Source organism: Cimex lectularius, unplaced genomic scaffold (genome assembly GCF_000648675.2).
Source record: "Cimex lectularius strain Harlan isolate CLEC.00 unplaced genomic scaffold, Clec_2.1 scaffold127, whole genome shotgun sequence".
Taxonomy (NCBI): Eukaryota; Metazoa; Arthropoda; class Insecta; order Hemiptera; family Cimicidae; genus Cimex; species Cimex lectularius.
Window position 1 is genome coordinate 1,081,278 of NW_019392770.1, and position 288,358 is coordinate 1,369,635.

Here is a 288,358-nt window from a genome sequence, read left to right on the forward strand (position 1 = left end):
TGTGGTCCGGTCCATGGAGGGTCAGCCCAGCTGAGCAGTTTGGGTGTGTTTTCTACCTCCGGGCTTGCGGGGATGTGTGGATGATGGCAGTGCATGCACATCCCCAAAAGCAGTTTTACTAATGTATCTCCCTCAGGGAAAGTTTTTGCTGCGTGGAGCTGTCCCCATTTCATCTTTTGTTCGCCTGGTACTTTTGGTCGCAGGTGGGTTGGCATGTCGTCCTTCGGAGGTATGCTACTTTTTGTACAATGGCAAGATATTGAAGAAATGTCAAAAATAAATAAATAAATAATTTGGCTATAACCGATCATTTTGGTCTACCCCATCTTGGCTTCATCAGTCTGTCAGAAAAGTCTCAGCTTCTTGCCATCTTCAGTGGTCAGTCAGGGTTGTAAGCAATGTGAGGAAATATTACAAAAACCTACCGCTGTGGACATGTCAGATAATACAGACCGAACTGCACGAGGTTTTATAAATTGTTGGCACTTCAGCACTTCACTATCTTCAGTAGTTGGTCAGGGTATAAGCAGGGCAAGGAACGACAACAAACCCACTGTATATTTTTATGTCTAAACATGTATGACACATCAACCAAAATATAGCAAATTTTTTTGTATTTTGGTCTGCTTATTTTCACTTGGTTGATCTGTCAGATGCATTTCAGCATTTCGCCATCTTCAGTGGTTGGTCAGGGTTATGAGCAGAGTGAGGGAAGACTTCACAAACCAACCTCTGTGGACATGTCTGATAATACTAACCAAACTACATGATTTTATATTAATTATTACCGATCATCTTGGTCTGTCCCATCATTGGTCTGTCGGAAGTGTTTCAGCTTTTTGCCATTTTCAGTGGTTGGTCAGGGTTATAAGCAGGATTAGGAAAGACTCAAACCCACCATTGAATAATACTGGATGTGCCAAACCATGTCTGATAAAAATGGACAAACTACACGAGATTTTGGTCTGCCTACTATCACTTGGTCGGTTTGTCAAATGTATTACAGAACTTTGCCATCTTCAGTGATTGATCAGGGTTATAAGCAGTGCAAGGAAAGAAAAAAACAGCACTGATGCAGGATGTGTCAAAACATGTCTAACATAATGACCAAACTACGGCATATTTTAAAATTTGATCTATCATTTTGGACTTATATCTTGGCTCCTTTTGTCTATCAGACAGCTTTTCACCATATAATTCTCCCCTAACAAATTTATGTTATTTGTATTTTACATATATATTTAATTTAATATATTTTGAGGTGAAAAGGACAATGAACTTTGGATTTGTACTATTAAACAAAACAAGGCATAACCAGTGAATATTCATATAAGAAAGACATGCGTATAAGAAACATTTTTTTATTGTTTTTTAAAAAATAATTTTACATTGAAAATTAAATATAAAATGATAGAATTTAGTTCTATCTCCAAATTGATTTGTCTATTTTTTTTAAACATTAAATAAAACTTTGCATTATAACAAATTATATAATGAAAATGACAATAAATAATAGGTATTCGTTTTGTAGAAAAACTGTAAAGGATGCTTTATGAACATTTAAGCTGAGCTTATTTTACTAATAAGTATATTTTAGGAAGGCAGCTCTCTTAAAATTGCACATTTTGAGTAAAAGTTCAAAGAAACGTTTGAATGTATCAAAAACAAATTAGATACAAGATTTTAAGAATGTAGTAAGGAATTACAAAATGGTTAATTAATACAATGTAAAACATTAACCATCCTCATACTGAAAATAGCTTAAAAGAGGGAAAGAAAATTATATTAATTCTAAATCTTTAGACGGGTTGATTAAAACCACTGATTTCAGAGTGAACAAGGTTAAGATTATTAACAAAATTTTTACGTTTGAAATTGGTAAGCTGGCTAATCTCTAAAAACACAACCTGTCCTTATACAAACAATAAGAAACTGTTCAAATTTAATCTAAACAAACCTTTGTATGTGTAATATACTTCTATGAAAGATAAACATACATAATTCCATTTAATATAAATGAATTCCTATTCTCATTAATATGTATTCTGCATTCTCTCACACGAGCATGCAATAAATTCTGATAGTACATGATATGCTTGCAGAATGTCAAAATATTGTTGAAATCATCATAACATCGCTTAAAATTGGATTGTAGAATTCGTCGATAATTTTATCCATATATAACACCACATTCATGTACATATAACATTAAACAGTACAAGTATAAATTTTTAATATTGTTCACGTTATTACACATCAGACAATTGTCACAATTATCGAAATTACTTTTCTTGCATGAAAAAAAGTCCTCTCATTTTTATATCAACTCTAAATTAGGTGCTTCAATTTAAAACATCCGTGAAAGTTAATAACACAATAAGTTAATGACACTGCCAGCGCCATTTCTGCATGAGAATCAAAAGAAAAAATTATGGGGAATTTTTTTGTGATACAAGTTGTTACAAACTTGACTAAAATAGTCAGGGCGAGTTATCTTTTAAAAAAATTAAACAGTAACAACAGAAATATGTCCAAATTTAATCAAAAATATTATAGATTCCTTAACCAAACTATTTTAATTGCATATGGAAGCCCAAAACGGTTTCATATGGATGGTTCCAAAATTCTTTAAGTGTCTTCTTAAAGTGTCAGCTTTAATCAGATAATATGAATGTCAAGAAATACTTATACAATATTAAATGGAAGTATAATAATTAACGACATTATTAAAAAAATATTATTTATTTATGTTTATCAAACTTGCAATATCCAGGGCGCTTAATATATTTACATATTTAAAATTTATAAATGTAAAATGCAAGCCACAAAGAAAACCTGGAAATAAAACTCTTGAAAGCCTAGACGGGCAAAGGATTGGCAATTTGTGTTTTTCAAAATAACAGTTTTCTTTATGGTTTTAACAATCGTTCTTTTACAAATAACAAAGTAAATTGAACAACCTCTAAATATTCTACAACATAATGCCTAAAAGGATTATTATTTGATCTATTATCCTCTTAAATTCTTAAGATTCAGAGAATCTAAAGCTAAATCTAGAGGAAAAATATAATAATAATATAAACAGCGACTGTCACTTACAGACCAAACATTTTAGAAAATAATGTTTTTATTCTTTATTTACAAAGTACAGAGTTGCATTGCTGACAATGGGTCGACCTATGCTCGTAGGTTTTTATGTACTCGATATACATCTTCAGTGAGGAACTGTAACAGCAAAACTGGCGAGTGTAGACAGACCCTGTGCCAGTTCAACATGCGTTAACCGACTCACAGACTAACTTTAAATCCAAAATCAAACTGTTTAATAAGTCGGTATTGGAAATATATCAACAGAGTTGAAAATATTTGTAAAATGTGAGGTGTGCAAGCAACTACACGAAGAGCATCCACTTTTTTTGTGTTTTATTTTACCATTTTCTCGGAAGCTGGCACTTACAGGCTAATAGGAAGTTAATGGTTCAAGATAAAATAAAAATAGGCTAAACAATTAGAAGTTTAGAAAGATATAGGAACAATTTGTTATAACCTTTGTTGAACCATTTCAGTGATGTCCATTTTCCCTTGACATCGCAATAAATAATTAATTTTAATAACAAAAGTTTCATGTTTTCATCTGTTAACAAAAATTTTACATTCGCTAAATTAGTAAAGCGGTTACATTTGCACAAAAACTTAACATTACCCGGCTAGACTTGGATAGTTTTTCCTACAGGGCTCAATGTGAAACATCGCCACAAAGACGTTCTAGTTGTAATATGTGCTTGTAAAATCCTACTTAATTGGCCCGCATAAACACAACCGGGTGATGCATCTATTTGTTTAAAAAAAACCAAGCCAATGTTATAAAGATATGATTAAGTTTCTGTTCACAAATTTTGATTCCCCTTTTAAACGTTTTTCCAAATAAAATACAAATCTGTGAATAAATAAGAGACAATTGTCACCTTTTATCATTCTTATAAAAAGAAACAAGCAAAATAAGTCAACAAAAACTTCTATTAAAACAAAATATACAAGAAAACACTCGAGCTTTTTTGAAAAGTGTCAATTTTGTTAAGAAAACAAAAGCAAAGACCGAGCAGATTTCGACTAGTATACAATCAAGATGAATAATTGTAGATGTTACTATACATTATTAATCGACAATGCAATCATCACATTATTTCTACATGATTGAAACGCTTCCTCCCAATAATAGGCCAATTTCAAAAATCTTTATGTAATAACGTTAGAAAAATTATTAATTTAAAAATATACAATTACCATTTAATCGGACCAAGTCAACTGATAATACATTTTGAAATGAGCCTTCGTTATGCAAGTTAATTAGTATGCGTATAATTTGAAAATTCCTATAAAAAGAAAATCACAAATTTCATTGAATAATGCAAGTCGTTTTTACCATTTTCAGACAATTTTTTTATTTAATTTATCAATTCCAATTAAACCATACATTTTTTGGATCTTAAATAAAACATTTGAAATCAACTTTCTGCTACTCCTAATAATAGAGTTTATTCGTCCTGTTGAAAACAAACATGTTTAACATCTGGATCACTGTTGTGTAAATATTGAAATGACTGAAAAAAAAGCTGCCAAAAATGAGTAAAAATTATCACCTAACTTTTAAGATGGCTCAAAAATATCTAAAATTGGTTTTTAAAAATAATTCCAACATTGTAACCGAATTGTCTAATGTGCATCTACAATAAAATGGTTCAATCAAAATGAGGTAATAGTTGACAAATGGTCACAACCCCTGTTTTTTATCGTTTGAAAACATATTCACACAATTTAACCACTAATTGTATAACTTTTTCACCTACACTATAAATACAAAAATACACCTTTTCAATATTTACACATTCTTTTGCTAAAAGCAAAAATTTAAATATTTTTGAGCAATCTTAGATATTGTGGTGAGAAGTATTTCAAATACCAGAAAAACCACTGTCTTTTTTATCTTTTTTAAGTTATTGATTACTACAAAGAATGAAAGACAAAGAACATAATTATTTTCTTAAAAATTATAGACTTTACAAATCTATGACTTGGCAATATTTTTTAAATAATTTTTTATTGATATTACAAAGTTAAACACATTTAATATCGTGGACTTTTTTCCTTCTCGACCTGAAAAACAATTTTAAGTATAGTTTTAGAAATGTTAATAATACATTCAATATTTTAATTCATTACTTTATATTATACATCTTTTTTTTTAAAAAATTGCTAAAATAGTTAAATTGTACCATTCATTTAAGAAAATCGGATGGTATATAAGCATCACTGACCTAATTTCATCTGACTCCTAATCTCTTAATTTTGTTGAATATTTTTCTTTGGTTTAATATCTTTGAATTCTTTCATTATTAAATATAACAATATAAATCAAAAAATAAAGATAAATAAATCCTTAATTTTACACAAAGTTCTTTTAGAAGAAAAGTGGTAAACGAATTTTTATACAATTGTTTTTGTCAATTAATTGTGTGCAAATTCATTAATAGTGGACTAATAGAAGGCACATATATTTAATATTACTAAAGTTATGGAATCACATATAAAACATTCATTCTTACTGTAACAATTTTACCTATTTAAACCTTTGCATTGCATTTTACTTTCAAGGTGTTATTTACATTATTTAAATAATGTACTAGAGAACAGGTGATGAAAGAACAGTATCTTGAACGGGGAAGCACCTAAATAAACGTGTATATTCATACTTACATACACTTGTGTGCACACGCACTGACTTCTCTTTAAATGGGTCATAAAACGGCAAAATATTACCTTTCATTCAATTTATGCTGATAGTTAACATCTGTTCCTCTAGTAAATTATATCAATGTTAAGACAGCCAATCACTTTTTAAAAGTAAATTGTAATCGATTCATTTAAGGTTATTAATATTTTGAGATTTAATTTACAATAAAATATTTACTATGTACAAAATAAGTGAACTTTAGTTCGCTTATGACTACTGGAAGATTGACAACAGTTGGTATGAACATGTACCTTGTTACAGAGCCAACATATTCAAGTTGATCAATGAAGATTATAAACAACTCAAAATATCAATTATGAGAACAAATTTAAATTAATCCGATTTTTCTGATGTTGAGATTGACGGGGAAGCAATCATAATATATTCCTGGGGAAAATCCAAGAATACGGTTACATGATATCCCATGTTTGCCGCTGCAATAATATATTCGCACAATGCAAACCAGGAGAATGCTGAAATCAAGAAAATAAAAATATACAGTAACCAGCGATTAAGTTACAAAAAAGTTAATAATGTGGGATTGTAAAATAAATCCGTAGTGCTTTTCAATTATTCGATTTTAACCCTCTTCTGTTTTTAATCAATGTTTATTTAAATTATTATCGTTTATGCATACTAAAAAGGGTGTTTTTTCATCAGGTTTCGTTCGAGACATTGTATTTTTACAAGCGTTCTTTAAAACGAAGGGAAACTTTTTTTAAATTTTTTTTATTACCTCAGCTAAGACTGCTAGGAAAATTTGTGATGTGTATGGTGATGTTTCAGGAGAAAGCATGGCTCAGAAGAGAAAATTTTGATTTGGAAGACGCAAAGCGCTCTGGGCGTCTTTCAACCATTAACGTTGATCAAATCCAAGGTTTTGTTGCTTTCGCATTAAACATATCTGACACAAGCGTTTGAAACATCTGAGACAAGATTGATATGTTTTTCATAGTGATATATGGGTTCCTCGCGTTTTCTGAAGAATTTATTAACCACATCTCCATCTGCGATCCCTCTCTTAAAATGCAATGTACAAGGCCAATTTTAGTGCGACAAAAAGATTGAGACATTTTTACTGCAAGGAATTTGAGGAACAGCAAGCGGAGTTTACAAAGACAGCATTTTTGGTTAATATAATTGAAAATTCTTTTACTTATGAAACACTTATAGCCTCAGAAAATTAATTTATTTACACGTTGCTTTTTAAATTTGTAAAAAATTGAAATATTTATAATTAATTTGAAGAGAATTTGGGGTGGAGGGTAGGTCCTCTCGGGGTTGGGGCCATCACAGTGGGGTAGCACTGAGGAGCTATTGGGTTTCTTTGTTAACCTGGATTTTGTTGGGGATGTGGACAATGGTGGTGTGTGCATAACCTCAGTGTGGTATGTTAACCAAACTACCTATAAACTAGCTTAGAGTGCTATGAGGTGTCGCTCCAGGCGCCCTTTTTTTCTGTGTGTTGTTCTGGTCTTGCAGGGGCATGGGTTCAGCCTGAGTAAGCATTTAACTGTCGGTAAAATGGCAAGGTATTGTAACTAGAGGTGAAAAGTTTCTTTAGAACAATATTCAGAGAGGAAAATCCTGTGGAAAATGAAAAACACACCCACTGTCTACTCCAAAAGCTGGAATACACAACTTAAAAAGTGTGGTGAATTTTGGGAGACTGGAAGGTGGTGCTGCTTTACAAGTTTCTTTCTCCCAATAAACCATTAATTCTAGTGCGTACTGCACACAATTGGAGCGTTTAAAAACAACATTGGACCAAAAATTATTATTAGTTAATGGCAAGAGGATTGTTTTCTACCAACATAGCTCTCGCCCTATTTCTCTGTAGATGCGCCATAAATTGCTGGCGTTTGGCCACCCAGTGTATTCACCTTGCCCCTTCAGATTTTCACTTATTCTCTGAAAAACTCTATTGATGTGATAAACCTTACTTGAGGACTGCTGATAACATGGTGAATAGTTCCTCGCCCAAAAACCAGAGAAGTTCTGGGAGCACGGAATTACAAAATTACATGAAATATAGCAAAAGGTTGAAGAAAAAATGGTTCATTTATAGTTTGATTATTTTTTGTTTTATTTTTTTAAGTACCTGAAATTTTAATTGCATTTACAATCAAAAAATGCTACGGATTTATTTTACGAATATATAAAAAAATTCATATTGTGTGCCTCTGCAATCCTTATGAATAACAATAATTAAACATTTTTAAAATTAGAAAATGTTAAAGGTACTAACTAAGGAGAACCAATTGAAAATTGGGAAAATTTAAGAACTTATATTGATTATATTTATCATACATAGTAACTTTTTGGCTCGGACAGTCTATATTATTTTGTCTTTGCTAGGTTTATCGTTTCTTCATTATCTCCTGACAAGTTCATCGAATTTCACATGCTAAATTCAATGTCAGGTATTTCTGCCATATTTTGAAGGAAACAACGACATTCTCTTTATGACGTGCGGGTCAAATAACTTTCCAGCATGCACTCACGGTTTATGGTCTCAATTCAGATAGCGACAATCAAACCTGATCAATACAATACAATCCATAGCTGATTTTTTTTTTTTTTTTTTTAATCCAATGAACTAGAAATTCTCGCGATGCTATGATTTTCACATCCAATCGTCGAAAATAAATAAACAAAATAAAGAAATTTTTTGTCGATTAGTAGCATTATGTGAGGACTGCACAAAATCTTCAGTTGAAATGAAAATTATGGTTATTAATTTCTGTGGTAAAAGAGGGCTTAATTCCCAAATACCCTAAGCGGATGAGGGATCAAACCACTTTGCAATGTTTTTCATTTTTCAATTAAAACACCAAGGGCTGTGCCAGGATTTGAACTCCACTAACGTGGCAAATACGAGTCAGATGCTCTAACCACTAGCGACTGCAGACTCAACCCAACTGCACCCAACAGTTGAGAGAGGGATTATTTCATTAATTGAAAATTTAATCCTGACACATAGCCGGCAAAGAATAGAAAAAAGGCAAGCAAATATTTACTAATACAAATATTATATGACAAATTATACAGTACTAACTGTTTGGGACCGAGCCTTGTTCAGATTAGAAGAATAATTCAGTAATTCAGAATAGTTTAGGTCAGGTGATATACATTGAAAAATAGGCTAGGAGTTTGGAAAGAAAGAAAAAAAGGACAAAGATGGTAGTGTCGTTTTGGATCATTTTGGTGGTCTGCCTATCCTCTTAGTTACTCCTTCTCGCCAACTTCAGTGTTTATGATCATTTTATTTAAAGCCTGCTACTGATGATGGCGACAAGTCGAAACTTCTGACCAACCAAAACTTTTAGAAAGGACCATCACACAGACCTCACAATGTTTAGATGAAAGTTCAATAAAAAATTGACAGTAGAGTTTGTAGCGGGCAAAGTTAAAAGTAACTGACCATATTAAAAAATTATAATAATAATAATAATACAAATAAAATTTAAAAAAATGCCACTAACTAAAACATGTTCAGATTAGCTCCACTGTACTATACAGAAATTTTAAAGAGCCACATATGAGGAAATTACTGTCAAAGAAAACATAACATCAGTTCATTGCCAACTCATCATATGATTTCTAGGATGATTCAATACTTTGAATTGCATGAATCCTTCCTTTTAACTTTGATAAATGAAGGTCGGGTGAAAGTTAGCATATTAAAAACAATTGGAAAAAAAACCTGTGATTTTCAAACTAGTATCAACTTACAAAACAAACTACTAATATACTAATATATGCTTACCTAAATCATGACAAAAAAATCTGTGCTTCATAAAGAAGATGACAAGTCCGGCGGTACAAATTATAGATGTAACAAAAAGTCCCTTCTTTATATTATATGAAAACTGTTGAGACTTAGTCATACTTTGGTGAGTACGTTTAAATACCATTAATGATATTAACATATACACTAATGAACTAGTCATGAAGGTGATAAATATCTTCTCATGAATTGCTGAAAGCAAAAATCAGTATTATAAATTTTCCTCTATTTCTTCGTTACAGGCACAAACTGAAACAGACTTACGGTAATTATCTTGATTGGATATATACGTGACACCAATCAGTGCTGATATTTCTATGATATTCAGCCAGTAACTGACAGTCACCAATTTGAAACATTTAATCTGGTCATCATAATTGGTCAGAGATTTTATACGTTTAGTGTAATAATTATAGTAAACGGAGGCAATTAAAAATCTTGGCCCAAGATGAAGTGCTATAGAAGATCTCCAAAGGTATCGCTCAGGGCTGATACCAGTAATGGCACTAATAGAAGGAATTACATTGTAAACCTGCAATGGGTTAAACATTCAATAAACAATAACATCAGGAATAAATAATGTAAAAATTAAAAATACAAGATGTTTTAAGTTGATAATTACATTTTATTTCCCACAGGATATACGGAAAAGTAACTAAATTTGATTTCATTACGCCTAAGAATGTAAATTCTAAGTGAAATAAAGGGTACACACTACACCAACGACTAAAGTACTGAGAGCGATCACAATAAAATGCAAATGAAAGTTTTGCAAGGCTTGCATGCAAGAAAATTAAAAGGAAACTTTTAGAAAAAAAAACATAGGGTGTCTGTCCCACCAGATTTGAGACACCCCCTGAACATTTTTGCTTTCTGTCGTAGAAAATAATTTCAAATGGTAACCCTCTTCTTTATTTTCAACCTAGTATTTTTCTATGTTATGAGTTCTTCTGAACTGTCCAGGATAACACAAAATATCAAACTAAACTTTCCTATTTTAAATTGGAGTACCTATTTTTTCTTTGTGTATTTAAAAACTACAATTTTTTTGTTTTTTAGTGAATTTTGGTTTCAGATCTCTTTCTCAATTTTTCGGAGTTATATATATTTTTAATAATAAAACCAAAAACTGACTATTTTTTGATCTCAGATACAAAATTATTGTTTATCTCTGTAACATTTCACCGGCTAATGCACTATTTTAATCTTTGAAACAAGCTATGCTGACAAATTCATAGTTTAATGAGATAATGAAACTTATTCAATTGTGTGGTGATTAGTGACCGTTAATCGATAATTATTCAGAAATCATGAGATGCGGTCTGGTGTGATGTAGGTTTCAGAAAAACATTTTCTTTATCGTGCCAACGTTTCGATCTTTATTGAGATCATCTTCAGGGCTCAAAGTGTTTGTCTTCTGTGTAACACTTTCAACACGACACGCAAGAATGGCACAATTACACAGAAGACAAACACTTTGAGTCCTGAAGATGATCTCAATAAAGATCGAAACTTTGGCACGATAAAGAAAATGTTTTTCTGAAACCTGCATCACACCAGACCGCATCTCACGATTTCTGAATACTTATTCAATTGTGTGGTGATTAGTGACCGTTAATCGATAATTATTCAGAAATCGTGAGATGCGGTCTGGTGTGATGTAGGTTTAGAAAAACATTTTCTTTATCATGCCAACGTTTCGATTTTTATTGAGATCATCTTCAGGGCTCAAAGTGTTTGTTTTCTCTGTCACTTTCAACACGATACGCAAGAATGGCACAATTACACAGAAGACAAACACTTTGAGTCCTGAAGATGATCTCAATAAAGATCGAAACTTTGGCACGATAAAGAAAATGTTTTTCTGAAACCTGCATCACACCAGACCGCATCTCACGATTTCTGAATACTTATTCAATTGATTTAGTTATTCCTTTCAAGTCTCTTTAGTTTATCTGCCCAGTTTATCTTGAATTTCAGCAAAAACACTGTATGGAAGGACCTTCATTCTTGCAGAATGCTCCCTTGCCAAGTGCATATCGTTCAAGGCTTGCGCCCTGGAGATGAAGAGAGGCGCTTAAGATTGTTTGCCTCCATCAATATCGTTTTAAACAAATAACTCCATTTTTTATCCAAGTGTTTGTGGAGAGATGAACCCAAATTTACAAACAATGGAATATGACAGCTGGAATTTTCGAACTTGGTCGAGTGAAAACCCTCACATTACATGTTAGACCCAGCACCAAGTAGTTCAAGTGTGGGCTTTGCTTGGGAACCAAATCATAGTAGCGTCATATTGTCCTGAATTTCAAAAAGCTAATAACAGAAAAACACTAGGTTGAAAATAAAAATGGGTTTTACCATTTGGAATTGCAACGGCAAAAAGTTAAGAGGGTGTCTCTTATCTGGTGGAGTCACTGTATAGTGCTACAGATTATTAATTTGTTAATTTAATCAAAAATGGAAGCTTTATTCAGAATGTTACTTATGTTTATAAAAAAAAACTTTATATATACATATATATATATATTAGTCAATACTACATTGAACTTTTTTTGGGATTAAGCACAACACAAGTAACTAAAGAAAGAAATTAATTAACACACATTTTTTAACCCTCCAACACCATTAGCATTCATAGCTGATGCATTTAAAAATTATACCAAAAAATTAAGTAGAGTACCAGAACGTAACCAGAAGTTAAGTACCAGAACAAAACCAGACTTTCTACAATAATTTGAACCGACAAAAATTTTCTAGTCTGTTTATCTTGGATACACACTGAAGATGTGCGAAATGTCAAAAGCATCTGATGAATTTAGACCAAACTTTTTTTGGTAATTCTAACTCGAAAATATTGGACACATATCCACCACTTCTTATGAATAGGCCCTGGTTTTGCACAAAAAAAATTAAGTTGAAATTTTCCATTTTTTAATATTTTTATTTCACTTTTCTACTTGCTCAAACCAAGATGTGAATATAACATTTTACACCATTTTTCATGTAGATTGTAATAAAAATATAGTAAAAGCTATTAAAGATTATCCATAACCAAAAAATTTCTAAAATCCTAACAGTATTCAAGTAAACTAGGTCATTTATTTTTTTCTTCTTTTCTTTTTTATAAAAGTAATGGAAAATTTCGTTTTAGCAACTCTAGAGACCTCTAAAATTTTTCAATTTTTGAGAAGTCATCAGAATATCTGATTAAATCGCTATTATTCAAAAAGGGCTAAAAGGATTTCACTGTTAAACAGACCATTTTAAAGAAGAGGAATGTAACTTTTTAACGACGGACATTCCATTAAAATATATAAGACATTTCTATAAGAAAACAACAAATTTGGAAAATTATTTGTCAAAAATTAACTTTTTTTTTGTTTAATGGAAATAATAGTTTGATATTAATGATTATTCGGAGATCGTGAGATGTGGGCTGGTGTGACGTAGGTTTTAGAAATATTTTCTTTATTGCGCCGACGTTTTGATCTTTATTGAGATCATCTCAGGGCCTGGGATTTATAAACATTGTTTAAATTTTACAAATACATGTAGGATGTGAAAACATGAATTTCTAGCATTGTAAATTCATTTTTTCACATCCTGCATGTATTTGTAAAATTTAAACAATGTTTATAAATCCCAGGCCCTGAAGATGATCTCAATAAAGATCGAAACGTTGGCACAATAAAGAAAATGTTTTTCTAACAACACCAGACCGCGTATCACGATCTCGGAATAATCATTGACTAAACACCGCACACATCCGATATTAATATTTTATTCAGTTATAAAATGCAGTTGACAATTTCTTTAAAACAATTGTCAACCATGAGAATCAGTTTACTAGCTTTCGAGAAATGGACTAGGAATGTCAGAGGTGAAATTATCAGTGAAAAAATTAATTTACACCGACTTCCGTGAAAGTTGGTATCCAAGGGTTTTATAACGCTAGAATCACAAATCTGACAATGGGATCAAGTTTTGAGCAAAAATTAAATAAATTTAAATTCAAACAAAAATTTATATTCCATTTGAACACTTTATTCTGACTATTGGCGTAGTAGGTTTAATAAAAATAAATAATATAAAGCTTCCAAAATGATTTTTGACAGGGTGTTAGCATTGTACACACTAAACTTACAATGTGCTACATAACAGTAAACAAAACGTTATCTATACAGGCTGATGTTAATTATTTGACACATGCAATTAGCATGCACACAAAATCAAGAAAAGTTTTTTTTATATGTACTTTTGTATTTATATTTTTGATGTTTTATGTTATGTAAGTCTAAAATAAGTATGAAAAGAATGTGGCCAATGACTTGACATATGTCGCAGGGATATTATAAAAATGGAGATTTAAGCGATTACCTAAGAGAACAGATCAATCCACTGGAGATTTTACGATTATTTGACATAATTAAGATTAATTTCTATTGATAATTAATTCAGTCCTGCTAGATCCTCGGTATTTGAAGCGTTAATGTTAATTACTTCTGTTGTGGATAAGTCCTCTGAAGTTAAAGCGTTATCGTATTGCAGTTTAAGAAACTAATCCATATCTTATACAAACAAGCTTCTCAAGAAATTCTATGTGGAGCAGTGTCCTTTTTGGCTCTGTTCCAAATAAGGCTTTGCACAAAAAAAAGTGAATTTCTTATGAAACTGAACCAAGTAACAACGGACAGGCCAATTTTTTGTCATTGTCATGGAATGGAATTAAAATCTTGATTTGTTTGTGCACTAGAGCTGGCCAGTGTGTGGAAGTGCTAATAAATTTTTAGGGAAAAAAAACACTTGATTTGATATAGCGCTTTGTCTTTTTAACATATCTCGTAAAACGATCAATTCTGTTAGGGATATCAATTTAATCTTTTTTTTTGTTTTTTGCAACATATTAGTCGTCCAATTATGGGAAGGTAAAAAAATAATTGATTTATAAAAATAGTGAACAGGTGAATAATGAAATCATTAAGAATGTTAGAATGCTTTATCTGTACTGTATTTTCATAATTTTCCTCTTTAGTTTTAATTCAGATATCAGAACCGTTTTGATTAACTGAACCGACCAACATCAATGAACTGATTCAAATATGGTCTGTGTAATCACCAATGAACTTGACAGATTTGTAAACTGTAAGAATGAAACACTATGATGAATTAAATTTGTTTTTTAGTCTATGGATGTAATTGTAAGTATGTATAAATAAAAGAAAAATTATAATTAATACTGTAAAAAAGAAAGATCAATCACATCAAGATAATTTAAAATAAAGCAGTTCCATATGAAAGAACCAGAGAGTTTTCTTTTAAATAGGGCTTGTGATTTTTAATATAAAAAATACGGTTAGGGATAAATAATAAAAATAAAATATAAAAAAGAATAAATACATAAAAAATATAAAAATAAAATTATATAAAAATATATAAAATAAAAAATATAAATAAAGCATATAAAAAATATTAAGACATTGCCCACAATTTTCTCTAAGAATAGCAGCGTTAAAGACCATAAAAATAACCCATCAAATTGAGTTTAATATTCACAATAAGAGGAAAGACAGAATCAAGCACATTTTTTATTCATGTTTCGTTGATAAAGACTCAAGGGCATAATGTCATTAGGGAGTCACATTAAGTAAAAAGATAATGAAATCTCTTTCAAGAACATGCGATTTGGGCGAGTTAACATGCTAAATAAAATTTTCAATTAAAACAAAAAAATATATACAAGCATGTTAAATACCCATGTCTAGAAGACTGCCACAACTATTCGATTTAAAACCTAAAACAGGCTAAGCCCACATTTTTATTATTAAATTCGTTCGTGAAGTTGCAAGTATTTGTAGGAGAACAGATTTTCTTAAAACAAACAGCACATTTCTTGATTAAGTTTGGACAAGAGGAACTTCAGGGTTGTTAATGTATGAATCAAGTTAAAAGGACGTTATCAACAAATATTTTACACTATCTTAAAGAGGGAAAAAATCCTTTACTTACAGTGTCTGTTCATCTTATCTATCTGCAAATTAGGAATGTCTTTAATTAAAAACTTTCTTATCTTGAAAAATATTTCATAAATATAATCAAATATATAAACAAGATGATTGTGAGTTTTATCGGTTGGTGGATGGGCCTACGGCCAAGCTGAATCAAGAAAAACATGTTAACTTCAGAATTTATTTTATTTTTTCAAGTCAAATGCAATATGAAAAGGCAATCTCTTATCAAACAATAAATACTGAACAGCTTAAAAGAACATATAAAAAAAACATTCAATGCTCAATAACCAAAGAATCGAAAGACATGTTGAGTGTGGCATTTCCAGCCTTGAAAATGAGGAAATAAATCATCGAAACGTTGTACGAAATTTTCTCACTTCGGCTTAGCCATAGATCCATCCACTGACCAATAGAAAGTTAAACATTGACAATAAAGTTGACAGTCACTGAGTCAATGAACACAACTGGAATTGAACCATGAAAGCCGGTTGTTCATTAATGGTTTTATGTACTCTCTGTAAAGAGGAGAAAGATCCTTCTTTATCGGTCTGAGTTATTAAATAAAAGGAAAAAACAACTTTTTTAAAATTCTAATGTTATGCCTGTTAGTGACAGTCTCGGTTTATATTATTATATTTCTCTCCAAGATTTAGGCTTTGGTTTCTGGATCTATAAATTTAAGAGGATTAGTTTAAAAAAAACCTAAAGCAAAATCTAGATGAAAATATAATAAATATTAAACATATTAAAAAAAAAAAAAAAAAACCAAGCGTTTTAGAAAAGGATCTTTTGGTTTTTAATTTACAGAGAATATAGAGCATTGGGTCTACATTTGAGGGTTTTTGATGTTACTCAAACACGTAGTGTCATCTTCAGTGAGAGTGGGAAATTCAACCAAATATGGCATAAAATAAGTATTTGAGTTATATCAAATACCCACAGTGATTCAACAATGATACTGTTCTCTCTGAAAATACAAGAATAAAAAAATCCTTTTCTCAATTATAATGTTTGGCTTGTAAGTGACAGTGGCGATTTACGTTTTTGCGCTAGATTTAGCCTTAGGTTCTCTGGATCTATAAATTCCACAACATAAATGTCTAAAAGGTTTATTATTTTAACAATTATCCCCTTGAATTCTAGGATTCGGAGGAACTTAATAAAAATCTAGAAGGTAAAATATAATAAATAATACAAATATAAACAGCAAACTGTCATTTGTTAACGGGACATTTTAGAAAAGGAACTTTTTGATTCTTTATTTACAGAGAGTACAGAGCATTGTCGAAATGACACTGGGTCTACACTCACGGGTCTTTGTTGTTATTCGAACACTTTGCCATCTTCAGTGGGGACTTCCTGTCTGACGAAACATGGCGCAAAGCCGAAACGCATTTGAGAACCATCAAAATCCATCAAGTGGTTCAACAATACTACGCTACTGTTCTCTTTGTAAATAGGAGAATAAAAAGCTTGGACATAAACAATTGAAAGCCTAGGAATTGTAAAGCAAGGCAATGGAATGGAAATTTGAGTCTGTAAAAGTAAAAAAAAAAAATATAAAAAAATAAAGTGAATCATCCCTAAATATATTCTACAATACAAATGTCTAAAATGGTTATTATATTAACAGTTACCCTCCTAAAGTTATAGATTCAGAGGTCCTAAAGAAAAATCAAGAAGGAAAAATACAATAAATAATATAAATGAACACAGCGAACTGTCACTTACTGACCAGATATTTTAGACAAGGATATTTTTGATTCTTTGTTTACAGAGAGAACAAAGCATTGTCGAAATGACACTGGGTCTACATTCATGGGCTTTTGATGTCATTCGAACAATGCGTCATCTTCAGTGAGGAACCTCCTGTTTAACCGAAGAGGGCGCAATCAAAAACCCACGAGTGTTTGAAAATGAGTTGGTAATTATTGCCTAAGTTAATAGTAAATCTGTCAATGTGAACTAAGTAAAAAAATGAATAAAGTTTTGAAATTCTGAGTAAGTGAATGTTCACCGTGGGACTTTTCGATTGTGGCAGTCTCCTTCGGGGTGTGCAAAGTGCACTTACAGCTATTGTTAAAGTAAAAATTAAATAAAATAGATTTACCCTACAATGAGTTTCATGGATTTCACTTTGCTGGAATATAAAAGCTCCGGTAAAACAAACGACAAGAGCTATTAGAGGCAGTAAAACAGTAAAAAGTGATAGTTGCCGGAAGCTAATCTTAAAATAGACCACTTTTTCATTGACTTTAGAATTAGTCGGTGTTAGATCTAAATCCATAATTAACGAATGGAAGCCCAAATGTCCTGTAGGCAAAACAAAAAAGAAAAAGAAAGGACAGTCTATAAGACCGCAATAAAATTGGAGAACTAGATAAAAGTAAACTTAAACATGTATATATCTAATATAGACACTAAGTCTAGGTACGATCGAAGTAAGACGGTTAGCTGAATCAAGATACCTAGTGATTTGTTGTTGTTAATTTACGAGACCATCTTTTTCATAAACGTTATTCGGCCTTCGGCGTAACAAATTCGAGATGAGACCCTCGGCTCGTCAAATTCCCTTCCATTTTCGGAATTCGGATGTTTAAGGGGTTTTTTCCAAAAATCTGAACGAACGGGTGGCTGGGCCGGCCGCCGGAATCAGGCGGTGGGCGAGACGATGCGTAAATTTCAATTTACGTTGCGTAGATCACGGGAAAAAAGGGGGCTTATTTACCGACGGCGGTGTCGAGGAGGTGGACCGTTTGCCCGGCAGGTTTTTACGGAAGAAAACATCAGGGTTGGAATCAGTGTTCGGTGGGAAGCACGCTTGCCAATGGGACGACGATAAGGAGCAAATTTACCGAAAAACGCCGTCCACGAATTTTGGCGAAGGGCGAATCACGCCCAACGACCACAAAACACACTCCTCGCTACTACTCACAACCAATCCTTCAAAAGTCTTTTTTCAAAATGAGAATAATTTGTGTTCAAATTTAAATCTTTGATTGGGGCTACCGACTTTTATAATTTCTATCGCCAAAACCCTTCAAGGGAAAACACATTTTGCACTCGGAAGTACATCCAAGAGCTAAACTTAAAAACAACCCGCACTGAAAGATGATACCATAAAGAATCTAAGTACCTAGGTATAGCCTTAAGACATACAGGCAAACAATAAGGCCAAGACAATACTAAACATTAGCAAGAGATTATGCAGCAAAAACTGTCCAATAAATCCCAGGATTGGTTATACACCACCATGGTCACATACACTCCATCCAGTATGATTCCTAATCAATGGTCAAATGAAAAAAGACCACAAAATAAACCTCGCAAAGCAGCTGAATTCTGTAACTGGTGTCATATGAAGTTCAAATGTTAATTAATTAAATCAGTAACTGGTAAGTCATATGAAGTTGAATCGTTATTGTTAATTAATTCAGTAACTGGAGGTCAAATGAAGTTCAAATATTATTGGTAATTAATTCAGTCACTGGTAGATGATATGCAGTTGAATTGTTATTGTTAATTAATTAGGTAACTGATATGTCATATGAAGTTCAAATGTTATTGTTAATTAAATCAGTAACTGGTATGTCAGATGAAGTTGAATCGTTATTGTTAATTAATTCAGTAACTGGAGGTCAAATGAAGTTCAAATATTATTGGTAAGTAAATCAGTAATTGGTAGGTAATATGCAGTTGAATTGTTATTGTTAATTAATTAGGTAAATAATTAGGAAACACCAAAGTGACCTGCTGAGGAGTTCGTATTATCAAGAAATCAGAATTATCAAGTTTTGTATTAACAAGAGTCAACTGTATATCCTTTTTGTCTAACAAAATGTTTAAATACTACTAATAATGTGTAGAGATTAGTGACCGTTAATCGATAGTTATTCAGATATCGTGAGATGCGGTCGGGTGTGATGTAGGTTTAGAAAAACATTTTCTTTATCGTGCCAACGTTTCGATCTTTTATTGAGATCATCTTCAGGGCCTGGGATTTACAAACAATGTTTACATTTTGCATTGTATAAATTCACATTTCCACATCCTAAATGTATTTGTTAAATGTACAAATAAATACATTCATACACATAAATACATCCATACAATACACTCATTCCATTTGGTCGGTGGAGTACTTGATATTCCTCCACCGACCTATACTCAAACTAATCTAGATTGGGGTCGATGGAGTACTTGTATAAATATTCCGCCATCGACCTCGAACATACTACTCATACGCTCTCAACGTTCGAGGGGCGATGATGATGTTATATTTCACCCTCACACCTCGCCATTCACGCTAATAAATACACGCACTCAGACAAAACATAGACACACAACACATAAGATATATTACATACAATAAAAAAAATCCCAATTTCCCCTAAAAAGCGGAACAGGGGACCCAGAAACCCGCTGCAGTGCTCGAGTACCATTTTCAGATTGAATGGCATGCCGACACGCTCCATGTAGGGAGCCAAGGCATGACATGTTTCCAGTATGTGGGTCACATCGAGCAACCTTTCTCTGCATAAGGGGCACCTGCGTGGGCTTCAGCCCAAGAACAGGTGCCCGTGTGTCAACCGTGTATGGCCTATTCTTAATATCGTAAGGATGATTCCTTGTTTACGGCTCAGGTTCTCGGGGGGCCATCTACGAATCGTACTCTTGACACGCAAAAGCCTCTCAGACGACACGGCCCACTGACGCCATCTTTTATCATGTTCTTTACTGCTAACTTGGAGTCAGAGGGCCTGGTCGTGATGGTCCGGTCTGGAGGGTAGGACGTCCCGGCCTTTGTCGCCTCGTCCGCACTTTCATTACCCTCCAGCCCGACGTGTCCGGGGATCCAGACAACAACCACCGTTTTTCCCAAGCGCTTCAACTCGGCGAATTTTTCCATCAACAGCACGACGAGAGGGTCCACAGAGAAACTGTCTCGCATGGCCCAAACAGCGCTCAGAGAGTCGGTGCATACGAGGAAGGCAGATCCTTCCTCGGTCCGCACCACATCGAGAGCTTGCCAAATCGCATACACCTCTGATGTGTATTCGCTGCAATGAGGGGGGGGCACAGTTTATTAAAATTACTCTATATTGTCCAAGTCCTCCAATTGTCTTTATTATATCCAAGTTAAAAATGGATAATTTAAATTTAAAAAGGGACAATTTGAAATAAAAAGATGTTAATTTGAAGTTAAAAAGAATTAATTTTCAATTAAAAAAGGTTAATTTGTAGTTAAAAATGGATAATTTGAAATTAAAAAGGGGTAATTTGAAATAAAAAGAGGTTAATTTGAAGTTTAAAAAAATTAGTTTTCTATGAAAAAAGGTTAATTTGTAGTTAAAAATGGATAATTTGAACTTAAAAAGGGGTAATTTGAAATAAAAAGAGGTTAATTTGAAGTTAAAAAGAATTAGTTTTCAATGAAAAAAGGTTAATTTGTAGTTAAAAAGGGGTAATTTGAAATAAAAAGAGGTTAATTTGAAATTAAAAAAATTAATTTGAAGTTTTAAAAATGGTTAATTTGAAATGATAAACATAACTTTGAAGTCAAAAAGGGTTAATTTGAAATTAAAAAAAGGTTACTGTTTAGTTAAAAAGGGTTAATTTGGTGGAAAAAAGCTACAGGTGACATAATCAGTTCTCAAACTTTGAAGAACAAAATCAGGAACTATCCTTGGACCAACAGTTTTACCTTCTTTTTACAAATTGACTTATCAAGCCTTTCCAGGAAATCTTACTGGATTTTCTGATAATTCCTCAATCCAGTGCCAGTTATAACATTAGGAAAAAAGTATGAATAAATGGACTAAGGATGTTCAGTTTCAAAACGAAATATACAACAGCAAAATAACATAGGTAAACAACACAAGTCAATTATACTAAAGATTTTTATTTCAAATAACAAAAATATTTTAACTTATTTTTAAGGGAATCACAATCAAATGTTTATTATGAGTGTCACTCATACTGAAATGTAAAAAATTGCACAAAATTTTATTAATCGTCTACAAGAGTAGAGTCAACTCGCGTCTGGTCGACAGGATATAACCTACAAAATAAGAAGCACGTATAAAAATGTGTTTATTAGGAAAAATATTAATGAATAAGTCTTACCATCTCTGATAAAGATATATTAGGAACACAATGTCGTCTCTAAAGCATGCCAGACGATGGGCTATAGGCATGTCGATGACAAAAGCGAAAAGATCATCGATGAATGTATTAAAAGCCTGCAAAATCCAATATCATAGACAATAAGAATTGCAGGGAATTTCACGCATCACCTCTAAAATCTTAAAAATTCACCTTGTACATAAATGTCCTCCAAGGGAGATGAGCGACTGATTTGAGTTTATAATTAATGAATAGTTGAGGAAGCATAAACAAAAACCCAAATCCATAAACTCCATTGACGACACTGTGAATAATCCATGAATACCAACTGAAAAAAAAGAAGTTTTTTTGTGTAATTAATGGGAAATGTTTATAAATAAATATAATATTCAAATAGCCAAATTGAATACAAAAAACATACAGGGTGAGTTTAACTTCTGTCCCTCCTATATTTTTTAATGGGGTATTTTTAGGAAAAAACCCAAGATAGATAAACTTTTATTTTTTTTGTCTAGTTTCTCATGCTATTTCAAATGGCAAGTGCTCAATGTACATTTTTTAAACGGTTTTTTGACACTTGATTCAATAAAGCAATCAGCCACGATGATGAAGGAAAGTCATACTTTGATTTCCTCCCTCAGCCATCAACTACACTTCAATGCTTCGCAAACCTTTTAATTTTACAAAGATTAATCCTAAAAACTTATATAACTATGTTACCACCTTCTTGAACGATATAGCTTTAAATTTTAATACCCTTCTATAATAGTGCAATGTGTGTGTATGTATGTGTCAAAGTAACATAAGTTAAACTTGCTCCGTATGTACTAGAGTATTTGGGTGCACACGACAGAACCTCATCTGTACCAACTTCCTGAGCACGATATCTGCAAACCAGGACAGATTCTCGGTGGATCCTCTTGTGGTGCTCTTGTTGGAAAGATATGCTGAGTTGTGTCATTTTACATGTCAGGCTGGAGGGCAACAAACATGCCCATGCCAAAAATGAAAGCTGGAATGTCTTGCCCTCCAGACTGAACTACTGCGATCCGGCCCAGTGACTGTGCGAGCAGTAAAGAACGCTACAAGAGAATGCGTGGACCGGGTTGTCTGAGAAGCTCTTGTGAATCGACAACACAATGATGGCCCTCTAAGAGTCTGAACCAAAAAGAAAGTTTCGTACTGACTTTTTTGAGATAGGCCATACCCGACTGACATACAGACACCTGCTTTTGGGTCACAACATGCGCAGGTCTGTTTGTAGAGAAAGGTTGCTATGTCCCATATGATTGAAAAGTGCCATGTCTTAGCCCCTTACAGAGAGTGAATAGGCATGACCCCTGACATAAAGATGGTTCTCAAGCAAGCAGGTCAAATATTGGGTCCCCTGTTCCACTTTTTAAGGGAAACAAAGGTGCTTCCTCCCATATAGAATTGTATATACTCTGTGCGTGTATGTGCAGGCATGCATGCATGTGCATGTGTGATTAATGAGAGGGCTGATGGCAGAATATCAAGTACCCCATCAGCAATAACAATGCAAGGGGGGGCTGAAATGACTTCACTGTATGTAGCTTTTTAACAAATAAATAAATACAAATAAATAAATTAATTTAAAAAAATATAATATACCTCTTATGTTGCAAAAAGAATAACGAATAAACAGCTCCTGAGGCACAAAGAGGGTATAATAAGTACATCAGATATTTCATTCCCACTTTATCAAAATCCATTGTCATCTGCTCTTCTGCTGTTCTTTTTACTTTCTTGAATCTTAACCTCTTCCAATCGAAAGGCATTACTTTGTTAAGTTTCCAAAACTGAAAACAAAAATAACTGTATAAAATATAAAGAAAAAAAACACTGAGTTTTGCATTAATCCAATCCTAGCAGATAAAAGACTGGATAAAACCAGTGATAAATTGCTTAAAACATACAGAGGAGTCCTGTTAATCTGAATCTCCATATATCTGAACAAGTATCGGTTGACAGAGAAATTTTTCCGTTTGTTAAATATAGTTTTTGCATTTGCACATCGCTCTTCACATTTTCCATTTTTTCATGAAAAACTTCACAAATGGGAAAACTTTATTTCACTCGAGTACTGCGGAAAACACATGAAGAAGTTCATCGCTCAAAAACGTGATAAGGTTCTGGGAATTACAAACTAGTTCATACATTGTTCGTTAAATTTATTTACAAAAAAGATTTTTTTTAATGAGGATATTTCAACTACGAGGTTATGCCTTGGGGTGCTGGTGATTTAAAAAAAAAACATTTGTAAGTACGTTGGGTTTGAATCCAGCGGCCCTGCATTTAGTGTTTTTACCCCTTTACCTTACAGTGTTGAGCACCGTGTCAACACCTAAACTGTTACAGCCACTGACGTCCCTCAAAAAACAAAAATTACGGACTCATTTTATGGTCCAATAGATACATTCAAAATGAATTAATGATCAGTTATTGAGGTTTCGCACACGTCAAATTCTACTGCTGCAATTTGTCAGAATTTAACCCTGTTAGGTGGTGAACCTGTAGTTTGGTCTTTTTTTTGGTCAGACACATGTCGCCTTCTTCAATGATTTTTAACCAAAATTATTAATAAAATCTAAAGATGGCAGCATTCCAAACAGTGAAGCTCAGGATCAAAATAATGAAAAACAACTTAACTACGCTCTCAACTTTTCCGATTTTTTAAAACTTCCAGCTTTTTTAAAATTTCCAGCTTATTGTTTAAAGTATACATTTTTAATCTGGTATGTCCATACATATGTTAATGAACAAGACAAATTTTATTGTGTGTACTAACATTATTAACGCTTCTCTATTAACAAGCAATTAATTAAGGTTTTAAGTTGAGATAAAAAAGTCAGTGTCACAAATGGAATTCAAACCTACGACCTTCGGCTTGATACAACGCTACTCCACCACTTGAGCTATCGTGACCTCGATCCCCTCGGGCACTAACTTCCCATCTCAACCGCACCTTTTGAAGTGCCCGAGGGGATCGAGGTCACGGTAGCTCAAGTGGTAGAGTAGCGGCGTATCAAGCCGAAGGTCGTGGGTTCGAATCCTGCTCGTGACACTGACTTTTTTATCTCAACTCAAAACCTTAATTAATTGAATGTTATTAATTGGTCAAGCGGACCAAGAAAAAACTGAATCTATTAACAAGGCTTGATCCCAATTAGTTCGAATATTGAGATTCTACCGGAAAAAACAAAGTAAAATAATTCTTGCCATATAGGAGGGCTTAACGTCCAACTATCCATTGGATGTAGCAGACGAGGACTCAAACCACATTACATTTTTCCATACTATATCAATTAAAGGGACTTGGGCGGTGAACCGCGGGAAGGTAACACGTTCAATATAGCCACGTGCTAACCGGCGTTTTAATAATCACGTCTTTTACTCGATTCAACCGAAGTTTTCCACTCTGATGAGTGGAAAACAAGAGTCTAACCCTGTGAAGGAGTTAGAGAAGGAGAGGAGGCGGAATAAGGACGAGATGGAGCAGACAACGACGAAGAAGAAGAAGACTGCTGAAATAGTGGAGAGNACTACCTCGCAGAATGCGATAGGTATGCTAGGGAAAGATTTAATACTTTCGAAGGAGAGGACATAACCAAAACACTCCCCAGGATAAAATGGTCCACAATCCTGGGGTTTGTGAATAGGTCCAATAGGTTTATACAGGACTCGTGAGCCGACCAGGTCCCGGACCTTCTAGGGATGGGGTACGGGCCTACTCAGGCTTTTAACCCCTCGGGTCCTGGTCGCCCGCCCTGTGTAATATATATATCAATTAAAGTAACCATGGGCCATGCTGGGATTCAAATAAAGACCGTAAGCTGTAAAAGGTTTTCATGGTAAATACGACTCGGTAACCCTAATCACTCGTCCAACTCAGTCCCAAAAGTTAATCAATTTAAAAGTGATAAGCTATGCCAGGATTCAAACCCAGAACCGAACATGACAAATACGAGTCGGACGTCCTAAGCACTCCGCTACCGCGGTCCCCCAGGACTCTACTGTGTTAACCTTCTATTAAAGGACATTTAAATTTTTGAATTAAATAATTAGTTTTTAATAAAGCTCAACTAATGGATTAATTATAGATATCTCACCTCAATTAGAGTGCTAAATCCCATTGGTATTATAACAATCAAAGAAGTTTCTTCATCGATCAAATACAAAAAGATGGCTATTTGGCTGAAGGCTCTCCAACACACTGTTTTCACCGAGAGGCCTACGAAATTTTTTTTAGAGTTCCAAAAATTGACATCGCTTTTCATAGCCAAGAATTCAAGAAGGAACTAAACAATGTAATAAGATCGTCAATGGTATTGTTTAAAAAAATAAAAAATAAATAAAAAAATTACATGGATTGAAGAGATAAACACGGTGAAACCAAAAAAATATATACTTGTCCCAGAAAATACGCTTTTAACCTGGTCTATATCTTTATCAGAGAACCCGTAAACTTTCAGCGATTCAAAAGCAATCCTTGCTTGCAGTCTTAACCTGAAAATAATTGTTTGCGTTAAAAGTATATTTTAACATTTAATTTTATTAAACCATTTCACCTGAACTTTCCAATGTTGATTGGAGAATATTTTAATTTAATTGAAGCTTCACCTTTAGGGACTGGTGTTAATATTTCCAGCCGATCGCTAAAATAATCAAAATCCATTATTGGAAGTATCTCCTTTTTCGCACCCAGCCTAAAACAAGATAGAATTAACAAACTATAAAATTAAATTTCTTACAATTATGTATCGATAAGTACATCAACTTGAATAATAGATTCAAAGTCAAAATATTTAAGGTTATTAGTTAACAATCAGTACAATTTTTAGGCATAAAAATGGCCTTTTTAGAAAAAGAAAGAAAAAATAGTACAAATGAAAATAAAGTGCAGTTATATTTTGCTTACCTTATAAATGGTATTAATTCTGGGGAGTAGTTACCATGTGGCGGCAGCCCGTCAATACCAGTGACAATATTGAATGTTGCCTCTTGTTTTAGATGACTGATTGGGTCTACTTTTTCTTGTGGAATTTTCCCTACAATAAACAAGATATGAACCACAATTGTCTTTTTATACATTTATAAGAAAATTACTTAGAAGGAGAGGCTATAGGAAGTTTACCGATTAATGAAACATTTTTTTACTTATATGAAAAATATTAGCCAAGTGTCTACGTTGTCTTGCCGATGATCCCCCTGAGCTTTTTCCCAGGGGGGGGGGGCGAGAAAAAATTAAAGTAATTTACATTGTTTTCTTCTTTTTTTTTTTTTTTAATCTAAGCTAAGAAAATAAAATGCAGGGTTGTATTAAATGAGATTATATGCACAAAAAGTTACAATAACCAAAACTGCTTTCTCTAAAGTAAGCAAACATTTGTTTTACAAAAAGCTTTTTGAATTCATTTTAAGCAATTTTTAAAGCCTTTAAATACTAAATTTTAGTCCCAATAAAAAATAAATATTTTGGAGCTTGATTCTCTGGGGGCGATTTTTTTTTTTTTGCCTCGATGCCCCGTGTTGCACAAAAATTCATCTTCTGGAGTTTATCCAAATCCATCATTATTACAAATGTTGTAAAGCTTAAACCCTCTTCTTTCATTTATGTCAACAATGTTTAGATTTTTATGCCATTATAAGCAAGAAAAAAAGGATGAATTCACCAAAAACTGCTCAAATGGTAAATTTTATGTTATGCACATTTGCAAAAAAATTATTCGAACTTTACCTTTCAATAGATCTACATTCATGCTGGGGGCTTGGTACTGAACCAATGGAAAAATTGAATAGATTCTGTAGTAATTTTGTACAGCAGCTTGGAATGTTGGAATCTTTTTCTCAGCGTAAAATATAAAAGCATGCAAAAACAGAGTTCCATTGTTTCTTGTAGTTTCTGGTATTGTTATGTTAAATGATCTGTAAAGAAAAAAAAGTTATTTTCACCAAAAACACAATTTGTTAAAAATATTTTTTCTAAGCAGACAGCAAGACAAAAATTGTGCATGTGTGTGTCCTATCCATATTCCTCTAGGTTGCCTGGAGTTGGAACACAATAGGGTTATACCCTCAGGTTCTCTTGACAATACCATGCTTATTTACCTAGTTTTCTAAATCAGCTAGTCTACATCCGGAGGACACATATGAGAAACCAGCCAATGCTAGCATTCAGTGTGGGGGATTAAGGGACAAGGAAGTCTTGAAGCCATTGATGATTATGTTGACGTGGCGGGTTCTCAGGATGGGAATATGTAGAACGGGCTTGAGCAGTAGGGCTAGGATGGATTGAGAGGTTAATGTGAAACTTTTGGAATCGGGAACAGATCAGTTCATTGACAAAAGAAATGCTGAGGTCATTATGGATAGTGAAGCTACTGACATAGTAAGGAGTTTTGCCGATTTGTCTGAGCACTTTTGATTGAAAGGATTTGATGTGCTGGATTTTGGATGGCGTGGCAGAACCCCCGAGATCCATTTGTCCAAAGTCGTCTCAGTGAAGTCTTGTATAAAGTTAGTTTAGTGTTGATGGTCACGATGGATTTCAGTCATAGAATTATTGTCCAAGTCTTCTGTTAAGTTGTTAAGTCCTGTGTGGGAACCCACGCAAGTCTGCTATCTAGGTATATTTCTGAGTATTTGACACATGGAAATCCGTACTTCTTTTTTGTTGATGTCCTCCACTTCTTGCACCAGTGTTCAATAAGCTCAAGGTGTTCTTGGGTGTTGGAGGTAGCTTGGATAGAATTCGAGTTAGTAGAAAAAATTGTGTATCGTCCTTGTAGGTGTTGACAATGCTATTAGGATAGAAAGGTAAGCAGTATAAATGATGTAATTACTGTTATACAGGAGGGCTTACGTCCAACTATCCATTAGGTGTCGTGGACACGGGGGTCAACCCCCCCCCCATTTTACAATATTTCTTTTAAATAATTTTCATTTAAAAAGTCATGTACTGTACCGGGAAACCCAGAACTCTTAGTGTGGCAAATATGAATAAGGCGCTCTAATCACTGGGTCACTGCAGCCCCCTACCAATATAAATAATATAAAGAATGGGCCCAAGAATGCTCCCTTGTGTGATACCGGCTGTATGTCTGTCTGACTTCCAAGAACTCACATGCACCTCACTCTGACTCTCACAAAAATACGTGAATTCCTCGTGTACTTGACTGTTAGTAGTTCTTGGGAGTTTTAATAAATTGGTGGTAGGTTCCTGTACCATGAGGCATCCATGGGTAAGCCAACAATGACCTATTCTTAAGTGTGACAAGACATCTCCTTATTGAGTGTTCAAAAAATTTAAGGCCGTTTTTTTTAATGACACTTTTTATTGTGGTTAATTTCATGCCATTCATTAAGCCGTTTTTCCATATCTTATGTCTGTATCTGTATAAGAGGAACATGTGGAGGGGTAAATATGGGTTTACGAGTAGAAATTAAAAAATAAATAAAAGCGAGGTGCTGGTAGCTAGCCAGCCCGAAGAAGAAGAAAAAGAAAAAAGGAAGTCTTCACTAGAAACTTGGTTTGTGTTGGTTAATTTGGCTGCCCTATCACATGAATAGGACTAACACATTCTTAAGGGTTAATTTACAAACTTTACCATACACAAGATAATTCTCTCTAAAAATAAAATAGAATTTAACTTATAATTATTCAATTTATTTTTATTACCTTTCCCATGATTCATTTGGATCAAAATTATCAACTCGGACAGCCTCGTGAACATTTCTTTGCGCTGGCTGTACTCTGTCGGAAATGAAACCCACCATCTGAAATAAATACACACATTAATTTAATTAAAATTGTACTCAAATTCTAAAATAATTTATTATCAATATATAAATTACAATAGTTGTTAATCATAAGTATGTTTGGTTTGTTTTAAAAGCGAGAAGACGATAAATATTGAGCTCTTTAAATTAAACACAGAATTAAGCGCACTAAAAATAAAATATGATCCCAGATGCAGACTTTACAATCAATGCATCTTACAAGTGATTATTTTGAAATGACAAAAATTCAACATATTATTCAATAGTCAAGAAATTGCTTTCTATCTAATATATGACAAAATTACTATTTGAAGAATATCTTATATTATGGTACAAAAATATACTTATCGACCTCATCTGCATATCATCACAGTATGTTCTAGCATTTCATTATATTCAGTATAAAAAGGAGTAATTAAAGCTTTGGGAGGGATAGGCAGACAAGGTTGTGGGGAAGCAATGCCGACTAAATCTGGTATACAGATGGATTCAGAGTATGGGTCAGACGCTGGTATCTATGGAAATAAACCAACTATTGATCTCTGTGCTAGGGAGATCAAAAGGTTGGGTATTCTTCTAAGTGGTTGCCTAAACCCTTTCATCGGTAGTTAAGTTCAGAGCCATTTGGAATTGCATCAAGACCCTGTCAGATTGCATACAACAAAATTAGACATCAGGTACCAACTAATCAGTTAAAAGGTAAAACTTTTTATAGCCCTGAACACTTTTTTGGCATACCAAATTGCCAAAAACAAATTTATCAGTCTATGTGTTAAAAAATAAATTCTTGGTTCAGCACTTGTACAAGACAGGCATGAAAAAAAAATCTTTCAGGACCATTGCACAAACTGCACAACAACTAAACCTGACAAGTTAGGACTAGAGACAGTAGGACTGCGTACTCCGAAAGCATATAGACTCAGAGTAACAGAAACAAATATGTACCTATATTACAAGAAAAATGAAGCACCAGAACATATCCTCTGTTGGTGCAAAGGACGTAAAGAAGCTGACTTCTTTTCACCCTAACCTATCAACTTCCAAGGACCTTTAGGCTGATCAAAGGTCGAATTCAGCATTTACAGTCATTCTGATCTGCCTATCCTCCCTGCGAGCCAAGTAGACTAATCGACAATGGCGAATGGCCAAAATAATCGAAAATGACCAACAGAAATCTCACAGAATTTTAATTGTGTGTTGTTAGAATTGTATATTTCTTCAATTATTCTAATGAAAGGATTTGTACTACAATATTTTTTTGTGATAATACAACACTCATTACTTGTAAAGGCTATGTTTCATTTGGCTATTTATTACCATATAAAAAGCTTATCATCTTAATTTAATTAAACCAAAAAATGGTATAATAATCTGACCACTCAAGGTAGTCATTTTAATCAAAATTTTATGTTAAAAAAAAATATATATATACACACACGCACAGCAACATGATGGCCAAAAGGTTCAGTCGTCAGCCTCTCAGGCTGTCACAGACCACATAGTCGTAAGCTTTGATTTCCACAGAGCCCCTAGACTTTTCTTTCTAATTCCTCATCCCCGACACTTACAGGGAGTTGGATGTTTGGCTCACGTTGTCCAAATAAAAATTAAATTTGAAGTAGTAGAAATAATTAATAAAAAATAAAAGAAATTAACACAAAGGCTCCAGATTGGTTCTTGATTTTTACACCTTAAAATAATAATAATAGGGGTGTCGATAGCCGCAACTGTTTATGCTCATCATTGTAAGGTAAAGGCCCAGGGTTCAAATCCAGCGGCTCTGCATTCGAACCCGACATATTTACAAATGGGCTTTTTTTTTCAAAAACACCGGCATCCTGAGGGTTGATATGACCTTGTAAAGTGGTAACACGTAAAAAAAAAAAAAAAAAAAAGTTGAACAAAAACTGTCCAGAATTCAAGGGATTAAGAAAATTGACTTTGGCAAATTGATTGATGCGGCATTTTTATTGAAGACCACTTAATAGGTTAAATATTTATTATATTGTTCTTTAATATATTATTCTTTCTTTCTTTTTTATATAATGAATAAAAAGAACTTCTTTATCCTTTGTTTGCTACATATGTCTGGGCTACCGACATTGAGCATTGTAATCTTAAAAACATCAATGAAGTCTCAAATGTCCAAAAATTGCATCTCACCTGACCTCCCTTTGCCTCTCACTACAAGGTTTGTTTAAAAACCCGAGTGATTTGGTCACCCAGATGCAATTTGTCATTATGCAATCTTCAGTGGTGGATTTGTTTTCTCTCCTCACCCTGTTTATAACCCTAACTGAGGATGGCATATGCTGAAACGCTTCTGACAGACCAAAACAGCAAAGATAAGACAGACCAGAATAATGCTTTGATATTAATCTAATTTTTTTAATCTTATAATCTCAATATTCTTGGTTTGGTCCCTCAGAACAATTTGTATCACTATATCCCATATTATAATTGATTCTTTTGTACACCTATACTGCCCCATTTTGCCAGTGTTCGCTCACTGAGCTCATCAGTGAGCTTGGAGTTGTCGATCGATGATTATTGTAATTCCTTGATGAGGCTCTGTGCCCATTGGAATGTTTAAAATGATTAATCATGAAAGACCCACGAGCTTCCATTCTTTCCCTACCTGGGGCTTCCTCTACCATGTGGTTTCAGTTACTTGGCTCCAATGGAGCCCTTGTTGTTATTAATAACCAATAAGGCCAATCTTAAAAACAAAATCTTCTGAAGAAGCAGATTTCAGGTTTGAAACAGTCGAAATAGAAATTAGTGTGTTATGTCTCCTATCTCTGTTCCTACACCACAACTGATTGTCCTTTATATACCCATGACAGAACACCCTTACTGCCCAATGTTGGCGGTTTGGCAGAGATTGGTCTTGGGTTGGGTTGAGAGGTCCCTCTTCAGTTCAAAGTTTCTCCTGCTAGCTTGGAGGTGTCAATTGGTGATTAGACATCGACCACTTCTTGATAGCATTGTAATGTTTAAAAGGATAAGTCACAAAAGATCTGTGGTGTGGCAGGAGTCTTGGGCTGGATTAAGGAGTGTCTCCAGTGAGCTTGGAGGCTATTATATACATTTTTTGTTTAATTAAATTATGATGTTAAGCTTTTTATATAGTAAAAAGTAACCAAATGAAACATAGCCTTTACGAGTGATAAGTGTTGTATTAAAGGGCAAAAGAAAATATTGAAGTACAAAAGCCATCCTTTTATTAGAATAATCGAAGAAATATACAATTCTAACAACACACGATTAAAATTCTGTGAGATTTCTGTTGGTCATTTTAGATCATTTTGGCCATTCACCATTGTCGGTTAGTCTACTTGGCTCACAGGGAGGATAGGCTGATCAAAATGACTGTAAATGCTGAATTGCAACCTTTGATCAGCCTAAAGGTCCTTGGACATTAGTCGATAGGTTAAGGTGAAAAGAAGTCAGCTTCTTTACATCCTTTGCACTAACAGAGGATATGTTCTGGAGTTTCATTTTTCTTGTAATATAGGCTCAGGTTTGTTTCTGTTACTCCGAGTCTATATGCCTTGCAGTCCTACTGTCTCTAGTCCTAACTTGTCAGGTTTAGTTGTTCTGCAGTTTGTGCAATGGTCCTTTGATTAATTTTTTTCATTCTGTCCTGAGCGACTGTTGAACGAAGGGCTTATTTTTAATGCATTGTCTGGTGGATTTATGTTTTTAGCAGTTTGGTATGCCAAAAAAAAGGGTTCAGGGTTGAGAGGTGACAATTTATCAGCCGTGGTTAGGGCTCCAGTCAGGCTTTGAGGGAGTATGACAGTGACAAGGTCATAGCATTATTAGAAGTCAGCGTGAAATCATACATCACTCTACAATAGGAAAGATTCTTCAGCAGTTCAGAGAAACAGGGCTTTACACTAGAAGGCAGGACAGGGTCGTTTCATTCAGAGATTCATCCTCGTCAGGCTCTAAGAAACCACAGCATTACAGGAAATGAAATAAGAAATCTAATAAAGTCTAAAAGGTTTTGGTTTCCTCTAAGTTTGTGAGAAGAAGGTCAATCAAAATAACCTCAGGGCCGCACCCGACTCATAGACCTCTTCTTACCACAGCTCAGTAAAGGGCCAGGCTTCAATTCGCATGGGAATACAATGAGAATTGGAAATTGAAAGATTGGGGACAAGATCTCTTTACAGATAAGGTGAGAGTTGGCCTCAAATCTTCAGTTTGGTGTAATTTCATATAGAGATGGTCAGGAGAAAGGTACGCCTCATGCTGTATTGTTCCTCAAGATGGTGGAATGCCACCGCAGTTGGTCATTAATGTTCTGGAGTTTCCTTGGGCACCGGTATCATGTCGGTCGTTGTGTAAGAAAGATCTCTAACACAGGTACTTACAAGACAATCAAAGTGCATGTAGCGCCATTTGCCCCCACATCGGTGAAAGATTCTTGCCTATACAGGATAATGCCAGTGCTATGTATGTATTGTGGATGGCTGAATAAGGTTGGAATTGAGTGCTTGGTGTGGCCAACTCAAAGTCAACCTCGGACCAACGAGTTCAAAGGTGAAACCCAGGTCCTAACACCCATGAAAATTTGGAAATGGCTGGTCTTGATTGAGAAAGAATCCCTCAGGATTTTATCAGAAATCTTTTCGAAGGAATGCAAAGACATTTAACGGATGTAATTTGTGCCAGAGGTGGAAACACTTGGTATTAGAGGGAACAGTTTTTTTTTTTTACATTTTTTCTTTTTTTTTCTTTATTCAATAATTGTTTTTCTAGAATTAGGTAATAAAACATTTTATTTTTAAATGTCTTATTTTTACAACGAAACCTAGTTTTGGTATGATAAATATGAATAAGCCTAAATAGATTAAAATTTATGGGTAGTGTTTTTTTTTTGTCCATCCGTGTATTTCACTATTTCTATACTTCACTCTTAAGCGGCCCATAGGCGGTCAATATTATTGTACAATATAGATTGCACAATAATTTGACGGTTGCCCCTTAACGTTCAATAATATTGTACAAAATTTTGTTTGTGCAATGAACTTGAATAGTTTGAAGGCGATATTGAAGTTTGTGCAATATTTTCCACTTGTTGATACTTCACAAACTGGCTGATATTGTGCAATAATGCCAACAGACGGTGCAATATTTTCCAGGTTGTACAATATAGTTTCAACTTTTCGTCAATCATGCAGTGTATTGCACAAACTTTCAATATCGTCTACACATGATCAATTAAATTGCACAACCCAAAATATTGTGCAATAATATTGATCGTCTATGGGCCGCTTTACGGTCTGGCAGTTTGATCATACCAGTCTTGTCTTTTCATGCAGTTTCAATCAGCAACATGTGAACATTGAACGTAGCTGCTACAAAGCCTAACCGTAGCAGACTGAAGATCGAGAACAGGCAAACTGACAGTTCAGTCAGTTTGTGAACACACGATTTTGGTCATCGTGATCATAAATAAGAAGTGCAGCATTAAAAGCAGAGTGCACACTAACTACAATACAAATAATTCGATTAAAAGCCTTTAAATTGATGGATTACTTGTAGGTTTGGTTGAGTTTTCGTGAAATAATAGTAACATTTCTCGCCGGGTCGGCAGGCAGGAGGCGAGACGAAGAAGACCAACGATATGACGGAGTGGAGCACCCATCCGATGAAGGCGACCGACAAAACGGAAGTTAAAGAAAATTGCATCTGGAAAAATTACAACCGGTCAGTCATGGATGAAGGACACGTGTCAACAATGTACCTTGATTATGTGGGAATGTACGTTCTATTCCGCCGAGACAATTTTTTTTATTGTTTAACAATCCAAATCGACACGAGCCGCGAACAAAATCCAACTCTTAACAAATTTATGTAAATTGTTTCGTGGCAGTTATCGCGCTGGGCGTTCCGGCTGTCAACCGGCTACTAGCCTATTTCTGCCAACAGCATCCGAACGAAATTATTATGACTACGGGCTGTTATTAAATGAAATCGCTGGTCATATTTTGGGACTTTTCATGTTTTTGGTATAATATGGACTAAATCGAGCTCTGCCGATCGGCAATAAACGAACAGAACAAATGAATACGGGAAAGATGTGTCAAACGACATAGAGACACAGGTCGCATACGAATCGTAACGATTAACGAGCGACTCTGATGATAAACAATGACGTCACTGAATTACCCGCGACACCGGCTGGTGAATACACTCTACCTAATTTACTAATTCTGACAATTAACAACCTCTAGACATAAATTAAAATGCAACAATGCATTTTATTTAAGGTCGCGTGAGTCTTTTTTCACCGTGTTCAGAAGGTAGATCAGAGATTTATACAATTATATACACTGAGAGGCAAAAAAAAAGTGGCCACTATTAATACACAAGCACTGCAGCCTTTTGGCTTATTGTACTTTTCTTAGTTCATTAGTTTAGTCAACGTTTAAAAAGGAGGTGACTTTCATTGATGCAATTTTTTCATGAGTCTTCTTGGTACTCTCAGTTATGTCTCCATGGGTTGCATTACATTCAATGGACAGTTTCTTCCTGCTCATTGCATGACCTGCAATGGGGGTCATTATTGAATATATCCTTGCTGTGTTAGTGTTGTCTGAGATGAGTGACCGAGACAGAATATTATCACTACCCTGCCGATGATGATACTAGGAAGCGGGGGTTTGGTATTGCCAAAGTATTCCATCGTTTTTGCTTATTGTACTTTTACCAGTTCTTTAGTTCAATTTGTCTGATTCAATCCTTCCTTTTAAAAAGGGGGTAATTTTCATTACTGCAATTTTTTTCCTGAGTCTTTTTGGTACCCTAAGTTATGGCTCTATTGGTTGCTTTGCATTATCACTACTCTGGTGATGATTATACTAAGAAGCAGGGCTTTGGTATTACCAAGTACTGCATCATTTTTGCGTATTGTACTTTTATCAGTTCTTTAGTTCTGTTTTACGGACTGGATCCTTCTTTTAAATACAAAATCGTTGACTGACTTTGCTGAAATTCCCGAGTCTTATTGGTATTCTATGTTTTGTGGGCATTGGTTACTTTGCATTTGAAGATAATACGGACTGTATCTTCTTACTCATTCCATGACCTGCAATGGGATCATTATTGAATATACCCGTATGGTGTTGGTTTTCTCTGACAGTGACCGGTACAGAACCTTATCACTACCCTGGTGATGACGCATGAAGCGGGGCTTTGGTATTATCCTAGTATTGCATCATTTTTGCTTATTGTATTTTTACCAGTTCTTTAGTTCAGTTCAACTGATCCAATCTTTGCTTTTAAAAAGAAGTAATTGTCATAGCTGCAATTTTTCTTAGGTCTTCTTGGTACTTTAAGTTGTGTCCCCATTGGTAGCTTTTCATTAGAAGTTAATATGGACAGTTTCTTCCTACTCATTGCTGAGTTGGTGTTTTCTGAGATGACAGTGACCGGTAAGGAACCTTATCACTACCCTGGTGATGATGAAACAAGCGGGGCTTTGGTATTACCAAATACTGCATCATTTTTGCTTATTGCACTTTTACCAATTCTTTAGTTCTGTTTCACGGATTCGATCCTTCTTAAAAAAAAGATCATTGACTGACTTTGTTGAAATTCCCTGGTCTTCATTGCATTAGAAGATAATATGGGCAGTTTCTTCCTCCTCATTGCATAACCTTCCAATGGGATCATCATTGCATATGATCATGTATCTTTCTTTAGATGACCGGTACCTGTCACTTTTCTGAGTCTTACTTTGTCTAACTGTAATAATCTGCTTATCAGTTTTCCACTTCTCCTTATATTTCCATGTGAACCAATTCTGAGGTAGAGTGAATGTTTGATGTTGTGTTTTGTCGTAATTTCTCTTCGAAGCTTTACCAAAATATTCCTGCAGTATGGCTGAAATTGGGTTGATTATTATTTCAACTAGTTGGTCTTCAGTTATTCAGTTGTTGTTGTAAAGCAGATTTGTTCTTTCATCGTCTGTATTATTTTCGATATGGTATACACGATTAGACCAAAAATGCTCCCTTGTGGGATGTCGGCTTATAACGATCTGAAATCTGACGTTGCCGAATCGATGAGAAGGCATGATTCTTTTGTCGCGTGTCTTTCGTGAATTTTAGACACAACAGGAAGAAGGTCGATAGGTCTCTAGGAGGATAGTTAGGTGAATTTTGAGCTTTAGGATGAGAATGATTGAATCCGTAAGAGAGGAAAGTGAATGGAACGTAGGATCGCGGTTAACAATACTATGGCCTTCTGAGGAAGGTGTATAGCGGAGGTAATTAGGTCTTATCTACATACACATGTGTATAAGGTATGTGCATCGTCGTGGAAGATATCGTGTCGGAGCAGCATGCACTGGTTACTTAAGGTACATCTCAGCCTTCTTTTGGTTGACTAAGTATTACTATTTATGGAAATTAAAACACATTGTTAATTGTTTACAGTAGTATATTGTTCCAAATCAGACAAGCAGCTGGCGGCCAGCTTTGAACATTTGAGATATTACATTCATTGATAATGGGCATTTGTAATAGGTACAGTCCACACCTCCCATTCCCCTATTAATGGCCTCTTGAACAGCTTCATTTTCTATCATGGTTTCTAGCCACTCGGAGCTGAAAAATACAAACGGAACTGAAAGTACTGCCATGAATTGTTTTCTATCAGATTGCATACTTTACAAGAGGAGTCTTTCCAGCAACCCAACAGGCAGCACGTTGATAACATTCTGTTGAAGATATATCCATAGATTGCAACGCTTCCTCGACCCTCCTCATCAATGGCACTAGACTCTCAGTCGTAGTCGCTAAAAAAAAAAAAGAAATACCGTCATAAATAAAGTCATAACGTGTAATAAAATTACAATCGCCTTACTTTCAGCGTGCGGGATAAACAACTTGACAATTTTAGGCACGACTGTGACAAAAAGGAATAGCATCGCTCCGACTGTAACAAGCCCCCTTGTATTGACATTCAACGTCGGGTGTACAAGGTGTCCTGCATTTTTGTTACTGATTGGGATTTTCATAAAAGGAATGGCAAAATCAAGTTCAAGCTAAAATACAATAAATATTAATAAATATGAATTTAAAAATAAATAACCAACCTCATTTGCAATCACATATAAATACTGTACAAAAGTGCATATTGTTTCAATTATTTTCTTGGAAAAGTACACGAAGAAAATGTGTATGTAGATAAGACCTAATTACCTCCGCTATACACCTTCCTCAGAAGGCCATAGTATTGTTAACCGCGATCCTACGTTCCATTCACTTTCCTCTCTTACGGATTCAATCATTCTCATCCTAAAGCTCAAAATTCACCTAACTATCCTCCTAGAGACCTATCGACCTTCTTCCTGTTGTGTCTAAAATTCACGAAAGACACGCGACAAAAGAATCATGCCTTCTCATCGATTCGGCAACGTCAGATTTCAGATCGTTATAAGCCGACATCCCACAAGGGAGCATTTTTGGTCTAATCGTGTATACCATTTATAGTGCTGACTTTCTTATACATCCCAGGACATCATTACCACCTATGAGGATGACTACCAACATCTTGACTTGTCACAGTCTTGTATGCTACTACTTAACAGTAATGAGGTACCGACATCCACTTAAGCCAGATACGTAGGACAATACCTAGACGTTTGATGTCCCGACACAGTTCTTAAGAGACAACCTAACAGAAGACTAGGACAAATACGAAGACTTTTACGACCTAAATCTATTGATCAGAACACAACTAACTCTATACAAGTCATTACTCGAATATTTTAGACATAGAGAAGTGGGGTTCTTCCAACATACAGCTTATATCATCCTTCCATCAAAAATCCTCAGATTATTTGTCAAAGCTTACTATCCATACCGTTGGTCAAATGATCTGATCTCGCTTCTAACAGTTCCACGCCAAGCTCTCCGTTCAAGCCTAACCTTACTGTCCAAGCCTTCTTTTACCTTTCCCATCCCGCGAGTACCTGCACCTAGATGTCTTCGAGACCTCCTCGCACCTTAATCCCTAATTTACGTCCCACCGTGGGTTGGGATAGATTAGGGTTAGGGATGGTTTAGTTGTGGTATGATTAAGGTTAGGAACTGGTTAGGCTAGGTTAGGGTTAAAGTTAGCTATGGACGATATCGATAACATTCTTTCAATACTAGCCATGAGTACGGTAACAATACTTTTGTTTCGATATATTTAAAGTATTGATATAACTATTTCAATACTGGTGATGAATACGGAATCAGTACTTTTATTTCGGCATATTCAAAGTATCGATTGTATTGTATCGATACATTTTTTATACTAGTGATGAGTAGGGTATGGTTGCTTTTATTTCGCCATAAAAAGTATCGATTGTTGATAGATACAATTCTTTCAATGCTAGTCATGAGTTAGGTTCGTCACTTTCAGTTCGATATATTCAAGGTATCGATGGAATTTTTCTAATACCAATCATGAGTGGGTATCGATGATTTTGTTTCGACATATCAAACGTATCGATTGTACAATATCGATACTTTGAATAGCACTTTCAGTTCGATCTATTCAAAGTATTGATACCAATCTTTTCATACTAGTCACCAGGTGCTTTTATTTCGATATATTTGAAGTATAGATAATTTTATTTTTACAATCCCTAATTACAGGCGATGAAATCATAGCACTCGAGTCGCTTATAATAAGCTTAAAAATAGGCAGTATATTTGTATATTTGTATAATCATCGCTCCTTACTTTGATTTCTCCTTCTTCATTGTTGAAAGAAATAAATCTCCCTTTCTTCTGTAAGGCATTACCAACACCGTTGTCACTGGTAATACTGTCAATAAAAGAAATTAATAGTTTTATCCAGTCGATTTAAAAAAAAAAAAATAAATAAATAAATAAAAAAAAATACGGTACCTATTAGCTTCAGCTGCAAACACCAAATCAATAATACTTATGACTATGAATAATCCTCGAATCATGTTTTCCTAAAAAGAAAAAATTTTGTTCACTGGAAATAAAGAACTGATTAGGCAGGCGAAATGACCGAAAAAAATTCAAATTGACCCAACGAAAAAAGGCTCACAATTTGGTCTTTTTGGAAAGAGACCTAAAGAAATATTGTATACCACTTTAAAATGCTATTGTGAGAATAAGAGAAGGCAAAAATTTTTTTTCGTCTCGACATTCTCACTCTGCCATTTAATAAGATTTAGTAACTGATTTCTTGATGCTGCCAAAAACAGTCCACGCGTGAAAAAATAAATAAAGTAAATTGAACTAATTTATTTAGTTGATGATAAATTTGAAACTTATTTTTCTTCGTCAAAATTCCCACGACGGACTTCATTTACGACTTAATTTCGTACTTACAAATTGTTCCTCACTGTGCGTAGACAAAGATTCAGCTAAAGCACTCCGACTGAGACACAGCACAAGACTAAACTGTGAAAACCAAATGTCACATTATATATGCATGGGCTGGACAATTTTCAAAGCTCGAGCGACTTTCAAGCTCCTTACACAAAAATAATAGTGTAATCATCATTGTTGCGGCGAAAGAGAAATTTTCACAAAAAAGGATCGAATATTAATGCAGCGAAAATTTGTCGGTCCCTTGATATCCCCCCCCCCCTTGATACTTTTCCCCCTGATTTTTCGAGGTGCAGTGGATATAACAATAGATTTTTTAAAAAGTAGGATAAGAAATTATTTGCAGGATCGTGTTAAATGAGACTATATACATCAAAATATAAAAAAACCAAAACATTCTCTCAGTAAAGTAGTCAAAAAAATAATTTTTGAAAAAAACATTAGTTTAAAGAACCATTTAAAGCCCTTAATATTATATTTTTATTAACTGAATATTATTAGAGATCTTTTATGGAAAACAAAAATATACATTTTTGAACTGAATTCTCCTGGGGTAATTTTTTTGCCGATGTCCTATTGTGTTTCATTTAATTAACTCCTCTGGAATTTATCCAAATTGAACGTTATTACAATTCATTATATTTCCTGGTCCGATTGACCAAAAAACTTCTTTCAATTAATTAATCTTTTTATGTAAGGTATTGGTTGAAATGAAAAAGTCAGTGTTCCGAGCGGGATTCGAACCCACGACTTTCGGCTTTAACCAAAAAGAAGGGAAAATTCGAAAGGAAGGTTGAGATGGGGAGTTGGTGTCCGAGTCACGATAGCTCAAGTGGTTAGAGCAGCGGCGTATTTAGCCGAAGGTCGTGGGTTCGAATCCCGCTCGGAACACTGACTTTTTCATGTCAACCAATACCTTACGTAAAAAGATTAATTAAGTGAAAGAAGTTATTACAATTGTTGGAAAGTAGAATCTTTTTTCAGCCTATGCCAACAGTATTTAGCTTTTATGTAATTATAAATGAAAAGAAGTAGAATGAAATGAACGAAAACTCCTCAAATATTTTATTTTATTTATCCGGTTCTATTTTTTTTTTTTTTTTTTTTTTGCGAGGGTTTGCAACAGCAGAAGTCATATAAACCCTCAGGATGCTGGTGAAAAAAAGCCCATTTGTAAGTATGTCGGTAAAATTTATCAACATATTTGTCATTTTCGAATAAGAATCGTAGCAAAAATTTTGTTAGAATTTTTTATTTTATTTTACCAAACATTTGTATCCAGGGTATTTTGAGGATGCAAACAAACGAATATTGAATTTGTTTCTTCCTAAAAAAATTTAGCCCTGTTTGCTTTTTCAAAATAGCATAATTACCATATCTCTTGTAATGCGATATTTGTGACCGACCAGCGAAAGGCAGAAATGAACGAAATCCACCAAATTGCAGTCAATCCTGTGATATTGAAATTGGGCAACTTAAATTAAATTAATACTGGCAGTTTTCCTCTTGTGGTTTTCGCAGTGATGTTTTTGAACGTGTAATTTTGTGTTTCCGATCCTTTTTTGTCCCTTTCTCTCCGTTTATTAATTATATATTTGTTTAAACAGTGAAGTCCATGAGAAATAACGTTAATTGATCAATTCTCCAGGGTATAATGGAGGAAGAAAAGGTATTGATCTCGGCTTTGGAAACGTTTATGATAAACTCGGGTGTCTTTTATATTCAGTTTCCGACATTTAGTACAATTAGAAATTTAAGGGGTTAAAATTAGCGAAAGCTCATTTTCTGTGGTTAGGAGCATTAAACACTTGGACAGATTTCACTTTCTACAAGAAAAACCCATATCACAATATCACACTGCTCCAATTTAATCCATGCTCTACTTAATTCTATAGTGTTGTGCTTCGTACACATAAAGTGATTCGAGCTCAGTTTTGTTATTATTGGACAAATAAAACAATATCCTATTTGTACAGACAACATTCTGAGACGGGGAAATGATACGAGAAAAGATCCTTCCTGAAATTAAGATATAGCTTACAATTAGATAAATGGGTGATTAAGACTGCACGTACAAAATTAAATTAGATTTACTTCATTCACACGTTGTTTTGTTTGAATTTTATATAAGATGATAAGAAATTCCGATCCTCTGCTAACAAGAGAGGAAATCGCGGGGTCATTAGACGTCTTGGAGGATGAAAGGTGTTGCACTAGCGGGTTAAGATTAGGTTCCAGGTTTTTCTGGAGACGTACCGACTTATTGCTGTTTCGAGGACAAGCGGGATTTGAAGGCCTGTGGTGTGTGTGTGTGTGTGAGAGAGTAAGGTTGGATACGAAATAGTAAGCTTAGACAAAGGTTCGACGGATTTTGGGATGGAGCAACTAGATTTAGAAGTCAGAACGCTTGGATGAACCCCACAAAGATTGGGGTTTGAATTAGAATATCCTAGCAGAACAAAGTATAAAATCTAGGAGAGAGAAAGATAAATTGATACATAGATAGATAGATAGATAGAGAGAGAGAGTGAGGGAGAGAGAGGGAGAGAGATGTGGGGGAAAGAGAGTAAGAGAGATTGAGAAGCGGAGGAGAGAAGAAAAAAAAGAGAGCGCGAAAGAGGCGGGGGAGAAAGGGAGATAGAGTGAGAGAGAGGAGAGAGAGAGGGGGGAGAGAGAGATAGAGATAGAGAGAGAGAGAGAGAGATAGTGAGAGAGAGAGAGAGAGAGAGAGAGAGAGAGAGGGGAAGTGAGCGAGCGAAAAAGTGAGAGTGAGATGTGGGGGAAAGGGGGAGTGAGATTGAGAAGCTGGGGAGAAAGGGAGATGGAATGAGAGAGAAAGTAAGCGAAATAGTGAGAGTGAGATGTGGGGGAAAGGGGAGATAGAGTGAGAGAGAGGCGGGGAAGAGAAGAAAAACAGAGAGAGAGAGAGATGTGGTGGAAACGGGAAGAAAGATTGAGAAGCGGCGGAGAAAGGGAGAGAGAGAGAGAGAGAATGTGCAAGCGATTGTTTACTTTTACTTTATGAAAATAGTTTCTAAAACCTCTTGATATCATGGCCAACAACATGTTGAAGAGCATATCATGATGAGGAAGAGACTTGAGTAAAATCATTTTTTAAAGTACCTTGTTTTACAAACTTGGAGTTTACTTTATTTTACTATTCTGCCTTTCACTGACAATTTTTATGAGAAAATACAACATTTTATAGATCACTTTTAGTTGAAGCTTTTTGAAAATCCGTGAGTTTAGTGATGAAAGGGATCATGTCCACCACAGGAAAGTTGCTGCTTCTTAAAAATTCATCTTGCTTGCATGTTATTACCTTTAAACAAACAGAAAAAAACCAACTGGTGAGAAGTAGGACAGTCAGTTGCTCAGGTGTAAAATTAGGGAAGGTGGACATGTGCCCACTATGATCACTGCGTGTATGTGTGTGTGGTGGGTTTTTAACCTTGAAAATATTGAAAACGTCCTCACTGGTATCTGAAGTAAAGTACTAGTTGATTGTAGCTGACGTCTAGAACCCGTCTTACGTGAGAATACAACGAGAATGTGATGATGACTCACATTATCGTGTGCTGGAGTAAAAAAAAAAAAATCTATGTATTGCATAAAATGGCAAACTACTCCTATTTTCTTCTTGTATATTGTTATACGCGGGTGATTATTATTTTCTGTTATATAATAAATAAAAGTAAAAATAAAACCAAGACGTTTTCGTAACGCATTGTTTGCATTTGTAATGAGTCAATTATTCTTTTTCAGACAAGAAACAAAACGAAACCGGAAGAAGTTCTACGACACCTGGACAGATTTATGTACGCGTGTAGTCGAGTAAAGAGGAAAGAAAAGAAAAAGCGCTCTTCCGGCTTCTTTTACCGGTACACGACCAGAGATAATAACGTCTTAAACTGTCTCATCTCAGTTGTCATAGACAACGGCGAAAGTTTCGGCATCACCTCTGTCCTTTCTTAACAGGGGACACTGCACACACCCTAGTATATAAACTTGATCCCGTCATCCACTTAATGCAGTTGTGTTCGACACTTTTGGAAAGACACAAGTAACGTTTTGAAAAAGTGAAAAAAATGTTTCCTGTTTCTGGACAAATAGTTTTCGTCGTGTTCTTCGCCGTCGGTGCACTTTCAGCAGACATCCACTCAGACAAGTAAGTGGATTACTAAAACGTTTATGTTTTGAAGCTATTTTAAACTTTTAAATTTTATAAAAGTTAATAGTTTAATGAGGGGTAACTGTTAAAGCAATTAGTTTATAGCTTAGACCAAACAATCATAGCACAAATTACCATTGCTTTTCGAGTTCAATTAGATTTTTTTTCTAATTTCACAAATACTATTTGTAAGTCAGATTTTCTGAAATTCATGCGGTGAATATAGAAAAAGCATAACGCTATAGTACTTCATGCTATGCTTATTTTTAGATAAATCATTATTTTTATTTAATAATTATAAATAGTGAAAATTTCTGTAATAAAAAAGCTGGAAAACTCTTCCTACTGTATTGGAATAAAGTGAACAGTTGGAAATTTCCGTTCAATTTATGTCAGTTTTCGTTTTTTCCCAGTGTTGGCTTTGGCTAACCCCATTCCGGTCCAAATAACATTTTTTTAATGACTTGATATATTATTTACATTATACTTGAAGTTATTTGTATTTGTTTATGTTTTCAGTGGAATCGGCCAGCCAGAAGAGAACATCAGCGAGACTGCTGCAAGCCACCAGCCAAGATTCGGTCTGCCCATCAGCTACGGAAATGATTTACAAGTATTATCCACTTTCAAAATATAGAAAATATGTCGAAATATTGTAAACAAAATTACATTTTTACTTATTTGGGGGCCGAGTGATAAGGAAGTCAGACTCGTATTTGCCACGCCGTGGATCCTGGGTACAAATTCCCGCATAACCCATGAGCCGATGGTTTTTTCATTGAAAATATGTGAAAAAAAGATTGTAAATTGGTTTTGGCACCTCGTATATGACACCCAATGGGTAGTTGGACGTCAGGTCCTCCTGTATGACAGGAATTATTTTACTTTTGAGACGGGGCGGCTGAGTGGTTAGCGTGACCACCTCGTATTTGCCACGCCATTGTTTCTGGGTTTGAATCCCCCACAGCCCATGGCTTTTTAATTGAAAATATATTAAAAAAGGATTGTAAATTGGTTCTGACACCTCGTCCATGACACCCAACGGGTTGGACGTTCAGCTCTCCTGTACGACAGGAATTACTTGAATTTCCTTACATTACTGAATGGTAAATTAGACGGTATTGGAGGAGTTCGCCCGTTGTGATTCCTCCAGGATGGTTGCTTTTTCAACACATCATTGCACACAACGCTCGAAACCTACTTTATACCATCTTTAAAAACAGAAATTACTTTGTTTTTGAGACTGCGGTGACAAGTGGCTGGGGTGTCCGACTCATATTTACCACGCTGTGCGACCCTGGGTTCGAATATCCGCAAAGCCCATGGCATTTTATTTGACAATACGTGAAAAAAATGTAAAGTGCTTCTGGCACCTCTTCCACGACACCCAACGGGTTATTGGACGTCAACTCCTGCTATATGGCAGAAATTACTTTACTTTAGATATTTCTGTGGACGAATGTTTAGGGCGTCAAACTCGCATTTGCCATGCTGGCGGTCCTGGGTTCGAATTCCGGCATAGCCCAGGCTTTTAATTTAAAATATTGTAAAGTAGGAAGAAACTATAGACGAAATTTAACCGTCTCATATGGAAATTTGGTTAATTTTCAGGGCTTTAACTCAGGAATGACTCAAACACCGGTCAAAATTGAACTTGGAGGAATATTTTTGGGTACGCTCATTGGATTAGGTGCCGTTTTAATCGTACCCAAGTTGGCCCACTTATTTTCTTCTCACAACTCTGGCCATGTTGGTTATTCTGGTAGCAGCTATTCTAGAGGTAATTTGCTTATTTTAAAAAGTCCAATACCCTTCCTTGATTCACATAGAATTCCTTCTCACCGATTCTGCTTCCAACCCCAACATTCCACGGTCTAGCAAGGTTTCAGGGTCATTGATAATATTTCCTCCGCTTTAGAGAAGCTTGGGTGCGTTCCTGTGGGCCAGAATTCTAAAGAGACTGGCACCCAGGCACCCTTCATAAATTTAAAAGCTTCCTACCCCCATATTACATTCTCCTGGAATTCTATTTAACTGACCGCTGCTACAGAGTGATGTGCAACAACGAACACTCAGATGTCAGGCCAAATACGAGCCGGTATTCCTCAAGGGATAGTTCTTGGCACCATACTTTAAAACATTTATACTGCTGATTTTCCTATACATTCCAACATATGCGGATGACACAGCATTTCTAACCAGAAGCGACATCTAAAATCCAATCACACCTTGAGCTTATTAAAGACTGGAGGATAGGACTGACTGACTGAGGTACATTTACACTAAAAAAAACTTGCCTACTACTGTACATCAACAAGCGACTTCCAGTCGAGTCAGATACTTAGGCCTATGCTAGAAGACAACTACAAAGGTTTTCAGGAATAAAATCTATTTTGACCTCTGCCCCAGAGAGTAGAGAAGCAACCAGTACTCAGATTTCAAACGAATACAAGCTACAGTCTCACAAGGGTGCATTCTTGGTCCCATCCTGGATGTCTGCTTACGTTCTTATACATCTTAATACTGTTGACACCTCAATACTGTTTTCTTACCCAAACCTTAAATATCCAAGTACACCTTGAGTTTAACCAAAGAATAGGTAAGGTGCAAACAGTGGAGGCAAGACCATGAAGAAAAGACTACCCAGCTTACATTTACACTGAAAAAACTGGTCCCCCACAACAACAAGGAACTCCATTCCAGTCGATGCTTAGGGCTATAGATAGATTGACGTGGAATTCCCAAACAAGACTTAAACGTCAACAACTTAAAAGAAGACTTGGACAACTACGAAGACTATTAGGACCGAAATTTACAGAAATCATTATTGCGACTACTTTGGCCAAGCCAACTGTAATATCCAGTGAATTCACTCCTTCCAATTAAAAGGCCTCATGCAAATTGTCAAAGCTCCTATCAACCTCCAAATGCACTATCCACAACAATATTTTGGTCAACGAAATAATCCGATCCCTCTCTTCCACACCAAGGATTCGATCCATCCTAACCCTCCTGCACAATCTGTTCACACTTCCCCATCTCGAGTCCATCTGGATGACCTCGAGACCTCTTCTCCTTACACCCTTATATTGAGTGTTTTGATATATATTTGTTTTTTAGCTGATAATGACAACGTTATGGTCGGGATCAAACGTTTCATTTCTCGGATTGATGAAACACTTCAAGCCAATAAGATCGACTCGACAGCCTGTTTGGAACGAGCAGTCTGCACCTCCACCCAATTCTTAAGCCAGAAAACCGCCGATGACCTTATCGTATCAGCAGCCAAGTATTTATCCACGATTAATTTCTGATGTATAAAGGTTTTATTGTGATTCGTTACATTTCACAGCTCTTCCGTTGTCAACTTCATCATCGATGGCTCTAAACTGAAGACAGCTCTGGAAAAAGGGCTGAATCGGGAAAACTGTACAAACGCATATCCTCAGTGCGCGTTTAACAAGAATTCATTGATGATGGGCTTGAAGACCATGATGTCGAGCAATACAATTTAGTCCTGGGATGTGTTCCGAGACGAAATCATCAGTAGAGTAGTGGATTAATGATCTATTAATATCGTTAGTCACAGTAAACTTGATTGTAAATAAAATTGTTAAAGTTACTTGTTTGTCTATATTACTAATAAACAAATGCGTTATTGAATTGGATTCACTTGTCAATATGACATATAGTTCCAAACTTTTCTCGTCCCTTTGCAATTTCCAATTGTTTCCAACCCGATTGCTATGCTTACAAACGTTTTTAATCCGTAGGCGTCCCACTCTTTTTTAGTCATTCTACCGGTTCTGGGTTCGAATCCCGGCATAACCCATAGAATTTTAATTGAAATTAATGTGATAAAAGTCTGGTAAAGTGGTTTGACACCTAGTCCGAGAAACCCAACGGATGGTTGGAGGTTAAGATCTCTTATTTTTTTCGAGTTTCGATTTTTTTTGCACAGGGGACCTAAAAATCTTGAAAATTGAGAGAAAACTCTACACATCGTTTTTCGTCCGAATTGATGCTTTCTCCTCCTTCAAAGGGAAAAACTGAAAAAAAAATCACTTAATTTAAATGTTTGAATAGTTTAATTTCAAAAAGGCATATATTTTTATAAGTTTCCAAAATGTTTTTCCGTCATAGTTGCAATGTAAATGTTTTTAGTCGCTAACATTAACGAATATAAAAAATTTATCGCCAACTTAGAGATTATTGCATCAAGAGATCGAATAAAAAGATTAGAGGCAGAAATCAGAAAAACACCAGAAGGACGAAAAAATCTTGGTCTGCAATGCAATTTTTTAGCACAAAACCTAAATGAACAAAAAAAGTGAGAGGTAGATTTCTTTCTTTTGCGGAATCAATCCACCGGTGCTAAAAATGTGTTACTTTAAAAATTATAGAATAATTTAAAATCAATGGGTGTATATTATTATTTATTTTATACAAAACGTAACATCATAAACATATGGCAATAGGATAAAAAAATTAGTCAAATGTTTTTGTTTGTTATTAACAGCTGGCGTTAAATTAAATTAGATTCTCAACATTTTTTCCTAGACCATTGAAAATAATGAAAATAAAATAATAGTTTACTTTAACTATCTAATTTGAAATTTTATTTAAGCTATTTAATTAATTATTTTCCCGTGTAACTTCACTATTATTTTTTGGTAACAATGTGAGTTTAACGGAAAAAGACGTGCGATGACCACACCATATTTTTAATAATATACACAATTTTAAGGACTTTTGCTTTTTACCCTGAGTTCTCTATTAATTTCAAAGAAATCTTGGCATATTTAATAACAAAAAATTAAGAAACACCTACGGTTTCATTTTATTATAAAAAAGAAATTAATTTGATCTTTTAAACTAAAGAAATTAGGTCTAAATGTACCGTATTTGAGAAAAAATTCTGATTAAAAATGGGATTTTTTCGAATTATGATAAAATTTAAAATACTGCATGGATTTAAGCCAAACCGGGCTTAAAAGTTACAGGAAGAATCCAGCTTAAAATCGGTATCAAAAATGTGAAAATGCAATAGTGAGGGGCGGAGCTAAGAAGGGGTGAAGTTAAACAAACCGAGCTGGTTGTTGTGCGGGAAAAAACGCAAAAATCGCAAAAAATTTTATTCAATTTTTTATTTTAATCGTCTAAAACTCTGCTACTCCCAGTCGATTGAAAAACTATCTCAACCGTCCTTATAGGATTCTTTACCACCCGCCAAATTTCATTGCAATGCGATCAAAAATGCGACCTCTAGAGAGCGCTAGATTTTTGAAAGAAATAGACTGCCTATCTTTATAAGCAGGGTCAGGAGAGAAAGCAAACCAGTGGGGCCAGGATGATCAAAAATGATGCTGTGTTGGTAATTTCAAATATTTCAAATCATTCTTCTCGGCTGTCTATCTTTGCTGTTCTTTCAGAAGTATTTCAGTATATACCATCTTCAGTTAGGTTTATAAGCAGGGTGAGGAGAGAAATCAAACCAGTGGGACCAGGATGATCAGAAATGATGCTGTGTTGGTAATTTCAAATATTTCAAATCATTCTTCTCGACTGCCTATTTTTGCTGTTTCAATCTTTCAGAAGCATTTCGGTATATACCATCTTCAGTTAGGGTTATAAGCAGGGCGAGGAGAGAAACCAAACCAGTGGGACCAGTATGATCAGAAATGATGCTGTGTTTGGTAATTTCAAATCATTCTTCTCAACTGCCTATCTTTGCCATTTCAATCTGTCAGAAACGTTACGATACATATCATCCTCAGTTAGCGTTATAAGTTGGGTGAATAGAGAAAACAAACCCACAACTGAAGATTGCGTCTGAACGACCAAACAACGGAGGATAGTGGGACCAGGATGATCCGTAATGATTTTATTGCTTGTTAATTTCGGAACATTCTTATGGTCTTCTTATCTTTCATTGTCAATCTGTCAAAAGTTTTTGCTATATACCATCTTCAGTTAGGGTTATAAGTAGGGTGAGGAGAGAAAACAAACCAGTGGGACCAGGATGATCAGAAATGATGCTGTGTTGGTAATTTCGAATATTTCAAATCATTCTTCTCGACTGCCTATTTTTGCTGTTTCAATCTTTCAGAAGCATTTCGGTATATACCATCTTAAGTTAGGTTATAAGCAGGGTGAGGAGAGAAACCAAACCAGTGGGACCAGTATGATCAGAAATGATGCTGTGTTTAGTAATTCCTTATATTTCAAATCATTCTTCTCGACTACCTATCTTTGCTGTTTCAATCTTTCAGAAGGAGTTCGGTATATACTGAAGTTAGGGTTATAAGCAGGGTGAGGAGTGAAAACAAATTTAGAACCGTCTACGTATATTACTAGTATAGTATAGTACTAGTACTAGTATAGTATAGTACTAGTACTAGTATAGTATAGTACTAGTATAGTATAGTACTAGTACTAGTATAGTATAGTACTAGTATAATACTGTGAAGAAAAAATAAAGAAAAGGTTTTCTACTCAAGGTTAAAGAAAAGATCAAAGCTCATGGCACAAATGTCATTTTAATTAGTTTTATTTTGTTTTTCATTGTTACATCTTCAGTGGTCAGATCTGATGATGATTGAAGAATTTGGTGAACTGAACTCGTCCTGTGAGCGGTTTCATCAGCAAATTTATCAGCTGACGGGCCCGTATTAAACGGCGGTTCTTAGATGTGTTAAAATGCAGTAGAAGTTAACAGTGTTTTGTTTTTGTTTTTATTTGTTGTTACCGAAGCAAAATTTATACGCTTAAATATTCTAAAATAATTAGTTTTTTAATATGTTGACTAAGAGGGCGCGTTGATTAAACGAAACTGGTAAATCGATTGACGGTAAATTAGATTAGAGTCGTAACAAATATTGCAATTTTTTACGCTAACCCGTTCTATAGCATTTCGAAGCCTTAAATCTTAAAAGAACTTATTATATATTAACACACAGTGCTCAATGAAACATGTAAGTTGGGTTTGTTTACGATTAAAATGGACGCATCTGTTATGTGCATCTCAACCTTTTTTTTCTTATGCGCAGGCAAAGTGCTGATGCTCATGGTTCAAAGTGGCCAATTGTCTACTCAAAATGCTACAATGTGTCGTTTTTGGGCCTGGAAAAGCTGCACCCCTTCGACGCGAGGAAGTGGGGAAATATCTTCAAAGTAAGACCATCCCGATGATGACTTTTCTTTTCATCGCCACATATGCTCAGTTTCATTCCCTGAATCCTATCATCTTCTCATTCAATGAATTAGGTTTAAGTTAAAAGGAGTTGGAGTCATCTTTACAATCTAGTGACCAATATACACTCAAAGGAAAAAATACCCGGGCACTGCGTTTATTTTTTTCCATAATAACTAGGCATAAAGAATAATTAATAGTTTACTTAAAACGTAAACACAACATTAAAAACTCGTTTACCTTTATAGAGTGTTACTAATCTTTTTACATTCTTTCACCATCAGTCTATAGCGGTTTAGAGCCACGGGATGTCTCAGAGGTGATTGAGATTATGGCTAGAGACTTTATTGCTCTTACCATCATTTAATGGCTTTCTTGGTAGGTAGTGAATGTAAGGGTGAGCTCTAAAACAGTCATCAGAAGGCTTCTTGAGAATAGCGTAGTCTCTAGAGGTCGTCCTACATCATGTTTCCTCTACTACTTGGGAGACATCAAGTTGAAAGACTATTCGCAAATCAGGATCTCACTGGGACACTTGAATAATGGGAGGGGGCCTGTTTTCTTCACTGACGGTTTGGTTTGTGGCAATCACTGTGTGTGAAGACATGGAGAACGATTTACTTCATGACTGTGAGTCACAGCCTTTTCAAAGACAGTTATGGTATGGGGTGTAATTAACATACAGAATGGATCATGCAACTAGCCCTGAAAATGGATGGTGCTGTAGTGTTGAGAAGCAAAGCAGGTGGCTCTCACGAGCGGTGCTGTTAATACCTGACAAGGGTTGTGGTGATGTGCACAGAAGAGTCAGGGCATGAGCCTGCCTGGCACTGTCATCGGTGCAGAGCTTGGTGGTAGTAGCAAATCTAGTTGCAAACACTCTACTAAGATATATTGAGTAAGTTCTTCTGGAAGCAACCGGATTAAGGACAACATAGCATTAATGCATACATAATAGGTTAATGCATGCTGCTCGACCACATGTAGATCAAGTTGTCACCCGTTACTTGGAGGATGTAGAGATTACGACTTGCTTGTACTATCAGACACCCACAATATGCCTTGTTCTTCTTACTATGTTTCTAGTCATTAATTATAATGAAACCAAGGTCATGGTTTTTCAAAGGGGTGGGGTGTTATCTGCTCCCGAACGTTGGTATTTCAATGGTGTTTCAATGCAGAATTGAAGAAGTCGCAGTCAGTGACATTCTGGCCAATCTGGAGATCTTCCACCGCCTTGAGTAAACCATTCATGCTCAGCCCTCGTCCATCCCCGGAAAACTTCAACTTCCATTCGCTTACCAGTATTTGCTTCTTCCTGTTCACTGTTGTTTTCTACGGCCTCTGTTTCCCCATCTTGCTTCTCCATTAGGGTCAATCGTTGCAACTCTTCCGTGAAAGAGTGCTGTCTGCTACCTGCTTCCTTGCTTCTTTAAGCTGATCCCTTCCACACCATGATCCATTCACACATGGACAGGCATTCTCCCATCGATCGTTATTTCTGCGGAGAGAATAGAAATTGTTAACTATTATAAATATTTAGCAGTTCTGTTAACACCAAAACTTATGTTCTCTCACATCTAAAGTCAAAGGTGTCTACTGTGAAAATTTGCCTCCACTGAATCTGGAAGAATTTTGTCAGATATAATTCCATCACTTTCCCACCTAAATTGTCCCTCTTTAATATTGTTTGCCGATCACTTTTTTCCTGCACATGCGAAGTATGGGGAAGAGGCAGAAAAATTTAACCATTTTTTTGTGTGAAAAAGTGTGTTGGCCTTCTAGTCTCAATCCCAAACCACATGCTATATCTTGGGACATCAGCAGAATTAATATTTGGTTTTACTTCGAAACTCCATTTTTCATTCATACTTAAAGTACTTGGCCTTCCAGACTTTTGTCTGTCAAAATTACCGCATTAGAGATTATACACAAGCAATTGTTTTGGGTAGCTCAATTGAATAAATTAGTGAGCAAACTAAATTGTAAGTTTTCCTTAATGCGGGACAATGTTGACAGCTTGCCAGAATGGTTCACTATAATATTAGAAAGAAATAAGGTAAGAGAAGCCTGTTTACACAAGCAAGATTATTGGACTGCTTTTTGTTATACAAAGGTTTGAACCCTTACCCAACCTAGTCATTGCTCAAAGAAGTAACCACACCCTTAGATTTTTGACCTTTGCTGGTTGCTAAAACTAAGGTCAACTAGTATAAATATTTATACAAGTGTATTTAGATTGTGTTACATGGAGGGAGGTAGGAAGACAACAACGTTCTTTATACTACTAAAAAAAAGAGGTCATTTTTCATTTTGTTTCTGAGTGCACTGTGCTGGATGAGTTTCGTCTTTTGTATTTGGGGCAGCGAATGTTGACTAGAACTTGGCTCCTTTGCCTACTGAACTCGATAAATGGTCAAAGTTAGGCACTTACTCAGTAAGCACATGAAATATGGTTTTACAGATATGAATTAGTACATTTCAACTTTTAAAATTGATATCTTACAGTTAATTAAGGTTTTCAGTTGAGATAAAAAAGTCAATGGCACGAGCGGGATTTGAACCCACGATCTTCAGCTTGATACGCCGCTGCTCTACCACTTGAGCTAACGTGACCTTGATCCACTCGGACACCAACTTCCCATCTCAACCACACCTTTTGAATTTTCCCTCCTTTTTGCCATTTTTCAAATGTTGTGTAATCAATTTGTTCTCGGCGACAAATGAAATGGCCACGGAGAGCTTTAGTGAAGTATACTTCATTTTAAACTTATTAAATTCACTAGTTTTGTGGTCCGCGTGACCAATTAATATCTTACAATTAATTAAGGTTTTCAGTTGAGATAAAAAGGTGTGGTTGAGATGGGAAGTTGGTGTCCGAGTGGATCGAGGTCACGATAGCTCAAGTGGTAGAGCAGCAGCGTGTCAAGCCGAAGATCGTGGGTTCGAATCTCGCTCATGCCATTGACTTTTTTATCTCAACTGAAAACCTTAATTAATTGTAAGATATTAATTGGTCAAGCGGACCACGAAACTAGTGAATTTTAAAATTGAGTTTCTCGCTTAGAAGGAAGAGATGTATAAGTTTATTTTTTTAATATATATTTTTTTATTACTATATAATATCTTAGTTCATCATTGTATATATGGTATTTTCATTGTTTTCCTTACAACAACATGCCATAATTTTTTTTCCTTGGTTTTTGTTGTTTATATGACAACTTTTTGGTTGACTTCCGGCAGATGGTCTTTCCCATGCCTTTATAGCATGCTAATAAATCTATACTTAGTGTAAAATATTGTCAAAAGTTGAAATAATAAATAAAGCATTATTACTATTAGTAATTAACTATTTACTATTTAAGTGTAAATTTCGATATTAAATTGTTAATTGTAGTATTGTCACCTTTGTTGATACCGTATTATTTTTCATGCGAGTTCAGTTTCTCAAAGAACTTCTGAACATTAACGAAGGCAAAATTTTTGCTCCCCATGAAGCCACTCGTGAGGACTTGCTTTTCGTACACACGAAAAGATACTTAAATAGTCTCAAGGTATGCATATTTTAAATGGAACTTTCATTTCTTACATATCCTAGCGATTTTTATTCATAACTTTTAACCATGAAAAGTTTTATTGCAAAAAAAAAATGCTTTGGAAGTTTTTAACCTGTGTGAATCTTGGTGATTATTTGGAATGCAAATTTATTTTGATATAACACATATTTTATAAAAAAATCTCTGTGTGGTTTTGTTGAATATACAAGAATACTCAAATATGCTTGGCCCCTCCCCAACTAATAGCATGTGTATTTGTTTATTGCCAGGTGGGAGATTGTTAAAAGTATTTGTATTAGAATTTAATATTTATATAATATAATTATGTTTCACTTGTTTGTTACCAATGCTTACAGATAGATGATTATTTCTGATCTTATAGTTTTAACATGATTACTGATTACAGAATATATTCTAAAATAACTTCAACCATTAATTTAAATAAAATAAAATAAAAACGTATAATTCTTTTTTTTTCCCAAAAGGTATGACATGTTATCAAATAATATACACTCCCCGTCAAAAATATCACCTATCAGTCTTGATTGTTGATTTTTTTATCACTTTAACTCGCATTTTATTTCTATGTGTAGTAATATGATTTGTTGAGGATTAATTTTATCATTATTAATCACTTGAGGATTAATTTTATCATATTAATCACTGGTTATCAACAAACAAAGTTTTTCTTGGTTTCAATGTTCCTTTTAGTTGGTTCATTTTGTTAGCTTTGGGTAGCAATTTCTCATTATTTATTTATTTTTTTAAATGTATTTTGTTTATGATGTCATAATGAGCCATTTACGCTTCAATGAATCAGTCAAAATTATCCCCTCTCCTTGATGAAGGGAAATCATTGAGCTACATTGTTAATCGCTTTGGCATTCATTCGTCAATTTTTCTTCCTACCTTAGGCTTTTATATTAGTTGACTTATCAAGTGTAGATTAGATTAGATTAGAAAAGGAATCAATCTACGACAGGTGGGATACATTCTTATTGATAAACTTATTTTTAACCCATTGCCGTTTTTGGCAGTTTGGTATGCCACAAAAGGGTTCAAGGACAATAGGTGTCCTCATCGAACTATCCTTGGTCAATTTATCAGCCTTTCCATTGCCTCTCTGCCATGTATACCCTAGTACCCAGACAATGGTAATCTTGTTGTTTTTCTCAATCTCTGACAGTGACCTAATGCAATCCCAAACGACTCTGGACATTACCACTGATGCGGTAATTTCACTCAGTGTGTAACTAAACTATCTTTATTCAATTAAGATGCTCAGGGGGTGGGGACAAACCCGATGAATATGTTTGAATTTTCCATTTGTTTGCAGTAAAAGAGCCTATGTTTGATGCCGTCGATCCTACAGGTTGTATAAAATGTTTGCCCCTTTTTAACAGTGGAGGTATTTCTTGTTATATAATTTTGTGTCAGAAAATTTGAATAATCCAAATTTTGGTTTCTACCCATGAAGCGCTTCTTCCAGCTTTGTGCAGGAACTCACGTGTCAGCCTTCCTTTTCTGCTGTAACTCATCTTATCTGCTCCAAATCCAACTTTTAAGGAAGCCTTGGATTTGCTTCTTTTTTGTCATATGCTTCCAGGATTAGCACATTTGGCTCCTTTCCTTTCTTTAACTCGTGGACTGCTGTCTTGCTTTGGAGGACATGGTCGATGGGATCTACCAAGCTAGAATTTGCAAGGTGTGGGTAGAAGCTGTCCTATATGCGTCTTTAAAAGTGTGATTATCTTACTTTGCTTGAGTATGCTTCACCCCTTGCTTTGAGTTTTTGAGGTGATCCTACAAGATTGTGTAGTGCCTTTTATACCTTTCTTAGCCTATCAATCTTGGAGTCGACTGTTTTGATCGAGTCAAACCTTAGATTTTAGAAGGCCTGTAAAAAGCCTTCTCACAGAAATGAAGAGATTTCATCCTGTAGTCTGCTGGTTCATGTACCAGCAATTTGATCCATTGGTCTGCCTACTGGATTGGCCTGTCAGACTAATTCAATCATGATTAAGAATTTTGATTGAAGTTTAATCATTATTGAATTAATCATGAGTAAATTAATCATTATAAGATTTAGTCATGATTAATCCAGTCATGAGGTATGACTAAATTATACAATGATTAATTTACTCATGACTAATTCAATCATGATTAAACTTCAATCAAAATTCTTAATCATGATTGAAGTAGTTAGATTTTGCCCAACTCTGGCTACAATGACCAACTTACCAAAATCCAACAGACTCCGGATAAAAATTTTGAGATGAGAGTCGTGCTCAAGGCCAACCTTCAAATAATGCAGAAATCTCTCCTTTTAAGTGGAATAAATTTTAATTCAAAGAAATATTTTTTCCATTGATCGGTTATGTAAACATATTTACTTTTGAAAGCGTAGCTTGTTCTAGGATTTTTTTTATTTTATTTTATTATTATTATCATTATTTTTTGGCTTTTCTTAGTGACGTAGTTTTACTTATAATTGGAAGATTGATTTTTGTTAAATAAGGTGTTGAAGGATTTTCGTTTTGATGAAATAAACTTCTGTTAGAAATTTTTTTTAAAGTGATGAAGTTGTGTATTTTTCATTTTTTGAGCACCCATTTGAACATGATTTATCAAAATTTAGTGATGACTAACTATATTGTGACTAAATTAGTCATGCCTCGTATTTAATTACTAGTCATGACTAATTTAGCCATCAATCACATATGGCGACTAAATTAGTCATGCCTCGTATTTAATTACTAGTCATGACTAATTTAGCCATCAATCACATATGTTCACTAATGACTAAATTAGTCACTTACTACCAATCATGACTAACGGTCTGAGTGATCAATCATTAATCATTAGACGTGACTAATTTTTGCCCAACACTGCTGTCAGACATGTTTTGGCATTTCGCCATCTTCATCAACACACAATAATTAACAAGGCAATATCAATCATGCACTACACAGGAATGGACAATCCAGATGGCCTTGAAAGAGTTTGGAGAAGATCTGGAGAATGAATGGTCAATGCTGTGGAGACAGTTTTGGAAGAGGGTATATCACGTTCTGGGGCAGGATTTCTTGAGAGGCAACGAGTTTGTGCCTCGGGTGGGATGATCCGACAAAATCATGCACTTTCCTTTCTTATTGCTGCGTGATAATACTCGACTACATAAAGCAACAAGTAATCTCAGGGTGTTACGATTTTTTTGACGGGGAGTATATTTGTTTTTAAAGATATATTTAGGCATCGTGGAATGAAAGCTAATTATATTTTGAAATTCATTATTGTACTTGTTAGTTTTTATGATTAGCTATAGTTTTTTTTCAGAAAAAAATTAGATAGATTTTTAACTGTAATTACTAAAACTAGTATGAAGTATAATTGTAATATTTGAAAACAAAATTTACAGTGGGGTTGGAATGTTGCTGCAATAGCTGAAATACCCTGTTTAGCATTGCTTCCAAACATTTTAACACAAAAGTGCTATCTGCGTCCTATGAGGTATTTATAATTTTGTACTAACAATTGCTGTCCCTTAATTTCCAAGTCATAAAAACATAATGAATAGATCTAACGCCATTTTTTTAATTATTTTTATTTATTTTTAATTTGTTTAAAGAAATAATTGGTAAACTGTTAAAGTAATGGTTATCTTTTAGTTAATCCTATAGGACTTTTGTGGCGCAAAAAAAAAAAAATAAAATAAAATAAAATTGACGTTTGACACACTCGACATTCAAAGATCGCTTTATTTCTTCTCTTTTTGCATTATGATTTATTGTTGTATGCATTTAATTATTTTTCTAACTATAAATACAACTTGCTCATTTACTTCTGTTGATAACGGTCAAGGACAGCCACATATTTTTGAATGATTAAAATTTTTCGCATGAGCATGCTTTGTTTCTTATTAAAGGGAAAACTCTTTGGACTATTTCTTACTAAACTTTTTGAAAATTTTAGAATCAAAATGTGTTAAAATAAATCTGTTGTTTTTACTAACTTACTTCTTTCATTTGTCGTTTAGTTTACTTACCTAATCCAAAATCATTATATTTAAAAATATTTTCCCCCTCACTAATGCTGTACTTTGGTTGGTTTATGATATTCACAATGAAATCGAGTAAAATTAGAATTGTGGTCTCACCTATTATTTTTTTGTATTTTAGGTATCAAACAAATGGAAGCGTTTTAGCAGGGCAATTAGCTCTGTCACATGGCTGGGCTGTAAACATAGGAGGTGGTTTTCATCACTGTAGCAAAGATAGAGGTGGCGGCTTTTGCCCATATGCCGACATTACCTTGTTAATTGAAAACGTATTCAAAAATAACAGTAATCGTGCCAAAAAAGCTATGATCATTGATCTAGACGCTCATCAGGTATAATAATTTTGTTACCTTAAATTTAGTTGTTTCTCATCATTTTGGCCTGCCAGATGCATTTATATCAGTTGTGTGCTTATTGTCACAAGGTCTGCAGGCTCACCATTGAAGATGGCAAACTGAAAAACATTTGACAGACCGGAATAATTGGAAACAACCAAACTATAGATTGTAATAATTTTTTTTTTTTTTTAATCAGGCCTCAAATCTCACAATTTAACTAAATTCATTTTCACAATACTTACATGACAATACCGACTGACAGTATTGTTTGTAGATGTTCAGTATTTGCTAACATTGTGATTTGTTAAAAATAGTTTCAAAAGCCTGATGAAAATGTTCCTCTTGAGTGTTTTTTTTTTCTCAAATAGGTCTTATAACTTCTTACTGTCAAATCGACCATTTTTAACTTTAAATTAACATTTTTTAAATGTAACTTAATTATTTTAACTTAAAATTAACCTTTTTTAATTTCAAATTATCCCTTTCTTTAAAGCATTTAAAAAAAACTTAGGAAATGGTTGGAATATAAGCATATAAAGTAAAATTCTTGTGTATTGGAGAATTTTGAAAAGTATAAAATAATTGTGCTCGTAGAAGACCATATGAAAGTTAATTACAATTAAAATTAAAAATGTCATAAAATTAAATATAAAAACAAATCAATGGTTGTTTTATTAATTCGAGATTTTTTACAAATATAAGATAATATTGGTCTATAGGGGTGCTTGTTGGTTGCCATTCACCGGGGCATTTTTTTTTTTGGGGGGGGGTTCTTCTACGCACTTCTACACACTGTCCAGGTCTTTCAGCGGTGGGGCAGGACTACCACCGTGTTTAGTTTATATTTAAAACATATTCGGAGATATGTATACAGGCAGTTTTACCTTAAACGCTTATATTTCATATGTTCTATGCTTTTTATTACTTGAAAGAAAGGGTTAATTTGAAGGAAAGAAGGATTAATTTGTCTGAAAAAAGCTATATCGATCATATTTTAATACAAAATTTGTGTTGTCATTTTATTAAATTTGAATTTGATACTGTTTCAGGGAAATGGATACGCTAGAGATTTTACGGGAAATTCAAATGTTTTTATAATGGATGTTTATAATTCCGGTATTTACCCAAACGATGAAGAAGCAAAACGAGCAATAACGTGCAAAGTGGAGTTACATTTTTACACAGCCGATAGAGAATATTTAGATTTAGTTGAAAGGTTAGTAATATATTTGTTAAAATTTATTATAAATAAGTCAGTATTGATTGTTCGATGCTTTTTTTGTTTCAGTAACCTTGATAGCTCGTTAAAACGCTTTCATCCTGATATTATTGTTTACAATGCTGGAACGGATATTCTTAAAGGAGATCCATTAGGAAGACTGTCAATAACGCCAGCTGTAAGATAAACTCAGGGTGGTTACCAGTTGTAAAGTGTACAAAAATAATTAATCGCTATATATCTATCTGATAAATTCGATGTCTTTAAACATACTGGTAGCTTCTCTGGATTTTACAATTCTATTATTATTTTTAATGTGTTGTTTATTGTTTTCAATTTGATTTTAGGGCATAATTAAACGTGATGAACTAGTTTTTTCCAAAGCAATAAATAAAGGAGTGCCAATTGTTATGCTTACAAGTGGAGGATACTGTAGAGAGACTGCCAAAATTATAGCTGATTCTATAAAAAATTTACACCAACTTGGACTAATAAATGTGATTGATTGAAACAACACTTTTGACGTTTTTTATTTACTAGTACATTCTTTAGTAAACACTTTCCATTTTTCATCCCTTTACAATTTTTTCCCAAGGTCACTGGTGGGTGACTGGTCTCCCTTTCTTCCACCTGGAATTGACCCTTCTTTATTTTCATACCCTGGCAAGTTGATCCAAAGTTTTTGCTAATTTGTCAGCCTGTTACTTGCCTTCAGCCACATCAGACCTACCTGATTCCCCTGAAGTTGAGATTAGGCATTCCCAGACCAGCATTGAGTCAAAGTGGAGTCTTTAGACGTGCTGCTTGCCTGTCTGAGAATATATCTGTGCATATTTCAATCCATTTTTATATATTTTTTTGTCCAGAATTTGTCTTGCACGGATATTTGGAAAATTGATGGTGTGGGGCCTAGAGATTTCGCTAGGTCAAAATTTGGTCTTTTGTCTCCTGCCCAAGTCCCAAGTCCAATGCCCATTTTAGATCCATCTTCATTCCTCTTTTAGTTTCGGGTTTTTATTCTTCCAAAACAATTGTCATTTCACTAAATTTCATTTAGTCAGACATTTTTGTAGCCATCTTATTTAGTTTGATCGTTTTTAGGATTTTGCTTTTTCTTGCTTCAGGTTTTCTTCCATTTTGTCCTGGGGGTACTTTTGTGTACCCTCTGGATGTATGCAACAGTGGCAATCAGCATGCCAATTGCTAATCAAAATTCCAATCTGTGATTTTTTAAATTGATTTTGTGTCATCTTTTCAAATGTTTTAGGCTACCATACTGGGACTCCATATGTGACCTGAAGTCATAAGACAGTAGGCTTTATTCAGATTCAAACCCCATGGTTAACTGAAATCATCTTTGGTCCACAGTTATGTTTTTGGTACTGCTTTGCCCATATGCTTCTCCCAGTTGAGCTTTTGATCTAGTGCTGTTCCCAGATACTTTGTTTCCCCGGAGAAAATTATATTTTAATTTTTTAAAGGCAGTACTTTTGCGTTTATCTTTCTTCTCTTTGTGAATGGCAGTGTGGCTTTGCTCAAGTTCTCAGCCAATTTATCATACCAACTTTATTTTTTTTGCTACTTTGTGATCAGCATAACCTATGGTATAACCTTCTAAGCTCTACAATCAACCAAAAACAACAAGGATGATGGTACACACCCTTGAGAGCATCCTTGATGATAATTGATTGATAACAACCAAAAGAAATTTGTTTTGGTTTCAAAAAGAGCAGTACATCAGACGAAATACAGTATAATAAAACTAATAGACACACACACACATTGCTAAATAAATTTATTTTGCATTGTTATTATTATTTTTAATTAATGATATCATTATTATTTTAATGATTTGAACACACAACTGTTGGTATTCTGCAAGTAAATGAATTTTTGTGAAAGCTGAGTTTTAGATGAGTGACCCCAAAAAATATGCTGTTAACTACAATTTCAAACCAATTATCTTGAAGATTTGTTGAACTGTTCGAAAAATTCTGAAGTAGCTTCATTTGAAAAGACAATTTTATCCAAGTATTTTTTCTGTAGTTTCTGTTCTTCTTCGAGCCGTTTGTTTTGAAAAGTTAAGTTCCTGTGTAATGTTCTGAAAAATTAAGAATCCGTAAGTAGAACAAAACTCATAGAAAATTTATGTTTATATTTACTTCATTGCATTGTTAGTCTCTTGATCTATCCGTCCGACAATTTTATTCGTTTGATCGTTGTACCTTTGCCAGTACTGTTCTTCCAAAGCTTCTCGTTCTTTCCTGGCCTAAATAAATATAAAATCATTTAGTTGTATATAATGACATATTTTAAGTTATTTATTTTACCTTAGCTTCAGCGATTTGCTGCAATTGTATGTGTTTAATTTCTGCAATCTGCTTTTGTGACATTCCTTTAAACATCATCGTATTGTATCGGTTTGGGCCCAAAGCGCTTCGTGCCAATTCTGCGTTTTCAGTGAGTAAATCACTGCTTACCGCGTTGAAAATATCAATTTCGTTGTCTTGAAGTGTTTTTGTCATTTCGTCGTATCTTTCTGCCAATTTTCTTGTAGCCTTAATAAATAAAATCAAATTTTTAATCTTACATTTTAAAATATATGTTATAAAAGTTTCTTTTTAATTTTAAAGGTTACCAGTGCTTTATTGTATTCGGCAGTTGCTTGATCTAGTTTCCTTTTACAACATTGTTCCATTTCTTGTAGTGCTACGGCTACATTGTCTCGGTCCTTCATGTGCTGTTCAAATGCCAATTGTGCTTTTTTCAATTCACTTTTCTCCAACTCATGTTCAACCATTTGCTGTATTAGCCAGTTCCTCTGCTGAAGTTTCTGGTAAGCTCTTCTTTGATTTAGAAAATCGTCTTCACCTTCAAATCTAGCTTGAAATAAGTCAATAGAATTGTTAACGAATATAGAAATAGAATCTAGATCAAGCTTTTTTGCCAGATTTTCAAGTGTATCATGCTATGCTAAGAAGAAAAAATATTCGTCATATTCACAGTCGTACGAGAAAGTTAAAAAATTTTGCAATGCCCACACATTCAAAAACTTTCCAGACTAAACTATCGTGGTAATCTCCCACCCCACTCTGCTGAAGAGGAAAACATTCTAAAATTATCCAAAACAGATGAAGCATCTTGAATTTAAGATACTGGAGCGCCTAGGCCAGAAGAATGTTCTTTATCAGAAATATACCTAGGACAACATGGGCATATTCAATGATGACCTCATTTGAATGATATGCAATGAGGAGGAAGAAACTGCTTGTATTATCTTCGAATGGGAAACAACAGCACAATGAAAACCATCATCCAGGGTATCAAGAAGACTGTGGGAAAAGAATTGCAGCATTGTCAATCAATGACCTTGTTTTTAAGGAAGGATCGAGCAAGAAAACTGAACTGAGAAACTGGGAAAAACGCATTAAGCCAAAAGGCTGCAATGCTTGGATAATACCAAACTCCGCTTCCTATTATCCTCATTATTATAAGGTTAGTGAGAGGGCTCTATACCGGTGTCATCATAGAGTATACCAGTGTTGTGTGGCATCATCCTCATTTGTAGGTTATACAATGAAAAGGAAGAAACTGCCCATATTATCTTCGAATATGAAGCAACTACTAAATGAAGATATAACCCATGGTACAAAAAAGACCCAGATAAAACTGCAATGACAGTCCTTTTTAAAAGAAGGATGGAGTCAGTTGAACTGAACTGAAGATAAGGGAAATTATAATAAAGTCTGCAGGGCTCGAGTAATATAAAACTCCTCTTCCTATTATCTTCATCATTATAAGGCTAGTAATAGAGCTCTCTACCAGGCTTCTAAGAAACCAGTCACACAACATGGGTATACTCAATGATGACCTCATTTGCAGGTTATACATTGAGAAAAAAGAAACTGCTCATATCATCTTCGAATATGAAGTAACCATTAAATGTAATCGTAACCTATGGTACAAAAAAGACTCAGGTAAAAAAATTGCAGCAATGACAATGATCTTCTTTCTAAAAGAAGGATAAAGTCAATGGAACTGAACTAATGAAGTAGGAAAAGGATAATAAGGCAAAAGGCTGCAGTTCTACAGTAGTAATACTATACTTAGTATATTCATCAGCATATCCATTGCAACATTAAGATAGTTTAGAGTGTTCTTTCATAATTGTACCTAAAGAAAAAAGGTTTTAGAGTGACGATAGAAAATCCTTTGATCTTTGGATCATTTGCCTATCAATATCCCTATGAGACAAGACCCCCTAAGAGCCAGAACAGATTAGTCAAAACTCAAATGGAGTTTGTAGTATAAAGGACCTAATGGACTAGCAATCACCAACCCATTTTACTATCAGATCTTTTTAATTTTATTTATTATTATTATTTATTGATCTATAATAAGTGATGTGTTAATGACCCATCGATGACCAACATTAGCAGTTTCTTCGACTGTATGACATGAACACAAAGGATGGCTTTATGGTTCAACCTTCAAGGGAGTGTGTAGGATAGAGTGGAATGGCCACAGATGAGGGTATTGAAATAAAGAGATAATTTAGAGTGGAATTTGAGACATCAGGATTTAGCCAGGTCAGTAGCATGAGTGCATTCGGAGGTCTGAATGGAGAGTTTTTAGTCTGAATAGTTCCAGTATGTAAGTGCATATAAGAACTAAAAACGCTTTCTAGTAGTTTTTTACTGTCTTGTACTTGCAGTTCACTTCTGCCATGCTAAGTAGCTGGTTGTGGATTCCATGTCTTGTCTATGCTCAGTCCCGAGTATATGATGCGATTGGCTGTATGAAGTGGAATTTGACTAAAATAAACTGAAGTATTTTGCATTTGGTGGTAAAGGGTTAGAATTTTTATTCACCATTTACGGAACATTGATTCTAAGGTAAGAAGGTATTGCTAGAATAAGATCTGCAGGAGCAGAGGTTTGCTATATCGCCATCAAAGTTAAGGGTGAGTGTGTTAGCGTGTTGAGGCCTAACCAACGGAAAGTAACGGACCTAGGACGGAGGATGACGTTTAGTAGAACATGGTAGGATTTAGGAAGAGTCATATACTAGAAAGGAAGGATTTGAATTTCAGAAGTTGGTGCTTGGGAGACGTGTAGACACGAGGGCAGACCTGCTTGAAATTGAATTTTGGAATGGCAATTACAGAACCACATCAGGAATAATGTCAGTTGTGGGAAGAGCTTTACAGGAAATACAAATACTTTCCTGAGGATACAATTTCAAAGTCATGCGAATAAAAGAGTTTTACAAAACTTACATTTGAACTCCCCATCGTTTATCATCGTTTCTCAAGTGCATACGTCCATCTGAAGTCTTATTCGGATTATCCAAGTCATACTCGCGTCTCAGTTCTTTTTTTTGGTGTATGTTTCTAAATGAGTTGATCTCCATCAGTTGTTTCCTTTTATCCTTGTGAATAAACAATATTATTTGTTGATTATGTTTTAGTGGCCTAAGTGACCAAATTACTTCTAATAACAGTTCAATCTCCCTAATAAACGATATTAAAGCCCTTAGAATGAAGCCCTGGTGAACAAGATTTAAAACAATTAAAAAACTCAATGAGTCGGTTTTAATAGAAATAATATTTCAATTAATTATTCTTTTTAGGTAAGGCCTAGGTTGAGATGAACAAGCAGAAGGTTGTGGGTTCGAATCCCGCTCGTGACGCTAGCTTTTTCATCTCAACCAAGACCTTACATAAAAATAATAATTAATTGAAATATTATTTCTATTCAAACCGACACATTGAGTTTTTTAATTGTTTTAAATCTTGTTCACCAGGGGTGAAGTTATGGTAAAAGTGTACTTACCATTTTTTCAATATATTCTCGATAGTTGGCTTCATCGATGTCACTTTTCATACGAAGCTCGTACATCTTCTTTTCAATTTCCTCCTTCCTCTTTCTTTCGTTTTTTTCCTGTATCTGCCTCTCTAGCACGTCCACGTCAACCTAATAGAATTTATACGTATTGTTCAATTTAATAATGAAAAAAATTAAATTTTTAGATTAGTTTGGTCGTTTCGGGTCATTTTGGTCTGCCTGTACTCGCTGTTTTTCCCCCTGTCAGACGCGTTTCGGCGTCTCGTCATCTTAAGTGTTGCGGTTTCACTTCAGAAGGTGAAAACAATCGGAAACAACAAAACATGTTCATCACTCCGCAAATATAAATAAACTATAAAAGAAACGTTTTAGAAAGTATATACAACACTAGTTTCGAAGGCTACGTTCATACATGACCTTCAATTTTTGTGGCCGATCAAATCAATGGTATTATGTAAGTTTTTATTTTAAAGCAAAATATAATTTAATTAAGGTGTAATAAATAAAAATGACAATTATTATGGCACAAATGCTGAAACGTCGACTTTCATAATGTTGTGACAGTGTTGAATAAGAGGCAGGACTATTAGGAATAGTTATTTTCATTAAACAAATAAGAAACATGAGAGAGATCATTAAAAACATTACATATAAAAGGACAACTTTAGAGACCAGGGTGATGGCCTCCCTGAGAAAGGACGGTATGGTTTTGAAGCTATTGTGCGCCGTGGCGGGTGTTGAGCCGGATGGATATGGCAGCTGATTTTGGTAGTGAGCGTAGTATCTCGCCCCTGCTTGTATACAATGGTGCTGTGAGTTCATTGACTGCTTGGAAGTCGGAAGCATTTATGAAGAAGTGGTGACACCTAGAGAAACTAGTAACCGCAGGCAGTGACTATATAGCTCCTTGTGTGGAGCCTGTCTGAACAGCAGGCCAATGTCACGTCGGAGTAACAGCTTTAATGACTGGAGTGATTGTTGGGGTAGTCTTGTGTGAGATGTAGGGAAAGTCAATTAGGTTATCAAGCAGTCTGAAAAGAAATATTAGGTCAGGTCTTGGGGATGGTTAGGGTAATGCAAATGTAAATGATGCAAATGAGGTTTAATGGGTCCTGATGTTTCCAACAATTGCCCGGGTGGTACTAAACTCATACGTCATCCTAATTCCTGCCACTCGTCCACGAAGACCTTGGCCGTGTACAGCCTGAGCAGTGTCATTCGACGTCGATTCACGATGGATTCATGGGGAAGGGTAGACTATGAGACCCTAACATAAAACACTCCAAGCTAAGGTGTAAGGCAGGAGGTATTGTGCGGTCGTTATCCCCTGGGGTAATTGGCCACCATCCAAGGCTCAGTCGAGCGAATCCTTAGAGTTTTAGTTTCTTGCGGGTACGAAAGTGTAAACGCGAAGATGGAAAAACATAAAACCAACAAATCTTGTGCAGTCAGTAGTACCCCGTGTGAAGGCAAAAGTGCTTCATTCACTAGATTTATTAAGGCTGACTCTTTTCAGGACCTTACACCATAAGAGGTGCATATCGCCCTGTCGAGAAACTTGGAGAAAGTTGCAACCCAAACGAGGAGTATTGGGAAAACTTCTGATTCAATCCCAGTCTACCGAAAGTCAGCGCAGCACGCCAAGCATCAAAAACCCTAGCTCTACGCAGAAGGAGGATTCTTTTAGAGAAATGGTGGCTGTGGTTCCTACCATCGTGAGGCTAAAATGGACCTTGATGGTTTGAACTCTTGACAGGATCCCGGACGATGGACCCAAGGTGCGGTTCGCAATGAATCTGGCAAAATCCTCTCCATAACAAAACTTTGGGATCTGGTAAAAAGCTTAACGAAAAACTGTAATCAATGATGGTGATTGCACAATAGACCAATATTATCCGAGGTGCGTAAAGGTCATAAAGAGTCTTTCTTCTTCTTTTAACCTTAAATTTTAAACAATAGGTCAGGTCTTATTGTTTATGGCTCACTCTCAATATTTTGACTCGGCAATGGACAGTCAACAGACCTGCAATAATCCCAATATTATTCTTGTTTTCTAACATCTGGTAAGTTGTACTTCCAGGCTTGAAGTTTTTCATGTGCCTATATCCTGGGGCGATGTTCAAACAGGTATGGATTTTTAACTTGAACCTTTAGGCGGTTTTTGTATGCCAGTCATAAATCCAAATTGTTCTGGTATTATTAGGCCGAATACTCCCAGGTTAATTTCTTCTGACGTGTCCCTGGGATCCAGACTAGTACGTAGGACGACAGACACGTTTGTCTGTAACCGTGGCTTCAATACTCTTAAGTATATTAGAAGAGATTATTAAGATTACTAAAGCCAACGAACATATTAAAACAATTTATGAAGTTCAATAATTACAGTTTGTTGTAAAAGTAGATGGGTCTTTCAACTCACGCCAATCAGCCTCTGCTTTGCGTTGAAAATCCTCCGCCTCCTCTCCTCTTCGATCCTCCTGTGTCTTTCTATTTTGGCAACTTCCTTTTCTTCCAATGGTAGCAAAATTGGCGACATTTTAGCATTCATTTTTCTAGTTTTGACAGACGGAAAGAGAAGACCACTGACCGCTCGGTGCCGGTAACCGTGGCGACGTGTAAACGTTTACACGCTTCGAGGGACGATTGATCCTGCCAGGAGGTAGCCGAGGTGAACAAGAAAGGAGAAAAAATAATAATTAAAATTCACTCTGTACAACAATATGTAGGTTTATTTGTAAATATTCGATTTGCTCTTAGCTCAGTTGCTCCTATCGATAAAGAAAAACTGTTTCTAATGAAATTATAGGTGAAAATGAAATATTATTGGGTACAAAACTTGAAATTTATAAAATTAAAGTAGAAGCTTGACCAATACTCCGCAGTACTTTCGTACAAGCATTGCAGGGTCGACACCCTTAGTAACCACCTACACGACATAGGGAAGTGAAAACCAGCAGTAGAACTGAAAGAATCTTACGTAAACCTTGTAAAAAGCCCACGTGATATGAAATTCTACCAAAAGATTGTCACGTGTGATAAATAGTAGCAGGCGAAATCCTGGTACTCTAGGACAATGGAAAAAAAAATCAAGCGTCTTTGGTACTAGGAAGGGACGGATCCTGAATTTGTCCTTTAAAATCTGAACTCTATTGTACTGACGTTAAATTCATCCTGTATATTGCAGATTTAATTTATTAATTAATTTAATTTATTGGTTTAATTTGAAGTCAAAAGGGGTTAATTTGAAATTAAAATGGTTAATTAGAAATAACAAAGGTTAATTTGAAATTACAAAGGTTAATTGGAAATAACAAAGGTTAATTTGAAATTAAAATGGTTAATTCGATATTAAAAAGATTAATTTGAAAAAAAGGTTAATTTGATGTTAAAAAGGGGTTAATTTGAAATTAAATAGGTTAATTTGAATGCAAAAGGATTAATTTGAAGTTACAGAGGAGTTAATTTGAAATTAAAAAGCGTTAATTAGAAATAGCAAAGTTAACTTGACATTTTTAATGCTTAATTTGAAATTAAAAAGTTTAATTTGATATTAAAAAGATTAATTTGCTATTAAAAAGATTAGTTTGAGATTAAAATAGAGATACAATTCAATTATAAACTGTTAATTTGTTGTTAAAAATGAGTTAATTTGGAATTAAAAAGGGTTAATTTGAAGTTGCAGAGGATTTAATTTCTAATTATATAGGGTTAATTTGAAATTAAAAAAGTTAATTCGAAGTCAAATTAGTTCATTTTAAATTAAAAAGGTGAATTTAAACATAAGAAAAGACCAATTTGAAGTTCAAAAGGGGGTTAATTTGAAATTAAAAAGGGGCTAATTTGGAGTTCAAAAGGGGTTAATTTGAAATTTCAAAAAAGGTTTATTAGAAATACAACAGGTTAATTTGAAATTTAAAAGTGTTAATTTGTCGGAAAAAAGCGAAAAGATGTGTCAGAGCAAAATAATCCTCAGCTACACACTTCCCATCATACCAAAAAAGTTAGATGCATGAGATATACCCACCTTACACCCCAGACCTTTTTCCTTACGTATGGTTTCGTTCCATTGCCTACTTTGCTCAAGGGGAAAAAATAATTTTGGAAAAGTCGAAGAGTTTTTTTGATCAGCAGCCAAAGTGATACCAAATTGGGATCTAGGAACTGTCGGATAATGTTAGTGGGCTCATAATAGGCTGTATTTGAATATAAATTTTATTTTATATTAATATATATTTTTTATATACGTACAGAGATAGTGTATTAAAACCCAGACAAAAAAAAAATTTGGGGGGGAAATTTTGTCGAGGCGAAACCTTCAAAAGGCGAATATTGCGAATTTGAAGGAAAGAGATGGCGTGTTATGGTCAGTCAAAAGAACAAGGTCAGTAGAAACAAAATCCTGAATACATACGACGAAATGTCCATAGCGTTTTTTCAGAGTGGGGAATTGAGCATGAAGCCATTTTTTTAAAATAATGAACAAATAAATTTTACTCATAGTCCCATCTTCCGTGTCATTTACATTATTCAAAAACATGTCACCCACTGGCAGTCTTCCAAATCAAGGTACTTCCGGTCAAGACACTTACCTCCCATAAACCAAGCTTTAGCCCGGAATCATGCGAAAAGCTGACGTGACAAGGCCAGTTGGATGAGGCATCCACGACAACAGACACAACAGCTTCTGATCATCTTTGTTTTATTACTCTCACTGAAGTACTTAGGGATTTGCTTCACTACGATATAATAAATTACTTCAAACTTCATCAGATAGACTTTACTCTATTCCTGGAAAGATACAAGAGTCAAGCGGCGGATCCAAGGGGGGGTGTAAAAGGGGAATTACCCCCCACCAAGTGAAGATGTTATGTGTTATATGTAATATGTCTTAGTTTACCCTTAATTACCTCTGATAAACCTTCCCTAAATTAAATCAGTTTCCTTTTAACTAGTCACGCTTTGGATTTGTTGTCCCCCGGTTCGATACTTCGATCACTCGATTTGACATCATGAACCTGTATGTTGATGTTTAATTTTAGGTATGGTATCGTATGGTAAAAAGGTTACTAGGAAGCGGGGTTTGCGCTCCCCAGGCACTCCAGCCTTTTGGCTTCTTCCTAGTTCCTTCGTTCAGTGCAATAGACTCAATCCTTCTCCTTAGAAGTATCAGGTCATTGACTGTCGCTGCTGCAATTTGATTCCCTGAGTTTTTTCCATATGTTAGGTTAAATCTCCATTGAGCTGTTGCTTCGCATTCGAAGATGATATGGATGGTGTTTCATCCTCCTCATTACATAATCTGCAGATGGGATCATCGTTGTATTTGCGCATGTTGTGTAGATGTTTTCTCAGATGCCAGTGACCGGTTAGTAGTCCTACCACTCCTCTGAATTGGGCCCTCTCCAATTGCAGCAATGATTTTGCCAGTCTTGGTGAGGGTTGATTAATTTTAGGTAGATTTCTTTCAAAAATCTAGCGCTCTCTAGAGGTCGCAATTTTGATCGCATTGCAATGAAATTTGGCGGGTGGTAAAGAATCCTATAAAGGACGGTTGAGATTGTTTTTCAATCGACTGGGGGTAGCAGAGTTATAGACGATTAAAATAAAAATTGAATCAAAATTTTGCGATTTTTGCTTTTTCTCCCGCACAGCAACCAGCTCGGTTTGTTTAACTTCACTCCTTCTTAGCTCCGCCCCTCACTATTGCATTTTCACATTTTTGATACCGATTTTAAGCTGGATTCTTCCTGTAACTTTTAAGCCCGGTTTGGCTCAAATCCAAGCAGTATTTTAAATCTTATCATAATTTGAAAAAATCCCATTTTTAATCAGATTTTTTTCTCAAATACGGTACTTTCAAACCTAATTTCTTTAGTTTAAAAGATCAAATTAATTTTTTTTTTATAATAAAATGAAACCGTAGGTGTTTCTTAATTTTTTGTTATCAAATATGCCAAGATTTCTTTGAAATTAACAGAGAACTCAGGGTAAAAAGCAAAAGTCCTTAAAATTGTGTATATTATTAAAAATATGGTGTGGCCATCGCACGTCTTTTTCCGTAAATCTCACATTGTTACCAAAAAATAATAGCAAAGTTACACGGGAAAATAATTAATTAAATAGCTTAAAGAAAATTTCAAATTAAGTAGTTAACTGGTAAACCATTATTTTATTTTCATTATTTTCAGTGGCCTAGGAAAATGGCCAGAATCTAATTTAATTTAACACCAGCTGTTAATAAGAAACAGAAACAATTGACTAATTTTTTATCCTATTGCAACGTTTATGATGTTACGTTTTGTATAAAATGAATAATAATATATACCCATGGTTTTCAAATTATTCTATAATTTTTAAAGTAGCAAATTTTTGGCACCGCTGGATTGATTTCGCAAAAGAAAGAAGTCTACCTCTCACTTTTTACTGCCGTAGGGTTTTTTTTAGTTCGTTTATGTTTTGTGCTAAAAAATTACATTGCAGACCATGACTTTTTTCGTGTTTCTGGTGCTTTTCTCATTTCTGCCTCTAACTTTCTTATTCGATCTCTTGATGTGATAACCTCTAAGTTGGCGATTAATTTTTTATATTCGTTAATGTTGGTGACTAAAAACATTTACATTGCAGACTATGTCGGAAAAACATTTTAGAAACATATGAAAAATATGTTCCTTTTTGTATTTAAAGTATTGAAACTTTTAAATCAACTTATTTTTTTCACAGTTTTTCCCTTTGAAGGAGGAGAAAGTATTGCCTTAGGCCGAAAAAGGATGTGTAGAGTTTTCTCTCGATTGGCACTTTTTTAGGTCTTCTGTGCTTTAAAAAATCGAAATTTTTACCCCCAACCTGGATCCGCCCTTGCAACAGTCAAAGAGCATCTAGGTGCTTTGAAACCTTTGTAGGATCTGGATATTTCCTTACCCTTTATTGCCAAACGTCAACTGGGAAAAATCAAATTTAGCAAATTTGCTAAAGCTAAGTTAAACCCGGAAGTTAGGGCAGGTAGTGTTTTTCCGTCTACTGGAAACATTTTTTTTGCGCCATTCTAAAATTTATCACTAAAGTTAAGGATTTCCCGCTAACCTTTTAAACAAATTACTAATGCTCGTCTGTCATACAACATTGGGACATAAAGAGTTAATGCTATGTATTGAAGTGAGCATAATTAATCAATTACCGACCGTTTGAATATAGAATCACTCTTCAGACTGTGCCAACAAGGTTTAGATTTCATTTCATTATATGTGAGAAAAAGAACTTAGACTAAAACGTACATTAATCGCCCTTATTCCTGACTTTTCATTTGCGTCGGAATTTTCCGAATTTCCTTCCTCATCACGGGAGAAACTTCTTTCAATTTCAATTGCAAGAGAAGGGACATACATTAATTTCAATGATACTTTTTTTTGTGATAGCAGGATTATATTAAATGGGATTAGATGATAAAAAGTTACAAAAATAAAGACGCTATCAGTAAAGTAATCAAAACTATTCTTTACAAAAATATTTTGGATAAGTTTTACGCACCCTGTAAAACCCACAAGTACGAATTTTTATAGAAAACTAAAATAAACATTTCTCCGGAGGGATTGATTTTTGGCAATGCTGGCATGTCTAATGCCGTTTCGGCATTTCGCCACGTTCAGTGGTGGGTTTCGTTGATCTTGCCTCACCCTGCTTATATCCCTGATTTATCCAACTTATTAGTCTAAATCCTCACCAATTCTCGTTTAACGTAAATTACAAAATCTCAGGTAGTTTTGTCTCTATGTCAGATACGTTTTGGCACATCCGATATTATACAGTGGTGGGTTTGTTGTTTCCTCTCACCGAACAATGAAACAATCACTGATGATGGCGGAAACGTAGAAACGCATCTCACAGACCGACCCAGTGAGGATAGGCAGAAGAATTTACAAAAATCTCACGTAGTTGGTTCAGTATGTAAGATTACCCCATATTCCTCAGTGATGGAGTTTTTTTTCGCCCTGCTTATATCCTGACCAACCACTGAACAAGGCGAAATGTCAAAATGCGCTTGACAGATCAAATTACAAAATTTCACGCAGTTTCGTCGATATTTCGTTTTGGCATCTCCTATTTTTGGCAACAGCGAGAATAGACAGACCAAATTACCAAAATCTCACGTTGTTTGGTCGTTATGACACGTTATGGCGCAACCTTTATTATACGGTGGTTGGTTTGTTTTCCCTCACTCTGCTTATAACCCTGACCAACCACTGATAATGGTTGAAATGCTGCGACTGCCAGAAGAACCCAGCGAAGCTAGGCAAACGACATTACGAAATCTCATGCAGTTTGGGTGGTATGATAAACATGTTCTAGCACTTCCTACATTATAGAGTGATGTCTATTTCCTATACTTCTACTTGTATAACAACCAATCGCATCTGACAGAGGAACCCAGTCAGGATAGGCAGACTAAAATACTATATCTCGCGAAGATTGGACCGTATGTTAGACACCAAAATCTCACGTAGTTTGGTGGGTATGTCAGATATGTTTAGGCACAACTTATGTTTATACAATGGTGGATTTTGTTTTCCTCACCCTGCTTATAACCCTGACCAACCACTGATAATGGTTGAAATGCTGCGACTGCCAGAAGAACCCAGCGAAGCTAGGCAAACGACATTACGAAATCTCATGCAGTTTGGGTGGTATGATAAACATGTTCTAGCACTTCCTACATTATAGAGTGATGTCTATTTCCTATACTTCTACTTGTATAACAACCAATCGCATCTGACAGAGGAACCCAGTCAGGATAGGCAGACTAAAATACTAAATCTCGCGAAGATTGGACCGTATGTTAGACACCAAAATCTCACGTAGTTTGGTGGGTATGTCAGATATGTTTAGGCACAACTTATGTTTATACAATGGTGGATTTTGTTTTCCTCACCCTGCTCATAACCCTGACCAACCACCGATAATGGCTTAAATGCTGATGCTTTTCTGACAGAATAACTCAGCGAGGATAGGCAGACCAAATTACCAAATCTCACGTAGTTTGGTCGATATGTTAGACACATAGACACAGTTTTTGCACCTTCTATATTATAAAATGGTGATTTTTTTCTAGCCCTGCTTAACGCTAAACAACCACTAAAAACGCGTTTGACAGACCAACACAGCGAGGACAGGCAGCCCAAAATTATCGGTAACGATCAAATTACATATTGCGTGGTTGCATTTTACATTAATAATAAACGATTTAAGCTCACTTCAATATAAAAAATACAAGCATATCCTGCTTCCCTAATAATCAAATCTTCTAGTTAAGATTTTTTCCGTTTAAATCTAACTCTTATTATAACTTATAATAATTTTGTACATCTATCTGCACCGACAGGCAAAAAATCCTGTCCTTAATTTGTCTTATTATGCCACTTAGTGCTGAGGATGTTGCGCGTGGTGTGGTACTTATTGATGATGGACGTTCCATCAGGTATGCGGCCTTCGGAGTTCCCTACGAAACTCTGCGAGACGCCGTTAGACGATTTCGAGAAACTGGGTTCTATCATAGAAGGCTCGGTTCCGGACGCCCTAGGGTAACAGAACCACAGGATGGCCGTTTATTGACGTTGAGAAGTTTGCGAAACCGGCACCTTACTGTTGTTCAAGCGATTCGTCAGCTCCAGGAAGTTCAAGGTGTCCAAATTCTGAACGCACTACTCGAAGAAGATGAAATCAGTATGGACTGATGTCTTTTCGCCCCGTAAGAGGACCAGAATTGACCAAAACACACAGAGCTGTATGGCTCTCATTTGCTCGAGAACACAGCTATTGGTCATTGGACGATTGGTCTGCTGTACCTTTTACAGATGAGTGTAGATTTGCTCTACGATCTCCAGATGGGCGTGAAGGAGTGTGGAGAAGGCGAAATGAAAGGTACGAAGCCTGTAATTTTTCTCATAGCCAACCTTTTTAACGTAGCTCAGTGATGGTGTGGGCGGGAATGTCTATGGAGACTCGCGCAGGGTTGGTTGTTGTTCGTGGAGGTTCTTTGACGGCCACTCGCCATGTGGATGAAATTTTGCAAAATCATGCGTTTCCTATCCTCGATGAAATCAGCGACTATTCCAATGCACGATAATGCCCGTTCGCATGTCGCGCTCATAGTACAAACTTACCTTCACCAGCATAACTTCAAGGTCTTACCCTGGCCAGCCCGTTCTCCAGACTTGAACTGCATCGAATTTATAAGATAACCTCAAAAGACGAATAAGAGCACGTCCATCCTTCCCATGTTCACTTCCTGATACACTGCACGATCTTGAAAGGACTCTTCGTGAAGAATGGGCTAACCTCCAGCAAACAGACATTTCCAGACTGGTAGAAAGTATGCCGAGGCGTCTTCTAATTCTAAATACGTGATATTGAAATGTTAATAAAAAAATAAAACAAATTTTGTCTGACCGTCTTTTTTATTTTCCTTAGTAATTTACATTTTTTACAACTTTTTAAGCGAAGACTCAATTATTAAACGTTGAAAAACTTGAAACTGTTCAACATATAAAAATATATATAAATCAAGTTATATTACAAGGGGGTGAAATTTTTTGCCTGTCAGTGTATATGAATATATTTTATGCTGTTTTCATCATCAAGAGTGTGAAGATAAAATTGTGATGAGTGTCTCAGAGTCAGCAGATGTAAGGTTCCTTTAGGTGAATAGTCCAGGACGCGGGCATACCGTCTGACGGAAGTGTCTGCCGGGGGCGGTGCGGCAGGTTTCGCTGCGTTGTCGGGCAAAATGACGGTGTGCGCACTTCGTACCCCTTCCCCGTGTCGGCTCGTATAGTCGCGCATTCGGCACGTTACCGTTCCCCCGCCGACTCCAGTCTATCACCAGCTCCCGCAGACTCTGCACACTCCCTTTCAGCCGGTGCGTGAGTTCGCAGACATTCGCAGTTCGAAACATCCCCAAATTCGGTCTTTGTTCCTTACGCCTCCTGGCGCGGACTGCATTATTTTAGACGTTACGCGCAACAGAAAAAAATGTTTTTCTGAACGCCGACGCGCTTAAAAAAAAAAAAAAAAAAAAAAGGTCCGTCATGGCCAAAGAACCGAGGAAGACGATAGACTTCGCCCAAGACTTCGCTCTGGAGAACCGCGAGGACAAACATGCCTCCACGGAGGAGGAGACTGAAAAGCTCGTCAGATACATTGATGACAACATCATCGGCAAAGAACAGACCTTCGCCGGGCCTTTCGGAAGACGCAAAGGTGAGCCTCTAAAAATTATAAAATACTCGAATTTTTCATTCCAAAATTTCTAAAAGCTGTGGAAGCACTTGCAAAAAACAAAAAAACGAATTTTCAAGAAAACACGAGGAAGTTTGACCACGTGTTACTCTTTATTACCGGCCTTCTTTCAACGCTGCTTTGTGTTTGTAATTCACGTAAGCACAGACCAAAAGCACGATTTGTAAATTGTTAGCGGCTATTGTCTTTGTTGCCCGCTATTGTAATTTGACTTCGATAAAAAAAAAACAAAAAACATCCATAGCTTTTAAAACTACGCTCTTAATTTTTTTCCCTCCATCCACTTTTATCATCATCATCCATATTACCGCCTTCTCTGAACTTTCCTTGTCACCGTGAAAATGATAATTACAATTTAAGATCGCCCACTTGTAAAAACGCCGGCATATTAGATTATAATGGTATATTTACGACCAACCTAGTTTTCGACTGGGTGTTTTCTATCTACGAATATTGTTTTAATCGTGTGGAACGATAGTGGAGACGATTTATTGCGAGATTGGGACGGCACTTTTCGCCTTGGACCTACGTCAAATTGGTCGGATTAAACGAGACTCCTTCGGTTAGGGGTCAGTTATGCCAATTTTTTTTACCCCCCAAACAAGTTATTTTTGTATCAGTCTAAGGCTGCAAGGGTTAAGGAATGAGTGAAAATCGAAAAATTTGTGTCCCTTTTTTTTTAAAGGCGCTAAATTTGATAACATCTGTCAATTTGTCCATAATCGTCTTTCTCTTTCTTCAAAATTTAAGACTACCTGTTTGGCACGTAATCGTACAAATCCAGTTTTTTTTTTTTTTTTTTCAAATCGGGCATTGTTTTTGACACATAAAACTAGTACCATCCTACCGTCTTGTAATATTTTTTTCGAAAAGAAATAGAATTTTATTTGCCTAAATGTACACTTACGTTAAATTCTTTTCTATTGGCCCCAAATGGCTCAATATGATTCCTCCTGTATTAAAAAGTGAATTAAGAAAAATAAATTGCAATTAAAATCAAATTTTGGCCCTTTAACATCGTTGGTGTCTGTTTAAACCTAAATTCATTTAAATTTACTTAATCATTTAATTATTCATTTATCCTACTTCTATTTGAGTACTTATAAAGTAACGCATTTTTTGTAATTTCTCATTTTATACAACAATTTATTACATATTTTAAGACTAAATTTACAGTGAATTCCCCTCAACCATCTACTTCAAAAAATGTTTTCAAAAATTTTGATGACAGAGCTTAAACAGATATACTCTCGGGTACTCTCACATATACTCAGAATATACTCTCATTTTTATTTTTTATTGAGGCTTGATTTTAATTTTCTTTATATAATTAAGTTTTGTAAATATTTTATTGTTTGTATTGTTGTTATTAAATACAAATAAAAAATACAGAAAAAAATTGACGGAAAAATAATGAATGAAATCGGTCAATGAATCAGTTTAATTTTATGCTCGTTATGAGTGTCTGTTTCGCTTGTTGCATTTTTTCATCGAGATAGTTCTTAAACGAAATTTTCAAGTAACCCAATCTTATGATACGGTGCCCAGATTACAGGTTAATAGTATCAAGTCGAAAAAGCGAAGTTTTTCACGTCTGTTGGACTTACGATCTTGGACTTAAGTACGTGAACAACTTGTTAAGAAAAAAGCTTGAAGGTTTTTTTTGTTACCAAAACCTTCGTTTTCTGTTCTAAACCGTCACAGAATAGTATTTATTGTTGTGAGTTGCCAGTAGCAGTTACCAATCAAGCAGTGTTACTACGTTGTGCGCGTTATAAGTTTAATGCGGCCTCTTTGCTTTTCGAAGAATCGTGTCGACATTTAAATATAATGGAACGCATTCACACCTCAGCCTTTTGCCGTAGCGGAAGCTCAAATTTTCGCTTTTCATCGTGCTAAAAGAATAAATAAATTAATGAATAGAAAAATTGCCAATATATTTCCTTTTTTATAAGTTGTGTATGATATTTTACAATTTTGACATGACTTTCCTTCATGTCAAATTACTGGAGACCGAGGTTCCAAGGGTCCTTCTCAAGGTGGTCTATTCTGGAATCGTAGTAAATATACACGCTTCGCATTCTTCACCGCACCAACGCCCTTGGCCGATAATAAAGGATTACGGTTTTTAACTTGGGAATCCGAGTGAATTACTTAAACAGAGTCAAATTGAATGTTATTCGGAAACTTGTCAACATAAATTGCCATTACGCCAAACCGGCACGAACGGCCGAAGTCGTATTTGGAAGGTTTGTCATCCGTCTTTCCTTGTTTCCGTGCGGTTTTCTCTTGAGAATCCGGTAAACAAGGGGGCCAGACGAAGGACTCGAAAATGTGGAGTTGCATGTTTCCGCTTCCGTTCTTCTACCTCGTGTTTTTATTTTTTTTAAAAATGTCTAGCGCTTATTTTAAACCCACATCGCTTTCTAACTAGCAAGGCATCAGATATTTCAATTAAACCTTTTTTTTAATACCAGGTAGACAAATATTCGAGCTTTCTCGCCAATGGGACCTAGGATGACTAAAAACATATATAAAGTCTTTTTTTAAAAATATTTTTTGCAAATATTTCATAGGTATTATATATTATTCGATTTGATTTTTTATCCACAATAAGAAAATAACATTCAGGATCGTATTAATTGAAATTAGATATATAAAAAGTTCAAAAATCAAAACACGCTTTCAGGCATGTAGGCCAAAATTATTGTACTTGTATTTTGAAAAAAAAAATCGTTTTAACCACCCTCCCAAGCTCTCAAATACGGATTTGTATAGGAAACAAAAAATAAGAGTTTTGGTCTGGTTCTCAGGTGGCCATCATGCCATGCATAGCGCTGTTTAGGCATTTCGTCGGGTTCAGGGTGGGTTTCTCTGATGTTGCCTCACCCTGTTTATATACCTGATTTATCGAACATATTAGTCTAAATTCCCCACCGATGCCCATTTAACATAAATTGCAACATGTCAGGTAGTTTGATCACTATCGGATACGTTTTGGCACATCCAATGTACGGTGGTGGTTTTGCTCTTTCCTCGCCATGCTCATACCACTAGCCAGCCACTGAAGATGGCTGAGAACGGAAGATCGTACCAAATTACAGGTTCGAGAAACAAAATCGAAGGTTGTTTGGTGAATATATGTTTTGACATAACCTGTATTACTTAGGGCTTGTGTTGTTTTTCCTCGCCCTGCTTGTAACCCTGGCAAACCACTGAAGAAGGCCGAAATGCCAAAACGGAAAAAACACGAACCTCGACTTTACTCCTTTTTCTTTTCTTTTATCTCTCTCCCTCCCACCCCTCTCTTTCTTTCTTTTTTCTCTTTTTTTATTTTTTATTTTCTTTAACCTATTACCCATAATTAGAAAATAATATTCAGGGTCGTATTAAATGAGAATAGATATATAAAAGTTACAAATTTAAAGCCCTCGAATAGGAATTTTTATAGAAAACAAAAAAATAGCCATTTGTGGTATGATTTCATCATACAAGCCGGTGATTAAGACTACTGTTTAAAGTTCAAAGCATGATTTATAGATAATAGAATAAAGGCGAGCCTGTTCGAATCGGTCACTGTCATTTCTTTCAAATTTATCTTGACAAAAACAAAAACAAATTAAAATATAACCAAGGCCCAGTGTGATAACTTGACGGAACTTTCTTATCAATTAAATAGTTTTTATCTAAGGCCTTGGTTGAGATGAAAAAGCTAGTTTCTTGAGCGAGAAGAGGTGTTGGTGTCCAAGTGGATCACGATAATCAAATCACGATAGCTCAAGTGGTTAGAGCAGCTGCGTATTGAGCCGAAGGTCGTGGGTTCGAATCCCGCTCGAGACTCTAGCCTTTTCTTCTCAGTCAAACCCTTAGATCTTTCCCTCTCCATCACTCTCTCTCTCTCTCTCTCTCTCTCTTTCTCTCTCTTTCTCTCTCTTTCTCTCTCTTTCTCTCTCTCTCTCTTTCTCTCTCTCTGTCTCTGTCTTTTTAATTATTTAATTTTCTTAAACCCATTATGCATAATTAGAAAATAATATCCAGGGTTGTATTAAATGAGAATAGATATATAAAAACCTACAAATTTAAAGTCCTCAAATACGAATTTTAATAGAAAACAAATATGTCATTTTTGGTATGGTTTCTCAGGGGGCATTTTTTTCCCCTTACGATGTCCATTGTTCCACAAAATAATTCATAATTCTAATTTATCCAAATTCAACTTTATTACAATTCTTGGAAGGCGGAATCATTTTACTTTCCGCCTATGTCAACACTATTGAGATTTTATGCCATGATGTGTGAGAACAAGAAGGATGAAGTCAACAAAAACTCCTCAAACGTTTTACGTTAGTACTACGGTTATCATTCATTTAAGAGAAGTGGGTCCATGCCATTTCGTTTAGTTTCTAAGAATATAAGGCATTATAAAGTTTCATATTGATCAGTTGAGTCGTTTCAAAATTAACACTGTTTTGTGATTTTCAAAAAACCCGAAGGCGAAGGGTAAAAATTTTGAGGGAAATTTTTTTCATTTTGATAAAAATTTGTACTCAAGGGCTTCTCGGGGTGCAAAACACGAATATCAGCTTTATTTATTCCTTTTAAAGCCCTCAATTACGAATTTATATAGGAAAGAAGAAAATAGACATTTTTGGTCTGTACTCTCAGGGGCACTTTTCTTTTTTCGCCGATGTCTGGAATCAGTGGAATAGTTTAAAAGTTATCACTATTTTTGTGGTTACGGAGTACATTCGAAACAATAAAACGACTTAATGGTCGTTCGATCTGTCGACTATTTGATCTGATATGTTATATTTTTAAAAATTTAACATCCGTTTTTACTAATCCAAAAATTTTTTTTTTCACATCTCTCTCACTAGTGACACGATGGCGACCTGATCCATGCCTTCTTGAGTATCTCCAGTATCTTGGTAGCGAAGGAAGACCCTTCGGACAGTTCTGTGATTGTTAAGGCCACATAGCTTGATGTTTTCAATCTTCTAACAATGCTACTATGATTCTAGCCGGATAAACCATATCTCGAACAAATTTGGAACTTAAAAATAGTATAACTTGAAAAACTCATTACAGAGAAGATTTGCAGAAAAACCAACAAAGGCGTGATTGGCTATTCAAAAATGTATTTACAAAATCCAGTTGTAAACATAAGTGGGAGATTTTATTTACCTCTAATCCTTTAAAACGGGCCAAATATTGTTGTAAGATAATCAATGGAAGATTGTCTAAGAGTTAATGAAAAATATTAAGGATGGCCACTTTTTTACCTCTCAGTGTAGAAATTTCAATAGATATGAATTTAGTAGTCCTCAAAAAATTTAGACATTCGTTTTTCTTAATCCAAAATTCCCTGAATTTGAAGGAAAATCAAAAAATAATTTTTTCCCGACAATATTTTCCCATACTAATTTCCGATCCCCCTCAAAATTGACAAATGTGGTGATAACTACTGATTTACAAGGTAAACTTTATAGCGGTTTTGAAACCTACAAACTACACTTAAAGTGATAAACCCACTTTTCGTAAATAAATTAGAGACGGGTAAATAAAACGTTTGAGGAGTTTTTTCTTTTTACTTCATCCTTTATTTTTATCACTCATAATTGTATAAAATCTAAACTTTTTGACATAGGCCCGAAGAAAAATATTCTACTCGCCAACGATTGTAAAAAAGAATTGGGGGCGTCGGTGGCCTCAACGGTTTAGGCGTTGCCACGGCGCTCATCACTGTAAGGTAAAGGTCTCGGGTTCGAATCCAGCGGCCCTGCATTCGAACCCGACATAGCTGTTGCAAACCCTCCTTAAAAANAAAAACGAATCTGAATTGTTTTTCTTAAAAATATATTTTTTGCTCACGTTACTGAACGTTTGTTTTGGTTTTTGTAAATTTTTATGTATCTAATCGCATTCAGTACGATTTTGAATATTATTTTCTTATGGTACGTAAAACCAAAACAAAAAACAAATCGACTGATATATAACAACCTTGATATATATGCTTAAATTATTTTAAATGTTTTTTTTTCTCGTCTCCTCTGGTCCATTGGTAAGAAAGTCTAATATTTTTGATATGCCATGGTGAAAGGAAATGATTCCGAACATTATCCGAGGTGAGTGAAAAACCATAAATAAGGGCGATTAAAGTCCGTAGTAGTCATAGTCTGGTGTCCAGCCGACTAGCATACTGTTTTAATTAACTTGACCCAAATATTAACCGCGTTTTGTTTACTTACGAGGAGCAAGTCGAGAATCAGCTGAGTCGGCCGATTCCCACCACAAGATAACATTATCTGCCATATCAAGGACGAGGAGTTGTATGGAAAAAATAAATCATTTATAAAAGTTAAAAAAAAAATAAATAAACACTATAAATGCCACTTGTCTGTTATAAACCGGGATTAGTCGATAACACGTGAGATAACAGTCGCGGTTTAGTGTCAACATGCTTAAATTCCATTTTTAGCGTAATTAGAAGAATGTTTTCACAACATGTACACACACGATATACAACATATACACAAGACCCACTGTTTACAAGCGATGAGGAAGGGCCATTAGTTTACAATTTACTCTTGGCTATTTGTTGCAGGTGAGGGTTCCAGGTTCTTTTCAAAGATAATCCCTAGTAGAAATGTGTTGTGTTTAGTGACCGTTAGTCAATGATTGTTCGGGGATCGTGAGATGCGGTCTGGTGTGACGTAGGTTTCAGAAAAACATGTTCTTTATCGTGCCAACGTTTCGATCTTTATTGAGATCATCTTCAGGGCCTGTGATTTATAAGCATTGTTTAAATTTTACAAATGCATGTAGGATGTTAATTAATGAATTTATACAATGCTAGAAATTTAATAAAATAATAGAATTATAAAATAATATAATATAGACAAAATAATATTATAATATAGAAAAAACATTTCCAGCATTGTATAAATTCATTTTTTCACATCCTACATGCATTTGTAAAATTTAAACAGTGTTTATAAATCCCAGGCCCTGAAGATGATCTCAATAAAGATCGAAACGTTGGCACGATAAAGAAAATGTTTTTCTGAAACCTACATCACACCAGACCTCATCTCACGATTTCCGAATAATGATAATCCCTACGGATTTAACTTTATTTTTAAACTACGGAAACATGGACCTCCTATTTATATGTATTTTTTCGTGGTATATTTATGTGGTTTTTGATAGGCCTGCTATGAGTGGGGTTGGGTTCTTTAATCCGTTAATTGAATTCGCACATGACCATTGGCTGTTTTTCCATGATGTCTGTACATGGTGATTAAAGAGTTAAACTCTTCACTTTTGATTATTTAAATTTTTTCTTTCCGTGAGGAAGTGCTTGTATTATTGATTAGTGCTTGTTGTTTGCCCTGTAATTTGTGATTGAGCTTATCAAATTCCCTAATTGTCAGATATTTTCGGCAACGATAGCTTTCAGTTTATTCATTTTTTTATATGTACGTATTTTCATTTCCTGATTCTTACTTTTTTAGTTAATTACGGTGGTTTTTTTTTGACAAGTTAAGCGTTCAACAGGCTTCGTTTTAATTGGTATAAACCTTTAATACTGACTGGTGTTCGCGTTTTATCTGGCACAATTTCTCCTATCAAGGATGAATAATAAATTTCCTACAAATTGCTGCCGAGGATTTGCCAAACCCATGAATTATCAAACATGAGAAACAGACGGGAAACCTTGGGGACCGGCCTTTCATTAATGTTGCAAACTCTTGAATAATCCCTTCGATTGCTGATCAACCGTGGGTATTTTTTGTTCGGGGGGGGGGGTGGATTTGAACCATCTGGATACAAATTTGACTCGCGAACTTCACGTGCGGATCCGTCCATCCCGATGGGTGGTCAACGGTTACGAATTCTTTTCAAAAATAAGATTTGGCGAAATTTTAAATCATGTTTTCCAATGATCAAGACAATTTAGGAAATTTTAACAATTTCAATTGCACTCGACAAAATAAAAATAAAATTGTTAAATACATAATCAACAGCATTACCTCTCCAATGGGACGATTTTTTCCCCAAGGTTCATTTACTCATGGAACATTAATATCTTATATTGTGATTACATTTTTTTTTACATTGTAATCATTTTTATCGCCCTCCCACCAGAATCTCTTTAGTCTGTGTTTGTAACTGTTTAGAATTAGGCTTGGAAATTTGAAGTGTGACTATCAGCACTTATCGTATATTTGTAATGTTTAAAAAAATGCAGAACTGCCGAATTGATAATACATTTCGGTGACGGTAAATTTTGTGGCTTTCAGTATTCAAGGGACGTCATAGTCTTGGAAAATATTCATAAATGTGTAAGACCTGTAAAAAAAACCTTTTCCAACATTCACATGTTGAGACTTGGTTTTCTTTACAGATGTTTTTCACAGGAGGACTGGACGTTCAACTGCACGTTGGATGTCGTGGACGAGGTGCGGGAACTACTTTACAATACTTTTTCCAAATTTCAAGAGTGTGGCGGATTTGAACCCTGGACTGCCAGCATCGCAAATCGATTCGGACGCTCTAACCACTTTTTATTTTAGTTTTATTGTTATTATTTATTTTACAGAAATCTGTATAAAAATGTATAAAGTCATGTTTTTATAGGTAACCCTTCTCTTTTTCTATGTTTAATTTTATCCATGCTCGGCATAAAAGGTTTCGGTTGCCTATTTGTTTGGGCAATATTGATGTCCGTGGATTTTTTTAAAATTCTCATTCTATTCGAATGAAGAGACTTTTAAAAATGCTGACCGCGTTGAAGGCCGGCGAGATGCCGTTTAAACTGATCTCGATTGATTTACGTTAAAATTACATTGATCACGATTGACATTCGTGGTTTTCCCCCGCAATAACATAAACTATGAACTATAACGATAGACAAAATTGCGACGTTTGTGCTTATTTGGGCCAACATGGAACTAAACAAGCCAAAAATACGCTTGTAATTTGGAAACCATTCTAGTACAACACCATCTCTAATCAAACACGTTTCTCTCTCGACTGGATTGCGCAACGAACCGTTCAAGTATGAAAGAGCATAATGCCAACAGATCTGGATTGACAGACCCATTTCACACTGCAAAATTTGTTCTTTGACCTCACTGACATTCTCCTTCCATTTGAAACGGTTGTTTTCCTAGTCGGCCTTTGGTACAATCAGTATTGATCCAGTAGTTTGGTCGTTTCAGATCATTCTGATGCCGCCAAAGGCCAACGATGATAGGCGGACCAGAGACAGATCGTACAAAGTCCAACTTTGCCTTCCCACGCCCTTTCCATAATAAAGTAAAGAATATAGAAGGCCAAAGAACTGATACTAGAAAAGGAAGGTAGTCGGTAAGCACATGTCGAGCCCGTACTGAGCTTTGCATCATCTTCAGTGTCTTTGGATCCTTTTTTATTTTTTTCAGGGGTCCAACAAAGTTTTCCTTTTTTCCGCTGCGACCTAAAAGATCTATTGTGTTAATATGGTTTGATGTTTGTGTATGTATTTATTGGAAAGAATACATTTATTAGCGAGAATGAAGGGGCCGGACCTCTGGGACAGAATAATGTGTGGCAGGGCCTGCCGCTGGGGCAGTTTTAATTTAATTTATTAGCAGGATTGAAGGTGCTTCTTTCCCAATTCTGTGGAGGAATATTGAGCATTCTGGGGCACTCAACGCAATTTATTAGGGTGAATGAAGGGGCTCTTTTCCAAATCAAGCCGAGGAATATCGAATACTCTGGGGATTCTTTCCCTATTACGCCGAGAAATTTCGAGTACTCTGGGGCAATTTAAATGTAATTTATTAGCGTGAATGAAGGGGGCTCTTCCCACTTACGCCGAGAAATATGAAGTACATCACGAAACTACAATCGCTTTTTCTTGGTTTCAAGGTGGTCAACTTTTTATTACGGTTGTTGTATAATACCGAATTTTCATCTCGGGCGGACGAACGATGCGAAAAAATTTCTTTTGCGCAACAACAGCGACGAGTTCGAATCGGGGAACAACTAGGCCAAGGTTAATTCATGCGGCTCTCTTGTTTCCGGCTTCTTTGTTTTTCCAAACACCTTACAATGGGAACTTCTCGAGTAGTTCAGGAAGGGCAAGAATCCTACAAATTTTTCTTCGTTCTTCGTTGCCAAGGCCGATATCCTCGTTTTGCCACGAGATAATTCAAATACTCTATAAAATGACATGCAGTAGTAATAACGTTAATAAACAATAAGCTAATTTCTATGATGCATTCGTAAAAAGCTACAAATCGTATGAAATCCTCGGCGCTCTGTAAGACGCGTTTTTCGTTCTACAAGTGATCATAGTTGATCATGGTTTAAATGATCGAAAGCCTCCTCCCCCCATTCCCAATTTGAAAAATGTTTAATGTGAATCTTGGATTGTCAGAAGTCTCGAGACGGATTGGAATGAGAATTGGCAAGGCGATTTCGTATTTGGGGCACGTGGCAGGCAAACTGGCTTGTATTAATTTAGACCTGGTAGACAGTGGGCCGCCAGGTGTCTCGGCTTGGTAGGGGGTGAGAGTGAACGCGCCTTTGCTTTGAGGTCATCGATATCCCACTGTCCCTTTTTAAACGGTCAAATGTCTTATTGAAAGCCTCTCCCATACTAAACACCAGTTTTTCATTGTACCCAGATAATTGATCCTACTCATATAAAACGATAAGCGAAACAGTTTGCGAAAATGATTGAAACCTACTTAATGTTTTCTTGATATAAATTGAGTAATGTATAGTTAAAACTTATATTTTGAATTTCTCATCTTAGCCTTTCGTTTGTCTAGTTATAAACTGTAATAACTTTAAGGTTTTCTTACTGAGGCATGCTGGGTAATTTACCTGAACTTGGATGTTTCCGATCAATCGACTCGTTTCGGCCTTCAACAGTGTTTGGTCAAGGTCGTAAGCAGGGTTAGGAAAGAATTATCACACGACTGTATGTCATAGAATGTGACAAAATAATCACCAAACTACGTGTGATTATATAATTTAGTCTGCCTATCCTCACTAGGTTAGTATGCCAGATACGTTTCGGCATTTCATCCACCGTCATTGGCTAGTCAGGGTTATAAGCAGGTGAAGAAGGAACTATCCAACAAGTGTTGACTATAGGATGGCTAAAAGGTATCTGACTACCCACCAAACTTTGTGACATTTTGTAATTTGTTCTGCCTATCCTTGCTGGATTAATCTGTCCGATGGTTTTGGCATTTCGCCATCTTCAGTTGTCGATCAGGGTTATAAGCAGGGCGAGCAAAAACATATCCCCCACTGTATTATAAGAAGGTGCCCAATGTGTCTGAAATATTGACGAAACTGCGTAAAATTTTGTTATTTCTTCTGCTTACTCTCGCTGGGTTGGATTGTCAGACGCGTTTCGGCTTGTTGCCATGGTCAGTGGTTAGTCAGGGTTATAAACTGGGCGAGAGAAGGCAAACCCACCAATGTATAATATAGGCTGTAAACGCATCCTTGTATAATAGGATGTGCAATCGTGTCTGAGATGCCGACCAAACTAAGTGATTTTGTAATTTGGTCTGTCAGACGCGTTTCCGCATTTCGCCATGTTTAGTGGTTGGTCAGGGTTATAAGCAGGGTAAAGAAAAACAAACCTACTACTGTATAATACAGGCTGTGCCATAACGTAACTTAATACTGATCAAACTACGTGAGATGATGTGATTTACATTAAAGTAGGATTGGTGAGGACTTGTAACTTTAGACTGACAGGTCCGATGAATCAGGGTTATAAGCAGGGTGAGGTCTGAGTCACCTCTTATGATGGCGAAATTCCGAAACAACTCTAGACGTGCCAGGATGATTGGAAATGTAGACAGTATTTCGAATTACCTACTGTTCGTGGTCGGAAGAATTTGAAATTTACTCTGTTGTGACACACTGAAGATGGCGAAATATAACCAGCGAAATTAGCCAGACTAAAATGAACCCTAACGGCCAAATTTGAAATTCATTGTCCCTCAAAGAACATGGAAAAATCTCACAATCTGAAAGAATTTTCAATTTTTCCCCCCAAATATCTGTGAACACTTGAAGCCTGTTAGTTATAATGCAGTACTTCGATGTATTATTATTATATTTGGCGCAGACTGAATGATTGAAATGCTCTGATTTAAAACGGCTCCCGAAATGAATCTGAGAAGGAAAAATGGATGGAACTCGTTCCGAGCGAAACGATTTCCAGCGGGTCTGCGTAACCTCAGCAACCTAAATACATATCTCTTAGCATGACATTTACAGTTACGGAGTTACATTCTCTGATGTTTTCGCGGAGAAAAAGACAACCGACAACCTGAATCTGCGATATATATTTTTCTAGATGTATTTTCGTTCCATCTTTCTCGCCGAGTTGAAAGAAAAACGTTCTTCGAAACGTATGGTGATTAGTGATCGTCAGTCGATGATTATTCGGAAATCGTGAGATGCGGTCTGGTGTGATGTAGGTTTCAAAAAAACATTTTGTTTATCGTGCTAACGTTTCGATCTTTATTGAGATCATCTTCAGGGCCTGGGATTTACAAATATTGTTTCAATTTAACAAATACATGTAGAATGTGGAAAAAAGTGAATTTATACAATGCAAAAAAAAATTTATTTTTTATATTCAATCAAAGTATTTCTATACTCACACATACTTCTTCACATACACAACAACATCACAGATAACACATAACGTAAAAGATTCATTAACAAAATTAATAATATTCACATCCCCTCTTACTACTCTCTCATATCCCTAGATGTTCATCATTGTTCACCAACATTCCAATAGACACAACACTGAACATTATTAAAGATAAATGGCTCAACATAACACCACACACAAGTCTATCAAAGAACACGTTCATAACAATGGTTCGACACTGTTGTATTAACGGATGTTTTACATACAACAATCAATTTTACAAACAACTATTTGGCAGACATAATTATGACACATCTATTAAACACAGTTATACCACAACTTCCTTTCACATTACCCTTCCTCACTAAATTCTTCAAAAACAGCAGCAGTTCCCACAGATCAAATTCAAGCTACATTAGATACATCTAATAGCTTTCACCCACGCCTACAATTTACACATGAAATCGAAAACAACAAAACAATACCATTTTTACATACGCTCGTAATAAAACAACCAGATGGCAGATTAATCACAGATTGGTATCAAAAACCAAGAAACACAGATCGCTACCTCAACTTTACATCTCACCATCCTCTTCATACAATAATAAACACGGCCAAAGGGTTACTTCACAGAGTTAATACTCTAAGCCATGAACCATTTCACCACAAGAACATAAAGATATGCAAACAGAACTTCCATAACAATCACTACCCTAAACACATAATCAACAGAATAATCAACAACTACAACTCAACACTAACACCATCCACTAGTACTAATAATACTACATCAAATCTATCAAATACAAACAAACCAACATACATTTCCATGCCATTCATTCACGCCCTATCACATAAATAAACACATTTCTCTCGTCCGATAACTTCAAAATAGCTTTCAAAAATTATAAAACGACTCAAACGCTTTTTTCCAAAATTAAAGATTCCAACCCTATAACAAATAAATCTGACGTAATCTACAATTGAACAATTTAGCTTTCCTTTTCCTATTTATCCCCGTCTATATAATCCTGATCTTTTCACCTCAAAGAAGCCGACTCCTTATAGAAAAATGTCTTTCTGTACCGACTTCCTTCCCCACACCTTCAAAATCCAACGTATATAAACATAAAACAGCAAAATCTCACTGGCACTCTCAACACGAGACGCAAGAATGGCACAATTACGTAGAAAACAAACACTTTGAGTAAGTAGAAATATTTTGATTCAATATAAAAAATATTGTTTTGCATTGGATAAATTCACTTTTTTCCGCATCCTACATGCATTTGTTAAATTTAAACAATGCTTGTAAATCCCAAGCCCTGAAGATGATCTCAATAAAGATCGAAACGTTGGCACGATAAAGAATATGTTTTTCTTAAACCTACATCACACCAGACCGCTTCTCACGATTTCCGAATAATTGTTCTTCGAAACACTATATTATAGAAAATGCATTATTCTCTCAATTTTTAGGCCAATTGTGAAATTTTATCTCAATTTCTAGGGTAAAGCAAAGGCTTGAAACGATGTCAAAGATTGCCCGATTGTAATAGGAATATTTAGCAACTCCGTCTACAAAATTTTATAGGAAAATACCGGAAAAATGAGCTTATTAAGGATTTGTAATATTAAATGTTTAATTATTCAGAAATCGTGAGATGCGGTCTGGTGTGATGTAGGTTTCAGAAAAACATTTTCTTTATCGTGCCAACGTTTCAAGCTTTATTGAGATCATCTTCAGGGCTCAAAGTGTTTGTCTTCTGTGTAATTGTGCCATTCTTGCGTGTCGTGCACTCTCAACACGACACGCAAGAATGGCACAATTACACAATTACACTGAAGATGATCTCAATAAAGATCGAAACGTTGGCACGATAAAGAAAATGTTTTTCTGAAACCTACATCACACCAGACCGCATCTTACGATTTCTGAATAATTATCGATTAACGGTCACCACACATTAAATGTTTAGTAAGGCATCTCAATGATTTTCAGACACACTTTCTGAAGGATATGTTCAAAAGAATTTATAAATATTACAACGGCAAATTCTTGTACCTTTTTTTCGGTTTTTGTCGGCTGAAAGCGTCTAATATTTGTTGGAAATTTCTCCGCTTGATCGTCCCCGGTCGTCAAGGTCCGTTTGGTGTCGCTGTGCCCAATCGGCATTTCGCATTCAGGGAATGCCCGCATGTTTATTGTGTATTGTTTCCTTCAACGAAACAATCGTGGAAATAACAACTGCTCTGTGCCAATTTGAGCAATATTGTCTGATGTGATAGGCAAAAGCTATTTCAGGTCGGGAAATTTAAATTGGTCTTGGTAAAAAGGAAAGAATGACTTGGAAGGGTTGCCAACAAAAATATCTGGACATTTTAATACACTGAGAGGTAAAAAAAGTGACAACCCGTAATATTTTTAAATATCTCTTAGACAATTCTCCATTGATTAGCTTACAACAAGATTTCGTGTGTTTTAAAGGATTAGAGGTAAACAAAATACAGATAAAATCGCCCACTTGTGTTTACAATCGGATTTTGTAAATAAATCATCGATTAGTCAATCTCTTCTTTGTTGGTTTTTCTGTAAAACTTCTTTTTAACGTCACGGTCGTTTGATTTTTTAAAAGTTGTACCTTTTTTAAGTTTAAAATTTGTTTTAGTGATGGTTTTACGTGATACAGATTCGGCATGACTGAAAGGTGGAATACGTTAGAGCGTATGTGGCCACTCTTGTGCATAACATTCCGAGAACTACTGCCCGAAGGGTCTCCATCGCTACGAAGATACTGGAGGTTACTCCAAAAGGCGCGGATCAGTCGCCACCGTGTCACATCTCAGAGAGACGGTCGTTTTATTGTTTCGAATGTACTGCGTAATCGACATTCTACCGGTGTTGAAATCAACCAACGACTTCAACAAGTTAGAAATGTTTATGTTAGTTTACGCACTGCTAGGCGAATACTTTCAGAAGCTGGATTACGTGCGGGAAGGCCTGCCACTGATCCAAAACTTTTAACAAGGCACAAAAAAGCTCGGTTATGTTTTACAAGAAATCGCATCAATTGATCTGAGCAAGATTGGACTAAAACCTTGTTTTCGGATGAGTCGAGGTTTTTGTTTATGGTGTACGGACGGCCGAGAGAAGGTTTGTATTTTCGGACAGTTAGGAGACCTCAGGGTTTCCAACTACATCATGCCAAATGTTCACTACTAAGCATACTGCACAACGAGATACAAAACAAGTCTACAAAGGCGGGGGTCTCACTCGATTTTCCCTTCTTTCTTCTTTCTTTCTAAGTTCTTTAAATTAGCGTGAAAATATGATTGAAATATTCACTGGCATATTTAGGGCATCGGAAACTTTTCGACCGATTTCTCCAATCTATCGCTTTATTTCACCGATTGCTTAGAAAGAATTGATGAACCACCTATTTGTGGTCATGAGTGAGATGGTCATCCCTTCTTCAGCTAGTTGGTTATGTTTCCTTCTACACTAACATGTCCAGAACCAAAAAATCACCCTATGTTTTCCAAGGTCCATTCCCACATTATGAACTCACTTTAGACACTGGAAAAGTACACGTATTTAGCGGTTTTGTAGTTGCCTAATAGTCCGAAAATATATTGATCCGTGGACCATTCATGTCTTCTTTATCAACTCCGCAAGGAAAGAAATTTCTTATCTTCTACCCTCCGAAACCCTTAACGAGAATTACAAAATGGCACGATTTCAATTGTTGTTGGGCGATTCGGGTGAAAGTAGAAATGATTTGGCAGCCTCAATTAAAATGCAAATTATCTGAAAATATTTGAGGAAAAAAGGTTGCGTAGAATGTAGCAAAATGCAAATCATAATTAACTTGCCCCTGGCGACACTCGACATTTCTGTATTGATGTCAAACCCACGATCGATAAAAAAGTTCCACTTTTTGATATATGAGTTTATTTAATGTATTTTTTATTTCAGTCACTTCAGTGCTAGTGTCGTTATTTTTAAAGGATCCTTTATAATGGTCCTTCAAGATTCATTATTCCATATTCTACTTTCCTTTCGGCTACATTTTTGTGATGTTGTAGGCAGAATCGTCCATGCTAACAATCACAATGAAAAGTTTCGTTCCTGTTGCAATGTTCTATGTAGTTTTTTAGTTCTGTCCTCTCAGAACGTAAAGAGTTTTTGAATCCTCGATGGGTTTTCTGTATTCTGATGTGACGTGATTGCGCAGTGCTTGAATTTTCCTGCTGTATCTATACCACACTCTCCGATGTGCCTAGTTGTGGTCCCATGGTCGAGACGCCAACCCTTTGGCAAGTTGGTCAGCATGTTTCATTTTATTCCGTTAAGTATTGGAACCAACCTCAAGTTGACCTTGTGTCCGTCTAGGGCCGTAGTTTAGAGCCAAGACTTACGCATTTAGTGCTTCTTTTAATTGCCTGACTATCCGAAATACTTAGATCCTTGCACCATTCATGGATTGCATGGAACTCAGTTTGGCAAAAAGTTGGAAAAATCCAAGAAATTTTGCTGCCTTTATCCCTGCACCTATTCTCTGTTCCATTATTGATTTACCATACCCTTCCTGTAGCTATTCCTTCTCAAGCCAGTTTAAGTACAATGTTTAGCACTCTTTCTGTTGTGCGCATTTGTGGTTTCGGTCTCATGGGTCAGAAGTTTGCTGTGTTCTCCCAAGCAAGTTTGGAGCCCAAACCATGATGTCAGTTGGAACCAATCCCAGAGATTTTGTTAAAGTTTAATTATACCTCTACCATTTCACTCCCTGGTCCATCCTTGGATCCACCAGTGTTCCATGTTTGGGGTATTAGATACTACCTGTTTCTTTTTTGATAAATTGATTAATCTCTTAGCTTGGCTCAAACCTGTTGCTTTTATTAAGAGCTTGAGTTTGAGTTTTATGAGTTGCTTGAGTGCTTGAGAATGACCTTTTTCATGTCTTTTTCCAGCTCTAACTTTACCACACCCTCCAGTGCACCGAGTTATGGTCCCATGTGTGAGGGTCACCCCTTCTTTGGCTAATTGGTCTGCCTGTTTCTTTCTATACCATCATGTCCTGGAAGCCTCTTCGAAGTGAACTTGTGTTTTTATAGAGCCATCTGGCAATTTACTAGTTTCTAGTTCGGAGCTAAGCACAGAGTTGGTTTGCATGGCTAAGTATGGAAGATAGAACCAGTCTACGTGGCTTTGCTATGGTTTTATATTTTTGATCTATAAGTGTACCATATCGAGACCCCTTTCTGAAAGGGGTCTTTTTCTGTTGGTTGTCTTTCTTCCACAGATCTTCGTTATCTAAGTTTCAATGTTGAGTTTTTCCACATTTCGTCAGATGCCGAGACATATAATTTATTTTAATGTCTCCAGAATGGTTTTTATTTTTTTGTATTTCAAGAGCCTTTTGTACTACTGGGTTACCCGGTAGAAATAGGCGTTAGATAAGAGGACTCTTTTTCTCCCTTATTATTTAACTGTATATTTCACACTCTTTAGATAACGCAGATATGAAGAATTAGTACACTGCTCCTAGAAGATTTAACTCCATGTTTCATAGTATTGATTAATGGGATTTATTTGCCTGAGATAACACTTTGGTTGTTTGAAATTGAACTGGGTTTATTATATTTTTAATGTCAATGAGTCAATGATTATTCGTAGATCTTGAGATGAGGTCTGGTGTGCCGTAGGTTTTAGAAAAACATTTTCTTTATCGTGCCAACGTTTCGATCTTTATTGAGATCATCTTCAGGGCTCAAAGTGTTTGTTTTCCGTGTAGATGTGTCATTCTTGTGTGCCGTGTTGAGAGTGCTCCAGACCGCATCTCTCGATCTCCAAATAATTATATTTTTAATCTTAGTTGATCATGGGAAAGTTCTTTTTGGTCTTTGTCACAGGTGTTTTTGAAAATGTTTACAATCTCTACGACACGAGAGATGGCCTTGCCTGTTTCCTTGATTTACACTTCTTTTTCAACACAACTCAAGTTTAAGGTTTAAACTATGACATTTCTTAGGGTGAGAAACTACGACTTCGTTTGCATTGTTATCTGTTATAAAGCGAACAATTTTTCCTCTGTTTTTTCCCTATTCCGACACCTCAAGATACGAGTAAAAACTTGCTAGTATCGAATGGCGAAATCTCGATAACAATAAGGAATCGTAATTATGCATGTAGTCCCGACATAAACCCTATCGGACGCCTTTGAGACGTGTTGTCAAAATTGGAAAAAGTCGCCCAGTGATGACAGAGAATTTGCAAGAATTAAGAATGGCGCTGATGGAGGAGTATGAAAAATATTCTTCCACAGCACTAAATTCAAAACCTCATAAAGTCGATGCCACGTCGAACGCAAGATGAGGGAAATATCCTTACTGAATTGAAAATTGTCTTCATTGTTTCCATAGCACCATTTTTGGTAAAATTATTTTACTCAGTTTAATTTTTTATTTATTTAGCTATATCTTATAGTTTTCTTTAAAAATAAACAGTAAACATGGAAAAATAAAAATGATAACGATTGCTATTAGTTACTAAAAAGGGAGGGTGGCCACTTTTTTTTCCTTTCAGTGTAGTTTCAAAGGTTTTACCATTCTCGTCAACATGTGATTTGCACAGATTGTTGCATTCTTCTGCCACTTTATCTTTTGATCACTTGTCGCTTATAAATCACGCTGGTTTCGTCATCTTCTTACAAACTACGCAGATATGAATCTAGACCTTCCGTAATTAAGATCACTTTTTAAAATCTGTAGTGGAAAAAATACGGACTGCTTGTGGCCTGCTTGTTGATTTACACGCACTTCTTTTTTGCCCGGGTGCATTGCATCATGCAACGAGTCTCAGATGTAAATATACCCCGGAATCATAATTCTCCAGGCTCCATGTAACTTTCCAGTAGTTTCGCTTTCTTTTTCATATTTTATCACTTCTTCTTAATCATACATCCTATTTTAAAAATAATTTTGAACGAGTAAACAGCGACTGGGTGAACCAGGCAATGATGGCTGTATTTTCAGTATCGTTTCTTTGATGAGACGAAGCAGTCGGTAAGGAGATAAGAATTTACTACGGCAGAATGTCCTTGATTTTCGAGTCTTTCGGCATGAGGAACGACAATTCCTGTAAACAGATAGAGAGTCCCAACGGTCTACAAATTTCCTCTGAGATCTATTCTGGCAGTTTAAGATGGGAAAATCGGCGTTCTTTATCATTACTTCCAATCTTCTGAGTTTTATTCCACAATGTTTCTGGACAATTTTTAAATGTTTTTTTTCCAAATATTTTGCCCAGACAAATGCGTTTCGGCTTTTGACTCATCTTCAATAATTAGTTAGGGTTATAAGCAGGGCGAGGAAAGACGAAACCCAGGAGTGTATAATGCAGGAGGTGCCAAAATGTCATACCAACCAAACTACGTAAGATTTTGTAATTTGGTCTCCTTCTCGCTCGCTTGGTGTCAGACGCGTTTCGGCGTCTTCACCGGCTGGTCAGGTCTATAAGCAAGGTGAAGCAAGACAACAAACATCGTAAGAGAGTCTGTGACCTCACAGTCTTTTCCTTTATTCGGGAATCAAGGTTTATCACCCGTTACTAGAATAAAAGTTGATTCAAGCTTCGAATGATGAATTATCACCAGTAGTTCATATTATTATCACGTACAAAATAATTGTTGAATTATGACAAAGCGTTTACTATCGAATAACCTTCACACATTATCACTCGTTGTTAAGCATGGCGATAGCAGCCAGATGGAAAAGTTATTGCCGTTTTTATTTTTTGATCTTTGTTCGAAAAGTCATTGGTTGGAAAACTTTTTTTTACCGATTTACCATATTATTGTTTATGTCCGATATCCACGGGATTCTGATTGATTCCACTTCACTAATCATCAAACAACAAATCGTTTGTCTGTTTTCCACTCGGTGTACTAAACAGTTGAGTCAATTAAAATTGTTTTGTAAAAATCATCAATCATTAAATTTTTCAGTATATCTTTTTTCAATATGTACTAATTTTATTTTGTTTTCAGGTAAAGAAACGAGAGCTTGAATTCAAATTCTATCCGTAAGTTCTTTTTTCGCCTCTTGTAGTATCTTATTATTTTTGAGAAAATTCATTGAAAGGTATTAGTGCCAGTTTTTAATTCAATAACCTCGCTTTTCTCCTTACGCTAATTGAATTTTAAATCTAGGCTTTAATTAATTTGCGTTTTGTTTTTATCCTTGCCTGTCTGCCGAAATGATATTTCGATATGTACAGACTTTAAAAATTTAATTGCTTTTCCTTAATAATTACCTCGAACCGAGTAATCAACAGAGCAACAATTATGTATTGATAATGATATCTTGGTTGAATATGTAGAACCAATAGATAGGCAATCACCTGGACGACTCAAGCAGAAGGTAGAATTATGTAAATATAGTATGTAAAATTTTGAATTGATTTACCTTCAACTAGTCTATTAGCAAATCCAAAACGGCCGTACCATACCCTAGCAAAGTCCCTTGGACTTATCCCAACAATTATCCAAGCTGAGGCCCAACACTACAGGTTTTCTTTCAAGTAGACTGACCAACTTGCCAAAAAACGGGCAGCCTCTCACCCTTGGTACAAGTACCACAACCATGTGCTTAAGTTGGAACTGGAAAAATAACTCGAGAAAGAAAAACTAAAGGTTCGCCATGTATGAAGCAAGCTAAGAAATTTATAAAACGCTCAAAAAGGGAGACAAAGAAGAAAGACAACCGACAATATTCAGGAAGGAGTCCTGATATGTTATACTGATGGGACAAAGATGGAATAGAGAGTGTTAAACCGTAGGAAAAAAAACCCTAAGGTTGGTGCTAACTATCTTCCATCCTTACGCCCATGCAATCTAACTCTGTGCGCAAAGATAAAGAAGAAAGGTGCACGGATACATTCGGACAGACATGCATTAAAGACACTAAAATTGCTTTTAGCTCCAAACTAGACTGGGAATGCCTAATGGCCCTAGGAAAACACAGGTTACCTTGAGGCGGTTCCAGGATATGACGGAATGAAGGAAAAGAGGCCTAAAAAACCAACTCCTCACTCTCAGTAAGATTTGAGGTAAATTATAGGCCTCTTTACCGGCCACTGCCCTCTTAACCTTAACTATCACCTTAAGGAGAAACAGAAACATGCCGACTCTTGTCAAGAGGAAGCAGAGATTTCGGCACATATCCTTTGTGAATGTGAAGCATATACAGCCACTTCGGTAAGCATTTATCACACCAAAGGACCAAAGCTTAGTCTTATAGGAAAAAGTTGCTCTTTCCAAGGTAGGCTTTTATTTTATAGGGGCTTCAACAATAGATCAAAATCACAGTGTAGGAAAGGATTATCAGTAGGTCTAAAATTGATCGAAGATTGCTTAAGAGGGGAAAACCTGGTTGCAAAAAGGCCTCGGAGAATATCAACACGACCTCATTTCCATAAAGAAAAATATGCGTTTTTTAAAACTAAATCTCTACTTCGTCTTTGTCGCTCATTTTAGAAACGGAATCAAAGACACATCCACTCGGTCGGACGTCCTTCTCCGCTTTGGAGGTCAAGGATGCCGTCAAACCGAAAACGTTCAGTGCCAAACGGAATCTGTGACTTCCAATTATGTTAATACCAATAATTAACGATAATTCGTCTACAAATAAATAATTAAGTTTTGGAAGTTCAACGGACGACCTGTATCTAGTTGTAGACTGACCACGGTTAACCTCGTGCGTAGATCAGCCTCTTCTTTTTTTATATGAACGATCAAATCACCATTTAAAGAATATGTGAATTTGTTTTTCGTCAGGCCTACTAGTTATGAGTACCAAATATTTTGGCTTATCTGTCAATCGTTTTATTTGCATGTTTTCTCCATAAGTTCTCCGAGTAAAACTGGTTTGCAAGGGCACACCTCAATTAAAAAAAAAAGAAAAAACTTACTACTACTCTTATGTAAGAACTGTTTGGGAGTGTGATACAAAATGTTTCCCCGGCTCGGATGTACTCCCTGTCTGTTCTTCCTAATCTTTTTTTCAAGGAGAAAGCTTTGGTCTATTTGAGAAGTAGATTGCATTTTTACTATAATTGTCTTGGATGGGTTTTTGAAAACCTATTTTTTCGCCGATGGTGCTCATATTCACTGAAAAATGCCAAGAACTTTGAGTTTAAGACCCCCTAGATCTATCTATATGCCAACAGATTATTTTTCCTTTGACAAGGATTTTGGCCCCTTTTCTTTATACATGCTTTCATACCTCCTATGACAAATGCACACGCGAGCCTCCCTAGCTTAGCGAGTACGTTTTTCCGGCTATTGCGGGCTCTTCACAATTTTTCCGTCACGCGAATCTTCTGGATGGGATGGATTATTTGCTGTCTCTGATAGTTAACCTTTTCATACGTTTCTACATTATGTACATAATTACAATAAGTTACATAATTGTTATGTAAGTTTGGTGGGACTGACACTTTGGCCAGCACTGCCATTTAACATGAAGGATAAAAGGGCGAGGAGGTCTCGATTCTATCCAAGTGATCGGTTCTCGAGATGGGAAAGTGTACAGAGGGCTTTGGCAGTGGGGTTAGAAAAGATCGAAAGTTTGACGTGGAACTTGAAGCAAATTGTCTGAGGAGTTTTGTTTTGAAGGATTGTATTAGATGGATATCGGATGGCTAGGAACCTCCCAATTGTATCTCCAAAGTAGTCACAGTAATGTCTTGTACAAAGTTATATTTTGACGGTCAAAACAGACTTCGGCCTAAAAATCTTTGTTGTCCAAAAGTCGTCTCTCAATTTTTGTGCGATTCTACGCCATTCTGCTGCCTAGGTAGGATGGCGTTGTATTGGTTAAAAATACAATGGTTTTCTGAGGACGGTTGCCAAGTATAGTGGAGGTAATTAGGGTCTACTTGAAATATCTGTATGTAGGTTAGTTGCTTCCTACTACAAGATGGAAAGGTTTGAGACGAGAACGAGAAAGAAGTCCTATAGAATGATGTACCTGCAGTTTTTCGCCAACTGTCATGCTATGCAGATTCTCGCTTGTTTTGTGTGTCAGTTAAAAGAAAATTGGTTCTCCAAGTCTTCGCAGTTGTTAATGCCTTGTGTAAGGATTCGACTTCACTTTTAGGTATAGTCCTTAGCATCTTGCTCTAATGTTGCTCCTTGCTATCGATGCACAGTGGAGATTTTTTCAGTGAATAAGTGCACTGTGTACATTTTTCCTCATTCCATCTTGCCCTCCACTTTTTCCACTGGTCTTTGCTAAGGTCTCGAGGTCAACCAGGTGGAGGGTTCTCGAGATTGGAAAGTGTAGATAAGCCATGATAAGTACAAGGGTGCATTAAGGTGAGGATGGAACGAGGCCTTGGTGTCGGGATTGTTGTGGATTGTGGATGTAAGAAGATTCAACGATTTGTCTGAGGACTTTTCCTTTTGTCTGATGGAAGGATTGGTAGACTTGATATTAAATGACTTGGCGGACCCCACAGTTCCACTCTTATGTCTAAAGTAGTCACACTAATTCGGCCCTTATAGTCTTCGTACTTGTCCAAGTCTTTAGTAAAGTTGTCTCTTAAGCCTTGTTTAGGGATTCCACGTCTGTCTAGGTATAGTTCTAACCATCTGATTCGAAAGGAAGTCGCTCCTTGTTGATTTACAGTAGAGGGCAAGATTGTTTTTTTTTTCTTCAGTGTATACTGTACACCTTACATTTTTCCTCATTCAGTTTTCTCTCCATTTTGAAAAACACAGTGTTTCGATGTTGGAGGATGCTTGTATTGGATTTTGGTTGGCGGTAATGATGATATTGGGATGTTCAGTAAGTCGGCAGTATTAATCGTATAAAGGATGGGGCTAAGAATGCTCCCGTGTGGGGTCCGGGCACGCATCTAGGGCCTTGCCACTTCGCGAGTGGGCTGTCAGCCGCACGGTATCGAATGACGGTGACCGCAAGACTCTGGCGTGTTCACTGCGCCGGGTGGCGATACAGTTTTGGGCTTTTGTCCGTCCCGTCTTGAAACACTAACCGAGTAGTTTAGCGTATGCTTGCGTGATAGGGTGGAAAACCTAAAGGCGAAATGAAAGTGAAGGGGGCCTCTGGCCCCCGAGACGTTCTTAAGAAGTGGGGAGGCCGAGGGACGTCCTACTGGGTCACTGGGTGGAAAACCTAAAGGCGAAATGAAAGTGAAGGGGGTCTCTGGACTTCGAGGGCAGTTGAGTATCCGGCCTTGCTAGTCTCATTCTCTTTACGAGTGGAGGAGCACCTGTAGTGAATTCGCTGATACCCGAAAGATGGTGACCTAAGCCAAGACCCTAGTATGTCACGTGGTGTCTCTTTCTCCATACAGTGGACACCGCTTGGGTCTTCTGAAAAGTTAATACCTGAGGGTTCCCCGGGTATGGCCAATCCTCGGACGGGTTATTTTAATGTGTGTTGTATATTTTTGCTTTTCTTGATCATTGTGTTAGAATTTGAGTCTCCGGGTGTCTTGACAGCTTTTGGCTTTATTGGTTCAGGCAATTACACCACATGCTTCATTAGTATAAATTAAAAGTTTTCTTCTCACAATGAGCAGGCTAACTAAAATAGTTGTTAGTAGTCTAGTTAGAAGTGTGGTATTTATGAAACCTCCGTCATTAATCACCGTTGTCGTGAGCCAGCCCTTCATAATATTTCGCCTGTGATTAATTCGGGTTGATCGATCTGGAACGACCCCGCGCTAAAAGGCCGTGTAAACTCCACGGAATGCCTTGTTTACCACGGAGCACTCGAGCTGCCTTTTGTGTTATTTTGGTTAACGCTTGTCGTAATGGTCCCGCCGGCCTTGATATGTATAAAATGCCAGCTGTTTGCCAACTAACTGTTAAGCTCTTGTTCACACCCGCTATACTTAACGTAAAATTGTAAACGAATTATGTTCAAAAACTAGAAAACCGTGGAAGTGGAAGTATTGCCATTTTATAATTGATTATCGACGAAGGCGGTAAAGCTTGAAAGTCACTTGACTTATCTTCCGCCCATAATCCGAAACCTTTCTCCGGAGCTTTGTACATGCATTCCATGTCACGACCAACTTTACGCAACGGTGTTGATAAGGCCGCAATAATTGATCGAACCTTCGTATTTGGCGAAGAAAAGGTGATGTGATACATTGCTGTTATGAGGAAATTTTTATGCTTGATGTGTTATTTAGATTTGTTTAGGTTTATTATTTGCCAGCCGATAAGGGACATGTCTATGTTGATAATACCGCCAGAACGTAAAATGCATTGTCCCCATAAAGAGAATAGTTACGTTTTTAGCTGAAACGTTAAAAAGGCGGAGTTTGACCGCAATAATTGGCATATGGTGTTGTCACCTTTATGTTTTCCTGTGACAACGTTTCATTGTTTTTGCCTCGAAGAAGAGTGAGCGATAGTGCCACCTATTGTTCTGGAAGGTGCACGGCTCAGCCACATAGGTCAGCCTTTTTTAACATTTATATATTCCAAATTTGTATATAGAGTGCTCACCAAAACGCAGTTATCCTTTCTATAAATTTCAGGCAAATTGAATTCAGTAGAACTTAAAAATGTATATTACTCTAAAGCGTTTTTTTCCCTGAGTTTTTAATTGTATTATAGTAGATAAATTATATACATTATGTAAGTATATTTATTTATTTTGATTAATTATTAGATTTATTCATGTTGTGTCCGGGTGATGAATCTGAAATTTTGGCGGTACCGATCATTTTGGTCTTGAGTGATCAGTGTTATAAGCAGGGCGAGAAAAGACAACAAAACCGTATGATAAAAAAACGTGTTTGTCATACCGACCAAACTATGTGAGAGTTTGCAATTTGATCTGTCTATCCTCGCTGCTTTGGTCTTTCAGGAAAGTTTCGGTTTTTCAATATCTTCAGAGGTTCGTCTGAGTTGTAAGCAGGGCGTGGAAAGGCAGAAAACCCACCTCTGTATAATACACTGAGAAGCAAAAAGTAGCCATCCTTAAATTTTTAATTATCTCTTAGACAATCCTCCATTGATTATCTTACAAGATTTGGCCCGTTTTAAAGGATTAGAGGTAAACAAAACAGATAAAATCGCCCACTTGTGTTTACAATTGGATTTTGTAAATAAATCCTTTGAATAGTCAATCTTCCCTTGGTTGATTTTTCTGTAATGATTCTTTCTAACGTTCCGGTGGTTTGAGTTTTTTTAAGTTGTACCAATTTTAAGTTTCAAATTTGTTTGAGTGTTGGTTTTAAGTGATACAGGTTCGGCTAGAATCATAGCGTTGTTAGAAGATGGAGAAGTTAAACGTATTTGGCCACCATGGTGCTGGTGCACCTTACTTAACATTCGCAGAACAACTGTTAGAAGGATCTTCCATCGGTACCAAGGTACTGGAGATTACTTGAGAAGCATAGATCGGGTCACAATCCTGTCACTTCTCAGAGAGAGACGATCGTTTTATTTTTTTCGAATGTATTCCGTAATCGACATCGCTTATGAGATCAAGCAGCGACTTCAACAAGTTAGAAATGTTAATGTCAGTTTACGCATTGTAAAGCGAAGTCTTTCAGATGCTGGATTATGTGCGAGAAGCCGTGCCACTGGTCCCGAACTTCTGATAAAACACAAAACAGCTCGGTTAAGTTTCTGAAGAAACCACATCAATTGTTCTGTTCAATGTTTGGATTGGCCAGCATGGAGTCTCCACTTAATCCCTATCGAACACCTTTATTACGGTGAGTCGGTGGCCGCAACGGTTGAGGCGTTGACACGGCGCTCTTCGCTGTAAGGTAAAGGTCCCGGGTTCGAATCCCTGCATTCAACCCGACATACTTACAAATGGGCTTTTTTTTTCAAAACACCCGCACCCTGAGGGTTTATATAGCCTCTGCTATTGCGAACCCTCGTAAAAAAAAAATAAATTTCTGTTTTCTAAATCCGTAACTTTTCATAAATAAGTTAGAAACGGGGAAATAAAATAAAACGTTTGAGGAGTTTTTGTGTTTAACTTCATCCTTATTTTTCTCACTCATAATTATATAAAATTCACTTATTTCGTGGTCCGCTTGACCAATTAATATATTACAATTAATTAAGGATTTTAGTTGAGATAAAAAAGTCAATGGCACGAGCGGGATTCGAACCCACGATCTTCGGCTAGATACGCCGCTGCTGTACCACTTGAGCTATCAATCGTGACCTCGATCCACTCGGACACCAACTTCCCATCTCAACCCCACCTTTTGAATTTTCCCTCCTTTTTGCCATTTTTCATATGTCGTGTAATCGAATTGGATTCTCGGCGACAAATGTTTTGAATTCCTTAATTAATCTAAACTTTTTGACATAGGCCCGTCAAAAAATATTCTACTCCCCAACGATTGTAAAAAATAATTGGGGGGCGTCGGTGGCCGGAACGGTTTAGGCGTTGCCACGGCGCTCATCACTGTAACGTAAAGGTCTCGGGTTCGAATCTCGGGTTGCAAACCCTCCTTAAAAAAAAATTCTTTTCCCCGCGTAAATCCGTTTTTGAGGGCTTTAAAAGATGCTAAAAACGAATCCAAATTGTTTTTCTTAATTTTTTTTTTTTTTTTTTTTTTTGGCTCAGGTTACTGAACGTTTGTTTTGGTTTTTGAAACTTTTTGTGTATCTAATCTCATTTAATACGATTTTGAATATTATTTTCTTATCGTACGTAAAAACAAAATCGATTAATATATAACAACCTGGATATATATGCTAAAATTATTTTAAATGTTTTTTCTCTCGTCTCCTAGGGTCCATTGGCAAGAAAGTCTAATATTTTTGACCTAATAAAAAAAATATATATATATANATCTGCTTTCTGTCAGTATATATATATGTAAATGTAATATCTGCTGTTGCGAACCCTCGTTTAAAAAAATGGCGCTGTTGGTGGAATATGAAAATATTCCACAGCACTAGATTAAAAAACTTCATAAAATTTTTGGTAAAATTATTTTACTCAGTTTAATTTTGTATTTATTTTGCTATATCTTATATTTTTCTTTAAAAATATCCAGTAATGATCCACGCAAGAGGAGGAAATACTCCCTACTGAATTGATTATTTTCTTCATTGTTTCCACAACAAAATTTTATTGTAAAATTGTTTTACTCAGTTTAATTTTTTATTTATTTGGCTATATCTTATATATTTTTTAAAAAATATCCAGTTAAGAAAAAAAATTATAACGGTTGCACGTATTTACTAAAAAACGAGGGAGGCCACTTTTGCAGGTGTTCTAACTACCACTTGGGTGGCGACGAATTTTGAACTTTTCGAATCCGAGTCCTAGTTTCGACCACCTGTTTGCACTAAGTTAAATTTGACGGTTGCGTGCAGCCTTGTTGCCTTGTTCGTCCAATCCGCCTATTTTTAGAATCACGACCAACTCAGATCAACGAATAACAACCATGGGGTCACGAATGTTTAAGACGTTAACGAAGTCGTAGGCCGCTCTTGTCCATATTTCAGATATTCGAGGTCTCTATAAATTAAGCCGACCACCGAAATAAACCCTTGTTTTATTTCCCGGATACATTAACTTGTTAACTGGTTTTAAAAATGGAATGTTTGCCTAGGCCCTTTTACAATTTTTCTTAAAAACGGCAGGATTTATTTCAACTTCAGATAAAGACGCAGCAGAATAAAAATATACACTACTGTTTCGCTTTTAAACATTGTTAAATAACTCAAGAGTGGAAGTTCGGCTTGTCTTAAAAAAAGCCTCGAATTTGAAATTGTGAGCAACTTGGCTAAAAGGTATTTACAAGGAAAAATAAAGAAGACACAATGACCAAATTCTGTTTGTAACATTTTTTAAAATACACAGCAAATGTGGACAAATGCTTAAGGAATGTGTGTGCAGAAGAATTAAAAATGTTTTTTTTTTCTCAATGTCTTGTTTTGCCAGGTTGGCGCTATTAATGTGAAAAGATAGCACCAAGGGCGATGTATTTATGCAATTTGGTATCCAGTTTTCTAAACGTCTAAGTAAAGAGGGCGGTCGTCCTCGTCCTACAAGGATGCAGATAATGCCGCGTATGTAAGCCCCATGTGGTCAATTGTCTGGAAATAAACCAGAGTTAGAATTTTTGTAATTGTTCTCGATTCTCTTCTCCCAGATGTTGACGACGTTTCCCTTTTCTTCTTAAAAGGAGAAAAAAAATAAATGTTTAAAGGGCTAATATCAACTTTTAAACAAACAAACACAATGTAAACAGTTTACATTGCTTAAATAAATCTGACCGTCCGTTCGAACACATTCTCTTATGTCTGTCTTAAATTTGATATTGTTGAGAGTAAACAAAAATTCTCAAACAATAAGATAAACAAATATATTTCAGTGAGGGTAAACATGTCCTGGCCCCCAAAGATGCAGCCTTCGTATCATTTAATATTCCACTGGCACAAAATATTATACAGAGTTGTGTCATTAGAAGTGGCGTATCTGACTAATATATTTATGATAGTTTTTTTCCCCGTAGGATTAATCATTTTTAACTTCGATGTAACACTTTTGAATTTTGAATCAACCATTTTAAACTTCAAATTAACCTTTTCTTACTTCAAATTCACCCTTTTTAATTTAAAATCTTTCTTGAACCTTTCTTTAAAGCATTAAAAATACCATGAAGAAGGAATGGATATAAGAAGGTCAAGTAAAATGCCTGTAGTTTTGAGATTTTTCGAAAATATAAAATAATTTGACTTTAACAAGAATTAGTATTTATTACACTTAAAATAAAAAGCGATATAAAATTAGATAGAAAAACAAACGATTATTTTAATTATTATGTTTAAAAAATTAAAATAACTAATCTATAAATTAATTTTTATAATAAAAAGAATTTATAGAAAAAGAATTAGAAAAGATTTTATAATAAAAAAAAGAATTAATAAAATGATTATTTGTTATTACATCAAGTTTTAGTTTTTAATTTTAATTGTAATTAATTTTCATGTGGTATTTCAGATAAGAACTATTCTATATTTTTAGAAAATTCTCAAAATAAAAGAAGAATGCTTTATTTTTAGATTTAATTTTAATTAATTGTACTTTTTATCTAAGGTCTTGGTTGAGATGAAAAAGCTAGTGTCGTGACATCTCAACCAAGACCTTAGATAAAAAGTATAATTAATTAAAATAATTAATTAATAAGGTCAATTGTGACTACTAATTACTTGTATGGATTTATATTGAATTTTATATAATTTTTTATTTTAACTGCAATTAATTTTCATGTGCTATTTTGTATAAGAACCTACTTTACATTTTAATAAAAGTCTTAAAATAAACAAAGAATGTTTTATTTTGATATTTAATTTTATCTAACTTTTAATTTTAATTAATTTTTTTTATTTTCAGGGCTGGCAAAACTTCATTCATCATCGCCAGCCCTCTCTTTCTTAGCTTTGCTTTTCATTTCTTATCTTTCTCGCGTTTTAAGCCTACTAATTTCTCTTTTGTTTCTCCAGCTAAGTTACAATGATTTATGATATAACGATAACTTCCTCTCTCTTTTTCTTTACCCTATTGCTAGCTTCTCTGTACCTCAAGGGATAGTCAACTGTGGATAAAATAACAGTCCGGTTAGCATTCTCACTACCCCAGAGTTCTCGATATTCCTCACGGTATTTGGGGATATGCCACTCCATTCACGCTAATAAATTACATCACACATTCATTCTCACTATCCCAGAGTACTCGATATTCCTCGGGGTAATTGTGAGTAAACCCTGCCATTCACGCTAATAAATTACATTCACACACCACAATTCATTTACGCTACCCCAGAGCATTTCCATTTTAAGCAAACAAATACATTCTTTCATTCACTAATTCAATTTTCATTGTAATTAATTTTCATGCGATATTATTTTATATTAAAGGAAGGATCGTCAATTTTTATATTTAATTTTATATAACTTTTAATTTTAATTGAAATACATTTTCATGCGATATTTTATATAAGAATTTATTTTATATTTTTAAAAATCTCAAATTAAACGAAACCTTTTTTATATTTAATTTTATATAATTTTAAATTTTAATTGTAATTGTAATTGATTTTCATACGACACTATAAAAAAATATATTTTATAAAAATTCTTCAATCAAAAAAAGAATTTTTTATTTTTATACTTAATTTTAAATAATTTTTAAATTTAATTGTAATTAATTTTCATGTAGTCTTCTAGCAGTCCAATTATTTTATATTTATAAAACAATTATATGCATATTTTTTGTCCTTAATTTCAACGNTCAAATTCAAGGAATAATCCCCAATTTTTATTCCTTAGTTTAATATAATTTTTAATTGTAATTTATTTTCATTTGGTCTTGTAAGAGCCCTATAATTTTCTATTTAAAAAAGAAATCTCAAATGCAAACGAATTTGACATTAAATGCTTATATTTCATACCTTCTCATAAGTTTTTTAATACTTTAAAGAAGGTGTTAATTTGAAATTAAAAAAGCCCCCCCCCTGGGCAGAGGGTATTTAGATTGAGTCTGATCCTAAATTTCTTAAACCATTATTCCAATCACGAAAGATGAGGTTTTTGGGTTTGGTTTGATAAAAGAGTACTGTATCGGTAGTGCAGGCTATCTGAATAGAGAATGGGACGGAGGATGCTGTCTTGCGGAACACCGGTGACGAATTCCTCCTTTCATCAATCCGCCTTAAAAGTTCAAGAAATTTTGGCGTTTAGACCAGAGCTTATTTCGAACGCGTGGTTATTTTTAATAAAATATGTCTTCAGATTGTCGGTTTGACAATAGTTCGAAATCTTTCAACAGAAGGGTTGGCGATGAGACGTGTGCCGAGAAGTTTCCGACCTGTCGAACATTTGTTAGTTTGACCTTCCGCCGGCTAATCTGATTCATTTGATAAGACTATTGAATTCCATATTGTTACTCATTGTTATTCATCCGTGCTATTGTATATTTGTTGAAATTAACGACAAAATTCTTTTTATCTATCCGAGTGTTTTTCCGATTTGCAAGAAAGGGAAACAAAGAAGGTCCGTGTAAATAATATCAGAGCAGGTGGAATTCAATGACTCATCGAAACACTAACCCTTTGTTTTTGATCTGTATAAAATAGCACGTGTCTCGTTGTGATCCAGCTTGAGATATGGAAACAAACGAGTTTTTCAACTTTTTTTTTATTATCTCGATATGATAAAACAATGAATCATCGGCTTCTTATTTGGAGAATAAAGCGGCTGTGTAATAGGTTTAAAACAGAGACCTCTGCTCGCGAAAAATTTGACAGATGTTTTCCTATCTAATGAACAATATCACTATGTATATTTATTTTTATAAAATAGACGTCCAGCGGGATTGTGAGAAAGTGTGGAGGAAGCCAAGAGGATTATAGTGGGTGGATGAAAGGGTGTGTAGAAAGTTGGTTCTTCCTAGGTCTATGGATAGATTATTTTCTTAATTTAGGATTGTAGTTTTTGTTTGGCCCACTGAGCCAGCCTAAGCCCATTTTAGTTTTAATATTTACGGAGTACTGCCAAGCCTTCCAATATCCAGCGCATCCAGTCCTTCCAATCGAAAGTCCTTAGACAAATTGTCAAAGGACCTTATTATGTCACAAAGACCTCAACATTCCTTTTGCCAACGAACTAATCCAGTCCAGATTTCAAACCGTCCATACCAACCTTTCGAACCATCCTAACCATACTGCTCGAGCCCTATCTACTCATTCCCATCCTGACAACCCACCACGTCGTCTCAACCGACGATGGCCTCGGGACCTCCTTGATACCTAGTTATACACAATGAGTGCCAGCAATGGCTGGCTCCTCAAAGCATGTGTTCAACCGGTGCAGTGCTGGCATTAGTGCTAGTGTTGTGCTGTGCGATTTATCATTCATGTGTACATATTTGTATAGTATACAATTCTGTATAGGTAACAAATAAATTTTAAAAAAAGTTTTAATATTGTGTTTTATAAACATAATTAGTCGTTATTGATTAAGGACATTTCCAATTATCGGTCAAGTAACGGAAAGAGCATTCAGTCTCTCGACCGTGAAAAGCCTCAGGTAGCTTATACTATCACGGTATGTATAATCTGATCGGTCAAGTAACTTTATGAGCATTGATCAGTCTCTCGTCCAAGAAAAGTCCCAGGTAGCTTACGCTAGCCCAGTAGATATGATCTCATCAGTCAAGTAACGGAAAGAGTAATCAGTCTCTCGACCGTGAAAAGCCTCAGGTAGCTTATACTATCACAGTATGTATGATTTGTTGGGTCAAGAACGTGAAGAGTATTTGATCAGTCTCTCGTCCAAGAAAAGTCCCAGGTAGCTTACGGTAGCACAGTAACTTTGATGTAATCAGTCAAGTAACGGAAAGAGGATCCAATCTCTTCTCCATGAAAAGTCCCGAGTAGCTTACGGTATCACAGTATGTATGGTCTGACCGGTCAAGAAACGTAAAGAGCATTGATCAGTTTATCGTCTAAGCAAAGTTCCATGTAGCTTACGGTTGCACTCTAGCTTTGATCTGATTAATCAAGTAACGGAAAGAGCATTCCGTCTCTCGACCGTGTAAAGTCCGTCCCAGGTAGCTTAAAATATCACAGTATGTATGATCTCATCGTCAAGTAACGTAAAGAGCATTCAATCTCTTGTCCATGAAAAGTCCCGAGTAGCATACATACAGTATTTATCAGACGTGTTACGCTGTTCGCCAATTTGCCTGTTGTTAACTTTATTAAGGGAAAAACTTCTTGTCAACATAAAACAATCGATTGCAGGTTTATGATTACCACCGGTAATCTGCCGTGTGTTATAGTAAGCTTTCGGTAGAATTATCAGGCTGGCTTTTGGCTGACAGCGATTCGTTCTTTTGTACTCTTTTCAACAATGGCTGGCGTTTAATCTGGACGTTCTGATCAGCATGCTTCACTGCTGATCGGTGGAAGTCAATTTATTGGCAGACCATTAGGTATTCATAACTTCCGACAAAAATACACATTTATTTTTTATATTTTCAAAGAGATTTGAAAATAGTTTTATAATTAATTCTGGTTAATAGCATATTAAAATTTGTAACACATTATTACCCATATTTGTATACTGTCGTGATTATGTTGTCATTTTACTTGAACAGTTTCATGCAGAGGGAATAGTGCTTACCGGATCTAGTTCAAACTACGACTTAAAATATATTTTCAGCTCTTTGCAGCGTGGTGGAAGCTGTACAATTTGTAAGCTTCTTCCGGGTTGAGACGCATAAAACCGGGAAAACTCAGTGTCTGGACTTATTTCGTTGTGCTAGACTGAATTCCTATTGAATCTTTTCAAATGTAATTGCTTAGGAGTTCTGATTTGCGATGTTTAGCTGTGTTATTTCCCTAGCTTACTTAGCATATTTGATTTTTCCCCTTTCATAGTGAAAAAACGCACGTATGTGCAGTGAAATACGATCTATTACAATGTCAGCTAAATAACCAGGTCGAGTTAAGGGAAAAATAGGATTTTATTAAGGAAATAAATCAGTGGACGTTTTATTGTATCCCAAGTTTTTTGTACAATGTTACATTATCAGTTCTCGTTCTTTCATCAGGTGCAAATTAAGCCCTTATTTTTTAGTAGTCCCTTAACAATTAATTCGTTGTAAAGCAAAGTAAATATAAACTGATGTATGAAACAAGGACTCTCTGTCGTGCTCAAGCGCAATCCTAATATCGGATACCTACACGCTCTCTATATGGATCCATGGAATGTCACTCTTCAGTTAAGTATACACACCGATCAAACTTTTCTACATGCTAGACATATACGTTTTGGAATATTTGTTATAGTTCGTAGTGAGGTCTACGAGCTGATGAATTTGTGGTTTGGTTGTCGCTCATTTTGCTCACCCTATCATCGCTCTTGTAATGTCATACCGTCAGGCTTCTCGGCATCTTTACTGGAAAGAATTTGAACTACAAAAAGGCACCATTAATATAATGTACAATAGGGGATGACTAGAATGAAAGGAAAATTCAGCCCCAGACCTCAACCGGGTCAACCGATTGTTTAAACAGTTACACCCAAATACGTGTATTGATATTTATTGCATTGCATAAATTTGTTGATTCTAAAAATGGAACGAAGAACGAGCAAACGGAGAAAACACTTGTTGTTTTGTGATCAGGAAATTTGTTATTATTCATGATAAGATAAGATTTCAAATGTGCAAACACTTATATGCGAGCTATCACCTCGCCTTTTTTCTTCGGCAGCTAGATGGTCTTTTGCTGGTTGCGGATTGATTCAGTTTGAACAATGGAAATTTCGTCTCGCTAATTTTTACATTGTATACTTAGTCACAATTTTGCAGTCGTCGTACTAAGATTTTTATTTACTTATTTTGGCACATGTCTGATCCATCCGGAATATAACCTCCGACCTAATCACGTCGTCATCAATCTCTAACTCAGATATCCCGACTATAACTTATAACCTCTTTTCTTCAATTTACAACGGCATTGCTGTGCCTTACTTCTAAAGGCCGTGTACCTAATCAGCAGCTTGACTAATCCTTTTCTTCTCTTATTACCTTAGATATCTCAACGCGAGATGTTTTATTTGGTTTACCTATCCTCGGTATTGGTTGGTCTGCGGGACGCCATCTTCAGTTATCAGGGTTATAAGAAAGGCGGGGATCTAACCTATTGTGGGAATGCCTAATTTCCCTAATGACCCTTGAAAAACGCAAGGTTACCTTGAGGTGGGTTTCATGACTTGAAGATATAGAAGAAAACGTAGACAGCCCAAGTAGCCAAAGGTGGGAGGCCCATGGGACAGGTACCATAATTAGACACACTGTGGAGTGTGCTTACGATAAAGCTGAAAAAATTGCATGAGAAGAAGAACTCAAAAAGAAAGTGATAAGTCTCTATAGCTTTTTCCCGTCAAATTAACCCTTTTTGATTTCTAACTAACACTTTTAATTCCAAAGCGGTTTCTTTAACGCATAAAAAGCTTAAGAGGGGGTTAACAAAAATCAAGTAAAATTCCTGTGTTTGAGAAATTTAAAAATATATAAAATGGGTTTTTATATTAAACACCATATGAAAATCTTACTGCTTTCAAACAAAACTATTTACTCCTAAACTTCCAACCCCCATAATTTCATAATCCCAGTTTCATTTTGTAAAAAGAAAAATTTAAATATTTTTACGAGGATATTTTAATTAGAAGGTTTTATGAACCCTCGGGGTGCCGGTGTTTTTTAAAAAAAAAACCCATTTGTAAATATATAGGGTTCGTATGCAAGGCCGCTGGATTCGAACTATCCGAGATATTTACCTTATGTATTTTTAAGTTAGACACTTTTTTTATTAAAGCACTTTTCTGATGGCCTTATTTATTTTTTTGCAGGTAAGGAAGAAATATCTGTCTGTTTAGCTGCTTTATACATCTGTACCTTTGCCAAAATGGGTAAATAAACAGTTTTATAAACATACGAGGGGAAATTACAGACAATTGTTTTTGTTTTGTTTTGAGGGGTCAAGTAAGTATTCCAACCTTTACTCTGCTGCGACCAATATGCTTTCCAATATCAAATTAACCCTTTTTTAAAGCATTAAAAATATAGGAGATAGAATGAAATATAAGCATGTAAAATAAAATTGCTGTATACTTACGATTTTTTCTAAATATAAAATAAGTGGACTCTCAGAAGACCATATTGAAATTAGTTAACATTAAAATTTATATATAATTAAAGAAAAAATAAAAGATTCTACATTTAATTTTAAAATTACAATAAAAATTAAATGGGTTCTTTCGACAACACCTGAAAATAAAATATATGTATTATTAAAATAGTCTCAAATTAACAGAAAATCCATTATTTTTATATTTAATTTTATAATTTTTTCCACTAAATTAACCTTTTAAAACTCTAAATTAACTTTTTTTATTTCAAAATAAACCTTTTCTACATCAAATTAAACTTTTTAAATTTCCACTTAATGTTTAGTACTTTCAAAGTAGCCGTTTTATGCAAATTAACATTTTATTTCAAATTAGCCCATTTAACTTTTGCTTAACTTTTTTCAATTTCCAATTAAAAACTGTATATATAAAAACAAAGGATTTCTACATTTAATTAAAAAAATAAATAAAATGAGTTCTTATCAAAAACAGGAGGTGAAAATTTATTACCATTAAAATTAAAAGTGGTTATATATATACATAGTCCTATAGCGTTTAGGGTTTTTTTGCAGATTCTATTTTTTTAAGAACCTCTTATTTTTATACATATTTTTATTTTTTAAATGTAATTAATTTTCATGTGGCTTTCTGAGAGTCCAATTGGCCTATGATAAATAAGACAAAAAAAAGAGCTCAATAATTTTATATGTATTTAAAAAATAAATGTGAAATACAGAGGAATTTTACGTTTCATATCATCTCTGAAGTGTTTTATTGCTTGAAGAAAGAGTTAATTTAAAGTTAAGTTAAAAAGGGTTATTTTGAAAAAAAGTTAATTTGCAGTTAAAAAGGATTAATTTGAAATTAAAAAGGTTAATTTGAAGTTAAAAAGAGTTAATTTTACGAAAAAAAGCCACGAAATTAAATATAAAAAAAAGGATTCTTCTTTTAAATTAACTTTTTTTAAAAACATAAATAAATATATATAAAATATAGAGCACAACCTTCCGGGCTTGTGAAGCCCCGAAATATACACTTTGTAAAAAACTAAATGGTTGTTATTGTTACAAACGTGTTTAACTAGTCTGCCCACCAATTTTAATTTTTTTTAATACTAAATAAGTAAAAAATAATAAATTTGTAATGCTTTAAAGAAGGGGTTAATTAAAAAAAGGTAGATTTGCAATTAAAAATAGCTATTCAGAAATCGTGAGGTGCGGTCTGGTGTGATGTAGGTTTCTGAAAAACATTTTCTTTATCGTGCCAACGTTTCAATCTTTATTGAGATCATCTTCAGGGCCTGGGATTTACAAACATTGTTTACATTTAACAAATACATTTAGGATGTGGAAAAATTGAATATATACATTTAAAAAATATATATATTGTATGTATTTGTTAAATGTAAACAATGTTTGTAAATCCCAGGCCCTGAAGATGATCTCAATAAAGATCGAAACGTTGGCACGATAAAGAAAATGTTTTTCTGCAACCTACATCACACCAGACCGCATCTCACGATTTATGAATAATTATCGATTAACGGTCACTAATCACCACACATTAAAAATAGTTAAATCGAAGTTTAAAAAGGTTAATTTGACCAAAAATGATGTAAAATTAAATATAAAAATTAAAAATTAAAGGATTCTTGCTATTTATAATTTTAATGATAATTAATTTTCATGTGGCATCTTGTATAAAAAATATTTTATATTTAAACTAATTTTTATATATAAACTAATTTCTATTCAAAAAAATTCTTAAATTAAAAGAAGAATCATTTTATATAATGTGCTAAATAAGTAAAAAAATAATAAATTTGTATTGCTTTAAAGAAGGGGTTAATTAGAAAAAGGGTAGGTTGCAATTAAAAATAGTTAAATCGAAGTTTAAAAAGGTTAATTTGACCAAAAAATTCTACAAAATTAAATATCCAAATAAAGGATTCTTGTGTCTTATAATTTTAATGATAATTAATTTTCATCTTTTATAAGAACTATTTTATATTTATACTCATTTTTATGTATAAACTAATTTACATCGGCTCATTTTTGTTGAAACGTCAGATGACTCATGAGAATATTCTATGCAAATGTAATATCTGCGTTTGCACAAAACAAGTATAATACGAATGCTTTGCAAAATTATATGCAAGAATCTGTGCCATATTCATAAAAAAAGTACCATCGTATAATTTCGATGTAGCGTTTCTTATCTGGCGGAGCGAATCCTCGAGTTGCTCTTTGTTTTCAAGATAAGAAATGACATGAATGTCCTTTGAAATATGGTATTTTAGTCTACAGAAGTGAATTTATCTTTGTCTCATTTAGTTGAAATTTACAATATAGCACATATGCGTGTAATAAACACCCTATCTTTTTTAAACGTCCCGAAGAAAGTAGTTTTATAAAATTTATCAAGTTGTTAAATAATGCCCCTTGTTTGATACATAAGGCGTTCACAACACGTTCCCTTGGGACAATAGTTAGCGTAAACGATCAGCATTAATCCAGTGACAGTGAGTCGGATTACAATGAGATAATTCAGGTTGCAAATTCCCACGGCATTTGTTAAATCGCAGGTGAATATCTTTAATTATCGGTCTTATTGTCCTGGTACGTTTCAGTTCCTTATTGGACTTTCAATGTCCCCCAACCTTCGGCGTCAATGGCACGCACTGTCACATCCGTCGTTTAATTATTTACGGTGGATGTATTGTGCCGTGGAGAACTTGGAAAAAAATCATGAAAAAGTATCCCATTTATCAAAAGGTGAAAATCTTAACAACCAGATTTAGAATTAAAAAGAAAAGAACTCATTATTTGTGCGAGAAAGTAGTTTATTTCATGTGTTTTTTCATATGAGGAGGTTTTTCTGGATCAAATGGTCAAACTTTCGTCCAATTCTGACGAGTAGAATCGGTCAATCGGTTAATAAACAACTGAAATTTTGCTAAACCTGACGTGCTCTGGCGGATTTTATGTTAACATTTACACCATTTGATCCAGAAAGACTTTATTCTAAATAAATAAATATTAAAAAATAACCATAAACTTTTTTACGGCAGATAGACAAGTATAAACAGTGATTTCTGTCCTACTTCTTCTTCTTCAAGTTTCTTTCCTATCCTAGATGGCCAAACCCTTCGTATTGGGAGATATTATGACGAACTTTATTCCTTGGCGAGGAAACAGAAGACGAGACATGTAGCCGGGGTTTAAAATAAAGTGTTCACAATTTAGATAATGACCTCTTTGAAGCTTCTTCTGTTTTCTTCTTAGCAGTCATTTTTTCTTTGTGAAAAATCGTTTGAAACGGGACAATAAGGCTAAATCGCTTAAAATAAATGTGTGATTTTGTAGAAATTTTAATCAGGGTTTGTTGAGATATTAGTTCAGAAAACGAACTTTTCTCATAGGATGTCCTGTATGTAGTGTGTACAGAAAATACCCTAGGGGATGGGGAAAGGATAAAACAGGTGCCTACAAGGCCGTCTGCACCTCGATCTGAGTAGATCTATTGTGGTCCTCTATTTTTATAACTCGCTGGTTAGCTTCAGGTTGTTAATGAACCTCCATTGCCTTGCGACTCCTTGGTGAAGGATATTGCTTTCGGCTTTTTCTCTTCTAATTGCAAGAATCTGCACCTACATAGACCCTCACAAAAGCATAATATATTCGGCAGTTCTTCCTGGCAGTGGCAGCACAGTAGTTCTTCTGTCTGTGCTCTAAGGTGTTCTTAGGCAGCAGTGCCCTGTCAGCAGTCCAATTACAAACCTAGTTCTATTGCTACTACTATGGAACTTACAGGAAAACATACACCAGAGCAATCCTCCAAAGACCAAAGGTTGTGTTCTCGAGAAAATTTGAGCCGTGCAACTCTGTGTGTTCTGGTCCTGTCAGGGGGCGAAAAGCCATCAGTCCGTACTGGTTTAAACTTCTTCGAGCAGTTCGTTCAGAAATTTGGACACCTCGAACTTCCTAGAGCTGACGAATCGCTTGATCAACAGTAAGGCTTCGCAAAATTCTCAAAGTCAAAAAAGGTCATCCTGTGGTTCTGTTACCCTAGGGCGTTCTATGGTAGGACACAGTTTCTCGAAAACGTCTACGTCTCGCAGTGTTTCATAGGGAGCTCCGATGGCGATAGCCGCATACCTGAAGGAACATCCATCATCAATAAGTGCCACGCGCAACATCCTCAGCACTAGGTGGCATTTTTAAATTTAAAAATTGAAATTAAGCAAACAAAGATGAAAACTAAACAGTTTATTGCTTCAGAATTCAAATGAGACTGAATAAACATTTGAAATTCCGTAAAAAGTAAGTATCCTTGTTTTTGGCTAAGGATTAAGTGTGTTTACCTCTAATTGATATTCCCAATTTAAAACATAGCATAAACAAGTATTTATTGGTAAAAGACAAATTAAGGGGAGAATTTTGAAGAGAATATGAAAAAAATCAATTGGGTGGAATTTTGTGCCTGTCAGTGTATAACACTACCAATGAAAACTAAGTTGCTAATTATTTGCGTGGTGAATAAAGGTCCTGGGGTCACTGTGCATACAATTGTATTTGTTTCTTCAAATTAAAATAAATAAATAAATGAGTATATCGATTTTCGATAGGACCGGAACATAGCATAAATGTATAAGGTCTAGGATTCTACTCCTAGATTGGTGTGAAGGTCGTCGGCAAAGGTCGCCTTTCCCAATCGTCCGGATATTTAAAATCGGCCGCCCGTCAGAATGCCAAGCTTCGTTTCAATATACAACATATTGTTCCTTTTTAATTCAGTGACAACATTCACCCCACCAGTCCGACAGGAAATGAATGTAAATGTGTTTTCTGTTATTGTTTTGAAACTTAGCCACAGTAAAATTCCACGTCTATCCTCCTGAAGAGAAAATGCACAGTTTACCTCCTCCTTTCCTTTTGAGTCGCCTGAATCTTACAGATTTAAAATTCACCTGAACGAACAATAGTTCAGCTCCTAACCAAAAACTATCATCCGATAGATCCCTGGAAAGGAAAGGATCTATTCCCGGGCTTTCTGGTCTGCTGCCCAGGAATTCTCTATAATCAAAAACACTTCCTACCCACTCCTTACCGCTATATCCATCCGGTCATCTTATTTGACCGACTTGACTTGGCATATACTTGGCATTTACGGCAATGATTAAAATACAAGCCGGCGTGTCTCCTGGAATCCGAATCTTAGCCACAGGTCACCTTAACCTTATCAAAAGTTGACGGTCAAAACGAGCAGAAAAGCACATAGTTTGCATTGAATAAATTTGACTTATACTGTACATCAACAAAAATAAGCTACCGACATCAACTCAAGTCAGGTTCCTGTGAAGCATAATCTACAAAGGCCGCCTCACATAGACCTACGTACTTGGGACTATAGATAACAGAGCCACGCGAGACATAGGGTAGGTACTTTATAGGTACTTATGTTCCCGGTAACCTACCTACATCTCCTCCTACAGATCATCTCTCTGATGAACTGTGTGAGTAGAAACATCTTTTACAAAAAGTGATCTTACAGATTTCTTACAAGTCTTCCTGTGATGCCCAGAATTCTCGAAAAGCTTTTCTTCCTTGGATTTCTGGTCTAGCCACCTGAAATCCTTTATGATCAAAAACCCTTCCTACCCACTCATTATCGCCATATTCTGGAACCTTATTTGACTGTTCTATGTTCATGATATGCGGTATTCACTGTCCTATCTTGTTTACCATTTAATTGAATCCCATCCAAGTCACAACATCGAAGACCACCTTGGCCTTATAAAAATATGAAAGTGGACAGCAAAACTGAACAAGGAGGAAAGCCACATATTGCATTGAAAAAACCTGGCCTCTACTGAGCATCGACAAAAAGGACAGCTGCAATTTGGACAACTACGAAGTTCATAATTTGTTATGGCTGTAAAAATCTAACTAAATTTATAATCAAATCCTTCCAATCGAAAGTTATCATACGATTTTTTTAAATCTATCCATCCATCCTAAATCAGGACAGATTGTTTCCACTGTTTACACGCCCGAGAACAATGACCTTGGTTGTTTCCTCACATGTGTCAGCGGTGCAAATAACACGGGCACATTTTTAATATTCGCAACTGCCTTAGATTAAAACCATTGTTTAAAACAAACAGTGTTGTGTTCTTTTAGCATAAACATTTCAACGATTTTCTGTTTTTCCGGTACAACAAACCGTCATGGTTTAAATCTTCTTTTAAGACGTGCGTGACATTTTTTGTCTCTTCTTTTATCATTACTCTGTCTAGACCGATGTAAGCTCAATTCCGAAATTTCCGAGCGGTACAACGAAAATAGTACTTAAAAGTTTCATTTCACATCAAAGTATAAAATGTAACATTAACTAAATGAGATGGAAAAGACAGGCAACAAAAGGGAGGAAGGCTTGTCCCTCCTATTATATTTATATACACGTCGTAATGCGTTTACCTCAGACGCCCATTTATAATGTCACTTAATGTCGTGGCTGTGTATTTAAAGAGAGGCAAGACTTCCGTTTTTAAAATCAACGTTGATTCTTGGTTGTAATAGCGATCTTGTTACAAGAAGCAAATAAAAAAATTCGGTTCTGGTTCTCCTAACTTCTTTCAACAGTTGAATTCTATGTTAATTATCTATGTCTATAATTATCTATGATCGCTTGGAATAGTCTGCCAAAGTTGAGTTTTCTCCTTATTTTATCAGATTATTTAGCCATGTCATTTATTTTAATTATCTCCAGAGTTATGCTGCCTTTTCCTTCCTTTGTATCTGAAGAGTCTGTTGGACATGGGTGGAAGCAAACCTTTCTATCGCAGTTTGTTGTCGTGTCTCTTTATGCAGTGTTTTTGCCAGCCATACTAGACCTTATACGACCACGGGTCTGACCGTTGTGGTGTAACGCCATCCTGGGGTTTAATCACACTTTTACGCCAAACCTCAGCTTGGGATGATGGTTGAATTAAATCTTTGAACTACCAGTGTTCCATAAGGATATTATATATATTCTGATTTCGGGGGTTGAGATAGACGGAGAGAAATTCCTTCGCCTTCTGTTCCTTTAACCCTGCACTCCTGTTCCAAGTTTGATCCGTAAATGTACCATATCAGGTTCCTGTGAACTTGTTGGCTGTCTTTCTTTCAAATATATCTATGGCCGGAAGGTTCTGTCAATGTTGGGTTTTCCTACCATTTTATCCGGTACCGTTATAGCGACCTCACCGGCTTTTGGATCTGTTTTTTTATTTCTTTGTATCTCAGGAGCTTGTTGGCACTCAGAAGCCATCATTGTACATATTGTTTGTGGTATTAGCATTGCTTCTCTTATGTTAAGACACGCTAGTCTTTGTAAATTTTTCAGTTTGTTTTGTGTGTCCTGATGCCAACATTTTTCTAATATACTAAAGCTTATACGACCAGGGAACGATAGCCAACACGCCATCCTGGGATTTATTCCCCAGTTTATGCTTCAAATTCTCTGGCCAATACTTAATGGCTTGTCCTAATGTGCTATGTTGTCTATATGACTTCTTTGGTCAACAGTGTGTTTTGTCAGATGCCGTTATAGCAATCTCATTTTTTTTAATTGTCTCAAGACAGGTGACATCTTTTTAGATCTGGTCTTTATTTCTTTGGATCTTAGCAGTCTGTTGGCACTGAGAAGTATATACATATTCTTTTCGGTACTAGTATGCATGCTCCTCTTTTGTTAAGGTTATTTTTATTAGTCTTTTCAGCTTTTGTGCCTCCTTATGGAGTGAGTATTTGTTCACCATTACTATTGCTTTTATAACCAGATAGTGCTCTGGTCTATAACCAATACACTATCTGTTTTTGCTGCATAATGAGTGGTCAATGCTTAGTAGTGCCTTGACCTAAGTGCGATGTTGCTTGTATGACTTCTTTGCACAAGAGATACATCCTGGAGCTAAGGTTGCATGTTTTGTACCAAGTGCTTTACTTCTTTCGAAATGCATTAGAACATATATGAATAATGTAAATGTAATTAAAAAAATATAAGTGGGGTTAACATTAGACCTTTTACTCTGGACACTTGGGTGATAGTTGGTACCAGTCGAAGGGGGTTTTCTTGGGTGTAATTTTGACTCGAACAGTAACTATTTTTCTATGTAAGATCATGAATAAAAATGGTTCGCGTTGGCTGGTTCAGTCTAGTCTGTAATATAACCAACGTCAAGCAGATTTTACCGACATCTCTATGTAGTTGGAAATATTTCACTGAACACCAGAAATCCAGAACTTAGGTCAACAACCTATTACAGGTTATAAAAGGTTCGGTTATCGATAATCCGAATTTTCGGGGAGTACATGTTGGTCAAGAGACGGTTAAAATATTGTAGATGAATAACAAGCCAGCGACAAAAAGTTAGAAGGAGATAAGAGCCCAATGTTGAAAATAAGAGGATTGTGTCACGAATGCAAATAATATAAAAATATTAAAGGACAACCATTGAAAGTTGATTTATTTGGGTTGGGAATATTTGCGTTTTTTTTTTCATTTTATTCAAGACTGGGGAGATTCCATGTCGGTCCGAAATGTTTCGCCTAGTACGAATTGTCGTACACAAAACCTGCGAGGGACCTTGACCGACATCCCGTAACCGGCAAAATTAATTTGATTATCAACAACAATACTCCCTCCTACACCGCTTTATCCCTGAGCAGATAAAGAGTTACGCCGTCGCGGCGACCGTTTCTATTTTCATCCGGCTATGCTAATCTGAATGAAAAATTCGTTATCAAATGGCCCCGTTCCGGTTTATCAAACGCGCTGTGCTTAACTATTCATTCGATCATTTTTTTTCAAGTGCGCAATTAAGTAATTTGTCCTACTTGACTTCATTGGATTATACAAACCTTGATTGGGTAAGAAAAAAAAACCTGTTTTCTTATCGCAAACTCGAAACTTAGGAAAATCCTATTTTTTCTCAGTTTACAGGAAGTGAATTGCGGTTTTTTAAGCTCAGCAGCAACAAAAATACATAACGAACGAAAACCGCAAATCGGTTTATTTTAGGTACATCGCGCTTTTCAACCCAGACCTTGAAGCAGCAAGTTACCTAACATCCAATAAGAATTTTTACTTTTTCGACAAACATTTTTTTCCCGGTTATTTATATCATCACGAAGTAGGTTTAAGCGGGGAACGCGCTTACCCGATGCAACGCTATGCGACGCTACCCGACGCCTTGCCACGTTTTGGTAGGGTGTGCACATCTATGCGACGTCAAGCGCACGCCACGTACAGTCACNTTAATTTTATGAGCAACACCGTGTAATAAATTGTTAGTTAAATTTTATGAACAAAACCATGAAATAAATTGTTAGTTAAGTTTTATGAGCAAAATCGTGTAATAAAATTTAGTTAAATTTTATGAGCAAATCCATAGAATAAATTGTTAGTTAAATTCATTCTGTCAATAAATGGTATTTCGGTGTTTTGATCAAGTTTTTTCCAAATCATTGAAATTAATTTTTTAAAACAAAACTAATGAATTTTTGATCTCGCTTAATTTGGTTTATATTAAAATAAGTATGTTGTAATTAATACAATGACAATTATACATATAGTTTGAATAAAAATATTAGTGTCCGGTTCTTTTGTCTTCGACTGTACTCGATGCGAACCGACGAAAATCTGGACTGTGGGGATCGCATAGCGTTGCCTGGCATCGGGGCAGATTTGCATGGGGGTAATCCAATGTTAGGGAAAATTGGATTTTCGATTTGCGTCGGGTTGCATCGGGTAAGTGTGTTCCCCGCTTTAGTAGTCGCCAAACGTCAAAACATATCTCGATTAATACGAATCTTGCTTTAAGTTTTTAGCCTATTCACCGACGACCCTGGTTTTGCCACTGTTTTTTGGTCAACTTACCCCTTTTTAATTTCAAATGAACCTTTTTTTAATTTCAACTTAACGAACTTTTAGCTCAATTTGTTCCACTTAATTACATGGCCAACCAATATTAGGATTGTGCTTGACCTCGTCAGGGAGTGTTTGGTTACTGTTCTGACTTTGGAGAAAACGGGGCTGTTTTATTGTGAGTACTCCATAATTGAAGAGTGTCCCGTCCGTATAGAGACCGTGTAGGAATGCCACAAAATTGTGCTTCAGTAGTTGGTTACTGTTCTGCTTTTTTGGAGCAAACAAGTCTGTTTAATTGTATGTATGCAGTATTTGGTGACATAGGCCCTGAACCTATTCTTGGATAACAAAAACGAAAACAGATTACACAATGTATCCAAAAAAAGGCAAAACGAGAAGAGAATAAACTCTAGAGCACTGACCCAGTAAACATATGCTAAAATAACCCTCACCAACACAGGCAAACTCACTGCTGCAATTGGAGAGGGCCAGACTCAGAGGAGTGATAGGCATGTGAGACATCTAGTATAACATGGGCATATCAACGATGATCCCATTTGCAGATTATGGAAAGAGGAGGAAGAAACAATAACCCATTTCATTTCATCTTCGAATACGAAGCAAAGGCTCGATGGAGACATAATCTAGGGTGCAAAAAGAAAAGAAAAAAATGGGTGGTTGAAAATTGTAGTAGCGACAGTCAATGACCTAATTGCTCTGCGAAAAAGGATGAGTCGATTGCACTGATAAGCACCTTAATCAGAAGAGTGCTTGCCTGAAACACAAACCTCACTTCTTAGTATCGATCATCATCATCATCATCAATCTTTGATCCATCAGTGTACCACATTTTATGGGGTTGCCTTTTCTACATATTGCTAGAAGGGACTGCCAATATTGTGTTGTCCTTTCAATCTGACAATTATAGCCGTGTCATTTATTTTAATTAACTCAAGAAATTTGTGATGGCTTAACGTTATATCTGGTTTCATCTGTTTGTATCTCCTCCTGTGCCTTCTTGGCTTTTCGGTAATTATAGTAGAGGCTGCATCTGACCTCTGTGCTGTAGGACCAATCCGCCAGTTTGAGTTTATTGGGCAGTTTTTGCTGCATAATCACTGGCCAAAGCTTAGGAATTGCTGTTTAGCCTTTGGTCAATAGTTACACCTAGGGACTTAGTTTGTTTGGAGAAGGTTGTACAACTTTTAGAGTCGGTGCTTTTATATTTATCCTCTTTCCTTGTGAAGTAATGTTTTTTTAATGGTTGATATTTATATTTGCTTGGCCGTTTTGTAGCTGATTCAATAAAGTGGTGGACTTTTCCCTTTATTATTGTTATTATTACCAGGTCATCCGCGTAGTTTGTCCCCTCAGTGTGTCTAACGTTTCAATAAAATATCCAGACGTGTTTACAACCACTCGCATTGATCATTCTTAAGCCGATTACGTCAATTAGGCCTGATTGGTCTCAACTCCGACACAGTTCTGTTAAAGGCGATTAAATCATTTCAAAATTTAAATTGACAGTAATTCCCTTGACGTACAGCTGTGAAAAAATGTACAAAAATTGTAGAGTTTTGGATAGAGAATTGTTAATTTCCTTCCAGAGAGGCTAAATTCATGCGTTATTTAAGCAAATATTGACTGGGAGGGCGTTTTAGCTTAAATGGGACAACCCGTCGTCTGGGAATTTGTAACTGAGCTAATTGCCGCTCGATATTTCATACGCTGTCTATAATAATATTTCCCGTCAAAGCTAAGCTTTAAACGTAGATAAAGAAGGGAAATTATCCTAGGATATAGATATCCTATTTAGCCCGAGCGATCAACGATGCCAGTGCCTTTTTTCCATTTAATTTTCAATTAATCCTCTTGACTGTTTATCATAACGAAAGAGTTATTTTTATGTTGTTTTTTATTAATTAGTATAAGAAATCATGTATAGGTTATAATAATTACCGTATGAAATATTAGACATTTGTATTTCGAAAATTTTCAAGGGTGTAGGACGTTAAAGCACCTCCAGATGCAAATGAAAAGACATCACGGTTCGTGAAAGCTGTACATTAAGTCAGGATCATTTTATTAGCATAGATTGATAAATCGCACGTCGCATAAATATGTGTAGACATATGTATAGACATTAAGCAACGTCATAAAAACAAATAACAATAACAGTCATGGAAATATCAAAAATAAGTAATTTTTCTACGTAAAACATCCGGCTGCCTAAATGAAATTGTGATAAATTTGGATAGAACAAAACGATTTAGACATTTTGCCAACTAAGAAAACGATCAAATACGAAAGAAATGAGAGGTGTTCTGTATTCAGCCTTCGCTAAATTTACAATGAGGCTTTTATCTAAATACCTTATAAGGGATATAAGCAGGTCGTGGTATAGAGAGCCAATTAGGTCCAAGGTAAATTAAGTTGCCGAGGTAATAAACTATACAGTTTGGTCTGTCAGAAGCGTTGCCCTATTTACCATCCTCAGGGATATAAGCAGGGTGAGGCACGAAAACAAATTCACTCCTCAATTGGCGAAATGCCGCGTTGCGTCTGATCCACAGAAGATAAGGAGACTAGGACTATAGTTGGAATAGTACGATGTTGTGAGGTCTGGTAGGTAATGGTCCATAAGCAGAGCGAGATAGAAATCCACCTATATATTATAGGATGTGACTTCTTCTTGGGCTGTGCTCGGTAATTTGTAATCTGGTACTTTCCGATCATTTTGGTTTGTTTATCTAAGCAGAGTTGGTCTGTCAGACGCGTTTCGGCATTTCGCTATCTTCAGTGGTTGGACAGGGTTATAAGCAGGGGGAGGAAAGAACAATCCCACCTCTGTTTATTATAGGATGTGCCAAAACGTGTCTGGCTTAGAGATCAGATTTTCATTACTGATCATGGGTTTGCTTTCTTTCATCGCAATGCTTGTAACTCTAACCTACCAGTATTCTAAACAGCCTAGCAAAACTCTTTGAGCTGGTACTGTCCTCCAAGATGAGGGTCCATACATATCCATTTCTGTGAATAGGAGTTGATAAAGACGAAAATGAACGGTCCACGGATCTACATATTTTGGGATTGTTAGGCAACTAAAAAAGCGCTATATGCGTATGGTTTCAGTTCTATACTAGCCTAATGCCTGATAGACCGATAAAAAAAAACAAGGTCACTTTGAGCTACGATCCTTGATATGATGGTATAGAATGATTAGCCAAAGAAGGGGTTGTCCTCATTCATAGGACCACAACTAGTAGGACTGGAGGGTGTGGTAAAGTTGGATTTGCGCAAATGACATGAGAAAGGAATTAATTAATAACTCAAGCAATTAATAAAAGCAACAGATTTGAAGCACGCTATGGAATGGAACAAGGAGTATAGCGGTAAAGGGGCCGAATGGAACCTTAGCAAAACATACTGGATTGATATGTTGTACTATTATGCTTTCAGCTCTGAACTAGCCTGGGCGAACACAACAACCCTCACATTCCTGGGACCGAACCTACAACTAACCACATCAAAAAGTATGCTAAAGATTGAGCTTGAAAAAAATTGCTTGCGAAAGAAAAGATTCAAGAAGGATTATATGTACAATGATGGATGCAATGGTGAAACAAGGAAGTGTAGTGGTAAAGGCGACAAGCAAAACCCCTCCGATGTTTCCAACTTCTTCCTAGCTGAGGCCAATGCAATCCATGAAAGGTCCATCCATGGAGCTTAAGAGTGCATAAATTTGTCCAATAAACCTAAGAAAACATAAGATTTTCATGGGTAGATTACTGGATGTGATGGCATAGAAGGAAACCTAGTCTCCAAAGAGGGGACCCCCCTTACCCAAAGGACAGCAACTAGGCACACCGGGGAGTGGTAAATTTGGAGCTGGAAAAATCGCTTGGGAGAGAGAAAACCTAAATCACTGGGTGAAAACACCAGATCTGAGGCAAGTTTCATGACGCTCTTTTGAACTCTTATCTCTTGAAGAAAATTATAATCCTCTTTACCCTCTTAACTACGATGTAAAAAAGTTGAGCATAGTTGAGACAGAAAAATCCCGACTCAGACCAGAGAAAGCAGAGTGTTCCTGGGGCATTAGTTCACTACAGAAATACTTGCACCAACAGAAGTGCGCAAAGAAGCACAGAAGGAAGAGCTTAGTTTTGTGGGAAAACGGGTGGAGTTCCACAATCGACTAATTGAATATCGTCATATCTTCAGAAGGTTTTAGCTCTTTCCTAACTTGTCCCATTAGAACAGTGTTAACAGAAATAGAAACATACTTTCCGTTCCTGTTGAGCATGTGTAAAAACGTTCGGCAGAATTGGTGATTCTCTTCATTACTTCCTTTTCTAATTTTGTGTGCTGAGAGGGGATATGCAAAACAATTTGTTTTTGCTTCGCTTGAGAGAAACCAAGGAGGAAAAGTTGTTTTATTCTCCTGTTTACGCAGCGACTGTTTACTTATTTATTTGGCCCTATCCTTTAACGTTTATTTACGGTCATTAGTTTAAGCATTCGCTACGTATAACGTGATTGTCCCTTTAGCCAAGGTAAAGAAATATATTTTCATATAAATTACTCTACCGATTGCACATTATAATATACCACAGTTTAAACGAGATCGGTTTTTGTCTTGAATCACATGAAATCCAAAATTGGAAAGAATGCGTAAAAGAAATTAGTCATACGTTGGCAACTGCCTTTGTCCGTCGTAAAATTTTGATTGTCTTCTTTTCCGTCATAAAAATTCAGTGCTAAACTGTCGAATTGTTCAAAAAAGGAATCAATTGTTCTGTATTGTGTCATCCAGGAAAAAGTTAAATAGGACAGATAAAGGGATTAGTCGTAACTTTCGTGAAAAGAAGTTGATTATTCAATTGATCAAAACAATTCGTTATCAACTGAGTCGATTGGTAAGGTACGATTTAACGTTTCCGCACTGTGAAAAATCAATTTTGGTCGATAAAAATTAGATTATGATAATTGCGTAATTAGAATGAGCAATTGCAAGTTAAAACGGTGTAACAAGTCATCTTAACTCACAAAACTCCTGTTATCTGTACTTTAAAAAAAAGAAAGAATCTGGTTTCCGCATTTTATCTTGTTTCCAACATTTCACTAGAACACTGACAACAGAAATCAAACCGTGGCAACAAAAACGATCCTAAATTAGACGAAAGTATACTTTCGGCTCATGGGTGAAGTCGGGTGAAGAAAAAGCAAACCAAAGGGTGGACTAGTAAGATTCCAGAGTGGCCCTGAGTGCCTTCCCCCATCGAAAGCTTCCCTCACACCTAGCAATATACACCGGAGCAACACACCTTTCGCTCAAGACTTGTAACGATGATGTCTACAACGTGATGACACTGCTGAATAGTGGAATGAGAGAGTCTGAACCCAAATAAGATTGAGGGAATGGAGGATGGGGAGAATGCGCATTATGCGGTTTTTTTTGGCTTTGGATCGGGATGAGGAAAATTTCCATTGGGATGAAAAGTATGTGGTCTCTGACGTGAACAGGTAATGGGGAAAACATAAACACATTCAGACCGAAATGATCGCATCAACCAGCAGACTTCAAGATAAAGTGTCGCAAAATACAAACTCCTGCGCAGATGCTGAAAGAAATTGGTCGTTTTAAAAGGTCAAAACGAAATGGATTGAGCACGTGCGGAGACTGGCTCATGATCGGGGGAAATGGACTGACCGGAATTTATAAATCTGTCCGACACGTAGAAGTAAGAGAGTAACTTATTTTATGCGAATAAAACCTTTTATGGGAAACCTTTTAGATTAATCGGACTTAATAAAGTTTCAGTTTTAAAAAACAAAAAATCGGACATCGTCTAAGACATTTTGGAATGGAAATTGTCTCAAAACCAATATTTCCACGTCCTTTCGACAACTGGCGCGACTTTCCCGTCTCTCTTATTTTTCTCTCGGGGCACAGCTGCTGCGATGTGGGTTAGGAATGTTGGACGGACTGCAACGAGTCAAGGACGTTCTCCGTGCTAACCACCTTCCAATAATACATACAATATTGGCCGATCGACCTTAACCAAGAACGAATTATGATCCTAACAACCTCCGAGAGCGACTGTCGCACCTAAATATTAGAAATCACCCCACGCGATTGCTTTTTACACTTGGAAAAAACCTAACTAAAGCGTCAATTAGAAAAGGAGTCTCACGAATGAAACATCAAGATCAGTGACAGGAAAAAAACAGACAACCAGCTGATGTGTCAGCTACTTTGCGTCATTGACAAAATAACACGGAACCCACACGCGCGACTCAAAAAATAAGAACCATTCAGACTTCTTAAATATCATTTTATATCACAATTCTGAGACCCATTTGGACATGTGATATGGAAATTTGGGGTTCAAACAAAATCTCCAACTTATCGAATCTTTACAATACAAAATCTTCCGAATCATCGTCTAATTCCATCCAATCTTACAAGCCAGCTTATGTCCTTCCATATGGTCCTCCCCGACGCTTGAAGCGACAGACTTCGCGACCTCCTAAGTGAAAATAAGTTTATGGCAAGTTAAGCCATTGGCCCAAATGTAAATAAATAAGCATTCGATAGAATCTCTGTGCCCCCTTGTTGTTTATGTTCGTTATTATTCCCAATTCGTATTCGTCAGTTCATTCAACTCCTTTTTGATTAGTATCGGGTTTAAAGTTTTAAACATTTTTTTTTTTAGATGAGAATGAAATTTTTTAAATAAAATTCGGCGACGTGTTCAAAATAATCGAGAGTGTTCGGTTTATGCATTTAACAATCATAACCGCACAAACTGGTTTGGGTCATTTCAGGTTTTGTGGTGCGTAATCGAATCGTCCGTCGTTGCCACCGGGAATCGAACCGGAACAGCCATAAATTCAACTCCGTTTTACACTTTTTCAAAGAGGTTTGATTGAACGAAGACAGCTAAAAATCACTAAATAGACGTAGTTCTGATTTCCGTTCATATTTGATTTATTACGTCCTGGTTATTTTTCTCTTGCGGATAAAGAATGATGACGTGTACGGTTATAATAATCTGTAAACAGTGTTGAAATGTGCTGAGCTACTGCAGCATCCCAGATAAACGTTGATACCTCAGAAATTGAGAAGGATCCGGTAAACAAGCTCAACCGACTTGTTGATTCGCCTGTTGATTAGGTCGAGGGTTCAAATAGGCAATTTGGTGTAGGATAATTCTCACTGTGTCGGTAGTTGCGAGACGGTTTTACAATTCAAGTTTAGTAGGTGGTCGCTTCGACGTCCTTGACTCCTTTGCTGGACGGATCGGCATTCTTAACCTAATTCACTCTCAGCCGCTTCTTTGAATCTCATTTCAGCGATTTTCTATTTCATCCGATTTAACTATTAACTAAATTTCATACAATTTTTAGATTTTTAACCCTTCAGCTAGGGTTTTATAAACAAAAATAAAACCTTTTGGAAGGTGGCGACCGTTTTTCGAACGAACCGCTCGTTTTACTCCACTAGTTTTGTTTTAAACTCCACTTCTAATTCTATTGAGTTTTATTTTTAAGCTCGTTTCTTTTTGGATAGTCTTTACGTTTTGTTCAGGCATCTAACTAAAAGTTTGTCTTTATTTCAACTATTCCTCAAGGGCACGTAGTTTTACAAAGAGAGGCCACAAAATTTGCCATTTTTATGAACCGTATTCTCAAAAATCTATTATACCAATATTTTTTGTTTTATTTGTTTTACAGTACGAATTCGTAGCTGGGGATTTTTGAAATATAGCCTTCCCTTCATTTTTGACAACAATCTATAATAATAGCAAACTCTTACACCTTCTACAGAAAATATTTATTTCTCCGCTCCTAGGTGTTTTTTAAAATAACGTCCATTAAGACTGTGCTTAACTTACAAACGACCAAACTACGCGAGATGTTTTATTTGATCTGCGTACCCTCGCTGGGTTGGTCTGTCAGAAATGTTTCGGCATTTCGCCATTTTCAGTAGTCAGGGTTATAAGAAGGCGAGGATCTAATCTAATGCCTTTTTTGATTAATGGACCTAGGAAAATACAAGGTTACGTTGAGGTGGTTCCGTGACATGGAGGTATAGAAGGAAACATACAGGCTACCCAATAAAGCCACGGGGCGGGCGGCCTATGGGTCAGGAACCAAAACCAGACCCACCAAGAAGTGTGCTAAAGGTAAAGCTGGAAAAATATTCATGAGAAAGAAAAGGTAAAAAAAGCTCTTTAGCTTTTCCCCGTCAAATTAACCATTTTTAAATTCAAAATTAACCTTTTTTCTAATTTCAAATTAACACTTTTTAATTGCAAAGCATTATTTCCTTCCTTTGGGGCGTCGGTGGCCGCAACGGCGTTGACTCGGCGCTCATTACTGTAAGTTGAAGGTCCCGGGTTCGAATCCAGCGGCCCTGTATTCGAACCCGACATACTTACAAATGGGCTTTTTTTTCAAAAACACCGGCACCCCGAGGGTTGATATAACCTCTGCTGTTGCGAACCCTCGTAAAAAAAAAAATAAATAAATAAAAAAGTTAGGAGCTGGGATAAAATACAAGCATGTAATGTTCAATTCCTGTTTATTTGAACATTTTAAAAAAAAATGTGTCTGATATAAAATACCACATGAAAATGTTACACTTTTCCTTTAAAAATATTTTTCCCAACTTCTGGGTGTTTTTTTAATTATGCTCATTATGACTGTTCGTCTATTATTGCTATACAAAATGAAAAAAGAAACGTTTCTACATAACAAAGAGTTTTGGAAAAACGTGAACCGAAAAGTAAAAAATACGATTCGGAAGAAAGGATTTGCTGATGAAGCTTGAATTCTGCAATGTACTTCATAAAAATCCTGCCCAGCACATACTACCTTATTCTAAAATCGTACCTGTCTGGCCGTTACTTCAGAGTTAGTCAGGGCACAACGATATCCTCTATCCTATCCAAGCTAGCGTCCCGCAAGGGAGTATTCTTAGACCACTCCTTTACACTATATATACTGCTGACATATCTTTTCAGAAACAATTCTCTCCACGTTTGCTGATGACACAGCAATCCTTTCCCGCATAAAGATCTAAAGTGGAAATTTAAAATAAATTCAGCGAAGATCCCATGCATCAACTTCTCACTCAGACTTATAACATTACTACCTATTTACTTTAACGAGATTTCACTACCCCCTGTCGAACACGTACATTGCTTTGGGACTCTACCTTGGCTTATTCGGAGTCTGCATACAAAAGTAAAACCAAACGAAGTAAAAAGACGATACAAACTGTTATCGCCACTACTCGACAGACGATCAAAACTTCCACTTAATTACAAAAGATTGATGTATACCATGGTGCTCCAACCTATGTGGGCTCTGGGGTCAAACCAAGCATTCCAACTCCCAACGCATCCAAAGAGTCCATTCAAAAGTCCTACGAAAAATTGTTAACCATGTGTCAAACCTCACCCTACATCGAGACCTTAATCCTATGTTCTAGAAGTAGCAATAAAGCAATTACAAAAAATTCCATCAATCCCTTTCCAGCCATCCCAATGCCTTGGTCGGTCAGCTCAGTTCTATTATCATCCCAGATAATACTTCCCGTCGACTGAGACGCCGATGGCCACGTGACGCCCTAAGTGACGAAGAAAATTGAAAAGTGGTCATATTTATTTTTTCTAAAGAAGGCTAACCACTGGGTGATATCTCCGCACATGTTTTTCATGTCAATTTTATTGTTATAACATTTTTACGGTTGTAATTGTTTTACAGATGTAAACAACAATAAAAAAGAAAAACCTCCATGAAAAACGCTTTATTTTTATATTTGTTTGAGTGAAGAAGGTAGTTTTTCCCATAAAATATAATAAAACTTTATGAATACACGAAAAACTTTTCTTCAAACCATGCCAACTTCAAACACACATTTCGCACTTTACAAAAATTATTTGAACCAATTCTAAACGTAATTTCATGGGACTAGTTTCATTTTGTGGAAAAATGGTTTTAAAATCGTGGTCATGGAATTAAAATACATCGTTGTATCAAGTATTTTTAATTTAGACAGTTTTATATGAAAGCACTTTTCTGATTTTGGTATTCATATTTTTTTGCAGGTAAGGAAGAAAGATCTGTGTGTTTAGCTGCTTTATACATCTGTACCTTCGCCCAAATTGGTAAATAACCAGTTTTATAAACATAAGAGAGGAAAACGGAAACTGCGCCTTTTTTCTTTAAAATATTACGTTTCACTATTAGAGCTATCAATTTTTTTATTTCATTTTATATTTAAAATATGACGTTATTAGAAACTACTTTTTAAAGCGTATCTGGTAATAACTATATATGCATAAATAACTATAATAAATATATAAATAAATAATTCAATCATTAAATAAATAAGTACAATAATGAATAAATATTTAGCTACTTAGTTTTAACTGTGATTGGAATTAATTTTGACGTGGTATTTCAGGTAGAAACCCATTTTATATTTTTAAGAAGTTCTCAAATTGAAAAAAGAATTCTTTATTTTTGTATTTAATTTTAATTAATTTTCATGTAGGATTTTATGTAACGTCCTATTTTATATATTTTTTTAATTCTCAAATATAGAGGATTTTTTCTTTTCCTGATTATATTTCATACCATCACCTAAGTTTTTTAATGCTTTATAATATGAAAATTTGAAGTTAGAAAGGGTTAAGTGTAAAACAACCTTCTTTCTCATGTTCTCGACATGAGTTCGCCATCTCGCAGACCAAACACCATCATCTACTATAACCTTCTTTCTCCAAACATCAGTACAGGAACAAAAAAACTGAAGCACGATTCTCATACTTAGTGGCATTCCTACATGCTCTCTATATGGGGCCAAGGAATGACGCTCTTCAACTAATTATAGTGTTCACAATGAAAGAGCCTTGTTTCCTCTAAGAACAAAAGACCCTCTGTCGTGATCAAGCACCATTTGAATATCAGATGGCATACCTTTACGCCACAGTGCTCTCTATATAGAACCAAGGAATGGCACCATTCAGTTAAGTGGGATCGAGCGACGTTCCCAATTGTACCGGAACATAACGCTCTTTGGTCCCTAATGTAAGTGTCAATGCGTCAGTCTCGTATGGCCTAGGAGTCTTATTCTCTCTCATTCTTAAATATATACATCTTTCTTTATATACCATTCACTCAAGAGTGATGGTGAAGTACTCGATATTTTTCCATCAACCTTTAAACATCAACCTAATCGAACTCACCATCGATCTTATCACACTACACACGCTAATAAATACATTCAATCAATCAACTAATCTCTTATTTACAAAAGGGAATAAAAAACGAGATATCTATCAAGTCCTATATAAAATAACATAGTCTTGTTTCCTCCAAAAAATCAAAACAGAAATTAAATACTCAAACCCATTTCTCTTATTTGGTTGCATACCAACAGGCTCTCTGTACGGAGCCAAGGAACGACACCCTTCAATTAAATATGACACTTCAAGCAACCAATGTCTTCATCTCGGACACAAAAATCCTTTACACATACTATATAACTAATGTAATTAAGGGTCGATGTAATATGCAATATTCCAGTATCGAACTTGTCGCACTGCACACGCTAATAAGTACATTCAATCTCAATATACATAAAAAAGTAAATCAGAACGAGATATAATACCATACCATCATCATACCAAGTACTTATATACACTAAAACAGCATTGATCTCAAGCACAATTCTCAAATTTGGTGGCATTCCTACATGTTCTCTGTTTGAAGCAAAGAAATGACATCAATTAAGTGGGAGGTATCGAGCAAATCTTTTCTATATACCGGACATGTACGCGTTGAAGTATTTGTTATATTTCCTAGAGGTACACAGGCTGATCACTTTGGTCAGCCTATCATTGCCCTGTAGTCTGTCTGACTGTAAGCCTCTCACAATCTTCACTGAAAAGTTTTTCCACTGGAAACTGCATGGTTAATATAATGCACACTTCATAGGAGGACTGGGATAATAAAAGCCGGAAATATAAAGGCCTATTCATCCCGGAGGACAAGGTCAATCTCAACAGATGATAGGGAATAACATTACACGACAGCTAAAATGGCAGGTAGACCTTTAGAAGTTAGGAAGCTATCAGTACTTGATACGCGTTATTTACAGAGCAGGAGGAAAAGGGTGGATAGGCGAAGTTCAGAGTTATGAAAGGGGTGAACCCCTGACCCAGTTCACCCTGTCCGTATCGCAATAATCTGCACGTGGTTTTAAATAATCTACGACCTCAACAACCCCACCCTCTTTTAAACCACAACAATCTGACTGTTGGTATAATACGAGGCATTCGAACATCATTCCACACATTCTTGTCGATTCTAACATCAGCCATTGTTAGGATGCTTTATCCTGAGATTAAGGCGCACATGGATTTCGTAACGGCCTGTCAATTGCAGAGAGCCGGTGTCGGATCAGGTGAGTAGAATTTCTCCAGCATCAAATCTTCCATTGTCTCTTCCATTATGCCTCGTTTATCTTTAATTAAACAAGTACATTTTCAAATGTCAATTGCAAAAGGGTATCGTTTTAGTGACAAGCTGCTGACGAAAAAAGCCAGCTTTGAGATTCTGTGATTATAAAACAGATATAAATGAATTGCAAATTATATTACAACACGTTTAGAGTTATGTAACATTTTTAAAGGTATAGCAGTGTTTTTTAAACTGTGAATCAATGTTACGGTCTGCTAGATGACCACCCATCCAACAAATTTAACAGTGTGTTTCTAGACAGGGTAAAAAAACCCAACAACCTGATCTCGCCCAATATTGTACATTCAGTCATAAAATGCAATGATGTTTCCACGGCTTGAAAAGTGCTGAGAGCATAAACCCCTCCCTGCCCTCGACCAAATTGCAGAGTTCAAGTTAAGGGCCTTGCAACGGATTTTTACTAGCCATCTTAAGTCTGATAAACTAAGAGAATTTAGATCCTCTCTCTGCAGAGGTAAGGTGTTGTGTTGAGTCAAGGAAAAGCTAAGCTAGGACTGAGCCAGGAGTAAACAATCGCCCGATGCCGTTCGATCAACATTCTAGACAGCAAAAGTGAAAAAAAAGAGCTGGCCAATCAGCAAGGTTTTCGTAGGTGGGACAGGTTACTCCAAATCTTTCATAGAGCGTAATCCATTGGGCATACCAGGAGGTCTTTAATCCTGGTAACTTTGACAGCTGTTATTTTAGCCAATTTTGTGTACGGAGAATTAAATTTTTAAAAATAAATGAGAAGTGAAGTTTTAGGGTGTACACGTAAATCAGGTGAATGGACGTTTCTAAGTAAATCATGTAGTTTGGGGTAGGGTTAGGAAGAGCAAATAACTTACGAATAAAAAATCTTTCAAATTTCTCGACTTCTTCATATTGTTGGAAGCCCCATATCATTCAACCGTAACAGATGATACCGAGTTGAATACATTATTTTTCAAGTGGATCGGAACCACTTTCTGTTTCATCAATGGGGCCCAGGTTTCGCAGTTTCTTAATTTGACTAGGAAAAAAATAGAAACAGTTTGCAGGTAGATGTACACTGTATAAAGTGTTTCATGAGAATGTATTTATAAGCGGGAATGTGTGTAGTTCATGAACCTACATAGAGAAATATCATGTTGTCGTCCAATTACACGTCACCGTATGTTTATATGTGTAAACGATGATGACATTCGATATTAGAATTATGTTAGAGCAAGAACATTTGGGACCACTGATTTATATCAAAATCCGTGAAATGGTTTCAAAGATATAGCTGTGTACGGGATTTTATGTTTGCGCATACCGATTTGCATTTGTTAATCCGATTGGTATAAAATTCATAATGGATCATCTAGAAAGCAATCCATATAATCCCTGAAAATTTCATAAGCCGAATTTTTTGAGTGCATGCGCATGAGCAGCATATGTTGTTTCATAGGGGATCATCGAGAAACCAATTTCTGAAAATTTCATAAGAATCCGAATTTTTTGAGTGCATGCGCATGAGCAGCATATGTTGATTCATATGGGATCATCTAGAAACCAATCTCTGAAAATTTCATAAGAATCCGAATTTTTTGAGTGCATGCGCATGAGTAGCATATGTTGTTTCATAGGGGATCATCTAGAAACCAATCTGAAAATTACATAAAATTTGGTCTCGGAGTTTTCCCGGTTACATGGAATTGACCACAGACAGACAGACACTGAAAAAACTTTGTTCATAAGGTCTGCGAGTTGAAATTTTAATTTTGGAGGGAATGGATACTTTAATTTTGTAGCAGAAAAATTGTTCCGACTTTCCACATGAATAAAAAGCTTCCCTACCACCGATAGTTTGGAATAAAAATTGGGATAAGTTTGAAAATGGACCTTACATTTATAAAACAATCACACATACATAATATCGTTTATTAGAACAAATTATCATTAATTCTCAACAAACGGCAAATAATCCTTCATGGCAAAGCTACTTAATTTGAATAATCGGCAGGAAATCACGTGAACACGGAATCAAAGCTGTCTTTCTAAATGTGGTCTTACCTCTCGATTGTCTGTGCACTTCTTTCCTTATAGATCGTGCTGTCGACACAAAAACAATCGCTACGTTATAAACATAGATGTATAGATTCGGTAGGTGATTCAGTCGGCCGTGGCAGAGGAAAAGAAAATGGGCCGTGTTCCTTGTCCCAGAGGCCAATGTCAAGGTTCGGTTGAAAAGCACCTCAACAGGGCGACAAGTGCTTTTCAAGCTTACGAGCTAACGGCTCGAGTGGTTAGCAGGTCGGCGAAATACCGTCGATCTCCGTTTGGACCGTTTGCCATTTGGCCCGGCCATTCGTTAAATAAATCGTGTTTGTTTTGCAGCGAAAACTTGTGACTTATATCGTCTATTTTTAGAGGGGGGGCTTTTGAAACGTCAGGACGGGAGGGAGTTTTATCAGCTTCGTACGCTCAAATTGTTTCCGCACTCAGAGATTTATACATGGGAAAAGCATCGCATAAGCAACGTTTGCCCATTCGTAATATGTTTATTTTTTCCCTTTGATTTATGTGAATCTGTATCCACAAAATTTCTTCTGACACAAATACTATGGACGCCAAAGAACTTTGGCCAAGCTAGGAAAATCGTACCTCTAATGAACATATAAAAAGAAATGAGGGTCCTAGAAAGTAGTAGTAAGTCCTAGTAATAAGTAGTAGTAATAATCCAAGGTGTCCCGTTTATCTACGTTCAAGAGGTTATTCTGCAGGCAAAATTGGACGAAAAAGACCCTATTGATCAAAGACTGATTCTCATAAATCTCATAAAATGTTAATTCGGCGGCAAAGTCGTACTTATTGGCGTGAATGTGTGATGAGAGGGTCGATGGCGGAATATCGACTCTCAATCAGGCTAGTTGTATAATACGTGTAAACACCCCAATTGTATGAATGGGATAAATAGGAGTGAATGTACTTAAGACGTGAGTACGAATGGACATGGAACTCAGGAATGCGTTTGGTGCTGAATTGGCCTAGCTGTTGACATCAACCACCCCTCCCACCGGAGTCCAAGCTGGACCTGGACGGATAAGACTGAAATCTGTCCCATGACTGCTAACACCCGGGGTGGGTGATTCTCGATTCTGCCCGCGATTTGCTGTAAATAGCAAAAGCTAGAATTGCCGGTGGACTACGAGAAGCCAATCCACGAAGGTCGTGGGTTCGAATCCCGCTCGTGACACTGACGTTTTCATCTCAACCAAGACCTTACATAAAAAGACTAATTAATTGAAATAATTTTTAACGTTAATTTAAACTTTTTTAATTTCAAAATAGCCATTTTATACTTCGAATCAAACCTTTTTTAACATCAAATTAACCTTTCTTTAATACCATCTTCTTATTTAATTTCGAATTAACTCTTTCTTTAAACCTTTAAAAAACTTAGGTATTGGTACGAAATACAAACATGAAAATAAAAAATTCTATATATTTGAGAATTTAAAGAAATATAAAATAGTATCTTACATAAAATGCCACAGGAAAATTAATTACAATTAATATTAAATATAAAAATAAAAGATTCGTCTTTTAATTTGAAAATTATCAAAAATATATAATGGGTTTATACCTAAAATACCACTTAAATATTAATTGTAATTTTGCTTCCTAAAGATAAAGACCCTATTTGTCCAAAGCCTGATTCTCAATTGCATTCTCTTTATACCATAAAGTCCCCCTTATTTCATAAAAATCTTACTCCTGGTGCAAATCTGATTAAACCAATGGCCAGATCAATGAAAACCCAATTAAATTCATTTGATTTTTTTATGTAATCTTAAGCAAACAGAATACAAAATTACTTCGAATAGTAAACTTTTACGAGTTTGCAAAGTCCTTGTTTAAAGTTTTAGTGAGATTTTCTCGGTTCTGTAAATACTGACAGACATGCAGCTTACAGCAAAGTTGCCCCTTCTAACGAACATTAAACACATGTAATTTCTTAAAGGACAATTATCGTCGATGTAAAATAAACGTTTAATTGCTAAAAATTTGATTTTTCTGTTACAATCAGTTTTTTTTTTCGAGGGTTCGCAACAGCAGAGGTTATATCAATCCTCGGGGTGCCGGTGTTTCGCAAGTATGTCGAGCTCGAATGCAGGGCCGCTGAATTCGAACCCGGGACCTTTACCTTACAGTGATGAGCGCCGTGTCAACGCCCCTTAGTCGTTATTATTTTACAAACCAATTATTCTATATTTTACAAAAAAACAACATATAAATCTTTATTTGCATATAACCCATTATATTTCGGGGTCCGATTGACCACATAACTTTTTCAATTAATTTATCTTTATGTAAGGTATTGGTTGAAATGAAAAAGCTAGTGTCACGATCAGGATTCGAACCCACGACCTTCGGCTAAATATGCCGCTCTTCTACCACTTGAGTTCCAATCCTGCTCATGATATTAGCTTTTTCATTTCTACCAATACCTTACATAAAGATTTGTATATAACTTTAAATTTTAAAAAAATCTCAATAAAAGTGGCATCCTTTTTTTATATAGCATTTTTCCCTTTGTAATTAACAAAACATTATTACATTTACCTCCCTACTGAGGATAACAAGCACTAGTGCACGGAGATAAATAAAACTAAATAATTGTAGGCTAAATAAAATTAAAAGAGAGAGGAAGGTACCCACTATTCCACGGTATGTATGTCTGAGCCATCGCCTGAGGGCCGTTGGATGAGCGGATTATCAGGTCAGGATTGTGTCATATAAAATAAATCTTTCTGGCGCATTGGGAAGTTGAACGTTGGAATCTTAGTCAAGGCCGTAAATCAGTCGGTTTTATTATAGTGTTGTAAGTTTTCTTGCGAGTTTCATATTTGTCTTTTTGTCAAGTAGCCTTGTATCATTTTATGAGACTTTTAGTCCAGGTTAGTCGCTTGTCTATATGCATCCCCGGTTTGCGATTGAAATGGTGTTATTGAATACTTCTACCTGGACCAGTTCAGAAGTCCCCCTTCCCGATATCGACTAAGCCCGGTGATTTTCCGAGGAAATGAAGTGGAATAAGGATGCCGGGAAGCGATAACGAAGAAGGTTTTGGCCACGGTCCAGATGATGAATAATATTGACATTATGTTTTAAAACCTAACCTTGGCCGGGTCCCGAATGCCAGTTAGCCTAAATAAAAATTGTTATTTAATTTATTTTTGAATTGACTTTAGAAATACACAAAACGGCTAGAAAATTGATTCTCCCTGGCAAAGTACAAAGGTCGAACTCGGTCCGTCGGATCCTTGGCGTTTACGACGCAGTTGAGACTCCTACGCGTGCAACTGGCCAAACCCCATTCGTTTAAACATTCATTGACCTCGCAAGGTTGTTGTTGTTGTTTTTGTTAACCCTAAATGATTCAGATTCTTTGTTGACTGCTCTTGTTTTGGTTCAAATTTTGTCCTCTATTGAATTAGACTGGGCGTAATGGGACTAACCTCGGCAGGCAAACCTTCCTCAATAGATTTCCACACTTTACAACTAACAAGGGGACGGCCAGGTTGATGGGTCAGGAATTTGGACCAAACGTTTTTTAGAGATTCTACAATCTAAAACCGGGCACGTATCTGCCACTTGTTGTAGTACCCTTGTTCCGCAAAAAAAAAATTTGAAGTTGAATTTTTCCGGTTTTTAATGTTTTTATTTCGCAGTTCTATTTGCTCAAATAATCTATGTGAATATATCATTTTGTAGCTTTTTTGAAATGTACATTGCAGTAAAACGTAAAGGCTATCAAAGTTTATCAATAACCAAAAAAATTGTAAAAACAAAATATTTTTTCATGTAAACTAGGTCATACATTTTTTGTGTGAAACTAATATGAAATTTAGCACCTCTAGAGACCCCCTTAATATAAATTTTTGTTTGAATTTAAACTTTTTCGATTTTTTTGACTCCTATAATTTATGCAATATTTGAGAAGTCGTTATCGGAATATCTGATTGAAACGGCTATAATTTAAAAAAATTGCTTAAAGGATTTTATCGTAAAATTGAAAGAAAGAAACGTAGCTTTTTAACGACGTATGTAACATTAAAATATAAAAATTATATCTATAAAACTGGAAATAGCAACATTGTTTGACAGAAATTAACCCCCTCTCTCTCACTCTCTCACTCAGGCATAGTGAGAAATCTCTGTTAGTGGGAAAAAATTAGTATCCTAGGGGTTCTCACTAACTCAGGTTCCACTGTATATGATAATTTACCATTTAAAGTTTATAAAAATTAAAAATACTAAAATTAAAAATCATTAAAATTTATTACCATTTTAAAGTTTAGTTATATAGCTTTTTCTGTTACATTAACCTTTTTATCTTCACATTAACCTTTTAAATTTCAAATTAACCCTTTTTAATTCCAAATTAATTTAAAAAAAATAAAAATAACCCTTTTTAACGCATTAAAAATAGGTTTAAAAAGGATTAATTTGACGCAAAAGAGGTTTAATTTGAAGTTCAATTTGAAGTGAAAAAGGGTAACTTAACTTCAAATTAACCTTTTTTATATTAAATTTAATTTTTTTTATTTCATCTAAAAAATATCTATAAATAGTTTTTATAATGTTTTACCGTCTCCTAAGTTTNTTTTTGAGAAGTCGTTATCGGAATATCTGATTGAAACGGCTATAATTTAAAAAAATTGCTTAAAGGATTTTATCGTAAAATTGAAAGAAAGAAACGTAGCTTTTTAACGACGTATGTAACATTAAAATATATAAATTATATCTATAAAACTGGAAATAGCAACATTGTTTGACAGAAATTAACCCCCTCTCTCTCACTCTCTCACTCTCTCTCTCACTCACTCAATCACTCACACAGGCATAGTGAGAAATCTCTGTTGGAAAAAAATAGTATCCTTGGGATTCTCACTAACTCAGGTTCGACTGTATATGATAATTTACCATTTAAAGTTTATAAAAATTAAAAATCCTAAAATTAAAATCATTAAAGTTGATTACCATTTTAAAGTTTAGTTATATAGCTTTTTCTGTTACATTAACCTTTTTATCTTCACATTTACCTTTTAAATTTCAAATTAACCCTTTTTAATTCCAAATTAATTTAAAAAAATAAAAATAACCCTTTTTAACGCATTAAAAATAGGTTTAAAAAGGGTTAATTTGACGCAAAAGAGGTTTAATTTGAAGTTCAATTTGAAGTGAAAAAGGGTAACAACTTCAAATTAACCTTTTTTATATTAAATTTAATTTTTTTTATTTCATCTAAAAAATATCTATAAATAGTTTTTATAATGTTTTACCGTCTCCTAAGTTTTTTCTAAATAATTTAAAAGACGGGTTTATTAGAAATTAAAAAACGGTAATTTGATGTTAAAAAGGGTTAATTTGACGGGAAAAGCTGTGAAAAATGTTGGTTCTTATCTAAAGTGTCACAGGAAAATTACTGACAATTAAAATTAAAAGTTGGAAAAATTTAAATCATTAAATCTAAAATAATCATTAGTTTTTATAATGTTTTAAAAAAATTTAAAGAAAGGGTTTATTTGAAATGTAAAAAAGGTTAATTTGAAGTTAAAAATGGTTAATTTGTCGGAAAAGAGGTTCAATTTGTTGTAAAAAAGGGTAAATTTAAGGTGAAAAAAGTTTAATTAGAAGTTAAAAAAGGGTTTATTTGAAATGTAAAAAAGGTTAATTTGAAGTTAAAAATGGTTAATTTGTCGGAAAAGAGGTTCAATTTGAAGTTCAAAAGGGTAAATTTAAGGTGAAAAAAGTTTAATTAGAAGTTAAAAAACGGTAATTTGATGTTAAAAAGGGTTAATTTGGCGGGAAAAGCTGTGAAAAAACAATTGTTCTTATCTAAAGTACCACAGAAAAATTAATAACAATTAAAATTAAACGTTGTAAAAAAAAATTAAATTTTTAATATAACTATGGTGTTCTGCCCCATGCTCGCTCTCGTTTTTTCATTGCCCACCCATCCTCTCGCGAAAACGCCAGCAGATAACTAATTTGTCATTTACTGTAACCTGTATATGTATATACTGCAATCCTCCGTTTGAAACTTAATTGTATAGTGTGTAATTGTACGCACGGAGCTTTCCAAAAACACTTTCCAATTTGTTCAGAAACACCAGACACTTTTGATAAAACAAACGGCAAACAAATGTAGAGCTGGGTTTCCATTGCGCGAAAATCACTCGTGCAACTGTTTCACGAAACTTGTCTCGAGTTGTGGGTACCTAGCCTGGACTCCGAACTTTTGGCGAGTGGATGTTTCGGTATTTTTAGTGCGCATAAAAGTGCTTCGCTTTGTTTGTTTCTCTCTGTGTAAACCAAGACGCACGTGTCTGGGAGCTTCACTGAACCAGGAGGACTGCATTAGACTTATCAAACTATATATCAGAGCTATCGATTTTTGTGGGATGCTAAAGATAAAAGTCATCATAAGATAGAGGATGCGTGGAAGGAAATGTGGTGTCTTCTTTGTTTGATTTCTTTTTATTCTTAACATAACGTATCGCCATGATAGGAAACGCTGATGCTGCAGTAGTATAGATATGAACGGCGTGCTCGTCTCGCGCAGACTGATGGCTCAACTTGTTTCGCTTCGTGGAAATGGTCATTACATACACATTAAATGAATAAAGATGTGTCTAAGTCAGCCTAACATTTGAATATTCGATCTAAAACACCTGAATAATACTATAAGTTTAAAAAACTACTATTTAATTAGATGTTCGTAAAGCCAAATCTGACTCTTACAATAATAGATTTTATAAAATAATTAGGCCCAAATGAAATTTGGAAGGAGCTCTCTTAACATAGCTTGATCTGACCAAGGTAAACTTGATGAAACTAAACGAATATTTTACGCTCCTCAATTCATCCTCCGACTGCCGAGACAGACATTTCGCGAGTGATTTTCGCAGTAAATGCAGTTAAGGAATGTCCGAAGAAGTTGTGCCAGGGGAAAGGACTTGAGGATTTTTTTTATTTCTGGCCAATTGGGATTGCATGTCATGGTTATGAACAAACCAGGACGACCGATGTTCTGGGCAATGGCCATCTGAGATTTTTGTTGCTGTCCGGTGTGGCTTCACGATCCAATCCATCCTGTTTCTCCTGTCGGAAATAGCAAAGGAAAACGTAATGGATCCACGGGGAATTGGCTGGCATAAAATTCCTATCATGTTCATCTTTCTGACAAACACGTACGTCAACTTTGTTTTTGTTTTTTATTCCATTTAATTATTCTTTTTATATAAGGTTTTTGGTTGAGATGAAAAATTAGTGTCACGAGCTGGATTTGAACCCACGATCTTCGGCTGGGGGGAGGGTATTTTTTTTTTCCAAGGATTCGCAACAGCAGAGGTTATATCAAACCTCGCGGTGACGGTGTTTTGAAAAAAAGCCCATTTGTAAGTATGTCGGGAATGCAGGGCCGCTGGATTCGAACCTGGGACCTTTACCTTACAGAGATGAGCGCCGTGTCAATGCCTAAACCGTTGCGGCTACCGACACCACCATGGTGGGGTGGGGTTCGAATCCCGCTCGGGAGACTAATTTTTCATCTCAACCAAAAACCTTACATAAAAAGAAAATTAATCGGAATAATTAATATGGTCAATTATGACCACTAAACAAATATGGATTTGTTTTTTTATATATCCATCTAAAAATACTGTTCTCCATGTACGAATTGTTAATTTGTGATTTTTATATCGGTCAGCAAATGGATTTCCATAGCAAGTTGAATAACCTCTAACAAATTTGACTTTCTGAGCTCGGTCTATTATTGCTTCTCCATCGTCAATTTGAAATTAAAAAGGCTAATTTGAACTTCAAAATGGTTAATTTCAGTTGAAAACGGTTAACTTAAATTAAAAAGGTTTAATTGAAAATAGAAAAAAATTAATTTGCACAGGTAATTTGAATTAAAATTTCATTTGAAGTAAATATGGTTAATTTGACGAAAAAACCTACGAATTTAAATATAAAAAATAAAGGATCCTTCTTTCAACTTGAGAATTTTTGAATATACATGTACGGTAAAGTCAACAATTATTGTGACTTTAACATAATTTTTCAAAAAAAATTTTCCAATAACCGTTTTTATCAATTAAGCTATCCTTATTTTGGAAGTTTTTCATATTTGACCAGGTCTATTTTACAGATTGCGCATATAACGTTTGCGACAATACAAAAATTTTCCATTTTTTGAGCCGACTGACAAGTTTTTTCACCAATTGTTGACATGCAACTATTATTGATATGTGTATACCAGTTTTCGACCGAAAGGAACCAGTTATTGAAACCAATAATTCACGAGATTATTGTGAACAAAATACATTTATTTATTGGTTCAAAATTATCACTCTATAGGTTCTGAACACTCTTATATTTATTACAGTTATAAACCACAGCTAAAAATCACCAAATAGTCTTAGAAAAAAAATTATCTAGGCAATTTTTAATTTGGTAGATATACTTGTGTACATTTTAATCGATATTTAAAGAATTAGGAAATAAAGCTCTTTGGTTCCTCACACATTAGAGGCTTTGGCAATTTGGGGGATCCAAAACACTTATTTTATCAAATTTAAGTTACAGGTATCAATAATAGATGACATATCAATAATAGGTCCCTTTACTCTAATTTGTTTATAGGTATATTGGGTAACAAGCTATTTTATGTAAAAAAATAAATAAATTGTATATAGCTTTTAATTTTTACTGTAATTAATTTTCAAATGGTTTTTTAAGAGCCCAATTAGTTTATATTTAAAAACATTTGCAAATATACAGGAATTTTTCTTTATATGCTTATATTCTATACCATCTCCTAAGATTTTTTATTGCTCTAATTAAAGAGTTAATTTGAAATTAAAAAAGGTTAATTTGACGGAAAAAATCTACATTTGGTTCTGTCCTGTTCTAACATGAATGTCCAACGTGTAGATGAAACGAGTACTGACTTAAGGCAATATCAGAAGTAGTTACGCGCTAATGTTTTATACGATTAACGTACGCATATTCGAGTTTTCCATGTCTTAAATGTGCTAACATGTCAAACGAAGTTTTTCCATAAGTACATCTAAAAACCAAAAATCTGTGAAACGACAAGAGGGATGACAACTGTCGATCTCACATTTATTCTTATCCTCAAGAAAGTATCAAGCTCGTAAACATTTTTATCAAAATAATGCAATAAAAACGAGACATAAACAAACAGAATCCGTAATAAAATTTCCGGTAAAGTCGTAAATCACGCTCTTTTTAATTCCAAGCATATTTTGCGACTTTTATGCTCCCGTCTTATATCAACTCCATAAAACCCTAAGAAGAAAGAGATAATGATTTGAACAATGACAAATCGTTTAAAACTTGTGCCGCGATGAATCTTACGTTAAACCGAGCGAAAATATTAACGCACTCGTTCGTTACCTAATTAGTTTAGGGTTGTTTATTCAATTTTTTTTTTAAACGTGGGGCGCGCTTCGTGTCACTGCTTTGATCTTGGCGTGAGTTCAAAAGCCATGGGATTTGACTACCATGTGGGTCACGAATAGAACACGTTGAATCACGAGTTTCATGTGTCTTCCATAAATCCCGGCTGTTTTTGCGCACTCCGGAAGATTTTACGATAATCACCACAGTAACCACAACTGAGAGAAATTTGGTTTAATACTGCGATCTTGGCGAAAGATTTTTTTCTCTTATGAATCATTCAACCGACGTCAAACACCAGGTTTGGTGGCTAACCTAACTCACTAAAAAAATTCATTAAACATTAAAAGTTAAGGCAACAAACTGAAAAATAAAATTGAGTCATTACCGATCATTTTGGTCTTCCTATCCTCGCTGCGTTGGTTTGTCAGGCGCGTTTATGCATTTTGGCAAATTTTAGTAGTTGCTTGAGGTTGAAGTCAGAGTGAGGGACAAACCCATCATTGAATATTTAGAAGGTTGCTTCTTCATGAGGTGTGCGTTATGATAAACCTGAAATTTGGTCATTACCGATCATTTTCGTCTGCCTATCCTCGCTGGTTTTGGACATCAGACGCGTTTCCGCATTTCGGCCAATTTGAGTGATCGTTCAGGGTTATAAACAGAGTGCGGTATCAACCGATCATTGTATATTTATTATAGAATGTGAAATTTAGTCATTACCGATCGTTTTGGTCCGCCTATCTGCGCTGGTTTTGGACATCAGACGCGTTTCCGCATTTCGGCCAATTTGAGTGATTGTTTAAGGTTATAAGCAACCCAATACTGTATATCGTAAGACAAGACCACTTCTTGAAGTCTGAGTTATGATAAACCTCATTATCTATTTTGTTCATTTGGTCCTGATGGATATTGCGTATTACACACTGCATGCTATATACTTCCCTTTGGACCAAGAAAAAGTCATATTCTTCAAGGAACCTCTTGCAAAATCCATCATACAATCCTTGCACCATCTTGATCCGATCCATGGTCAACTTTACTCAACTAACTGACTTTTTGCTTACCCCAACTCTTCTGTTCAGGCCCTTTCTTCTATCTCGCATCCCCTGAATCCTCCACGTCGCCTTCTATTCTCTCACCAGCTACTTCCTAGGCAGGCTCACAAAACATATCTACTCACTGGCTTTCTCATATTTTTTCTTCGTTTTCTTAACTTCCTAACATCTCGTTGTTACTGTTGTCAGATTATTTATGAAAGAGATTTTCAATCGTTTCAAAAATTTTCACGCCCCCCGTCCGCATCGGAAGCCCGCTTGATGCCAAAATCCCGGATAGTGGGTGGAGGAAACTTCCACGCAATGTCCCGAATTTTATCAATAATATTCTGAGTTTGTTTTCTCTCCGCACTTTTTTTATATATTGTTGAAAATGTTAATTCGATAAAAGTAAGCGTTTCATTAATTTAAAATCTCTGACTCGCCATAGTCAACTGGTAACATTTAGATAATAAAATGACGGTTCGTTGTGTTTTGTTAGAAATTGCGTTGATTTGAGAGATTTCGCTCATGTGGCAATGTTTGGTGTGGGCAAAATATGCATTTTGAAGGTTACCAGAGGATTGACAAAATTGCGAGGCTCAAAATGGAAGGTGTCGAACCGCTTTCTAAACGCGACCTCTATGCTCTGTGTCGCATTTTTGAATCCTCCAAAAAGTAATAATGCAACTTATATTAAACCAATTCCTCATATTTTCCTTCAGCATTTATACATACATTTTTTGGGCGATAGTTATCTTTTTGACATTTTCTCAAATGTGGCGCAAAAAAAGCAAACCTTGTCCCATATTGTTAGAGCTAATTAAAATGAACCTGAATCTTAGACCTTGAAGTATGTTCAATTGAAGTATTGCATTGTGTTTCGTGTCCTCGACTATTCCCGACCATTTTTCGCAAACCACTTTTCATTTTTTTAAACTTTTTTTTCAAAATAAACAACTAATGGTGACTCTTCTAGCGCACGTTGGATCCAGGACCAAGGACCATGTGGGTCCAGGTTTAATAGGTCTGTACTCAGAGAAAGATGTTCACTGGCTGACTTGAAATAAGTCGGGGGATGAAGAAAAAGGAAAAGTGAAGGATACTCTTGAGTACGTGAGTATCTTATCGAATCAACCTCTTCCGAAGGGATGAACTTCTACAAAACGGTTGGATGTTTTGTTCTTCCAGCATGGGTACGATTCTTTTCAGAATGATCTTCTTGAGTATTTTCCTAGGATAGGCAGCAGGCTTGTTGGACGATAGGATTGAGGAGGTGGTTATGTTTATGGAGCTTTGGCATTGTCTTTATTGTGGAAAATTTCCATTTTTCCCACTTCACACATGGGAAAGTGAATCACCCTTAGGACATTATTGTAAAGGTACGAAAGAGGATTGTTTTTATTTACTATTTTTCGAGAAGTCGAATTCAGCGGTTAGATCGTTTTTAGGAGCTTTCTTTTTGGATTTTGATAATATACCGGACCACTGGAGAGTGAAAACGTATTAAAAAAATATAGAATATTTGGTCTGTTAGAATACAACTTGAAAATTAATTAAAAGTGATATAAAATTAAATATAAAAACAAATAAATAGTTCTTCTTTTATTTCGAAATTTTTTAAAATATGAAATTATTGGTCTATAAAATAATTAAATCATTATTTTATATTTATTATATTAATTCTAAAAAAATAGATTAATACAAAATTATTTGTTTTTAAATTTAATTTTATATATTATTTTTACCCTTAATGGTAATTAATTTTCAAGTGGTATTTTAGATAAGTACCTATTTTCTATTTTAAAAATATGCTCAGATTAAAAGAAAAATCTTATTTTTTATATTTAATTGTACTTAATTTTCACATGGTCTTGCAAGAGAAGAATTATTTTTTTCAACAATTCGCAAATATACGGGAATTTTATTATACATGCTTGTTTTTCATCTCCTAAGATTTTTTAATGCTTAAAAGAAAGAGTTATTTGGAAATTATAAAGCGTGTCTTTGCCGTTAAAAAAGGTTAATTTGAAATTTAAAAAGCTATATTCCAGAATTTGTTTAAATATAGAATTATCGGGGTGTTGTAAGACCATGTGAAAAATAATTAAAGTTAAAATTTAAAATTAGGTATTTAAAATTAAATGTAAAAACAAATGTTTTTTTCTTTAAATTTGAGATTTTTTTGTAAATATAAAATAATTGGGCTCTTGTATTATCATAATTTGGTTAAGCATTTTTTTTAACCATTATATAAAAAATAATTAATTAAAATTACTTTACTTTTATATTTCATTTTTAATGTTTAAAAGAAAGAGTTATTTTGAAATTACAAACCGTGTCTTTGACGTTAAAAAAGGTTAATTTGAAATTTAAAAAGCTATTTCCAGAATTTGTTTAAATATAGAATTATCGGGATGTTGTAAGACCATGTGAAAAATAATTAAAGTTAAAATTTAAAATTAAGTATATAAAATTAAATGTAAAAACAAATGTTTTTTTTTTTAATTTGAGATTTTTTTGTAAATATAAAATAATTGGGCTCTTGTATTATCATAATTTGGTTAAGCATTTTTTTTAACCATTATATAAAAAAATAATTAATTAAAATTACTTTGTTGATATTTAATTTTATATAATTTTTAATTATATTTGTGATTAATAAATTTAATACGATATTCTTATTCTTTATTATTTCTTACTTTACGTGGTTACATTTCATACTATTTCCTAGGTTTTCTCATGTTTTAAAGAAGCGGTTAATTTGAAATTAAAAATGCGCCCATTTGAATGGGAAAAAGGTTAATTTGACGGAAAAAGTTATATTTGTCAGAATGAGGGTGGAATATTTTGAAAAGGTGTTGAGCGATGAGTAAACTTTTTCTTTTTTTTCGAAAATTTTTGTCGTTGTGATGCAGTGTTTTTTTGTTAATTAAAGAAAGAAAGATGAATCAACGTTGATTAAACCCAATCGTTGTCATGAACGGCATTGGGTCAAATACGTGGATCTCATATTATTCAGCCGTCGTACGGAAAGGTTGTAAGTCAGTACTGTCCTGTCGAGGTTAAAATACTTACCCGGCATTTTCACGACTTCAATGACATTTTTTTTAAGGCCGACATTTATCACTTTTTACAATGAATATCTTTATTTTAATTATTCCTATGAAAAAATTTTGAATTTTGTACGAGTCGATGTTTTCAAAAGAGTGCGTATTTGGTCCGCCTGTTCTCGCTTTGTCTGAGAAAAGGGGACTGTTTTTCTGGGACGTATCTCCAAGTTCAACGATCGAAATCACAAATCAGTCGCATTAACTCGATATCTAAAACCTTTCAGAAAGGCTGAATAGACCGTAAAAATTTTCCACAGTTCACAATGCCAGAGATTAAATCATTGTTTGTATTCAAAATGAGATTATTCTTTTTTTTTCGAGTGTCATATCTTTTATAAATGTTGTCAGGCGATCTGCAAAATGTTCATTCCGGACACAATTGGAGACATTGTGAGACATCTTTCGGGAATTTTTAAAAATTGATAAAGTCCTGCAGTAGATAAAGCTCAATAGTTTCCATTCTCCGGCTATCCTTTTGGCCAGACCAACTTCCTTATCAGTTAGAATAAATACAAATCTTATTCGAGCGGAACGGTTTTTATTGCCTTGTTTATTTTGTTATTCCGTCTCGCTTTGTGACACCTCGTAGAGTGAATTCGTTCTACCCCGATCGACAGTTGGAATTATAATGCGAATTACTATTCGCGTTACGCATTTGATCAAAAGTCTTCCAATCGTAGTGGACGCTTGCTTCAACCTTCTTTAGGGGAAGGAAGCGGGTATTCAATTTTTTTCTCGACCTTTTGACTTGTACTATGGAGGAGAGTAATAGTAGATCGTAGAAGAGGTGATATGGCAAAACGTCAAGGTTATTTAGACTGAGTTATATCCTTCATTTCTCGAACCATTCTTCCAACAAGATGCGATGGTCCTGGATGTTTCTGAAGTCCATTGGATCTAGGTTTCCTGAAAGGATGGCGATAGTATTTAAATAATGCATGCTTTACACGGCGTTTAAACTGCCCGTGATGCTATAATATGGGTGATAAAGTAGTAGTTTACCTTCTTTGCCCAACGTTGCCTAAGGGTCAATTTAACCCATTTAACAAATTTGCTTAGCTAATCCCTTGAGTGTAGGGCGGGTGCAGTGTCTTTCCTTCGATGTTAAAACCCATGTATTGGCAACACTGATTTTTTGTGTGCCAATCTAAAAATCTTCATCTTGGAATCTTTTAACTGCATCTTTTGTAGATTGTTACGTTTGTCAAACGCAAAATTTTTCATAACCGGTTTATAATTTAACCCTTTATTGCCAAAAGTTGCTTCAGAGCTAACTTAAGAAATTTTGTTTCCGGTTAGCAGGAAATTCCGTGAGTTTAGGTGTTCCCCTGCTCTGTTTCTGCCTGTGTATTGGCAACACTGATTTATTTGGCGCCAATCTAAACTTGCGGGATTTTCCGCTAACCTTTAACAAAATTGCTAAACTTCGTCTTGCTCTAAGACAACATTAAGCCATAAAGGGTTAAAGACTCATACTTGGTGGACCACCATCCTCGTAACGAGCAGGGAAAAAGACTTAACCAAGAAACCCTCGCCTAGGCGTTCTAATAATTATTGTTTCAAGATCCACTTTATAGAGAAAATATCAAAAAAGCTCGTACAAATCACATCAAACAAAATGATTTGTGATTATGGGTAAACCACGGCATCGTTCCCAGTGTAAACAGGTCGCACGATGGTCATGCAAGAACAAGAGCAGCTCCTTGCTTTCCTATTTCTGCTTCTGATTGCGCGGAATTAAACGAATCCGCCTACAGTGTAAACAGGTCGCCGGTCCTTTTTAAAGTCAATGGAAGCTCGTTGCTTTGCGATTTCAGCGTCTGCTCGCGCGATATCGCAAGCATCAGCAAAACGGTTCTTAACCTAAGCTGATCGCTCGGCACCGCTCACAGTGTGAAAAGGATCTGATCCATGCAATACCCAAGGCAGCTCCTTTTTATGCGATTTCAGTTTCTACTGGGAAGTAATTGCTTGCAGGGTCGCATTCAATGTATGCAAATTTAATGGCAGATCTTTTCTTTCCGATTTCAGCTTCTACTCCCGCGGAATCGCACGGCATCGCTCGCAGAGTCCCACACTGCTCCATACGAAGTGATGTTCAGCTTTCTTTGTGATTTCTGCGATGGTCCTTTGATGAACCTTTTCGCATATCCTGGACTACAATTGCCTTGAACCGAGGATTTAATATGAAAAGAGTTAAGCCGATGGGTTTCCTGAAATTCCCAAGGCCATATTAACCAAACATTTTGTTGTCCAACAAATGGCAGTCCGGACGTCCTGATTTACTGTTTAAAACCAATATTGCATTGGGGTATCGAATTTCGGTTTAACCAAACTTTCTGGCTTTCTGTCAAAAGTCCCACAGCCGGAAGGTAAACAAGCGTATTTTTTAATATGGGATCCGGCGTTGCGTAAAAATAACGGAGATCGCATCTCAATTTAGTTTGACCGTGAAATGGAATTTATATTGAGGAGAGCGCCCTGGCTCCCGAAACTTTCTGACAAAATTAAAACCATTATCAATATGTAATAAAAAAAACCACGGTCTCATAAACCAAGACACGTCTAATTTCTCTGCAACAAATAACATAAAAATGTGAAATAAATATAAAAAAACGTACCTTGGGCTCAATGTTTGGGTGTTTAATGGAACAACTGTGTGGTTTTAATGTCGTTTATTTATGATATAAATGCATAAATTAATCATAAACGTGATAAATTCTGGGCTGTTATTAAAAAAAGCTATCACCAACCTCCATGATTCCGGAAATACTGTTTACAATCTATAAGTCTCATCGGACTACAAAGGAGAAGAATTCAGGTGGAAATCAGATACAATGATGTGCTATGCAGATGGCTCCAAAACAAACGAAGGAACGGAATGAGGTGTTTTTATTCAAGTCCAAATCGTGAGCAATTAAACTAAAAGGAAGTACACCTCGATCTTTCAAGATGAAATACATGTCATTAACGTGTATACCTCAGGAAATCTTAAAAGTGGTTACGCTGACAAAAAAATCCTCTCAAAACATCGCATAGCCAAGCAGCTGTTAAAGCAAAGCATCTCCAAAACCCAATATCCTCACCAGGACACAAGGGAATTTTGGTTAACGAAAAAGTTGACACACTGTGCAGAGGAAGATCACCAATACCGTAGTCTCTGAACTTGGGATAGCCAAAATATTGGATCCTCCATCACAGAATGGATCCAAAAAAAGGCAAAAAGAGAAGAGGATAAACTCTAGTTGTGACATACTGTATATATATTATGCAGGGTGGTTGACCAAGACCCGAGGGGTTAAATGCCTGAGTAGACTCGTACCCCATCCCTAAAAGGTCCGGGACTTGGTCGGCTCACGTGTCCTGCATAAATCTCTTGGACCTATTCACAAACCCCAAGATTTTGGACAATTTAATCTCGGGGAGTGATTGAGCGATGTCCTCTCCTTTAAAGATTTTAAATCTATACCTAGCATACCTATCACACTCTACGAGGTAGTGCCTTGCCGTTTCTTCTTTTATTTCGCAAAAACGGCAAAAGGGATCTGGTAGGATACCCATTACGAAGAGGTGTCTTCTCAGTGGGCAGTGGTCCGCAGGACCTTATCAGCCTCCTAATTCCCTTCCTTGAGTTTAGAGAATAGCCATTTCGATTCTGCTGGTTTGATCACCTTTCGATTGCCTGTGTCCGGGATGTAGATTCCATTCCTTAACGAACTGTTTCATACCCCAGTTTTTAATACTCTCTTTCGCTGTGCTCATACAGTGAGGTAATACCGGTGGTGGCCCGACAAACGTAGTATTAGAGCCTTCTTTGGCCAGGCTATCCGCCTCTTTATTGTCCTTTATGTGCTGGTATCCAAATAAGGGTAAGTTTATGCTAAAACACCCCTCACCAAGACTAGCAAACTCACTCTCCAGTTAGAGAAAGTTAAACTCAGACTGATACAACTATATGTCTATCGGTCGCTGGCATCTGAGAAAACATCTACACAATATGGGCACAGACAGAGATAACCGCATTTGTAGATTAATCAATGAGGTGGAAGAAACAATCGCCCATATCATCTTCGAGTGCGAATCAACCGCTCAATGAAGACATAACCGGGGACACAAAGAAACCCCAGATAAAATAATTGTAGCAAAGAGTCTTTGTCTTTGTCATCTAGTACTTCTTAAGAGAAGGATCAAGTCAATTGCGTTGAACTAAGGGAAGTAAAATAAGCCATTTTTTTTTCTTGGCCCACTTTATTCTACAGACGGATACAACCAAAAACACATGTTTCATAAAACGTTGTCTTTATTTGGCAAAACAGTGTTTCATAAAACTGGGCATATGAAGAGGGGAAGCGGCAGCACCCCGAAATCGATATTGTTTTACAAAATAAAGACTACTTTTTATGAAAAGTGTGCTTCTGGTTGTCTCCGTCTGTGGAATAGAGTGGGTCAAGATAAAAAATGAACTTTAATAAAAACTAATAGAATAAGATTAATTATTACGTTATGATAATATAGCTTTTATGAATAAGCCAGAATGCTGAAATGCCTGGGGGACAAAAACCCCATTTCCTAGTCTCCTTTCATCATCATCGTCATCCTCAGGCTACTAGGGAGACGTTCAAACTTGGCATCTCTTTTTTTTCTAATTTTTTTCAGTTTATGCCTTCCGATCTCTTGTGTAAACTGCAGGTCTATCAAAGCGGGCCAAGAATAGACATTAGAATTATGACGGCAATAAATTCTTATTACGTATTGCTTTGATAAAAAAAAAGGTGAGTCTATCACAGAAGTCACAGAGATAGTTGGCCCTAAATTGAATCAATTGGTGTTAAAAAGAACGAATTGCGTACTACGCAAAAGGAACACTGCGTAAAAGGTTAGTCATGATCTTTTTCAACGTCATGGACTAATTTCCGCTATTATAGGTATGTCACGCGACCTTAATTAACGATTTATTTATGCACCGTGTCTTTCTAGAAATGCGGAGGTTGTTCAGAAGGGGGAAAATTACGGAATTGTTGTATTAAAATAGTTTGGCTCCAGACCTACGTGAATGTGCGATTAATGAAGTTTAAAGCTGAGGACTGAGGCCCAGGACTTTTGGCAATGGGACCCGGTCGGACGAGAATACATTTTTTCGTCCTAACCGATTTTCTTTTGTACTTTTATTACCTATTACCTTCATAAATACTAAATCCCGGTCTTTGGCCTTTTTCCATTAGCTTCAATCAACGGAATAATATTTACTTTTTACCTTCACTTTTAACCGTAAAGAGAACCTTGAGGATTGGTTGGATTGAGAACTGAGGATATGGCTAACGAACTCCGACCAACCTGCATCCTTCCAACTTGTATCCTAACTTTATTTCCGAACTATTCTCGCCTGGCTAACTTTCATTACACTATTGCCAATTTTGACTGTAAAATGGACCTAATCGTTATTAAAAAATTTGCGATAATTTAAGCTGGATTTGTAACTCTTTCCAAGAAATGTGAACAAAGTGCGCTGGATCACAATTGAATGTAAATAAACATATCAAGGGTTATATCGACGGTTCCTTCGAAAGGGTCGTCTACCTTCCGTCAGCATTAGAAACAACAATTTGGCACGTTCTTCTTTAACCCTTTCTTGCCAACTTCAGGGCAACGCTAAATTTAGCAAATTTGTTCAAGCTTAGCGAATCACTTGAGTTTAGGACGGATAGAAGGTTTTTCCTTTTTCTGTTTCATCCCGTGCGTTGGTTACACTGATTTATTGGGCGCACATCTCAGTCATTAAACTCACGGTATTTTCTGCTAACCTCTTAACAAAGTGCTAAAGTTCGACTTACTCTAAGACAATTAAGCCATATTATTCCCGTATACGATCCAATATTGGACATTGCTTCATCAGGCATACGTAATTTTTGTCTGTCTATCGTCGCTGTTTTGCTGTTAAATTTTTGCCACCTTCAATAGTGTGTTTGGCGTACGCCTCACCCTGCTTATTGTCTCTGATCACTACATTTGAGCGCAACTTTTAGTTAAATAATTATTATCATATTACAACGATTTCAAAGTAAAATATTACGGAATTTTTGATACCACCTAGCTAGGGTCTGAGCGTCAGCACGTTGGAAGACATAACAGGATCAAACCGTTTTAGATTCGTAAAAGTTACGATGTTGACTGCTAGTTAATCTATGACACTAATAAATAGACAAGTGCATTTATTATTTAATTAATTATACTTTTTGTGTAAGGTTTTGGGGGAGATGAAAAAGCTAGTATCATACAGCAGGACCTGATGAAATTGCTTAAATACAACTCTTCGTCTACAGACCAACTTCAATATGTGCTGGATACAAATTGAGAAGATCAGAAGTAATTTCGAGAGGCCACCGTCTTAAGATTAAATCAAGAGCTTTCTTGAGCAAAGAGATTAAAAGAAGAGCAATTAGAAGCCGAGGTTAGAAAGAACCTGTCTCATCATGAGGAGGATATTGGTGATACAACAGGTCATAAAAGTGAAAAAGAAGACCGAAATGTTCGAGGTACAAGGATGTTGATTATCATCTGTTCTTTTAACATCTTCAGCTACATGACAGATCTTCAACGGTTCCCGGCAGTGTGAACTAACAACTCCCGACATACTCCTACATCGAAATCCATTTTAATGGTAGTTATAGAAAGAGTAGAAGATTTGCATATTAATCTTTCCACTCGCAACTAAATATGGAAGAGATATGACTTGAAAATCTCAAGGAAACCAAAGTAATGGCTTTGCACCCGGTCGAAATTTTTACCTTCCTTGGCTGTGAGTTGATCTATGGGCGGGACGATGCCATGAGCACAAAAATTGGAGAAGTTTTACATACTCTGTAAGTGATGGCATATAAATCTGTATTTTGATCCTTAGCCGATCTTGATGTATCTTCACTAGTTGGGTGTGGCTGATCTGAAGATGGCAAAATTCCAAAACCCGTCTGACAGAACAACTGAATGAGGGTAGGCACATCATCGAACGATCGGTAATAACCAATTCACAGAACCACCCCTGAGATCACAAGAAAAGTTCACATTCTGTATTATACAATGGTGGCTTGTTGTTTTTCCTCGTCCTGCTTATAATCTTGATCAACCACAGAAATTGGCCGAAATGCAGAAACACGTCTGATAGACCAACTTGGCCAGGATAGGCCGACCACAACGACCAATAACGACCAAATTTCTGGTTTATCATCCCGCAAACCTCAACAGCAGGCCAGATTCTTCCAGAGGTGGTCCTAGACAACCACCGAAATTGGCCGAAATGCAGAAACTCACAACTAACTCAGCAAGGATAGGCAGGCAAAATTACAAAATCATACGTAGTTTGATTATACAGTCGCGTTCACAATCTCACGATTAAAATTAAAGTTCTATGAAATCACATCGAGCAAAAAACGAACTGCTAGGCTTTAAGCTTAGTTTAACTAAGTTGTGGAGAAGGGTTCTATTTACTGGCGCCTTGCGCAATCTTCAGTCTCGGAAGACACCTTGCACTGAAGAGGCAGAGGAGAAATGAAGAGGTGACGGACCAACTAGATTCCATGCAAATACAGAAAATACTTGGTTTAACATTTCAATGATAAATCTCATATATTTATAAACTCATACTCAGATACAAAACAAACTTATACAAGAAAAACTAAAACTAGCAACAAAAAGACAGATAAAATCATTGAATTTTGTGAATCTAGTTATAAATTAAGACAGAAATATCGATATCTATCGATAATTAACACTCTCAAAAGATGGTTAGAAATTGGAAAAACAACTGGTAAATATTTGGCATGTACAGTAATCACCTCTACCCATGCTTGAGTATGTGACCGTCGACCTTCTTGAGAAATAATGGACCTAGGGGAACAAAAAGAGAAGCCATCGTCAAGAATTTCCCCGAACAAGGTCGCCCAATTTTGCCAATAGACGTCGTTAAATTAACCAATTATCTCCTACGGCCTAGAAATTGATTACATGCCAATACCCGAAGGATAAATGGCTCGGCTGAAAGAAAAAACGTCGTTATTAACACACCCCGCCGGTTGGTGGCTATTCTGTATTGAAAACCACAGATCGATGCCGTATTACGACAATTTTAACGGAATATTCAAGTCTGTATAGGTAGTTTCGTTGGCCACATGGAATGGAGCATCAAGGATTTTTCTGAGGATTTGAATGTAGAGGACATTGCAATGTTGGGTGAACCCCACACTTCCACTGTAATTCCATAGGTTTCACTAAGATGATACAAAGCAGCCATTTGTTTTAGAGATGTGTCTTTGGTGATGAACCTCTACAATAGGGCGAGACACAAACCCACGTCTATAAGCTATAGGAAGGTTACGGATACGACCTCTTCTTAAGTTCTGCGTTATGGATTCACTAATTTCGTGGTCCGCTTGACCAATTAATATATTACAATTAATTAAGGTTTTTAGTTGAGATAAAAAAAGTCAATGACACGAGCGGGATTCGAACCCACGATCTTCGGCTTGATACGCTGCTGCTCTACCACTTGAGCTATCCTGACCTCGATCCACTCGGACACCAACTTCCCATCTCAACCGCACCTTTTGGATTTTCCCTCCTTTTTGCCATTTTTCAAATGTCGTATAATCGGGTTGGATTCTCGACGACAAATGAAATGACCACGGAGAGCTTTAGTGAATTAGCCCCAGCCATTGACTTTTTATCTCAGCTAAAAACCTTAATTAATTGTAGTTATTATGAACCTGAAATTCGATCATTTTGGTCTGCCTGGTTTTTGATATCAGATGCGTTTCTACATTTTGGCCAATTTCAGTTGTTGTTCAGGGTTATATAAGCAGGGCGAGGCACAAACTCACTACTGCATATTATAGAATTTGTCCTTTTCTTGAGGTGTGTGTGATGATAAACCTGATATTTGGTCATTACTGTTCATTTTAGTCTGCCTTTCCTCGCTGGGTTTGTTATTTCTGCATCTCGGCCAATTTCAGTAAATAGCTCACGGTTATAAGCAGGGAAATATACACTGTATATTACAGTTCGTGGCCTTTTTTTGAGGTATGCGGGATCGTCGTTACCGATCAGTTTGGTCGTCCCTTTCTTCGTTTGGTCTGTCGAAAGTTTCGGCTTTTCATCAATTTGTCGGATTCAGTGATTTGGTCAGGTTTATAAGTAGGAGTACGCTAAATCATCTGCAAAGGAACTGGCCGTGTGAGGAATTAGGATTTTGAATTTGAAAATGATTAAACCATCAAACTATCACTGTTTTTATGTATTTAAAATAAGTAGCTGTAGTTAAGACGGTCAAGTATGTGGTCAATTGGAAAAACAATCACTTTCTTCATCAAGCAATCAAATTATCTAATATATTTCCGTAATCAAAACAGTTACAATGAATCTTTGTTTTCTAGAGATGAAATAATCCACCAATCCATTTTTATTCGATCGAATTGACAATGGAAGAAGTATGAGTCAAACTTGTTTATCGTTTTGTCAGCCAAAACAATATCTAAGAAGGCATTCTTGTATGACCAATAATTTCTTTTCGCTCGGAGTTGATAAAAGGACCTTATTCAGACGTTGTTTGTAAGACTGATATGACTTTATTATTATCTTTCATTTAAAGTTTCAAAAACAAGACTTGATCAAATGATAAATGTTTGGTCAAATAAAAGAATAAAATGACACCGACTCGAGGACGACTACTTTGTAGTAGATCTAGTTGAAAATGATGGAACTCTCGAAAGGAATGCCGGTTTAGTCTAGGCTGTGCGCCGAAACCAGACGGCTTTTTTCAAATATTTTATAATGTCCTATTTATTTATATATTTTGAAAGTTCAACCCTTAGTTCAGTGCACTCGACTCGATCCACCAACGTAGTAAAATTTTAATAGCAGGAGATGATGATGATATATACTAGGAAGTGGGGGGGTTGTTTCCCAAGCACTATAGTCTTCTGGCTTATTGCACTTAACTAATTCCTTAGTTCTGTGCAATCGGCTCATCCTTCTCCTAAGAAGTACCAGGTTATTGACTGTCGTTACTGTAATTCCATTCCCTAGGTTTTCTCTGTATCCGATGTCGAGCGGTTGTTTCACATTCGAACAGTTATGGGTGGATGTATCTTCCTCCTCATTACATAATCTACAAATGGGATCATCGTTGAATACACCCATGTTATCTGTTCTCTCAGATGGTAAATAGTCCTATGACGTACTGTGTCTAGCCCCCCCCCGTTTGGGTTTATTCACTTCTCATTTTGTCCTTTTTTGTTCCATTCCGTGATGGGGGATGCCAGGAATAGGTTTAAATCCTACATACGATCTTGCAGATTCTCCTTTGCCCATTGTCTCGTTAGCCAAAATCTCTTTGTGTCCTGGTACCCAAGATATAATCAGGTTGTTTCTCCAGACTTTAGAGATTTTCAATGCATGCGCTGACAAGTTTTGATATGATTTTTTTACATGCTAATGCTGTTTGGCTATCTCATCTGATGAGGGTTTTTTGCAAGTATAACCTCTTTTAAGATTTTCTAAAGCTTGAAAAACCGAGGTGCACTTCCCTAACGGCTTTGATAACTCACATTTTGGGCTTGTAAAAAAAATCCAATTACTTCGTTTGTTTTGGAGCCATCTGTATACCATATCGTTGTACCTGATGCTCTCCTAAATTCGTGCCCTCCTTTATAGTCTGTTGAGACTTTATAGGATGTTGTAAAGAGTATTTTCGGGAACACTTAGTTACTTAGAATGGGTGACTGATTTTATTGATTATTGTGTGCCCGAATTGTTTAGTTCCCATCCAGTTTGATTGTTTCTGGAGCCTAAATAAGGTTTTCCTAGATTCTCTTTGTATAAATGTTTACAATCGATGTAGTAGAGGTTTTAATGCAATTGAGGAGGGTCGCCTGCTTGTGATCATAGTATGCAATAGCATCAAAAAATTGAAATATTACCTTTAGAACCATACGTAGTTTTACAATAAAATTATCAGCGTAAAAATGGAAGGTCTTTTATAAAACCGAGTATATACGTATCTAAGAGTATATAAGAAACCAAATTAACCTTTTTATACTTCAAATGCATATTTTTAATTTCAAGTTAACAAATGTTTAACTAAAATTAACCCTATTTCATTTCAAATTAACCCTTTTTAATTTCAAATTAACATTTACTTTAAAACAATAAAGCATGTAAAATAAATTTCTGTTTATTTGTGATTTTTTTAAATATAACAAAATTAGGCTCTTAAAAGACCATAAACTTTTAAGATTAAAAGTGACGTAAAATTAATTAAAAAATAACCGAATCTTCATTTAATTTAAAAAAATTTTTAAATATCAAATAGGTTCTTAACTAAAATACCTAAAAATAAAATATATTTAAAAAATAAGAAATCTTTATTTGTATATTTATATTTAGTAAAATTTTAACGTTAATTTAAACTTTTTTTCGTTCAAAATAGCTCTTTTATATTCCAAATTAACCTATTTTAATTTCAAAGGAATATTTTTAATTTCAAGTTAACAGATTTTTAACTAAAATTAACCCTATTTAACTTCAAATTAACCCTTTTTAATTTCAAATTAACATTTACTTTAAAACAATAGAGCATGTAAAATAAATTTCTGTTTATTTGTGATTTTTTTAAATATAACAAAATTAGGATCTTAAAATTACAAAAATAATAATTATTATTAAGATTAAAGGTGACGTAAATTTTTAATATAAAACTAATGGAATCTTCTTATAATTTACATTTTTTTGGAAAATATCAAATAGGTTCTTATCTAAAATACCTAAAAATAAAATATATTTAAAAAATAAGACATCTTTATGTGTATATTTATATTTAGTAAAATTTTAACGTTAATTTAAAGTTTTTTCTTTCGAAATAGCGAAATTATATATCAAATTAACCTTTGTTAACTTCAAATGAATGTTTTTAATTTCAAGTTAACACATTTTAAAGTTAAATTGACCGCATTTATCTTCAAATTAACCCTTTTTAATTTCAACTTAACATTTACTTTAAAACAATAGACAACTCAGGAAATGGTATAAGCATGTAAGGTAAAATTCCTGTATATCTGGAAAAAAATAATATTAAATAATTGGGATCACTGAAAATTAATTAAAAAATATTTAGAAAGCATATCTATATAATTTTTATTATTTTTTATTTGTTTAAATTTTGATTTTTCAAAATTGATCTCGGCCTGACGTCTTTTGTTATCGAGTTGTTTTAATGCCTCTTCACGCTATCAATTTTACGGTCACGCCAATTGTAGTTGATTAAACTGGTAAACGTTTAGATCTCATCTCAAGTAACATCTCAAGTATAATGTGAATATTACGGTTTAGCTTGCCAAGTGTGTAAATTGTCGGACAGAGCTTAAAATTAACCACTATGCCGGAGATGCACAGGTTTTATTTTAACACAGGAAATTTGAAACAAAATATTTTCTATTTTATGCTTAATTTTATGATAAGAGAATTGGTAATGAAACTAAAAGCAGCCATTCATTTATTCATTCCATCCTCCTATCCTATACGACGAAATCGTATTAATGATTCATCTTTGTGCCAAGACTCTTTATTGTTTTTCTTCGTTTAATATGATTAATTGAACTCTTTATCTCCAGCGGTTTTTTTTTGTGTGCAAATCTCCGTTAATAAAATGTAGAAGTGAGCTGGCAAATTTACATTTCTTTCAGAAGCTGAATCGACTTGCAATTATCTGCTTGGAAAACGTAACCTATTAACCAAGACAGGCGAGAAACTCGATAATGTTTTCTTTGTCTTGTAACTTTGTAACTTAATTAATTTTTATCTGGTCTTGGAAGAGCCCAGTTATTTAAAAAAAAATATTTAGCCATCCTAACTTCTTGAACATATTTTCTTTGTCCTGTAACTATGTAACCTTCCGAGGGGAGGCGAGTAGGGTTGAAAAAAAAAAGTTAAAATAGCATATAGAGGAAGAGAACCGTATATTCTTGAAAAATCGGAACAATACGACAATTAGTTCCTCGTAAAAGAGTGTGTAATTCTACTACCTTTTTACTTCTAATTTACCCCGTTTAACAAAAAAATGTACTTAGTTTATTTTCGTGTTAATCCTTTCTTTAAATCATTAAAAAAAATTAAGAGATGGTATGTAATATAAGCTTGTAAAATAAATGATGTTTACTTGCGATTTTTTAAATATAAAATAATTAGGCTCTTAAAAGACCATAAACTTTTATGATTAAAAATGACGTAAAATTAATTATAAAAATAACCGAATCTTTATTTAATTTAAATTAAAAAAAAATCAGATACGTTCTTATCTAAAATACCTAAAAATAAAATATATTTAAAAAATAAGAAATCTTTATTTGTATATTTATATTTAGTAAAATTTTAACGTTAATTTAAACTTCNTGACGGAAAAATCTGGAGATGATCCCTGGTCGGTCAATAGCCATTAAAAAAAAAAATCTTTATTATGAAATATTATTGGTCGGTTCAAATAAAACGTCGGAAGATTGGGCATTTTAGACCCTATTTGTTTATGGGTTAGTAGTTATCTTATCCTCAGTTCCGCTTATTTGTCAACACTATCCCGGGAATCTTGGCAGTTATAATCTTTGACAATTCTAGTTAACAAAATTAAGAAGAAATGGTGAAAATTTTAGTCAATGAAGAAGAAAAATGTGCACGACATTAGACACCTCTGCCAGCGAATGTTTGCCAAGTTGTACCGAGATTTTTCTCAGGAAGGCTGGCGACGACCAATTTGTGACTTTAATCCAAAATAACCAAGGCTTTATTACACAAGGTACAACGAAGACGCTCACCGAATTTTGAGAAGGTGTTTGCGAGAAAATTTTCTGAAAAATTCGTTCTGCATTCAAAACGTTACCGACAACAATGCATATCTTAAAATTGATACAGTGGATTATCTACCGATTTCAGATAAATTTATCAACGAGGTGCTACGTTTGTGCAAGTGGTGGTAGGTTATAAAATATCGTTTAGGTTTATAAAATATACAAAACCTTTGTTTTCCTAAGATAAGAAAATAATATGCAGTATCGTATCAAATGAGCTTATATATAAAAAGCTACAAAAACCAAAATATCCTTCTAATAAAGTTCGCCAAAAATATTGCTGAAAAACAAAAACAATTTGGGTTTGTTTTGAACTTCTCTTTAAATCCCTTAATATATGATTTTCCGGCGAAAATAGACATTTTTGGTGTGGATGGAGGGCTTTCTCAACACGACACGCAAAAATGGCACACCTACGCAGAAAACAAACACTTTGAGCCCTGAAGATGATCCCAATAAAGATCGAAACGTTGGCACGATAAAGAAAATGTTTTTCTGAAACCGACTTTAATACTTTGCTGAAAACATGGTTTGGTTTTTGAAACTCTTCAAGTTGTATATCTAATTTCATTTAATACAACCCTGAACAATATTGTCTTATTCAGGGTTTAAATCATATCATAAAATTAAAAATTGTATAAAATTAAATGTAAACGCAAATTATTCTTCTTTTAATTTGAGGTTTTTATTAAATATAAAATAATTCTTAAAAACCAAGCATTTTTACATGCATCAAATTAAAAGACTACTCTTTTATTTTTATATTTTAGTCTACGTAATTTTTAATTTTAATTGTAATTAATTTCAGAGATACCAATTATTTAATATTATGTTTTTCAAAATATACAAGAATTTTAATTTGCATGCTTATATTTCATACCATCTCCTAAGTTGTTTTTATTGTTAAAAAAAAGTTAATTTGAAGTAGAGCTATTTTGAAATTTAAAAAAAATGTAAATTAATATTAAAAAAATTTAAAAATTAAATATACCAATAAAGAATTGTTCGTATGATTTTTTAAATATATTTTATTTGTAGGTGTTTTAGATAAGAACCTTTTTTTCTCCAAAAATTAGCAAATTAAAAGAAGATTCCTTTATTTTTATATTTAATTTGACGTAACTATTTATCTTAATTGTTATTAATTTTCATATGGTCTTTTATGAACCTAATTATTTAATTATTTCATATTTAAAAAACATTCGCAAATCTACTGGAATTTTATTTTGTACAAGCTTATATTTCATACCACCTCTTATGTTTTTTATGGCGTTGAAGAAAGGGTTAATTTGAAGTAAAAATAGTTATTTTGAACTTAAAAAAGGTTCATTTGAAATTTAAAAAGGTTAATTTGAAGTTAAGATGGTTTAATTTGACAGAAACCAGCTTTGAAATTTGAAAAAGGATTCTTCTTTTAATGTGATTTTTTAAAAATATATTTTATTTTTAGGCATTTTAGGTAAGAACTCATTTGATATCTTTTAAAAATTCTCAAATTAAAATAAAATTGCTTTATTTTGTTAATTAATTAAGAATAGCTTTTAGATTTATTGGTTATTAATTTTCGTATTGTCTTCTAAGAGGCCTTTTATTTTATATTTACAAACATTTGCAAATATACTCGAATTTTACTTGATATGCTTATATTCCATACAATCTCCTATATTTCTTTATTGCTCTAAAGAAAGGGTTCATTTGAAATTGATGAAAGAAAACATAATGTATACAAACTATCGTCATTTCTATTCCTAGAGAACTGGTTAAAGGCGCTTGCAGCATATTTTTCATTACATTCGAAGATTTCGGATCTTCTTTTTAAATAAAAAATGGTTAATTTAAAGTTAAAAAGAGTTAATTTGATGTTTTAAGACACGGACTCGAGGACTTTAGGGACCTGAAACTTCATTAGACAAATGTGACGGACATGTCAAGTGTTCCAGTTCTATATGCAGTAATCTCAGGGTATCTCCAGTAACACAAAACACCCTTGGGGTTTACTCTTTGTGCTATATTTCCTCGTCCCGGAACTAATAATTTTCATCCCCATTCGTAGAAGCCGTGCCAAAAACCCCCGAGCGGTCGACACTCTTTCCCCATCCATTGCCAGTTCCCCATCTATTGATAAACTATCGAGAAAAAGAAATTATTTCTAATAAAAATACCTATTTAAAAATGAACCAACCAAGTTTTCACATTAATATGGGTTCAATTAACCCTGTGTTGAAGTTATAAGTTTTTTTGTTTATTTATACTATATAACCATTTTATGTCATTTTAAACATCTTTTACCTCCTGTACCTTTATCTTAGACCTTTTATATGAACGATCTTTTCTGATGGTTTTATTTCTTTTTGGCAGGTAAGGAAGACACATGTTTAAGCCGCTTTGTACATCTGTCTTCACAAAAATTGGTAAATTAACAGTTTTAAACGTTCCACTTTTCAACTTTCACTGCCTTGCCGAAGTGCCTATTCTGTAGTCAAATAGTGCCTTAGGAACTCAAAGGATATGTGCCAACGTCTCTATTTTAGATGGATTTTTTTTTTATTTTTTTATTTTTTTTTATTGGCCTTATGATCTTGCATATTAGCCATAGTACGAATTCTTGTGTGTTCAAATTGGGGGTTATCGGGAAAAAAGGGCCAGAGGCGACGGTGGGAATCGAACCCACGACCGCGGCGTGAGAGTCTCTCATGCTAACCACTCGGCTACCGCGGTCCCCTGGACATAGTTAAGAAGGTAAAAAAGACAGCAAGGTTAAGCAATTTAAGAACTCCAAGTTTTCTGGAGCTCAAAGCATACGCATTTAGTGCTTTTATAACTGTCTGAATGTCAGAAAGCATGCACTTTTCATGGATTCGATGGATCTCATCTTGGCAGAAAGGTGGAAAAATCTGAGGAATTTTGCCACGATCCTTTACCCCACACCGTAATCACGGTTCATTAATCCATCATGTAACCCTTCCTTAATCTCTTCTTTCTCAAGCCAGTTTTTCAACATCCATCCGACATCTTGTGTAGGTTCTGCCAATGGGAAATGGAAACCGCAGTTAAGAAGATTATTGTCATCGATCATTTTGGTCTGCCTATCCTCACTGAGTTGTTCTGTCATCCGAGTATCTGCATATAGGCCGATTTCAGAGGTTGCTCAGTTAAACAGGGTGAGGAACAACCCCACCACTGCATGTTATAAGATGTAGCCCCTTCTTGAGGTCTGCGTTTATATAAACCTGAAGTTTGGTCATTACAGATCATTTTGGTTTGACTATTCTCGCTGTTTTGCTCTGTCAAATGACTTTCTTCATTTCGGCCGATTTTTTTCGCCATTTTTTCAATATCCGATATCCTGGGTTGGATCTGCCAAAGTGAAATGTAAACCGCAGTTAGGTAGTTTATTATGAAAGAATTACCTTTGCTAGTCACGTGCGAAAAAATGCTCAGTCCTGTCAATATGACTATAAGCGACTCTCGAGGCTATGGAGGCATAAATAGCCCCTGAGGACTTGACTTTTGCAAAGTCCTCGTCGACAGTCTTTGATGATAAATTTGTTCCACCGAGAACAATTGTTAAGTTATATTTCTCCAGAGCCTAGATTAGAGCTTGGAATGAATTGGCCAGGAATCAAGCCCGATAAAAAACCTTACCTTAATCTTTTCAAAACCACAGTTCGTGGTTGAATTATTTAAAGGGTAAATTTTGAAGGTGGCGAGTTTTCGGCGCGGAGGGGGAGGGGGCATAATCAATAGAATCTGCTCCAGATTTTGTCCCGAAAAGGGGGTCAGTCGGTCACAGACCCCCCTAACCTTACACAATCCGAGTTCCCGCACCCCCTTCTGAACCGAATAAACTGTCGTCCTACCCGGTTTTTGGACTTTGTAACACCCTCGAGTAAATTCTATACGATGTAGGCTAAAAAAAACTCTCGCCTTGAGTATAATTATGTTGGATAAAACAGGACAGTCGTGAATCACTCGTTGCGCCTAAACTGCTCCTTTTGCAAAATGCGACAATAAAAGTCGTAACGTGACGGTTGTTGACTTGCAGAATTCGTTGCAGTTGAAAGATAAGGCCGCAATCTACCGGATCCGTGACTTTCGGAGGTTGTCGCAATAGCTGATTGATTAAATCCAATTTTTTTACTTTACCTTCGCATCGAATTGTTTTTCATTTCTTTTTCATCGAGAGCATATTGAAAACCACCAGGAACTAGGGATAGGACGAACGTCCTCTTGTAATCGATTATAAAAGTTCATTTACTTGAAAAGTCATTGTCCCGTTGAGCTTTAAAATTAACCCTCTTGGTTTAACCTATTTACAGAATGTTTGTTTTAAAAGACTCAACGTTCCGTGATCAAAGGAGAGTTTAAACGGAAACGCTCACCAGTTCATTAATTGAAGAAGGACGGACAGGGAACTATCAGGACGAGGAGACCCCGTGCCAAGAGTGCACTAACCTAGCCGTTATTCAAATCCAAAATATTTGCAACTATATTTTCACTAGGAACCTTATCCCAGCTGTAAGGTACTCTTGACATCCTTCCCGCTCAAAAAAATCTCCCTAGGATTGAGGGACAAGTCCAAAATGCAGGGGTTTAGGAAGGACCTCGACACATTTCTCTACTGAGATTTTCCTGAGAGTGAATTCATAAGTCTGTCGTTTTTATTATAAAATTTATCTACAAATAAACACGCTGTGACTTAAGTCATTGTCGATCAAATCTTTCTTCGACCTCCTTACGTTCCAACCAGTTTAATAACTGCTTTTTTTCAGAAATGTCGAACATTGGGATTTAAATCGACCAGAAATTATAAAATGTATAATTAATTATTCGCCATCCTTGTATTATTTAGATCTAGTTATTAATCGACCCCACATCCCGTATGATTAATCCATTGTGACCTGTGTACTCGCTCAACCTCGCGATATGAACATATCGTTTAATTTGTTGATTATCACAAAGGAAAAAAAACATTTAGCGAGAAATTGTTTCAAAGATTACAGAATGTTTATGTTGATAAAAGACGAGCCTTTGGGAATTTTTATATTCCATAATTTCAATATCCATCGGTTGACAAATGAAATATCATCCGGGTCATACAATATAGAGTTATCACAGCACATTCTTTTTTTTGTTTATGATATGGCTAAACTTTTTTCGTCGTTAGTTAAGGGTTGAGTCATGCGATAACGATGATATAACTGGATAAAATGCCAAGACGCCAGAGGAACCACATCCACGTCCTCAAGAATGTTGATATCACTGGTCATTTGGAAGTTTCTTCTACCAGACGAGATTGTGAAGTTCATAGGGTGTCCTCACTGATGATTAGGGTCGTTCCGGCCAACCGATGAATCGAGTCGTAAGGTCTCAATCTAATCAACTCAACCTTTGTCGACTGTCGTCTCCCTGTTGACCTGCTGACACTCCACTGCGTACATTCTTCAGACCTACACATTACCAGTTGAGTTTCGCCAGCTCGTATTTCAAGGACCTACCCAGAGGTCCTTGTGATTTGAGCGTCTTATTTCAATTTAAAAAAAAAATCTCGAGCATCCAAACGACCCTACTGATAAGGAGCTCATTGTTTGCTAAACATTTTTGTTTATTTACAATCAGATCAACCTTCACTGAAGCCCCCTGATAAATGATTCTATCAGTAAATGGTCCATGAAGTGGGTCTTCTGCTCGTCACCTTGCTGTTATTGATGAACTTCCGCACAGATAACAAGACCAGGGAAGGGGGCGTCGGTGGCCGCAACGGTTTAGGCGTTGACACGGCGCTCATCATTATAAGGTAAAGGTCCCGGGTTCGAATCCAGCGGCCCTGCATTCGAAGCCGACATACTTACAAATGGGCTTTTTTCAAAAACGCCGGCACCCTGAAGGTTGATATAACCTCTGCTGTTGCGAAAAAAAGACCAGTACTTTCTCACAGATTGAGTTGATTGGGGGCTAAATATTGCGGAAAACAGTAACTAATAAGAATGAGGCATCAATTCCAAGAAATATCTGCATTTCGGCCAATTGTAGGGGTTGCTCAAGGTTACAAGCAGGGATCTTTCTAGGACCACCAACGTAGGCCTGTTATTGAGGTCCGCGGGATGACTAACCAGAAATTTGGTCGTTATCGATTATTTTGGTTGGCCTATACTTGCTGGATTGGTTTGTCATACGCCTTTCAGTCTATTTTTTTTTTTTTTTGCTCAGGGATATAGGTAGGGCGAGGCACAAACCCACCAATGTATTACGATATGCCCTCTTCTTGAGGTCTGCGTTATGCTAAACCCGAAAGTTTAAAGCTAAAAATACTATTTTGTTAAATATTACAAAAACATTTACAAATTGGTTAGCCATTATTAGATTATGGAAAGTTTCTCTTAATCAACAGAAGCCTTGCCCGAGGGAAGAGTTTTTTATTCTGGAAAATATTGTGTTGAGGTCTGCGATTTGATGAACCTGTTGTACTGTAATCAACCTGGTCTACCTGTCTAGTTGTTTTTTTATTTATAAAGCTTCTAAAAATAATATTCAGTTAATTATAAAATTAATTAATCAGGTGTTATTAGAATAGTTAAAAAAAACAGCTTATTTGGTGGAAAAACATGGTTTTGGGATGCCCAAGGGAAGAAAGTTTTTTTGACCTATGAATAGTGTGAGCTTTTGAAATGCAAACTATCTTAAAGTTACATGTTACAAGCGAAAGCAACGTTTGAAATGTCCGTTATAGAGGGTGTCTCGTGAACAGGGAAACTTTAGAATATCCTACAAGTCAAATCGGACTAAAAAGTTTCTGTTGTCCGTAGCCTGATTCTCAATTGTGTTCTCTTTATTCCATAAAGTCCCCCGTATCTCATAAAATGTTGATACTACTGCAAATTTGATTACGCCAGTGGAACTAGCATTGAATATGAAATTATTGTTTTTATTTTAACCGTAAGCAAACATTTTTAGTTATTTTTGTATATTTAAATTTTAGAAAATTGTTAATGTTAGTTTAATATTTTCCTTATTTCAAAAAAGCCCTTTTTACTTCGAATTAGCCCTTTTTCATTTTGAATTAACGTTTTCTTTTAATCTTTAAAATACTTAGGTGATGGTATGAAATATAAACAGGAAAAGACAAAATCCTATATATTTGAGAATGTAATGAAATATAAAAAAGGCTCTTACATAAAATGTCCCATGAAAATTAATTAAAATTAAATATAAAAATAAAGGCTTATTCTTTTAATTTGAGAGTTTAAAAAAATATAAAATTGGTTTATACCTAAAACACAACGTAAAAATGAATTACAATTAAAATTAAAAATTATATAAAATTAAATATAAAAANTTTAATTTTATATAATTTTTAATGTTAATTGTAATCTATTAGGTTTCGTGGTCCGATTGACCAAATAAATTCCTTTTAAATTAATTAATAATTAAGGTTTTGGTCGAGATATTTAGTCGAAGATCGTGGGTTCGAATCCCGCTCGTGACACAGATTTTTTTATCTCGACCAAAACCTTAATTAAAGTTTAATTAATTGAAAAGAGTTAATTGTAATTTAGCTTCCGAACTACCGAAGGTAGGGAAGCCATGTATTCATGGGGGAAGTTGAAAAAACTTTCGGTTTACAAAATCCAAATTTCCACTCGCATTTTGCGTTTCAGATTTTAATGAACAAATTTGGTTCCGTGCCTCTCTGTCTGTGGTCAATCCGTTGTAACAGGCAAAACTCCGAAAACGTGAGACCGATTTTTATGAAATTTTCAGATATCGTGCGGGTTGCTTTCTAGATGATTCCTCATGAATTCTATACCAAACGGATTAACATATGCTCATGCGCATGCACAAAATGTAAGGAAGCTATACTGTCCACCCACATGGCAGACGTTTATTTTTATACGGTCTTTTGAGAGCTCAATTATTTTATATTTAGAAAAAATGAATTAGAATTAAAATTAAAAATGACATCACATTAAATATAAAAAATTGTTCTTTTTTTTTTATTTGACATTTTATTTCTCAAAGGTCAGTTATCACTAATGTAAAATTAACGTTTAATTGCTAAACAATTGCTTTTCAGTTACAAAGAGTTGAAAAAATTAATCATTGAGATATTGAAACTTTTATAAAAAATAGATGGGCCAGTAACCAGTTATTAATGTATAACGTTGACAGATACGATTACGTCAATTGTATATATAAATTACTCACGAAAAATTCAGAAAAAACAGGAATGTTGAAATTTGGAATTTTCTAAAAATGTTGGATTGTTATTGGATATATAATTATTACTAACAATCCAACACTCCAAATTTCAACATTGCTGTTTTATTTCTACAGCCAGTATATTTGGATTGTTCGATTGTTAATAATAATTATATATCCAATAACAATCCAACATTTTTAGAAAATTCCAAATTTCAACATTGTTGTTTTTTCTGAATTTTTCATTGAATTCAGAAAAAACAACAATGTTTAAATTTGGAATGTTGGATTATTAATAATAATTATATATCCAATAACAACCCAACATTTTCAGAAAATTCCAAATTTAAACTGTTTTTTCTAAATTTTTCATTGAATTCAGAAAAAACAACAATGTTTAAAATTGAAATATTGGATTGTTAATAATAATTCTATATCCAATAACAATCCAACATTTTTAGAAAATTCCAAATTTCAACATTGTTGTTTTTTCCAAATTTTTCATTGAATTCAGAAAAAACAACAATGTTTAAATTTGGAATGTTGGATTGTTAATAATAATTATATATCCAATAACAATCCAACATTTTCAGAAAATTCCAAATTTAAACTGTTTTTTCTAAATTTTTCATTGAATTCAGAAAAAACAACAATGTTTAAATTTGAAATGTTGGATTGTTAGTAATAATTATATATCCAATAACAATCCAACATTTTCAGAAAAATTCCAAATTTCAACATTGTTTTTTTTTCTGAATTCAATGGAAATTTTAGAAAAAACAACATTGTTGAAATTTGGAATTTTCTGAAAATGTTTGATTGTTAATGTATATATAATTATTATTAACAATCCAACACTCCAAATTTTAACATTGCTGTTTTTTCTGAATTTTTCGTGAAGAATTTTTTCATCACTTCTGCAATGTAATAGGTTTCCTTACAGCATATTTAACGTTCTTTCAGATGGCACAAACCAGATATTTCTACAGTCAGTAAAGTTTATAAGCGATTTAGTGAGCCGAAGTCGAAAAATTAAAACAAAAAAACCGAAATTATTTTTTTTACCGTTGAGATTTGGACAGGAGTTTATAGGACGTTTTTTGTTGCATATGATGAGTGGAAACACCTCCTGAAATTTTCTACACTTAACACCAGTCACTCTGTATATACATACAAAACAATTACCAATTTCCACTATTATTAGGTAATGGAAAGTTTTTAGTAATCGATGAAAAAACAAGCCTTTGGGAATATTTGATATACCCAACGGGTAGACGGTTTTTGTTAAATGACCAATTTATGTATATTATTCGGTGCCGTACGACTTGTTTTCGAACAAAGTTTTGTGAAAGTTACTTGTCTAAAGGTAATGCGGACTTTTAATGATTTTCATTTCAATCTACCTTACATATCGTTTGTTTTTTGTGTTATTCGTCCAAATAAGGTTCGTCCCAGCGTGTAAATAAAAAGCCTGTTTACACAGCGGATAAACAAAATTTCATTCGAGGTACGCTTTAATCAGGATGATAACTCAAACCCTTGTTACCTTGATTTAGTTTTCAATGGTATGCCAAAGTGGCGTTTGGCAAAATATCAACTTGGCCGGTCCACGTCCGAGACATTTCATGCAATATTAGTATATCTTCACCCTCCCCCAGTTATTGTTGTTTTCGAAAGGCGGTGGAAAATTTTTTTATGTTTATCCAGGGACGTTATACGCGCAGTCCTTTCCGATTCCAAGGCCTGGACGACAGTTGAAATTGTCTCTCAATCTTACAAGCTTTTGCACTCTCCTTAATAAATTTTATAAATAGTTTTCTTTCCTTGTAAATCCTGATAAAATAGAAAAATTGGTTACTCGCTTTGATCACTTCTTGTCGAAGAACGTCGGCTTTCGAGTGTCATAATTTCCGGTCCGCTCAGTGTCGTTATGTCACATTGAGCGAAGGCCGTTCGTCTTGTGACCGTCTACGCTCAGTAGTCCTTGACTTACAACCACGATAAACACGCATGACAGAATCCTCACCGACAAAAACTGTTTCTCTTTTAACAATAACATAGATGAACGCACCCTACTCACAGATGACACAGTGACCTCCACTGGACAATTTCAGATTTCTCAAATTTCGTAAAGAAAATCTGGCATGCAGTCGATGCGTAACTACGATCCTTGGCGCAGTATGTTGGACTTTCTGCATTGTCTTATAATTTGTGGATAGTGTAAGTTCGTAACGTAAAAATTGGTCTTCCGTTGAGCTTTTTATTGTTCAGCCGTAATTCATAGTTTATTAAATAGGGGGGTGGGTGGATCTTTTAATGGCAAAAACTGTCCGAACATTTGGAATTGGTGTGATACGTATAGTTAAGTTTTTTTGGCACGTGGAAATAGATCAAGTTAAAAAGTGTAGGTCAAAGAACCGAGCCTTGAATGACACCAGTTGGAATTTTTTTTGTACCTTTTTTCCATCAAATAAACCATTCTTCTATTCTAATATCGTTTTTTAAATCAAATTAACCCTTTTCTTTATCTTCAAATCAACCTTTTTTTAATTTTAAATTAACCATTTTTATTTTCAAATTAACTCATTTTAATTTCAAATTAATCCATTTTAATTTCAAATTAACCCTTTTTAATTTCAAATTAATCCATTTTAATTTCAAATTAACCCTTTTTAATTTCAAATTAATCTATTTTAATATCAAATTAATCTATTTTAATTTCAAAGTAACACGTTTCAGTTTCAACTTAACCATTTTCAACTTCAAATTAACACTTTTTAATTTTACATTAACCCTTGTAATTTTCAAATTAACTAACTTATAATTTGTGGATAGTGTAAGTTCGTAACGTAAAAATTGGTCTTCCGTTGAGCTTTTTATTGTTCAGCCGTAATTCATACTTTATTAAATAAGGGGGGGGATCTTTTAATGGCAAAAACTGTCCGAACATTTGGCATTGGTGTGATACGTGTAGTTAAGTTTTTTGGCACGTGGAAATCGATCAAGTTAAAAAGTGTAGGTCCAAGAATGGAGCCTTGAATGACACCAGCTGGAATTTTTTTTGTAACTTTTTTCCATCAAATAAACTAATCTTCTATTCTAATATCGTTTTTTAAATCAAATTAACCCTTTTTTTACCTTCAAATCAATTTTTTAAAATTTTAAATTAACCATTTTTAATTTCAAATTAACTCATTTTAATTTCAAATCAATCCATTTTCATTTCAAATTAACCCTTTTTAATTTCAAATTAATCCATTTTCATTTCAAATTAATCCATTTTAATATCAAATTAATCTATTTTAATTTCAAAGTAACACTTTTTAATTTTACATTAACCCTTGTTATTTTCAAATTAACTAACCCTTTCTGTAAAGCAGTATAAAAACTTAGGAGATGGTATGAAATGTAAACTCATATATTAATATATGACTAATCTTTAAGGATTTTTTAAAATATAAATTATACTTTTTGCGTAAAATTATCGTTTTTATATTAACAAATTAACTCTTCCTTTAAAACATTTAAAAACATAGGAAATGGTATGAAATATGTATAAACATTTAAAGTAAAATTCCTGTATTGTTAATTTTTTAAATGTTTAAATTTCAAATTAATGTTTTTTTACTTCAAGTGATCCATTTTTAATTTAAATTAGCCCTTTTTAACGTAAAAATTAACCTTTTCGTTACAACATTAAGAAAAGGATATGGTATGAAACATAATCATCTAATGTAAAAATTTTGTTTATTTGCGATAAATAAAAATCAAATATAGCTTTCTTACGTCCAATTAACACTTTTTAATTTCAAATTAACTCTTTTAAACTACACATTAACTTTTAATTTCATATTAACCATTTTTAACTTCCAATTAACACTTTTTATTATAAGTTTTTTTACTTTAAATTAAACTTTTTTAAAATTTCAAATAAACACTTTTTAGTTTCGACTTAACCCTCTCTTTAAAGCAATAAAAAAATTAGGAGACGGTATGACATATGAGCATCTACATTAAAATTGTTCAATGTTTGCAATATATACCAAGCAATATAGCTTTTTTCCGTCCAAATAACCCTTTTTAACTTCAAATTAAACTTTTTAAATGTCAAATTAGCCTTTTTTAATATCAACTTAAACCTTTTTAACTTCATAGTCACTTGTTTCAATTTCAAATTTAATACTCTTAATTTAATACTGGCTCTTTAATGTATTAAAAATACTTGGGAGATGGTATAAAATATATGCAAGCATATACAGTAACATTGCTGTATATTTGCGTATTGTTTTGAAATAAAATAAAAATTGGCTCTTATTAATTATGTAAATGTTAATATGAAAAATACTATACTTTTCTTTTATTTAGAATTTTTTTTCAATGTGTAAAATGGGGTTTTATCTGAAAAACTGTATGAATAACTATCGATTAACGGTCACTAATCTCTACACATGATTATTAATTACATATAAAATTAAAAGTGGTATAAAATTGAATATAAAAATAAATGATTCTTCTATTAAGTCACGATTTTTTTATCATTATTCTTCGTTCTTTCAAGAAGACGGAAAGAGTTTAAATATTAAATCATACAAGCCGGTGATTAAGACTACTGTTTAAAGTTCAAAGCATGATTTATAGATAATAGAATAAAGGCGAGCCTGTTCGAATGATCGGTCACTGTCATTTCTTTCAAATTTATCTTGTCCAAAACAAAAACAAATTAAAATATAAACAAGGCCCACTTTGATAACTTGACGGAACTTTCTTATCAATTAAATAGTTTTTATCTAAGGCCTTGGCTGAGATGAAAAAGTTAGTGTCCTAGTGGATCGAAATCACGATAGCTCAAGTGGTTAGAGCAGCCGCGTATGGAGCCGAAGGTCGTGGGTTCGAACCCGCTCAGGACTCTAGCCTTTTCTTCTCAATCAAAACTTTAGATATTTTCCTCTCCACCCCTCTCTCCCTCTCACCCTCTCCTTCTTTCCCCTTCTCCCCCTCTCTCTCTGTGTATAGTGTAATTAATTAAAAATTTAATACGATATATATGGATTTCTTATCAATCTTGATTAGTTTTATTATTTTTTAATTTTTTTAATGTCTTTATGTACTTCCATAATGATCACTATTTGTCGCTAGAGGTTTTATTATTAACACTATTATAATATTAACAAAGTACTATTTTGATAATTATTAAGTCTTAACAATTAAGTCATTTTAATTTTTATCCGCCTACTTTTTTTTCACTCTGCATGGAGTGTTCGGAAATTTATTGATTAGAATCGATGAACGTGTATTCAAGGATGAATTACTTGAAACAGCTGGCAATTTGTTGTAACAAGCAGGCGTTAATGCGTCAAATAGTCACGTTTTGAGGGTGTCACAGTGTATTTCCAATACATTACGGAAGCTTTCATCACAACCATTACTGGTTATCAGAACTTGCCTTAATTAAGTTAGAATAGACGTTGCAAGCCACGCCCAACACACTTTCTTAAAGGTGTTCAATATCCAATATATCAAACAGCCGTTAAATGTTTTTCTCCCTCTTNCTCTCTCTCTCTCCATCTCCCTCTCCCCTTCCCTCTCTCTCACCCTCACTTCCTTTCTCCTTCTCTCCTGATATTTAGGATCAATTCCGTCTAAGTGCAAGAAAGGAAAGCAAGTCAATACTGAAATCCTCTTAAGTACAGGCTGACAAAGAATGCAAAAAATCACTTTTCTATATAACAACCTAAGAAAAGAACTTGATTGGGTTTTTACAAATTATAACGTTCAGCATCGGAAAATCGTAATCTATCTGGTGAAATGCTGTTACGAGGCGATGTTGTGGAAAAAGAAGGAAATTGCATTTTCATTTGGGCCCGTCCATCCCGTGTTTTTTGGGCTGTCGATTTCATTTCTCCTCCGTGGAAATTGGAAAAATGCCGGAATTCGTCTCATCTTAATTTCACGCTCAAACTCACCCTTTCGATACAAAAAAAGAAAGAACAATAACGATCGGCTTGATGAAATTTAGTCTAAACCCTAGATCGAAAAGCAAACATTATTTTTGAAACAATATTGCTATTTTCGGTGATAAGTATTAACTAACGGCCTATTACATTCCTTCTTGCCTGCTGAAATTTTCGTTTCATTTGTGCTTTTACTTCATTGATGGTTCTTAATCTGAACTGAGGTTTTGTCGTTTCGCTACGAGTCAAACAAAACAGACTATAGTTGAAGTGCTAAAGGTGACCCTAAGAAACCTTATGGAAAGATGGAGTCTACACGTGCTGGCCCGACAGGACCGAAGGTGGAAAAGTAGCATCAGGAAATCTTGGAGATATAGAGCTTCAAGGACAAGTTCTGGTCAAGGTTGACAGTTGAACAGAAGGATTGTTAATAGTGATCGGACGGATAGGAGGTTGGTAATGGAGGAAGGATGATTCCAACACTATAGACGTTTAAGTACTAGAGGGGTAACCCAACGAGTCCAGATGGGGGGGAGAAACAACCAAGGCTTCACAGACCGAAATGTTCGGAACTGTAGGTTTATCAGCATCAGCATATCCCGCAGAACTCAAGAAGAGGCCACATCCTGCAGTACACAACGGTGATTTTGTGCCTCGCTCTCTTGACTTCCTTTTTTCGACGAGGTTTTTGTAAAAGTCAGGTCCTCAAGAAAAGCCAACATCCATCGGGAAGGTATAGCATCTTTTGGGTTATAACTCATTATCTACCTTCGGACGTTTCATTCCTCCATGGTCTCGGTAGTATCTTATAGTCATATTGACAGGATTGATCGTTTCTTTGAATGTGACTAGAAAATGTAATGCCTTCACAATAATCTGCCTAACTGCGGCTTCCATTTCTCATTGGCAGAACCTGTGCCTGGTATTGAAAAAATGGCAAAAAAAATCAGCCGAAATGCAGGAAGTCTTCTGACAGGGCAAACCAAAATAATCGGTAAAGACCAAATTTCAGGTTTATATAAACGCAGACCTCAAGAAGGGGCCACATCATAAACATGTAGTGGTGGGTTTGTCCTCTCCCTACATATTACCCTGAACAGCCACTGAAATCAGCCTAAATGCAGAAACGCGTTCTGTCAGACCAAGCCAGCGAGAATAGACAGACCGAAATGATCGTTAATGACCAAATTTCAGATTTATCAGTCTGCCGACCTCAAGAAGAGGTCATATCTTGTAATACACAGTGAGAATGATGTGCCTCGTCCAGTTGCAACTACACTCTGCAACCACAGAAATCAGCCGAAATCCTGAAACGCGTCTGACAGGCCATCCCAGCTAGCATAGGCAGACCTGACCTAAATGATATGACTACTTAAACCTTTAGCCACCTTTTCCACATACTACACTACACCTAGTTGAAACAAGAGGCTTTGCCCTCAAGTTTTAATCCAAACGTTATCTGTAAGTAAGGATGAAAAGCAACTTTAAAATTAAACTTCCCAATAGAAAGTGCAGGATAAAGCTGGCCACGAATTAATCAACCATCAGAGTGCGAATGCAGGCCTCCTTACATTTATACTGCCTTTCTTTATAAACACGATTTGATGGAGTGCACCGGACCGGGTCTCTCGACCTTCGCCCGAAATTTATTTTATTTCCGTTTTGCAAAATCTCTGCATTGGGTCGGTTTTATCGTTGTCTCCCCGGTCGCCGCTCTCTTGACCTAGTTACTACTGTCAAGGTTCTCCCGGCAGTTCCATGAACTCTGGCTCTGCTTCGGGGGGGTCGATCAATAGGCGTCTGACCCCCGCTAAACTGCCGTAAACGCCCTTGAAATAAGTGGGAAATCAGCAGATCGTACTAATACTGTACAATGGGATACGCTTCTTGGTCCCCGGTTGATGACTGCATTAGAGCATATTTGAGGGCGCGTCCATGCTTTCAACAGACAAACATTCCGATGAAATCGGCAAAGAAGCATTGACCATTTTTGAAAATAGTCCGAATGGTGTTAATGACAAATGGTTTGATAGGTCAATTAAATATAATAGATGTACCTACATCGACCATAAGATCCAAACATCCAATTGCTTATTAATCTAGTGGTCTAAAGCTCAACAAAAACAAACTATCCAAGAAATTAGTTGAGTGCAAAGACACAGGAGCAATGACTTCTGCACCATAGCTCCCTTATATGGCAACTAACAATATTAAACCATTAGTGACTGGGATTTCTGGTAACCCTGAGAAAAGTCGGTGTTGAGAGGAGCAGTTGGCCTCCATTGACGATTGATTGATGTATGATATTGATGATGATAATGACGAATACTAGGAATACTTATCTTCCCCAAGCCTTGCTGCCTTCTGGTTTATTGTACTTTGCTAGTTCCTTAGTTGAGTGCAATCGACTCATCCTTCCCCTAAGAGATCATTGACTGTCATTGCTGCAATACCTTTCTCTCGGTTTTCTCTGTACCCCAGATTATGTCTCCGTTGTGCAGTTGCTTTGCCTTCAAAGATGGTGGCTGTTTCTTCCTCCTCATGGCATAATCTACAGATGGGCTCGTTATTAAATATGCTAATTTTGTGTAGATGTTTTCTCAGATGCCAGCAAAAAGTCCTATCGCTCCTCTGAGTTTAGCCTTGTCTAAATTGTATCTGTGTGTTTGTCAGTCTTGGTGAGAGTTGTTTTAGGATAAGCTTAGCACCTCTCTCTCTTTCTNCTTTTTCTCTCTACATCTCTCTACCCCTCGCATTCTCACTCTCTCCCTCCCTCCATTTCTTTGTATGAACCTTTTTTAAGATTTTTTAAGGCACAAGTGTTAATGGCAACTGGATATTGTAGTGAACGTTGGTTATGAGCGAAAGGCTTTGTGTAACTGGCAGTTACGTCTGTTGAAATTACCCTTACTGTCATAGCTAGTTCGATGGTTTGCTCCATTAGTGTGTGATAAGATCTTGTTGACAATCTATTAGCACTTGAGACCCTGTTTATATACAGGGGTGCTGCTTGCAGGGTCACTGTTGAAGCAGTGACAATGCCTAGTGCAAACTTTGTTAACCACAGTCACCACATTACCTCAATCAAAAACTAACCTTATAAGAAGATGGTAGTAAAAGCTGACAGACTTTAAATAAATAAATTGGATAGGAACTAAATATTTCCAGCATATAACAATAGCAAATAAAATCAGATACCTATTTCTAGAAATTGAGACAGATTATTTGATTAAGGAAACATCTTATAAAGTTTTAACAGACTACAAACTATAAGAAGAAATGGAGAATATCAAATACTGTTATATAGGGTGTGTGTTATGGCTCCAAAACCAAAATATGAACAATCAAACTCATTAGTGGAGTAAATGGTCATGTCCAAAATAGTTGGTGAATGCATCTAAAATCTTCAACATAACCTGACAAATCTATACAAGACCATATATAGGCCCAGAATTTATAATTTGGATAATAGGTTATCCAACCTATAATGTCTAACATAATCTGCTACATCCCAGAATGGGTCTATATAAATAAGAATTCTCACCAAAACTGGCAAATTGTTACAGTTAGAGTAAAATTCATGGGAGTGACAGATACAGTCTCTGAGAAACATGTACCCATGGGTATTATTTAACGATAATCCATTTGTAGCTTATGCAAAGAGGAGGAACCTACAACCTAAGGTACCAAAAAGACCTAGGAATTGCAACAATGACACTCAATGGCCTCCTTTTTTAAAAGAATGATCGAGTCAGTTGAACTAAGGAAGTGGGGAAAACACAGTAAGCCTGCTGCATTACTTGGGGAATACCAAACCCCTGTTTCATATTAACCTCATCACGGTACGGTTCTTCTCATTGGCATCTGAGAAAACACCTACACATGGGTATATTCTTTGCTTTTATGTATCTTGAAAACTTTGTTGAATATTTTTCTGCAGAAATTAGTTGATGACCTATGGACTTAGGGTGGTAAAAATACCCAACAAAATCAATCATTTGATGGAAACAGTTAGTCATATTTATAGATATAAGTAACAACACAGAAATCTATACATATGTACGTGCTACATGAATCAAACCAACACTAAAGACATCTGTCTTCTCTTTCTTAAACTTTTTGAATATAAATGTGTCCAATTACTACATTATGTCTGTAAACTCTTAAAATTTTTTTTTAAATCACTGGTCAAAAAAGCTAAAATAGTATATTTATGCTTGTTCCAGTGGTCTACTGTGATTACATCGCCTCTTCCAGATCGTTAAAGTTTATTGAAGACTACATACTACAAGAAGTGCTGCCTATGTATGGAAACACACATACAACAACTTCTGTGACCTCAATGCAGTCATCGTTTTTCAGGTATGTGTTTTGTAATTTCCTGTAAATAATAAAAGCATTAAACAATAGGCAAAATTTATCGAGTAACAATCACAATAGAAAAAATCACCCAAAGAAAATTTGGAAGTGTCCCATGGGTGCATACTAGGTCTAATACTTTACTTGCTTTATGTCTAAATAATATCATCGGATAAATATTTTCCTCCTTCAGAACATTCTACAATAGATGGAGTTCATCAAGCAACATAAAAAGCCTGAAGCCAATTTGGACGTGCTCCAAGGGAGCATACTAGGTCCAATACTTTACTTCCTATACATTTCACAATAAATTTTAATTTATGAGAAATTGCAAGAATTGGTATATAATCAATATTGTAAATTTGTTCATAAAAGCGAGGATTCTGTTTATGCATATCCGGGGGAATTAGCATACTGCGCCATTAAGTTTTGTACTTACAGCACATCACTATTCATCGAGTAATTTGATTATTAGGCTGGTTTTAGTGTTTGTACTTTCTTCTGCAGGAAAATGTGGCACCATGGTATGTTATGTTGGGGGTCTTTTCTGCTTCGCAGAATCTGCATGTATTGTACCCTGACTGCGCAGTCTCTTCCTCCTTTATTTATGCATGTTTTCCTTTTCTTTCCAAATCTTGCCAGAAGATTGTTTGCATGTTGGCTGCAGCGACTTCTCACGGCATAATTACCCAATCAGGTTTGGGCAGTACAGGATCAGACCTATGTCTTATCTGACCCACCGACAGTAAGCTCTAGAGGATGTTACCAGCTTGGTAATTTTAGCCCCCAATGCATACAATTTCTAAACAAAGACTCATTCTTAAATACATTTTTTCCTATTTTCATAACATTCGCACAAGTAGAGTACTTGACAATCCTCCACCACCCTTTACACATATACTAATCTGAAAGTGAATGGGGTACACATGGTAACACAAAACCAAATGCTATACATAATAAATATTTTTTTCAAAAATCGGAACAGAGGGCCTAAATACTGAAGCAAAATTGTCTTATTGGGTGACATACCTACATGTCTCTCTATATGGAGCCAAAGTGATACCCTTCAATTAAATGAGACACATCAAGTAATCTTTTTCTACATGCCAGACACACCAGGCTTTAGCCCAAAAGTATCCATGTGTCAACCTTTCTCTACTTGCTGGACACAAGGCTTAAAAGTAAAGTTGTTTCGGGCATGACCTATTCTTAATCAAGTATCTCTTCTTCAATTCAGGCCTTCTGAGACTCACCCATTAAACCCACTGATGCTGCTATTTCTTTATACGTGTTATGTTTATTTGCCCTATTTCAACGATAGTTTTTCTTAGTTTTCCAGTAAAACCTATAATCTCGACAGTGTCAATTGTTTGAACTGTCCTGATTGTTTCTTTTTTATATATAAAATATGACTATGTAGAATGTTGCTTTACTTCTTTCACTTTGACATCCTTCACACAAAATGATCCCATCTAGTTTTGTTGTTGGCATAGAATTACAAATTCTTAAATTTTTTATTCAGAGAAGAAGCAAGAAACATATTGAGAACTGCCGTGAATGCATCTGAAGACGACTTGGTCCTGTTCGCCGGAAACGGGAGTACCAGTGCTATATACAGACTTGTCTATTCTCTCAACTTGCCATCTCCCCCAGTGGTATTCGTTGGGCCTTGTGAACACCATTCCAATCTCTTGCCTTGGAAAGAAATCGGCTCGAAGGTACGTCACATTTTACCCTGCGTCGGTTCGTAATAACAGAATTGATTCGACAGATTGTTAGGATCTCAGAAACCAAGGAAGGAATGCTTGATTTGACTGATCTTGAAAACAAGTTAGCCGTGCACAGAAACTCTGGATTACATGACACTTTAATCGGCTGCTTCTCAGCTGCCTCAAACATAACTGGAATACTTGCCGATGACATTGCGACAACCATTATGCTTCATCAATATGGCGCTCTGGCATTTTGGGATTATGCCACTGCAGGTAATAACACTCCATAAAAATCCATTATTCATTATATAATAAGGTTTTGTATTAATTAAATTATAATTTTTGGCTTTTGTTTTAGCGCCATATGTCACACTTGATATGAATCCATTGATACCAGGCATCAACCAGGATGCACCTCATAAAGATGCTATATTCTTTTCAGGACATAAGTTTGTTGGTGGTGTGCAAAGTCCTAGTAAGTTTAAACAAATCACCTATTGTACATAATAAATGAGAAATATACATCATAATTTGAATCAAAAATAAATTAAATTATTTTATAATATTGGTATAATTTTTGAGCATTTAAGAACAATGTTATTTTTTTTTTTGGGGGGGGGGAGGAATTTTCATTTAAATTAAACCCAATGGGATCAGTGTTAAATATTATTAAATCCATCCGAATCCCACTTGTGACACTAACTTTTTTATCTGAACAAAAGTCCTTGCATAAAAAGAATAATTAATTGAAAGAAGTTAAATATTATCTTGATGTGATTGATATCAACCTTAATATTATATTCACTAGTTTTCGTGGTCTGCTTGACCAATAAATATCACTCAAAGGTTTTTAGTTGAGATAAAAAAGTCAGTGTCACGAGCGGGATTCGAACCCACGACCTTCGGCTTGATACGCCGCTACTCTACCACTTGAGCTATCGTAATTTCAATCCACTCAGGCACTAACTTCCCATCTCAACCCCACCTATTGAATTTTCCCTCCTTTTTACCATTTTTCAAATGTCGTGTAATCTATTTGATTCTCGGTGACAAATGAAATGACCACGGAGAGCTTTAGTGAAGTATACTTCATTTTAACTTATTAAATTCACTAATTTCGTGGTCTGCTTGACCAATAAATATCTTTCAATTAATTAATGGCAAAAAGGAGGGAAAATTCAAAAGGTTGGGTTGAGATGGGAAGTTAGTGCCTGAGTGGATCGAGGTCACGATAGCTCAAGTGGTAGAGTAGCGGCGCATCAAGCTGAAGGTCGTGGGTTCGAATTCCGCTCGTGACACTGACTTTTTTATCTCAACTAAAAACCTTAATTAACTGAAGCTTAATATTATAATTCTATATTAAGAAAGTATAAAGTGATTTTAAATGAAAGAAAAATTTGAAAACAAAAGAAAAGAAAAAACTACTACTTACAGTACTATAATAAATAATATATGAATTTATGAGTTTAATTTAGTTAATAACATGCTTTTAGTATTGGGTCATAAAATAAGCCTGTAGCGCTTTTTATTGATAAATTCAATGAAAATTTCAAGTATTTGTAAATGAATGTGATCAACACATTTTTGTACCACTGCCTGTTGTCATCTTACATCTTATTGTCATTCCATCCTGTCAGGTTTACAATGTTTCTTCTGCAGTCTTCGTGTGAAGGTTTTCTCATAGAGTTTTCTAGAGCCTAGAATAAGTGAAAATGTTAAGGGGAGTGAATGTCAGGCGTATACAGAGGAGCAGAGAAGCACGTCCTAGTCAAGCTCCAATGATTTCTGATTAATTTTTAGTCAATTGGTGACTTAAATCACTTCAAATGTGTGCAGTGTACTCTGGTTTGGCCAGGCAAGAAAAGCTAGTAATAAAGCACGCAGTTCCAATTGCATCAAATGCAACTTCTCGCTGCATTTTCCCAGGATTTCCAGGATCCAGTAGTCAAATAAATTCTAAGTCAGCATGTAAGGAACCCATATATTTTTCCCTAACGAACATATCCAGCTGCTTTCAGATGAGGCACTTGTTTGTCATATTTTAAATGTATATGCAGTGTCTCGTGTCGTTGAATGTGGGTTATGTGTGACAAAAGCTTGAATTTGGTCATTGCCAATGGTTGAAGGATGACCAGTCACCAGAGGGCTTGTCCACTTCTAAACTGAGCAGGTGTGGACATAACTTATGTACTCTCTTCTAAAACATCACCATACAGTCTTACCTCCAGTTTTCCCTTTGCAGTAATATAAAAACATAAAATGACAAAAATGCACATTTTTCTTTCATTAGCAACAGGCCTTGTGTAGCGTAGTAATAATACAATGGCTATTAAACATTATAACTTGGTTAGAATAAGTTGCTTTCACCTTGGAGAAAACTATAAAACGTATACTTACTTATACCAAGCTACTGTAACAACTACTTACAATAATAAAATTATTGCTTGGACCATAATGAATTTATGAGTTTAGCTTAGTAGACAATATACTTACAACATAAAAAATAATAACCTACAAAGGCTATTAAAGTTTATGGTTAGGTTAGTAGGTTAGTTGCTTCCTCCTTCTAGAAAACCATAAAACTTCTCCTTATTCTGCTAATTTGAACTCATAGTTTAAACAAAAATGTTTAATATTGTGAATAGTTTTTATATTTGATAACCATATAAAAAATTAAAAACAATATCAAAGCCCTGATGAAGTTGACCTTGAAAGCTTGAAGGAATGAGAGTTTTTTTCTTTCAAATTCGCCTTATCCCTGATTTTTTAAAACAACAAATAAATAAATAATAAAACAACAAATTTGGACTGATATCTAAACTATTGAATCTTAATTCTCACTGCACCTCATTGCATGCATGAGGTACATGAGTACCAGTTATTTTTTCAGTGTTATGGTACATTTCCTGTTACATATTTACATATATGCAAAGAATAATACAAATTTAATATAATAATGGAAATTTCTAAACATCTTGTAGCTATTTACAATTAACTGATGTAATATTTGCAGGCATTTTGGTAGCAAAGAAGTCATTGTTTGCCAACCCTGTGCCGCGGGGATGTGGTGGAGGCTCTGTCTTTTTTGTTTCCAAAGATGACCATAGATATTTAAAGGTAAATGTTTATTTTTATTGTATATTTCACTTAGAATAATTTGTTGATTGATTGTGCTCTGGGTTAATTATTGTATAATGAATTAAGTATAATGAAACACGTTGCTTAATAATACTAAACAAAAGTTTAAAGAGCTCGAACCTAGGGTCACCCAGATGCTTATTTTATCATCCACCTTGATGATAATTTGTATATCATTTAGTGATGAGTAAAATTAACCTTATAATAGCACTATAGCACTAGGCCATTGAAAACAAATTTGGATCGTATTTTTGACCTATCCTATTTCCACTTAACTTTGTACAGCTATAAACGTTTCATAAGTTAATGTTGAAAATGTATTCTAAATGTTGTTTTTATGTTTAGGACTCTGAGCTGAGAGAGGAAGAAGGCACTGCTTCAGTTGTCGAATCAATTAGGGCAGGAATGGTAGTTAAACTAAAACAAGCAGTGGGAGTGTCTGCAATAATGGATTACGAAGATAAAATAGTGAAGTAATAATTGTTGACTCAATTACTGCATGTGACTATAAGTGATTTATAATGAACAACAGTTTTATAAAGAAAGTATGAACCCTTAATACCACAGGTTTCTCTGATGTTCTACTAAAATATTAAGAAGCAGGGGTCTGATATTCACCATCATTTGCCAGCCTTTGGTGTATTGTACTTTTCCTAATTCCTTATTTCAGTTTAATTGATTCTTTCTTTTAACAAGAAGAAGGGCTTTGTATTCAGGATATGGACAGTTTCTTTCTCATTTTTGCATAACCTACAACAGGGGACATGTTTTTTTTTTCTGACCTTACTTTATGCATTGGCCAAAGAAATGACTATATGAAGCCCGATGAGGCGGAGACGACCAAAGAGGCCAGGAGGAGGACCAAAGCCACCCAAGCCAACCCAGTGGGGACAAAAGGCATTTTTAAAAATCAAGCGCCCCGACAATCAGTAGCAGCCTTGGCCAGCTTATCCACTGCCTCATTGTGGCAAACCCCCGAATGCCCTTTGATCCAGCATAACGTAATCTTTTTATCATGTGTTTGGTACAATTCCTGTAGTTTCTTAAGAACCTCGATAATGAGGTATTCACATTTAGAGTTTAGACTGAAATTTTTAATTTTTTGAATGACGCTTAGACAATCCGTAAAGATGCAGATTTTGTCTGACAAAATATCTGCGGCATATTCTAAAGCCATAATTATAGCAACGATTTAGGCCAAATAAACAGAAAAAATTTTTGGGAGAGAAACTTGTTCTTGATGCTTATTTAGGGGATCGAATAAAGCGCATCCTGTATTACCATCTATTAGGGAACCATCTGTAAAAATTAGTCGAAAATCAGGAAATAACTTACATTAGCTAAAAATTCCTTCTGCGCTTGTAGAGGAGGAAACTCGGAATAATCCCTGAATGTGTAACATTCGATTTCTCTTGAAATAACTAACTTTTCTCTTCTGATCTCTAATGGAGGTTCACAAACGTCTGCAGATAATGCTGAAATGGGTGTACTTGGTAAACAACCTAAAATTCTCCTAAGAAATTTATTGCGAACCATATCCAGTCATTTCAGAGAGGTGTTAGAAGCCAGTGTGTACAAAATTGATCCAAAATAGCTCTAACAATCGATCTATAACATAACATACCTATGTATGGGTCCATTCCTCACTTTTTATTACTTATACACCGCAAAATATTGTACAACTTCTCACATTTCATTAATATATAAGAGATATGTGTACTCCACATTAATTCCCTATCAAGCTGTAAACCCAAAAATTTTACCTGAGAAACTACAGGATATATACCCTCCTAGATTGTCACTACCACGGAAATCAATGTTACCCTTCCTAGTAAAAGGGCATAAGAGAGATTTACCTTCCGAGATCGTGAGTCTGTTTTCATTCATCCACCCTGAAAGCTCAAAAATTGCTCGACTTCAAAGTGTTTTGCATTTTGTTAGATCTTTAGCCGACACGAACAGGCATATGTCGACTGCATACTGGGTAATTTTCACCCCCTCTGGTAAAACGGTAACAAGATCCGCAACATAGATCGCGTAGAGTAGAGGACTAAGGATGCCTCCTTGCGGAAGACCCTTATGCGAGATTCTAGGACCGGAAACTTTACCATTAATGTCAAAATAGATTTCCAGGGGACAGTTGAATATGCCCATGGTTTGTAGCTGTTTTCTGAAATGCCGTGACCGATATACAGCTTAACTCTCAATGGAAGCAGGGGTTTGGCATTCCCCACATACTCCAGCTTTTTGGCTTATTGTATTTTACTCAGTTGTGTTAAACAAGCCTGAGCATATTTTGGAAGGAAGAAGAAGAAACAGTGGAACATGTCCCCTGTTGGTGGCCTGCCTGAACAACACAGTCTTGACAAAGCTTGGGATTTGATAAAATGACTTAAGGTTAATGAAGAGCTCTAAACAATAATGGGGATTGCAAAATAGATGTGGTTGAAAAAGAGGCTTCTGATGTTTCTTTTTCCCAGGTCTTCTTGGTTCCCTAAGTTTCCTGCCTCTATTGAGTGGTTGTAGATTCCTCCACACTGCCTAACCTACAATTGGGGTCACCATTGCATATATCTGTGTGTTGGTGTTTCTCAGATACCAATTACTGTTCTATAACTTCTGCTCTTAGAGACTTATCACTACTGTGATGATAATGAATATAGTAGAAGTAGAGATATATTCCAGTTCCTTAGTTCAGCTCAACTGACTTGATCATTCATTTTTTTAGGAGGTTTTAGGATGTCATTGCTGCATTCCCAGGGCTTTATTGGTACGTTAGGTTATGTCTCTGAGCTTCGCATTCGAAGATTGTAGTCATCATTGAATATATCTAACTTGTGTAGGTCTTTGCTCAGAATGCAGTGACCTGTATAAAGCCTTATCACTATCCTGATGATGATGATGAGGTTACTGGGAAGCTGGAGTTCCTCTCACACTGCCTTTTCACTTATTGCACTTTTCCCAGTTCTTTAGTTTAGTTCAATTAACAGATCGTTGTTTAAAAAGGAGGGCCTTGACTGTCTTTTTTTCTGGGTATTCTCTTCTTTGCATTTAAAGATAAGTGAGTGTTTCTTCCTCATCATGTTGCAATTCGCCAGTTTTGGTGAGGCTTCTTCAATCATGGCATTACTTTGTCACCATCTCTGGCATTCATCCATTTATTTTTCTTGCAGAAACATTCTGAGATAGGGCAGTCTATGTTTGACCTTATAGGTTAGATAACTTATTATTCAAATTAATCTCTAGGTTTGTGGTCTTGTAGATCCTCTGGCAAGTCTGTTTGTTCATTACCAAGAATTTCTTTGTGACCTGGCACCCAAGATATTGTGAGGTTATGCTGTTGATTTTGGATGCATTCGTTGACTATTTTGGAAATGACTATTTTACTACTAATGCTGTTAGGGGTTCTTGGCTGTCTGATCATTCATACAGCAATGTCATTGTATTTCATCTTGTAAGACTGTGTACTTCACTAATTAATTTGATTGCTCATTTGTGGGCTTTGTTGGTTTTGGAGCCATCTGTATACAGTATAATTGTTTTTAATATTCTATTCATTCCTTCTTCTAGTTTGTAGCATGTTTAAACTCTTTAGATATGTCCAGAGTCTTATAATCAGTCTCCATTTTTAGGAATGGGTATCTGATTTTATTAGCTTTGTCATATGCCTGTTATGTATGTATGAGCTTCTCCTTGTACGTATATGTTTCCAATGGGCTTACTCATTGTAGATGTATTCATTGCCCCTGTTATGCGTAGATTTTCCAACCAAATTTTAAAGAAATAACCAACATATATGAAATATGAAGCAGAAACTTGAGAAACAACACAGCTTTATACTGTCTGAGATTTATGAGGAAGTCTGTCTAGCATGAAACCAATAGTTGGGTGAAACCTAGCTGTGAAATATCCTATATGGTACCTGTGGCATTGAGGGCTAAGTTTGAATGTAATATTTCAATGAAAAAGTTGAAATCATTTTATAGAATACATTTTTTTAAATATTTTTATTGTCACAATAGTATCATCTGCCTTCTTGTTTTAAGGACTGTACTGTCATTTCTGAGAAAAATACCTGAGATCATATTACTTGGGAGTAATAGTCCTGTAGTAAAACGAATTGCTATATTCTCAATAATGGTGCGCCATCCTCGTGGATCTTACTTGCACCACAATTTCGTTTGTGCTGTGTTAAATGATGTCTTTGGAATACAAGCGAGAGGAGGTTGTGCTTGCGCCGGCCCATATGCTCAAGATTTAATGGGTATTGATCAAAATTTAGCTTCGCACTATGAAGAGGTTCTTATGGAAGATGGGTTAGAATCTATTTCTTACCTGTAATATATATTATGTAACTAATGCGGAAATTTTTAGTGGGTTAAACTGTCAACACTTGCATCACAAGAAGGAAAACTCAGGTTATGAAATGCTCAGACCTGGTTTCACTAGGATATCACTGCCATTTTTTATGTCAGAGTATGAAGTGGGTTATGTCTTGGAGGCACTTAAAATGGTCGCAACTGAGGGTTGGAAATTACTCCCTCAGTACACCCTTAACCCAGAAACTGGAGAATGGAGACACAATACTAACACAGTAAGTTTTTATTAAAAAAAAAAAAAAAAATTGCTATACAACTATGGTATACTACTCTACTATTGTTAATCTCATCATATTATTAATTTTTTCAGACTTTAAAGGAAAGAAAGTGGCTCAGTTCCATCCGCTACCAAGATGGAAAGATGTGTATAAATGAAAGACGGATTTCTGGAATTAGTCCGTGCCCAGTTGATTACAGTGAGTGCTTGAAAGTTGCACGTACAACATTCAACAAAGCTCGGAAGGTAATTTATTTTGTTGTGCTAGTTTTTTTTTTACCTATCTATTACTTTACTTTTTTGTAGATGGCCAAACGACATCCCTTAGCAGACCAGTGTAACATGTTTACTGATGAGCTTAATCACTTGAGATGGTTCATGCTACCCAGTGAAGCTCAAGATTTGCTTCTTGGCCATTTTCAAAATGTAAAACAGGATGTACCATTTTCACCCACAATTTATTCAGGCTCAAGACAAAATATAACTCTACTTCCGTTGATAAAACGTCACAACAGCCTCTCAGTACCAGACACCGAGGCACTGACAAATAAGTAATCCTTATTATGTGTAAATGTTAAAATCAAAGATTCAAGTGATTTACCTAATTGGATTTTCAGGGATATCAAAATTTTGAGGCAAAGGTCTGAGTCGAATAGTCCTGCTAGGAATAACTTTTCTAGAATAATTCAAATCCCTTCCAGGGAGCGATGCCATAGCTTAGGTTCAGCTCTTCTTCATGAATTTCCTTCCAAGCACAGTATGATGCCGAGGCAACGCTTATTTTCAAACAGTAGCCAGGGTGATCGAACTGACAGTGAGACATCTATGACAGGTAAATGCTGCTGGTGACCTACTTACTACTACATAAGTAACATTTAAAAAAAATATATACAATAATAAACAAGTGTAGAGAAACGACCTACGAGGTAGTACTCCAATTACAACATTGTCTACTTATGATATTGTGGCTATCGTCCCTTTAATCGTTGAGGAGGTTTCTGCATTTGGGGTTTTATGGTGTTGCACGAGAAGATTACAGTTTGGACAAAAGAAATATTTAAGTCTGTATTTGTTGGACACAAGGAGCATAATGATTTTTCTTTATGGCAGATTTGGCCCACACCTCCAGTCTGTAAGTCCATATAAGGTTCACTGAGGTGTTACAAAAAAGCCAAATGACCATTTATCAATGTACAGTCCTAGGTACCACACCATGACTGCAGTTGAAACGGTTTTAAAGTAAACTGGAGGAGGTGTTATGTTGGATGATTCCTACTAGGTTAAATTTTTTCTTTCCACACCAGGATTCCAGTAAGTAGGGTTAGGTGTTACATAAGGTTTCATGTGGGTCCATTCAGAGTTGTTTGAGAGGATCACTGAAACTAACTGTCAGGATAATTTCAAAATGGGATGGTGTACCTGGTAAAGTGTGGGGAATATATTACCCTGAGACAAACCACCATGAAGTTAGTTGGGGAAGACACTTCAATGACTGAAAATGGCCAGTGTTTTGTTGCAATATGCTGTCTAAACCCTGGGCCCCGAACAATACTGCCTCAACTTAGAGGAGGTAGAAATAACATCCATAGCACGTGGCATGAATGACTGATTGAAAGCTGAGGTAACCAAACTGATAAGTAGGAAGGGTAAGGTTAAAAATTGGTCCCTTTATAACTTTATGCACTATAGCCAATATTGGACTATTGCACAATCTCCATTATTATTTATATAATTTCATTCAAGCGTAAGCATTTTGATCAGATCCCAAAGCTTCATCAAGGTCCGTGTATATTCATAAGGCCTGGGCTTTTCCTCTCCCATGAGTACAAAATCTCAGCCTTCACACCGAGGGCATTCTCCTTCTGGAGTCTGCAGCCATACTACATTCTAGGTTTTTATGTCATTTTGTGAAAGTCCTTTGACGAACTTTATTGCCTCTATCTTGGAATATGTTCCTATTGATCAGGATAATTAAGACTATTCTTAATCCATTGTCTAATACGTTTTTGGCAATTTGGATTGATCAAAAAGGTTGAGGATTGATAGGTGTGATTGAACTTTCCTTGAACAATTTGTCGGTCTCCTTGTGCCCTTCTGCCCTATGGGCCCTGGCACATTAACAGGGTTTGATGCAATCCCAAACAGCTCTTTACTTTACTACCGATGAGGTAGTAGCTTTTAGTGTTGCTACCTTGTTTAGTGTGCTGTCTGAGTAAATGGCTATTCTTTTTATTGATAATACCTCATTTTTTGAACCCCCTGGCACATAGTTCAATAGGCACAGTCTCAACATGAAAATGGCATATTGCCCAAGGCATATGATTTCTAGTCCTTGCCTTCTAGACTTTCCATGGCATCTGACCCATATTCGGTCTTAGTATCTGTATACGATAAAGTCAGCATAAATTGGGATCCCTTTAATCGGGTATTTTAATTTGAAATTCAAATCTGAACCTAAAACCTTGACTGTCTGAAGTCTTCCCAAAAGAATTGCTCTTTTTTTATGCTCATGTTGGAGCCCTACATTAATTGGCGAATGTGGCTCTGGCCTCTCCCTGGATAAAGATATATAATGGCGGTTGATTCTGGACTTCCAGGGCAGCTATGGGCATAGTTCTCATTGCTCCAGTAATACTGAGGATTCTGACTGACCTTAGCTGTAATTCACTAATTTCGTGGTCCGCTTGACCAATTAATATATTACAATTAATTAAGGTTTTTAGTTGAGAAAAAAAAAGCAATGGCACGAGTGGGATTTGAACCCACGACGTTTAAGATAGATTACACGACATTTGAAAAATGGCAAAAAAGGAGGGAAAATTCAAAAGGTGGAGTTGAGATGGTAAGTTAGTGCCTGATTGGATCGAAGTCGCGATAGCTCAAGTGGTAGAGAAGCGGCGTATCAAGCCGAAGGTTGTGGGTTCGAATCCCGCTCATGACACTGACTTTTTATCTCAACTAAAAACCTTAATTAATTGAATGATATTAATTGGTCAAGCGGACCACAAAAAATAGTGAATTTAATGAATTAAAATGAAGTTTACTTCACTAAAACTCTCCGTGGCCATTTCATTTGTCGCTGAAAATCAAATAGATTACACGACATTTGAAAAATGGCAAAAAGGAGGGAAAATTCAAAAGGTGGGGTTGAGATGGGAAGTTAGCGTCCGAGTGGATCGAGGTCNACCCCAACTTTTAAATCTGTTGGAAGTGGGACAATGTGTGGGTTTTTTGTGTTCGGCGATCATATAGATGATGGATTATTTCCAGAAAATTATGTATTTCCTGGGAAGGTGTTTTAAAATTTAAGGGGTAATCAGTTGAATCCACAAGCTTTGTTAGATTCGAAGTGGTATATAGCATAAGAACATCTGAGGAAGAGAGAGTTTAGAAAATTCTTCGATCTGTTGGACATAATCAGGATTTATGATGTTCCATGTTAACTCTATAGAAAAGCTTGACTTGATAATCTAGGATTTTTGTTAGTTATCACGCAAACTATTTTATTTTATTTTTTATTAATCATGATTTTAGATGAATATATAATATGTTTCAACACTAAATTATTGGTATTAAAGTAAATTAATATATTTGCATATTATTGGCAGGTGAGCCCGAATTGAAAAATGGTCCTACCAATTCTTTGCGATACACACCGGACTTGGTAAGTTTACGTTATTTTAGTTTTTATATTATTATTTCATTTAACTGTGATATAACACAATTAATTTGTACCGCGTTACATGGAAACCATGTCATTGATTCCTCCTCTTCTAAAGTTAATACCAGTCCTTGAACAAATCTTGATCCATCGAAGCTTTTTTATTAGATCACCAGAATAAAGGCAATTGGAGCTTATTATTTGTCATTTTTTAAGGAATTAATGATCATCAGGCTCCCTGATAGATTGCTGCATATATGAAGAGTGAGTCCAGTCCTTTTTTTTCTTCTTTTATTCAGGGGTCACTTATGGCCAAAGTTTTTCTTTCTTCCACTGCTACCTAAAATATCTATTGTGAAATTGACCCTTTTTTTTATTTCCCTACCTTGAAAAGCGCATTTAAGGTAATTTAGCTGTACCTTTTTTGGGCTTAGGACATGTTCTGATCTCTCTGCTGCTTCATGACTCTGCAGGTTTCTGCGCAATTTTTTTTTTTAATGTTGAATTTCTTAATTCTTACCTACTGAGGGAAAGATCTGTACTGGATGAGAAGTTGAGGAACTTTGATTATTTTGCACCTGGTGTGTCGTTTCTTTTTTCATTTGTCCAGTTTTGCTTTTAGTATGCTTTGCAGCAGTTTCAGTCCAAAGGTGTGAGGGATGGGCTGCTTCTGTTTTTGCCCCTCTAATAGTTTCAGGGTTTTTATTCTTTCCAGAGTGTTGATTTGAAAGATAAAGGAGTGTGCCTTTCATTTTTCGAAATTAGTCTAACTGCCTCATGCTCTTTCTCAAGGTTTTTCATACCTCCTTTTATTACCGTTAAATGAATGATTTTCTTGCTCTGTAGAAGAATGGCCAATATTTCTTCAATTCTTGTAGATTTTAAGTAGTTTCTATTTGATAAAATTTCTACTTATGGGAATATTTTCATCTATTATTTTAAGGAGGGCTGTTGCAATTTTAACACTTGGATATGTGGAAACCAGGGTTGACTGTAATACAAATTCTCCAAATTGTGATATTGTACTTTTTAACATTTTTATTTGTTCTTTTTAGGTTTACGTTGAAGGTATCACAAAAGAGTTGGCGACAGAACTAAAATCAGAAATTCGGGAAGTAATCGCACAAGTGGATGATGTTTTGTCTGAAAGTAACGATTTTGAAAACTCCAGTTTCAACTCTTTAGAAAAGCGATCAAGCATTGATTTGCAAAAGATGAATAAGAGAAAAGCATTTGCTTTGCCTTTCGCCGTTTCACACGCCAATAATGTAAATGCTCAACAGCAGCAGTCGTCCAGCGTCATAACAACGCCCAACTCGGCCATGTCTTCCATATCTGCTGAGAAATTTTCTAAATATTTAGTCGGGTTCACTTCTGATGTCGTGTCCGAAATGAAGTCGGAATTCCGAGGTGTAGTGAATGCGGTCGGTGGGCTTGTATCACCTGCAGTAGAAGGGCCCAAATCAGTTAACGAACAAACTGATAAATGTGACAAAGAGGTGTCTTGGTCAAGACCGGAAACAAATGGCGAAAGTAAAAAAGTTGGAATTAAAAGTAACTCTGCTGAAAACAACATGTCCCACTTTAAATGCCAAAAAGCGGAAAATTACTGCAAAAATTTTCAAAGCTCGCATGACAGTGGCATTAATATGACAGAAAGGGACCTATCGCCATCAGAAGGGCAGGAGCAGAGATTGAAGTCAAACGATGATAAACCAAAGAATGCTTACAATTTACTCGAGCTTGAAATAGGATTAGAAAACATAACAGACAAATCTAAATTATCTAAAAACAAAAGTCTGAATAATAATAGTGGCCTTGTGAACAAATATGCAACTAGTCCTCCACAATGGCACTGCCCACCGAAAGAAATCTGGCGGCCAGTGTGTGCTGTAAGTACTATTTACTATAAATAGCTAGTTGATAACTATCTCAGTTCGCCTACTGGCAATCCTATCAGTTTTTATCAAAATATACTAGACTATGAGAATAGATAAGTTAAGCACTATAACAGAACCAACTTAAGAATGATAGAATTATTTTTTGATTTTCTGTTATTTCTATTGGTTTTCTAAATTGACTGAATTCATAAAAAATTGGCTTCAAAAGTTAATTGTAACAAATAATAAACATTATTGCAATTTCCTACAGCAGCTTGAGTAGCCTGTTAATATTGTAAAACTGATTTAGTTCACATTTCCAACTGTGCGCTGTGACTCGCTGTTGATTTTTTTGTTTGGTTCTAGTTGTCATTGTTATTATAATCTTCTATGTTTATTTTATTTTTTCAAGTATTATATTGTAACTTTTTGAATAACAAAAAGTACCAAAAGTGATATAAAATTATTTATAAATACATATTTTGAGATTTTGTTCCTTTACAGATCATATATATATTTTTATAATTTAAAATTAGGGGTTTTTCTTTGTTGTAGAATTATACAAATTATAATAAATAAATAGTTATTTTATCAAATCTTAATTTTATTTTTATTTTTTAGTAAAAACTAAAGATTAACCCTTAAACTCAGTAATAAAATCTATAATCATTAACACTTAACTTAATAAATTTTTATATTTTGTTAACTGGTCAAAAAGCAGTTCTAATAACGCTTTGCTGGGCAGAAAAGCTATTTGTAGAATCACTACAAAAGAATCGAAAATCATTTGCCCACTGGTGATATAAAAAAATGGTTAATTTTGGATTTTTTTTCTGTTTTATAATAATTAATAATCTTCAAGGTGCAATAAAAATCGAATTAGCACAGATGCAGGTTCAACAAACATCCTACTAAAGTACAAATGCAAAATTATAGAAAATATTTATCAATGTCAAATTATCTTCATAATCCAATTCTTGCGGTGAAACTGGATAAGAAAAAAAATCTGTAATTTTTTATTTTACTGTGCACACAAGTTGTTCTAGTAAATAGGTTTAATTTATTTGATTGAATTTTTACTTTTGGTATTTTGTCACATTATTCATCAACATTTATCGCACTAATTTCCTATGTTTGCTGATTGTCATACCTCACATATGCAGTATACGCACATATACTTATACGCTAGGCAGGTAAAATGGGATAAAGACAAATTGTATTCAAAACCAATAAATTTTACAGGTAATAACTGCTCTAATTCAGTTCTTAATATAAGTAGGTAAAAAAAAAATATTTTTGTTGCTCCTTATTCTATTTCAGTATGTGAGTTAATCCAACTTAAAAATAGACAGAATTATAGAAAGGTGGATGTGTTCTTCTAAAAATGCAGATTTAAAATGAAATTGTTTTTAATCGAGCCTGTCAGGATTAAAGACTTACTGGAATATGCGCTCATTTGACCAGAATTGCCACTTTTACCCCAAAGGTGCAGAATTTTGAAGTGATTTAATATATAACAAAGTACACTCTGGGTCTGCATTCAATGTCAGGAACTTATTTCAGAACAAATATGTTATGCCAAAAGTGTTTAGAAATATATATATGAATGTTAACTAAAAATAACATTGATTTTAGTTCAGAATTTGTCATATTGTTCAGATCTGTATTTTCTTTCTTTTTTATAAATATATTTTTGATTAGGGGAAAACGGACAATAATCTCAAACATTCTCATAAAAGTACAACACATACTTCATACTGTTTTGTAATTTTGTCTTTTTTTATTTGCTATTGTAATGTTATTTACCATTAGGTTTGCTTTGCCTGCACTCACTAGGGTCTGTCATGTGTGTTTCACTATCACGCCATCATCAGACCCAGTCTGTTTACACAACATTGGAGATATGTCTGACAGACCTAACAAGTACAGGCAGACCAAGTTTTATATGTTCATCACCCCGTAGACCACAGAAGTACATCATCACAATTGTGTGTTGTTAGTGGCATAACAAAACATATATTAAAAACAAGGAGTCTGTCCGATTAAATATAAATAATTGTCAAATATTAGAAAAACAGACAAGCTTGGGATCCTAGTACACACTGTAATGATATATTTTAGCGTGAAACTTCTGTCATTAATAATAATTAATTATTTTCTTAATCTCTAATGATGAGTAAGTGATTTTTGGGCCATACCATTCATTTTACGCTAGTGGACCGTGGTGGCTGAGTGGTTAGGGCGTACGAATTTGCCATGCCAGTGGTTCTCTGTTTCAATCAGCAAGCACAGCCTATAGCTTCTTAATTGAGAATAGACAATACAATCTTAAACTTTCTTAATTGTTGGTTATAATAAATATTAAGAAAACTGATAGTTTGGGGAAAAAACAAAAAACAGATGAACTTGCATCCTAGTACTCACTATAATGCCATTTTATCACAAAACAGTTAATTTTTCCCTTTAAAAGCTCTAGTTAATTAATTTTCTTAATTATCTACAGTCTCTTTAGTTAATTATGTGATTTTTTGGGTCAAATATATTTTTCATTCTAGGTTAGGGGTGGCTGAGAGGTTAGGGTGCCAGCGGTTCTCGGTTTGAATCCCATGGCTTTTAAATTGGGAATAAAATGAAGCAAATATTGTAAAGTGGTATCGATGGTTAATCCGCAACACCCAACAAGTTTGATATTAATATTATATTATTTCCTGTGTCACAGGAATTACTTTACTTTGGCCCATTGCAACTGATGAGGTTATACCAATGAGTCAAAAATGTACAGAATAAATAAAAGATATTTTATACCACGGAACACTTGGTTTTTATAACTCAGTAAACAGTTTAAATTTAATTTTATATACACTCATTTTAATGCAGAAAAATGACCATATAATGTGGGAGGTTTATGGTCAGACTGCTCAGATCATCGATGACCATTGTTGCTTTTTCTTATCCTTCAATTTTCTTTTTTTTATGTTCACTTCTCTTGTATAGAATCCTTCTCTGCTGGCTTGAATATACTTGTATCCTTGTTATTTGATAGTTTGCTTCTTTCATGATTTTTATTAAAATTTTGTTACACATTAAGAGTTGAACCAGTTTTCAATTCGAATCATATAAAAACATAGTCAACTGATTATCTGTTAATATCTTCTAAATGTGTTTAATGCCAATGATGAATATTTTGTAGATACTTTGATACAAATCATTAATGATAAAATATTATTGATTATCTAGACTTGGTGATCCAAAGGGTAAAAAAGTGCACATTCGAGGAACAACCCCTCCCCTACAGCACCCCCAAGTATTCATTGGCATGTTCAGGAATCATTATTGACAAATCATTTGTCACATTTCTAATAAAGATGTATTTATGTAATTTTTTTCACTTGCATATTACAAAAAACAAAAACTGAGGTAATGAATCAACTAGTTCTTTCGCAATGCAGTTTGTAGTATTAATAATATTTGGGTGTATAATATAATAAAAATATTTTACCTTTAACAATAATGCTGTTTCAGGCAATTAAAGAATTTAAAATGATCCAGAATGGAGACAAGATTTTAGTCTGCATTTCAGGAGGAAAAGATTCTTTATCATTACTTCATACACTCCACCAGTACCAGTATTACGCCAGATCAAAGGGTATTAATTTTGATATTGGCGCAGCAACAGTCGATCCAGGGAGCACAGCGTACAACCCAAAGCCCTTGAAGCCTTATTTGCTTTCACTAGGCATTGAATATTTTTATGAAGAACAAAGTATGTAACTACTTACACTGCGTTAAAAAGTATATTTCATGCCTGAATTGTTTACAGATATAATAGAACAAGCTGCCAATTTTCGTTGCAAATCAGTTTGTAGCTTCTGCAGCCGTATGAAACGTGGGAAGCTTTATGTAACAGCAAGAAAGCATGGCTACAATGTTTTAGCTTTAGGGCAGCATTTAGACGATATTTCAGAAAGTTTTCTAATGTCAGCTTTCCATAATGGTCATCTGAGGTCCATGAAAGCACATTATTATGTTCAGTAAGTTACAAGGCTTGCTTAAGCTTTTAATAAATTCTATATGACACATAAACGGTCATGTCTAAATTAAACTCATAACATTATACCATTTTTTAGCGAGAGAGATTTGAGAATTATCAGGCCTATGGTGTATGTTCGAGAACGTACATTGAAAAAGTTTGCTGCAAGTAAACATTTACCTATCATTCCAGAGAAATGTCCAGACTGTTTTGAAACCCCAAAGGTGAGTAAGATTTAATATGTGTAATTATCACCTGGTTAACTCTTGACAATAATTTCCTTCTTACATATTTCATTATAAACACAAATGCCTCATAATTTATGTTTTTTATTATTATTATTTTTTTTGGTGAAAGCAATTAGTCTAGTTTTTGAGGAGTTTACTTTAAGTCCCTGTTATGAACACCATTGTTCCACCATGCTTAGTGCTCTTTGGGTGAACTTTTAATGTTGAGTTGAATTTTTCCCTCTCAAGTATGACAATGTCATCAGCATAGCCTTGGGTATAGATTCCGCTTTCATTTAATTTGCTAGATCATTCACTACCATATTCCACAGCATAGACGAGAGTTTTCCTCCTTGTGGACATCCTCTCGCCACCACTGCCTTTTCATGGAACATGGAGGCCTGCACTTTTCTACTTTTTAGCATTGCATATCCATCTGCAGCAAGTTTTATCAGTTCCTCGCTAGTTTTTCAACTAGCCTTTCAAGTGTTTCGAGTAGAAAGGCTGTTAGACTGATCAGTATGACTGCATCTGTGTAACCTTCGGAATGAAGATTGCTTTTACAGTTCTTCATTTGCTTGGGATGCATCCCATTGCCAGGCAGCATCTGTGTATTTTTACATGTAGAGGAATTAGTGCTATTTTTTCCGTTTGTAGGAGTTCTGGGTACATCCCGTTTGTTCCTGGAGATTTGTCTGGGCTGAAGTTTGGATTCAGTATTCTTCCTTTTTTTTTGTTTTTGGTAGGTAAAAGAGGTAAAATGCGAAAGGTTGTAGGTTGAAATGAAAAAGTGTCATGAGTGAGACTCGAACCCATGACCTTCGGCTCATTACGCCACTGCTCTAACCACTTGAGCCATCTCAACCTACAACCTTTCGCATTTTACTTCTTTTTGCCATTTTTCTTGTTCCTTATGTCCAAGTTGGTAATATTTTTAATTCCGGAACATGTGTACTTATTAGCATTTCTAATGTTTCCTTTCCAGGTTGTGTGTGTTTTCCATCTAGTTTTTTTTAGAGTCCCAATGGGGTTTATAGGTTCTTTGACAAGGATTTTGTGAGTCTACTTGCTTCAGTGATGTTTTCAACTTATGTGGAATATTTCATCCAAGATTCTTGTTTTGCCTTTTCCATCTCCCTATTGCATTTGGTTACGGTTTTAGTGACTGGCAGATTTTTGGTGACCCTGATGAGGGCCGGTGTTGTTTGAAAGTGTAGCGTTGAGATGATATGTCTGGTGCCCAGGACCGAGTGTGTGTGCCTGTTGGTAGAGAGAGCAGTTGGATGAGGTCCGGGTCTGTGAGTCGGCTGACTCTACATCAGTTGAAGGGATTCTGGTGCAGCAGTTGGCCAAGTGCAGCGGTTTGCCTGTACCCGAGTAGGCTATGTTGAGAAGGCAGGTTCGAGGCTAATGCTGAGAGTACCCTTGTCATCTTCATAGGTGCTTCATTAGTAATAAGCAAAAACTCGTCGGAGAAAGAGTCTGCTATCTTTGTCTATTAATGATTGGTGAGAGCTCGTCGGGTAGATGAGTCTCGAGGTATGAGTGAGACCTCGTCGGGTTGACAGGTTTGAAGCCAGTGGGGCAGTGCCCCTGCTTATATACGCACTGGCTCTGCTCTGATTCACTGCAGAGTGGAGGGCGATACCATTCCATAACTGCCAGTGACACCTAACGGATACCATGGTAACTGTAGGTTTCCACTGCATTTCAGTATTCCCTGTTTTCCTTGCTCTATTCTAAAGTTTGTGAATTATCTACTACTTGTCTGTCATTCCACCATAAACTGGAATAAGAGCTTTTTGTCCTCTCAGATCAAGGAATTTTCAAAATTGCATAATGTGAAAATAAGCGATGTTTATCACTCATTACGGGCCCCAATAACTGGGATAATGGATGCATCTGGAATTATCGATATAATGGTAATCCTTGGTAAAGATGAGTGTATAAGAAGGTTGCAAGCAGTTTAAATGAAACAAAAAAACTACTTGACAACCTACGCCATTACCCTTATAATGAGACTAAAGCTATTATTTATCTTCAGTCTGTGCACATTAAACGACAAAAAAACTTAGCGTATTTGGCATTTCATGTTTACTTTTTTGCACTATGTTCACCTTATGTCTTTTTAAAATTTCTGGTTTTTTACCTATACAAGCTCAAACGCGCTTATAAATCGTTTAAGACATCAAAAACGCCAATGTTATAGATAGTGAATAACTAGCTACTCGGGTTTCTTTGCTTGTTTTTCTGCTTAGTGAATTTCTTAAATGTTTATGGCTAAGGTTAGTTGCTTTATAAAGTTATCTTTTTGTTGGTGTAGGTGGTTTGTAGACAGGCTTCTTAATATAAGTTTATTATAGCTTCTTGTATTTGTGTGGAAGTTAGCTCAATATCATGGGTGCTTTTAATGTTAGCTATTGTAGTTGTATTTCCCCCCTGGTAACTTGCCGAATTTCTCTCAGTTTGTGTTTCGGTTGTTTCGACCCACATTCCATGTTTTATCCGCTTGTGAGATTTTCATACGTTTTGATGGCCTGAGTTTGATATCCCTAGACACTGCCCAATTCACTATTTGGTTTGCAATATAGCAGGTAGTGAAAGTAATATAAATAACTTCTTGTCTTCTGTAAATTACAAATGCCAGTTCAGAGCCTGTATTAATAACATTACAATTGTTAGTTAGTATAAATTCCAAATGCTTCCCAGCTCTTTTGTTGGTGTTTGTGCTGTTCCATAATCTCATTATGCAAGTTAGCATTAACTGTAGGTTCTTTTGCCTGCAGCATTGAAGTTTTTTACCGCATTTTTACTATTGTAATAACTTAAAACATAATTAAGTCAATCAGTTTGTTTATAAGAGTTTTCTGAATTTTTTTCACAGTACAGGCCTAGAAAATAAATTAGTGCAATAGAATCAAAGGATATTTATTATTGAAGTTAGTCTTTTTTAATTTTTTTTTTTTTTCAATTTTTCAGGAAAGACTTCGTATTAAACAACTGCTTGCACAACAAGAAGTCATTTTTCCAAAGTTGTTTCACTCATTGAAAGCCGCTATAAAACCATTGATACGCTACAGGTACACAGGTCAAGAAAGTAACATGATCTCTTACAATGAATTGGATCCTATTCAGCACTGATGTGAGAAACAAGAGGTTTTATATATTTGATTTGAAAATCCTATGGAGTTTAAATTTATCATTACCTAGAACAAAAAATAAGTATATCATTATTAGGTAGTTGGAGGAAAAAACAAATTGCCTTAATATATGTATAAATAAGAATTTGGCAAAAGGGCTTCCATGAATTGAAAATTGATAGTCGTGTTATGTCTGTATTAATATCTAACTTTATAACTGTTATCATAAAGGTATGCAATTATTGTTTACTGTCAATATTATACTTTGTAGTAAATTTATAACAAAAGTCGTTATAAACAGAAGTTCATATTATATGTTTTACTAAGTGATTTTTATGACACTATATTTTTCTGATTACATGTTAAGAATCAATTTAATTATTTTTTAATAGCATAGAATAGTTAAAATGCCATATTTTTTATAAAGTTTAGTAGCACCCTAAATCTACATCTGCTCTTAAGAGTTGGTATTGATTTGAAATTGTGATGATTTAATAAGAAGAACTATAAAATGTAGTTTGTAGATTTTTTGTTTTTAGTTATTAATTTGTAAGTTATTGGCACATTCTTTCTACTTATATTGTCTATAACTGATTTTTATTTTTATTATAACTATTATTTTATGTGTGCTGTGATCTGTGAAAAAAAAATGTGCTTAACTATTTCAGTTCTTTGTATGTGATGTTACCAAATTTCACATCGTTTAAATGTACAGGAACTTTACCAAGTTCTTGGTAAATTAGTCACTTCTCTGGGAATGTGGATTAAATTTCCTGTAACAAAGTCAATGACATATTGTAAATAATTAAAGAGCTTAAGTTTAAGGCTTTGAAATAATCCAATCTTGTCACGAGTTTAATTATGAACGTAGACTGAAAAAATCCATAAAAAATGTTCATGGGATGTGAGCAATTTGTAAACATTTTATATAACCATCTTGATCATTGGGTTAAGCAATTTTCAAGAATTTACTATCAACTTTTTTGAATTAAAAAACTATACTATTATTATTATAATCACAATAATCATACAAGTACTTTTAGCCATTTAAGGATTTTTTAATTTGTTCAAAATCATTGTTCAACAATAAAAATATAATCATTTAACAGTTTTCATTAAATTTTTGGATTTTTTTAAATTTAGATTTATATAGGCTCAAATCCGCACATGTATGTACATACTATACAAATATGTGCTGAGTTGAGCCTATTCGCTTCTCAATATATATATATATTCTGCTTATATATATATAGAAGAAGGTTAAACTTAGACTGATATGACTATATGTCTATCGGTCGCTGGCATCTGAGAAAACATCTACACAATATGGGCACAGACGGAGATAACCGCATTTGTAGATTAATCAATGAGGTGGAAGAAACAATCGCCCATATCATCTTCGAGTGCGAATCAACCGCTCGGTTTTCGGAGAGGTGTCTTCTCAGTGGGCAGTGACCCGTCAGGATACCTATCAGCCTCCTAATTCCCTTCCTTGAGATAGAGAATAGCCATTTCGATTCTGCTGATTTGATCGCCTTACAAACTCTTTCAGTTGCCTGTGTCCGGGGGATAAATTCCACTCACTAAGGAATTGTTTCATGCCCCAGTTATTAATTGCGCTGTTTTCATAGAGTAAGGTAATACCGGTTGTACCCTGACAAACGCAGTATTAGAACCTTCTTTGGCTAGGCCATCCGCCTTGTCATTGGCATGGTGTCCTTTATGTGCTGGTATCCAAATAAGGATTACCTTGTTCTCAAGCCTGGAAGAGATGCTATTGATAAGATCTATAGTTTCTTCCACCAGTCGTGAGGTTGGCAAATCTTTTTGTAATGACCTAAGACAAGCCTGACTGTCAAAAAAATTCTAATATCTTTTCCCTTAATTTTATTTTCCATAAGTGTTCTACAACACACATTATTGGCCCAGATTTCCGCTTGAAAAACGGAGGTTTTATTACCAAGAGGGGAGGAGATGCTGATTCCTAATTTTGGTATGTAGATTCCTGCACTACTCCCTCTACCTTTGATAAGTGATCCATCTGTGTAGCAGTCTATGTTATGATGGTCATCATCCAAACTGTTATAATTCACAAGGGGTGACTACCTGGAAGTGCTTTTTCCCCAAAGGGGTTTTAATCTTTTTATCACTAACGCTTAATAATTGACCGTAACCTTACTCAATAGTTGTGAGATTTTCGAGTGACCTATGTTATTGCACTTATGATTCCAGCTGCCCTCACTAATTAATCTGTAGCAGCTGATTAGTGCTCTGACCTTAACCTCAATGTGAAGAGGTGTGGTATTGGTTATGATTCCAAGTGCTAGGGTGGGTGTAGTTGAAAATGCTCCTGTCATCATCAAACAACCTAGTCTTTGAAATGACCTTAATTTATTACTGTTCCCTTTATTTTCTAGACCTTTCCACCATACTAAAGCTGCAAAAAATAATCTAGGTAACAATAATTATTATATAAATTATAAAAATAATCATTTAACGGTTTTCATTAAATTTTTGGATTTTTTTTTAATTTGTATTTATATAGGCTCAAATCCGCACAGTCTGTACATACTATACAAATACGTGCTGAGTTGAGCCTAGTCGCTTCTCATAGTGCTTTGCTATTTACAATGAATTGCCAGCAGACTCAAGAATCACAAGGTATTGGCAGTCCGGGGGCAAACCTCAGTCATATCTGTCCAGCCTCTGACGCTGGGCTCTGAGGGGGAGGTGGTCAACAGCTAGGTCAATTCACCACTGAACACATACAAACCCTTTCGTCATTTCATTTTTATAAATATACTACACAAAAGTACTACAAGTAAGTGTTCGAAGTGTCCCACCAAGTTGAAGGATGCAACTCCTTGACTCTATACAGAATGCGTGCAGGAATGCCACTCGATATGAGAATTGTGCTTGAGCATGGCAGTAATTATCTGGTCCGCTGTTGTGATTTTTGGAGGAAACGCTATGGTTTTATAGTAATAATGACAGTTTTTTTGTCTCTAGCATGTGTTAAAAAGGGAATGTATTTATTTGCGTGAATGTTTAAAGTGATGGAGTACTCTGTCTCCCTAACTGAGTGAATGTTTTGTAAATAGGAAAGAATGTATTTAAGAGTGAGTGAGAGTTTGAATGTGTTTAGATTTAGGAACTGATTGCGTTGGGTGCTGAAATGACCTGTCGATAGCACCCGGAGCCCAACCTCATTGGCTGGACAGATGACTGAAGTCTGTCTCTGGACTGCCAACACCCATGGTCGGTGATTCTCCAGGCTTTGTTCCATTCATTTTCATTTCATTGTAAGTACAAAAGCTGGAATTGCCGGTGTACTGCGAGAATTGATAAGCCTCAAATCTGTACACAACTGCATATATACTTGTGCAAGCAGTACGTGAATTCACAACGCTAATTAAATAATATTTCTTGAATGAACTTTTTTCCGTATGGCATCTGTTGTGCTCTTTGAAGAACTACAGAAAAGATGTGGCGGCTATGTGTATATACAAAAATAGGATTGATTACCAGTAATAAACCAAAGCTCTATGTATACAAAATTACTCATTTCCTCCAGAAAATGTGGAGCTCAAAGACTTGCTAGTATGCTTGAGCACAATTCTTATATTAGGCAACATTCCTACTTGCTCCCTGTATGGAACCAAGGCTTGACACCCTTCAATTATGTGGAACACATTGAGCAACTTTCTCTGTATGCTGAGCACATAAGCGAGCTTTGGCCCAAAAGTAAACATTCATGTGACAAAGTGTTAACAACTCTCCATCCAGTTTCTTGGGTGTTTTCTTTGAAGTTGCTTGACTGTTTCTGATAATTTAATCATATGCGTATAGGAGTTTGCCCTCAATGTACCTCTTTCTATAAAATCAGCAAGATTGTCATGACTGCCATGAAATAACTGTTGGTCATATTAAATAGGAAAAAAGACTTATGTTGACTCGTTTATGGAGAGGCCACACCAGGCTTACAGTTGGGCATTTCGAAAAAAAAAAAAAAAGACTACAGAGATATGCTTTATGTGGCACACAAGTATCTGTTAAGCATATTAATGTATTAACGGAATGTGAGAAATTAGCGCCACAAAGAATAAGATGTGACTTGCCTGCCGATTTTAAGCACAGTATTGGTTATAATAAGAAAGTGTTTCAACAACTGAAGCAGATAAATGTATACAGTACATATAAGTGAGCCCTTTCATATGCGGTTTGTAATAATATCCTTAATTGGAGTGAATGTATTTATTAGCCTGAATGCTATTGTACGTTTGGGTGTGCTTGTGATGGAATATTGAGCACCTACAAGCAAATCAAAGTAGTCTAGGTCATTTAGTTTTATATATATTTGCAGCAGGACAGGGGAGTAGCCACTGGTGTAATATCAAAAACCCTATAGACTACCCAATTGTGTGAATGTATTTATTTACGTGAGTGGCTAAGTGTATATAGACATGGTTTGTGTGAAATATCGAGTAACCACAGACCTGTCGAGCCTATTAGGTTAACTTAGGATAGTGAATGCATGATTTTTACAGTGTATGAATGTATTTCTTGAATGAAGGGTGAGCATCAAGAAGACAATCGCTTTGCCGTGCTCTCAACCGTAGTTTCAGGCTGTACATAATTTTAGCATATTGTAGGGGGTCTCAACAGAATTTAAAAACTCTTGAAACCCTCCAAACTTAGGTTAGATAATCTTTTAAATAGCATGTATGTTTATTTTAATTGACTTAGGCTATTTGAATCAGGCCTGGTTAATAAAAATATGCGACAATGACAAAACAATAGCCTTAGCTGCTAGCCGGCCGTAAAAGATCATTTATAGGGACACCAACAGACGACTTAAAATGTTACCGCCATACACTTGTCACTTCAAAACAATTTGACAGCCTTTATTGCAGTACCTTCTGAGATACGAATAGGCAAGCTAAATTAAAAAGCAGAGCATTCCAATTTAAACTATTAGAAGCCTACAAAAAATTCATAGAAGGCCATCATATAAAGAAGACCAGCAGAGATTTTGCTGATGTAGTTCGAGAATAAGCCACGATGATTTCCCGCTTTTTTATAAAGAAAAACTAATTTGTCGGTCCGGGCCAGAGGTTTTGTTGTCTTTTAGAATAGCACGGCACTAAGCCGTTCGTATTTGATGAAAGGAGGGAGTCTAAAATTGACAAATCAGTTGGAGAAAAACATAAAAGTTATGAGCTCCTATGAAATGTTATCGGCCACCAACCGATGATTTTTGGCTTCAGCGTGGCCATAACTTGGTTAGGTGTGTTATTAAAATCCTTTAACCACCTCCTGTCCTTTTACCTGATCCTGAAAACCTACCAAACCGGTCGACGCTTCAGAGTTGTGTGTGGCACTTAGTATTGGGAGATAAACCGATCCTTGACCGCATCCTACAAGGGAGCGTCCTTGGTCCAACCTATTCACTATTTAAACTGCTTACTTCCATCCTGAATCCATTCCAACACACTTCAACCATTGCAAACGACATCGGATTATTAGGTACGAACCCGAATTCCAAGCCACCGTCAAATATCCAGGAACACCTCCAGGCTTAGCGAATAATGAAAACCAACTAAATACGGCCTTATCCTAGACTATACGAAAACAAAAAGGAATTACGAACATACACACAAGTGATACTTACTTAATACTTAAGACTAATCGAGGACAGCAGACTGAAGTGGTATCTCTACACTAGATTGAAGCGACCAGAACAGAAGATTTGGGTAACTAAGAAGATTGCTTGGACCAAATTCAGACATGGATGTAACAAACTAAGACTCTAAAGATCAAAAATTCGACTGATATGAACATATGGAGCTGAACTGTAGGGGTACAACATTTAACGTCGCCATCCAAATTACCTTCCATTCGCCGCCAAAATGACCGCCATTCCAAAACCTCCCTTTGTTCAAGACTGGAACCATACTTGCTTTCTGAAGTTTAACTATAACCTTTCGTATCGACCTAATCCTTCCGTTCTAGCCATCTCTACTATCAGTTCTACCAAAAACTCTTCATTGGACATACGGAGAGGAGTGAGATTCCACGAAGCCATCCAAGCATTCCATTCAAAAGTGCTTAGACAGAATCTCAAAGCTCTTTACAACATATCTAACTTCACCGTCCACAATGACCTCAACCAAATTCGTACATGATTTGATCCAGAACATCTACTATAACCTTTCATCTCCCCCCAACCTTTCGTTTACGCACTCTCTACTCTCTCTTTCCCCGAAAACGCTTCATTGGACATACGGAGGGGAATTGTGAGGTACCAACATCCATCCCATACAAGCATTCCATTCGAAAATCCTCAAAAGGATTATCCAAGCTCCTTACTACGTATCCTAACTTCACCATCCACAACGACCTCAACAACCTTCGTTCAAGACGTGATCCGTTCCTGCTTCCCCAAGATCTCTTACTACCTCCCACCCAAAGAACCCTCCTACCGGATGGCTTCGAGATCTCGCTCCTTAATCCCTCATATTGACTGTCAGCGTCGGCTGGTTTGCCCTGGTGCAGTGTTGTGTGGAGAAAAACAAACAAAGACATATTTGTACATATACTCGTGCACAAAGTACAATCAAAAAGTCAAAGGTTGTAGGACGATCGCTATGGCAATCTGATTTTGAACAACCAGTCATCACGACAAATCGTTTTCTGTCTGGCTAGGTCTTAACACCTGACGTCTTTCATAGAAGCAACCCTCCATTATCGGATTGAAAAATATGAATTTACAAATATCCCCAACTGTATGGTCACAACTAATTAATTCTTTATCAAATAATAATAATTCAGCCGTGTTTTTGTCATTTCGTCCAGTAAATGGCCCTGCTGTTTTTTTCCTTTAATAATAAGGCAGAATAAGGCGTTGAAACGGAATGATTAATTGAGAAAGAGTACTCCGCATAGAGTTTAATTAAAAATATGATTTAGGGATTGAAAAAGGATCCGGTCGCTCGTAGGGTAGATGATGGATGGGGAGGGAGCAGCCTATCTCTAGAGGCCACTTGGTCTCCGTGTCCACACATAACCACGGCAGATTGCTAACCCCCGAGCCCCCGATTACAAGATATTGACCCGAACCTAACCTCTAATCTTACATGCGCACTCTCCTCAATCCACCCTCCCACCATCCCACGCAGGAAACACTCACACGCACAATCATAGCAAATTACTCCTTTTCGAATATTCAAATATCCCGAGGAGTGGGCTTTAAAGAGGTTTCCAGCCTCGTTCTATCCGATTACGGGTTTATCAATATACAAACTGTATTCATTATTTTGTCGATTCGTAACCGAAACTTACAGGACACCCTCCGGTAAATCGATAGAAAAATTCCCTCAATCAGAATTCCCTCAGAAATTGATGATTCATGATTGATTCGTATAAAATTATGCACCTTCTTATGGGAAAACTGAAGAAAGATAAGTCACGATTACTTGAAGAGGTCGGAACTTGAGAGTGGCTTTATCAATCGGGTGCTTTTTTTGTCAAAAAAACATCCCTCGCTTGCTTAGAAGCCAATTAAACAGAAAGTTTGACCTAACACTAATTTCCTCTCTCATATGGATTTCCCTCCGTGGAACATTCACAATTGTCTGTGTAACGGACATTTATTTATAAAAAAATGCGTATCTATGAGGGTTTTGTAAGGATTTTAGCTTTTTTTTCGGTTAAATTTAACACTTTATAACTTCAACTCGACCTTTTTTAACTCAAAATTAACCCTTTGTAACTTCAAATTAACTTTTAATCTTAAATTAACCCATTGTAACTTCAAATTAACCCTTTTTAATTTCAAATTGACCCTTCTTTAAAGCAATAAAAAAAATTTGTTGGTATTAAAAAACAAGTTAGTTATTTGGACTATTTCGGCTTTTTGCATTTATTTATCCAATATTCAAAATGGGATTCACCGATTGGCACTTTATTTGCGTTATTGACTTTATGTTGTCTTATCGGTCATCTGGTCCGCCTATTTTCGCTGTTTTGCTTCCGTCCCAGAAAGATGGGTCACATATAGTTTTTTTAATGTAAAGTTAATACACTTTTAACTTCGATTTGACCATTTTTAATTTCAAATTAACCATTTTTAATCTTAAATTAACCCTTTTTAACTTATAATTAATTAATTAATTAATTAATTTTTGTCATCCTAAATGTATTTGTTAGGTGTAAACAATGTTTGTAAATCCCAGGCCCTGAAGATGATCTCAATAAAGATCGAAACGTTGGCACGATAAAGAAAATGTTTTTCTGAAACCTACATCACACCAGACCGCATCTCACGATTTCTGAATAATTAAAATCTAAATTAACCCTTTCTTTAAGGCAATGAAAAATTTAACAACCACATGAAAAATTAATTGCAATTATTAAATGAATTACAATAAAATAAACCAAATAAAAATAAATAAAACTTATAATGTAGAATTCAGGTTTTGTTAAGATTTTTAATATTTTTCCCGTTAAATTAACCCTTTTTAACTTCAAATTAATTAATCCTTTCTTTAAAGCAATAAAAAACAGGTGATATAAAACATGTAAAAACATGTAAAATACCTGTATACTTGCGATTTTTTTCTACATATAAAATAATTTGGTTTATAGAAAACCACATGAAAATTAATCAAAATTAGAAGTTAGATAAAATTAAATGTAAAATAAAATAAAAATTCTTCTTTTAATTTGAGAAATAAAAAAATAGTTTCTTATCTAAAGTAACACATGAAAATTAATTACAGTTAAAAAATTAAATTTATAAATAAAATTACCTACAATTAAATATAAAAGAATGATCCTATTAATTTGAGATTTTTAAAAATAGAAAATCATAGGTCTATAAAATCATTATTTTATGATTAATAGTTCAAAGTTGAATAAAGAATCTCCTGTCTATATTTCACCTTTAGTTGTAATTAATTTTCATTTCGTTCTGTAATAGCCCAATTATTTTTATATAAAAAAAAATTGCAAATATACATGAATTCCACATTACACGCTCATATTTCATAAAATCTCCTAAGAAAGGGTTAATTTGAAATTAAAAAGGGTTAAATTGAAATTAAAAACAGGTTACTTTTGAAGTTTAAAAATAGTTAATTTGATGTTAAAAATGGTTAATTTAGTGATAGAAACTATATTGCCTAACTGAACTATATTAAATTGTCTCGCACTGGTCGTTTCAATTACTTACATTCTGCAGAATGTTCGAGTTTGTTTACCTTTTTATTGTATTTTTTTAATTTTTAATAATTGTTATTATTATAACTTTGACAGACGTATATCATTCCATGTTGTATGTACTTTTCTTGTAAATAAAATTCAATGATGAGATCTAAATTTTGTAAATAATAATGTATTTTCTATATATTTTTCTATCATATGAGCATGAGCGTTTTTCTAACACAATTTAATAAAAATAGCCGTTTAATCAATTAAATCATGCGATTTATAAATAAGTCACTATGGCGAAATAAGTCAGACTTAAATAATACGGAAAAGAGAAGGCGGTCAAACAGAACAAATACAGACTAGGTTGCAGATTATTACCCAGGACAATATCCTGCCCTATGTTAACTTAATGCACTCACTTGCGCTTCGAAATTACTACGTCGTTCATTAGACCTACAGTGTCATCATCGAAAACGTAAAACAAAAGCCAAACAAACAAGCTGTTTTTTTTTAACAGTGAGGGTTTTTTAACTGTAAGGGTCGCACGGTATGGGAAAAGCTCCGTTTTCTTTTACGGTCCCCGCAGCTGACGATAAGGGAAAACTGATATTTTGAGTGGGATGTCACCTGGGCTGTGTTTGCTCAACGAGACCGGCGGTGCGGGGAGGTGCAGCTGCATCGCCATGAATGCAAACACTCGAAAACCCTCTTGTGTGGTCTACGTGTCGCTCGACGATCTTTGATATTTTTTTCCCTCCGTGGGACAGAAATTTCTGCCCATTTTTAAATTATCGAACACGCCTTTTTTCTTGTATTTGTACTCAATAGTGCTAACACGGATTTGCATGAGCTGTTAGGAAATCCTATCAGGAATCGATTTTCTCTCGGTACTTCTTAACCCTTTATGACCTAAATTGACATAAAGAAAGGCGAATATTACCAATTTATTTCAATTAATTAATCTTTATGTAAGGTATTGGTTGAAATGAAAAAGTTAGTGCCACGAGCGGGATTCGAACCCACGACCTTCGGCTAAATACGACGTGTAATCGTAAAATGTCGTGTAATCAGGAATCGATTCTCGGCGACAAATGAAATGGCTTCGATCCACTCGGACACCAACCTCCCATCTCACCTGACCTCGAAGTCACGATAGCTCAAGTGGTAGAGCAGCGGCGTATTTAGCCGAAGGTCGTGGGTTCGAATCTCGTTCGCGACACTAACTTTTTCATTTCAACCAATGCCTTACATAAAGATTAATTAATTGAAAGAAGCTATTCGTTCAATCGGACTACGAAATATAATGGATTATCAATTTATATTAATCCATATAAGTTTAGTTGTCATAATCGATCACATTAATTTTTCTTTTTATCTAAGGTCTTGGTTGAGATGAAAAAGGTATTGTCACGAGCGGCATTCGAACCCACGACTTTCAAGAGAAGTTACGACGCTCAAGTGGTTAGAGCAGCGGCGTATTGAGCCGAAGGTCGTGGGTTCTAATCCCGCTCGTGACACTAACTTTTTCGTCACAACCAAGACCTTAGATAAAAAGAATAACTATCAATTCAATTAAAAGGATAGCGAGAAATCCCGTAAGTTTAGTGATTGAGTTTAGATTGGCGCCAAATAAGTAAGTGTTGCCAGTACGCGGGATGGAACATTGAAGGAAAAACACTGCACCCGCTCTAAACTCATGGAATCAGGAAAGCTTTTGGTGTTGCCTTGAGGCAACGTTGGGCAAGAAAGGATGAACTGTTTAAACGAATTGACTCGGATTTCACAATTACACACCACTCCTTTAAAGGGACTTAACTGTTCAAACCTAAAATTATTTGATACAACGCATGCCATTTTATGTACTAACTAGCTTTTACCCGCGACTTCGTCCACGCGGTCTCTGTTGTAATGTACCTTTCTATTGAGATACTGAGCTAATATAGGTTTATAAGATAATGTTTCTTTTTATGAAATTCTTATCTTCTTCAGTCCACTTCGATCTGTTCATGGAAAAATTGTCTATATGATCTCCTTAGGGATGAAATGTCGACAAATCCTTTCTTAGCGGCTATCCATGTCATTGTAGGAATGCACTGTCGAAATTTCAGAAAATGGTGAAAATGTGGAGGATAAGACTGGGACCATTGGGCGACATTCCTTGATGTCTTTTTCAGTTTATGTTTCTCAAATGTACTATCAACAACGATTGTAAAACTCTGGATCTCCCTCCCAAACCTTTCCATCCTTCCCAAGTAAAAAATCTTTGGAGTTCATAACCTCCATGTAATTCTTACTTGTCCTCACAAGGCTATAGTATTGCGTATTCGTTCTTACAGTTCAATACCCTCCCAACCATCGTTCTACTGACCCATCAACCCAATATAGAATTTGGCTATGACCGTACCCATCTTTCGGGGGAGTTGACACCTTCTGTTCTACACAACCCAGAGTATTGGTGCTTTTCTGCGACCCAGGCACCCTTTAAAAACTTAAACGCTTCATAAACACAGCTTACAGTGAACATACGAACAGAACACGAAGCAATTCAATATCATTCCATCCAAGCATTGTATTCAAAAGTGTTCAGAAAGAAATGACTTGACTTGATCGGTTCATCCTTGCTTAAGTTTCTCTGAAACTTTTCACCGAGCCATCACTATTATTTCCCATCCCGAAAACCAACCATTGGACATACGGAGGAGAACGGTGAGGTTCCACGAAGCCATCCAACATCCCTTCCAAACATTCCATTCAAAAGTACTCAGAAGGATCCTCCAAGCTCCTCATCACATATCTAACTTCACCATCCACAATGACCTCAACTATCTTCGTTTAAGACTTGATCCATTCCTGCTTTCTGAAGTTCTACTATAACCTTTCGTATCGACCTAATCCTTCCGTTCTAGCCATCTCTACTATTTCTTCTCCCAAAAACTCTTCATTGGACATACGGAGCGGAACAGTGAGGTACCACGATGACAGCCAACATCCCATCCTTACATTCCATTCAAAAGTGCTTAGAAGGATCCTCCAAGCTCCTCATCACATATCTAACTTCACCACCCATAATGACATCAACTATCTTCGTTCAAGACTTGATCCATTCCTGCTTTCTGAAGTTCTACTATAACCTTTCGTATCGACCTAATCCTTCCGTTCTAGCCATCTCTACTATCTCTTCTCCCAAAAACTCTTCATTGGACATACGGAGCGGAACAGTGAGGTACCACGATGACACCCAACGTCCCATCCTTGCATTCCATTCAAAAGTGCTAAGAAAGATACTCCAAGCTCCTTACCACATATCTAACTTCACCATCAACAATGTCCTCAACTATCTTCGGTCTAGACTTGATCTTACTACATATCTAATTTCACCGTCCTCTATAACTTGACTTGGTCCGTTCTCATATGCTGAAGTTCCAATCTAACCTCTCGTCAAGCTCTACTACATCCCTTCCCGAAAACCCTTCATTGTACATACTCATACTATCTTCTACATTTCTTTTATTAAACCAAGATATCCGTTCCTGTATATACCCCTACATCCTTAATACTCTCCAGGTCCTTGAGACCCCCCCCACTTATTCCATTACATTGAGTGCCTGCCTGGGTGACCTCACCCCCTTTAGGAAGAACACATGTCAATGCAATTTACGGTATATTTACATGAAAAATGGTACAGTTGGAATTTGGTAATTTCAACTGATTCTTTTACAATTTTAGTTTAACCTCGAAACTTATTCTAAATGACAAAGTGTAAGTGTGTTGAAAGTGTTAGATGTGAACGGAACGGCGACTCCCTCGGATTTTCGAATCCCTATTCAAAAAAAAAAAAAATGTAATGCCAAACGTAATTGTCGTTAACTTGTAATAGATTTTGGTCAAGGTGAGTGGACAGTGCGAGAGAATATGTTTGAACTAAGGATTGTAACTACAATATTAAAATGATTCCTCTTCGGCAAATAGCTTGTCTGCGCGGCCGCTGGCTCTCCAACCCTGTTTGAATTATGAAGCAAGCAAATATAGGGAGCGAGCAAATATTTGCAAAGCACAGTTTGCACACTCGAAATTAAAAGCACACAGGGAAAATAGAGCAGTTTTGGGTGGTAAAAAGAACGTGTTGGTACTGTATAACATATTAACAAAGGTTTATTCGTTTGGTGTTGAATAAAACACCCCCTGTTCAATAACGCTAAAATACAATTAGATGCTCTTGGTTAAATTAGATGGTGGCTTTAATCCGTCGTCGAGCCCCTTGTTGACTGACTGAATGATGACTGATTGAATCGTTAGTAGGCAAATGTTTTAAGGGCTTCCTCGAGTTTCCTTCTTCGGGTGACTTACAGAGAAAGTACATACTTTTGTTTTTCTTTGATGTTTAGAAAACTAAAATAACCTTTTATTTTTTTTCCATTTTCACATTCATTATGTGAATTGAGCGTATTTTTGAGATATAATTACGATTTTTTAGCAACGGATGTTTAAATGTAAAGATAAATACTAGAATAATGCGAAGAAGCCTCGTATTTTGTGCTTGACATAACGAAAAAATCGAATGATGAACTATTTCATTTATAAACATTTAAAATTTGCTTAATTATCGGCAGTAATCTGCAGAGTGGTTGAACAGATTTGATTGGGTGAGAACCAATGATCAACCAAAAAGGAATTGTATTTTGGTCGTTTCCGATCATTTTGGTCTTCTTGTTTTGGCTTTGGTCTGTCAGACATGTTTCGGCATTGATCTCTCCATTAGTTACACTAGACAATGTTATAAGTAGGTTGAAAGCCAAGACGCAGAAAGACAACAAATTGCAGTTTAATTGCCTATTTTGGTTTTGATCTAGCAGGCATGTTTCGGAATTGCACCAATTTCAATAGTCCTCTGTCAACTTCATCTGTACATCGACATCTTCTGTAGTGGGTTTGTTGGCTAATTTTCTTTCACTTTGGTAATATCCTTGATCTTGTTCTTACAATTCTATTGAAGACCACTGCAGAGGTGAAAAGCTGAAAAGTGTCTGACAGAACGAAACGCGGAGGATAGGAATGGGCATATTCATCAGTTAATAAGCAGGCTGAGAGCAAAATCAGAGAAGACAACAAATTATAGTTTGGTGGTTTTCATTTATTTTCTTCCCATATTGGTTTTGGTCTGTCGGACATATTTCGACAGTACGTCAGCTTCAGTAGTTGGACAGGTTCATAAGCAGGTTGAGGTCGAAAGCGCAAAATAGACAAGAAATTGTAGGTTGTTGTTCCATTCAATTTGGCCACCTTATTTGGTTTTAGTTTGTCAGACACGTTCCACCAACTTCAGTAGTTGGTCAAGGTCATAAGCAGGATGATGGCCAAGTCGACGTAAAAGAAAACAAATTGTAGTTTGGCTGTCTCCAGCATCCAGAAACCGAATCGCGACCGACAGATCAAACCAGCGGTCATAAGCAGACCAGGGTAGTCGTAAACGGCCAGCTACAAGTTTCTCACTCTGTAGACCCACAAAAAGAAATTTCGAAATCTGTTTTCGTCTTCCTGTCGAATAGACAGACGTTTGATCTATCTAAACAGATAGACGGACCATGATGTTCATCACCCTGCAGACCAGAACAAGAAATCATCAAATAGAAGGGGGATGTTCCTTAGTTTGGCGAAAGGCTATGTGCCTTAATTCAAAGAGTCAGGTAGTTGTTTTGTTCAATTTGTTTCTTTTATTATGGCTGGTCTGGGTATAAGCACGGTGAGGCAAGAAGACAAAATAATAAGCGTTTTCACTTATAACGGATTGGAATTAACCTACCACTTCTGCTGACAATAAATAACGGTGACACTACAATCAACTAGAAGTCAACACTACAGTCAATTTTTTTAAATTTACATGCACCTCTGAAAACTGACATCGGACCTTACAAATTCTCGAGGGAATTATTAACAATTTACCAGAGAGAAAGAGAGCTCAGGGAATGAAACTCGTCACCTCACAATCTTACTATTTGCTCTGTATTTTAAATTAGACGTCCTTTGGGCTTTATAGTGTAAATACATGAGCTCTGGACTAACAAGGTTCCACTCCGGCATTATCTTGCCAGTATCGAAGGGGCGGTAACGACTATTTGCATTTCGCCCCTTCCCTCTTCCTCACGGCCACCTACATAATTAATGTTGTATGCTTTCCACCGAGGGTTTTTATGGCTGTTGCTTTTACAGCCCACTCGATCGATTCAGATATTGGTCATTTCTAAGCAACAGCCGTGCCATGCCAATTTTTCTTCGACCCCAAACGAGTCAACGTGTGCGCGAGGTCGGCTTCCTTCTTCTTTTTCATCCCCCTCCGAAAGAGATGGACATTTGCATAATCTCGACGCTTAAAAACAGGCAAAAAGTTTTGAATCCATCATGACGTGCAAACGAGTGTAGCAATAATTGCATAAATTATGCAAAACAAGTAGCGGACTTTAATAGCGAATTAAAACAAGACTAAAACACAGTCCGCCTTCTTTGAAGTGACCTGAATTAAAATTTCTATATAATGAGATTTCGTGTTGATGTGATGAACATATAGTTTGGTCGTCTCTGTTCACACTGGTCCGCCTATTCTCGCTCTTTAGGTATGTGAAACTGCTATTTTACATACAAACGAAAATAACGATGACGGGCCAATACCATCGAACTAGTTTTAATTCAGAACCCAAAAATTAAGTTAGAAAAAACAAGATCACACGAGTGTGTGTCATACACGACATAATGGAAACAAACACAGTAACGGAGTGATGCTTTTATAAAAGACATCGTGAATACTTGAGGTACAATTTTCTTTTAGACAGAACATACTTCATGGCGAAGATGGTCGTCTATTTTGGCAGGAAGATAAATATATCTTGTAACTATATAAAAAAACTAATAGATAAAGAAAACGAGGAACTCACATGTGATGAACCACTGGAATTTAGTCAATTCGTGCATCCTGGATCGCTTATCCATCATGTGTCTGTCAGTCAGAGACGTTTAAACTTTTCACCACTACAGCGGTCTGTTTTCAATAGAATTGTAAGAACAAGATTGCACATTACCAAAGTGAAAGAAAATCAACCAACAAACTTACCACAGAAGATGGCGATGTACATGTGTGATTGACAGACGACTATTAAAATTGGTGCAATGTCGAATCATCTCTCACAGGCCAAATACAAAATAGGAAAACCAAAATGGTAGGAAACGACCAAACTAAAGTTTGTTGCCTCCCTGCCTCTTGGCTTTCAACTTGCTTATAACCCTGCCTAATTACTGAAGTTGGCGCAACACCGAAAATATCTGACCAACCAAAACCAAAATAGGAAGGTATAACTAACTGGAAACAACCAAACTACAATTCCTTGTTTGGTTAATCATTGCAATGATGGTTAAACGTGTCTGACGGACCAAAACCCAAATAGAAATACCAAAATGATCGGAAACGAAAAATTACAATCAGTAGCCTTCCTGCCTTTTGTCTCTCACCCTGCTTAATACCCAGTCCAACAACTGAAGTTGGCGCAATGCCGAAACTCGTCTGACAGACCAAAACCAAAATAGGCAGGCAAAAATGATCTAGAAAAAATCAAACTACAATTTGTTGTCTTTCTGCCCCTTGGCTCTCAACCTGCTTATAATCCTTCCTAATTACTGAAGTTGGCGTAATGCCGATTTGACCAACTAAAACCAAAATAGGAAGGCATAACTAAACGGAAACAACCAAACTACGATTCCTCGTTTGGTTGATCAGTGCAATGATGGTTAAACTTGTCTGACAGACCAAAACCCAAAACAGAAAGACCAAAATGATCGGAAACGAAAAATTACAATCAGTAGCCTTCCTGCCATTTGGCTCTCACCCTGCTTATAACCCTGCCTAATTACTGAAGTTGGCGCAATGCCGAAACATTTCTGACCAATCAAAACCAAAATAGGAAGGCATAACTAATCGGAAACAACCAAACTGCCATTCCTTATTTGGTTGGTCATTGCAATGATGGTTAAACATGTCTGACAGACCAAAACCAAAATAGGCAGCCAAAAATGATCCGGAAAAAATCAAACTACAATTTGTTGTCTTTCTGCCCCTTGTCTTTCAACCTGCTTATCACCCTGCCTAATTACTGAAGTTGGCGCAATGCCGAAACATTTCTGACACAATAAAACCAAAATAGGATGACAAACGACCACACGACCAAAATATAATTTATGTTTTGTGTTTAAACTTTAAAAGACATCATATTTTTTAACGTCATATAATTGTTTAAAAAGAGGCCAAAAACTTGCTATTTTTCGGTAAGTTTCTCATTACCTGATTGGTCTCTTACAACCAATTTTTTTAAAAATTAACTTTCCACTGTGTTCTACGCTTTCATAGCTAAAGGTTCGATGAAACTTGATTCTCGAAAATTTATTTGAAGTGCGAAGCTTGGAATCTGAATCGCAAGAGATGATTTATTCTATGGATAAAAACGTAATTTAATATAATAAAATATTTTAAAAAAATGCATTTTTTGGAGTCGAAAAACGTTCAGTTTAAGAAAGCTTATGAACAACATAATGTTTAAAAAGCCGTGCACATAAAATAAACATTGAAACTTTAATCAATAAAAAAAGACTAGCGAACCGGTCGGCATAGTTTCACAATTTTAAAATCTTAAATGAAGGCCGAGTCGTACCCGATGAGCCCGTCCCGTCGTTGGTGGTCCCAGAAGTGGGTTGTAAAGTAGACTCCTCGTTCTGAATGTTTGAAGCACAAAAAATGAAGTGTCCTCTTCAACTGAGTAAGGTTTTCAAAATAAATAAAACGCAGGTGAAGGCGTTTGCTCCTCTCGCCTTGGTAATTGTTACAGAGATTCGACGGCGCCTCTCATTCAAAACGTGGGCACGGCTGTCTACCAGAACGTGAGATGCCCATCGGTGCACATCTTGTAATAAATGTACGCAACGGTGAAGATGAAGCATTCCAAATAGGGCCTTCTTCACTAATCACATCTCGTTCACGTACAGAACATAAAATCCTGCCGAGCTTTTACGCTAAGCAATTATCATCGCCTAACTACAAACACGCTAATAATTAAAAAAAAAAATACAGACTCTCATGCCACTCTTATGATCATTTTGGAGATCATCAGTAACAAAGAATTTTGAGACTGTGCCCTGAGTAGAAGTTTAGTAAAAAACAGTTTTTCTTTAAGCACCGACGTCAGTCTGAACTTCCTACAGATCGAGCATTTGCATAAAGAGTATTCTTGGGAAATAGACGGATAAACTTAGCATACAAGTTTATATGTTCAGTTGGCAGTCTAAGCAGACACCTGGTTGATGTTCATATGAAATAAAACCAGTCTGAAATTCCTAAACATCGACCATTTGCATAAAGGACGTTCTTAGGTCATATACGTAGGGTGTCCTATAGATATATTAAGGAAAACTGTTTCAGTTTTCAAATACACCAGAAGACACTCACCTCGAGCCTGCAGTTTAACTAAATAAAGAGGCTAACGTGGCAAAAACACCCAAAGCTTTTGACGAGGTAAGCAATAAGAAAACCTGGGACCGTGGGGTATTCTAGCATCATAATGATGAATGGAACGTAAAGCTTTGCGACCCACAAAACTTAAAGACTGCTGAAGAAAAACGATACAGATAAAAGGGTAGGAAATAACAGCCCAAGGCAAGCTACACCAGAGTACTTATCATACGGACTGATGAACCAAGTCCTTTTGCGAGTGGTAAACTCATAAACCTTTATGCCAAGCCCTACATTTAATCAAGTCCGAAGTTCAGACTTATTTTATTTCATATGACTATGCAACCAGATCGCTGTGTCAAGTTTGCAATGCTTGGTAAACTCATAATTTTTTATGAATACCCTATCCTACGAGGAAAACCCTATGTAAGAGGAATGATCTTTTATGCAAACGCCCGACCAACAGGAAGTTCAGATTTATTTCATATAGCCATGCAATCAGGTTCCTGTTTCAAGTTTTGAATACTTGATAAACTCATAAACTTTTATGTTAATTCCTCTTGTACGTAAGGAATGATCGTTATGTAAACGCCCGGACATTAGGAAGTTCAGATTGATTGTATTTCATGAGACAATTCCACCAGGTTGTTTGGACTGCCAGGTGAACTGTAAACTTTTAAGCTAAGCTCAATCCTACATCTATGATCCAGAAATGCGTTTTATGCAAATGCCCGAACATTAGGAAGTTCAAATTGATTGTATTTCATGCCAGCTTGTTTGGACTGCCAGGTGAACTCTAAACTTTATGCCAAGCCCAATGCTACATCTATGATCCAGGAATGCGTTTTATGCAAAACGCCCGGACATTAGGAAGTTCAGATTGATTGTATTCCATGAGACAATTCCACCAGGTTGTTTGGATTGCCAGGTGAATTGACAAACCTTTATGCTAAGCCCTGCCTTACCTCTATGTGTTAAGAATGTTCGTTATGCGAATATCCGATCATCAGAAGTTCTGATGATCATCGTAGCATCAGATTCGTCTAATATCATCAATAACGAGAAAATTGCAGGTGCATCACCACGCCGACTATGGAGTGTGGTATAGGCTAAATAAAATATAAAGGCATATTAAGAATAATAAAAAAAAAAAATCGAAAACGCTCTGTTCTTATGAATTCAGCACGGAAGCTTCAATAATTAAACATGAATCGAAGTTTAATGAAATTAGCTAAAAATGAAGCTGTACACGGAGTCGTCGTAAGACAAGCGCCGTAAAGCGATACCCGTGTTTGTTTGACAGTTATTTACGAGCGGCAGCGCTAACGCGTCTTGGCTCTCCTAATTATGTATTTGCTCAGGGTAAATAAAACTTATAGTTAAGCCGTCGAACAAATATTATCATTCCTTGGTGTTGCCGAAATCAATGGAGAGACAAGTTAACTACTAATTGAGAGGGCCGGAGATAATTTACTCTATTACCGACTCTTCTTCATCTAGGTGATCCTTTAATTGATATAATTTAGCGAAGTTCTACAAGGTTGCCGATGTTGATTCCTAATGAATAATTCAATATCACCCGTATTTAGTTACACGTAAAACGATTTTAGGAAAGAAAGGTCAAATTTTGTAGGACTGTCATTATGTCAAAAAATATAGGCCCTTTGAATGAACGTTTCTTATAAATAATTTCAAAAACGGTTATATTATCGATTTTAAGAACAGTTTCACAAATAAACAATAATAAAGACGTCCTCAACGTGGGACGACGTCTACGAGAACTGACAATCTATCCAAAAGTTTAATTGGATCCTAGATCTTTGGATCTGGTAGAGCCTGTGGAGGAATTTGAACGTCCCTGAGTGGCAACCGGCCCGGGAGAAAAACGGAAGGAATGACTCTTCAAATTTGGACCACCCGGGGAGTGAATGGGAGGCAATCCCCGGGAGTCGATTTCCGACACGTTCCTATTATATAAATTAGAAAAAACAAAACCTTGACTTCGAGAATCGATCTAGGTCATTCAGTACGGCTTCGAGTACCTGGACAAAGATCCCCTTTGTCATACAAGGGAGAAAGGAATCGCGACTTCCAAACAGGTGGGACCGGTCGAAGGACCGAGTCATTGTGTGGGATAAGCAAGGAATAATTCCCGTTTATAGAGCTATCACATCAATGTGATCAATGTTATTGATTTTCATTTATAAGTCAATGGCCAAATGCGTAATTTGTGAGGATTCTTCGTCATTTCGTTATTCTAATATTTTCTTTAGAATTTAAATAATTTTATACTTAACATATAGCTGTTTTCCATCCATAACCCTTTTAATTTCAAATTAACCCTTTTTAATTTCAAATTAACCCTTTTTAATTTCAAATTAACCCTTTTTTAATTTCAAATTAACCCATTTTAATTTCAAATTAACCTTTTTTAATTGCAAATTAACTATTTTTATTTTCAAATTAAACCTTTTTAATTTCAAATTAACTTTTCTAAAATTTCAAATTAACCTTTTTATATTTTCAATTTAACCATTCTCATTTCAAATGAACACCCTCCACTAAAAATTATATTAAAACTAAAAAATCATCTTTTATATGTTTTTTTATATGAATTTTTTATCATTTAAAATGATAATTAAATAAATTGGTTTTTGTTTGACGAAGTTGGAGAAGATTTCCTTTTTCGGAAAAACAGTTAGGAAATAATTTTTGTTTGAATAATACGAGAACGTTTGCTCCAAATTAAATACACTCGAAATTTTTCCAAAGAATGTACCTGGCTGTTTGTCTTTTTAGACGTCTAGGATTATTGGGGAAGGAAAGAAAGGAAAGCTATTCGGACGATTTTTGTATCTAGATTTTGTGATTTCTTTCTATCAACTTCAACAAAGAGAACATGTACACCGTTTGTTTCCTAGGATTTGTGCCAGACGCCCAGGAGGTAGAAGAAAAGAGGGAGGAAAAGAGCGAGAAGGAGAGAAANAGAGGAAGAAATAAAAGAAGAGTGAGAAGGAATGGGAGATGGAAATTGGGAAAAAGAGGGAGAGCTTGAAAGAGGTAGCAATGTTGAGGAGAGAGAGAGAGAGAGAGAGAGAGAGAGAGAGAGAGAGAGAGAGTGAGATTGTGAGCGAGAGAGAGAGAGGGAGAGAGAGTGAGAGAGAGAGAGACAAACAGACAGACACAGAACATAGGAGAAATAGTGAGGGCGAGTGAGAGGGAAAAGAGAAAGAGAAAGAGAGAGAGAGAGAGAGTGAGATTGTGAGCGAGAGAGAGAGAGTGAGAGAGAGAGAGGAAATGTGTGAGAGAATGGGAGGAAACTTTAGTAGCTGACAAACCGCTGAGGTCCATAGCCGGCCCTATGCGCGTTGTCCTTTCTTTTTTTCTTTCACGCGTCTATTTATCTGGATTCATTTTAACCTCTATCTCTTTACCTTCTCTCTAAATACAATAATAATTGTAGATATGCTCAGCTGGTCGCGTTGAAGTGTAAAGAGACACCGCATTCGAAACGGGCGGCCCGTTTAAAACGGTAGCCGGTGTAAGCAAGTGTAATGATGTGATAAATCTTTACCTGTTTGCTTGCAACACCGAGTTTGGAGAGCCTTTTCTTGGCTTTGACCTGGGCCAACAATACCAACTGATTCGCTGAGGTCAAAACCGAACAAATATTTAGACCGACAAACATTGATTTATACTTAACATTGTAGACGGAGGGTTGTGGACTTAGCGGGCTCTACTCAGAATTAACATTGTGTATTTTCCCTTTACAAATGTTGTCTCCTATTGTACACACTGATAAGAAGTGAACCTCCCCTTTAATAGATCAATTGATACGTGAATACTAATAACGACAATAATTCCCCCGCTCCCTTCTCACTCGGAACAAGTTTAAATATTTACGACGGATTTTCTCCCACGATGGCTCACTTTTCATTATAAAACCCGGCGGGACATAAGATCTACATTTCCCTAAATGGATAGATTGTTGATTTTTCCCCTCTTTGTAGAATAATTTCCTTTAATATTTATAAACTGTATTAAAATACATTATTTATTGAATTTAAAATTAAAATACACGATTGACTAGGAGAAAGGAATCACAGTTAACGGCTTACTGCATGTGGTATGCGGATGGCTCTAAGACCGCGTATGGGTCAGGAGCTGGTATCTACGGAAATAAACAAAAAACCTAGAATTAATATAAGCCTTGGGCAATATAACGCTTTATTCCAGGCCTGTAGATCAAAAGGCTGTTGTGTACCAAGAAAATAGCAAGACGGACAGCCAGGTGATAGTATCGGCAACTCATCGGTAATTAAAATAAAGTCCAGATCAGTTTGGTATTACATCATGGCTCTGTCAGTCTTTGGCAACAACATGAAAATTACCCTTGTCTTCGTACCAGGGCATTCAGGGTAGAAGGGCAACTAGGAGGCCGATAAATTGATCAAGGAAGGTTCAATGAGCCTTTTGCACTATACCAAACTGCCGAAAACATAGGTCACTGCCTATGGTTAACTCGTGACCACTTGATGTTAACACTCATCACTGCTTCAACAATGGTTTCGCCTTCCATGCTGCAACAAATGAGCTTGCACCACCTCCAACACTTAGTAAGCGGCAGTAGGTAAGAAAGGCCGGACCCGGGCTAGCGTCCACCACCGCCTGCGCCTCACATCCATCTCACAGCCTCCTCCACACACACAGTCTGTACCACATTCCACCACACACCAACTCCACCGCACACAGCCTCCACCAAATCCCCTTCTGACCACCACTCCACGTAACAGAACAAATTAATTAATTTAAAAAAATATTAAAACATTAAAATTTTTAAAAAAATACAATAAAATGAAAATAAAATTCACTAATTTTCGTAGTACGCTTGAGCAATTAATATCTTTCAATTAATTTAGGTTTTTAATTGAGATAAAAAGGACAGTGCACGAGCGGGATTCGAACCCACGACCTTCGGCTAGATACGCCGCTGCTCTACCACTTGAGCTATCGTGACCTCGATCCACTCGGACACTAACTTCCCATCTCAACCGCACCTTTTGAATTTTCCCTCCTTTTTGCCATTTTTCAATCGAATCCCGCTCGTGCCATTGACTTTTTTAATCTCAACTAAAAACCTTAATTTTGTAATATATTAATTGCTTAAGCGGACCACGAAATTAGTGAAATTAGAGATTATAAATTTTTTTTAATTAAAAGTCACCAGCAAGTCTCAAAAAGGTTCGAATGGAGATGGATCCTGTAGACAGATTCGTTGAAACGAAAGGTGCATTTAATAACAAATTAAAAACTTATTTCTTCAAAACTGAAAACAACATCAAAGACATCACCCTATTTTTTGAAACAAATAGTCCATCAATAATAATTAAAATTGGAGCGGTCTTGATAGAATTGAAAGCAATAAAATTGGACTTTGGTTTGGTATGTGATTATATTAATCCACAAACCCAAGATATTTCCCACAAATAATTTCAAACCAAAAACAAAGTAGTTTGTATATCAACAGATTTTTTTCGGATATCTTATTTAATTTCGTAAATAAAATTACTTCCATTATATTTCGTGGTCCGATTGACCAAATAACGTCTTTCAATTAATTAATCTTCATGTAAGGCATTGGGTGAAATTAAAAACGCGTCGCGAACGGGATTCGAACCCACGACCTTCGGCTCAATATGCCGCTGCCAACTCCATACCAACTCCATCTCAGTACCCACCTACCTTTTGAATTTTCCCTCCTATTTGCCATTTTTGGCATTTTTAGGAAAAACACGATGATAGATGATTACACATTTGAAAAATGGCATAAAGGATGGAAAATTCGAAAGTTAGATTGAGATGGGAAGTTGGTGTCAGAGTGGATCGAAGTCACGATAGCTCAAGTGGTTAGAGCAGCAGAGTATTTAGCCGAAGGTCGTGGGTTCGAATCCCACCCGTAACACTGACTTTTTATCTCAACCAATACCTTACACAAATTATATTTTAATGAATAAATGTTTTATTTAAATTATGTCGAACACGATAATTTGGATATAGATGAATTCTTTAATAAGGGAATCGTTTTAAAATGTAGATTTTTTAATAAGAAAGCATTTTTTTAAAAGTAAAGATTTGTTTTCTGGATTTGAAATAATTTTTGTATGACTATACGAATGGTCACTGGCGTGGTAGTTAAACAATCGTAAACCTTAAAAACCAACAAATCAAAATTGTTATATAAAAATTATTTCCTCCTCGTCGACTGAATTCGAGCGATGTTTCAACCAGTTATAATTTTCTATTGAAGGGTTGAGCTAATGTGTAAGCATAAATGGACGGGGGTGGTTGTGGGTGAACTCCCTCCTCCCTTGATGTTATTTAGTCCTCGCACTTACTCGTTAGATGGTATTCGGGTCGCCGTGTCTTCATGAAATACGAGCAAACGTCTACAAGAAAAATACAACAACAAGAGGACACCGTTAATACATAAAAAACCTAAAATATATTAGGATTTATTTATTACATTTTTACGATAACTTAATTTGATACATGCATTTACTTATTTGCTTTTTGTTTAAAGTGGTAGAAGAGAAATCGTTTAAATTTGCTCTAGATTTAGTCTAAAATAAAAGGTTGATTGCGGGTTGAACTATTTCTAGTCGAGAATATTCCATTTGCAAATTACAAAACATACACATATAAATGTTACAATAATGCAGCAGAAGAAATTTCAAAAACTGGTAGAAAAAGTGAAATGCAAGAGAGCAGTAGTCGAAGTAACATAATCCTTGACGACTCATAAGTTTATAGCGTAGGCCGTCTTGTCCATTTATTCGCGTGTAGGTAGAACCCTAGGTAACGAAAGAACAGGAGATAGGAAGTGGACTTGACGCACATTCTCTCATTGATCTTCATTTTTCATCGTCTATGTGATGATGTGTGTCTCTGCTCTCCTTCCGAAGTAACCGTAAGATCGGAGTACTGCTATATCACTGGCCATCATCCAAAGGGAGTGGATACGTCTGCGGTATGACGGATAGATCTCTTTAGATCGATGGTGTAGCTTTTTTCCGTCAAATTAACCCGTTTTAACTCAAATTAACCTTTTTTAATTTCAAATTAATATTTTTTAAATTTCAAATTAGCCCTTTTTAACTTCAAATTAACCTTTGGTTTAAAGAATTAAAAAAAACTCAAGAGAAGGTATGGGACTTGTAAAGTAAAATTCCTGTATATTTGAGAATTAGTTTATATAATATTTAATGTTTATTGTAATAGAGTCTTTTTAGAGCCAAATCCCTTGGGGTGCCGGTGTTTTTGAAAAAAAAGCCCATTTCTAAGTATGTCGAGTTCGAATGCAGGGCCGCTAGATTCGAACCCGGGGTCCTTTACCTTACAGCGATGAGCGCCGTGTCAACGCCTAAACCGTTGCGGCCACCGACGCCCCCGCCAAATTATTAAATATTAAAAAAATCTCAAATACTCATAAATTGTACATCATATTCTTATATTTCATACCACATACTTAGGCTTTTTTAATGTTGTTAACAAGGGTTAAATATGCCTGCGGTATGACGGATAGATTTCTTTGGATCGACGGTGCAGCTTTTTTCCGTCAAGTTAACCCTTTTTAACTTTAAATTAACGTTTTTAATTTCAAATTATTCTTTTTGAAAATTTCAAAATAATCCTTTTTAAATTCAAATTAACCCTTTGTTTAAAGAATTTTTAAAAAAACTTAAGAGAAGGTATGGAATATAAACTTGTAAAGTAAAATTCCTGTTTATTTGAAAATTTTTGGAAAATATGTAATAATTGGTCTCTTACAATTACATTTAAAGTTAAACGTTATGTAAATAAAACGTAAAAATTTAGGATTCATCTTTCAATTTGAGATGAACTGATATAAAATTACATATAAAAACAAATGATTCTTCTATTAAAACGAGATTTTTTGTTTATATTTTTAAAAATTCTCCTATTAAAAAAATACTTATTTTTATACTTAATTATATATCATTTTTAATTTAATAGTAATTAATTGTCATATGGTTTTCTAAGAGCCCAATTATTTGATATGTAAAAAAAAGATCACAAATACTCAGGAATTTTCACATGTCTATTTTCATACCATACCCAAGTTTTTTAATGCTTCAATGGAACTCTCAACACGACACGCAAGAATGGCACAATTACACAGAAGACAAAGACTTTGAGCCCTGAAGATGATCTCAATAAAGATCGAAACGTTGGCACGATAAAGAAAATGTTTTTCTGAAACCTACATCACACCAGACCGCATCTCACGATTTCTGAATAATTAGGAAGCGTGAATGTCAAGCGTGAATCTTAAAAAAAAGTTGATATGAACTTAAAGCAGGTTGATTTGAAATTAAAAAAAGACTGATTTGATGTTAACAAGGGGTAATTTGAAATTAAAAATGGAAAACTTGACGGACAAAACTATATGGGGCCGATCTTTGATGCATTAAAAAAAAACTAAGGATATGGTATGAACATGCTATATCCAATTCCTGTATTTGAGAATTTTTTAAAGTATCAAGTATCATGGGCTCTTAGGAGACCATGAGGAAAATTAATTACAATTAAAGTTGAAAATTATGCCAAATTAATTTTTTTTCTAATTTTTCTTTTATTTTGAGATAGTGATATAAAATTAAATATAAGAATCTATTAATTCGAAAATGTTTACAATTTGAAATTTTTAAAAAATCTAAATTAATTATTTAATATTTTTCAAAATTTTTCCAATTTACAGAAAAATCCTTTAATTTTATATAATTTAACAATTCTTCTATCAATTCGAGAATGTTTACAATTTGAAATTTCTAAAAAAAAATCTAATTTAATTATTTAAGTTTAAAAAAAATTTCAATTAACAGAAAAACCCTTTAATTATATAAAATTTTAATTTTAATTGTAATTAATTTTTATATGGTCTTTTGAGGTAGTGATGAAAAATTAAATATAAGAACAATTCTTCTATCAGTTCGAGAATGTTTACAATTTGAAATTTCTAAAAAAAATCTATTATTTAATTATTTAATTTTCCAATTAACAGAAAAACCCTTTAATTATATAAAAATTTTAATTTTAATTGTAATTAATTTTTATATGGTCTATTAAGAGCCAAATCCGTCGGGGTGCCGGTGTTTTTTGAAGAAAAGCCCATTTGTAAGTATGTCGGGTTCGAATGCAGGGCCGCTGGATTCGAACCCAGGACCTTTACCGTACAGTGATGAGTGGTTTATTGTGAGAGGGGATTTCCTTAATGGCTTTCCTTCCTTGACCATTATTTTCCCTTGTCTAGAAATCTGCTATACATGTTATATGTGTCTGTAGAACTTTAGAACCAAGAGCCAATTATTCGAAGTCAGAGGCAGTTGCTGTTTCATCGAAGGACGCAAGGAGAGTGGTCGTGTATTTGGGACATCTGCGGTTTAAAGGATTGGCCCAAGGACATTGCCCTGCGGTACTCCTACGTCCGAGAACCGTACCCAGCTTTAGCTTTCACTGGTCTTCATTTTCGAGTGCCCACTCCAGTCTGTTTGAACCACAATCCCTGCAGGTCTTCCGCACCAACGTAACATTCTTTTAAGGATCTCCGCTGATAATCTAAACGTGGACTATTAGAATATAAATCTGTCTATTATATGAAGACAAATTGTTAACGAAAACTTCCATTTGTTTTTTTGAGGAATGACACAAAGGGTGTCGGGGTTTATATCGTATTCTCAATAATTACACTCCCACGGTGGCCAATTTTGAACAATTTACGGATACGCTTGCGCTAATTAAAGCAGTTTGCTTTAGCTAATTGGGCTTTGGTTAAACGACCCCAATTCGCTCTTCTGCGACCGTGAAACGGGAAGGAAATCCTCGCTATTTCGTCCGTCTTCAATTTCGTAAAAGCCCTACGTTCTTCGGCGTGATCTTTTTCCACCCGCCCGCGGCTCCAAAAGTTTCACGTTGAAGAAAATTAGGTTCAACCCCTGACATAATTCGTGATCGATACTCTCTCCATTATTAATTAAAAATTTCACCCTCTTCCCCTTCTTCGCCGGCCCCACTACTCGGGACATCTTGGCAATATGTCTACAGTGTTTAATTATTATCAAGTTTACGATTGGTAGTCTTACTACGTCTTAAGAATAAATAAATAAAAACTTAATGCCGACCTGTCGTTGCACCATTCTTTTGCAACCTTTCTCTACAGACTGGACACAACGTAACTTACACATACTGTATACTAATGTACGAAATTTAGGGTCGATTGACTACTCAATATTCCTTTATTGACCTTCTCACACTACACCCGCTAATAAATACATTCAATCTCAATATACACAAAATGAAACCGAAAATGAGGCACCTACCAAGTAACATATAGCAATATTGTCCTGTTTCCTCCAAAAATCAGAACAGCAACCAAGTACAATCTGACGAGTAACACAATTCTGGCATACCTGAGGGTTTTCTATACTCTGGGTTCCATCTAGTCTCACGATTAACATGGTATCATGGTATGCAGAATAAAGTCAGCTTCTGCTGGGTCCCAGGACACATGGGAGTAGAAGGCAATGAGAAAGCGGACACCCTTGCAAGGAAAGGGGTTGCCACACCGCTGATAGGACCCGAACCCTTCTGTGGCATAGGAATCCACACTATTAACGAATATCTCAGACAGAAGGACAAAAAGAAAATGAAGAAATAATGGAATTCACTCATTGGACATAGACAATCAAGAATCTTCTAACCAATTTTGGCAAGAAAGAAATCACAGAATGTGTCAAAGGAAGCAGGAACAGACTGCGAATCCTAACAGGATTCCTAACAGGACACTGTAGATTAAATGGACACCGAAAGAAAATTGGAACAATCCAAGATGGCACATGCAGATTCTGCATGGAGGCAGAAGAGGCACCAACACATTTACTAACAAACTGCGTAGCTAAATTAGCCCGCAGGGGAAATGTTTTGGGATGTATAATGTAACCATAGAAGAGCTTCAACCACTAAAACCGGGCCTATTAATCAAGTTTCTTGATGAAATAGGACTCACCGATGTGCTTTAGGCAGAGAACGGGGGATATAATAGCTCTTAAAGGGCGCAGTATACCATACCCTGAAAAATTACATCTACATCTACAACATGGTATCGTACACGACTAAAACGTCAAGATCTAAACAAACACTACGGCCTATTCTAGTAACTTACGTGATGACTCCGAAAACTCAGGCGGCGGGAATACCGCAAGGCAGTGTGCTTGGACCTCCAGATTTGGGCACTGGAACATTTTTGTAGTGGACTATGAGAGGAGATATACTTCGGAGCGTAACTGTGACATGACCGAAGCAAATCTTAACAATAAGTAAAATCAACAAGGAGCTCGAGTCAGATTCTTGGGACTATACCTAAAAAAGGCTGATATGGAATCACCATGAATAAGGGACAACTACGAAAAACTTTACGAACGAAATCTGGTTTGACCGCTGCTTCAGAGTGAGGTCCGGAAACGAGTAACTCAGATGTCAGACGAGGAAGGATTATTGGCCCCATGCTGGATACCATTCCATTTGCTGCTTTTCTATAAATCCCAACATCATCATCATAACCAAATCTACCTCCATTGGAAATATTTATGAAGTGGTAGTCTTTCTTTTGCAATTGATGGTGTTGTTTTCATTGCTCCTGTGATAGTTGGCAGTCTTTGAATGCTGTCTAATGTTTGGGTAGCGTGAGTTATGGTCCATCTGGTTAGTGCGCGACGGGATATTTTGGGTCTTATTAACTGGAATTTTTACTAACATCTATTGTCAAAGAAATATATTTTAATTGATTAATAAAATACTTTTGTTGTAGGATAAACAATATCATAATCTATATTTCGCGCTGAAGGCCGATAACATTTGGAACTTTTGGCTGGCTACATCGTTTCTTTGACATTTTTTCCCCCGATACATATATGTTCGGCTTTTAAATATCCCAGCCGGCGGTTTCATCTTAACGCTTCTGTAGCGCGGTAAGGCTCGAGATCAAGTTTTAAAGGAATTTACAATGAAATTAGTATTGGAACAGTTAAGCATGTTTGCTGATCCCGCTGGATTTTAGATTGTTCACTGTTCTCTTGCATAACTACCATTAATTAAGATTACGTCGCATTTAAGTCCAATGGATGTGTCCTTTCAGACGGGTTTTCTAAAACAATACCTCCGATATAATATAACGGCCGTGATTAATTGGAATTATAGTTTTCCTAATCGGACTTAGGAAAGCCACGGTCTCTCTTTCCCCCTCATTAAATATTTGTTACAGATAAGAAACTTGGCAATTTTCATGTAGAAAAGTAATTTTTCAACTTGTGATTAGTGTCATAATGGGCTTTACAAAGTCAAAGGCCGCGTATTTGTTCGACACGTAAAGAAAAGCTCGACGTGGCCACTTAATTGAAGGCCCTCATTCTTTGACTTCTTATAGGGAGCGTGTAGGAATATCGTCTAAATATGATAATTGTGCTTGAGTATTTGGTTTTTGTTTCTATTTTTGGATGAAACAGCGCCCTTTTTATTGTATATAGAACTTACTGGATATGTCATTTTCTTTTCCTTTTGAGTACTATATTGGCAGTTGAATATATTTATTAGCGTGAATTTGTTGTGTGATAGGGCCGATGGTGGATGTTTAGTATCCCATCGACCCGCAACAGATTAATTGTGTAAAGGATGATAGAGGGATATCGAGTATCCATCACACTAATTGAGGGAATCGTAAGTATAAAGGAAATAATGTATTTAAAAAGGAGAGAGTCATAGGCCATACGAGGCTGACATACCGACATTTACTTTAGGGCCGTAGGCCAAGATGTTGTTTCACATGATTAAATGGCACTTTGGATTTATATAGAGAGCGTGTAGGTATGCAACCCGATATTAGGTTTGTGCTTGAGCCACTCAGAGAATCTTTGGTTCCTGTTTTAATTTTAGAGGAAATTGTTGTGAATACTCTAATTGTGAATACTCTAAGTGAAGAGTGTCATTCCTTGGCTCTATATAGAGAGCGTGTAGGAATGCCCGAAAAAGTGAGAATAGCGATAGGAGCATATTGCAGTAAATTCCATGCTGGGTTTCGGTTTGCCAGTCTGTGAACTCATGTTGTCCGTCTTTACTCGCGGTACGTTGAATTACCCAAACCTAAAGTGAAATCGCATATGATCATCTTAAGCGTCTAGATGGAACCCACTGGTAACGAATGTAGTCAGATTTGGTGATGGGAGCAATGTTGTGTGTTGTGGGTTTTTTTTTGTTTTGTGGATACCAGGGACTGGAGGAGTTCCCTCCTGAGCACTGCAGCTGAGCTGTACAGCTTATTGTACTTTATCCCTGGCTCCATATTTTGGGGAAGGGCTCGCAACACAAATGTGAACTTGGGCCCCCGTTGTACCGGTGTTCTTCCATCGAAGAAACTCATTTTTGAAGGGGGTTGGGACCAAATTCAGGGTCGCTGAGATCCTTCCATTGATGAGTGCCGTGTCAATTTCTTTCAACTGCGGCCACCGGTCCCCTTAGGCGACAGAAAAAGTCCGGAGGCGACGGTGGGGATCAAACCCACGACCGCGGGATCTACTAGCCGAGAGTCTGACGCCTTAACCACTCGGCTACCGCGGCCCCCAATGTTGTGGCTGATTGTGAGAAGAGATTTGCTACCTTGACCGTTATTTACCATTATCTAGAAATCTGCTATACATGTTATATTTGTCTGTAGAACTTCAGAACCAAGAGCCAATTAATCGAGGTCAGAGGCAGTTGCGGGGTCATCGAAGGACGCAAGGAGATTGGTAGATGTATTTGGGACATGCGCGGTTTAAAGGACTGGCCCAACCACTTTGCCCTGCGGAACTCTCGCGTCCAGAGAACCGTACCCAGCTTTAGCTTTCGTTGGTCTTCATTTTCTAGTGCCCACTCCAGTCTGCTTTGGATGACAGTCCCTGCAGGTCTTCCGGCCAACGTAACTTTCTTTTAAGGATAATGATTCTATTTCAGGTTTTCAAACCCTGAAAATCCCCGCATCTGACAATTTGGGCATAAAAGATATAGAGGCCCAAGTAGGAAGTGCCCTCTCCCTGCCAGAGAGCAGTATTCGGAGTAACTGATCCTTGACCTGAAAGAACCGGTCCAACAAGTAAGAGAGGAGAATTATGTAGAGGGTATTTGCAAGGACTCAAGAGATAATGTAGTGACTAAGATCCCACGTTTTAATTTTGAAAAATTTCCTTGACCGGCTGACAACTCAGACGAAATCTGTTGGTGAGGTGATGACAATCGGTCGCACTTTTCAGGAATCGATAGGAAAAGCATTGCATGGATTAGAATTGGCAGCCAGCGATTTTGATCCTAAAGTGGATTTAGATGAACTAGAATCATTAACCAAAATTCGTCTTGAATTGAAGGACGCTGATGCAGAACGTATTTGGTATATTGCCGATTCTTTCCGCTTAAAATTAAATAAAATGTTCAGAACATTTTGTAGGTTGCCTTGTGGTCATTATGTCAGGATATGTTTTTATAAAGTTTGGACCATTTTATGTTTTGCTGGTGGATCTCACCCCCTTCTTTTAAATTACAAATCCACTTCAAATTAACAGACGGGGACAAAACCACCTTTTTTCACCCCCTCCCCGGTTTTGATTTACAAATTGGATTTGATAATCTTTTTACTGCGCCTAATTGGATTTGGTCTCCCCTTTGGAGTCGGGCGTTCCGGAGCGGCTGCGTTCGTTTTCGACTGCCTCGACTCAGTTTCTGCGAGGTTGGGCGTTGTGATTGAGGTAAGTTTTAAACGATGGAAATCCGTTTATCGTTCCCTTGTAGTTAGCGTTCCTAGTTGACGGGGAGGCTCTGTTTGGACAGTGAATCATTTGTATTATCTAGTGGGGCCAGGGGCGCCTGAGTCATTATGCATACACAACATTAACTCACCCCTCCAATCACATGTACCACTCATAATCCCCGACCGACATTATTTGCTCGTCAATCCTTGCCGAGCTTGACCTATCTTATCGCCATGGAGAGCGCAGATCCACTCTCTGATTCATAACATTTAAAAACAATTAGTTATCTCCATCAGTGGCGAAGACTGTGAAGACATAGGGTCGACGTATGTCGAAAGGCTTTCTTGAAGATTAAATTGAAAAAAATTCTGAAATTCTTCGGACAACAGTTATTTTATCGAGGATAGGCAGACCAAAATGATATGGAAAAACCAAAATTTCTGGTTCATCACTCCTAGGATTTATGATTCCCTGTCAACACGTAAAAACCCGCTACATAAAAATAACAGTAATATGCCAAAACGCGCCGGACTTACCGGAAAAGATCAAACTACATTCGGAATATGAGATTCCTTTATTGAGGTTAGCGGCGATGAATCTGTAGCTTGGCCGTTTTCTATTATCCTGGTCCGCCTCTCCTCGCTGCTTTTGATCCGTCAGATGAGTTCTATAATGCCAATAAAAACTGTAACCATATTTGGTTTCTGATAATCGACTATTTCAGAAAGATCCTCCGTTAAAAGTGAATTAAATTAACAGAATGTACAAGTCCCTTGTAAAGAGTGTTCACCCCCTTTCACCGACGTTTTGCTTGTTAATCCACAAGATTTCATGGCAATTCATCCTCTCTGGGGGTGAAAGGCAATTTAATCCCGCAAATTAAATGCGCATCGGGAGTGCCGGCCGGGACCGCATCATTTCCGGCTTGGGCTATGGCAAACCCTCCCCACGGTCGCAACCCCTTTCCAAGGGTCGGCTTTTTCGTTAATGCAGGGAAAAACAATTATGATCCAATATATCGGATCGATCGGTAGGGAACAGAGGTATTTTTTCGTTGTACTTGAAAAACATGAAAATCTTGCGAGTTTGGTTATTGTATAAGGTCACATAATGACAGTGGAGATGACGTCTTATGAAAAATGAATGAATTGTAGAAAAAAAATTGAGAACCGCATATTAAACCTTTTCTCACGGAATGTGCTGATGGAAACTTGAGTGTACCTCACTATATTTCTAGATGCAAAGTAGCAATCCCCTTTTTTAGGAGCCAATCATTCAGAGAAAATTAGTCGAAGTAATTTGATCCTTACCGGCACATAATCTTTTGGAGTAGCGTCTGTTCTATTCGTTTTAGTCGTCTACGATGATTCCATGTTTAACGTGAGTGTAGTGGAACCTAAGGTAAAGAACGCAGTCATATTTGGTGATAGGATAATTGTTGTAGTAGATTGTCAGAGGTAATCAATCTACTTCAGAGTGTAAATGTGACATGACTTGCTATCATTGATCTTCATTTTCCATTTTGCATACCTGTCCGCTATAAATGAGAGTTCTGCAGATCTCCCGAAGCAACTATAGGATCGGTGTCGGTAAATAGTACCGCTGTGTCATCGGATGCAAGGAGTATGGTAGGTTTAGTCGGAATAGCTCATGTGGTAGAGCACGACATTGCCAAGGTCAGGGTCGCGAGTTCGATTCTCGTTTCTCGCTTCAAATTTGGTAGTGTTCAAAAATCTGTGTCATATCTTAAACTCGTAGAAAGAGGGATGACATATGACAAACCAACCATTTGATTTTGATGAAGGTTTGAAGCAGTTAAAATCAGGTAAAAATTTACTGGGTATGGACGTTCTTTGGTCTGACCAGCAAATTGCGGCTCTTGCATTTTCGCTGATAGGAGAGAAGCACAACGATCCCAAATATCATCGCCAGTCAGTTTCACTACGCGAGGGAGTAAATTACGATATTCACAAAATTCCCTCATTGCATCCAATAAAACTTGCCGCAATCCATTAACTCGAGTACCACCCTGCAAGGTCGGGATGAGGTTACTATAACTTTCAGTTAAAAATTCCCCACCTTCGTGTAACTAAAGTAATGCCCAATCGACCATTTCAATTTTGCCAGCAAAATTACCAACAAATGCTTTCTCTGGTAGAGTGACTGAACCGTTCACCGCCTCTATAAGGTAGCCTGTCAAGCTATCTTTATAACACCGTGACTGATATCTCTTCATAAAAATTATAGACCTTCAAACAGACTGCCTTGCGGTACTGCGAGTCAAAGAGTAGTAGTCGATGTAATCTGATCATTGTCGTTCCACAAGTTTGTACAGTGGACCTTAGTTTAAGTCTTGAAATTTTGGTCACATATGATCAAGTTAGCGTCTAGGTGTAACTCAATGTAACGAATACTATAAGATTTGCTGAGGGGAACAATGTTGTTGTAGATTGTGAGAGGAAATTCGATTCAGGATTTTTCTTCCTTGATCCTTCCGTTGATGATTTTCCATCGTCTATAGAACCTTGCTATAGATGTTATGTGTATCAGAACCAACGACCACTTTATCGAGGTCAGAGACAGCTGCTGCGCCATCGAAGGACGCAAGGAGATTGGTAGATGTACTTTGGACAAGTAAGTATCCAAAAGGATTGGTCCAAGCACACTGCTCTGCGGTACTACCGCGTCCAGCCATATGAACCGTACATGAACAAAACGTACATGAACCGTGCTCAGGTTTCATTGATGTTCATTTTCGATTGCACAGTCCAGTCTTCCATAGAAGACACTTTCCGCAGTTCTTCCGGACCAGCGTAACATTCTTTCAAGAAGAATCTTTCCATTTAGGTTTTTCAAACCCTTGAAATTTAAATCTAAGGATCTGTTACTGTGTAATACTCGGAATTTACGATGCAATCAGCCCATCAACTCCCTTTTATTTAGTTTAAACAACCGTCATACTGAAAGCTTTAACTTTAATTATGCCCTTTGTCAACACATTATGAAATATGATTATTCAGAAATCGTGAGATGCGGTCTGGTGTGATGTAGGTTTCAGAAAAACATTTCCTTTATCTTGCCAATGTTTCGATCTTTATTGAGATCATCTTCGGGGCCTGGCATTTACAAACATTGTTTAAATTTAACAAAAAAAAGAATTTATACAGTGCAAATAAATATTTTTTTATATTCAATCAAAGTATTTCTTTTTTCCACTTCCTACATGTTTTTGTTAAATTGAAACAATGTTCCCTTTAAAATCCCAGGCCCTGAAGATGATCTCAATAAAGATCGAAACGTTGGCACGACAAAGAAAATGTTTTTCTGAAACCTATATCACATCAGACCGTATCTCAAGATTTCTGAATAATCATCGACAAACGGGTTCTAATCACTACACATTGTGAAATATTTTCTATCTCGATAAAAAAATAATATATTTTTTAACGTTAAATGGGAGAAAATAGAAAAGAGGTTTAACTTAGAGGTTTAAATATTTTTAAAAATGCAACGGTACCACTCCGGTGTGTATTTAACCTGCTTCCAAAATAATGTCTCCATGATGTAACGCAATATCCGCAGAGTCGGTTGTAATAAAATATTATAATGGGTCCCCAGCCTCGTGAACAGCTGTTAATGTAATGGGAAGGAAGATTGTAAACAGATTTTTTCCCCGCTGATCAAACACCACTTTGGCCTTGTACATAAAAAGTGACGAACTCGCTTTTTGTGACCGACCGATTGAACAAACTAACGACGAACATCTCACTGTGGGTACAAGTCTAACCGCAGTTCAATTTCCAATGGTGATGCTGGAAAAAAAATGAGTCGAAGTAAAACTACCGTACTACTAAACATCATCAAAGTGTTCAAACTTTTTAGAATGGTGTCTATCAAAAACGCGATATTCACTATTTTAATTTTGATCATAAAGTCGTACAAAAGTTCAATGTGAACGTCAATTATACATCTAAAGAATGTTTGACGTCCGTATAGTGTGAATTGGCGAAGTTCATTGTGACAAATATTTCTCTTCGGATAGTGTATTTGTATCTGTAGCTTCACGCCAACTTCAGTGAGGAAGAATAGGGTAAATAAGAAAACTCCAGGAGCTGACAGAATAACTAATAAAATGCTTAAGACTTAAGTGTTTTTGACTTAAGTGTTCAATGCGCAATCCCTTGGATACTACCCAGAGACCTGAAAAACGTCTAAAATAATATTGTTGCACAAGGCTGGCAAAGACGCAAAGGAACCTCTGAACTACAGGCCTTTAAGTTTATTGAGTGCACTAAGTAAAGCATTATAAAAAAATAATCGATACACGCCTAAGAAAAGTCGTGGATCAAGAGGACATGTTGATACCTGAACAGTTTGAGTTCTGCCGTGCACTATCCGCACACACAACTATGTAGGCTAATAGACCACGTAACCAGCCACTTCAACAGGTAGAAGGACACTGGGGTAGTTTTACTTGACATCACTAAAGCATTCGACACAGTATGGCATAACGGTATCATATTCAAGATGATTGATTACAAGTTTCCCAGATACCTAATAACATTAGTAGCTTCCAACCTAAACAACCGACAGTTTGTAATCCATGTGGAAAATGGAATCTCTATTATTCGGAGCGCAAAGGCGGAAGTACCACAGGGATCAGTATTAGGACCTACATTATTTTTAATATACCTAAATGACTTCCTTAAGCTAACAGGTCTTAACGTAGCATTATTTTCCGACGAAGCAGCAATTGTTGCTTCTTCCTGGCGTTTTAGTGCTTTTGTGAAAAAATTAAATAGTGCCATAAAGAAATTAGACAAGTACTTCGATAAATGGGGAATTAGAATCAACCCTGCTAAGACGTACACTATCCTATTTACAAAATGCAGACCTTGTATAAGCGCAGACATTACTATTACGGATTCCGTGTTGTCTTGGTCACCGTCCGTTAAATATCTCGGAATATGGCTGGACAGTAAGTTAAATTTTACCTCCCATATAGACTAACTTGTAAATAAGGGAGAATGTGTGAAAATGTTGTTTCCGCTGTTGAGCAGGGACTCTACCCTTAGCTTGAAAAAAATATAAAATCATTATTTACAAAACATAAGACCAATACTTACGTACGCTTGTCCTGCCTGGTGTTTCACGTGCTGTACAAATATTAAAAAATTAGAGGTATTACAAAATAAGTTCCTTAGGTTGTGTACCAGTTCCCCGAGATATACTTGCATAAAAAGGCGGAGGTAGAAAAGATAGAAGTGTTTATAACCAAACGTGCGACCAAGTTGACTCCAGGACTCCAGGACTTTGCCATAAGGGTACTCGGAGCAAAATGATATGTGATGCAATAAGTCTGTTATATATTTATGTAACTTATTTATTATCTTAACAGTTAGGGTTTTTTGTAGAGTTTGGGGACGTTAGGTTATGTATATATATATATATATATATATATATAAAATGAGGAATAGGCAAAAAGTCAAGTAGTTCCTCACTGAAAAACATATAAAACTTCAGTGAGGAACTACTTAGTTTTTACCTATACTTCATTTAATCTTGCATCTCCTCTATGAAAGGTGGTGGCGTGTCTGGTTCTGTCCGTGGATGTCAACACATGTCAAGTAGTCCCTCATTTGAGATGACGTGAAGGCGGATTGGTTTCGAGTAAAATCAAAACCCAAAAAGGATCGCTGTGTTCGTATTAAAAAACAAGTGATTCATTTGGACTATTTCGGCTTTTTGCATTTATTTGTCAAATATTCACAATGTGATTCACCGATTGGCACTTTATTTGCATTATTGACTTCCTATTGCTTTATCGGTCACCTGGTCCGCCTGTTCTCGCTGTGTCTTTCTTCCGTACCAGAAAGATTTGGCATACATAGCTTTTTTCCGTACAATTAACCCTCTTTTAACGTCAGATTAACCTTTTTTAATTTCGAGTTAAACTCTATTGAACCAATGACGCTACAAAAAAAAAAAAAAAAAAAAAAAAAAGTGTTTAATATTCTTTAGTCTAGTTTCAAATGTTTACCTTTTTGGAGAAAAATCATACAGGGTACCTCAGGCCCAGTTCAACTTCAAAATATCAAATACAACCCTATACATCCTGACACATCATTTTAACGGATTTTTTACGCTGAAAACAACAGTGCAATCGCATTATGTAGGCAAATCTTAATTCCTGGAAGTAAATAAATTTTACAATAGTACCTACTCGTTACATTCAGTATTCCATTCAAAATGAACCAAACAGGTCAGGGGAAATGGATTGACAAGCATTTTCTATCCTTGCGGGATTCTGATTACGACAGGCGTCTAAGGTTCCTTGCACAAATGTCGATTTGGTAGGCAGAGGAAAACCTTCTCCCATACACCATGGACTGATGAATCCAAGTTCACCACTAATGGCATACTAAACCATTGGAATTTTCGAAGGTAGGCAGAGGAAAACCCGAGAATTTCGTACTCTTGTCATCATCAGGTGGTTTACATTATCAACGTTTGTTCTGGCCTTCTCGGAAATAAATTAATTGGGCCTTATTTCTGCGAAAATGGTGCTCAGTTCCTCAATTTTGTGAGGGAGGTTTTACTAACTCTATTAGATGATGTTCCTCTGCAACAACGACAAAGAATGATTCTCCAGCTTGATGTATGCCCCGTACACAATTCTTTGCAGGTGAGAGTTTATTTGAATCGTCACTTCCGACATAGGTGGATAGACGACCTAATGGTGTCGGCCTCCTCGGACACCCGATTTAATTCCACTTGACTATTTTTTGTGGGGCCATTAAAAAACAGTGTCTGCGCCAATCATAACCCAGCACCTCAGATGAAGAACAGCGGGAAAGGATAGATGATGCTTGTCAATCCATCTCCCCTGAACTGTTTGGTTCATTTTGAATGGAATACTGAATGTAACGAGTAAAATTTATTTACTTCCAGGAATTAAGATTCGCCCACATAATGCGAGTTTGTCAAATAATGACAGAATGTAAACAATAAGGGAAACTAATGTTTACTTTAGTGAAAAAACAAAATATCGGAATTAAGAACGAAACGAACGAAACGCGTTTTTTCAAACTTTTTGCCATAACTTGGTCATTTTTTGATCAATGCAAAACCGATTGCACTGTTGTTTTCAGCGTAAAAAATCTGTTAAAATGTTGTGTCAGGGTGTATAGGGTCGTATTTGAAATTTTGAACTTGAACTGAGTCTGCGGTACCCTGTATAATTTTTCTCCCAAAAAAGGAAAAAAATTGAGACTAGACTAAAAACATTAAACTTTTTTTTGGTAGCGCCATTGGTTCAAGAATGGCGAATTCACCCCTTCTAAAAAGGACACCCTGTACATTTGCGATTTAAAAAAAAAATATATATATAAAATGCGTGGGCTGGTGAAACAAAGTATGAAAATTAATTCCAATTAAAATTTAAAAAATACATAAAATAAAAAACAAAAATAAAGCATTCTTCTTTTGTATTGAGGATTTTGAGAAATAAGAGTGTTTTTTAAGTGCACAGTTACTTTATATTAAAAAAATTCAATAATAATTATCCGAACAGAGATTTACCATTTCGAAATTTATATACGTTATTGACTTCGTGTTGCTTAGCGCTCGTCTGGTTCGCCTATTCTCGCTGTTTTGCTACCTTTCCAGAAAAATCAGCCACTTATAGCTTTTTCCGCCAAATTAACCCCCTTTTAACTTCAAATTAAGCTGTATTAATTCTAAATTAACCTTTTCTAACTCAAAATTGCCATTTTTTAATTTTCAAATTAATCCTTGATTAACATTTAAAACGTAGGAGATGGTATGAAGTGTAAAGTAAAACTAGTCTTTATTAGAATTTTGTTATCCTTTTTTAATTCTAAATTAACCTTTTTTAACTTCAAATTAACACTTTTTACATACATATACATATATATTTGAAAAAAATGTTATTATAAAATAATTGAGCTCTTGGAAGACCATATGAAAATTAAATACAATTAAATGGAAGAATCATTTGTTTTTATATTTACTGAATATAATTTTAAATTTTATGTGTAATTAATTTTCATACGGCCTTATAAGAGCCTAATTATTTTATATTTAAACAAAAATTTTACTTTTTAATTTACTTGACATGTTTGTATTTCATACCATGTCCTGTTTTTTTAATATTCTTTAAAGAAAAGGTTAATTTGAAATGAAAACAGGTTAATTTGAATTTACAAAAGTTAATTTGAAATTAAAATGAGTTAATTTGACGGGAAAAATCTATATTTTCTGCCGGTTCTTCATTATATCGAACGCCTGCCATAGGCCCCATTTAGCCCAGACCTTCGTCAGTTTATCTCTTGTTTCGATCCAACCCATTTTTCTAATGTGGTGGAGTGATCAGTTTTTCAATAGTTTAGCTAATTGCGAGTCTGATTTATAGAAGGCATTTGTCTCTTCTGGTCTGATTTGAAAAGAACACCGAATCGAATACATGCAAATAAAGTCCAGTTTTGCTGAGGAAAGTACTGGACCGATTGTGGGACGAACGTGTCGATTCAGTCGCACATGAACAAAGGGGGATCTATAGAAATGTCTAAAGAGTTGGTTAAAGGGAATAAAAACAGTTTAAACACCTGGTCGGCGAGGGGTGGCAGAACGTCGGAGAAGGATTTGAGGGAGCCAGGGATCCATAACAGATGTGGAGCGACAAATTTCATAGCAATTGATGTTGATGAAAGGGGGCGTAAAGCCCCTCTCTACCCACCAGCTAGCTAGCTAATAATGGTATTCACAGAGTCGCCCCATGACAAGGGGGCAAACACCGGCTAATCCCAGTTTATGAATCTATCTCCCATTCAGACATGCTCAACCGTATTCTTCTCGACAAATACAAATCGCCCACTGTCAACAAAGGCTTAAAACAACGGGGAGCAGGACACTTTTAAGCAAAGGATGCTGAAAAAACAGCCAGTTAATAACCGGCTAATTAAAGCATTGCCTTGTCCCTTTATGATAACCGGTTTTCGCACGTCCGCCCCCGATTAGTATCCAAAAATAAATATCCTAGTTTTTAATTACAAATATATACATTTTTGAAACACGGGATTCGGATATTTGGTTTTATTTATCATTCTTTATGCTTGTTTATGTCAACCTATAAAAACGGCTAGATGCTTAAATGCAAAACTAAAGTATCGCGGATTGAAAGATCAAAAATGATAGGAAACGACCAAACAACAGTCCAAAAATCAGCAGACCTGAAGCGAAAATTTCACAATTTCTTTCTAAATGCTTCGTAAAATTGGACGTTTCTTTATGGTCACCAATAATGGTAAGATGCAGAAATGCATCTGAAAAACTGAAGAATCGCGGATTGAAAGATCAAAAATGATAGGAAACGACCAAGCAACGGTCCAAAAATCAGCAGACCTCAAGCGAAAATTTCACAATTTCTTTCCATATGCTTCGAAAATTGGACGTTTCTTTATGGTCACTAATCATGGTAAGATGCTGAAATGCATCTGAAAAACTGAAGAATCGCGGATTGAAAGATCAAAAATGATAGGAAACGACCAAACAACAGTCCAAAAATCAGCAGACCTCAAGCGAAAATTTCACAATTTCTTTCTAAATGCTTCGAAAATTGGACGTTTCTTTATTGTGACTAATAATGGTAAGATGCTGAAATGCATATGAAAACCTAAAATATCGCGTATTGAAAGATCAAAAATGATAGGAAATGACCAAGCAACGGTCCAAAAATCAGCAGACCTCAAGCGAAAATTTCACAATTTCTTTCTAAATGCTTCGAAAATTGGACGTTTCTTTATGGTGACTAATAATGGTAAGATGCTGAAATGCATATGAAAACCTAAAATATCGCGGATTGAAAGATCAAAAATGATAGGAAACGACAGTCCAAAAATCAGCACTCGCTGATCGATCTCTCATATACGTTTTCTTCTCTATCTCGCTTTCACCCTCCAATTGCTCTTGCTGATCTTTCTCTCTTTCTCTCGTTCCCACTATCAATCTCTTGCTAAGGTTGAGATTGTATTATCGACGAGTTCCCACTGAATTTTTGTATGATTTATGTGTGCATCAGGACGGATGTTCCTCAGAGTATTATCCTTGGCCCATTCAGTTTTCAATGTGGACTGAACATATGAATAAATCAAGTGTATGAGTAAATAAACAAAACTTTAAGTCAAAGCTTGTTGTTGAACGGACTTATCAACTTATTGTGAACTGTTAAAAAAAAGGAAAAAATAACAAGTTATTTGGCGGGAGAGGCGTGCCCCTGGTTCAACGTTAACACTTAGGGGTTATATAAAAAAAATCCGAGACAAGTCTTGAAAGTGACGCCCTTTGAACACTTACAAATATTAGTAATACAGTTATAAATATTTACCTTATCCTCCTGCTTTGGAGTAATAAAAGTTGAATTATTCATGAATTCACACAGGCTTTAAGTAGTGTTTGCCTTAGGAGGTTCAATATTGATGTGACCAACCCTGCCAATTTGCTACGCTCCGACATCACCACTTTTTTTATATTCCACCCGCCCTCCCTCGCCTCTTTCTTTCCGCCGATATACAAACTCAGGATAGGGGGGGGGGTCGGTCTGTTAATTTGATTGCCAGATTTTCCGCTTATCCATTTGCCAAGGCTGGCCCTACAAACAAATATGAGGCGACGGCAAATATTAACAAAAAGTAAATAAATAAATAAAGGCAGTACTCTATTTTTCTTAAAACAAAGTCGGGCAGCAATTTGTATTTTAATAATAAACTAATTGATCCTAATTAATCAGATTTGCAAACTTCCTTAGTGAGTAGTGCTCTTTTTAATATCAGTAACCATTAATTATAAAATCAATAATGATTTTTACAAATTAGCCCTCTTTACAACAAAGACCTGAAACCTGCTCGGGATATTTAATAGCGTTTCAAGGAAAATTTTTGGTTTTTCACCATCTTCAGAGCTACCTTTTTTACGTTCTTCCGTGTCACAATCGAAATGATACGTTTACAGAAGAAAAAAAAAATTCTGATCATGAATGATTTGAAGTTACATCACTTCACATAGAGTCGTGTCCTACATCGCGGTCCGCCTATTCTCGCTCTGTATCATACGCCTGCAACGAATCGGGATCAGGGAATGACCTAAATGCGACAAATGCTTTACAAGAGACATCGGACACTCCGGCCAATCGGCTTTGGAGTGATCAGACCCGAGGAGAGACTGGTAGAAATATGTCGGCGCTTACGGTAGAGATATGGTTATAAAACATACCGCCCACCACAACGTGTACTCTCGCTCAGTCGAACAATTCTGTAGGCTAGTTGTAGATGTTGATGTAATATTCGCGTGTGTAACATACTACGCGCTTTAAGAGCTATTGCGTACCCCATTCTGTGCTAATGGCACACCGGTTAAGCGGGGAACACACTTACCCGATGCAACACTATGCTACGCTACCCGACGAAAATCCAAAGTCCAATTTTCCATAAGATTGTATTACACCCTTGCACATCTGCCCAATGCCACGCAACGCTCTGCGATCCCCACTGTCCAGATTTTCGTCGGGTAGCATCGAGTACAGTCGAAGACAAAAGAACGGACACTCATATTTTTATTTCAAACTATATGTATTATTGTCGTTATATTAATTACAACATACTTATTTTAATATAAACCAAATTAACCGAGATCAAAAATTCATTAGTTTTTATTTAAAAAAATAATAATAATAATTTTAATGGTTTGGTAGAAAATTGATCAAAACACCCGAATACCATTTTTTGATATAATGAATTTAACTAACAATTTATTGTACTTCGGCGGTACATATACTAAAATTGGAACAATTTATTACACGGTTTTGCTCAGAAAATTTAATTAACAATTTATTTCATAGTTTTGGTCGTAAAATTACACCATTTTCTAATGTCGGGTAGCATCAGAACAGGACACTCATATTTTTTGTAGTTTATTTCAAACTAAGTACACGTAATTTTGTCGTTATATTAATTACAACATGTTATTTTAATGTAAACCAAATTAAACGAGATCAAAAATGCATAAGTTTTTATAAACTTTGCTTAATTATGATGGCTAGGAGTAAGTTTATTTAAAACATTTAAGTTTAACTAACAATTTATTTCATGGTTTTGCTCATAAAATTTAACTAACAATTTATTACAAGGTTATGCTAAAAATAGTACATTAAGAACAAAAGAGACGTTGCGATTGTGATATTTGAAGAATCTGTACATGCCGTGTGTTATACCAGTCTTCTTCGGATGCCCAGTCGGTCTGCAGTTCCCTGTTAAGAATCCTGGGATGTTTTTTCGTTCATACTTTGATGCGTTCTGTTGTTTCTTTCCTTCCAAAATTTATTAGAAGGTTCTTGGATTGCTTATGTTCTGCTTATGAGAGAATTCTACTGTTCGACCTCATTTTCATTTTTGTCTATGGTGCTCATTGATAATATGAACCCTATGCCACAGAAAGGCTCAGGGAGTATCAGCGGCATGGCAGCCTTTTTTTTGCAAGTGCGTCCGCTCTTCCTTTGCCTTCTTCTCCCACATGTCCTGGGATCAAGCGGAGGGTGACTTTCTTTTGAATAACTAATCTATTTAGTTTAATTTTACAATTCAGCACCATCGTTGAGCTAATGAAGTTTGAACTTAGTTTGATTGAGGCTATTTGTAACTTAATTACCATTAATCAGTTGGCGGTGTCAATTAAATAATCGGTGAATGGGTGAAATGTAGGGAATCTTAAATAAATTCAAACAGAGCAGAGATTTGTCAAACAATAAAATTATTTCTTTATAATTCGTTTATTTTGCTTCTTTTGGTTGTATGTGTTTTTTTTATTCTAACAGCGTTTATGTTGACTGTACCATTAGTTTTTATGGTTAGCTCACTTAATGATTCAAACCGATAGCCATCCCCCTTCACATTCCACCATACTTGGCGCATTAAGATTACAGATTTTTTGTTGTTACTTTTTAAACGGGAACGTTGAACATTAAAGGGAGACTACAAATGCTGTAAAGAAAAGGGAAAGGGAATTTCTAAAATCGAGTAACTAATCATTATATGTTTGGCATGGAGAGGTTGCCATGACAGCAAGGCCGCCCCCACCCGATAGTCAAGTCCCTGCTAAAAGACAACTTCCCAGTCCCTCCTTTCCGGTCTAGACCCCACCACCGCAGAATACACTCAATAATTGACGGCTTTATCTTCCATTAATATTTAAAGTCGTGTATTGAGCGAGTTATCGTACTAGGAAATAAAATTGGACGCAGGCCGAACGGCGACGTACGTCCCGCGTCGAAAACTGCAGATACAACGGCTCAAATCCGGGGTGGTGCCCTCAGCTAGAATGATCCGATATCGAACAGTTAAACAACTTTTAAAATTACTATTCATGGAATAGTGGCGTCAGCACGGAAATTTATAGATATAAACTGCTCAAAAAATGATTCTTATTCTATTAATTTGAATTAAACTAACCGATATAGTCTTGTTAGTTGGAAAAAGAAAAATAGAAAATACAAACAAAAAACAAACAAATATTAATCCTCATTTTTACTAACGGATTTGCTTAAGAATAGTAATCACGAAGATTACTCATTTTGTAAATAAACACCTTTCCTCGTCTTTTCTCCATTTTAATACAGTTGTATTTTTTTTTAACCATGGAAAGACATCATCCTGAACCAGAAATTAGCAATATTATTGTGAGAAGGAGTCATCGAGGTCACCGGCAAGAGGATATCGCAGAGGCAGTTGGCGTATCTCAGTTGGCTTTACCCCGATCCCAAGAGACTGAAAGTACCACTAGGAGGACTGGTTACGCATTAGAACGCTAAAGGTGGCTCATGCTTCTCCACACGTGGTTTTTCAACTTGAAATGAATGTATTTATCAGCGTGCGTGTTGAATATGCTTGGGTAAGTTGTGGCGGAATATCAAGTACCTCACAGACCCGCCAAACTATATTTGTTCCGATTTTTTTGAGTGAAATATTAATATCCCAGTAGCTCCCCAATTTTTAGCTGTGCCCAATATGGCATGAAAGGTTAGAACGACTATGACTGTATTTATTAGCGTGAATGGTGGCGGGCATTTAGAGGAATATCGAGAGCCCTGAAACCCGCCAAACTAAGGGTAGGCTGTTTAACAGTTTTTTTTTCACCTCGTGTGGAGGAAGTGCTAAATGCGAGTAGAAATCAACTCCCAGAAGTACCATCACAAAGATCGCCGGATTTCCTTCGGGAGAGCCAGTCCTTTTCGTTCGAAAGTGCTGCAATAGCCCTAGAATCTATCCGGCAGGGAAAAAAAATTAATACCGTCTTATAAAAAACTTGTTTATGATCGTTAAACTGGCTGGATGAAGTCTTAGCTCAATTAATGATTACAAAAGTCCGCCCTTGTGTAGCCAATACGAAGGAAAGCATTTCGAACAATAAATACATCAGTAAATGTGCAAAATAATGCGTAATTTAATGAAGTTTCATTTCATTGTAATTTTTCTTTAATTATGTACACTTTATGAGAAGAATGTATCTAATTTTGTTACCAAATAATAAATGTTTTTTATTAAAATATATGACATGTACGATGATCTTGAGTTGTTGCTCTCCTTCGGTTTGACATCACGTTTTTCAACCTTGCAAAGCAGATTTCACTAAGAAAAATTCTTGGAATACTTATAATATAAGGTAACTTTGGTGAACATTCCCAAAATTATGATGCAAAATTCATTGATTGCCACAATTGATTATTTAAAAAAAAAACACATCAGTTCTGCCATTTGTTATTCTTTGACCGGCTACTGTGTATCTGGAAGCGCGAATTTTTCAACGGAAATGTTGTTATCTTGTGGAAAATTTATTGTAGTTAGTGAAATAAACGTCAGATTTGTATTTTTATGAAGGTAAAGATGAGATGTTACGATTTTATGCAAAAAAAATCTGTTTTTAGTCCAAAATCACAAAATCTCAGGAAAGAGTCAAGATAGAAACCTCATTTTGGTGGCATTGAACTACTTTTTATTTACTGATCCACCATGGCAGTATTGACATTTAACCCTGTAGCACCTTATACACTAAATAATTAAATATATTATTATTTTATACACCTTACATTTGTAAGAGCCCATTATACTTCGTGGTCCGATTGACCAAATAACTTCTTTCAATTAATTAATCTTTATGTAATGTATTGGTGAAATGAAAAAGTTACTGTCACGAGCGGGATTCGAACCCACGACCTTCGGCTAAATACGCTGCTGTTCTACCACTTGAGTTATCGTGACTTCGATCCACTCGGACACCTTCCCATCTACACCTAACTTTCGAATTTTCCCACCTTTTTGCTATTTTTCGAATGCCGTGGAATCAGGATTTTCGGCTACAAATGACAAATAGTGGTAGAGCAGCGGCGTATTTAGTCGGTCGTGGGTTCGAATCTCGCTCGTGACACTAATTTTTTTTCATTTCAACCAATACATTACGTAAATTCACTAATTTCGTGGTCCGCTTGACCAATTAATATATTATAATTCATTAAGGTTTTTAGTTGAGATAAAAAAGTCAATGGCAGGAGCGGGATTCGAACCCACGATCTTAGGCTTGATACGCCGCTGCTCCACCACTTGAGCTATCGTGACCTCGATCCACTCGGACACCAACTTCCCATCTCAAATTCAAATGGTTGGGTTGAGATGGGAAGTTGGTGTCCGAGTGGATCGAGGTCACGATTGCTCAAGTGGTAGAGCAGCGGCATATCTAGCCGAAGATTGTGGGTTCGAATCCCGCTCCTGCCATTGACTTTTTTATCTCAACTAAAAACCTTAATTAATTATAATACATTTCATAAAGATTTCTAAGCGCGTTTTTAGTTTTTAGTATTTTTTAAGTTTTATGCAGAACTTTTAAATCTAATTAGCATGACCGTTTCTGAAGTCGTGTCACATTTAATCATTCCATCCGATCAGAGGATTTTTTTGTTAAATCAAAATGAACGAACCGTTTCGGTTGTGACACGGTTCATTAAAGATTGAAAGAGAGATTTTTGCACCGGAGGGCCGGTCGGTCGGTGTCAATAAATCTGATTGACGGAGAGATTTTTGTTTTGGTCATTTGTTGGTCGTTGGCTATGGTGGGGGGAGGGGGCGCGTTTTGGTGTTTTGACCGGGCCGGGCCGCCCAGGGGTGAGCGGAGCTGATTTATTCACGACTTAATCATCGCCATGTTCCATTGGAACACTGACAGAATGTCATTTGCCCGGTTTATTTAAGCTATTGAAAACTGAATAGTGGATAATGTGTTAATATTGACTCAATAGGAACATTTTCCCTCTCGTATGAAAGTGGAATCGGGCTCGGACCGAGTAAATTTATAAAATCGTAAATAGTTTGTTGCTCGTAGTTCACAATTTGCAAACGGGATCGATTCAGTCCGCCCGATCCGAAATCAAATGGATTTGAAATGTTAATAAACAAGCCGCAAAACCGGAAAGGTCTTTGTTCAACCCACATCATTACAAATCGCTCCATTGAATGGTGAATATAATGTTTTCTGTCGGCCAAAATAAACTTACCAAAAAGAAAAAAAACAGTGTCCAACCCTGCCTTACCTACGGTTTCTAATTCCGATTTACTACTAATTACATAATATAAATATAATTAAACCTCGTTAAATACAGGGACGAGAGTCATTCATTGCACGTTTATTTGTGTTGATCATATCAATATTAGTATGCCTATTATGAACAGTTAAAATTCTTGTTTGGACTGGCAGAGGAAGAGGATTTTTAGTGTTGTGAGAGCTAACATTGAAGCTGATTACGCTTGACAATCGATTTTACTATTGACAAGGTTATGTCGGTAGTAGATCAGTTTACTCTGTTACAATAACTTAAGATTCGAAATTCAGGTCATCTTTTTTATCCTGTTTTTATTGGACGTTTACTATTATAGAATTACCTAAAATATCAAGGCCCGAGTAAAAGAAATGGCTTAAATAGTCTTGGGCGGAAGCCAGTAGTGCCACTTACTATCACCTTGGATGAGATCGTGCAGAGGCAGTCGGAAGTGAAGCTTAAGAAATCTGGGTTAACCCTTCATGGCCTAATGCTGTCTTAGAGCAAGACATAACTTTGCAAATTTTTTAACTTAATTATTCTTTTTATCTAAGGTCTTGGTTGAGATGAAAAAGTTAGCGTCACGAACGGAATTCGAACCCACGACCTTCGGCTAAATACGGCGCTATTCTAACCACTTGAGTGAGCGTGTGACAGAAGTCAACACAGTCACATTTGGGAGTATACGACATAAATCAAACTGTCGGTAATGATTGGATCGGCTTATCGTACAGATATATTTTGGACACATAAAATTTGGTGCAAAGATATTTTTGATGGGGGGACAATACTCCTGTGCTATGAACGATGTACGTTATCTAATGTGCACAAATATGGTCCTCTAGTTTGGTTTCTCTCTCTCTCTTTCTCTCTCTCTCTCTCTCTCTCTCTCTCTCTCTCTCTCTCTCTCTCTCTCTCTCTCTCTCCCTCGCTCTCTCCCTACTAACCATACTAATAAATAAAATCTACTGCGAACTACCCTTCTCCCTAGTCGCTCTTCTTATATGACTGTAGAGCTAAACATCCATCTACGGCTATGAGTGTCGCGATGGGAACAAACCATTTTACAAAGCGTTTTACATGTTATTGCCAATTAAAATTCCATGGGATGTGCCGGGATTCGAACCCAGAACCACTAGAGTGGCAAGTACGATTCGAACGCCTAAAGCTGGGAACACACTTACCCGATGCTACGCTATGCGTCGCTACCCGATGCTACCCGACGCCTTGCCACGTTTTGGTGGGGTGTGCACATCTATCCGACACAAGTACACGTCGCGTACAGTCCACAGCGTTTATCGCAATAATCACAATCACAATCGCAACGCATCTTTTGTTCTTAATGCACTATTTTGAGCAAAACCTTGTAATAAATTGTTAGTTAAATTTTATGAGCACAACCATCTAATAAATTGTTTGTTAAACTTAAATGTTTTAAATAAACTTACTCCTAGCCATCATAATTAAGCAAAGTTTATAAAAACTTATGCATTTTTGATCTCGTTTAATTTGGTTTACATTAAAATAACATGTTGTAATTAATATAACGACAAAATTACATGTACTTAGTTTGAAATAAACTACAAAAAATATGAGTGTCCTGTTCTGATGCTACCCGACATTACAAAATGGTGTAATTTTACGAGCAAAACTATGAAATAAATTGTTAATTAAATTTTATGAGCAAAACCGTGTAATAAATTGTTCCAATTTTAGTATATGTACCGCCGAAGCGAGTACAATAAATTGTTAGTTAAATTCATTATATCAAAAAATCGTATTCCGGTGTTTTGATTAATTTTCTACCAAACCATTAAAATTAATTTTTTAAATAAAAACTAATTAATTTTTTATCACAGTTAATTTTGTTTCTATTAAAATAAGTATGTTGTAATTAATATAACGACAATAATACATGTAGTTTGAATAAAAATATGAGTGTCCGGTTCTTTTGTCTTCGACTGTACTCGATGCTACTCGACGAAAATCTGGACAGTGGGGATCGCAGAGCGTCGGGTAGGTTAGTGTGGCATAGTATCGGGTAGATGTGCACGGAGGTAATGCAACCTTATGGAAAATCGGAGTTTGGATGTGCGTGGGGTAGCGTAGTGTGTTTCTGGATTAACGCACTCTACCACTATGGTACCGCCAAGCAACGAAGTTTGATAAGAACTCTTCCAAAAACCTGAATTATATTCCGTTCAGTTTATGCCAGCGGAATGAAGGAGATTTAGAGAAAAAATAACGAATTTTTTGTGTTTTTATTTATAATGCAGAAATTAGCCGAGATGGACGCTAATTGGAACGGATGAATGATCGTCCTTCAAGAGGATCATGCGTGAAGCCGGAAGAAACGACGTGCCTCTGCGATAACGAAATGGTTGTCATTCAGATGGAGAGGGTGCTAAGCTCTCGATAATTGTTATAATCCTTTCATACATCATCGTGACATGCTTTAGAGCTCTTTCCCTGGGAACTATAATCGACCCTTCTAGTCGTTGAGCACGAACATAAACAGAAAGAAGGATTATTTTCATCGTCGCGGTAACCATCTTTTTCTCCCTATTTACGGGATCGTAGCGATTCCCGATTCTGTTTTCATGCCGAAACCCCGGCAGTAATCTCCAATGAGAAAATGATCCTTAAAGATTCATGACGGTTTAACACCGAAGCAGATGCGCCCGCCGTTGGGCCGAGGGTGCTGATCTCGTAAAACGTATGTTTCCGACCAACGCTACGTAGGATTAGCATCCGTTTTTCCCCATTCGGTTTCAAACGACAAAGTATGCAAGTTTGTGTTATATTTTATGACATAGACCTATTTGCTTTAAAATAGGCAGGACGATATTAATCGGCACCCAGTACCTACCGTCGGACCTTCTGTTCGATAAAAAGCTTGCGCCCATTGACAAGAAGTTGTGATCTCCAGTTTCTCCGCTAAAACTTTACTAATTTGAAAAAGTAGCCGACTAACTGCTGGCTAGTATTATATTATAACAAGGAGGATTATAACAACAAAATAATAACCCGAAAGTATAAAAAAAAAAAATTGAAATAGTTAGGGTATGGTATGAAATATAAGCATTTAAAGTTCTAATAATTCCTGATTTTTTTTAATGTAACATAATTAGTCTATAAAATAATTCTATCCTTAAAAGAATTCTGAAATTAAAATGACACTCCTTTATTTTATATTTTATTGTATTTAATTTTTAATTATATATAATTCCATAATTTTTAATTGTATATAATTTTATTACTGTATGTTTATATAATTTTATTTAATTGTAATTCATTTTCGTGTAGTTTTATAAGAGCTATTTTTTCCAACCCTCGGAGTGCCGATATTTTTGAAAAAAGCATATTTCTAAGTATATCGGGTTTGAATGTAGGGCCGCTGGATTCGAACCCGGGACCTTTTACCTTGCAGTGATGAGCGCCGTGTCAACGCCTAAACCGTTGTGGCCTCCGACGCCCCTCTTCCCATCAATTTTAATATAACAGATCTCTTAATGTTTTTAGATTTTTTTGCTACTTCATGTACATATTGGATATTAAGGTCGTGAATGGTAAGATTGGATACATAGAAAGGAGCATTAACTATAGTTGGAAGATTTTGGTTTGTAAAAATTGGATATATTAGAGGTTTCGGTTCGACGTCGAATGTTCCAATCGGTCTCAAAATGGTGATACAAATGAAGTGTCTATATAGCCCAAGGTAGTAGACTACTTTAGCTGGTTGGAGATAATTTAGTCGTTATTCTTCCTAGGGTTCTTCCTAGCGTAAAAGTAAGTAGGATGAGGAAGAGTAAGGAAGTAGGAGAAGTATTGGTGCTGAGATACTTCCTCAAGGATGCTCTATTTCTGTGCGATAGCCGCTAGATAGCGAGAGTTGAAAAAGGTAGGAAAGAGTATCGTACCTTGAGGTAACCCTGTTTCTGTGTGATAGCAGAGAGAGGTCACAGATGACAGTCAGTTAGGACAAATAAATATACCCAAATTTTACTTTACACGCTAATTCAAACTCCGATTTTCCATAAGGTTACATTACCTCCGTGCACATCTACCCGATGCTATGCCACGCTAACCTACACAACGCACTGCGATCCCCACTGTCCAGATTTTCGTCGGGTCGCATCGAGTACAGTCGAAGACAAAAGAACTGGACACTGATATTTTTATTCAAACTACATGTATTATTGTCGTTATATTAATTGCAACANAGTTAAGAAGGGTTAATTTGTCGAAAATACTTTAAAACAGGTATTAAATCATACTAACTTTATTTCTAAATTTGACATTTTCAAAATAAACTGGCACACACACACACACACACACTATCCATTCCGCTAATAAATACATTCTTAATATACATGAAATAGAAAACGAACGAACGAAAGATTTGTGCTAAACTCAATATTCCTCCATCACCATTTATACATATTGTTTAACTAATCTAATTTAGGATAGTTAGGTTCGTAGTAGTAGTCCAGCCTCTCCCCTCTCAAACAATACATACACGCTAATAAATACGTTCACTCTCAGTATACAAGCCCAAAACATCTATCACAAAAATTATTATAATATAGCCCTGTTTCTTTCAAAAATTAAAACAGGTGACCCAAATATACAACTACAAGCCTCATATTGGGTGGCCTTCCTGCACGTTCTCTATATAGAGCCAAGGAATGCTTTATTTAAGCGAGAAACCTCGAGTACAATTTCCGCCGAGCTTTGGCCAAATGTATGTCTATGTCACATGGTCTATTCTTAATTCCTCTTCTACGATTCCGATCCTCCCATCCACTCTGGAGTTTCTCTGCCGATCCGAACCACTGAAGCTGACATCTCCTTTTTATGTTATATGTAATTGGTTTTTAAACAAAATCAATATTATTATTACATGTTTTCTGTCGCAAATGGAACTCTCAACCTACCTTCCGAAGTTTCCCTCTTTTTTCGGTTGTACGTTGAGATGAGGACGATGTCCTATTGGATTGAAGTCACGATAATTCATACGGTAGTGCAGCGGCGTATTTAGCCGAAGGTCGTGGGTTCGAATCCCTCTCCTGACACTAACTTTTTCATTTCAACCCAAACCTTACATAAAAAGATTAAGTAATTGAAAGAAGAAAATTTGGTCAATGATGGAATAATATATAATGGAATTAATAAAAACATTTTCCATGGCCAATTTTAGAGAGCCTACATAATTTCAACATAGAAAAGCAATAATATCGCAAATTTCAGTTCTAATATTGTTCTTCGTGAAGAAGTACAAGGTTTATTCGAGTAAATCAAACAGCCAAACTTTAAGAGGAAATATTTAATATTCGTTTCAAATTCCTGGATAGGATGAAAATAAAACTCGATCTCCGAGATAGACGATTGTATAGCTTAGGAGAAAAGTTATTAATTAATTTCAAGTCTGTTTGGAGTATGCCTTTAATTAGGGCGAAGTGGGTGCAAACATCGCCCGAGAAACTTAACCGGAATAGACAAACTTACGTTCATCTAACTTTTTCCAACAATATCTCCGAGGGTAGTTGACAATGGAAACTGTTGAAACAGGTGTAAGGCCACCTGTACGTTCCATTCGAATGTAAATGGGCTTTCGTTAGACAATTTCTGCCAAATAGAGGCGATGTTCTATTGTTTAACGTCCTTTCGATCCTTCTTATGACATATTTCTTTTGTTCTTTCGATTCGGGTTTGTTTGTTTTTCCATCTAGCGGCCATTACAGACTATTTTTGAAACAATGAAAAAACGTGTGATCATAAATTAAGATAATCCACAGGCTTTAGTTCAGAAAATGTGGGGAAGGTTTTTTTCACTGATCGTGCTCAAATTTTAATCTATAACCCTTCGTTAACAGAAAAACACCTGGGACCAATCGTAAACTCTGATTATTGAAATCCCCAATTACAAAAAAAAAGTGTAACGCTTCTACCATCATTCCACTATTTTTAAAATATTTAAAAAATTAATACTATATAAGGAATAAATAAATTGGGTCAATCACAAAGATACAAAATTTTTATTATATTAAGGAAACAAATTACCAAGTTTGTCATTACATTCGTCAAAGGAGAATATAAATTAATTCATTTTTATCCTACAATTAATACATGAAAAAAACTCCTCAAAGTCATAAAAAGCATCAACAGTGAGGAATTTTTTTAATCTTAAGTATAAATTTTTTCAGCTTACAAATTTACATCATCTGGTAGATTATCAAAATATTTGACAGCCTTGTTGTCACATCTTTTAAGGTTCAGCCCCTCAAGAACTATTTTATTACAGCTTCTCGTATAGTGATTTTGTACAGAGTTAAATTTTTTTAAAGCCTATTTTTTTTGTAACGCTACATTACACATTGTAAAATCTATAAACTGGGCAAAGTCAAAATATTTAATTTAGTAAATTTTTCTTTGCAACATTCCCTACATTTTAAATTCCCTAAAATTCTGACGGCTTTACGTTGTTTTTTGAAGATTAGTTTAGCATGAATAAAGTGACCCCAGACCAATAAGGCATAAACAATAGACGATTGGAAACAAGAAAATAAACATTAATTAAAACGATTATTCGGAGATCGTTAGATGCGGTCTGGTGTGACGTAGGTTTTAGAAAAACATTCTCTTTATTGTGCCAATGTTTCGATCTTTATTGAGATCATCTTCAGCGCTCAAAGTGTTTGTTTTCTGCCTAATTGTGTCATTCTTGTGTCTCGTGTTTAGAGTGCCCACACGACACACAAGAATGAAAACAATTACACAGAAAACAAACACTTTGAGCCCTGAAGATGATCTCAATAAAGATCGAAACGTTGGCACGATAAAGAATGTTTTTCTAAAACCTCCGTCACACCAGACCGCGTCTCACGATTTCCCAATAATCACTAAACACCACACATTAATTAAAACCATTATATTTCGTGGTTCGATTGACCAAATAACTTCTTTCAATTAATTAATCTTTATTTTTAGGTATTGTGGTTGAAGTGAAAAATTTAGTGTCACGAGCGGGATTCGAACCCACGACCTTCGGCTAAATACGCCGCTGCTCTACCACTTGAGCTATGGTGACTTCGAACCACTCAGACCCCAACTCCCCATCTCAACCTACAACCTAAAAAAGAGGGAAACTTCGGAAGGTTGGTTGAGATGGGGAGTTGGGGTCTGAGTGGATGGAAGTCACGATAGCTCAAGTGGTTAGAGCAGTGGCTTATTTAGTCGAAAGTCGTGGGTTCGAATCCCGCTCGAGACACTAACTTTTTCACTTCAACCAACACCTTCCATAAAAAGATTAAGTGTTTATTAATTCCATTTGCGACAGAAAACATGTACTAATAATACTGAGTTTGTTTAGAAACCATTTTACATATAAGATAAAAAGGCAATGTCAGCCTCAATGGGTCGAATCGGCAGAGAAGCTCCAGAGTGGATGGGAGGATCGGAATCGTTGAAGATGAATTAAGAATGTAGATGAATGTAGAAAGTGTACTCTATGTTTTCTGTCGCAAATGGAATTAATAAAAACTTTATCTTTTTATGTAAGGTATTGGTTGAAATGAAAAAGTTAGTGTCTCGAGCGGGATTCGAACCCACAACCTTCGGCTAAATACGCAGCTGCTCTACTACTTGAGTTATGGTGACTTCGATCCACTCGGACACCAATTTCCCATCTCAACTCACCTCTTTGAATTTTCCCTCCCTCATATCTCAACCAATAGCTTACATAAAGATTAATTAATTGAAAGAAGTTATTTGGTCAATCGGACCACGAAATCTAATGCATATATTAAGAATCTTTCAGTAAATATTTAAAAAATTCTTCAGGGATGAGGCCAGTTAGAAAGCAAACTCTTACTTTAATAACTTTAAGTAGCCATTTCGTTAAAAAATAGCGGGACATTCCATGAGCTTAGATTGATGCTAAATAAATCAGTTTTGCCAATACACAGTCAGAAACGTCATTGCGCCAGCCCTAAACTCACGGGACTTCCTGCTAACCTAAAACAAAATTGCTAAAATTGGCATTGCTCTGAAGAAACTTTGGGCAAGAAAGGGTTAAAATATAAACTGGATATTATAAATTTAAGTTTGGCAAATGAAACAATTGGTAAATGATGCAGTGGTTTGAGAGGGAAGATTCTATGATGTCGATTTTAGAATGGCGTCAAAAAATTCAGTGTTACCAATACACGAGATGAAACATTGAAGGAAAAACACTGCATCCGTTTTAAACCCATGAGATTAGGTAAGCTTTAGCAAATTTGCTAAATTTAGTGTTGCCCTGAGGCAAGTTTGGGCAAGGAAGTGTTAACATTTGTATTCTTCTTGAAACTTGCTTGGAAGTTTATAATTTAGCGATGGCCTTTGATCTGGACGGAAACAAATTAAAAACAATTACATAAAGAAAATAAATAGTGGAAAAAATTAACGACCACCTCTGTTTTTAATGTAAACGTGCGCAGCACAAGTCCAGCCCAAATGTACACTCCTCCGCGCCACCCCCCCTTTAAAGTTGTTTCATCTGGTCATGTAATAACAAACGTGTACTTACCATGGAAACAGGACATCATAGTAATTAAACCGCCGGGTGGAGGAAAGCTGGTGGGATTGGTGGTATCGGCGAAAGTTCGAACGACTTAGGAATTTCGACATTCTTATCGTAACTTTTTCCACGGGAAATTCCTTCAATACAACATGCTAAGACTTGATGTTTAATATTTACACCGAAACCATTTAAATATTCCTATTCAATTGGTGAGATAGCCGGTAAATATGGGTCTTCCCTCTCAAATTAACCCTTTTTAATTTAAATCTAACACTTGTTCTAGGCACTAAAAAACTTAGATGGCGATATGAAATGCAAAGTAAGTAAAATACCTATAATTACAGAATTTATATTTATGGCTCTTAAAAAAAGCAATTTCTTCAATTAAAATTCTTAAATTAAAAGAACAATGCCTATTCCAATAGTTTTTTTAGATAATTTTTAATAAAACAGCCAGCTAATTAAACTTTTTAATTTCAAATTAACCTCTTACTTTGACATGATCTGTTTTTAACTTCGACATAACCCATTCGCATGAAACTGGCCATTTTAAACTTTAAACTAACCCCGTTCAACTTCAAATTAACCCTTCCTTTAAAGTATGAAAAAGATGGTATGAAGTGCAATAAAATAAAATAAATCTTATATTTTACCGAAATTATTTTACATTGAAAAACACTAATTAAAATTTATATTAGTTCTATATAATTTTAAATAATTGTAATTGATTTGCTCATGGTCTTTAAAAAGCACGATTATTTTAACTTAAAACAAAATTCTCAAATATACACGAATTTTGCTTTACACGCTAGTGTTTCATACCATATTCTAAGTTTTTTCAATGCTTAAAAGAAAGGTTTAATTCGAAAATAAAAATAGTTAATTTGAAATAAAAAAAAGGTTAATTTGGAATTAAAAAGGGATATCCGACGGAAAAATCAATAATTTTAATTTTCATATGATTTTTAAAAGTCCTATTATTTTATATTTTACAAAATATAAAATAAATTAAAAAGAATGTATTTTTGTCATTTTTAATTTTAATTAATTTTCATACGATTTTTAAGAGCCCAATTATTTCATATTAATAAAAATATCTCAAATTAAAGAATAGTAAATGTTGTTTTTTGTGTAATTTGTAATTTTAATTTATTTTTTCAGGTTTTCTAAGACTTAATAGTTTTTTGGTGTTTTAATGGTAGGGTTAATTTGAAATTAAAAAGGGTTAATTTAACGGAAAAAGCTATAATTGTAATTAATTTTCATAAGATTTTTAAGAGCCCAATTATTATACATTTAAAATATCCAAAATAAAATAAATATTTTTATATTTACTTTTTAATTTTAATTTTCATAAGATTTTTAAGAGCCCAATTATTATACATTTAAAATATCCAAAATAAAATAAATATTTTTATATTTACTTTTTAATTTTAATTTTCATATGATTTTTTAAGACCCAAAATATTTTATATTAATAAAAATATCTCAAAAGAATAATAAATGTTATTTTTTAATATAATTTTTAATCCATTATATTTAGTGGTTTGATTGACCAAATTACTTCTTACCGTTTTATGTAAGGTTTTGGTTGAAATGAAAAAGCTATCGTCACGAGCGGGATTCGAACCCAGCCGAAGGTTATGGTCCAGCTCGTGACGCTAGCTTTTTCATTTCAACCAAAACTATACATAAAACGGTTAATTAATTGAAAGAAATAATATTTAATTTTAATTAATTTTCTTGTGGTCTTGTAAGACCCCAATTATTTGATATTTAATTTTTTTCAAATGCAGAAATTTTACTTTATGTAATAATAGTTTTTGATGTTTTAATGAAACGGTTAATTTGAAATTAAAAAAGGATAATTTAACCGAAAAAAGCTGTAGTTTTAATTAATTTTCATATGGTTTTTATATTTAAAATACCTAAAATTTAAAACAATGTTTTTATATTTACTTTCCATATATTTGTGAATTTTGATTTTAATTAATTTTCATATGGTCTTTAAGACCCCGGTTTTTTATATTTAATGTTTTTTTAAGCAAGAATTTTTCTTTACGTGTTCACAATTAATACCATCTTCAAAATGATTTTGTTGTTTAACGAAAGGATTAATTTAATATTTAAAAGGGCCAATTTTAAATTAATTTTTCTATGGTTTTTAACAGCCCAATTATTTTGTACAATATATATTTAACTTTTTGTTCAAATGCAGTAAATTTACTTTACGTGCTTACATTTCGTACCATTTAATTTTTTGTGCCTTAATGAAAGGATTATATTGAAATTAAAACGATTTATAATCAGAACAGTCAGAAATATGCCAACTTTTTTCTCCTAAATCGTAAGGATTCGCAAAACGCGCGCACTTATCTTCCGTTTATCCAAATATGTATGTCTTTCATTCATAATTCAAAATATTTACGCACAATCTATTATATCTGAAGATAAACTCACCGCCAAAATTATTGTTCCACCTAAGTACTGTGTAATTGTTTACCTCTAATCAGAGTTCTTGTCTGTTTTGGCATTAAATACATCAACCTCCGATAACAAAAGGGAGTTTTAAAAAAAGTTCGGACATTAAAGTAGGATTATATTTTAATGTTGAAAGTTCCGAGTTTTTGAGTTATAATTCTACATTTTTATATTATTATTATCTACCCTCGGTATTAAAAATTGTTCGGAATCTGTTATTTTTCTTTAGCGTGAAAGAATTCGGACGTTATGTTGATCAGCCAATGTCTTTTCTCAAGTCCAAACAATTTTCATTGTCCAATTTGGTCAAATTCCTCAAATTTATGATTCGAAGCTAATCATCCCGACACAGTAGTTCAGCTTACCAGCCCGCATCGACGCATAAACGTTTCCAACCAAACATTTGTGCGGCCATACTTCAAACACTGCGGTCAAAGCTGAAATAAATCCTAGCAGGTAACATCTCCCAGTAAATGCCACAACCTTTGCAGATGCTGTATATTTGTTGTGTGTGTGTTTTTTCAGAATCAGTAACTATTGGATCAATGCCGCGTTAAAACAAAGTGCGTGACGATCATTAGGCTACTTGCCTTCTATGCTGTTCCATATTAATCCGGCAAATGGAAGCGTCTGTGCTGTCGGAAGATCTTCGATTTAAGATCATAATGTATATGCTACAAAGAAGTGACAAAAAGAACTCATTGACAACAAAAGAAAAGACCTCACGATTGAACTGCTTTAAAAATCCGTAGAAACTTAACTCCAGTAGATGACCTCAATAACATCCACCACAAAATGTAAAAATGACCAACACAGAAAATATTTTTGTAGCCAGTTTTTCAGATATTTGCTAAAAAACGGCGAGGTCATTCGACTTGGACACCTATCTAAAAAAAATGGTAGGTTTCTTCCTTTCAGTTTCAGTTCTATCCTTGAAACTACGTAGTTCCCATCCCAAAGGAAATTATTCCTCATCCGGTTAAGGCCTAAAAAACCCATAAACTTTCATGATCCTACTATTCAGTCTATTGCCTATAATGGGAGCAATCCTTGAAAAAACCATGCTTAAGGACATCCTCCCCATCTTGCATTCACTCTTATTTCTGACCTACAGTTTGTGCTCAGGCGTTCTCATTCGTCCAGAGATAATCTGGAAGCTCATATAGTCCTCCCTTTCACCTACAACCTAATCCTAAAATCCTACTTAACCGGCAGATACAAACAATTACAAACTTATCTCTATCAGCCGGCTATCGCACAGAAACAGGGGTACCCCAAGGAGTATCTTAGGACCGATACTCTTCCTACCTATTCCAACAGTTTCTGAAATTATCCTTATCTTATTCTTTTGTTCACATAAAAAGAAACTGCAAACCCATGTTACATCCTTTGAGAAGTCGTTCAATAGGTCGAAAATGACAATAAACCTACAAAATGTGGACATGTGATTTTCCTAGACGAGTTTTTAGATGTTCTGTAAGCTATCCTTCGATCAGATTCACTGGGAGATAGTGTGGAAGCTTAAAACTGTCCTGCTGTTTACCCACTACCTGTCCTGCAAGCGCTATTTTTTTTCTAATTTGAGAATTATTCCGCCCAGGGATGTCGCTTCTGGTGTCCTCGATCAGTGGTGTCCTCATACGGGGGTCGTCCACATCGTCGGACCGCCGCTCCTCTCTTCCACTCCACCTCCAGGTCCTCTTCGTGATGCCTTCTCCATGCCGCGGTCAGTCTCAGTCTGGTTTCAGTCTTGGCAACTCACTGGACGGCTCATGTCTGACAGTAGCATAAAGCATCCCTGTCTATATGACTGCACGCAATAGCCAACGAAGAGCGCAGAGCGATCAGTGGCATGGGGAGGAGGACCTTCGGGAGAGTTGATAACTGACTGTCGTCTGTGACTCCTCACTCCTATCACACAGAAACAGGGTTACCTCAAAGATCTTAGGACCGATCCTCTTTCCTACCCTTTCCAACCTTTCTGAAATTACCAATACCTCTCATGAAAATTCCATCTCAAAACCTTGCATACGCATGTCACATCCATTGAGCTGTCGTTCAAGAAGTGGAAAACGATAGTAAACGTACGTGTAGACATGTCACTTCGTATACGCGTCCGTCGTTTCTAGATGTGAAATTAGTCTTCAATCAGGTTTATGCGAAGATGCTCTGGAAGAGTAAAACAGGCCACCCTTTTACCTATTACTTGATCCTGCAATACCTACTTGACCGACAGTTACATGTCATCAGTGGCATCTCTCTATCTAGCGGTTATCGCACAGAAACAGAGCTTCGAGGAAGTATCTTAGCACCCTACTTCTCCTACTACCTTACTCTTCCTCATCCTACTTACTTTTACGCTAGGAAGAACCATAGGAAGAATAACGACTAAATTATCTCCAACCAGGTAAAGTAGTCTACTACCTTGGGCTATATAGACACCTTATTTATATCACCAATTTGAGACCGATTTGAACATATGAAGTCGAACCAAAACCTCCAATATATCCAATTTTTACAAACTAAAATCTTCCAACTATCGTTAATGTTCCTTTCAATTTATTCAATTTTACCATTCACGACCTTAATATCCAACATGTACTTGAAGTAGCCAAAAAACGTACAATAAGAAATCTTCTTCTACCTTACAGCTACCTCTTAAGTAATCTTCCTTTCATAACAGAGGTTTATAATTTTGAATTAGTACATTTATACAAATTGGGAAAAGACGAACAAAAGAAAAACAGGACTGATAAGAACATTAAGAGATCTGCTACATTGAATTTGATTAATTAAGATTAAGCAAAGGTCTTGCTAACAACATTAGCAACACAGCCTTAATATATCAATGAATCCACTAGAAATTAATAGATTGATTTCAAATCAGTTTAGGTTAACTCGAGTTTTTGTTTTGTGGTCGTTGGGTAAACAGAAAAATAAAATTTCGTAATTTCTGTTTATATGGAAAAATAGATGGAGGGTTAAAATTTGAAAAAATCAATTGGTAAAAAAAAGTCCGTGGCTATAAAGGAACACGAGTCTATTAACATGTATTAAGCCCCTTCAGTCTTTCATTGGCCGTTGCCTTTCTTTGACAAACATCAATATTTGCAGTCAAACGAACGTCTACACATCCGACCATCCTTCTAGAAATTACGTTAGTTCCGATTCCCACAAATATTTACATTTTTATACGCTTCGGCTACCCGCTCGCCGCCCTTAAATTTTTAACTAATGCAAATAAGAAAGTTTATTGTCTTAGAATCGACGTTTCACCGACATGGTAGACACGCCAATAAAACATTTGTACGATGTCATTGGAGAATGTTAATGTTGTTTGCATTGTAGTTTTGCCCTTTTTAGCCAGAGTATCAACGTCTTTTTTTATTGAAACAATTACTATATTAACTTTCCCTTCGCTGACGTTCTAGTTATTCTGTCCACTTCTCCATCTACCTTGCACAGAAATGTTGACGCTTTAGAAAAACATTATTTTATTTTATATCTCAAGTTCTAATTTTTTACAAATCACAATAATATATCTCAATGCACGAACCTGAAAAAATGAGTAGAAAAATTCACTCAGCTGTAGAAACCACACCCCGTCTCACACCATCACATATCTATGTACAAAGGGTCGATAGATAGTGTTCGAGATTTCCAACCCTACCTAAACTCATCATTCAAAACCTAACCCAACCCAGCCTAGCACTGGATTAACCCTACCTAACCTAACAGAAAAGTTCTTATCCTAACCAATCCAACCTAACCCTGAAACCTTACGTTCTAAATGTACATTATTGGCCACAGACGGTGAACCATTTCATTATTCCTAACCCCACACAGCTCAACCTAACCTATCCATTCCTAACCTAACCTAATCCAACCTAACCTTAAAAACTTACATAACCTAGTCACTCCTAACCTAACCTCCCTCATTCTCTCGATCTCTCTCTCTTTATTTCATTCTTTCTCAACCTCTCACCCTCACTCTCACTATCTTACTCTCCCTCTTTCACTTTATTTATTTCTCACACTCTGTATCTCTCTCTGCTTTTAGTTCATTCTCTCCCACCCTCTGTCCACCAGTCTCTATCTCTCTCTTTCTCTCTATATTTCTTTCTGTACCGCCTGCTCTTTCTCATTCTCTCTCTCTTTTTCTTCATTTCTTTCTCTCCCTCCTTTTCTTTCTCATTCTTCCACTCTTGCTCTATGTTTCTTTCTCACTCAATCTCTCTGCCGCACTCTCACTGTTTTTCTTGCTCTATATTTATTTCTTTTCTACCCACTCTCTCACTTTCTCACTCTCTCTTTCTCTTTACATTTCTTTCTATCCCTCACTCTCAACCCTCTTTGTCTTTCTTACTTTCGCTCCCACACTCTTTTCTGTTCTCGTCTTCTCTTTCTTCCGCATTCTCTCTCTCTCACTCTCTCTATCTTTACTTATTTCTCTCCCTCCCTTTCTTCCTCATTCTTTCACTCTTGCTCTTTGTGTCTTTCTCACTCAATCTTTCTGCCTCACTCTCACTTTTTTTCTTGATCTTTATTTATTTCTCTCCTACCCTCTCTCTCTCACATTCTCTCTTCATTTCTTTCTCTCCCTCACTCTCAACCCTATTTTTCTTGCTCACTTTCGCTCCCACTCACTTTACAGTTCTCTTTTTCCCATTCTCCTCATTCTCTCTCACTCTCTCTTTCTAATTTATTTCTCTCTTCTTTCTGTGTCTCTGTCCAAGTCTTCGACAAATATTTTCTCTCTCTCTCTCTCTCTTTTGATTACTTTCTCTCTCATACTCTTTCCCTCACTCTCACTTTATCTTTATTTATTTATGTTCTTCCTTTTTCCTACTCGGGTTTCTTTTTCCAGATCTCTCTTATTCCTTCTTTCTTTCTTTCTTTCTTTCTTTCTTTCTCTCTCTTTCTCTCTCTCTCTCTCTCTCTCTCTCTCTCTCTCTCTCTCCACCACCTCTAGCAAACTGTTTAGTAATCAATGTAATATTTCCTTTACAAAATGTAATGTAATTTCAATTTTGGTAAAAAAGTTCTTTGTTCATTCATTATTATATTATTTATTATAAATATAAATAAAATGAGCCTTGAATTTGTCTTTACGTTATAAAGTTAGATATTCGTTCCAATCCGCAATATAATAAAACAAGATAATCTGTCATAAATGGAGGAAAAACGTCCAAGCTTAAAAAATAAATTGGCAAGAGTTTAACAGCAATTCTTGTCAAGTTGTAGAGAGCGACAGAAGGGGTGCAATGTTCGCTTGGGGTAAATTGTTAAAGAAGTGGACGATTAATAATTGAACAAAACGTTATATTGTCGGGCCCTCTGTTTGTGTTTGTTCACAGTAATCTTCATCTTCAGTCCTAATATTTACACTTCAACTTCCCTCGTCCCGGCTCAAATGTAAACTGGCAACTAATATACCACGGCTCTTCTCCTCTCGAAATATCTTATATAACTCATTCAATTAACCTGATACGTTTGATAAACAAATCTTTTTTTCTCTTTTGACGATTGTGCCGGTTTTGAGCTGGAGTGGCACTGTTTGTTGAGGAAAAGTTCGAACGATAAAAAAGTTATTTTAATTAAACTTGCCATTTCATATCTGCCTTGTGTGTTTTTATAGCGCGCCGCGTATTATTATATTGAACAACAATAAAAAAATACAGAAAAATGTTTCAAAACACTTGGAAATAATGATGAGGGTCGATTTAATAAGCTAAAGGTTATTCTTCACCTTCTTTTATAAAAATGCGGATGTGTGAAAATTTTCAGCTCTAATCTATGTCCAATACAAATTGTTAAAAAATCCCACTTATGTTCTGTGTTTGATGATAATGACTATATTGGAATTTGGGTATCGGTATTCCCCAAGCACTCTAGCTTTTTGGGTTATTGTACTTTTCCTACTTCCTTATTTCAATGCAATTCGATTCTTCTTTCAAGAAGTAGTGGTTCATTGACTGTCTATTCCATTCTTTTTTCAAATGTTTCTTCATCCTCTTCTTTTCTCAGACGTCAGCGACGGGTATCTATCATTCAACTGAGTTTGAACAGACTACTTCTGCAATTTACCTGTGTTTGTGAGGATTCTTTAATCATGAGTTTAATAAATCTGCCACCTTCAGAGTTAGTTTATTTCTCATTTTGTGCTTGTGGGCTCATGCTGAGATGAAGGAGTTTAATCTTGTTATCTCCGATTCCGGGGGATTTGGAGAGGGCAGAAATAGGTTTTAAAATGAAATCCGGACCACAAAGAAATTCGAGGTGGCCCTCTACTCTGATCATGCAAGTGACTAACATTTTAAAATAAAAAAAAAGCTTACAATTTACCGTATCTGTCAGACGACCAGAAACGACTGGAGCAAAATGCAAAAGGCAGAGCATTGCCGTAGAAGAGTGATTGAGGAAAAGAGAGAGAGAGAGAGAGAGAGAGAGAGAGAGAGAGAGAGAGAGAGAGAGAAAGAGAGAGAGAGAGTGAGTGAGAAAGAGGAGAGAGGGGGAGGAAGAGAGACAGAGTAGGTAAGAGAGAAATTGAGAAAAAGAGAAAGTATGCAATGAAAAGGTTAGGCAGAGACAAAAAAATATGAGAAAGAGAGAGAGAGAGAGAGAGAGAGAGAGAGAGAGAGAGAGGGGGGGGGAAAGAGAGGGAGTGAGAGAGAGAGAGAGAGAAAGAGAGAGAGAGTGAGAGAGTGAGTAAGAATGAGGAAAAGATGGTGGGAGCGAAAGAAATAAGGTCAGAGAAAGGGGTGAGAGAGAGGGAGAGAGAGACTGAGAAAAGAGAATGTATGCGATGAAGAGGTAGACAGAGATTAAGAAAAGAGATGAAAGAGAATTATAACAAGGGTGAGAGAGAAAAATAGAGAGAGAGCGAGAATGAGGAAAAGATGGTGGGAGAGAAAGAAACAAGGAAAGAGCGAGGGGGAGAGAGAGAGACTGAGAAAAAGAAAAAGTCTGCGATGAAGAGGTAGACAGAGACTGAGAAAAAAGACGAGAGAGAGAGAGTGAGCGAGAATGAGGAATAGATGGTGGGAGAGAAAGAAATAAGGTAAGAGAGAGAGGAGAGAGAGAGAGAGAGAACTAAAGAACAATAAAGAACTAAAGGAATAGATAAATAAATACCGAGAGAGTGAATGCAGGAGAGAGAGAAAGGAATAAAGAAAGAGATAAATAAATAGAGGGAGAGAGAGAATAACGGAGAGAGCGTGGGTCAGCAAGAATTAAAGAACGAGAGGGAAAGAATGAGGCATAACAAGCGATATAAATAAATAAATAGAGAGAGAGAAACATAGAAAGAGAATGAGGAAAAAGGAAGATAGATAAAGAAAGAAATAAAGTAAGAGAGAGAGAGAGAGAGTGAGAGAGAATGAAGAAGAGATGGTTGGAGAGAAAGAAATAAAGAGAGAGAAAGGGAGAGAGAGTGAGAGAGGGTGAGGGGGAAGGATTGAAATAAATCAACAGAGAGAGTGAAGAAGAGAGAAATAAACAAAGAGAGACTGATAGCCTCTCTCCTCTCTCTCTCACTCCCACCATCCTGTCTCAAGATCTGGTGTCATATGTCTCAAGATAACATCCCCAATCATCCCAAACCTCTTTTCACATTTTCAGATGAAATTATATGATACCAATCACGAAACTCCTGTCCTTGCTGTTCATCCCCTACAGGCTCACCTTACCATGAATCGCGGCTTAAGAGTGGATTGTCAAAAAATATGAATATAAATTATATTACCGAAGAAGTAGTTTCACTGCTGGATTTGTTGAAAGGACGAAACGCGCCTGACAGACCAACTCAGCGAGGTCTACTCTCAGTAGACAGTTTATTGCATTTCCTTTAAGTTATGACAAAGAAAAGAAATAGAAGGAGCGTTGAATAATTGAGCTAGCACACTCTTTGGATTTGAATGATACGATTAGCGGATTGTTTTTCGAATTTGTCGTTCGACGGTGCGAAAACAATTTCCAACTTTTCAACCCATCCCCCAGGGTGAGGTAAATTTTTCATCCGGCCCGAAATCAGTTAATTTCGAAGCTGCGTCGCGTCGGTGCACTGTTTGAATTCATTTTCATTTTACCACCCGGCTCGAGTTTCTAAATCATTCGCGTCCTCCCCCCTGACAAACTCGGCCACCTCGTAAAACCAAAAATCCTGGTCCCCCTTTGTAAGCGTTAAATCAATTGATACCCAGCCGTAATTAAATGCAAATTAATTTGTTTCATCGTTCAAAATATTATTTGATTAATCGCCTTTTTACCACCCCTTTAACCGCTCAACCGACTCATCTCATTTGGATAATTGAAATTCATGGAAATAAAGCGTTACAAGTCCTATGACTATTTACGACTACAACTAACTACTGTACCGTTTCCATATGCGGCTTCAATGAATAATTGAAAATACCCTTTATTCTCCTCTCACCCTCATTTATTTAAACCCATCACGGACATTTAAAAACAATGCTGTTATCCATGAGGATCATGGAATAACATTAGCAATTATGTGTTTTAAAATTTCTATGCTCTCACTCAGTTTCTTTGCCGAGATTTTTTTCTGTTCTGAGTAATTCCAGTGTCTTGAGTGTTTTATTATCAAGCCATTTTTCGAGCTTCAAATTTAGAACTCGTTTGTTCTAGTTATTTTTCAGAGCTCTGTTTCGTCTCAGTTTTAACCACAATCAACCCATATAGGTCTATTGTGGACCATCCAAGGGTACCGCGGTGGCGAGTCGTAAGGTGTCCTAATTATATTTGCCACGGTGGTCGTCCTGGGTTCGAATCCTGGGATAGCCCGTGCATTTTTATTGCGAATAATTCACTAGTTTTCGTGGTCCGCTTGACCAATTAATAACTTTCAATTTTAAGTTTTTAGTTGAGATAAAAAATTGTGAATAATATGTAGAAAGTATTAAAAAGCGGTTACCTCTCATCCGCGACATCGTACGGGTAGTTGGATGTTAGCCCTCCTGTAAGACAGGAATTACGTTACTTTTTTAAAACGATTATGACCGTACTGGGGAAAGTGCGCTTTTTCCGTAAAAACGAAACACTATTCGTCGTGCCTCCTCGCGCACTCCCGTTCGTGTGACTATTGTCCGAAGTGGTTACTGTACTCAGGCTAGTGCTTCATATACGTAAACGTGCTGATGTTTCTGGTTTCTCTTGGGAGCCAGGTGGAGTAGATAAGCGACCGTGTAATAGACATAAAAAAGATCATAGCTTCCGTCTATAATCCAAAACGCTATATAGCAGCGCAACCGAAGAAGCTGCAAAGAGCCAGATATGGCTTAGGAGCGGCATAACAAAAAGGCACAGACGGTTTCTCTTGGGAGAGTATCAGCTTTTGCCCATTTTGCCTCATACCTGGTCCTTTTTTTAGTGCTTGAATGATGCTATTTCTCTACACTCTTCGGTGTGGCTATTCTTGGACCCATAGATGAGAGGCTGCTCTTTTGCCTAGTTGGTCAGCCAGTTCGTTTCCCTATATATCCCCCATATCACACCTCAAAGTGACCTTGTTCCTTTCTCCTAAGGTCGTAGTTTAGAATTAAAATAAGCATTTAGTGTTCCCTGATTTTCGGAAGTATGAATCCGTGCACCTTTCATCTTTGATCCAACAGTGTACCACATTAGTGATGCTACACACTTCCTACAACCTGGTTTGCCAAAGTTGAATTTTCCTCTCATTTCTCAGGTGCAGTTATAGCCAACTCATTTATTTTAAATCCCTTCAGAATTTTATGATGGCTTCTTCTTAGACTGGTTTTATTCTTTATGTCTCAGGAGTTTGTTAGCACTCTCGAAAGTCCCCTTTCATACATAAATGTAAGAGATCATTGCGTTTGGGACAAGGATGCGTTGTCCTTGCAATCTTAAGATACGCTATTCTTTGTAGATTTTGCAGTTCACTGTGCCCAGGGGTCTGACCGACGTGATGTCTCACCAATACCCCATCCTTCGGTTTATACTTCAATTTTTGCTGTATAAAATGTACTATGCTGCAATTAGTTTTGGAGAAGGTTATGGTTTTTTAATTTAATGTGAGTTTTAAGTTTTACCTACTTGTGAAAGCTATGAGGGATCGAATATAATTAGTGGTCTGATTGACCAAATTACTTCTTTCAATTAATTAATCTTTTCATGTAAGGTTTTCGTCAAAATGAAAAAGCTAGCGTCATGAGCGGGATTCGAACCCAAGTCCTTCGGCCGCTGGTCTAACCAATTGTGCCATCGTGACTTCGATCCACTCGGACATCAACTTCCTATCTCAACCCCACCTTTTTTTTAATTTTCCCCCCTTTTTGCCATTTTTCAAATGTGTAATTTATTTGATTTTCAAATGTGTAATTAGGAATCGATTCTCGGCGACACATGGAGTGGCCACGGGGAGGTGTTAGTGAAGTTACACTTCGTTTTACTTATTAAATCCAATATATTTCGTGGTCCGATTAACCAAATTATTTCTTCAATTAATTAATCTTTTTATGTAATGTTTTCGTCGAAATGAAAAAGTTAGCGTGATGAGCGGGATTTGAACCCAAGACCTTCGGCTATTCGAAACCCGCTCGTGACGCTAGCTTTTTCATTTCGACCAAAATCTTTCATAAAAAGATTAGTTTTGAGGGATGTTTTTTAGGATTGATATTTAAACCCATTTTCTCAAACCATCTTTCTGCTATGTTTAGGGCGTTTTATTATTATTACCACCAGGTAACTTACAGTACGGTAAAGTTGATTATAAAGCAATAAATGATAATTCAAACGATTTTTTTTGGATTCGTACGAGTTTTTTTTGTGTTCAATCATATAGGACAATCTGCTCGTTCTCTCCTTGTGACTGCGGAAAGGTCGTTTTCATACAATGATTAAAACGTCATCCGAGAACTTGCTCGGTTAACGGTGCGTAAACAAAGTAAATGATTAAACACAAAGCAAGTTCAGTACCCTGAGGAATCTTCTCCAGAACAAGACTTGGTCATTTTAGATGAGCCAATTTACAAAGTGAAGAGCCAGATGGCCCCTGTTTTAAGTGATTCGATTAATTCTACCATCCTGCAAAGTCAATATTGACACTTGTTAGTTAATTAACCATTGAAGGTTCTTTCTAATTGAACCGATAGTTCTACTCGGCTAAGTGCAAACATTGTCTTTCAGCGTTATTATCGGTATCTAGTAATTCCCTTTGCGTTTCAGGGCTGGTCCTCTTCTGAGGGCGGGTGACAACGGCATGATCGATATCTCAGTGCGTACGATCTCGCTGTTGTGTCGTGTTTTGAGTATGCAATCGGTTGAACGCAAAACCTGAATCGCAACTTTCGAAGAAAGGACCAAAGTACAAACATGTCGTAACCGAATCCCGTATCGAGCATCGGTTTTAAAGGAAACGTTTAATTTGAAATCTGGAAATAAGAGGTTTCCACTCTTAAAATTTGAAGAAGAGAATATAATAAAGGGTGAGGTGAGAGGGTCGGAAGCTTAATTTAAGTTAAGTGGGAGTGAGGGAGGTCTAAAGTTTGTAGTCTAATCCGAAAAGTCTATTGACAAAGTGGGGGGTAGCGAGGGAGGCTTATTTCTTAGGCTCAAGACCTTCCTTTAATAGGGATTACTAAGGAGGAGGGCATATATATCACAGACCATTTGATAACCCTCACCCCATCCCCGGCCTAGTGCACACAGCCCCCTCCAAATACATTACACACCCATACCTAATACATTGCGACCAGATTATCTAACAACAAACAGCTTTAACAAACCCAAAATGACAACCTTTATGATCACCTGCGAATTATTAATACGACAGGCGGAAAGTTTAGCTCGTGATGTTTCAATACTATTTGTTTGGTTTACTCTTCTCACCATCATCTTGAGAGAACGCAAAAAATATGTAAATATTGATTTTATATATTTATTAATGAATGAAAGCCGTCCAACATAAAGGCAAATCATTTTCAACTAAAAATAATTTCTATGATAGACCAGTACTTTGGTCTTCAAGAACATTTTTTCAGGTAATCCTCCACTCTGATCGAGCAAGCAACCAAACTTATAAAATAAATAAGAAACAATTAATCGTACAGTCAGTCAAGTAACGACTGGGGCAAGCTGGGATATCATTGCCGTAGAAGACCGATGTGACCTAAACAGAAAGTGAAAAGTAAAAGATAAAAAAGAAAAAGAGATAGAGAGATAAACAAATAGAGAGACATATAGATTAAGAGAGAGAGAGTGAGGGGGTAGAGTGAGAAACTGAGAGGGAAAAAGAATGATAGAGATAGAAAAGGTGAGAAAGAGAAGGGAGAAGGAAAGAAATAAAGAAAGAGAGAGGGAGAGAGAGAGAGAGGGCGAGAAAGAGAGACAGACAGACAGACAGAGATAGAGTGGGAGAGTTAGCAGTGACAAGGAAAAAGGCGGAGAAGAGTAGATTGCAGTAGGTTAGAACGAGAGATCAAGGGGGAGAAATAAAGAAAGAGAGAGAAAGAGAAAAAGAGAGAGAGTGATGGAAAGAGAGAGAGGGTGAGAAAGAAAGAAAGGAGAGAGAGAGAGAGAGAGAGAGAGAGAGAGAGAGAGAGAGAGAGACAGACAGACAGACAGACAGACAGACAGGCAGAGAGAGAGAGAGAGAGAGAGAGAGAGAGAGAGAGAGAGAGAGAGAGAGAGACAGACAGACAGACAGACAGGCAGAGAGAGAGAGAGTGAGAGAGAGACAGACAGACAGACAGAGATAGAGAGGGAGAGTTAGCAGCGACAAGGAGAAAGGGGGAGAAGAGTAGATTGCAGTTGGTTAGAACGAGATAGCAAGGGGGGAGAAATAAAGAATGAGAAAAAGGAGAGAGAGAGAGAGAGACAGACAGACAGACAGACAGACAGGCAGAGAGAGAGAGTGAGAGAGAGACAGACAGACAGACAGAGATAGAGAGGGAGAGTTAGCAGCGACAAGGAAAAAGGAGGAGAAGAGTAGATTGTAGTAGGTTAGAAAGAGAGAGCGAGAGGGGAGGGAGAAATAAAGAAAGAAAGAGATACATAGAAAGGGAAAAGGAAGAGAGGGCGATGGAGAGAGAGAAATAACAGGAGATTTTATTAATCAGTACTGTTAAGCTTGTGTGATTTCTGCATTGGGTCTGGTGGCTGATCAACCAGTAGATTGGACTTTAAGATCATTTTAGTATTTCTATCCCCTTTGATTTGGCCTGTCAGATGCGTTTCGACATTTCGCCACTTCAGTTTCCCTGTCAGACATGACGCCACATGAGAACGCTCTATGCCGACAAAACATGAGAAGAACAACTCTGCCGGAATGTCATCTTTTGACATCACTATGTCATGTTTTTTTCTGCTTATTGGGTGCCAGTTTGGAAGATCTCCACAAATTTTTAACTTTCCTGAACTCTACACACAATCAAATAAAATTTCCCGTAGAGTTAGAAGAAAATTCAAGTCCTAATCTTCTTGATCTTAATCGAAAAAAAAGCCGGATGCAATGATTCCAGCCGACTCCAACCACCCTTGATCATACAAAATAGCAGGCTTCGTTTGGTTGCTCATTCTAGCAATCAAATTGACATTATTAAGAGAGAATTAAGAGAAAAAACTCTATACAATTGGATACTTCGCTTATGTCAATGAATACCAAGAGGATTTCATCAACAACCTTTATATAAAAAAAAGGCTAAATAAGTTAACCACTTATAACACCACAACCTCAACAATAAAAAAAGTTTGTTTGGCCCTCCCTCTAATAAAATGAAGAAATTATTCAATAGTAATAATTCAGATGTAGCCTTTAAAAGCCCTGGAACTTCGTTGAACATGTATTAACAATTCGTCAGAAGGAGGACCACCGGACATATGGTCCCGATGTGGCGCAAGAATGAATGTAGCTGTAACTCGGTTTATGTGGATCAGGTAGAAAATTTAATGAGAGTATTAAAGAACACCTCCCTACCTCCTCACATACTTCCGAGATCAAAGACCACTTAATACAAACCAAAAAAAATCAAATTGGCGCCTCGTGATGTAGACGATAACACTAGTTGAGACCGTTGTAACCAATAAACCTACATAAGGTTGGTCCGAACGTCGTTACATCAAACTACGCTAGCCAGTTAAGCCAATGGATTCTATTTCCAAAATGTGTTATATATTATATTTTGTTTTATATTTATAGAGTCTAACCTGGTGAGAACTAAAACGACATGACCTTAAATATTAATTCATTAGATTTCGTGGTCTGATTAACCAAATAAAATCTTTCAATTAATTAATCTTTATGTAAGGTCTTTCAATTAATTAAAGTTTTTAGTTGAGATAAAAAAGTCAGTGTCACGAGCGGGATTCGAACCCACGATCTTCGGATAGATACGCCGCTGCTCTACCCCACATATTGAATTTTCCTCCTTTTTGCCATTTTTCAAAGCCTTTTTTTATCTCAACTAAAAACCTTAATTAATTAAAAGATATTAATTGGTCAAGCGGACCACGAAAACTAGTGAATTTATGTAAGGTTGAGATAAAAAGTCAGTGTCAAGAGCGGGATTCGAACCCACGACCCTCGGCTAAATACGCCGCTGCTCTACCACTTGAGCTATCGTGATCAATCTGCTGAAGTGGTAGAGCAGGGTCGTGGGTTCGAATCCCGCTCGTGACACTGACTTTTTATCTCAACCAATACCTTACATAATGATTAATTAAATATTTATATTAATAATAACTAATTGTTGTCTTGTTTATGTTAGAAACCTGAAGATGCGATAAATAAATTTGCATTACCCGATGCCATCTAACCCTGGTAATTTTTTGCCAAATCCACATCATCTTCTTCCTTCACATGTCGCTCAAGGTATAAAGCTATAGGTGATAGACATCAAGTGATGGCAGCGCATGGGTAAATAATAATTAATAATAAATTTTCTTTCTTTGGTTGATGAAATGTCTTGCAACGATCGATTTTAGATATTTAAATTTGCCGTATTAAATCCAAGCTCAGAGAACTGGCCATTGGCTAAAAAAAAAAGGCATCAGATTTTAATTTTTACACCAGACGGACGTACAAACTGGTTCAGATGTGTTTTACTCGTTGATTTTGACTTTAAGTTCAATTTAACTTAATAAAGGGCCACATAATGAAACATCTAATCTATCTCTGTCGAGATAATGTGTAATGGATACGTCACTAATGGCTATTATCCTGAATTCCCTCATATCGCATTACACTGTTTGGTCCGTTGAGCTAATTTCAGCTGTTATATTCAGAAACGTCCACAAATTTCTCTTTTAATTAACAAAAAATTATTTATGTATTTACACCCGCGCCAAATGCTGCGCTTAACCTCCGTAGGAATTGGATACGTTGGAGGTCGGAACATTTCGCTGAACCCCAAAATTCGATGCCGTGTGTCCATACGGGTGTCAAAATAGTATTATAAATTATTCGTTCTGTAGATTCAGTTTAGGTCGTTTGTCCAGCAATCTTTTAAGAAGTCTGAGGCGTCTGTTAAGTCCTTGCCGTTTGATTTGTGTGTGTGGGTTCCATGTAAGTAGTTTGCCAATGTATAGCCAAAGATAGCGGACTACATTAGCTAGTGGGACGGGATACTGTTGTAATAAATAGGAGCTGTGGTTATTCGAAGAGCGAAAGTGACATGTTCATATTTTTGTTTTTTTGTTGTCATCTTCACCGCTTGAACCACTCAAGGGGTGTGAAACGGTTTTAATGGTTACTGGTTGAAATCACATGGTCTTTTTGGGAGAAAAGGATGGCGGTATCATCGCTAGGAAGTAAGGATCGGTTCCGGCAGAGTGGAATGTCTGCGGTATATAAAGAGTAGAGGATGGGTCCTAAGATACTTCCTTGTGTTGCCCTTGTGCGATAGCTTGCTGATTGAGAGGGTTCACTGATTACTTGAAACTATCTGTCGGTTAAGTAGGTTTTTAGGACCATGTAATAAGTAAAACGGGGGGCTCTCTTAAGCTTACAGAGCAGCCCGGAGTGCTGCTGTATCTAGAAATACACCGTATCAGCCCTTTTTTTGTTGTTCAACAACAATGATATCTTCAACGCGCTGGCTGTGCTGAACAGTGGAATGAGAATGTCTGAACCCGAACTTGTGGCCAGGGATAACGTTACAGGAATGAAGGATACAGGGAATGTGTTTAAGCAGGACTTTTCTAGGATTTTGCCCTCAATAGCCATAGGTGGTGAGGATAGTATCAGGAAGGGTTCGAATCCTACGATGTACACTGTGAAGGGTTCTTGACATGAAAATATATGCGTTAGATATGATGAAAAGAATGAATGATGGGGTCATTACGCTGTTATATTATTTTTTGTCAGATATTTTAAATATTATGCAATATTTCCTGTAAAAAAGGATATTCAGTTAACCAAATATATGAACAGTGCTGTATAATATTTTCATACTCCTCCAACATCGCCATTATTAATTCGTTACGCTTTTACCCTCTTTGACAACTCGTCCCAAAAGTGTTCCATAGAATTGTCGGACTACATGCTGGCCACTCCAAACCTTGAATTGAAGCCCGTTCCAAGTAGTCACCACTACCTAGCTGTGCAGGCCTTGCTTTGTCATCGATAAAAAATAAGACCGTCGCCGATCAGTTACATATAACAAACAAATTCATCTGGTAACACATCTTCCAGATCAGCGCAGCTGTTAGGGAACCCTCGATGAAGATCAAGTTTGTACTATTTTCCATAGCAATAGCTGCCTAAACCATAACCTCCATACCTTTCCTGGAGTGAAAATGTTGTGGAGATATACCGCTCTCCTGTTCGTCTCTCAACCCTCTCTCGGCCGTCGGAAGACCTCAAACAAAACCTTGACTCATCCGAAAACAACATTTTAGTTCAATCTTGCTCAGACCAATTGATGTGAATTCTTGCTGAACTTAACGGAGCTGTTCTGTGCCTTGTCGGAAGTTCTGGACCAGTGACAGGCCTTCTCGCACGTAATCCGGGTTCTGAAAGTCTTCGCCTTACAGTGCGTAAACATTAACATTTCTAACATTTTGAAGTCGTTGCTTGATCTCGACAGCGGTAGAATGTCGATTACGAAATTCATTCGAAAGAGTAAAATGATCATTTCCCTGAGATGTGACATGGTGGCGACCTGATCCATGCCTTCTTGGGTAACCTCCGGTATCTTGGTAGCGATGGAAGACCCTTCGGACACTTGTTCTGGGAATTTTAAGCTTCTTCCATCTTCCAGCAATGATTCTCGCCGAATCTTTACCACTTAAAACCATCACTCAAGCAAAAAATGGTACAACTTAAACATCAAACCACCGGTACATTAGAAAGAGATTTTACAGAAAAACCAGCAAAGACGAGATTGACTATTCAAAGATTTATTTACAAAATCCAATTGTAAACAAAAGAGGGAGATTTTATCTGTGTTTTATTTACCTCTAATCCTGTAAAACGGACCAAATAATGTTGTAAAATAATCACCGGAGGATTGTTTAAGAGATAATTAAAAATATAAGAGTGGGCACTTATTTCCTCTCAGTTTAGTTCTATTATTTAAGTTTTTTAAATTATGATTTTATCAGTTTTATATATTAATATATATCGCTATTTGCTTTTATAAAATAAATATTGAAGGCCCTGAAGATGATCTCAATAAAAGATCGAAACGTTGGCACGATAAAGAAAATGTTTTTCTGAAACCTACACCACTCCCGACCGCATCTCACGATATCTGAATAACAAACAAAATAAATAAAGTTTGTGAGAAAAAAAATTGTTGTCGCAATATGAAAACATTTTTTTGAAATGGTTTATTATTATTTTTTATATGAAGGAAAGCTCGCAAATCAAATTATGTGTATAAATAAATAGAAAGTGATGTTTTCACAGGGCTGAAAACATACTAGGACGGTATAATAATACCAATGTAATATGTTGTGCTTGGTAGTGCATTTGGAGTGAAATGTTAATGTAGAAGGAATTCTAAAGTGAAATGTCCGGAGTCGAACCAGTGCCGTTTGTCGGAAGTGGTTGAGCCCGGCTTTATTATGGACGAAGTGGGTGTTGCTGGTGTAGAGGTGGTGGCGAGACTGAAACTGAAACTGACTCGGTCCCCACGGACAGGATCAATGCTCAAACTGGGTCCCTCTCGCTCCCTCTTAGTCAAACTTTCCCATTGGATGCCCCCCTCCAAAACTCACTCCAAACATGTCGGTCCTCATCCGCCCCTACTCGTTCTTCACTACTTCTCACCCTTGTTGCTAGGCCCTTCCCCCGTAGACGGCCGCCCTCCCTGCGACGTAAACA

General features: G+C 35.8%; 7 protein-coding genes across 15 annotated transcripts; 3 read left to right on the forward strand and 4 right to left on the reverse strand.

The window, feature by feature from the left end:
- Positions 1-2,726: 2,726 nt before the first annotated feature.
- LOC106664073 (post-GPI attachment to proteins factor 2-like) lies at positions 2,727-18,387 on the reverse strand. 2 transcript variants are annotated; one of them, XR_001340132.2, is made up of 6 exons: positions 18,061-18,387; positions 17,703-17,905; positions 9,846-10,113; positions 9,561-9,773; positions 6,043-6,264; positions 2,727-5,154 (listed from the first exon to the last, which is right to left on the reverse strand). XR_001340132.2 is itself a non-coding variant. In XM_014389452.2 (5 exons), exons 2-5 carry the CDS (start codon positions 17,877-17,879, stop codon positions 6,125-6,127), a joined length of 798 nt encoding a protein of 265 aa, XP_014244938.1. In that variant the 5' UTR covers positions 17,880-17,905; positions 18,061-18,387; the 3' UTR covers positions 5,194-6,124. The 2 variants fall into 2 exon arrangements, 1 of the variants encoding a protein (XP_014244938.1); XM_014389452.2 differs by lacking the exon at positions 2,727-5,154 and having other exon boundaries at positions 5,194-6,264.
- Positions 18,388-21,474: 3,087 nt separating this feature from the next.
- On the reverse strand, positions 21,475-35,639 carry LOC106664072 (cleft lip and palate transmembrane protein 1-like protein). Its single transcript, XM_014389451.2, has 12 exons — positions 35,277-35,639; positions 35,069-35,221; positions 29,418-29,515; positions 27,477-27,664; positions 26,658-26,787; positions 26,308-26,445; positions 26,104-26,245; positions 25,849-26,037; positions 23,351-23,538; positions 21,911-22,046; positions 21,719-21,834; positions 21,475-21,653 (listed from the first exon to the last, which is right to left on the reverse strand). The coding sequence occupies exons 2-12, from the start codon at positions 35,219-35,221 to the stop codon at positions 21,602-21,604; spliced, it is 1,530 nt and encodes a 509-aa protein (XP_014244937.1). The 5' UTR covers positions 35,277-35,639; the 3' UTR covers positions 21,475-21,601.
- Positions 35,640-36,757: 1,118 nt separating this feature from the next.
- Positions 36,758-44,543, reverse strand: LOC106664057. 5 transcript variants are annotated; one of them, XM_024227563.1, is made up of 7 exons: positions 44,374-44,543; positions 40,897-40,968; positions 40,441-40,511; positions 40,273-40,357; positions 38,402-38,582; positions 38,204-38,333; positions 36,758-38,142 (listed from the first exon to the last, which is right to left on the reverse strand). In XM_024227563.1, exons 1-7 carry the CDS (start codon positions 44,506-44,508, stop codon positions 37,989-37,991), a joined length of 828 nt encoding a protein of 275 aa, XP_024083331.1. In that variant the 5' UTR covers positions 44,509-44,543; the 3' UTR covers positions 36,758-37,988. The 5 variants fall into 5 exon arrangements, with proteins under 5 accessions (XP_024083331.1, XP_024083332.1, XP_024083333.1 ...); XM_024227564.1 differs by having other exon boundaries at positions 44,219-44,461; XM_024227565.1 differs by lacking the exon at positions 40,897-40,968.
- An 87-nt stretch (positions 44,544-44,630) lies between these two features.
- On the forward strand, positions 44,631-48,716 carry LOC106664075. The gene is made up of 6 exons (XM_024227567.1): positions 44,631-44,777; positions 44,875-45,064; positions 45,587-45,680; positions 46,679-46,847; positions 48,188-48,356; positions 48,420-48,716. The coding sequence occupies exons 2-6, from the start codon at positions 44,985-44,987 to the stop codon at positions 48,580-48,582; spliced, it is 675 nt and encodes a 224-aa protein (XP_024083335.1). The 5' UTR covers positions 44,631-44,777; positions 44,875-44,984; the 3' UTR covers positions 48,583-48,716.
- A 3,008-nt stretch (positions 48,717-51,724) lies between these two features.
- Positions 51,725-61,946, forward strand: LOC106664136 (histone deacetylase 11). Of its 2 annotated transcripts, XM_014389579.2 has the most exons (8): positions 51,725-52,041; positions 52,117-52,240; positions 55,703-55,813; positions 59,235-59,326; positions 59,995-60,205; positions 61,261-61,427; positions 61,500-61,608; positions 61,778-61,946. In XM_014389579.2, coding segments are annotated over exons 1-8 (978 nt in total). In that variant the 5' UTR covers positions 51,725-52,039; the 3' UTR covers positions 61,940-61,946. The 2 variants fall into 2 exon arrangements, with proteins under 2 accessions (XP_014245065.1, XP_024083329.1); XM_024227561.1 differs by lacking the exon at positions 55,703-55,813.
- A 1,343-nt stretch (positions 61,947-63,289) lies between these two features.
- On the reverse strand, positions 63,290-93,705 carry LOC106664058 (RIB43A-like with coiled-coils protein 2). 2 transcript variants are annotated; one of them, XM_024227572.1, is made up of 7 exons: positions 93,316-93,705; positions 67,265-67,405; positions 66,709-66,860; positions 64,069-64,309; positions 63,761-63,988; positions 63,593-63,699; positions 63,290-63,531 (listed from the first exon to the last, which is right to left on the reverse strand). In XM_024227572.1, the coding sequence occupies exons 1-7, from the start codon at positions 93,448-93,450 to the stop codon at positions 63,390-63,392; spliced, it is 1,146 nt and encodes a 381-aa protein (XP_024083340.1). In that variant the 5' UTR covers positions 93,451-93,705; the 3' UTR covers positions 63,290-63,389. The 2 variants fall into 2 exon arrangements, with proteins under 2 accessions (XP_024083340.1, XP_014244918.2); XM_014389432.2 differs by lacking the exon at positions 93,316-93,705 and adding an exon at positions 69,696-69,850.
- On the forward strand, positions 78,086-209,888 carry LOC106664088. Of its 2 annotated transcripts, XM_014389475.2 has the most exons (20): positions 78,089-78,526; positions 115,697-115,756; positions 136,012-136,071; positions 186,300-186,435; positions 187,955-188,150; positions 188,204-188,417; positions 188,503-188,619; positions 191,158-191,261; positions 191,628-191,755; positions 195,329-195,598; positions 195,657-195,876; positions 195,972-196,124; positions 196,185-196,429; positions 196,496-196,710; positions 199,487-199,542; positions 200,595-201,431; positions 204,942-205,182; positions 205,240-205,450; positions 205,547-205,673; positions 208,656-209,888. In XM_014389475.2, exons 1-20 carry the CDS (start codon positions 78,355-78,357, stop codon positions 208,815-208,817), a joined length of 3,924 nt encoding a protein of 1,307 aa, XP_014244961.1. In that variant the 5' UTR covers positions 78,089-78,354; the 3' UTR covers positions 208,818-209,888. The 2 variants fall into 2 exon arrangements, with proteins under 2 accessions (XP_024083339.1, XP_014244961.1); XM_024227571.1 differs by lacking the exons at positions 204,942-205,182; positions 205,240-205,450; positions 205,547-205,673; positions 208,656-209,888 and adding an exon at positions 204,657-204,893 and having other exon boundaries at positions 78,086-78,526.
- The last annotated feature ends 78,470 nt before the right edge of the window (positions 209,889-288,358 follow it).

Coding starts and splice junctions, on each gene's coding strand:
- LOC106664073 (XM_014389452.2), bottom strand. CDS start 17,879: ATGGATTTAGATCTAACACCGACTAATTCTAAAGTCAATGAAAAAGTG. Junction 10,114..17,702: donor TCCATGAAACTCATTGTAGG/GTAAATCTATTT, acceptor AACCCATTGCAG/GTTTACAATGTAATTCCTTC. Junction 9,774..9,845: donor ATCCAATCAAGATAATTACC/GTAAGTCTGTTT, acceptor TTTTGCTTTCAG/CAATTCATGAGAAGATATTT.
- LOC106664072 (XM_014389451.2), bottom strand. CDS start 35,221: ATGCAATTTTCTTTAACTTCCGTTTTGTCGGTCGCCTTCATCGGATGG. Junction 29,516..35,068: donor AAACTCAACCAAACCTACAA/GTAATCCATCAA, acceptor TATTTATTTCAG/ATGGTGGGTTTCATTTCCGA. Junction 23,539..25,848: donor GATTTAGCACTCTAATTGAG/GTGAGATATCTA, acceptor TTTTGTTTTCAG/TTTTGGAAACTTAACAAAGT.
- LOC106664057 (XM_024227563.1), bottom strand. CDS start 44,508: ATGCAATACATAGATTTTTTTTTTTTTACTCCAGCACACGATAATGTG. Junction 38,334..38,401: donor GTTTATCCCGCACGCTGAAA/GTAAGGCGATTG, acceptor TTTTTTTTTTAG/CGACTACGACTGAGAGTCTA. Junction 38,143..38,203: donor GGAAAGACTCCTCTTGTAAA/GTATGCAATCTG, acceptor TGTATTTTTCAG/CTCCGAGTGGCTAGAAACCA.
- LOC106664075 (XM_024227567.1), top strand. CDS start 44,985: ATGTTTCCTGTTTCTGGACAAATAGTTTTCGTCGTGTTCTTCGCCGTC. Junction 45,681..46,678: donor GCTACGGAAATGATTTACAA/GTATTATCCACT, acceptor GTTAATTTTCAG/GGCTTTAACTCAGGAATGAC. Junction 46,848..48,187: donor TGGTAGCAGCTATTCTAGAG/GTAATTTGCTTA, acceptor TTTGTTTTTTAG/CTGATAATGACAACGTTATG.
- LOC106664136 (XM_014389579.2), top strand. Junction 61,428..61,499: donor TATTTAGATTTAGTTGAAAG/GTTAGTAATATA, acceptor TTTTTGTTTCAG/TAACCTTGATAGCTCGTTAA. Junction 61,609..61,777: donor GACTGTCAATAACGCCAGCT/GTAAGATAAACT, acceptor ATTTGATTTTAG/GGCATAATTAAACGTGATGA.
- LOC106664088 (XM_014389475.2), top strand. CDS start 78,355: ATGGCCAAAGAACCGAGGAAGACGATAGACTTCGCCCAAGACTTCGCT. Junction 201,432..204,941: donor TCTGGCGGCCAGTGTGTGCT/GTAAGTACTATT, acceptor ATGCTGTTTCAG/GCAATTAAAGAATTTAAAAT. Junction 205,183..205,239: donor ATATTTTTATGAAGAACAAA/GTATGTAACTAC, acceptor AATTGTTTACAG/ATATAATAGAACAAGCTGCC.
- LOC106664058 (XM_024227572.1), bottom strand. CDS start 93,450: ATGCGGGCATTCCCTGAATGCGAAATGCCGATTGGGCACAGCGACACC. Junction 66,861..67,264: donor GAGAATATATTGAAAAAATG/GTAAGTACACTT, acceptor TTTATTCACAAG/GATAAAAGGAAACAACTGAT. Junction 64,310..66,708: donor AAACGATGGGGAGTTCAAAT/GTAAGTTTTGTA, acceptor ATTTCAAGCTAG/ATTTGAAGGTGAAGACGATT.